General features: G+C 38.0%; 13 protein-coding genes and 1 long non-coding RNA gene across 22 annotated transcripts; 6 read left to right on the top strand and 8 right to left on the bottom strand.

Moving 5' to 3' along the window:
* The first annotated feature begins 2,403 nt into the window (after window positions 1-2,403).
* On the top strand, window positions 2,404-7,670 carry si:dkey-88e18.2 (interleukin-12 subunit beta). Its single transcript, XM_041999610.1, has 8 exons — window positions 2,404-2,642; window positions 2,963-3,044; window positions 3,161-3,418; window positions 3,814-3,916; window positions 4,061-4,251; window positions 4,606-4,754; window positions 4,836-4,946; window positions 7,351-7,670. Exons 2-8 carry the CDS (start codon window positions 2,969-2,971, stop codon window positions 7,492-7,494), a joined length of 1,032 nt encoding a protein of 343 aa, XP_041855544.1. The 5' UTR covers window positions 2,404-2,642; window positions 2,963-2,968; the 3' UTR covers window positions 7,495-7,670.
* Window positions 7,671-8,943: 1,273 nt separating this feature from the next.
* On the top strand, window positions 8,944-12,509 carry LOC121649681 (protease-associated domain-containing protein 1-like). The gene is made up of 5 exons (XM_042000683.1): window positions 8,944-9,165; window positions 10,339-10,433; window positions 10,562-10,671; window positions 11,293-11,460; window positions 11,578-12,509. Exons 1-5 carry the CDS (start codon window positions 9,090-9,092, stop codon window positions 11,696-11,698), a joined length of 570 nt encoding a protein of 189 aa, XP_041856617.1. The 5' UTR covers window positions 8,944-9,089; the 3' UTR covers window positions 11,699-12,509.
* A 1,226-nt stretch (window positions 12,510-13,735) lies between these two features.
* LOC121649396 (trace amine-associated receptor 3-like) lies at window positions 13,736-14,848 on the bottom strand. Its single transcript, XM_042000201.1, has 2 exons — window positions 13,881-14,848; window positions 13,736-13,793 (listed from the first exon to the last, which is right to left on the bottom strand). Exons 1-2 carry the CDS (start codon window positions 14,759-14,761, stop codon window positions 13,748-13,750), a joined length of 927 nt encoding a protein of 308 aa, XP_041856135.1. The 5' UTR covers window positions 14,762-14,848; the 3' UTR covers window positions 13,736-13,747.
* Window positions 14,849-18,168: 3,320 nt separating this feature from the next.
* On the bottom strand, window positions 18,169-19,223 carry LOC121648546 (G-protein coupled receptor 15-like). The gene is made up of 2 exons (XM_041998744.1): window positions 18,319-19,223; window positions 18,169-18,229 (listed from the first exon to the last, which is right to left on the bottom strand). Exons 1-2 carry the CDS (start codon window positions 19,179-19,181, stop codon window positions 18,169-18,171), a joined length of 924 nt encoding a protein of 307 aa, XP_041854678.1. The 5' UTR covers window positions 19,182-19,223.
* A 10,505-nt stretch (window positions 19,224-29,728) lies between these two features.
* hic2 (hypermethylated in cancer 2) lies at window positions 29,729-48,356 on the top strand. Its single transcript, XM_041999847.1, has 2 exons — window positions 29,729-29,802; window positions 40,522-48,356. Exon 2 carries the CDS (start codon window positions 40,574-40,576, stop codon window positions 42,335-42,337), a length of 1,764 nt encoding a protein of 587 aa, XP_041855781.1. The 5' UTR covers window positions 29,729-29,802; window positions 40,522-40,573; the 3' UTR covers window positions 42,338-48,356.
* Window positions 48,357-75,141: 26,785 nt separating this feature from the next.
* On the top strand, window positions 75,142-81,498 carry LOC121649519. Its single transcript, XR_006012132.1, has 3 exons — window positions 75,142-75,257; window positions 80,981-81,072; window positions 81,269-81,498. It is a non-coding gene; the product is annotated as an uncharacterized LOC121649519 (long non-coding RNA).
* An 8,221-nt stretch (window positions 81,499-89,719) lies between these two features.
* Window positions 89,720-116,700, bottom strand: pi4kab (phosphatidylinositol 4-kinase, catalytic, alpha b). Of its 2 annotated transcripts, XM_042000099.1 has the most exons (55): window positions 116,521-116,700; window positions 115,167-115,283; window positions 114,564-114,657; window positions 114,187-114,275; window positions 114,024-114,096; window positions 113,679-113,941; window positions 113,533-113,599; window positions 112,765-112,913; window positions 112,600-112,665; window positions 112,394-112,490; window positions 112,087-112,278; window positions 111,858-111,958; window positions 111,606-111,735; window positions 110,783-110,912; window positions 110,587-110,682; window positions 110,298-110,481; window positions 109,726-109,829; window positions 108,195-108,363; window positions 108,052-108,102; window positions 104,090-104,198; window positions 103,681-103,817; window positions 103,471-103,604; window positions 103,257-103,339; window positions 103,098-103,168; window positions 102,874-102,998; window positions 102,704-102,785; window positions 102,500-102,583; window positions 102,213-102,302; window positions 101,904-102,023; window positions 101,039-101,053; window positions 100,800-100,892; window positions 100,540-100,696; window positions 100,305-100,432; window positions 100,058-100,216; window positions 99,657-99,808; window positions 99,433-99,540; window positions 99,184-99,311; window positions 98,943-99,101; window positions 98,743-98,822; window positions 98,412-98,611; window positions 97,945-98,035; window positions 96,517-96,684; window positions 96,304-96,357; window positions 96,093-96,213; window positions 95,850-95,979; window positions 93,975-94,118; window positions 93,792-93,862; window positions 93,529-93,635; window positions 93,307-93,411; window positions 91,796-91,921; window positions 91,549-91,669; window positions 91,249-91,408; window positions 91,080-91,169; window positions 90,877-90,960; window positions 89,720-90,787 (listed from the first exon to the last, which is right to left on the bottom strand). In XM_042000099.1, exons 1-55 carry the CDS (start codon window positions 116,617-116,619, stop codon window positions 90,736-90,738), a joined length of 6,309 nt encoding a protein of 2,102 aa, XP_041856033.1. In that variant the 5' UTR covers window positions 116,620-116,700; the 3' UTR covers window positions 89,720-90,735. The 2 variants fall into 2 exon arrangements, with proteins under 2 accessions (XP_041856033.1, XP_041856032.1); XM_042000098.1 differs by lacking the exon at window positions 101,039-101,053 and having other exon boundaries at window positions 116,521-116,685.
* serpind1 (serpin peptidase inhibitor, clade D (heparin cofactor), member 1) lies at window positions 104,502-107,423 on the top strand. The gene is made up of 7 exons (XM_042000100.1): window positions 104,502-104,575; window positions 104,746-105,012; window positions 105,270-105,913; window positions 105,992-106,140; window positions 106,216-106,340; window positions 106,846-106,990; window positions 107,107-107,423. Exons 2-7 carry the CDS (start codon window positions 104,750-104,752, stop codon window positions 107,296-107,298), a joined length of 1,518 nt encoding a protein of 505 aa, XP_041856034.1. The 5' UTR covers window positions 104,502-104,575; window positions 104,746-104,749; the 3' UTR covers window positions 107,299-107,423.
* Window positions 116,701-116,903: 203 nt separating the features above from the next.
* Window positions 116,904-120,410, top strand: snap29 (synaptosome associated protein 29). The gene is made up of 6 exons (XM_042000101.1): window positions 116,904-117,009; window positions 117,636-117,875; window positions 117,988-118,181; window positions 118,716-118,801; window positions 118,882-118,986; window positions 119,244-120,410. Exons 2-6 carry the CDS (start codon window positions 117,636-117,638, stop codon window positions 119,402-119,404), a joined length of 786 nt encoding a protein of 261 aa, XP_041856035.1. The 5' UTR covers window positions 116,904-117,009; the 3' UTR covers window positions 119,405-120,410.
* A 2,841-nt stretch (window positions 120,411-123,251) lies between these two features.
* Window positions 123,252-136,944, bottom strand: si:dkey-178e17.3 (somatomedin-B and thrombospondin type-1 domain-containing protein). Of its 2 annotated transcripts, none has more exons than XM_042000597.1 (5): window positions 136,132-136,944; window positions 129,868-130,053; window positions 129,319-129,409; window positions 125,022-125,180; window positions 123,252-124,686 (listed from the first exon to the last, which is right to left on the bottom strand). In XM_042000597.1, the coding sequence occupies exons 1-5, from the start codon at window positions 136,379-136,381 to the stop codon at window positions 124,581-124,583; spliced, it is 792 nt and encodes a 263-aa protein (XP_041856531.1). In that variant the 5' UTR covers window positions 136,382-136,944; the 3' UTR covers window positions 123,252-124,580. The 2 variants fall into 2 exon arrangements, with proteins under 2 accessions (XP_041856531.1, XP_041856532.1); XM_042000598.1 differs by having other exon boundaries at window positions 129,868-130,050; window positions 136,132-136,943.
* Window positions 136,945-138,682: 1,738 nt separating this feature from the next.
* si:dkey-178e17.1 (tricarboxylate transport protein B, mitochondrial) lies at window positions 138,683-162,722 on the bottom strand. Its single transcript, XM_042000495.1, has 9 exons — window positions 162,243-162,722; window positions 151,257-151,364; window positions 150,022-150,121; window positions 143,265-143,403; window positions 142,702-142,786; window positions 142,446-142,550; window positions 141,954-142,069; window positions 141,143-141,216; window positions 138,683-140,697 (listed from the first exon to the last, which is right to left on the bottom strand). Exons 1-9 carry the CDS (start codon window positions 162,352-162,354, stop codon window positions 140,583-140,585), a joined length of 954 nt encoding a protein of 317 aa, XP_041856429.1. The 5' UTR covers window positions 162,355-162,722; the 3' UTR covers window positions 138,683-140,582.
* A 659-nt stretch (window positions 162,723-163,381) lies between these two features.
* On the bottom strand, window positions 163,382-191,491 carry cltcl1 (clathrin, heavy chain-like 1). Of its 4 annotated transcripts, XM_041999763.1 has the most exons (33): window positions 191,257-191,491; window positions 184,379-184,586; window positions 183,834-183,836; window positions 182,691-182,959; window positions 180,848-181,009; window positions 180,510-180,623; window positions 180,248-180,421; window positions 179,836-180,033; window positions 179,334-179,534; window positions 178,902-179,054; window positions 178,592-178,714; window positions 177,963-178,100; window positions 177,250-177,414; window positions 176,934-177,114; window positions 176,661-176,824; window positions 176,403-176,528; window positions 176,184-176,326; window positions 174,279-174,513; window positions 174,072-174,194; window positions 173,841-173,986; window positions 173,561-173,744; window positions 173,099-173,291; window positions 172,846-173,003; window positions 172,447-172,611; window positions 170,960-171,235; window positions 170,359-170,508; window positions 170,140-170,271; window positions 169,918-170,028; window positions 169,461-169,631; window positions 169,101-169,322; window positions 168,744-168,770; window positions 166,075-166,150; window positions 163,382-164,867 (listed from the first exon to the last, which is right to left on the bottom strand). In XM_041999763.1, exons 1-33 carry the CDS (start codon window positions 191,296-191,298, stop codon window positions 164,737-164,739), a joined length of 5,064 nt encoding a protein of 1,687 aa, XP_041855697.1. In that variant the 5' UTR covers window positions 191,299-191,491; the 3' UTR covers window positions 163,382-164,736. The 4 variants fall into 4 exon arrangements, with proteins under 4 accessions (XP_041855697.1, XP_041855698.1, XP_041855699.1 ...); XM_041999764.1 differs by lacking the exon at window positions 183,834-183,836; XM_041999765.1 differs by lacking the exon at window positions 168,744-168,770 and having other exon boundaries at window positions 191,257-191,490.
* Window positions 191,492-194,262: 2,771 nt separating this feature from the next.
* On the bottom strand, window positions 194,263-204,214 carry si:dkeyp-117b11.1 (B-cell linker protein). The gene is made up of 19 exons (XM_042000575.1): window positions 204,035-204,214; window positions 201,264-201,289; window positions 201,155-201,189; window positions 201,029-201,066; window positions 200,729-200,822; window positions 200,574-200,644; window positions 200,437-200,485; window positions 200,239-200,331; window positions 199,351-199,379; window positions 198,717-198,753; window positions 198,481-198,547; window positions 198,255-198,285; window positions 198,107-198,143; window positions 197,899-198,001; window positions 197,686-197,720; window positions 197,519-197,553; window positions 195,566-195,634; window positions 195,269-195,424; window positions 194,263-195,113 (listed from the first exon to the last, which is right to left on the bottom strand). Exons 1-19 carry the CDS (start codon window positions 204,041-204,043, stop codon window positions 194,997-194,999), a joined length of 1,131 nt encoding a protein of 376 aa, XP_041856509.1. The 5' UTR covers window positions 204,044-204,214; the 3' UTR covers window positions 194,263-194,996.
* An 857-nt stretch (window positions 204,215-205,071) lies between these two features.
* Window positions 205,072-216,784, bottom strand: plat (plasminogen activator, tissue). Of its 4 annotated transcripts, none has more exons than XM_042000502.1 (15): window positions 216,676-216,784; window positions 211,754-211,858; window positions 211,247-211,370; window positions 210,908-211,042; window positions 210,013-210,123; window positions 209,144-209,318; window positions 208,238-208,329; window positions 207,973-208,147; window positions 207,803-207,888; window positions 207,618-207,680; window positions 207,314-207,518; window positions 207,085-207,221; window positions 206,646-206,786; window positions 206,335-206,483; window positions 205,072-206,229 (listed from the first exon to the last, which is right to left on the bottom strand). In XM_042000502.1, exons 2-15 carry the CDS (start codon window positions 211,814-211,816, stop codon window positions 206,059-206,061), a joined length of 1,827 nt encoding a protein of 608 aa, XP_041856436.1. In that variant the 5' UTR covers window positions 211,817-211,858; window positions 216,676-216,784; the 3' UTR covers window positions 205,072-206,058. The 4 variants fall into 4 exon arrangements, with proteins under 4 accessions (XP_041856436.1, XP_041856438.1, XP_041856437.1 ...); XM_042000504.1 differs by having other exon boundaries at window positions 211,328-211,370; window positions 216,676-216,755; XM_042000503.1 differs by lacking the exon at window positions 216,676-216,784 and adding an exon at window positions 213,322-213,522.
* Window positions 216,785-218,692: the final 1,908 nt, after the last annotated feature.

Genomic DNA, 218,692 nt, shown 5'->3' with positions numbered 1-218,692 from the left:
TTTATACGGCATATTTGTAGGTGCTAACAAATTGACTATTTTGGAGGTTTAATTTTTTTTATTTGGTGCAGCGAGTCGGGAACGCCAATTGCCAGGTAATGATTACTCTGGGGCGCTCGGAATTACGAGACAACTGGAACGCACCATGAATTGGGCCAATATCCTGTTTTCACAGATAACCATTTACATTTTCTACCGTGTTTCAGATCAATTTACTCTTGACAGACTAACACATATATTGATTCTGACTCTTCTGTAGTAATCACATATGTCTCAGCTTTCTTTTAAGACCAAGAATCTCACTTGTTGTGACGATAATACACACGCGTGGTACGCCATTTCGGACAGAAGGCAGGAATATAGGCTTTGTCAAGAAGAGGTTAATTTTTACATACAAATTTCAAACCTGCTCAATTTAGAATAAGGAGAAGAATTCATTTAGCATTTAAATCATGCATGTTAAGTCGGAAGTGTGGCAAAAGAGACAATTGTGAGATGCAAGACGTTTATATATATAGCCTACCCACAGCAGCATTTTTGTCATAGTCGAGCGTAAATTGTTTTTAGCTGAAGTACTCATTTAAAGTAGTGTGAAACGGCAGCAGGTTAAGCTTAATTTTTCAAAGGGTAATAATGTACCTATTCAACCCATATCTGATATTACAATTTGTTTTATTATACAAGTCCTGTGTTGTATACACAGAGGGTGCTTTGTTCTCTTCTTGCTGGGAAGGCCCTTTTAGGTTGATCTGATCTGGACTGACATTACCACGCTGAAGATTACACAGACTCTGACATAAAAGAAAGTTTTTCTCTTGTTTTTTTAAAAAAAATCCAAAATATCTGAACTAAATGGAAAGCTATGTCCGATGACTCAAAGTCATCATTGAACTTCAAAACCAGATCAGTGCTGAGATTTTTTAATACAGCAAAAGCAGAAATGTTACATGAAAACTAAAAGGTGGAGCGGAACTAACTGAAATATATACGCTACGAGATTGAATTCACCCATGAACGGACTCGGTGTTAAAACAAGCTCAAAAGATGTGGTTGTTTTCTGGACCCTGACCAATTAAATTTGTGTGACTATGACTGTTAGCTACTTGTAGGGGCAGCTGAAAATGAGTAGCTATGTCTTGTGGTTGTACTTGATGGTGCAATCCCCATTTCCCTGTTTCTGTTCTGAATTTTCTTTGGGCAGGATAATAACCCCAGATTTCTCCCAAATGTGTTTCTCATCAGTCATTGTGAATAAAGTCAACAACTGAATGTTGTAAAGTAATAGTTTATTTCTCAATGTGAATATGTGATACAATTGACCCTTTTGCTGTCAATATGAAACTGTCCCTTCACAGATACATGAAAAAAAAGCCATTTAGGCATTTAAGGAACTGAAACCCAACTATTTCTGATCAAATGAACTAACGGGCTTCACAGAATTTTAAGTCACCAATGTATTCACATTGCGCTGAATTTACCAGTTTCAAAGGGACACGTCTGATTTTAACACTGAATTTTAATGCAGTCTTTATGTTGGCCAAGTGTGATAGCATACTTCTCACACACAGACAGTAACACATGACTCAAGCATATGATCTGCATGCAGTATGGGTGCGAGCAAACCCATAAGTCAGATAAACAGATACACTTTTTAGTTTTGTTTGTTTTGTGGCTGACATAAAGTCATCAAAAGAAGGGTTGCCCCTTATGTAATAAATGTTAATGTGGGGGAAGTCCTGTTGCCCCTCCTTTTTTCCCTTTCCTGTGTGTGTACATGCTCTAAAATTTAGTATCAAACATTGACTTTTGAGGGTATGATTTTTGGGATATGAAGCCAGTTTTAAAGATTTTAAATGCCTTTCAGGCGATGGTTTTCATAATTTTTTATTTCAAAAACAGCTTTCGATGAACCAAATTATTGTTTTGTCTTTTAAGCGTAGAAGCAGTAAAATAAATGCTTAATTTTAATTTCACAAAGCTGAACTCAGCATATACAAATTGTGTGTTTTGAATGACTGACTTTTTACGAGACAAATATTGATAATTTACATAGACAGACACGAAAAGCCAAAGTATTCACATTTGGGAAGCAGAAAACTGTGTTTTTGCAAATTTGTCATTTTAAAAATGATGTTTCGCAACTGTTTATGTCTGTAATCTACGACTGGAAATGTAGAATTTATCCTAAAATAACTTTTGCTTCTCAGAAAAATTGAAGATAAAACTGTGTGTATTTCAGTGTGAGTGTGTGTCCTGTTGGCGTGACACTGTGTTATTATATTATATTAGACATCTCATAGTAATGCTGTATTATTTCACTTCAAAAGTCAATGGCAACCCCCCACCTCGGTGTACACCCACACTTCTTATCTCCATGCTCTGTAGAAACTCACAGGCTATGTTTACAAGTTTGACTTGCAAAACAGATTAGAGGAAATGCAGTCTGCCATCACTGTCAGTCGGCGTCCGTCATCTCTCTCTCTCTCTCTCTTTTTTTTAAGTCATGACAAGGTGATGATGATGTATGCTTTACATGATGATATAAAAAGTGAGCTCAGTAGGCAGTTAGGGTGTATATTATCAGATTTCTCTGAATCAACTTCTGCTCTTGCTTTTTCATCGCTGAGTGCAACTTCCACAGGGTAAGGATTAACAACTGAGAGTCAAATCAAAGTATTGCATGTTTTATATACCTTTAAAAAGTCATACTCTTAATCTGGTCTGTTAATGTGGCATTTGATTGCATGTACATTTACTAACTTTACTATTTTAGTCATTCAATTTTACTATAAAACATTTTTTCTAACTAAATCCTTTAGACAGCTGGGATACCTTGATAATGCCCACATTTTGATTTCCTTCTAAAGATTAGCTTTGGATTAGACTATTATTATGAGATTATTGCAGATTTTAAAGCAAGTAACTGTGTATTTTACAACAACACTGTCATAAAATCCCTCAGGTAACTATGTTGGTGTGGATAACTGCTCTGCTGTTTATCAGCTTCTCAAGAACACATGGACTCTACCAATTTCCAGAAAATTGTAGGTCTTTAATCCACGTGGTTTATTTATTTTAAACTTAATCTGATATATTGATACATGTTTTTGTGTATGTATCTGTGTGGACTATGTTGATCCATGTGTGTCTGTTTTACTAGTTGTGGTGGCAGAAAAGGATAAGGCAGACCCAGTCAAACTGATCTGCCATACTAAAACTACTAAAACTGAAGGAGATGTCGTGTGGAAGTTTGATGGTGAAGAGGTCGATTTGGAAGACAGCTATAAATTGGAGGGTAAAGATCTGAACGTATCGAATGTAGAATTGCCCATGTTGGGAAACTACAGCTGCTGGAGTGGGGAAGAAATGTTATCATCAACCTATCTGCTGCTGAAGACTGACGAGGAGGAGGACTTAGGTGAGATCTTTTTTTTTTTCCATTTTTCTGCTTATACTTTAAACCCTTGATTCCTGGTGTCACAAATTTGCATCAAACCACTTCTGGCCTTTGATCATAACTTTTTTTTTTAAATAAAACAATTTTATTTTATTTATTATTTTATCATTTATTTATTATTTATCTTTATTTATTCATTGTTATGAATTTATTCTGTATATATTGTTCCAGTCTTTTTTTGTATTCTTTTGCCTGATTTTTCCCCATATTTATGTTGTTTCTATATAACTATAAATTCAGATATGAATGGGTTAAATGGTTAACATCTCTGATATGGTTGAATTTAAAGTGCTGACATTGAGGCATGACTATAAGTTGTGATCACTTGTAATCACCTATTTTGTGTAACCTTATAGATAACGTCCTCAGCTGTCGTGCAAAATCTTACAACTGCAACTTCACCTGCAGCTGGACAGACCGTAAATACACAGCAGTGCGCCTTGGACTTGGCAAAGACTGGTAAAGAAAAAATCTGATAAATTAGCAGAAAGAGGACAAAAGTATTGAAACATGTTAGTGTAAAATTTTAGATCAGCAAGCAGATTTCGGTTTATATTTTTGAAAAAACTTTTTACTTAGTGTTTGTTTTATGGTGTGCTGTAGCAGAGAAGGCAAAAGATCATGTCTTTGGGAAAGAAGTAGAGACCAGCTCCACAATGGGGGATTCCAGTTCGTGCTGACACACTCCCTCTCACCCTATGCTGAGGAAAGCACCATGTTTGAACTAACTGCTGAGGCCATTGTTGACCAATCCATCTTCAGGACAACAAAGAGCTTTTATCTCAGAGACATTGGTAAGCTGAGCAAAACTGAGCAATATTATAGGTATTCAGTTGGATTTGATCAAGTTAACCATCTCGTTTGAAAAGTTCACAGCTTGTGTTGCTCAAAGCAAAAGAAAAACTAAATGGCAACATGATTTTGAAAAGTGTAGTTCATACAGATGTATGAACAGATTAATGATATACAGATTAATGATGGGGTTCCTAAGCTACATTATTTGACAAAGCACATTTCTAGCCCAAATTTGAAATTGCAATATTTTATCTGCAGTGTAAAAAAAAGAATAAAAAATAAGCATTTCTAGGTGTAGCATTGCTTATAAATGAAACAATGATTTTTAGACATAAATGTCATTTTCTATCCAGTTCAGCCTGATAGGCCCCGTATTGTCAGTTGTAAGGAGGTGGAGCAGGATTTAAACGTGACCATCGAGCCACCTTCCAGCTGGTCAACTCCTCACAGCTTCTTTACTCTGGAGCATGAGATTGAATACATGTTCAAAGATGATGGGAAGGTACACGCAACTTTAAACAGATAGAGCATAGTAGTCTCTGCTGTGTTTAGATTTCTGATTGTGTGATCTGTCTGTCTTTAGACTGGACGTTCTTCATCTGCTCTCATACCCAAGGGGATCAGTAAGCTGAGGGTTCGCTCCAGAGACCCGCTGGTGCTCTCAGCCTGGAGTCAGTGGACTCCATGGAAAAATGTAACCCACTGAGATTATTTAAACCAAATACTGTCAGCTTTTGCTCTTTCCTAAGTTCGTACATCTCTACAATGTCCTGTCTTCAAATCTTGTTTCCTGTTTTTCTATCTCTGTGTGGGAGGTTGGTTAAAGACAACATTGCTTGTTTTACATTTACAGATGATTAGTTAAAAAAGACACATTATTTATTCTTATTCTTATTTATTTTCTCTATTTATGATTTGCTAAAATGATCTATTTATCAATATATTTATTATTTATCTATGTGTTTTTAAGTATATATATATACACAACTATTTGACCTGTTACAGATAAAATAAAATAAAAAAAACTAATTATGGTCTGCTAAGAAAGCCCACTATTTCCCCTGTGTGGGGGAGTAGAAGGCAGCAGAAGTTATTTTAATAGTCTTAAGGCTATTAAAGAGGCTGTTACAAAATTATGACAATCTCTGTTTACAACAGGAAACTGTGTAAACAAGTACACCTAAAAGGGGAAGTTTTTTCCATTTAAGGACATCAGTGTATGTATGTCCACAATTTTGCATGAAACAGAAGTTAAGGTTGGGTCTAAACCGGAGAAGTCCAGTTCAGTTTGACATTTAGTCTGACTTTCACACATTATCTTTCTTGGCTCTCTTATTTCTGTATCTGTGTATGTTGGTGTTTCTGTGTATGTTGGTGGTTTGGAGTAGAACAAACTATTAAAAGAGTTTTGTGTTGCCTTCGTTATAAATGTCCCTTCTTCATTTATGTGTTGCTTATGTCATGTGTGCAGTAAAAGACTTAATGACCAAAAATTCCCTTCTCAAGCAATACTGAGTAAAGCCAATTTTAATTTTCTTCGTGGGTGTTTGAACCCTACATCTCTTGATAATTATGAGTCAGAGTTTTGAGACCACTAGTCTAAAAATGATAATTTTTTTGTTAAAATTACATAAATTACAAACTTTGTTAAAAGTTAGTTAGTATATATATATATATATATATATATATATATATATATATATATATATATACATATATTTTTTAAGAGGGTAGTGTTAGTGTTTGGTTTGGATTTTTCACTGTTTTATACACTAGCCTCTCCATGTGTGTAATTACTAATAAAGAAACAGCTTTTTACTGTAGATTTCCTATAATTGAAACTTGTAGGTAATGATAAGGACCAATAAGTATTTTTTTGGCAATGGATGCTTTCTGTTTTACATTTCATGGAAAGTATTGTCTCATTTCCTGAAGTGAGGAAACCAGACCAGATGCAGTTTTTTAGGAGAGGACCAACTGTCCCATTCTTGTCTGATACAGGATTCTAGCTGCTCAAAAGTCCTGTTTCCAGATATTTAATTTCATGATGTGCCAGAAGTTTCCTGTTTATAAGAAGTCCAGACTACAGGCAGGCTAGGTAATCAGTCGGGCTCTTCTTGCATGAAGCCATACTGGATGCAGTAATGGTTTACACCTCATTTGACTACACCTCATTTGACTACACCATAGACACTAATGCAACCTCATACTATCAGAGATGCAGGCTTTTGAGGACTCCATTGATAACAAACTGGATAGTCTTTCTCCTCTTAAGGACACAGAACACAGTGTCCATGGACTTTTGTTGCCCCAATTCCAATTTTTTTAAATGATTTGCTGTAATCAAATTCAGAATGAGCCAATATTTTCAAAGAAATGGAAAATTCAACTTCAAATATTTTATTCATGGTCTATTAGGAATAAAACATGGGTTTGTGAGATCTGCAAATTATTGCAATATGTTTTATTAAAAATTTAAAGTTTCCAAAATTTTGGGGGGTTGGGGTTGTATTTGAGTCACTGCAGAAGCTACTTAAGGAAATCTACATTAAGATTAGATATATCGTAACAGTTCTTGTGAACCAACAAATAAAAAATGTTTTGTTTTTTTTTTTATTCAAAAAAGTAGATAAATTAATGTTATTATTGTTTAGTCAGTGATATACCTGTCGGGTTAATTGTAGCAACCAAACTTACTTACCATAGCTGCATTTTTGCACAAATAGCTTCCAAATAATGTGGCACCATTTTTCAAATAATTTATGAACTTATCACTTTAGCAGGTAAAATGTTTCTCAATAAATAATGTCATCACCCAGAAAAACTAACAAAATCCAACAATATTTATTCATATTCCCAAACATTTAAACTATAAGTAAAACTGTTGCCACGCAGCTGCTTACAGTGTTGGATTCTTTCTCCATTTCGTTCCCTGCACAGTAAATTAAATAGTTTTACCAACAATGGCCAACAATAGCTCATTCGTATTGTTTCATTCTAACTTACTATGACAAACAAATTTTGAGTTTCTCAGAATTTAAGAATTCTTACTTTCACAATCTCGTTTCAGTACCTAATCTACTGTGAACTTATTGCAGGTGAGAAAAGGGAAAAAAAACCCCTGCCAACACAGAAAGAGATCAAAAATGTGCTTCAACCAGGACCACAACTGCAAGAAGAAAAGAGTGGGGGGAAAGAACAAAAAACACAAGACTGGTGTCAGCGATAAGATGTGGCACTAACTCCATGTAAAGTAAATGTAAAAATTATATTTAAAGTCAATCATGTCACCAAATTATATTGGACTACTCCTTAAAACTAAAGGAATTTCTCAACTGGTAAATACTTTTAAAAGATTATTTATGATGTGTTTGGTTTGATAATCAAACACAAAGAAGTCTGTGCATGCTGTGATATATCTGCCAATAAAGTTATCTTAAAAAAAATGTGTTTTTTATTTCTGTTATAAAAAACTATCTTGTAAAGTTTATAGCGATATGAGGAGAATTATATGAAATGTAAGACCTAGACGAGCCCCCACTTCAATCAAGGGTTTAAAAATCTGGGGGTGACACTGGACTGTCACTTGAATATGGACAATCAGGTTAATGCTGTTCCTTTCAGCTTCATCTGTTGTCCAAAATAAAGCCTTTCCTCAGCTGCAGTGATCTGGAGAAGCCCATCCATGCCTTTGTGAGCTCCAGACTTGACTACTGCAATGCTTTATACGTTGGTATCAATCAATCTTACCTCTCCCATTTACAGCTTGTAAAAAATCTGCTCTCTTCTACTAATCAGCACTTAGAAGCATGAACATATCACTTCTATCATGTTAGCTCTGCCCTGGCTCCTGGTTCAGTTCAGGATACAGTATAAATTCTTGCTGTTTGTTTTTAAAGTGCTGAATGGCTTCACACCGCCTTACCTACCAGAACTGAAAATACCAGCACAGCAGGGCTTTACGTTCTGCTCATCAAAATTCGTTAGAGGTGTTTCAATCCAGGTACAAGCAATGGGGGTTATCAGTCCTTTTCAGTTGCAGGTCCAACATTTTGGAATACTTTTCCCCACAAGATATGCACCCACATTGATCTGCCTTTGTTTAAGGCTAATCTCAAGACCTATTTATTTTAAAAGGCCTTTAGCTTGTAGTACTTTCTTTTAATGTATTTTAATGTGGTACTTCTAGCACTTTCATTACTTCCTATTAGTTTTAATCTGTTTTATGCTTTTACCACATTCTATGATACTTCCTTTATTTTAATGTGTTTTTGTATTTATTTGTTTTTATTATGTTAAGCACCTTGGTCAGCTTGAGTGTTATTGTAAGGTGCTATAGAAATAAACTTTGACTGACTGACTGATAACGTACTTAATGCAAAGGATAAGTACAACATAAATATTGGATTAATATTTTTCTTTTGTATCATTGAAGTTACTTCAGTTTCCTCAGATTTTTATCATCAAAGTAGGTTTTCTCACTAAGCTACAGTTATGTAGATAATCACTACTTTGTGTTGTTCTACAGATCATTTCAATTTACTTAAGTGTAAGAACACTCAGATAAATTTAATTGTGGCTTTATGTTTGCCTATGTTTCCAGGCTGCAAATTGGTCCCACCTGTGCCCGCGGCCACCGAGTAAATGAATCCGTCTCTGCATCGCACGCATGCGCACAGAGTAGTGCGGAAGTTGCTCATTTTTGTTTGTAACACCTGCTAAGCAGTCGTTAACTGACCCGTGCACAGTTCCCAATGGACGCAATACTGCTCTCAAGTATGAAAGCACACTGAAGTTACATTCAAATAGTATCACGGAATTGTACTAATGTACGATCATGTTAAATATGGCTAGAACCACAGCTTATATGCTATTTCTCTGCTGTGTTTTCGTGCAGTTCAGTCGCTTGTCAGGTGAGTCGTACATTCTGAGTTGAAGATTTGGGAGGTTTTAAATGTTCGAAGTTAGCTTATTTAGCTAAAGACCGGTGTTGAAGAAATCCCAGGTTGTCCTTACTATTAGCTACTTACTTGTTGGGTAATGGGTTGCACATGAGATTTTTTTTTAATGACCAGGCTATTATGGTTTATTAATATAGCTGTAATTGTTTTCCCAGGTAGGCAAGGCTAGGCAAGTTTATGCACAATTCAACAACAGGGTGATTCAAAGTGGTTTAGAATCATAATTTAACATAAAAAAAAACAGAAGAAACGGAAGAAAATAAATAACATTGGTTAAAAACTAATAAAACCGTTAATTTAAAAATGCAAGCTTAAAAGAAACATGTAGATTTTGACTTTTTAAAATAAAAACTATTGAAATGCAGCAGAGAACAGGTGGGTCTTAAACCTTGATTTAAATAAACTGAGTGTTTCAGCTGATCTGAGGCTTTCTGGGAGTTTGTTCCAGACATGTGGAGCACAGACGCTAAAAGCAGCTTCTCCGTGTCTGGTTCTGACTCTGGGAAATTATGAGAAACTGGATCCAGATGACCTGATGGTTCTCATAGGTTCATACTGGGTCAAGAGGTCACTGATGTATTTTGGTCCTAAACCATTCAGAGCTTTACAGACCAGCAGCAGAACTTTAAAGTCTATCCTCTGACAGACAGGCAGCCAATGTAAAGACCTCAGAGCTGGACTGATGTGGTCCCCTTTCTTGGTCTTAGTGAGGACTCGAGCAGCAGAGTTCTGAATAAGTTGAATGATTTTTTTAAGTAGACCTGTAAAAACACTTACAATAATTAAGCCAACTAAAAATGAAAGCATAGACTAGTTTTTCCAGGTCTTGCTGAGACAGATTTTTTACCCTTTTACCCTTGATATATTCTTAAGGTGATAGTAGACTGACTTTGTGATTCCCTTAATGTCTTTTTGAAAGTTTAGGTCTGAGCCCATCAGTACACCCAGATTTTTAGCCTGGTTGGTGGTTTTTAGGTGTATAGACTGAAGCTCTGTGGTGACCTTTAATTTTTTCTTGTTATCTCATCCGGTTATTAATCTTCTCAATGCATTTACCAAAAGCCTAGACTGAAAGATAGAAACTAGTTGTGGTAAATTGCATTCATTTGTTTTTCTTCTCTTCAGGGGTCAATGAACTGCTGTATTTCCGTGTAATTCGTCCAGAGGAGATAAGTTACATTTTTAGTGCTGCACCAGCTAAAGACTTTGGAGGTCATTTTGTAAGTAATTTTTCCTTTTTGAATATGTTTGCAACTTATTTTTATTTATTTATTACACAGTCATTACTGCCTCAGAACTATAAATGTTCTACATTTTCTAATCACATGATTTTACTTTTGGTCCTCAGACGTTGTCTTATGATGAGATTTTTCTGGTGCCAGCAGACCCTGTAGATGGCTGCTCGGAGTTGAGCAACAGTGAAATCGTTCATGGACAAGTAATCCTGGTAGAAAGAGGGTATGTACACATGCCTCAGCATTTATCATTACCTGCATCTGTGTTGGCCAAAATGTTTAAATCTAATGTGTCACAAACAGGTTAGAGTACTTTTATGAAAGCATTAATTAGATAAAGCTCAACAAAACAATGTCCAGATAGTGCAGAAGTGTAACATTTAACAGATATTGGTAGGACCAACAGTGTGTGCAGTTGGGGGTAATGGTATGTGAACATAACAGGTTCAGAGCAGCAGTCAGAGCAACACAATTACCTGATGGTACAATCCCATTCCCAAACTAAATTTTTATCATGGTTTATACACAGGTTGGTCAAACCCTCAACTTTTACTGTAAAGTAAGTTGTTAGTCTGACTCGATGTTGTGTTGAATCCTAAAAGAAAAAACTAAATTTAAGTGGCTCTAATGACAAAGTTAACACACACAGACTTGTTTTAATTATGTATTTAATTGCACCAACCAGTAGTTGTTAACTCATAATGACCAAAAAAGGTACGTGTTCTGTTCAAAATGAAAATGAACCTTTTGTTTCTTTTTTAAAGAACCATAAAGTTTTACCACCGTATACTCTGCTATATACACTTAAAATTATGACTTATTTCTTTGTCTTTGTTCACTTCAGAGGTTGCTCCTTTGTGCAAAAGGCCAGACATGTGCAGGAAGCTGGTGGAAAAGCCGTTCTGATTGCTGATAATGCAGAGGACAATGACAGTCAGTACCTTGACATGGTCACTGATGGAAGCACAGACAAACCAAGCATACCCTCTTTATTCTTGCTGGGGCGTGATGGGTAAGGCAGAAGAACACATTCAATACTCATTCAGACCTGTAATCATTTTATTCTAGTTATTTCTTTCTCTTTTAAAAGCATTTTGTAAAAGTAAGGTTTTCCTTTCTTGTATTCTAGGATGATGATCAGACAATCTCTTCAAAGGCAAGCGCTGCAGTGGGCTGTCATTTCAATTCCGGTCAATGTTTCCACTCTAGCTTCATTTCCGTTTAAGCAGCCACCATGGACACTTTGGTAGAAATGACTCAAACTTCTTTAAATTCTTTGTTTTTGCAATAGTTTCACAAGGAAAACCACAGTTGCGGTGAATAATGGAATTAACAAATGTCCAAATGATGATATCATAGTTCCAGCCACATATACCCAAGAGCAAACCTCAAGCCATAAAGTCATCATTTTTTTCATGCTGTAGTGGAAAAGTGTTCTTGAAGCGCTTCTGTTCATGTTGTGAAACTGGTTTAAAAAAAAAAACCACACAACTTAGATCCACATATAAGCACAAAATGAATATACTTTCCCAAGCATTTACTGTATGTTCCTTTGTTACTTTGGTCTCCATAGGTAAGAAACCGTAAGGATAGAGCTTTTATGGCAGAGGTCACTAACAAGCAGACCGCGGTCCGGATCCAGACCCAGACCCAGAACCAGTCCCATATGGACCCGTAGTTAAAATATAAAATATGATGAGGTGCTCTTATTTTAACTGGCGCAACTTTTTTTGCAGTCTTCACAGTAGCAGTCAGAAAACATGCGGACCAATTACATGACATAAGCCGTAATGCTCACAGCCAGTCGGTTTGTGAGGCTCCCGGCTCGAGGGTAAACTGCCAGCTAGATCAAACAAAGCAGGGATAGAGACGGCTGCGACAGAAAAAGGCAGCAGAGTTGCCAAATCTGCCTGTTTTAGCAACTTTGGGCTGTTTTTTATGTGAAGTCTGTTATGGGTTTTTGGCCTTGTTTTCTTGAGTGTAGTTGCTTATTTGGCTTGTCTTGTTATGAAGCCCTTCTGATTCTCTTACAGTTGTCCACAATAAAGAAAATAACTCCTTGGATGCGGAACAGTCTTTTTTTTCATGAAGTATTTAGATAGATAGATAGATAGATAGATAGATAGATAGATAGATAGATAGAGTCATGATCTCTGGGACCTTGGCGCCAAAGGTTTTTCTCTAACTAGATCTTTTTCAGTTTAAGCTGATTACCCCTGTTTTATGGCATTAAGGTGATTGGTCAGCCATCAACAGTAACACAAAAAACACTGCAACAGAGAAACAACTTCAGCTCTGATCTATAATTATTCTCAGTATACCTTTTATATTTACTATTTAATTTTCCTTAAGTTTTACTGTTATTATATTTAATGCTCATGTCAGTTGCTATCAGTGTAAAATCACAAATGTTTTCATTGCATTATAATTCATATCCAGTGATGGTGTGACTGAGTCCTCTTCATACACTGGCTATCATGTTGCATTGTCAGAATTATATAATGGAGACAGACAAAACATTGACTCATTTTTTGTGCTTTTTATTTTTCCATATATAACTTATTTGGAGGGTTGTGGCTATTCAGTTGATTTTAGTCAGAATTTTTTACAATGACATCATACTCTGTGTCCTAGAATTAGACTGGGGTTTTTTCCATATTGGAGAGGCTCAGCAAAAAAAACAAAAAACAAAAAAAAAAAGACAGTGTTTTACATTTCCTGTATGTGAATACTTGATCCAAGCTTGTGGATCTTATTCATTCTTATGCTAGTCTCTACAGGGATCATGGCCAAAACTGTGAGGAGCAAAAAAGAGTAGATCTATTTAATGTAAACACTCAGGTATCTGAACATTTTCTGAGAGGATCAAAGCATCTGAATAGCCAAGTAAAAAGAGACCCATATATATTTATTTACTGACTTACTTTATTTACTTCATTCTTTCCAATAATCCAATAATAGAAAGTAGAGCATTAATGTGGAATTAAACATCCTGACAAAACCACAATAAGCCTAACACAAAATAATAGTGACTGGCATCATTGGATCATGAAATAGCTGTATGCACTTCATATTTCATTTTAAACTTTTTCTATGGATTAAAACTTTATCCGGTCTTATCCCTAGCGGGAAAAAGGGAAATGCAGCACAGCTGCGTTTTTAAAAATGTGTTAATTTTAACAGGTGTATATCGTTTAAGTGTTTGGTTGTCAGTGATTTTACATCAGATAGAATAATGTACACCACCTTAACAGAATGAGAGGCAGAAAGAAGCAGAGGGGAGGAAATGGTAGTCATCTTTATCTCACGACTTTACTGGGATCTGCTTTCCGACAGGAACCGACTCTGAAAAGGGTCAGAGTTTTAATAAGCAGAAGCTATAAATCACTTTAGTGTCATAATAATCTATCAGATCACATCCCACACACTTACCTCCTCTTGCATCTTGGACACACACGGCCCCACACGGTCTTCAGCATGGCTTCCCTCAGAGCCGGACTTCCCCAGATGTACACACACGGAGTACACACTGCATTGAAACGAGCCAAGATAGCAAACAAATTTGTGGCCTCGTTTTTAAATATTACCCCTCCTGCTCCTAAAAATCTGATGATAATATTCACAAAAGACGGACACCACAACACCAAAAAGCTAACGACAACAAAGATGATTATTTTCAATGATTCTTTCTTGCTCTCTTTGTCTGCGCTGGGGGGATCTCTGTCAAGCTGGTACCTCGCAACAACATATAATTTGATAGTCATGACTATTTTGGTGAACACGACGAGTTGAAGGAAGATTATACTGAATACGAATAACTCTATAGATTTGGAAACTGGTAACAAATTCCTGGCAAGCAGGTGAGCCATGTTGTAAACCCAGCAGTAGATGTTGATGCTGATGACCAGCTGTCTTGTTATGAAGCGGCTGTATATAAATGGATGGCACACTGCAAAATACCGATCAAACTGTGCAAATAAAAACGTCAATATGTTAACTCCTAGAAGTGACGGTAACACATTGTATGTTCCGTTTCTGGACGGATATCCCTCCTGAACATCAAACAGACCAAGATAATACACTGAAAAGCCAACCAATGTGTCACAAATACTAGTGTTGAGCATGAAAATAAACCGGTTCTGAGTGCGCAGCGCTTTAGTGGCCGAGATGCCAATGACAACTGTTCCGGCTACCAGAACTGTAGTTGTTGCAAATAATATCTGGAAAATGAAGACGAAATAATCCTCAGGACTAGTGAAGCCCACTGAGAGAGAGACTCCTGGCTGAGAGTCTGTCATGTTGGAGAGGCGCATGGTTAATGACCCTCAAGCACAGCTCATTTTCATATGCTGTGAAGTCTCCTGAGATGTGCTCACATGGTCTAATGTTTTAGTCCACATTGCAAATCCAATGTTGAAGAAACTTTTTTTGTTCACCCCTAGCTGATGCAATGAGTAGGTTCTTATTTCTTAAACAACAATGTGGAAAAATGCATCCCATGTCATGGAAAAGATGACAGTCTGATTAAGAAACTTTAAAATCATTGCCTTGCATTAAGCAGAGAAAACATCTAAGGACATTGTAAAAGCTATACTGTCCAACGTATTATTAATAACTGGAAGGAGGGGATCATCTTTAGGGGATCCCTTTCAATGTAGGAGATCATCTGTATTTAGAAAAAAAAACTCATATTAGACTTAGTGTCTAAATAGCACATTTGTGCAGAGCTTGTCAGAAATTATCTTAATTTTAATCAGGTGTAGGAATATATCTAATACTTGGTGGGCCTTGAAGACCGGGATCGGTGATCACTGCACTAATCACTGAGGCTAAAAAAGAGGCTTCAATTTGCTAGGGATCATAAAGATTGGACTCTATCGCAATATAAGAAGGTCAGTCCAGATTTACCCTGTTCAAGGGTGATGGGTGCATCAAGGTAAAAAGAGAGGCAGATGAAGTCATGCAACCATCATGCCTTGCCAGTTGTACAAGCCTGTGGGGGAAGTCTATGATCTGGTGTTGCTTGGTCAGGGTTCAGCAACATTATGAGCCCATGAGGTCAAATGACTGAATAAACTGAATGACCAGGTTATTCCATTAATGGATTTTTTTCTTCTTCCCCTGACGCCACTGGCATATTCCAAGATGACAGTACCAGGATTCAACGGGCTCAAACTGTAAAAAAGTGGTTCAGGGAGCATGAGACATCATTTTACTCATGGATTGACCATCACAGAGTCCAGACATGAACCCCAGTGAGAATCTTTGGGATGTGCTGGAGACTTTGCACAGTGGTTGGACTTTCTTTCTTTCTTTCTTGCATAAGATATACATTTTCCTTTATATTTATTCGTAAATATAAAGTGCTAATCTAACTATTTTCGGTATCCAGAAAGATACTGGAGCTGAAGATCCCATGGAATATTAAGTAAGTGCGTTTATTTGCATCTTGCAATGTGATGACTAAAAAGTCTAAATGATATGAAGTAGTCACGCAGTGCTTCAACTGAGCATTTAGTCCTCAGTTGTTCATCCATCTGTTCTCCAAACTCGCTTAGTTTTTGTGGTAGTTCGATTATGAAGACACTTTATTATGTCACCACATAAATAACTAATCCAACCTTATAAAAAGGGAAGACTGGATTTGAGGGCAAAGGAAAATAAAATGATACCGTCTATTAATTTAGATTAAAATGTAAATAAATTAAAATAATCAAATAAAAAAACTCTGTTGATGAAGAACAGTTTAATATTACACGTGGTTTTAGGAAACGTGGCATTTTAAAAAATCTGGTTCCATCAGTTGACAACAAACATTGATCCTTCCTTTTACATCTTAGTGGTTAGAACGTGTCATTACTGTTATTAAAACTAATCTCCAAGCTAGTTGTTGTTGCTGAACCGGCAGCTGTCAGCCCCAGTCTGTGGTGATGGGATATGCCAATATTATCAACAGCTTAACTAGAAAGAGAAACTAGGTGCTGAATCTGCTGATAACAAATGGAAATATTGTTATCAGAGTGGAAAGAGAAAAATCACAGTTTCTTTAGGTTTTGGCAGCAAACTTTTAATAAAAGTAAAAAAGAAAACAAACACACTAAAAACATGAAGCACCAACAAGGTTTCTTTCAAGAATAATAAAATCACAGTTCGATATGTGATTTTTGCAAATGATATGCACATTTTTATTCAATTTTCAGTTTAAAAGATTGAAATAATAGTATATGACAAATAAAATCCCACAGTGGGCTAAGCTCCACATTTTCATCAAAAGCCTAAAACTCTTCTCCAGGCAGGTGGAAGTGTTCGTGCTGTTCACAGAAAGGCTCAACAACTCACGCACACACAAATACGCAATCTCTATTTTCACTTGTATAGGCTCTATTTTCTTCAAGTTTGCACCAGTTCATCTTTTGTTTTCCAACTTGGATACCTTAATGCAGAAATCTATATCATATTTACCTTTTTTCTCCATTCAAATCCTTTTCAAATGATCCTTTTCATGTGTCACTCAGAATGTATGTTTATTCAAAACTTTGAAAACACGAGGCCTGCTGGCGCGTGGCAATATATTACTGACAATAGCAGCTTCATCAAAACTATTTCCTCCACATAAATTACATAAACATAAACTCTGCAAGATATGACACGATATGGGGAGAATGAAAAGGGTCTTAAAGTAATTTAATACTTTTTAATTAGTAAAGAATTGAAAAATAAAAATTAAGATAAAATTTAAATCAAAGTTTAAATTATAGGAAATCAACGCAATTTAACGAGCTTCTTTAAAATCATACAGAAAATTGTAGTTCTTTTAAGTAGCAACTTAAACTTTTTCTTGGTTTATAATTTATTTGATTTTTCTGTCTGATTTAAGACAAAATCTATCAGCTTATTTAAAAGTTGCCGTATGAGATAATATTTCACATATAATAATTACAGAATAGGCGTGTAAAAACATTAAAACATTATTATTATTATTGGCATATTAGTAGTATTAGTATTATTGCTAGTGGCAGTGTTAATATTTCCCTGTGGATAAAATGCGATACAACACACGGTCCTTTTTATATAACTTAAATGATCATGGCGTTTTATTAAATCAACTCAATGTCACATGTGCAGCCACCAGCGTACAACAGTAGTTTTCGCTGTGAATCTCTAATGAATGACAACACTGAGCTTTTACCTTCACACTTGAAAATTCGTGTGATAGAAGTGAGAAAAAACTGATCATAAAGTCTATAAGTTTGCAGCATTTACCACGGCTGAACATTGTTTTTAAGATCACTATTAACTTTCGTTAACACTATTTTTAAAAATAAATTACCCTAAAAGATTGGCATTTTCTGTAATGACACTGTGTTGTTCATCAATTACGGTACGCGAACAAAGACATGTGAAGGAGTTGTGTTTATTGTGTTTAAAAAACATGGTAATTTTAAATTAAATGTCTGAATTAAGCTGGATGACCTGCAATGAAAGAATTTTGTCTACTAATCACAATCAATGTCACCTCCGACAAAAAAATATATATATATAGCCTATATATAACGCGCAAAAACCGTTGAACGGTCTAATGTGTGTGTGTGTGTGTTTTTTTTTTATATTATTATTATTATTTTATCACTCAGCCACTTACTAAAACAAAATTTAAAATTCACATCACTGAAAAAAATGAATAACATGTTTTGTAAACTGGCTATCAAGCCCATTTTCTTCATGATACCTGAGGTGCTGTCGATGGAGGCCCGGTCATCCGATCACACTTAAAGCCAATTCTGCAAAAGATAGTGATGGATTAAGCTGAGTTAAATACTTCTGAGAGCCAATTCGAGGGAGGAAAGAAAGTGTTCCGAGTGCCCCTTACCTTGCCCTGCGCCTTTGGCAGACCCTCCGCCACACCGTCCTCCAAATGGCCCCCCGCAGCGCCGGGCTGCCCCAGATATAAACAGCTGGGGTGACCAGTGCGTTCAGGCGTGCCATGGTTGCGAACAGGTTAGTGGCTTCATTCCTAAACTTCAGACCTTGTCTAGTCTGCTGTCTGATAATGATGTTGACAAAGGACGGACACCACAGAACCAGGAAACAAATTACCACAAACACGATGATGCGCAGCGACTCCTTCTTGTTTTCTCTCTCAGCGCTGGGCGCCTCTCTCACCAGTTGGTTCCTCGCTATTATGTATAATTTAATTGTCATGATGATTTTAATAAGAACTATAACCTGCAAGGACATCACACCAAACGCGTTTATTTGAACAGCCGTTGAGATGGGCACTATGTTCTGCATAGTGAGGATAAAATATGTGTATATCCAGCAAAATGCGCAAATTGCGATCACAACAGACTTTGTTATGTAGCGACTGTAAACGAATGGGTGACAAACCGCAAAGTAGCGGTCAAACTGAGCAAAAAGGAAAGTTAAGACATTAACACCTAGAAACGACGGTAAAATATAGAATGTTCCATTCCTGGATGGGTAACCCTCTTGGACGTCGAAGAGGCCGAGGTAGTAGACCGAGAAGCCGGTCATAGTGTCACTGATGCTAGTGTTCAGCATGAATATGAAGCGGTTCTGGCCGCGCAGGGACCGGGTGAACGATATCCCGATGACCACTGAGCCGGCGACCAGCACGGCACTTGTGGCGAATAGAATATGGAAAATGAAGATGAGGAAGTCTTCGGGGCTATTGAAATCCACCGAAAGAGGGACGGTGGCGTTTAGGAACATCCTGACCCTCCACAAGAAGCCCAGCGTTGATTTAATTTATACTTGAACGCTGTTACTCGTTTGTGTTCAAGCAAACCTCCCAAAGGACAAGGGCTTCATCATAACAAAGAAATGCAGTGGAGGACAGAACGTTTTTTTTTCCATTAAGAAACCTATGAAATGTTACATAAACTTATATTTCTATTGTCATTTTCAGCTGTTTTAATTTAACTTTGTACTTCTATTTATTTACTTTTCCATTGTAATTTTCAATTAATTTATTTAGTGATTTTTAACATTTCTTTCCTCTATTTTAATGCATGTATTTATTTCTGTATTATTTCTCTTTTCACATTTTCTAATGGACAATTTTATTTTATTTTTTTTTATTTATTTATTTTTGGTATTTTCTTGTCATCTAACATTTAGTCGGCCTTTTGCGAAACAGGTCACAAACAGACAGGGAGAACTGTGCAGCCGAGCCTGTGGCCTCCTCGGGAAAGAGGTAGAGGTTTTAAGCAGGTGAACCCCCGCAGACATGGCTGACATTAGATTGTACAGGATCTTCGGTATGTCGCTCTCTAAGCTGAAAATCACAGGTGACTGTTAATGCAGTAACAGAGAGGTTGTTCTCCCTGCAGACATACACAAACTGGCTGAAAGTTCTGGTAAAGTTGTCTGTGATGCTCAGAGAACGTTGCCTGGATCGTTGAGATGAAAACAGCTGCCTCCGCCGGAGAAAAACATGCTCCTCTCTGATTGTAGAGCATAACAAAATCCCCTCGCTTATAAGGACAAATATACAGGGGAAAATTAATACATTCAACTTCAACTTCATTCAATTTGTTTTACATTTGACTAATCAATACAACTGTCAAGTAGGGGAGAAAAGGGTTGGTTGTCAAATCTCGGCCACTAGAGGGTGCTGTTAAATATATTGGTGCTGAATTTCCATAATAGTGGTCACAGACAAGCTACATGGTTTATTTTGCATTTTGAGTCTACACATAGAGGTAAAAGGACTTTCTGTGTTTTTGATATCAAAATGTAATGTTTAATTTTTTTCTGTATTCTTCTTTTAAGTCTTTCACACAGTGGTTTACAATTAAACACATATTACCATTTAACAATATAAAGAGAGAGCTATAGTTAGATTTTTATTTCTTTGCTAGGTTATTGTATGTGCTAGCTAGCTTAATTTAAAACCCTGTTAGGGAGGGTTGTCTTGTCACATGTGACTCGGAAAGTTAGTAAATAAAAATAACAAAGATCCCCCCAAGTAAGTGTTCTTTCAGTTCATGACATATGTGATTGAAATAACAGGGATTCAGGCCTACAGCGTGTCTTTTGTTTTGCTATTGTCTGATATATTGTATTGTTCTTGATACAGATTTTCTGATACTGACACCGATACTGAAGCAGCATAAATGTTCGGCCAGTTCATGGTATAAGTGAGAGAAATGGCAGATTTTAGTAGGCCTATGTTCTGTTGTACTCTTTTTATATACATTTTTATACAGATTGTTCATGGCATATGGGGCTCTTGCCTCAATATACAGTTTTTTCTTCTAAAAAAAAGTTTAATTAAATGTTTTAAATCAAAGGATTTAATTGAAATACATATTTTCAGATTACTCATATATATATATATATATATATATATACTACTGCTCAAAAGTTTGGGGTCACTTAGGAATGCAATTAATATAACATGAAATTAACCAGAAATACAATCTAGAAATTGTTAATGTGGTAAATGACTGTTATTGCTGGAAGCAGGTGTTTTTTTTATTGGAATATCTACACAGGTGTACAGAGACCCATTTTCAGCAAACATCACTCCTGTGTTCCAATGGGATATTCTGTTAGCTAATCCAGGTTCATCATGTTAAAAGGCTAATTGATCATTTGAAAAGCCTTGTGCAATCATGTTAGAACAGCTGAAAACTGTTGTACTGATTAAAGAGGCAAAATAAATTGGTCTTCCTTTGGCTAGTTCAGTATCCGGAGCTTCAGCATTTGTGTGTTCAATTATAGTCTCAAAATGGCCAGAAGAAAAGAACTTTCTACTGAAACTCGTCAGTCTATTCTTGTTCTGAGAAACGAAGGCTATGCCATGAGAGAAATAGCCAAGAAACTGTAGACCTCCTACAATGGTGTGTACTACTCCCTTCAAAGAACAGCACAAACTGGTCCCAACCACAATAGGAGAAGAAGTGGGAGGCCCTGGTACACAACTGAGCAAGAGGACAAGCACATCAGAGTCTCTAGTTTGAGAAACAGAAGCCTCACAGGTCCTCAACTGGCAGCTTCATTAAATGGTACTTGCAAAACACCAGTCTCTCCAGGATGCTGGCCTTCCAGGCAGAGTGGCAAAGAAAAAGCCATATCCGAGACAAGCCAACAAAAGGAAGCGATTAAGATGGGCAAAGGAACACAAACACTGGACAGAGGAAGACTGGAGAAAGGTCTTATGGACAGATGAATCTAAGTTTGAGGTGTTTGGATCACAAAGAAGAACATTTGTGAGACGCAAAACAAATGAAAAGATGCTGGAGCAGTGCTTGACGCCATCTGTCAAGCATGGTGGAGGAAACATGATGGTTTGGGGATGCTTTGGTGCTGGTGAAGTGGGAGATTTGTTCAGGGTAAAAGGGATATTGAATAAGGATGGCTATCACTCCATTTTGCAACACCATGCCATACCCTGTGGACAGCGCTTCATTGGAGCCAATTTTATCCTACAACAAGACAGTGACCCAAAGCATTGCTCTAAACTATGCAAGAACTATTTAGGGAAGAAGCAGTCAGCGGGTATTCTGTCTATAATGGAATGGCCACAGTCACCAGATCTCAACCCTGTTGAGCTGCTGTGGGAACCACTTGACCGCACAGTGCGTAAGAAGTGTCCATCAAGCCAATCTGACTTGTGGGAGGTCCTTCAGGAAGCATGGGGTGAAATTTCCTCAGATTACCTCAACAAATTGACAGCTAGAAAGCCAAAAGTCTGCAAGGCTGTAATTGCTGCAAATGGAGGATTCTTTGATTAAAGCAAAGTTTGAAGGACAAAGTTATTATTTCAAGTACAAATCCTTATTTCTAACTTTGTCAATATTTTCACTATATTTTCTATTGATTTTGCAACTCATTTGTTTAATAAAATGGGAGTTTTCATGGAAAAAAACATGACTTTTTTGTGTGACCCCAAACTTTTCAGCGGTAATATATATATATATATATATATATATATATATATATATATATACAAAAACTCTCTCTCTCTCTCTCTCTCTCTCTCTCTCTCTCTCTCTCTCTCTCATTGAAATAGCATTGGGAAAGTTGGTTGTCCCAAAAGCACGTTGTATTTTGCAGGCCACATCTTTGGAGCAGATTCATACTGAGGAGTGAAAGGTCCCATTTCGACCTGAAACTTTAGGATTACATTACACATTAAAGTCTACCAGTTTTTGAGAAATTAAATGAAAGTACAAAGTGTGAAAACCAACCCCGTTCTCCCTTACATCAATCACGACAGGGCCGACTGACCTAAGCAGTGACCCATTCCGGGCGGCATCTTTCAGCTCTTCCGCAGCCAATTTGCAGCATCATCTCCTCAGTTCTGTCCAGCCTATTTAGTCTCCACTTCACTCGGCTGCGTTTTTCATCCACCCATTAATTGTACTTGCTTTATCTATAATTAAGTAAATAAAAATGACTTGTTTGTTTTACAAAACAGTGGGTGCTCCGCAGCGCCTGACGACGTAGAAGTTAGCTTCTGATTCACAGCGTCCGTGAAGCGAAGTCTTCCCTTTTAGAGGAAGCTAATTGGTTTAAGTCAAGAATGTTCTCTTTATAACAAATGCCTAAAATCAATGCATTTTTATACCAATGGAGGGAGATATAGACCTCGTTTTATGGCTGCTGGCAGCGAGCAGGTAAAGGGTTCTGTAAAAGTGCATTTCTTTGCATTGCTGCTTCAGTTTGCATTTAGTGTTCATTTTCAGAATTACCAATTATCAATATTCTCTTTATTTACTGAGGTTTGATCTATAAAAATACAATCGGGTTTAACCATGGACTCTTACGAAGTGTTATTAAGAGGTAGTAAAATGAGATGGATTTATTTGAAACATGAACAAGAAAAAAAGAAAAAAGTATCTTCTTTGAAACCACAAGAAGTCTTGGATATGGGTTTGAGAAATATACCACTAAACAGCTAAAACATTCTCGTGTTAATTATTAACCTGAAAGACATCCTGTTTTATTCACCGTGGTTTAAAAAAATTCTGACATTTACTTAGATCTATTTAGATCATTTCATAATGTGCAGTTTAAGATTGATTTACAGCTATAATACAAGCACAACTAAAGTAAAAATTTGTATAAAACACAATGAAGTCAACATCAGAAACAAAGATTGAACTATTTAAATGAGATTAAAACAATAGTTTTTATCCTCCTGACCAAATCCAGACAGAGACTACAGATATTTAGTCCACCAACTCTCCAACAAAACTTACAGGAAATTTGAGTGTCCTGATCGACGTCCAGTTGTCTGCCTTTGTCTCTTGGTGATGTTGCTTTGTACTTAACACCACCAGGTCATAGCTCTGTATGACCTAAATCCTTGTGTATGCCATGGTCATCTCCTGCCTTGATTATTGTGCACATCTGGTCTGCCACAGTGACACTTCTGTGATGGTCCGCAACAGCTCGAAATTGGATCATACACCTGGACAGTGATCCCAAACATAAAAAAATATACAAGAGAATGTCTGGAAACCAAAAGCATCACAGTGTTGCAATGGCTCAGTAAAAGTACAGACCTTCAGCTAAATGCCATGTCTGGTCTGGTGCATAAATGAATGCTCACTTTAATTTGGACATAGTCCGTGGATTGATTGATTGATTGATTGATTGATTGATTGATTGATTGATTGATTGATTGATTGATTGATTGATTGATTGATTGATTGATTGATTGACGGAAAGATTTTATTTGAACAAAAGACAAAAATAAATAAATAAAAAAACAGAAAAACAAAAGTAGAAAAAGAAGAAGAAGAAGAAAAGTCTTTGGCCAAAGGGAGTGGGAAGAAGCCAGCACTTATTGAATCCCATCCCCTTAGCCACACATCATCAACTGCCTCATATGTAATTCATGATATACTTATATAATATCAAAAGATCTTTGGATCAATAATAATAATAATAATAATAATAATAATAATAATAATAATAATAATAATAATATAGCAAAGTGTATATGTGGACATTGCCTGTGTTGCATTCCACAGTTTAATCCCACATACAGACACAACAACTTTTCCTGTGCTTCTGGTATTTTGAATATTGCATTTCCCTGTAAATTATGACCCTCATCTCTCTGGAAGAAAAGATTTTCGATGCTGAGTGCTAGTAAATGCTCACTAACTTTATGCATGGTCTGTGCTGTATGATAATGAACCAGGTTCTGTACATGAACCTTTGATTGTAAAAAAAAGTTGTATGATCAGGACACCCAGCTTTGTGTATGATATGGGCAGCCCTTTTTTTCGCAATACTAACAGTGAGTAAATAATATCTCTGAATATGGAAAAACTAACAAGCAATACAGAATATGGAGTGAATTATAATCTAAAAGCTGCTTTATTTTATTTATGATTATGACTTTGTTTAGTATGTGTCTGATGTGGGGTTTCCAACTGAGTTCATCATCACACCCAGCACTTTAATTTTCTTAACATTTTCAATAATTATATTATCAATTTTTATTTATGTTTATCATCTTCCTTTTTATAACTAGCAAATATTATTACCTTAGTTTTCCCTATATTCAGCAATAATTTCTTACTATCATCCATAACTTCAATTGATTTCATTCATTATTTATAAGATTAGTTACGGCACTATCATTTTCAGAATAAAATATATTAGTGTCATCAGCAAACAGTATTAAATTCAGTAATATTTTCAGACTTGAAATATGTAATTTATATATATGTTGAGTAATTTAGGATCAATACTGACCTGTGGGGGACCCCACAAGCAATCTCCATACACTCAGAAATGTGTTCACCCATTTTTACAAACTGTTATCTCAGACAGATGATGATGATGATGGTGATCCAGTCCAGTCACTCCCCTCATGCTATACAGCTCCAGTTTCTTAATAAGTATTGAATGTTTTATTTTATTGAAAGCTTTTTTAAACGTCTAGGGTGCAGGGGTGTCAAACTCTGGTCCTCAAGGGCCGGTATCCTGCAGGTTTTCATTGTTTCCCTGATTTAACACACCTGAATAAAACAATAACACAACCTATTAATTTCAGTCAGGTGTGTTAGATCAGGGAAACAATGAAAACCTGCAGGATACCGGCCCCGAGGACCGGAGTTTGACACCTGTGCTCTAATGCATTTATTATCTTTTCTGTTACTATCCACCAATGCCAGTGATGTTATACCTTTTGCTCTAAATCTGTTCAGTATTTCATATTTATTTAGGAAGTTTTCTAATCTGGTGTCAAACCGTTTTTCCAGGATCTTTGAAATGATAAATTACAGATGTAAGTTAATGGTTTTGAGATGCCATTGATAACTCTCTTAACCAATGCCATATCATTACCATCACAGTCCGTAGATAATTTATTACAGTTTATTTAACCTCCAACTCTGAGACAAAGATTGAGTGAGGATTATTCTTAATCAATGTTTGACACATGGCATCTCTTCTTTGGCCTGAAATCTTCTTCAACTCTAGTCCCACATTCACAAAAAAGTGACTACCTTATTAACTACCTTATTCATATTATAAATATCACCATGGTTATCAGTAAAGTATTCTGGACACATCATTTTCTTTTTCCCACCTTTTCTTAGCTTGTTTAATATGTCCCAGACACCTTTAGTCTTATTCTCATTTAAGATATTAATTTTTTTCTAGCTCTTATTGTTTCTGTTAACTTGTCTTTATAGGTTTTATAACTATTTACTATTTACTATAACTATTCTTTTGTTCTTAATTTAATAAAATTTATATTAGGATAATTTTACTTTTTACAAGCATTTTACAGTCCTTTCATAGACAAAATCTTTATTTAGAACTTTTATTAATTACTTTAACCGGACAGTTGTTTTTTTTTTTTTTTTTATCATATAATGATTTTAAAATAATAAATTAAATCACACATAATGATTTAAATCAATACATTTGCTATATGCCATGTCCACATCCTCCTCACTATCGGCAATATCCCAATCTCCTGACATCAAATAATTTTTTAGCCCTCTGTTCGTAATCTCTTATAAATAACTTTACTTGCTTTTCTTAGGTATTATTGGCATCATAATACACAAATACAGGTAAGTGGTCACTGTTGTCATTGGTTAGTATGCCACTTATCATATTCTGTTCAATATTAATGAATATATTATCTACTAAGGTTGCACAGTGTTGTGATTCTTGTAGGTCTTGTGATTGTGTCCATTGAGCCTCTTGCTCAATGCACAGCCAAGTTCAGGCAGAAATAACCATTCCACATTAGTTCGGGTCTTTCTGAAGCCCTTCAGGTGTCTTCTGTTGTATTTATTCCATAATCAGCAGCACCAACTTTTTATTAACTTCTCCCACTTTACATTATATTCTCTGATAATATCATTTCTGATGCTTGATAACAGCTTTCCTCTTTTTCACTTTTAAAGGGAAACTGCAAACAATCAGCTTTTATCAAGTTAAACTAGCACTCACTGGCTCATTAAGGTCATGTAAACATTTTAAATTAATGGCTAACCCTTATTTGGTTTTTTATACGTTTTATAATTTATTATTATGCAAGCCTCTTTGCATATATTGTTGAATCTACTCTAAAAGTGTGGTTAAAATCCAGGTTATATCACTTATTCTGGCCAGAACATACAGTGATAAAATTGTTTACTATCTTAACAAGTATGGTTTTATTATTTGTTTGTGAAGTTGTTTCCCATTGGAATTAAAGTCACTCAGGTCGACGTGTTTCTGTGCTTCCTACATAAACCACAACAGAAGTAACTTCCCCTCTGCTGCACAGTTACAGCTGCATTACTGCCAGCCAGCGCGATGAAGACCTGAACTGTCAGTTATCCTGCGCGCACGCGTTTTCTCTGCACAGATGAGAAACAACAGTCCTGTTTTATCACTTGTGCTGCCGCTCACAAGCTTTGGCAACGTGTTGATGTTTCTCTTTAACATTTTGCTGGCTGCAGCGATTATTTTCCTGAATGTGTCCGTGTTTCTTTCCATTCTGCTTAACAGTGCGCTGCGGAGAGAGAACCGCTTCATGTACATGCTGAGCACCTGCTTCAGTGACATCTGCACAGGCATTTCCTATTACTATGTCGGTGTTCTAGATGTACGAGATAGTTTTGATTCACCTACCAGAACCTTTTACATTGTTCCCACATTTCTGGGGCTGTCTTTCATGGCTGTTCTGGCCGCACAGGCAGACAGGTACCATGCAATTGTGTCACCATTTAAATATTCCCATCGGATGACCCGAAACAGAACCCTGTTGATCATCTTAGTCTACTGGGTCTATGCTTTCTGCATGGTAGCTGCTAACAATTTGGTCACAATCGGGATAGCCAGCCAGATGACGAGCATTGGTACTTTTGCAGGGAATATACTCACAGTGATTATAATGATAGGGATGAATATCAGGCTGTTCGTCATAGCCAAGTTCCAGCTGGAAAGGGAGCCGCCCTCTGAGGAGAGGGACAGCAAACGCTCCTCTGTCTACCTCATACTAGTGGTGGCTGTGTTTTTTTTAGGGGCCTGGATTCCCTTATTTTGTCATATTACTGCTTGTAATTTTCTTCGCACCACTTGCTACAACTTTAGAAATGAAGGAACTGATCCTCTTCGCATTTTGCCCCGAATTAATGCAGCTCTCACCCCCATACTGTACCTCAGAGGGTGCAGCGCGCTCAGAGAGACGCTGTTCGCTAAAGTGTGGAGACCGTGTTGTAAAAGGAGGTGAGAGACTGATTGTGTGTTATGGGTTAGATTTCTTCTGTTAATAAAATACGCTTCATCGTCAACTTGGCCTCTATAATCGCCCGTTCCGGGCTTAAGTTAACACCTGGATGATTTTTTTTAAATCAACCAACACATGATCCATGCCAATATTGTCTTACTCTTTGTTTTTTGTTGTTGCTTTTTTTTTTTTTTTTTTTTTACACTTCATTAGATCCTTTGTCACAGTGAGAAAGGTAATTCCTCAATGAAGTTGTGAAAATGATCTAATATAGATGTAATAAAAATGTTTCATTATGAGAGAAAAAATAAAATTATGGGAAATCTGATTAATTTAACTTCGCCTTATTTGGATAAGTTTTCAGTCTCAGTAGCCACAGAGGATGCAGTTTCCTCGGTAACCACATAGCGTCAGAAGAGCACTTTGGCACACAGCCATCACCTCGTTATCCAGGAAACAAACCACAAGCACCAAACATGAGAGATTATACTTTGATGTTGTCGGATTTTATTCTTCTGGGGTGATGAGCAATAAGATTAATTATCCACTGCAGGTTTGCTTAGGATTAAAGACGTTAATAGACGTTTAATGATTACATGAAGGTGAAACCCACCAGTGAGGTTTGTATCAGTTTTTTTTAATTGGCATGGGGGGTGGGTTGTCTGTGGTAAGAGGAGGAGCTTCATATCACCACACTTCCGCACATCTGGTGCCCACTTTCTGAACCTTAACGTTCTCATGCTTTCATTTTTTCTGGCTTTGCTGTAAACATGTGGTCCACTTCGAAGTTTTAAAAACTATTCTGGTCACCAGATCTGTGCAGACAGCATACCAAAGACTACTATTCTCACATGAAAATTATATTTGCTTATGCAAACCAAGCAAATACACAGAGTGGATAGATTCTCTTCTTGACTTTAAAAATTTTCAGGCTGCAATAATTGGCTTAACTGATAAACTGATTTGCAAAGTTGATGCTGTATTCAGGTGCCTTATAAGCGTAACACGTTGATGTGTCGCTTTTGCCAAGTGACAACCTTTGAGCCAGTGGAAACATACATTTAATTAAATAAATGTGTGCCGCAAAGAATTGTGACTTTAAAATATTCCAAACTTAACTGTTAACTTTCATAGAAGCTACATGGCCATCTGTAAGTTGCATGAAACTAGACTTGAAACCTTCAGCTTTCACTCACACATTTAAAAAAAAAAAACAAAATGTTTTTTTTTTTTTTTTGTATTTAGAAAGTAGAAAAAAAAATCCAATGAATAAATATATGTAGAGTCATACAGTTTTGTTTGCAGACCTGCATTCAAGGCTAGACTTGAAGCTCGCCACAATGTCGCCCTGCTAATAGAGAGAAAAAAGGGCCATTAAACAGTTTTTCTTTTCCTCGTTCTGCCATCTCACAGGTAAAGTTGCCAGGGGTCCTGGTTTGTGAAAGTGGCCAAACCCTCCCACAGCGGGGGTGTATTTTTTCTCTGTTGCGCTTTGGGCTGGTTTCTATTCAAATGTGGGTCAGGGGTGAGGAAGCCTAACGTCATAAGCTTGCAACATGGCGTCCCGAAGGCTGTGAGATGAGCAAGAGGATGGTAAAGAACGCTTGAGAACGGTCCTACCGATGTAATAAGGTATTTTAAACACGCTATTTCTTCTTTAAGGTGGATTGTGGATAACGGGGCTGTTTTCATGCATAGTTTTGATCAGATCGGTTCCTGCCTGCTGCAGTAAGAATCGCAAGGTTTTTCAGCGTTACGATGGTGGGTTTTTTTCCACGGCGTGCCAACAAAAACGGGCTTTGCTACTGGTGCCTGTTTTGACTCTTACACCATCCTGCTTGGCAAAGCGAACATTCTTACGTTATTCTTTGCTAGTTTAAACCTTTAAACCGCATAAACATACAGTTTGCAATTATTATAACGTTTTATTTGCGTCGTAAGCTTACAGGAGATGCCCCACAGAACGAGCGTAGCACCAGATAATTACCAGCCTGGCAGAGCACATCAGGCGACAGAAATGATCCATAAACGGTCTCTGAAATGCTGAGCTCCCTTTTCTACGTTTTACAATCAGTTATAGCACAATAATTATTTTTCACCATATGGTGATGAGCAAAAGGATTCATTTAAAATGATCGGTGTCATGTAAGCTGATAAGACTTTCAAAACGGAATGCACTCGTTTTTTTTCTTCCTTTTTTGTGTGAAATAAACAGGTTTTACGCAGGATATTTTGCGCAATCATCCGATAATCATTGATATCTTAACAGTTTCAGTCGATGTCTAATGGTGTAACCTGTATTGTTTATATGTAGGTTAAGCCACCTTGGTCTTAGGTAGGGCCAAAATGAAAACAGCATCGACTTGCAAACGTATCCAATACTATGAAGGCGCAACTGGCTTCTGGTTGAAAAACGTTGTCAAACACGAATGTTGTCGATACAATGGATTATATATATATATATATATATATATATATATATATATATATATATATATATATATATAGAGAGAGAGAGAGAGAGAGAGAGAGAGAGAGAGAGAGAGAATCCATTGTATTTTTATATATTTATATATTGATGTAATAGTCCTTAACACGGACTTTCTTGTGGGTGAAACGTTATACTGTAACCCCAAAACTGCAGTGTTTTATGGAAACTGTGGTGCGTGACAAGGATTTCTGTAAAATAATTGCTCAGACAAAACAAACCCACATCAGTACGTCGCACATTTTGATTGTTAAACTCTCAGTTCAAATCAAGCGCTTTGAAAAAAATATATGTGCTTAGGTTTGAAGGCAACTTGGCTCCGAATGTGATTAGTGTTGTTTAAGTACCATGTCGATAATAAGATACAGGAATGTCAGTAATGCGTTTTCCTTGACTCGCACTTGTTTTGCAAAACCGAATTATTTAGCCCTATATAAATAAATAAAAAAGAAATAAACATAGCTTCTCTTCTTAAGCTCTGCTCTAATTTGCTTAATTTTAACTAAGAAAAGTGACATAGTGCACTTTAGGGTGTTAACAGCAACTTTAGTAGCCCATTTATGGCACAGCATAACATGGTACAGTTTTTTAATGGGGTTCTGATATTTAATGTCTCCCTTTTTGGTGCTTGAATTAAAGTAGCTGAAGCCATATGTCCTAACTTGCATGTTTACAATAGTTTAGTTTGCCTCCTCCTATTAAGTACCTTTTTTGTTGGCATGTACACATGTATATGTATTTTTTTCCTCACTATTTGTAAATTCTTGACTTAAGAAAGTTTTGCATTAGGACAATATAAAGATGCATCCATCTGTTTTCACTGTATGTTGGCCTGCTCAGAGTGGCAGGGTACTGTAGCCTATAATATGAAGATTACAAGATGTTAGTTTGACTGGTCACACCCAACCAGAAGTGCAGTTGGAAGCATTGGGTTGCCCGGCTTGGTTGCTGGCCCCAAAATATGTCTAAATTGCATTTTTTTTAGCATTACAGTTAGAAAAAACACAATTTTCAAGCCTGGACAAGTTAAATCCAAAAATATTTAAATCTAAATGGGAACAGGGATGGGGCTCCTGGATTTCAATGCTGCATCTATATGAGACAATTTGTATTTAGTGCATGTGATACCATAACTTTCTAAATTTTATCTTTTGTAAACTTAAGCAGACATGCAGAAAATTGAAGTGGTCACTGAAAAAGTGTTATTTAGACTATGTGACAGATAAGCAGTTAGCTGGTATAATTTTATTTTGAACTAAAACTTAAAATAGAAATATGCATCAAATACAGTAACCATTTATTATATTTTTGTGGTTTGTTGTAGTTGCTGTCAAATAAGTAGGTGACCTATTAGTAAAGGTCAAACAAATTAATTTCTGGTATTAAAATGACCAAGTCAGTGTGGCAAGTTTCATTGATTACTACAGTATATGGATGGCAAATACTGGCCTGGGGGGTAATTTGAGGCCAGTGTGTGTTTCTGTGCCTGATGATCCTCATGATCGGCTGGTTGTCTCAGCCTTCTTTTCCCTTCCCCTTCTCAGCATACACCCAGCATCCTGTGTACAGTGTGCTCATGGCTTACTGTGGCTGTGTGGGCAGCACAATGCAGTAAGAAGGCTACTTAGGCTATATGTTCTGCTGACATGTTGGACGAGGACTTATAGATTGTGCGAGGCTGTACAGGTCGGCCTGCTTTTCTCTGCTCTGCGCTGCCTGTTTGAGGGGCCGTTTGGTTTGTTCAGTGGATAAAGCACCTCAGGGCAGGGTTGTTGTTGTTCTTTAAGAAGAAGAATGTGGAATGTAGCACTGATAGCCAGAAGGTTATGCAGTGTTTAGGGGCTGGAGAAAGAGGAGGAGGTGGAAGAAGGAGGAGGGGGGCAGCTTCTGTGAACCCTTGGATCACACAAGCTGTCTCCTCACCCGACCTGTTGTCCTTAACCAAACCATTAGGCACTGGGTCATGTGGGTATACTGCTTTTTACAAGCTGGGGGGAGGGGGTGTGTGTGGGTGTTATCTCATCAAGTTTATTTTGCCAAGACAGAGGTTCCTTTATCACATCAATCATATGTTCACTTGTTAGAAAAGTGGTTGATTACTTCATGTCTGAGGGCACACAGTGGAATACAGTATGTATGGGTGCCAGTGTTGAGCAGTACTAATGTTAACCTCTGTGAAGGTTTTCAGTGTTCATTTCACTCTATGTAATTTCTCCAGGGGCCACTTTTGGTGGGCTACAAAATGCAATATAGCATTGATGACACAGAGCAGAGATGCCCACTCAAACATAAACCTATGGCACGAACTCTTGGGTTGTTGTTTTTTACAATGAGAAAATGGTTACATGCACATTTATGCAAATAATTTAATACCTTAAATAACTGGATGCTAAGAGGAGAAGCATCCCAAGGTAAACAAATACAGGAAGTGGGCTAGAACGTATCAGGCATTGTGGGTAAGCACAATCTAAACATACATGCATGTAGAACGAAATCTGGCCGGGAGAAAAGAGCACAGTAAAAAGTTCTGATTAAAATATGGTCAATTCAAGGCTATGTTCACGCTACAGCTCAATTCTGATTTTTTTTCCCCCAATATGTGTTTCATATTGGCTTTTTTATTGACAATCTCAACGGTACAAATCCTTTTTTTTTTTTTTTAAACCCAACCCAGGCCACTTTCACATGTGGTCCTAAATCAGATATCATCATCATATCATCTCATATTTCATCCGACTGACATCAGAAATCTGCATCAGAAGAATCGGGACAAGGTAAGATCAAATCTAAACAATGGAAGGAACAATGTTAGATTTTTTATTTATTTACTTTTTTTCCGGCTCTGACTGCACAACTCTGCAATTGATGCATATATGCTACAGAGCGCAGTATCCGTCAGGGCCACTTACGGTCCACACTTAAATATGATGGAGGTCACATTGAAATTGTAATATGAATGACCACGCAAAAAAAAAAAAAAAAAACAAACAAACAAAAAAAAAATCATATTTTGGTAAAAAAAATCGTATTCAAGCATTAAGACCTGCAGCGTGAACGTAGCCCAAGACCGCTAGGATCTGGTGCAGCGGCATGTTTTGTCCATATGTTTCTCCGCTTTAACTAATAGATGAACAAGTTTTCTTCTTTGTTGTTTGTCTTTTCTTAACCTTTAGTAATTCTTAATGGAGCACTGCATTTAGCAAGGACAGGAATGCGTTATTCAATGAAGCGGTCCCATTCATTTGAGAGACTGCAGTGTGAAAGCAAACTTGGACAGGTTGAGTGTTGCAAACCTGAACTGAACAGAGTCTAGCCGATTATTAGGTGTAAATTCTAAATAGGTGTAAGTTCTGTCAAACAAAGACAGGCTAAAAAAAAAAAAGGAAAAGGTTAAAATCCTATTCTTGGCTTTTCATCTTCTCATGTAACAATATTAAATGACTTAAGCTTTGTCAACCTGATGATGTACTGAGAGAAATGGTCAAAAAATGTCAATCAGAGGCAGTCCTGATGTTTTGTATTTGTTAATGTACCTTGACATATCCTGTTTTTACAAAAGTCTGTAACCAACATGGTGCATATTTATAGATGTTCACTGCAGTGCTGTTGTACAAATATATCTGAGAACTAAAATAGTCTCCATGTGGATAGAATTTATCATTTACATCACTAATATATATAATCAGGCTTTTTTTTAATGTAATCATGACCTGATGTTATTGAATTAAACAAAAGGGACTGGAAGGGAAGCATCAAATTCATAAAAAAGAAGTTTGTGGTTTGTGACCCAGTTTAGGCAAAACATCTATCTGTCACAATACAGATGAAATGAACATGTGAAATCCTGTATTCCTGTTGCTCTTGCTGGATTAGCTATGACCTGAGGGTGTTAATTACATCTGTTTTATTAAATCTTGTTCAAATTTAGTAAAAAGAGAAGTACTCAAAATTAAATGCATTGCTTGATTGTTGCCTTAACAACTATTGCATTATGACTTTTGGTACATTTGAGTTGCACAGCCAGCTCTGCCCCCTCCTATGATGAGATGAATGGGACTCTTCATTCCACTGCACCCTGGGCATGACTTGTTCATCTGCAACATGGCTGAACTGCCTGACAGAAAATGAGTTAATTGGAGGGGTTCTCCCTAGACTGCGGCATGTTCCTCCCCTTCAGCAATGCAGCACTCTGATCGTGCACTTGTTCAGTTGCAGCTTAGATCCAGCGGCCCTGTAAAATGTTATGTCTCTTAAGACAGAACAAATCCACCTTGATGTCTCATCCTAATGTATTGGAGCTTTTCTACAGCAGCTCATCTCATTAACATCTTTTCTGAAAAGATAATATTTAAAATGGGATCTGTGTCCAGAATTCCAGCAGATGCTCAGCATCAAAGCCACTCAGCCATATAGTTCATGCTAAAGCCATGGCAAGTGACTTTACTTGTTTCAAGCTCTGTAGGCCCTGGAAGATGTCAGGGCATTGGGCCGTTCATGCTTACCTGGCTAAAGAGCTGTGTCCTAAATATTTTTCTTGATTTAATCTAGTTTTTTTTAAGAGATTTCAACAAATTCTTACTTTTTCAGACAGTTATTTGCATGTGTACATGTGACACAGTTCAGATAGGAAAAGTATTATTGTGACAACCATGTAGCAGTTTGAAAAAGAGCATTATTCCTTTAAGAGCATCTTTTTGACCAATCCAGTTGTAACACTCAAATAAGTATGGCAGCTTCTGCTTGAATAGATAGACTGTAAAACATACAGATGGCAGGAACCTGTCAGCTGTCCTATTCCACAGTGATGCATTCATTTTCCACCTCTACCACATCTCGAGGCTAAATATTGTGAAGTGAAAATGACTTATGTAATCACATGTTTTTACAGTAACCATTTTTCAGCATATTCCAGGTCCTAATGTTACCTGATATGCATTTCTAACCTGTTTTTATTTTTGTATTTAAATAATAAGACAAATATTTGAAATATTAAAGCTACTCAGTGATTCTTACATTTAACTAAATTTTATTTAATTGCAGACTGTGTAAATCCAAGATGGTTTGCCTGATCTCTGGTTTAAATAAGATAATATACATTCATGTTTGCATTGTGGTTAGCAACAGATTAAAAAAGAAACTGGTATGGTGCTAATTTAGGGCTAGTGATGGAAAAAAAAGTTAAAATAGATCATTTCAACAGATGATAAAGGGGATTTGGTACAAAAACAGTAGCCACAAAACACCCTCAAAAGACTCTTTGGAGCTCTAGTATGTCAGTGCTTAAAAGGTAAGAAGCAAGACAAAGCTGGGCGCCTGTTATATTGGATTCCTCAGAAAGCACTGAATCCACAACTGTCATTCATTGATAGCTGACATAACCACATTGGCAAGGAATTATTGTGGAAAAGCTTTATTAAGCACGAGCATAAGATATACATTCACAAATGCCACTTAAACAACTGTGCATCTATGGTCTTTGAGGCATCTAGGATGGACCATCAAATAGTAGAAACATGTATTATAACCATCAAGATCACATCTTTTCTAGGGATGCCCATTTATTTCACAACATTGATGACCCAGTACATTTTTAGTGTTTGCAGAATAAAAAGCACAGAATAACCTGAAATGCTTCATTACTTAGTCTCATCAGCAGCAGCATGCATTTTTAGTATTTATCAAAAGAAATGACAACATTTTAAAGTGATAACTGGTTTTTTGGAATATTTTTGCAGGCCCAAATGCAATAAATGGATGTTTATTAACAAAGGAAATAAGGTTAAGGTTAAGTATGAAATATCTTGGATTCAGATAATAGCCTAAGGAAATGTTAGAATAGCTGCCTACCATGCCAACCTTTTACATGTTTGGGGTACTTATACACAGATGTAAAGGAGTATACAGAGTGGTTAGCTGAAAAGTCTAGTTTTTTGCTTTAATCTCCACATTGTGTCATGAGCTGTTCTTTCACTTGAGCATGAGAAGCAGAAGTCAGATAATTGCAGCACCCACGAGTCCTGCATGGATCAGCCATATCTGTGCAGCAAGGTCAGCCATGTTGAAATGGCTCAGAGGTGGTTGCTTGGTGTTTGTATTTCAAACTGGCTTTGCACCCCCTCCCACCCCCACAGACCCCTCCCCCACTCCCCCTGCCCACCGGCATACTCCTCTTTCTGTGTGTGTCAGTGTGTTCGTGAATTGCATGTGTTAAAGTGCACTGTCTTTCAGTCCACGCAGACATCCAGGCCTTCTGCTCCTGTACGTGTTTGCTACTTCTTCAGTCACTCTGTCTCCTCCATTTCCTCTTTTTTTGTAAAGAATTTGGTGAGTTTAGTGACAATTCAACACAGTTCATTGTTGCAATTTTTTTTTTTTTACCTTTTCTTTAAAGGAATTTTGGTAAAAAAAAAAAAAAAAAAAAAAGATGTACAGCCTAAGGTTGAACACGTTCTTAAAATTCTACTCAGTCTTGTTTTCTTTTGGTTGCAAGTAGTGACCTTTTGCAGTTGTAGGGTGTGTTTTGTTATTGCGCCACAGGACTTTGCCTCACCTCTGCCCTCTCTCTTGGCTCTCTACCCTCTGTTCAGGAGATTAGTGCCACAGCCCACTTCGCCCTCAGTCACCTTCCCTGCATGAGCACTGACTGTAAGGCTTACACATTTGAAGTTTAATCCATAAACTCCTTGGAGAAAGGATCCAAGACAAGTGCCAGTAAATTAAGTCAAACCCAATCTTTGAGATTTCTGGTGTAACCAGCTTAATTCAGAGAGGGCTGGCATCAGTTCACTGCTTGGGGCGTTTTGATCCTCACTAGTTTACAGTAATAAATAAACATGTAGCCACTTTATGATCAAATCTGTCAGTTTTGAGGTAAATATTTGTGCCAGCTCAAATTCTCATCTACAAGCTTTTGAGACATGTCAAGGTTGAGCCTGTAAAATGAGGTTGCCCCTTGTGTGATCAAACCAGTGTTTTTGAAAAGGTTGACACCGCAAGCAAGGTAAGCTGATCCGGAGCCTGTGCTATGCTTGAAAGGCAACATAAACTCTGGTCTGTTACAGTTCAAGCCAAAGGCTTGTTTTGATTGGTATGTGCTGCCATACTTGAACCGAGCAAGTCTTGTTTCTTCTTCTGACTGACTGTCATGCCAACTGTCATGCCAGCCATTGCAGAGCTTAAAAATACAGCTTCCAATTCTGCAAGAAATGTTGCTTGCCAGCTACGTAACATAAGATGTGAACGAGACATCCTGCTTATGACATTATTTTTTTCTTGCTTGTCTTTTGATCATCATCCTAATGGCTCATCCACCTAAAACTTTTTACATTGTGAGGCTGCAATGCTGAAGATCAAGAACAAATCCCTAGGTGTAGTATTTAAAATGTGTCTACTAAGTGCAAACCAGGCACTCACAGATGGAGCTATTATGGTGGAGCAGGCCTATCTGTCCTCTCTTGTAACATGCCTCTTTTCCCGGGCAGCATCATTAGAAGGGGAGCTGGGACTACACGTGTCCCACTCTAGCTGCATATAGATCAGCCGTAATCCATTAGCAGCCCCCTGGAATCCAGCCGGCACGGCGTAGCACTGAAGGGGCCAGGGGGAGAGTGTAGCAGCATGGGTGAATTGGGGGAGAGGGAGAGCAGAGGATGAGAAGAGGAGGGGGATGGGGGAGGGCTTTTTTTTTTTTTTTCACCTCCTGAGCTGCCCTCTCTACGCTGAGCCCAGCCCCCTTTTTATGTTGGTCTGCTGGAAAAGCCTCTTGAACCCCCCACACGTAAAGCATGCAGAGGTGTGTATGTTAAAAGAGAGACTTGAATGATATACGGCTTCCTGGCTGGCATCGTAGCAGAGGCCCTCCTTTCTCTTAGTGCTCCTCCATTACCGCCTGCAGGGTTTAGAGCCATAGACCTCTTTAGCATGTACTGTGATTAACAGATCTGGGTTATGTATTCCAGAATGGCTCATTATGATTAACACTGGGGACAGTGAACTGTTTCTGGGATAGGTCTGCATGCCCAGTGAGAGGCTGGTGAGGTTGAGAAGATGAAAGAGAGAAGAGGAGTTGTGCAGAGGAAAGATGGGGGAGGGGAAGACCATGAGGAGAAGTGTCAAAGCAGAGGAGGCAAGCCCAGGCGTGGACCTGAGAGTAATGATCACTTCAGCTGATTGTATCAGCTAGTCAGACCATGACAGACTCAGCCATCTTCAGTTAGCAATTTTAACCTTGTTGCTTTTTTATGGTGTTCAGTATTACATGTAATAGACACATCCCTGATTAGCCATCTGCTTTAGCTGCAGTTTTTATGTTTGTGCATTATTATGCAATTCTCGTCAGTTTGGTGTATGTTGACCTTAAATATAGGACTTTATCAATAACGTTTGAGGCTGTAAGTGGACAGAATCTCTTTATAATTATAATTTTGTCTCTGTTTGCATTTGCACCAATGAGCCGACCTAGACTAGTGGTTGGCTAGCTTAGTCAAAACTGCATGTTTTCTCTATTTTATACAGTAAGAAAATTAGTCCAAAATATTTCTCCTTGTTACAGTTTAGCTTTATTACACACCATACTGACATGAGGGGTATTGGTAGAGAAAAGTGTAATCATAGCTCTCTGTTCTGAGTTTAAGATCTGCCCCCCTTTTCCTTGTTATGGGTTATGAAACATGATTTTCAGTAAATCGCTTGGTTGGCATAGATTTAAAATGGTGCATTTTCACACATATTTACAGCTTGAGTTAAGTATTTCTCTGCATTACTGTGTAATCTCTTGTAATACGCTACACACTGTGTTCGGGGGCATTAAAGATGTGTGTCCATTTAAACTTGTGCCAAAGACAGACCTCCTGTCTAAACCAGCTTGTGGCTGCAAAGAGCGTTACAGACACACTCTTTTCATCTATTGCATTTAATGTTTTGAAACTATATTTGCTTCTTGTGTCAAACTGGGAAAAAAAGAGTTCCGTGGTATGTAGTGGGTCATCAGTGAATGAGATTCACCTGCCCTAATTCCATAAATGAGGGCCTCTCTGGAGGATCATATGGTGCTGTCCTTGTCTTTGAGCCACACCCTCCCTCTACTCTTCTGCCCATACTCTTGTGTAGTTTTACCTGCTCAGGTGTCACCTAATCCCTTCCCCCGGCCCTGCTGTGCCACCGACCCCCACCTTCAGACAATAGGGCAGGGCTGACATTACCATGACCTAATGGAGGCTGAGTGAGCCATGCTTCCAAAGAGGGCATCCCATCGAAACTAGAGTTACTCTGATGAAGAGAAGCTGAGAGGAGGCACCTGAGAGAAGTAGTTACTTTACCCTTTCTTCCTCTCCGCCCCTATGGCTTTTGTGCCAGAACAGTAGCAATGTGTACAATCAGAACTTGATCCATGTAGGGTTGCAATTTGTTTAAAAAGGAAGATGAGAGGGAGGGCTGGGTTCCAGTTTCTATACCGCCATGTGATTATGTGGCATGGTGTGCTAACAGTTTACTAATTTCCCTGTGAGAGGCTAGACTTGATGTTTCTGCAAAAACACAGCTTGAATTATGTGTGAAACATGCTAATGGTGTAACTGTAAACTGCAAAAAGAACCAGACTTGCACACAAAAACACCCCTCCCAAACAAAGCAAGCTCTGTTTTGCTACTAAAACCTTTGCATACTGCATTGACCAAGCTGGCTTTTTGACTTCCTTGTGCATTTCAGACGTGTGCATTTAAGGCTCAAATAGTCCTTTTTATAGCTTTAATCGGGTTTATAAGCTTGATGGAAGAAAATTTCATGAGCCCAAGTGTCAGTGTTTATTTAATTATTATTTTTCTTATGAATGCCAAACTAACCACCTTTTCTTCTTTTTCTGTCAGCTTTAGGTGGTGCTCGTGTAGGAAGAGAGAGAAGGACAGAAGGAAGGAGGAAATGGAACTGCCAAATCATGCCAAACAACTGCTGCTGCAACTCAACCAGCAGAGAGCCAAGGGCTTCCTGTGTGATGTTATCATCGTGGTGGAGAATGCGCTCTTCCGTGCCCACAAGAACATCCTGGCGGCAAGCAGCATCTATTTCAAATCTCTGGTCCTCCACGATAACCTTATCAACCTCGACACAGAGATGGTCAACCCCTCTGTATTCAGACAAGTACTTGACTTCATCTACACTGGGAAGCTCCTGTCCTCCTCAGACCAGAGCAGTGAGCAGAACTTCAGTGCCCTCTTGACCGCAGCCAGCTACCTCCAGCTCCATGACCTCGCTGCTCTGTGCAGAAAGAAGCTCAAGCGCAGTGGCGGGAAACCCCTGCCAGGCAAACCCTCCACTCCAGGTCCCCTTAGTCGCTTACGACTCAACAACCAGCGCCACTCCTCTTCTACCCCCGCTGGCCCCAACAACCACTATCATCCGACCCCTTCAGATGCTGACCAACCACAACCAGATGAAGGCCTTCGGGACAAGCTCTCAGATGATGAGATGTTTGTCGGCAGCTCTGGAAAGAATGGGAATGGAGGAAATGGCAGCAGTAATGGTAATCTCAGCAGTGGAGCAAGTGCTGGGGAGCCAGATCTTGGACTTGACCTGTCCAAGAAGAGTCCTCACTCTGCAGGCACAGCCACTGATGCGCTCAGCCCGCACAGCAACTCCCAAGAATCCCCTCAATCTGCCTCAGTATCCACAACCAACAGTGCCTCACTTGATGACTCCTCAACCACTCTACCAGGTGTCGACACATGCATCTCAGAGACCATGGACCTCAACTCCTCCTCTAAAACCTCAGAGGAAGTCCAAAACCAGTCTGATGGCCCACCGCCCCAAAAGAAAACCCGACAGGGTGCTCGCAAGAATGAATGGCCTAAGAGAGAGGTGTCAGGGTTGAAGTCAGAAGATCATGACAGGCCTCTTGTAAATGGAGTAATAGTAGGTCCTAAAGATGGCCGGTCTTCTGGGATTGGTGGAGGGAGTAGCAGCAGCTTTGTGTCTGATAAGTCCTTCCAGTGCAAAGTTGAGGAAGAGGAAGCAGAGAATGGGCAGGACCACAGTGAAGAAAGTGGTCAAAGTGATGGCGAGAGTGCAGGAGGTGGAGGGAGTTCAGGAGGAGGGCACCACAGCGCCAACTATGTTTACCGGCAGGAAGGTTTTGAGCCAGCATTTGGGGATAACCTCTACGTGTGCATTCCCTGTGGTAAGGGCTTCCCCAGTTCTGAGCAGCTCAATGCTCACGTGGAGACGCACACAGAGGATGAGCTCTACATCAAAGAGGAGGGAGGGACCTTTGTGAAGGAGGAAGATGAGGAGGAGGCAGAAGACCTTTCTGCAGCAGTTGGTCCCTCTGGCTTTGGCTCTGAAACACGTCCATTCAAGTGTACAGTCTGCAGTAAGAGCTACAAAGACCCTGCAACGCTGAGACAACATGAGAAGAGCCACTGGCTGACCAGGCCCTTCCCCTGCAACATCTGTGGCAAAATGTTCACCCAAAGGGGAACCATGACACGCCACATGCGCAGCCACCTTGGCCTAAAGCCTTTTGCATGTGAAGAGTGTGGCATGCGCTTCACACGGCAGTACCGTCTGACAGAGCACATGCGTGTCCACTCTGGGGAGAAGCCGTATGAATGCCAGTTATGTGGTGGGAAGTTTACCCAGCAGCGCAACCTCATCAGTCACCTGAGAATGCACACCTCACCCTCTTAGAAATGCATCAAGCCAAAGAACTCTGGGAATAGAAAAAAAGAAACATTTCTCTACCTTTTTTCCATCTCGTAAGCAAAGAAATGCACACCATCACATGCAGACACATGGTTCTACATATTAATTCCAGTTTACGATACCCTGGCTGAGTGAATGATGTAGCCGTTAGCCACAGTGCTCTCTTGGTGATGGTTGGATCTTGTTGATGCAAAGATCAAGTCATCGTTCAAAGGACATTAGCTCACCTCTCAGGAGTTCCACAGGGACAAATTTACTCCTGTTTCTCTCCAAAGTCACAAAGTCACAGTGAAGTGGCATGACTTCTGGTTTGTTAAATGTGAATGTGGGCACTGATATAATGTCAAGCCCCCTCACCTCATACCCCTCAGCAGCCTTTCTCTCTTCACTCTTTAAGCATTAAGTCTTTGAGTACTCATCCAACAGATAAACTCAAAAGCCCAGTCTGTACTCCAGAGCTATGTTGACCAAAAACCCATGCAAACGATACTGGCAATAATTCAGCAAAAAGATTATTTTTACCCTAACAGCTTTATATCCTTTATGTTGGTGATGGGTATTGGTATGAAAGAGGAGGGTTAAATGGGGTTGGCACCATCTCCATGCTTTAACTGAAAGTCCTGAAAGAAAGAAGGTTCATGTTGGGAGGATGTGTTTGTTTTTAACAGATAACAAATACTCAAAGTCCTCTCTACGGCTGTTTGTATTGATGTAGTGGAGATTTTCATTTTTTTGCCTGCTATTGCTCCCAGGAGTGAATCCTGACTGGAAAGATGAACCTCTTGTGGTACTTGTTTTACTTAAAAAAAGAAAAAAACTTGTCATGTTTCAGTGAATGTTTTAAACTGGAAGGTCTTGGGATTTTTCTTGTGGAGGGGAGGGATTTGGGGTTAGGGTGGGATGGGATGGGTGGTGTAATGGGCCTAAGAAAAGGGGTATTTTAGACTGAACTTTATGTTCAGTGGGTACGTTTATTTTTCTGTCTGTATAGCTTTCCTCCCCTCAGAAAAAAGAAGAGTCTATTTATATAGGCTTGTGACCTCGCTACCTCTGATTACTCTTACGAACTCTGTCGATTAGTTGAAAGTTCCTATGTAATTAATTGTAAAAAGTGTGTAGATTATGGTAACTTTTCACCTAATGCTTTAACCTGCCCATCTCTCAACACAGGTTTTTAATGCTCATAGATTTTACACATTAATATTGTTTTTAGCTGTTGTTTGTACTTGTCAGATATAGCCTTTTCTTGGTAGGGTGCCCTGGTCATTGTGGCCCCACTTCAAAGTGTACTGTAGCATCCTGCCTGGAGCAAATAGTGTTTAGCTGATTAGTTTAGATGTATAGTGTTCCAAAGATCTTATGAATGTTGAGAACAGAGCTAACTAACAAGCATTGCTAGACAAGTTCATAACCAAAGTTTTAAAAAAGATGTACTTAAGATATATAGCATACTAAATTATTTCTCTTTTTATTTCTTTTTGCTTTATAAAACAAATTATGAATTATATTCTAAATCCAGACAAAGAAATCCACTCTTTTGAAGGAGTTTTGGCCAATGATTCTTGATACAGAAGGAGGTTCTTGTGGTTTGCAAGGAAAGCTTGTGCTGATTGGTGGGCCGGTATTATGTAAACTTTATCGCCTGACAAAACCGGTAAAGTTTTAAATGCATGTTTCCCCGAACATGCTTTTCTTGTTTCTTTTTGTTGGTATTCAGAGTTCTTATCACTTTATATTCCCTGACTTTAAGAAAAACAGGATTTGATGACATTTTATCTGTTCAGTTCAGACCAAAAAAAAAAGAAAAAAAAAGAAAAAAAATAGGAATTATAATCAGAATTTAAATGTGAAGTTCAAGTTGCTTGTTAGTTTTTTTTTATGTTTTTTTTTATGTTTTTTTTTTTTTTTTTTTTTTGAGCCAGACTTGTTAAAACTTGTAAGAAGGGAGAAGCAGAGATGCACTGGACAACTGGACAACTTGTTGGTTTCCTGCAGCATCTTTTTTTGTCTGATTGTATTCCATTATAACACAGTATGATTTTAAATTATTTTAAACTGTTCTACGCTGTACATCATTATAAGAAACCACAAGTCGGGAATGACCCCTCTATTGTCTGTAGGTTTTGCTGAAACCTGTCCAGTGTATCTGCTCTCAACAGTCACACTGTGGATCATAAACCTTCACTACAAGTTTTTCGTATAGGCATTCCTCCATTATGTCGGTATAACTGTCCCTTTTCATTATTTTTTCAATACCTCTTTTGTCATCATGTTAAAGTCTGTGAAATGTTCGTTGTCACAGGGATGCAGCTATAGTTATATAAACATCACTTTCGTTTTAAGGTACCTGCATCCTGGACTCCCACAGCTGTTACATTTTGTTGGATTTTCGTATCTTGTTTTGTTACTGCATGGTACATGTGAATTTTTCACACCTTCCCATCCACAAACATAATTTATCAACACGTACATTGTTGCTTGTGAACTCTTCTAGTTAAAGAGGGAGTCCGCAATGCGTTGCCTTCAAACGTTATTGTATTAGTCATCACTTACTGCAATACAGCGCAATGTCTGTAATGCAAAAGGTGTTTGTACAATGTGATCTTTAGCCATCTCTGCAAAATATTTTGCAGCTGCATTTGAATGCTTGCTTGTTTGACATAACGAAAAAAAAAAAAAAAAAACTCCAAACTGTGACCACACTACTACTACTCTATTATTACTAGTACTACTACTACTATTCAAATACTTCAGGGATTGTTCTGCATCTGTTAATGCAGACTCTCAGCTACATTTGTAAGATATAGCATTGTATCAATTTTCTCTGTATTTTAATCACGGGAAAAGCTAAACACTAGTTTCATATTTAATACGAACAGGGGGGTACTTTTTCAACTAACATGAAAAGCCTTGACAAAGGCGAGGCAGCTTGAAACGAATCTACATTTTTAGTTAGTAACACAAATGGTTGCAAACTTGTACAAAGAACTAAGAAGAAAGAAAGCTCATACCCAAATCCACAAACTATTTTTTAAACCAAAGCACATTTGAATGATTATGGAACCATGTGTGGCTCTAAAAAAAAAAAAAAAGAAAGAAAAGAAACATATGTATTTATCTCATTGTTTACATAAACTTTTACAGTTTTACAGACCTCAGTCGGGGCTCGGCCGGTCAGAGAGATGGTTTTGTGTGAGGGTTTTTTTTTTTTTTTTTTGTATGCTTTTCCACAGATGTTGCTGCCAAAACAAAAAGCGTAGCATTGAACATGAGGTGGCTACTGCATATTCAATTAGGAGGAGGGTGTGTGGTTGTGTGGCACTCCCCCTCTTTGCCAGCTGGCTCTGGGGTGACCCTGCACCCCAGTCATCCTGCCCTCTGGCCTGTCTTCAGATGGGATTGTAGGAAGGGGGGTGCTGGGCGAGGTAGCATGTGCATCCTTGACGTATTAATCAAAAGGCATTGTTAGTCAGGGTCTTTAGCTCAATGTTGTGTCTCTGTATTTGCCCAAATGCATTTGAGGGCTACCTCTCTGCCTGGGTCTCTTGTTAAGTTGAAGTGTGTGTGTGTGTGTGTGTGTGTGTGTGTGTGTGTGTGTTGGGGGGTACTTGGATTGTTTTACTCTGACATGGTACATCTCTCATGCTGGCAGTCGTTGAAACCTATCTGGAGAATGTAGCATTGATTTGTTCTTTGCATGTAAACAGGCTTATCTTGTAGTCTTAACTGTGAATGTTCTTGTTTTTCTGATTCAGTGATGTCTCAAAACATTTTTTGTCGCGTTCTGTGAGTAAAACCTCTGGCTGGCCGAACCTCAAACAAAGTTGGCGCAAACACTTATTGACAGTGTTCTTCTTTTTTTTTTTTTTTTTTTTTTTTTATTATTATTATCAAATGTCTATTGTCAGTGATGAATGTATTTATTTCTGGGCCTGCCCTCACCTCTTCAAAGAATTTACTCAGTGTGTGGGACTGAGGTGGAGGCAGGACCACCCTTCTGTTTTTTTGTTTTTTTTTAAGGATTTCAAGCTGAGAATCAAAATTGAGACACAAAACATAGCCATGATCCACAATCTGTGAAGTTGACTCTTTTTATGGGAGAACAGATGTACTTCTTCCAACTCAAAGAAAATGGTCTATGGCATTTACTATTTTCTCAGTTGTACCTGACACTCTGTAGGGTTTAAATTCATGTAATTCACTATGGGTGGGTTTTGTTTTTTTGTTTTTTTTCCCCCATGCGGTCTTGAGTTCTCACTGACTGATGGGGAGTTGAACTTTAACCCTTTGTGTGTCCATCTATGGACACAGGCAGGACACTGTTGCTGCCTGTGCAGAGCGGAGGCTACTGTATCTTTTAAAGCTTGCTCTCCCTGGGTGTTGCCATGCTGCTAAAAAAAAAAAAACATGTACACAGCAGAAACATGCACATATTCCACACTTTTCTCTGAGCATTTATGTTCTCCTGAATTTTGTTATATTTCTTGTCTTAAACCACTTGCCACTTCTTCCATCTCTTTTACATGATGTTAATGTTTTTAGTGTCTGTTAGTTCCACATTTGAGGATTTTAGAAACGTTGGATGAGATAGCTTTACTAAGTGCACTTTGTATGTTTTTCAAAGCCTCTGGAAGGACCCGGGTGCTCTCATATCAGTTCCGATTTAACTGACGGTTTACTCTTTGTCTTTCTCTTCTTACCTCATCATTGTCATTGTAATTGTAAAAGATACCATATCATTATGCAGTGTTAGAAAAGCTTTAAAATTAAAAATACGAAGCAGGAAACTTTTCCGAGTGACTGTATTCAGCTCTTGTTAAAGTTTTAATCTTATTTCTTGATTCTTTTGCGGTTCTTACTTCTTCCATCATCTCCAGGCATTTTGCATTCTAGAGGGGCTGGTCTGTCCAGTTATTATGGAGATGCTCCTCCTCACCTCGGCAGACAGAACCAAAGCTAGTTTTAAAATGGCCTCCAGTGCCATTAAATCCTGTCTAAGCTTTATTGTCCCTTGCTCTATCTCAGATACACCTGACCCCTGCTTTAGCCCTTTGGCCCTCCGTAATCTCTGTGTTACTGTGCAGGGGCCTGTATTCTCCGCTCTGCTGCATTTTTCAGTATTTACTGTACCTTCAGTGAGATTGTGCAGTAGTGACTTTAAAAAAAAAAAGAAAAAAAAAGAAAACACCAAATTACCTCAAAACTTTCAGTGTTTACAGAAATGTGCTGTTTGCCATTAAATTTATATTTTTTGCCGTCCACCTGTAACCAAAATGTTCCTTTTGAAGAGTATATCACAGCATATTTTCATAACTTTTCATTTTCATATACCTATGGATTTATAAAGGCACACTGTCACCTTGAGGTGCACTACATTTATGGACAGACATGATTAGCTGCTAAAAAATATAGTACTTGAAGAGTTGATTAGTGGAGTTGCTCATAAGGTGGGTGTATTGAGCTTCCTCTCTAGTTTTCTTCAGGAACAGCTTCTCAATAATATATCAGCATCTATGGACTGAGAGGCTCTGGAATGGACATGTAGGGTCTTTGCCGATGAATAATTAAAGGGCAAGAAGCTCCCCCCCCCCTCCCCCCCCTGGCAAACACTTCACATGCAAAGGTGCACACACCCAGGTGCACTTTTGTTGCCGTGTATGCGCATAAACCTTCAGTAATGCAAACACAGATGCCACCGTCTAGACTGCAAACACCATGTAACATGCACACACTAGTATTTTTAAGGTGAGGTTTTCTGACCCTTTTTGTGGCTTTTGGCAGCACCCAGGCTGGGCTCTCTCTTTATCTCCACTTCTTAGAGAGCTCGTATTCAGGTTGGAGCCGCCGCCGTGCATAACGACGGGGCTCGCAAATTCAAAGTGTCATAAAGTGTAATACAGCTGACCTCAGCACTCACAACCTTGCAGTCTTAATGTACAGCAGTGAGGAAAAATAAACTGTTATTTTATGATCTTTTCATTAAAAGCTTGATTGAAAACCAAAACTGTGTTCGACTCTTCTTAGTTCGTGTTCCTCCCTTGAGAACTAATCTCATTCTGTTGTTTGTTGTAAGTGATACTTTTCACAGAGTAAATCAGATGGGTAATGTTTCCTAACTAGGGAGGTCACACTTTGTTGTCTTATTTCAGGTGCTGCTACTTTTTTGCCTGAAGGTTAATTAATGCATACTCTAGGGACATGCCTAAGTAATGGGTTCATATGGGTTGTGTAACCTATTCAAGTGAAATGAAAACCTGTTGGCAGCTTTCCTAATAGACAATAGCTTTAAGGGCAGCATACATTGAAAGCAAAGTAGTGAACAGGGTGGGAACGAAACTTTGCAGTCGTTATCAGTTCAGCAAAGTTTAGCAAGCAAGTATTTGACCCCAGTACTGACTTAATTTGCAGATCAGTGAAAGTTAGATGTACGGTTGCCAGCCCTTGCATATTTTGACTGATTGCCACACACAACCTTCTTTGTGTTTAAAAACATTTAAAAATGTAGCTGACAATAGTTAACATTTTGCTGATTGTTTTTTTATGCTTATATAACTTTGAAGCTAACTTTGTAATTATTTGCTGAATCAGTTGCTTCAGCACAAATGCTACAAAATGTGTTTTGTGTTTACAATATGTCTCATGAAAAATGTCACGCATGAGGAGACTTTACTAAAAATATCCTGTTTATATCCTAACCTACTAGCATGAAATGATTAGTTCTAATGATATGCTTATTTCGTCATGATAATATGACTCAGCCTCTCAAAGCTAGCTGCCTGCAAGTTATCTGTATTAAGAACAGATTAAGGTGTGGTGAACACTTGGCCTTTTCCAGTCTGTTTACAGCCCCCTTCCCCCAATGTCTCTTTCTCTTTTCCTTTGATGACTTGGCAGGAATGCCCATAGCTGTCTGCTTTCCACGTGCCAATCACATACATTAAGCACGCACATCTATAAGTAACACATACTCGTTTGCTAACACCCTCCTCGGATATGTAGATGAGCTTGTTCAACCATGCAGTTACCTTTACACCTACATTTATCACTTTTTTTTATGCAAGCTTGCTCTCTTGTTCTTAATGTTGACTACTCTCACTTTCCCTCTGCCACTACCTACCCCTTATCTTTCTTGCCTAGTGTTTCTTAACATCCTGGCTCAGGTCAAAGTGTAGGGAGTTGGCACATTTATTTCTCCTCTGTGCCATTTGTAATGTGCTGTGCCCCTATAGGTGTCACATGCTAAATGACCCTGAATGGGGGTTGCAGAGAAACAATGGCCTTGGTGTCGATAGCCCTACCCTGCCTTCCCCCACCCAAGCCCCTCTCTCCACTAACACCAGCGCCAAGCAAACAATGGTGTGAGTGGAGTGGGGTGGTGGTGGTGGTGGTTGGGGTGGTGGGGGGAGTTAGGGGCAGGTGGGTATAGAGTGGACATTACCAACTGCAAAGATCTGGAGTGCATGTCTGCCAGCTGGGGGTCATTTCTTTTGACTTTCAGTAGACTGATTCATGTTTTTTTCTTTCATGTAATCTGGTAAAAAGAAAACAGAGACATTACCTAAAAATGCCCCTCTCCCCAGTTTTCCTTATCCTAGTGGGTCTTTGAGCATGGAATTTACCAGGGTCTGCCCAGGTGGGTCCAGGCTTGCCTGTTCTCGTCTGGGATGGCCCTATAATCTGTGGAATGTGGATGAGAGATGCCTGGCCTGCCCATGTTGGGTTAGGGAGATGGACAACGTCTGTTCTAAGTGGTTTATACACACACAAACACACAGATGTACACACTGCACCCACGCCCACATTTATCTCCAGTGCCAGATGACCTCCTTGTCTCTGTGCTGATATTAAGCAGATGGACCTTGACTTGTCTTGGCCACTGGCTTTGTTTGAACCTTTGTGTGGGGAAAAAATTAACTTAAAGTACAAGAAAACTTGTCTAGCATTTTCATATGGCTGAAGTGAACCAACAGTCATTAATCATAAAAGCTCAGTTTGCAATTTTTGAAAAAAACATTTACAGTTTAGTGGATTCATTTAGTAAAGATTAACCTATTGTTGACATTTCATTGAGTCATAAAGGCAGTACATAGCTAGTTAGTTTCCAATGTTTCCAACATAAGTTAATGTCTCATAGCCTTTGGTTCATATTTACAGCAAAATTAAGAGCAAATATTTCTATTTTTTATGGTTTTGAGAAAAAACTAAACAAAACATATGTTTTATGCAAGTGGAGCCTTGTCAAGTCTAGTATTAATAACTGCAAGAAGAGTACTCTGAATGACCAAGCCTAAATTTGACAGTTTTAATAAACTGTCTCTAAATTAAGGAGGTTTTCTTACTCACCATTTTATCAAATTAAATTAGGCCAGATAGTTAAGCCTAATCTTACTGCCAAACCAACAAACAACTGACACCTTGGAAAATATTGCTGGCTGGTTAAAAATGTACAAAAAGCACAACGTTTGTTACTGGTCCAAAGTTGCTAAAACGAGTGACTGAAGATACATAAAAATAGACTAATAACAACCCACCCCCAAGAGAAAGTGGGCTACCTACAAGTAGAATTTATGCATGTCATGTGTGCCTATATTTTCAATGTTTTGATGCACATCAATTATTTAAAATGTGTTGAATTAATGCTTGGGAGCCTCGGGTTATGTGCACAGCTGTTGTGAGATGTTCCTGGTAGCATCTCATAACAGATGAGGGAGATCTGTGGAAATGGATCATTGCCGCTCTTCCCTTCGATACAAAGCTGTGTCGTGTTCATCACCTGCTTTCAACGCTGCTTCGCCTCTTCGTAGTTTTTCATCTGGCTGCCTTGCCTGTGGTGGTCATTCCCTTTTTTCATCAAGTTAACACTACCCTCCTCCCTTCTTCCTCCTTAGGGAAGAGGGCATCAGATCCTATCCCACCGGGAAGACACGTGTCTTGGCACAAAAGTACAATGCTGCAGGCAATGTATATATCTCCATTTGTGTGGCATTTCATTGATCCTTTTTTGGTGTGAGAGCATACACACACACACACACACAAACACACACACATATATATATGTGTATGTGTGTTATGTTATGTTATGTTATGTTATTATGATCTCATTATTTTATTATTTCATCACTCACAGATTATACCCTGACAGTACTGGTCTCATGATAGGGCTGTACAAGGATTCACTCGCTCCTTCATCAATAACCCATCAGTATTGATGAAGACTAAGCGCACTCCGAGTGTCAATAGCTGATTTTAAATTCTGTGGGCCTGTTTATGGAACATGGGGAGGATAATTCCATGACTTATGTTGGAAAAGCACAAGGCCAAAGCAAAGGCAGAGGCATTGAAATGTCAGATATGAAACTGGAGGTAGAGTGTCAGGTTTTTATGCTTTTTGAAATATAGTAGGAGAGTTAGACAAACCTTATCCCTTGTTAACATCCATGAAAATCCCGTTAAAATCTTTAGCCAGGTGCAGCTTGGGCTTTTCTTGTAATGCAAAGCAAAATACAGTACCTATGTATCTGCTTGCTTCTGTCTTCCCTTTTCACTCACCCTCTTAAGAAATTAATCTTTTCTATATCTTTTTGTCCCTTCTTCTCTTTTCTTTATTTTATGTGGCCACAGCCTGTATTGAACCTGGGCTGCTGAGTCACCAAGCTCTCGACGTGAAAGGCAAAGAAAGAGAGCAGAGAGTGAGGGAGAGAGATGAAGGAGAAAGAACTCGGCAGGTGGTGGGCACTGCCGCAGCTTCAGCCCGCAGAGTCTTTTCAGCTGGCACACAACTGCTAGGCTGCCACAGAGGCCCTACTTTCCATCAGAATATTCCCCCACTCTTCCCCCCTCTTTAAACGATAAACGGGGAGAACAGGCTTGGACTGGAATAATAGGATCCTTTCTTTCTGCCTCTGCCATGTGTGAGGACAGGAACAATGGTAGGGACAGGGAGGGGAAATGATTCAAAGTGGGATTTTCACCTGCTCCCTTCAACCCCAGCGCTTCTCCTTTCAGAGCATGCTAATGCCAGTTCATTTACAGAGTAGTACTGTAAGCTGTAGCACACACACTAAATATACAGAGATCCCTTTTCTCTTCATGATGGACAGTTTAGATTATTGTGCTTCAAGTCTTTCATTTTGGTAATCATACTCATTATCATCATTACCCCATTTTCAGAACTAAATAAGAATTGGAGGCTGGCTGGACCTTCATGGTTGTGTCTGTATTAGTTTTATTCAGAATAACAGCTGGAAAGTTATAGAGCAGTTATCTTCCACAAAAAAATCAACAAAGCTTTTCATAAATTTTTTGTGTCCTTACAACTTTGATCAAAAACATAAAAATGTTCCGTATTATTTTGGTTGTGTGAAGTCTACACTTTGTCTATATATGATAAAATGGTAAGCTGCTAATTTCCATTTAGTGTAGTAACTAGCTTAGTTGGTTTAGTTATAGAAATACATTTTGCAGATCTGCAGGGACTCATGGGATTTTTATTGATGAAGTTATTTGTCAAGCTGTGTAAAGTTGAGCTGAAGTTTGTGGTGCCACATTTGTTATTTATCTTCTTGGTAATGTTAAAGAAAATGACAGGAGCATCTGTTATGATAATCATGCAAAAGAAAAATAATAATAACAATAAAGTAAAAAAAGAAAGAAATACATTTAGCTAAATGTTTATCATAAATTAGCATCCTCCAGACCATAGAGTTACAGTTGTGACTGTGATTAATCAGAAAAGAATACAAAGGATTAGCTTTCCTGTCTACTGGGGTGAAAGTTTTATACCAAACTCTGCCAAAATGGTCATTTGGAGACCCCAATGAACTATCTGTAAAACTTAATTTTTTGCTTCTTCACTTTATCACAGTTGCCTTTTGCAGAGATAACGTTTGCATATTGTTCTTGCACTACAGTTGCATCACTCCAAAGTGATATTTATATTCACCTGAAAGTCTTTTTAGCCTTAAACCTTTTTAATTTGTGATATGTGCCACCTTAATTTATTTTTCACCAATAACACATATGGATATTTACACATCACATACATAAGGTTCAGAGGGTTAAAGAATAAGTTAATAAAACCATGGTACACAATATAAATTGTTCACATACAAGTTCTGCCATGGCATTATGCAATTCTATGATCACTAATGGCTTTATGTGGAGAACATGTTTTAAATAGCATTTATCTGGTCAGCATTCTGAACAGAGCTAATGCTAATTTCTCAGCATTGTTTGGTTTGTTTTATTCTCACTGTGTTTTGGCTGAAGTTACAGGTTAAAGATTGTATTTACAGTACACAAATACCCTACTTAACTGAAAATACGGCAATTCAACGCTTTGTTGCTGATTTAGCATCATTATGTTGATGTTTATCCTTTTGAACTTAGAAGTCAAAGATTCAAGTAAGGATATATAAAACAAAGACTAAATTCATTAAAATAAAACACTTTAACACTACTTGACAATGAATCTCTAACTTGGAAGGTCAGAGGAACCTCACTGTCCTCGATTTCTAAAAACAGCATGACTTCCTTATGCATACAGTCGGTGATAGCTGGACTGATTTATTAGGATTTATATCAGTTCGTATCAGTAATGTCTAACATCTGTCAATAAACATGTGTTTGTTTGCACAAATAAATACAGAGTAATACATTTTTATCAACATGTACTGTATAGCAAACAAAGGTTGCCTAGATGCTGCTTTTATGATTTTCATCTGGAATATGATCGACTCTGTTAGAACATCCTTCCTACCTCCTACATATGACGTACATGGAAAACTGAATGCAGTATATGTTGAGGTGTGAGTGACATGAGTCATAAATGCTTAGGTGACACATTCATAATTTTCAGAGAATGCAAACATTTAACTCTGGCAACCAAGTTGCCATTTGGGGTTTAAAAAATATGAATAAGACATTTTAACATCCAAAATGGCATTTAGGCTAATTTGCATTAGTAGAAATCCCAGCAAGCGTGCCCTTTGCTTTTAAAAACACCTCTTTCTGGCCAGAGCGCTCTGCTATGGGCTAGAGGCCCACAGGTCCACTTTCCGGTTTCAGCTACTATAAAAGAATTTTTGCATAATTCTTAAAAAATTGTTTCAAAATTACCCTCCCCCCCTCAGTGCCATATGACTAAGGGTATGGTTAATTTGCAGAGACAAACAAAACAAAAATATTAAAATAATTGCAAACAGCATCATTAAAGACACTGAAAATGAAAATCTCTCCTTTGGGTCATTAACCGTTTATGATGATGACATGCTTATTTTACTTATAAATTTAATATTTTAGTCTTTTCAAAACTAAGATAAACTATTTAAAGACAGTTTGCAAAGCACTGTCATATACTAAATGAACAAATAGTCAGTCAAAAGTAGAAAGAAGCATAATATTTGTGATGAAGTCAGGGATTGAATTCTGGTTAAGACTGCTTCATTCAGCTAGCAGGAATATAATGCAGCACAAACAGAAATCTTCTCCACACAATCTACTTTAAATATAATGTCACTCAGTGTGTGTGTGTGACTGTTTGTGTGTGTGTGACTGTCAATCATTTGCCCTCCGTGATGATCAGGAACACAGGATCAGGAACACAGAGGGTATCACCAGGGGAAAGGTATACGTCTCACAGAGTAATAAGTGTCACGGCATATGAGTAAATTCTTTTGCTCTCTAATGTCCACCCTTTAGTGGTAATTTGTTTACATCACTACTGCTGTGTGTGTGTGTGGTTTTATTTAGATTGTTTCCCCCTTCAGTGGTGAGTAAATTAAAATTTGCTCCCAATTCATCATTCACGGCTGATTTTCAATATTAATCAGTGTGTAACATGCTGACCTCACTTTTATTTGTGCCTACAGAGCTTATCTGTGGACACAATCCCACAGATAAGCTTGTGTTATAAACACAGCCATTAAATTTCCAGCTTTTACGCAGTGAGATGTGCACGTTTACAAGAATGTAACACATTATGGTAAACATCTGAATTACTAATCAAAGCAACTGGATAAGGTAATGTGTTTTCACATTTTTCTGACAATTCCCTTTAAAAGCTCCTAAAATCTAATTAGTAGTTGTTTTCAGCCAGATATATCTATCAAAGTTGTGCATAAAAAGAACAAATCAAAAATTAATCCTGTAAAATGAGGTTTGATTATTTTAGAAGGAATAACAATGATAGCATGAAAGAGCCTTGGAATATCTGGCTTTGTTAGAAGATCAAGCAATGAAACGAAAGAGATGAGCATCTCTCAGTTTCAAAGACATTTCTCTTCTTTCCTTTTTGTTTCTCATTAAAGCCTACAGATGGGGAATGTAGACAAGTTTTACTCAAAGCTTTGATATGAACTTCAGATACGATTAAAAAAGTTGGTTGAAAAAAAAAGGAGAAATCCCATTCTGTACGATTGAAGAATTTAATTTAAGCTTGTGTTAAAGTTGCAAATTAGATGACACAATATTTATTTACAGTTAGAGTTTAAATCTTGTGTTAAATATCTGTGGGTTTAATATTAAGGGGAATTTAAAATTTTATTTTATTTTATTTTATTTTTCTTTTATCTCCTTTCTTATGATCACAGTTTTTTTTTTTTTTTTTAGAGTTGTTTTGGGGGGGTGCACAGTATTTTAGTTTATCTTTTGTATTAAATATAGTAATAACAATATTAACTATGACTTTTTAAAAAATTCCAATTAGCTTCAGTTGAACATGTCACTAAGTAAGATTTTTCATTTGTCATTGGAGTTAATGTCAATGTTTTCACAGTTCTCAACTTTTATCTGACTTGCGTTGGATAAAGCCTTGAGTATTGTCTTTATCTTGTGTTTTTCTCTTCTTATGTTTTTGTGTTCGTGTTTGTGATGTACAAGCCTCCAGAGATTCAACATGATGCCCCACAGGTAAAATTTCATATGCTACAATATTACAGCCCAACCAAAAAAGTTAGAACACCGTGTAAAACGTTAATAAAAACAATAGGATTAAGATGATTTGCTAATAAACACACTTTTTTAAAAATTCCAATAAAACATTAACAATATAGCAGATATTGAAACTGAGACATTTTACCATTTCTTGGAAAATCTTTGTATATTTTAAATTTGATGGCAGCAACACGTCCAGGTGATGTTTACCATTATGTGGTATCTCTTTTAAACAAGTGTCTGTAAACATCTGGGCCTAAAGATTCTGAGAATCCTCTCAGAGAGCTCTTAACTTAACCTCAAAGAGTCTTAGCTTAGGAGTGATTCCACAACTTTATCAAAGAACGCTGAGCAAGGAATGGACAGAAACTCTTGTCTTGGTGATGCTAAAGTAGGTTTGAGTCAATATTTCAAAAGCTATGATTGGTTGAGCCTAAAAGCTAGATACACCTTTGGTGAAAATGGGCATAGAATGGATGTCAAATCAATAACTTAATCATAGAATCTAATCTATATAAAAACTGTGTAATTATAAATAATATTTTACATAAAAGAAAATCTGATATATGAATAGTAAGCTATACTTTAAAATTATGATTCCTGTACAATCCAATCTGTAACATTTAATTAATTCACTGTCATCTAGTGTTTGGAGAATATCTCTCCTGCCTCTTCTGTCCGCCATTTTGTCCTCTGCTGAGGGAAGTCCTAGGCCACTTAAAAGTCCTCTTCCCTGCTCGTAACAGATCTCACCAGGAGCTCCTTTAAGAGCTAAAATTCTTTAGGAATAGCTTTTATCTTTACTAGGATCTACTCTTCACTTTTGGGGAAATTCTAAGAAAACACCATGATTCTCAGAATTTTCTTAGAATTTGGCCACTAGGAGCAACTCTTTGTACTAAGAATCCTCAGGTATACGGCCCCTGGTCTGGGAAGTGAGGACATTTTATGATGGCCAAATGTTTTTTGAACAGCCCGCTTATAACAAATTGGATGGTCTATATATATGTCTATATAACACAGCTTCCATGGTTTCCAAAAGAATTTCATATGGTTCATCTGACCAAAAAACAGTTTTCCACCTTGCTTAAAACCTTTTTAAATGAGCTTTGACCCTGAAAAGATGGCAGTGTTTCTGGATCTTGTTCACATATGGCTTCTTCTTTGAATGATAGAGCTTTAACCTGCATTTGTGGATTGCATGGCAAACTATGTTCACAGGCAGTGATTTCTGGAAGTTTCCCTAAACCAATGCAGTGACGAGATCTTCAAAGTCTTAACAATTTTACATGAGGAAGATTTTTCTGAAATTGTTTGACTATTTTTAGAGACAGTTAGTTGCAGTTTGTTGTGAATGTCTGCCCACCCTTACATCTGGCCTCTCTGAACTGCATCTTATACCTTGTCATGTTACTGACCTTTTCCCAGTTAACCTAATCAGTTGTCCAAAACTTCTGTTTGTTTTTGATTTGTGCCAGTTACTTTTTCAGCCTTTTGTTGCTCCCGTTCCAACTATTTGAGACATGTTGCTGGCATCAAAATCAAAATGAGCTGATATTTTCATGAAGTTGCAAATCAGATTTGCAAATCATTGCATTGTGTTCTTATTTACATTTTAAAGTGTCCCAAATCTTTTTTAAAGTGGGGCTTTACAGTGCATGATTGTCTGACATGCAGCTACTTGTGTTTGAGACACATGTAGTTGTCATGGATGTACGAGCCCTTTCACCTTCAGATCTGAATGGGGCAACTAGCAAGATGGCCGACTGATAAGTTGTTTCAAATTGGTATGTTTTTGTAATGGTATCGACCTACACTAATGGTTTTATTTCTTAGTTTATGTCACATTTGATTGAGTCCAGAAGCGATGTCCATGCTGATGTAATTAAACGTTAAATGTCCAAATCATGTTGTGACCTATATCATTTTATCTTTACACCCCTTGCAGCAACTCATCAATCCTGGGAATCTTGTTTTATTCTCTCCCTTTTTTGTTTTTGTTTTGTTTTGTTTTTTTGTAACTTCTTTAACTCTATCATTTTGAGTGACCTTTCTCTCATCCTGCTGATAACACATGCCTCAATCTTTCGCTCTCTCCTCTATTATTTATATTACAGGAGAAAAACTCTGCTCTCTCTCACCACTTCCCTTCATGCCCCAGCTCCTGCTGTAATTGGGCAGAATTTGATTTACTTCCCTTTCTTTTCATCATTGTCTTTTTTTTTTTATTTTCCCCTTTGTAGTTTCTGGTCCCTGTTTTCTCTTTTTCCTCAGTGCAACATATAAAGGTTTTAAAACCTCTGTTTACTGACTCTATTTCTCTGTCTTGAACCTTCCTTGTCTGCTCTCTTTTGTGCTATTACCTTTTTTCAAAGACAGAAGAAGAGCAGGGACAGAAAAGGAGGGAGGGCTAAAGTAAAGGTAAGGATTGCATGTTACAGGGTCAGAGAAAAGCTCCCTGGCGGCACAGAACTACACCCTTTGCCCTGAAGCAAGCACAGTGCATTATGGGAGGAAAGTTAGTAGAAGCCACACTAAGGGGTGGGACATCCTTGCTCAACTGTTTGCTCAGCTTCTAACAAAGAACTAAAAAACTAAATACATAAAAATGCTATTTTTATGTAATATAAACTGGCATCTGTTTGGTGTGTAATGATTTTTTTTTTCCAATCTGGTAACTTTATTTGTCTAATGTCATCTAATTACATGTCGTAGCCGACCATTTTATAGACTTGTTAAATAAAAAGGTTTTTAATCATCATGTTGGATAGACTGAACAGCATTAGTTTAGAATAACAAGGTACAAATGGAGCTGCTTTGGTGATTATCAGTACAGATTTACTCAGTGTGTTGCTAGGATTGTTGTAAGACTGCATCACTTTTATTGCACATGGACAAAGAAAAAGTAGTTGCTTTGTCCACTATTGCCAGATATTTCTTAAACATACTAAATTAACCAGACCTCAGTTCAGTCTGATGCTGGTGGCTGAGAGACAGAATAACATAAACAGTGGCTAAGGAAGTAAAGAGAATAGGTGCCAGTTAAACATTATAGTATACTGTTGTCCTATTAAGCACTTTTGTAGCTCAAAAGATTCACACCTTTAAATACTTTGGACATTTTCTGGGGAAGGCTGTAGACAATGGCTGAATTTTTGGAGGAGTTGCATGTAAAAACATGAATGTTTTTACCACATTGACCACACTTGTACCGTTTTCCCATCTGTTTCCCATATTTTTAAGTCCTGAAAAGGCCAGAATGAGTCCATTTGTGACTACAGCAGGTATTTCCCTTGAGAATACACAACCAGCTTCATACTTTTTTCAGCTGGTCTCCTTATTACCTTTCACTCATTGTCAATACTGTAGATACGTATGTTCAAATAGATGTGGTCTAGTCATGAGACACAGCAGGAAGCCTCATCCTCCTTCCACACTGTTGCAAATAACAAACTGCAATTTTCATGGTTAGTGTCTGCATAATGTTCAACCTCCTGTGCTTTCTTGTCAGTAAACATGAGGGTAGCTCAAGTTGTGAGGACTGCCTGGCCAAAGAGAAGTCGTAAATCTGAACTCATCAGACCACTTGTCCTTGTTCCATTGGACCAGAGTCCAATTTTTTATGCTCCCTATGAAATTGAAGCCTCATTCTCCAGGTAGCCTCACTGATTAGTGCTTTTCTTATGGCTACTCAGCTGATCATTCCCAGTCCTTTGAGTCCCCTTTATATTGTGTATGTGGAAATGCGCTTACTTTCAGTATCAAACACAGTCTTGAGTTCTACTGTTTTTACTTTTTCTTCAATTTGATTTAACCAAACATTCATTTAATTGACAATCACGATCATTCAGGATATTTTTCAAACCACATTTCTTTTTTGAAGACGATGGTTCCCCACTATCCTTCCAGTTTTTAATAATGCATTGGATAGCTCTTAACCCATCTGTAGTAGTTTCTGTTATCTCCTTAGATGTTTTCTCTGCTTGTTGCATGTCAATGATTCTTAAACAGACTAACATCTTTTCTACGACCACAGGATGTGTGTTTCGACATGGTTGTTTTAGAAATGAGAAACTACTCATTGCATCAGTTTAGGTTAAATAACTTGTTGCCACCGTAAAGATAATCGTCTGTGCAGTAACTAGGAGGCTCGTACATATTTGCTTAGTTAAATCCAGGTAGCAACTTTGTTTTTTTTTTTGTTTTTTTTGTGTTGTTGTTGTTTTTTTGGCCAGGCGGTGTATATCACACAGAAAATGAGCAACTGTGTGTGATTTTTTTTTTTTTAACTGATTTTCAAAGTAGCCTTTTGAGATTCGTAATATTATCCTCAATTTTATCTCCTTAAATAACCGGCTGTCTCTGCATTGTATGAATCTTTGAGATCTAACAATTCTGTATCCTTCCCATTTTGCTCAGAAAGTCCACAGTGTTCATCACACGATAAACACAGTACTAAGATAATCGGAATAAAAAATAAATATTTTCATTGTTCTAAATGCTTCAGTGCTTTTTATCTTGTGTTCATTGAAAACACACCCTCAAAAATTATGTTACATTTAGCATGCTCTATACAGCTTCATGAACTCTTGAGTGTCGCAAAAATGTTGCACTGACACATAAAAAAGGCTGTATTTACAGCTAAATAGGATTCTTTTTAGACTGACGGCACCTGGAATGGGTCTAATAATCCCAAGAGCTTTGCCAGACCCTGTATTCACAACACTATTACTATGCTAATGCTTACACAGCAGTCACAGCAGTATTGTTTAGTCAAGGCTTCCATGAGCATACCCATCTGAGAGCATTAGTGTGAGTGGGGGAGATAGTGAAACTGCTGTGTGTAATGAGTGTACACATGTACAAGTGTGTGCATGCCATTTAAAATGGAATCAGACACTTCCATGTCTGATACCTTCCAGGAGCTAATGTTGCTCAGAGGCTGAGTGAGTGGTAACTTTTTGGAGAGCTCATGGATTCATAAACTCTTTCTTCACTTCCAAGTTTCTCCATTCCTTCCCCCAAGCATCCTCTCCTCGTTGTCTGCTTGTGGTGATTGGCTTGGAGCAGGAGAGGATGTTATAGTGTATGAATAATTGAGGAGAGGGAGAGACATGTAAGCTGACCCTTAAGCCGTCCTCGCCTGTAGCCAGTACTGCTAAGGAATCGACCTTCAGCTGTGCACAATCTAGGTATCAAACTACACTAGCTAGTTACTGGAACGGGTTAAAGATGGATAGAGTTGGATGGTAAAACATGGGGCTCAAGACCTTCAGTGTGTCTGTGTGAAGCGTGGGTGTGTACAAATGCATGCACCTTCATTCAAGGGTCAGTTTGAGGTTGCATTGCACTTATCCTTCCAATCCCTGGAGACCACCACATTCTGCAGCTGTACATGTCCTTGTGAGTGTGCGCGCGCGCGTGTGTGTGTGTGTGTGTTTGTGTGTGTGTGTGTGTGTGTGTGTGTGTGTAGAAACAAGAAGAAGACAGTGTGTATATGTGTGCTACTGAGTGGGTGAGTCGGTGAATGAGTTTTATGCCCTCCTGGTTTCTTTTAAGAATCCCAGAGAGCCACAAAGGAAGAGGAGATTGTTGCCATGCAGGCTTGACCCTATTCATCTCCTGAAAGATGTAAAGTGGCTCCAGCAAGGGCCAGTGCAGTCAGTCAGACTGTTTGAGGCTGATGGGCACTGGAGACCCTTAAAGGCAAGTAAACACCCCACACACGCTCTTACCATACCTTGTGAGGTTGCCATGGTTTCAGGGGAATGTCGTGGGGCAAGTTGGAGCAGATCTCAAGTAATTCCACCCTGCCTGGCAGCGATGTTTGTGTGTGAGTGTGTGTGTGGCAGGCAGGCAGACAGGTAGGAGGATAAATATGCTGTGGCTTGCAGCCTGTGAGAGGATTCCAGATTTCTCACAAGCAAAAGTCAAGGAGCTTATCTGTTTGGTGGTATAATGTGCTCCCACAGCAACATCAGTTTTCCCCACATGAGCACAAACAAAGTGTGGATGACATAGTGAATCATAAGAAAGACTGTGCAACACTGATTAGAGCTTCGATTATGGCAAACATTTCAGCGTCCCCTTTGTGTGACTTAATGTATTGCTATGTATGAAGTTCACATCAAATAGCTACAGATTATTGATTTAACACAGCAGTGAGGCTGCTGGTCAAAAGACCTTTTGTGTCACATTTTTCCCTTATTGTGTCATCAGTCAGTTCTTTTGAATGACTCTTGATGTCTTTTAGACAAACAGCTTATCCTGCCTTATGGTGACCTTCTCTCTGCAGCTCATTATTTTGCAGAGATCTGATAAATCCAGCTTGCTGAATGATTCCACTTCTCAAAAGGACAACAGCATATTCCCATTTTGTGTACTTACTGCTAATTGCCTGTATTTTATACAATGTTAAAGTTTTTATGTATTTGTGTCACGTATTAATCAAAGGACCTTGGTTATACAATGGTATTTGTGATTATTTACTTCATATCATGAGTTAAAATTGTCCAGCTCATGTCTCACTTGAAGCTTCTATCTAAAGAAACTAACTTGTTTTTAAAGGGTTGTATGTTTATGTATTGGATTGGGTTTGTTGCTTGCAGGAAGGCAAAAAATTACAGATAAAAAAAACCACTCTGCTGTATTTTAGAGTGACAAGTTTCCTGTTAATATGACTTTTGTGTTTCTATTGTTCACAATAGCTTTGCATTCTCCCTCTTTACTGTAGAAATAGCTTTTTTCCAGTTGATTTTGGAGACATGAAACATAATGATGGACAGCAACATTTGTCACACCTGAAAATTAATTTGTTATAGTTACACAAGTGGAATTACTTGCATTTGTGAATGCTAATGAAAAAGCTTTCACCCACATCTGTCACATCTGGATATGTGGTCTCTCAGGTGATCTGTTTTTCATAATCTTTCTGCCTCTATCCTGTGTCACGTTTTATATTGTGGTTGGCTTCTTGTCTTAGTGTAGTGTTTTAAATAAAGTTTAACAATGAACATAAATGACTACCTTTACAATGGTCAACAACAAAATTCACCATTGCATGTTGCTATTTAGTTTGCAGAAAGACACATGTAAACAAACAGGTGTGGCAGTAAGATTATGGTAGATCAGTCAGTCACTGAGTTTGTCTTCAGCACAGTTGCCTAATGTTGTTTGTAAATGTGATCAGCTGACTTCACTTGCTGCTCACTTCATCTCTGACCTTAACCATCATTATAACCATGTGTGTTTACAACAAACTTTTGAGCATTTCTCACTTTGACAAGAATGTCCCCTAATGCTCAACAGGAAACACTCCTCTTTTCCATTTTTCAGTCAGCTAATTTATGTTTTCTTTTTGTTTATTTTGACTGTAAATACTTTTAAAATCGAGGACAGAAGGCAGTTTCCATTATCTGCATGCTGTTGGTAAATATTTTTACAGAGGAACTGTAGGTTATGTACTTGTCTTGGCCCATAAAGCCTCATCCACTGGATATGTTAAGTTGAAAGAAAATGGATAAAGTGTCCTTTTTGTCCAGATTTAGGCAATTAGTTTGACTACAGAAGTGTTATGAATAACTGACTTTTCAACTCTTTTCTGTGGTTCACTAGCTTGTGCATGCTTATGACCAGCCAGCCTAGTATGTACCTGTTCCAGTGGGTTACTCAGTTTTATACATAAGTTTCACCATAAAGATCAAACGACTATATGCCTATTATTTTTCCAACTCCTTACAATGTGTGTTCTAGTCACAGCTATCTTCATACATATAAAGTGCATATTACTGGAGTACTATGATAACACTAGTATTATGATGAACAAAGAGTACTATAATCTTTACACTGGCGTCTTGTCTGTCAAAGAACTGTCTTCAAAATCCTGCTGTTAGTTTACAAAGACCTGAATGGTTTAGGACCAAAATACATTCAGGATCATCTGGTTCATTATGAGCCAACCGGATCCCTCAGGTCATCAGGGTGAGGTCTACTTTCTCTTAGTAGAGTCAGAACTAAACATGGAGAGGCAGCGTTCAGCTTTTATGCTCCTCACATGTGGTACAAACTCCCAAAAAGCTGCAGGTCTGTTGACTCAGCAGTTTTAAATCAGGGTTAAAAACTTTTATATTTGCTGCCTATTGTCAAAACAACTGTTAAACTCCCTACACTGGAACTTTATTATTTGAATTTCATGTATTTTATTTTAGCTTTTGTGCTTCTGTTTTTATTAATTTTTTTTTTATTACTTTTAAAGTTTGCTTTTAATGCACTTGTCATTGCTTCCTGCACCCCGCTGTAATGCTTTTAATATTTCATGTAAAGCACTTTGAATTGTCTTGTACATGAAATTTGCTAAACAAATAAATTTGCCTTTGCTTGTCTTGCCTTAACAGCACAAGATTTTTAGTTCAGTCCAAAAGAAAAGCTGCAAGTTCTGCATCAGATTTTGGTTGCTTTCAGTCCAAAAACTTTCACAATATTTATTCACTCTTGTTTTAGCTCCTCTTTTTTGTAATTTCCCATCAATGCTGTTAAACTCAGTTTCTTTATGGGACGAGTGGCAGGAAAGGTAATATTTGCTTATCAGAGGTTTCCAGAATTGTTATAATTACTGTGCTTTTTATTAACCTCTAACGGTGTCTATGCTCTGTTTGTTGCCAGTTTTTATTTTCTATCACTTCAATCGCTTCCTTTACTACTTCTTCGTCTTTTTCTTCTTTTTCTTCTTCTTCTTCTATTGTAGTATTAGAGCAGTGAGTGGTGGTGGGGGATTAACTAACAACAGACATTTCAACTACCAAAGAAAGACAAGAAAATAATTAGGTATATCTTGCCCTATGCTTGACCAGGTAATGGTAAAGTAATGGTAATTCTCAACGGCTGGTAATGAAGAGAGACCATAGTATGTTGCATGTCTCAAAAGATCAGCATCTGGCAGTATGAAGCCAAACAAGTTATAATGACACTTGGAAACGTTCATCCTACAACAAAGAACACTATACCAGAGGAACTGATTATTTTGTCAGCCAATGACATGGTTTTAACTATGCTTGATGAAGTAGCAGCCAATAAACTAAAGACTATTTTGCAGCACATTTCTTTGCACCTTTCTTTGTATGAACCGTGGTGCATGTGATAGCAGGATTGGAGGGGCCTGACATTGTTTTTGTTATTTATATTATTTTGTTGGAGTTTGGGAACCACTGTATTACAGTAAAATATGGTCTGTCCCCAGAGTGTCTCACCAGTATATCTCAACTACATGCATTTTTAAAATAATCTCATGGATTTTTTTTTTCTAATTCTGTTGATAGTTGCAGGGTTTTTTTTTTTTTTGTTTGTTTCTTTTTTTTTAAACCTCTCTATTTTTCTTTTAACTTCAAGCAACTTTGTTGTTTATGAACAACTCTATACCTGCAAGCCTGTAATAACAGGCATACAAAAGATAAACGTGTACTGAGTTGATCTTTCTCCTACTCTCACATCCGCACATAAGTATTGAAAAGCGGTGCCCTCCAGACTTCAGAAATGGCCTCTTGATTCTTAATGCTGTGCCAGTAAAAGCCAACTTCATTATGGTCTCACCTCCAGCAGTTGGATAGTTATACAACAGCAATAACTCGACAGGCAGTAAAATCACAAGCTAGCTTGGGGGATAAATGGGCAAACACACACATTGTATACAAATTCACACACATGCCCATAAACAGACAATAATAATAATTTTCACTGTCAGTTTTTATACACACACTCATGTGTGGTTTAGTTTAAAGGTGAACTCAGTATTCTCTTTCAGTGTTTTTCATGCTACAACACATCTTTTTTTGTGTCTTGAATGTGTTGAACCTGTTTTCCTCAATACTAGACTCTATGACCCCACTCATACTGACAGGACTTGCCCTAGGCTTTATCAGCGGCTCCCTACTGTTTCAGTTTTTAAAATGTGTCAGTTACAAAGACTTTTAGAACTGGCTGTGTGAATCTTTGTTCTCCAAGTATTACACCAAATCACGAAGTTAAACTCTAAACTATAATATCGTTTCACATTTCCAGCCAGGTTTTCCTGTTTGGATGTAAGGAGAGGAAGGAGGGGGGTGCTTAATGTTTGCAATGGCTCTACTTGGTCCACTTCAGCACTTCTCTCTCTTGATGGGGTCTCAGTGGCCTTCTCCCCTCTTTTGCTCTCCAATCCACAACACCCACCCTGGCTTTCCTTAATCATAGTGACCCAACCCACCTTGAGCCTACGTGCTTTAGCATACTCAGCAGTACTGTGGTAATCAGTAATCAGCCTATGGGTCTAAGCCTCTCCACACACCGACAGCCTGGACTCTTCTGTCATCTCATTCCAGTCAGAGAGATGAGTGCTAGGCATCGCTGTACCCTGCCTTTTGCTCATGCGGGCAAAGGCTAATGTTTGTTTAATCAGTGGGAAATAAAAACTGCGACTAGGCTTTGAGACAGCACGGGCTTTAAAAGAATAAGATATGATTATTTTCTGGATTGTGCGCCCCGTTTCCTTCATCTTCACATTGTAGATAAACTGAGAATCCAGAGACAGCATAGCTGTTGCAGGATGACTATACAGACACACTCAGCAAAACAAAAACACTCATACAACATGAAAGTACAGAGGTGTAATTATTTCATTGGGTTCCTTTTATTTATTCTTCCAAAAATGGATTTAATCAATGAGAAAATAAAAGTTAAGCATCTGACTTCCTGTGTGATTGTTTCCATCTGGTTGAGTACCTTTTCGTTACAAGCACTTTTCAATCAGATAATGAGAACATGTTCCAATAACAGCGTTTTGGTGCTTTAGTTTCCATTTGCTCATATTGTTCTGGCTTATTGAATCAAATATATCACAGTCAAGGCAATGTAATTTTATTCCTTTGGCAGTGGCTTGTCCAAGATCGAAAATCTCAATCTGCAGAGAGAAAAAACAGCAAAAAGTATCAGCACAGAACTGATCTCTTGAGATGTTAAACAGAGACATGTATTAAGACTGATGACAAATTAGAGACAGATCAAAAGTGCTTTAGGGAAGTTCTGGGCCAACAGATGCTACCAGAACAGTTTTATACTTTTTTTTTTTTTTTTTAAACTTTGCTTGATGAATAAAACACAATTCTTTCAAATGACCTTCTCTCATTTGGTGAATTGATGATGGTGATTAAGAATGACATTTGAAGTCCAAAGTCTACAACAGGAATTCAACCATGTTAAAATTTGTTGACTGTTATGGCCACCACAAATGATCTACATTTTTTTCATATACAGTATTTCTATATGTTTTTATACTCTTTTAACTAGGATAAAGGCAATTATTCAAAGAGGAATGAGTCAGATTGAGTATCCCTAAAGAAACAAGTTGACCCAAACCATGCCAGCAAAATATCTCAGGAAAGTATAAGCGAGTCATTAGAACTTTTCACTGTGGGCCTAAATGTGCTCTTCATCCGTAACACACAATCAATTCCTCCACAAGATTAGAAAATGGCAAAGGATAAATCATGTCTCCACATTTTTAAAGACTTCTGTGATTTTTGGACCACTGAACTCTCAATTGGGCATTTGTCTTTATAATGATGGGGTTTACAAATTGCAAATACCCATCTCTGTGCAACTCTTGAGACTGCGCTTGCTGACAGCCTGATCAAGCCCTGCACTGGTGCTTTCACTCGCTCACATGAAGAATAATTGCTTTGCTGTTCTTTGTTACATATCAAACTAATAGCAAATGTAAAATCTTGTGGACATAAAATATGCACTGCTGACCAGCTGCCAACCCAAAACTACTGATGTCTTTTTCATAGATTCACATGCAGCTGTCATTGCACTAGTCCTGTTAGAACACCTGCAGCCATTGGAACAGACTTTGAGACTGAATACCCTGAAATGATTTTCCTAAAACTGAAGCCTCTGTCAACTCAGACCTCTTTTGCTTTCCATTTTTACAGTATATCGGAAATGGACCTCCTCAGCACTTTATATATCTATATCCCACAGAGCATGATCATATATTAATTGTTTACTTGTGCAGTGCATCCATGTAGAAGCATCTCCATTCACTGTGTTTCTCCACTTTATTCGAGTTTTTTGGCTTTAAGTTCTTACTACTCTGAACATGCCAGGTGGAATCAGTTTCTCTATACATAAGGGTTTGCACCACCAAGCTCAACTCAAGCTACAATTACATAGTATCTTAAGGGAAAGCGCAAGCACACAAAGACAGTGGGGGTGGGTGCCATTAGTGTTGCCACAGCAACCTACATCAACCCCCTTCCTCATTTTATGAATTTCTACTTCTAATCTAGCCCAGATACAGGGAAGCTGCAGTAAACGATTTATTAATGAGCTGATGGAATTATTCCTGATCGTCATTCACTGACATTAATTTTCAAAGTGCTAACATGTGACATTGTACATGCTTTCATTTGCTGTACAAATAGGCATTTACTAGTAAAAGCATGTACTGGGGTCATCATTATCATCTTACCTTGGCTCCCTTTCATTTAGAAGGAAAAATAAGAGAGCACAACATCTGCGGTATTATCAGATTTAATAATCCTATCATCACTGTGTCAGTCAAGGCTGCCTGCAGCGCTGAATGCTGAGCAGTGCCGTTTGCATTGTACAAGGTTAGAAACAGAGAAAATAATGTCACTGCAGTTCCCAATACGACTCAGAAGTGCTTTGATTATATGTATTAGAGGAAACTTGTTTTTCAGTCTAAACAGTAGGTTACAGTATTTAGTAACCCCTGCAATAACAATGACAAACACAAGGAAAACTAATTCCTACAGTATTTACACAGTGATTCAGCAGTTAAGCCAGATAAACCAATTTTTAAGCATATAAAGTCGGAAGATCTAATTTTAATTCATCAAGCTCCTGTACAAAATAAATGATTAAAATATCATCTCATCATCTTCAAAGCTGCCTGTTCATGTGATCAGCTTCAGACACAGCGAGGAAAAAAGCTATTACATTACACTCCTATGATACAGAGGTATAGTATAGTATAGTTTTTATTCCTTCTAATTACTTCTATTTCTGTTGCCTTCCCTGTCACATTTTCACTTTATTCCTTTATTAATATTCATCTGCATACCTGGCAATTTCCCTCTAGTTCTGTCTCCTTTATAACCACCCCTTCTCTGGTTTTCCTCCCGCTCTCTTCTCTTTCTGTGCTCTCTAGCACGTTCATTAGTTTGACAGGAGAGCACTGTTAATCGTGGCGAACAGAGGAGGGAGCTGAGAAAGCCCCAGGTACATAATGGGAGCCAGCATGCTGCATATGGTACATAAACACATCAATGTTGCCACCTCAGATGCCAAATAGAAACGATCACTCCTGTGACTGATAGGTTACACGTACAACAGTGCTTCATATACATTCAGACAAAATATTTTACTAGACAGGCCATGTTCTGTTTTTGGTTTTTTTTTGTTTTTAGATCCAGTTGGATAAGAGGTTACAGTTAAGCTTGATGATCACAAAGCTATTATTACTACTGTTTAAGGTGTTTTCATATATCAAATTTTCTTACATTTTTGGTACAAATGTGACTATTACTCCTTTGGTTATGTTTATTTATGGGTGTAAACTGTTCAGAGAAGTAAACAGAGTTGGACAGTCTTCTTTTAATGAAAATCTTAACATTAGTATTTTTATTTGCGAACACTGGAATAACATAAATAATAGACTGGTGTCCCAGTGTGTGCTTTCTAACTCCAGCCTGGTATCGTAAAATCAGATGTATAACCTGTAGTGCAGCAACAGCAATGTGTGCTATGTACGGCCATGTGACCTGTTCCTTTCACACATACATTCACACCTGTCTAATGAAATAACACATATATAACATACCAACTCATTTTCTGTTTTATTATGACATGTTTGTTGTGTGTCATTTTACACAATATTAACATTATGGATGACACACAAGAAAAATGTGCTAAAAGTGACACTCTATTTGTATGCAAACATTTCAGTTGCCACTTCAGTGGGCTCAGTGGTGTAACTGGGATGCCCTTCATTCTTTCTCTGCAACATTTACATGGAAACTCAAGACATAATGAAACAGTATAAATCTAATTTAAAAAATGTGTGAAAAGGGTTTTTTATCTAAACAAACCTTGATGAAGTGATGCCAAATATCACAATTCAAATGTTCTGGAATTTTACTGGCTGATTAATTAATACCTCTGTAATCCCATGAGTGAAATTATTGTTACACTATAAATTAATGAGGAAAAGTAGATAAAATCTGGTTAAAAGCTCCATAGTTCACATAAATGCACTGAGGTGTTGTATTCTTAACCAGTCAAAAATTCAATATCCAGCATACAAACAGTTCTTAGTAAAATGTCTATGATTATAGCCCAAAATGCTGCAACTGTGCATCCTTTACTCTTACCACTCTGTGCAGTCTATGTTTGCCCTTATAGTTTTAAAGCAGGGTAGAAAGGTGCTGAAATCTGGGACATGTTTCTGCAGCTATGTGTAGTTTATATATGTCCACAATATTCTAGCTATATCCTTGACAGCATTTCAAACCTGTCCATTTTATTTCCCACTGATGTCACAATCCCCCTGACAATCAAAGGAAGATGTGTTTTAAACATCCTCCTGACATGACATACGCACTGTTTTGCTCTTGTCTTACATCCTAGACATCTAGAATTTTTCAACAATTTTCTGTGTTATTGTCTTTTCAAATGGGTTTTAGGAGAAAATCAGAAAAACGAGGATCTCAGAAAAGCTTAAAATGGATATATTATTGCACAAGTTCAAAGGATAACCCAGACTGCTGATGTTTTCAGTTGTTATAGCCCATACAAGTTAGTTATTAAAGTATAAAAGTTTGGTTGCACTTGGGGTTTTTGATGCAATCACAGCCACTTGGAAAACTTGCAGGTTGAGGAGTGAGAAGAGTGTTTGAGGATAAACGTCATCATGTATATCATATGATGGTCCAAGATTTTTTTTTGTTTTTTTTGTTTTGTTTTGTTTTGTTTTGTTTTACAGATGTATTTAGCAGTCAATTGTGTGACAATTCAAAATAGTAATAATATAAATAAATAGATAAAAGAAAGAAAAAAATAGAGGTACAGTCATGTTGGGTGAAGAGTAACACCTAAGAATGTCACCTCTGCTGGCACAGTTCTAGTGCTAAGAGCATGAGGAGAAATCATAAACAACTCTCCCTGAAACGTTCATCGGGCTGTTTCATTAACATTAGCCTTCCCCCATTTTTCAAATATTTATCCCTGGTTCCCTTATTTCCCTGGTTTTGCTTATTCCATCACAGCAAAACCTTTTCCTTCCCTGGATTATCACCTATGATTTCCGTGCATCTCTCCTCTCTTTTGTAATTTCTTGCCACTTTCTTACCTGAATCTCCTCATCCTCACCTCCAGCAGAAAAACAGTACCAATGCATTTTGTCCCCTCCTCCCCACTCATTTCCTTATGTTATCTAATTCTACCCTCTCTCCTCCGGAGTCTCCTCCTTTTCTCCTTCCTTACCTACATGGTCTCCATTCCAAATGCAGATAATTTCCTCCACTCTATACTCTCCGGACCCCTAGTTGCTGAAAACCATGTGGTCCAGGTCCATTCATCTCTGTCACACTGCATTAGTGCCAGGAGGAGCACGCACAAACACATGCACACACTCAAACACACACAGGTTCCTGGTTTGGTCCTCTGTTGGGGGTGGGGAGGTCATGACAGCAGGCGCCTCCAAAGCTGGCCAATGAATATAGATCACCTAGCTATTCTCAAGCATCGGAGCCCCGAGACCCTCGGTGGCCCTCTGGGACTTCAAGACCTTAGACTGGGTCAGAGCTGCTTTATGTGGACATGCAGATAGTGTTCACAACACAGCACCAGCAACCTCTGTGTATGACTTGTATGAACACTGAACTGGTTAGCTGTGCAATATTGAATGAATGAGTAAGTGGACAGCAAAATAAAGATTTATTTTCTTTAGATGTAACATCAGTGTAGATCTATTAGAAAACAACAGTCTTGGGAATGATGTAGCAAACTAAAGATTTTTTTTCTCAGAAAAAACAGATGAGAAGAAAGCATTATGAGAATTTTGATAACGCTGAAAGAGAGGTTACAGTAAATTTAGTAAATTTGAGAGTAATAACCTAACACAAGTTTTCTGTATTTTACAGCTCTTTATGTTTAAAGTTAGTTATTGTGAACCAAGTTCTGAATTTCCATCAGGATCAGCTTTGGGTTCAGTGTTCTTCCTGAGGACACCTTAGCATGTGAAGATGCTGCAAATCCAACAGTTAACCTTGTCTAACCTTGGTGTAAATATTCATTAGTGGGCTAATGTAATGTTTTCATGCCATTTTTGTGAGGACTACAAGAAAAGAAAGCATCAGTGGCATTAAACACACATTAAAAGAAAGATTTTTCAGGGAAAAATTAATGGAGCACACATCTGCACAAAGCGGAAATTGAAACCATACAGATACTGATTGAAAACAGAGGAAAAAAAAGAAAAGATTTCTTCTTTTCATTTAATTGTTTCTCTGTTTTTATTCTCCCAAATGTTCCTATATATTCATTAAACAGGAAGAGAGGGAGAATTCATATAAGCTTTACTCCCTTGTGATTGCAGGTGCAGTAGACCAACATGCATTGCTGCCTCTGCTGGTTTAATTTAACTCAGTGCGACAATCATTCTTGAGGAAAACATAATTTGCTGTTGAATACATTACCTCTTTTAACACATTATTAGTCTATATCAACACCAGATGATCTGGTTCAAATATGTTTTGAGTGTGAGTGCATGCATGTCTATGTATGTTTAACATTTGCTTGTGCTTCATGTCTTGAGTGGTTTGAATCATGTTTTCATGTCTGCATGCTTGTAGATACAAGGTGACGCCTGACAGAAATCAGCGGTAAGTCTGTGGTCAGCTGAGTAGAAATAATCTGTCTTGCTGGATTGTTGTATTATATTGTGCTCATGTGCCCAATCCCCTGGGAGCATGCAGTTGGCACCTAATCTGCTTGGAGAATTACTAAACCAGCTCTAAGCTCAATGCTGCTATTTCTAAAGAAAACACCCTAGATAGAAGTGTGTGGCTGTTTTGTGTGCTTTATTTAACCAACTGATCAATGGTCAAATTGCATCTAATTGTTGCTATTATGCTTAACATATCCTGTAGCATCAGTTTGAAACTTGTATCACATCAATATCAAATACATAAAAGAAAAACTAATGCAAAGTTTTAAGGTGAATACTGAATACTCATACTTCAACATATTCTAATCAAAATGCAGCTGCAGTGTAGTCTGGAGCTCAAAACAGTGGATCAGTCTTTCCTGATATCATTAGGAATGACTGGCTGCAGATGAGTTGGTCACTCTGACACCTAAATGCCACCAGTGGAGGAAGACGTATAGGTAGCAAGCACTATTAATTTCACTTGATCTATTTGTTTGCACATAGAATGCAACCAGTAATGAAAGATGCATGTTCATAGGTTGTAAGTGTGCTCAAATATTTAATCAATACTGTTAACATTCAATCTTGTCTGCATCCATCTATGTTAAAGCACGTATAATATCATTTTGATGCAGTCATATTAATTTTTAGCCACAAATGTAATTCTTTTGGACAAAATGAACATTTCTACAATTACATAGAGGTGGCTAAAACAGACTAACATGGGTTCATATTAAGGGTTACATGAGCTCATTTACAGGCAGTAGTGTGGTGGTTAGCACTGCGGCCTCACAGCAAGAAGTTCACTGGTTTGAGCCTTGGCTGGGTGGAGGTTCGATCAGTGGCCTTTCTATGTGGAATTTGCTTGTTCTCCCCATACATGTATGGGTTCTTTCTGGGTACTCTGGCTTCCTCCCACCACCCTAAGACATGCATATTAGGTTAATTGGTCACTCTAAAGTCTCCCTAGGAGTGAGTGTGAGCATGTAAGGTTGTTTGTCTCTGTGTTGGCCCTGTGTTGAACTGGTGACCTGTCCAGGGTGTACGCTGCCTCTTGCCTGCTAATTGCTGGGATAGGCTCCAGCCCCCCCATGACCCTGAAATCGACTAAGCAGTATAGAAAATGAATGAATGAACTCAGCATCAAATAATACAATTTGAATCAAAACTCTGCAAGAAAACTAAAGTATTCTCGTTGGATGATAGTTATGCTACCTTTCTTTTTTGTTGTTTGTAAATGTATCTCAAGGAGTGTATTTGCACAGATATAATTTGTATTTCTACATGTTTTTTGATTATATTTTTTTTAGATAATTTTGCATTTATTTAGATGGCATGCGAAGATATTAAAGAACTGCAGGGTGGGAAGCGAGCAGGGAATTATCATGCTGTAAAGACACGACTGGCCTTCTCTCTCTTTGTGTTTATATAGGTACATGTTTGCTGACACACACAAGTGGACACACACAAACCCATAAGCATATCGCATGCACATACTGGTAGAGAGAAGCTGGAGAGGCAGGCACCACTGTTACTGCAGCAGATAATAAAAACACAAAGTCAGTCACCAGGATCATGAATATTAACTCTGCCTGACTCTCTTTTTACACTGAAAAATGGTAATTGTGTTTGGACAACCCCCGAGGTAGTCAGTGCTGCAGCTGACGGTGTTATATCTTTTTTTCTTTTTGTTTTTTTTTTCAAGAAGCAGAGTCGCCACCCAGTGATGACTAGTGTACCCTAGGGCTATTTGAGATTCAAACATAGACAGTTGGACTAGTCACACACCCACTCCTACCATGCAAATTTAAAGGGAAAGATCCCCAGGCCCTCAGGGAGAAGCACAGATGGTAACTATTAGATAGACAGAATAAAAGAAAACAAATTATATAGAAAACAGAACAAGGGAGAAAACGCCACACATTTCTCTATGCCAAGAGATTCTGTTTGCGTTCAAACTTGTGCTACAGGTTGTCGTGCTGAGAACTGGTAGGTGTAACTATAATGTTTTCTCTGGAAAAACGTTTCCAACGGTTTTAATGGTTCAGACAGTTATTTGACTATTTGAATGCACTTTGCAAACATATCTCCATGGGACAAATTGTTTTTAGACAGGTAATATGGTTATGTAGAGCTCCTTTCCAGTTCTTATACAGTACAGCCAGTTTTCCTGCCTGTTAATTATTTGGGTTAAGTGTTGTTGTTTTTTTTTCTCTCTCTCTCTCATCAGTTTAACTATGATTAATAGTTTACATTGAAGATTTACAGTCATTAAACCTCTTATGCAAACGTGCATATAACTGTTGAAAAAATATCTAATTATACATAGACTATTGGTACCAGTGTTACTTATTCTGGAGTGAAAAAGACTTAAATTCAACTTAGAGAGAAATAAATAAATAAATGGCAACTGGCTAAAATGCACAGACTATAAAAACACCTGCAATATTCAACATAGTATAATAGAAAGTTGACTGTTAAGGATCAAGGATTCTCGTTTGCCATTTTTATTGTGCGTTTACATACACAAGAGAAAAAAAAATCAGTCCAGAGATTAAATAAAAGATGAAAGACAATTTCACTTTCAGACATTCTGAAATCTATGTTTCACAAAGTTTAAGGGCGATTTTAAGAAACACTACGTTTAGTCTCCTGTTGTGAAAGTTTGCTTGTAATTCAGAGAATGGCCTTTTGATATATGGGCACAAAGTCCAGCTGTGGCTCTTAACATCATGTTTGAGAGTGTTGATTCTGAAGAAAAATTATGTGGGCGTTATGTCCTTGAATCTAAATCCTTTCCTCCTGCAATAAAACACGTGGAAACATCTCTGACATATGTGATGTTACAAAGCTCAATGAAATGTCTTTGTTTAAAAAACAAAGTCAAATGAGAGGTTTTAAATACTTTATATTAAGGTGTGTGTGTTTTTAATAGGTTGTTTTGTGTTTTAATTTTTCTTTTCTCAATTGATGCCAGTACTTATCTTTTGAGACAGTCTTAGTGGGTTTGTTTTTCTTTATGGTCTAATGATGTTTTCATTATTAAACTACATTTTCATTGCATTACACAAATTATTCTAATAAAATTAAACAAGCACATTGCTTGTTCATTATCTTTGCTTTTTTTAGAAGTATCTTTAACAAACCTTCTTAACTTGTCAGATCCTTTAAACCAGCTTTGTTAACATTGCTTTGTAAGCCTGTCTGTCATCATTTCTTCATTTACATCACTTTATCTTGCCTTGAGTCTTTGCCTTGAGAAGAGGTTTGTCAATAAGCTCTCAGCCTCCTTCTTCTCCTGCAAAACCAAAAGCTTTTTATTACTTTGTATAAGATTTGTGCTGCTGTCTTTGTGATCATGAATATTTTTAACAAACAAAATGGTTCAGAAGAAGAGAGATCTCTTTATCACTTTGGCCTGTTTTCTTGTGTTTGTGTTAACTCTCTGGCTAATTACTGTATGTCCTGTCATATGATAAAAATGTGCTTCAAGGGTTTTTTTTTAGTATTAATCTCACAAGAGTCAGGCCTTGCAGAAGAGAAGAGTAAAGTAGAGTGAGTGGATCACCCCATAGCCTAAAACAGGTCAATGAGAGCAGAGGTTGGAAAAGGAGCTGTTGTACTGAATTTCTGTTCTATTGTAACAAAAGCATTCCAAAGACATTTAATTAAGACCTAAGGAAATTATGTGGAAACAAAAAGGTTGTAATACAGCCAATATTTACCACAAAACTGCATGATTTGCAGAATACACTATCAGGTAAAAGAACATAGGAATGATATAATATGTGCCTTATCTTTTCCATGACCTCTGTTGGTGCACATGTTTGTGTGCATATGTGTTTGATGTGCAAGAGAGAGTTGTTGGCTGCTCCCTGACCCCTCTCGTGTAAACATGGACACACTCCGACGAGGTGCTGAATGGCAGTGATTATGAGAGAGTGCAGAGCTACCCACTCATACATACACACACACACACACACACACACACACACTGGGACCTCTGCCAAGGAGGAAAGACCCATAGAGCAAGGCTTCCCCTGGCTCCTTGCCAACACTCCATTAACAGAAAGAGGAGGAGGAGCAGGAGAGGGTGGTATGGAGAGGGGGAAGTGGGACAAGAGGAGGTAAAGAGTGGGAAGAATAGAAGGAATGGTAGCAGAGGGGAGGGGGAAAGTTGATAATCTGGGTAAATGGAGAAAAGAATAAACTTGTGTGAATGTGTGTTCCTGGACTGATAGGATACAAAGCTGGCTTTTAATCCTCTTGTCACAGTTATGATACAGTACAGAGCCAATATTTACGTTTTCATCCTTTTCATCGTTCGGGAGGAAGTTTGTTTGGATTGTAATTCAAGTAATTCACTCTTTAGATGAGAAATGTAGAGTGAGGTGATTAAGTCCTGTGTTGGACATTAACAAATACATGAAACCGAAATTCTAGTAGTTTCAGATTGTTTATATGTTTCCAAGTAAGCTTTGGGAGTAATGTTGATCTGGTTATTATACTGAGCCTAAAAAAGTAAAAAGATTTTTTTAAAAAAAGAAGAAGAATGAAAGGTTTTACTTCTGCTGAGTTAAATAAAAGCAATGAATTTGTTTTTTGTTTTTTTTACACAAGCTTCTGGTTGGAGTTTTTAGCAGCATAGCATTAATTTGCAATAACAGACAAATAAAAACAAAGCTAACATCAAAACCAAGAAATAATGTTCAATATATGATATCTGTGAAACAGATGGATGGATGGATGGATGGTGGATGGATTGAAGGAAAAAAGTTGTGAAATAATTAGCTATGTAATACAGGTTTTATTATATATAAATTACTAAGTACAAAAATGAATATTGCCATTGTTTTATTTATAGGAAGAGAAAGAGAGACTCTCTCTCTCTCTCTGTACTGTAGTTGTAGCTGTACAAAATATATATATATACACTTTTTGCACATTATCACTGTTTATAGTTCTGTTTACCAAAAGAAGATTTGCTTTTACATCTCAAAACAGATTACTTTTACTGCCTGTTTACATACTGCATATATTTAATCAATTCATTGATCTTTTAAATTAAGGCTATTATTGAAACTCATTTGTATTGTTAGTTCTCCAGTCTGAATTCCTTAGAAATGAGATGATATACTCTAAGGGGTTTATGTTTGACAAATATATTTAAATCCAAAATAACTGAAGAATAAAATTGCCATAATATATGTTCATTTATTCATGAATTAGCTGGTATTGAAAGAAAGAAAGAAAGAAAGAAAGAAAGAAAGAAAGAAAGAAAGAAAGAAAGAAAGAAAGAAAGAAAGAAAGAAAGAAAGAAAGAAAGAAAGAAAGAAAGAAAGAAAGAAAGAAAGAAAGAAAGAAAAAGAAGAAATATCTTTGAAGCCCTCAACTTTTGGTTTAAAAAGCAATAGAAGAAATGTGTATTGAGATGAGCCAAGAATGACGCACTTCAATGGTAAATGACAGAGGGAAAATCATTGGAGAGAATAAAGGAGACAAACCAGTACAAACACACAAAGATCTTTGTCAGGGTCATGTGTTGTTTGTCAGGTCACGCTTTTCCTGTCCTTTGCCCGTCTGGCCTGTTATCAGAGAGTAGCTTGGCTTGTCAACTGACTACAGATGACCATGTGCTGACCCCTTCAACCTCCTTCAAATCATGTGATGGCACATTTGCACCAGAACCTCAGTCAGCTGGACATACACATCCTCCAGTACTAGAGGATGTGTATGTCCAGCTGACTCTAGTACAATGGAAAGAAGGCTACTCTAGTACTAGAGTATAGTAGAAGGGGACTTCTTAAAACAGCAATGATCAGTCAAGGAGAAGACATCGGCAATATTTGGTTTTGCACTCAAATCTATCATTTTTAAACTACACCTGAGTCCTTCTGTTGTGAGGGCAAACTCTCCTAAGGCATGTGCACTTGGTGGTTTTCCCTTCAACTTAAATATATCCAAGATTTAAATGTAGAAATATATTTTTGTGAAGTTTTATGGGTAAACGTGACAAAACATATTGACTTTGAGTATACTTGTTCACATGTCCCAAGGTTTCTAAAGTCTAAATCTTGCCTTTGGCAGACCAGTATGTCTTAAAAAGAAGCCTTTTGTCATTTCTATTAGTAAATCTAGCTACTACAAGAATTACATTATGAATTTTACATTTTTTTGCATTTTTGTTTTTAAAGGAGTTGCTTGTTGAGTGCTTAGAAATAATGGAAACTCTAATCTGTTACTTAATCATGAACCTATAATGCTGTTGTATCTGTTATTGCGTGTTATATGTGATGAAGTGATACATGCCTACTGAAAAAAAGTGACAAATTCTTTATTAAGGATGGAACATACCAATACTGGCTGCCCAAAAAATATTTTGGCACCAAACAAGGTCACACACTAACATTTTATTGGACCGCCTTTAGCTTTGATTATGGCACACATTCGTTGTGGCATTCTTCTGCAATATCACAAGATTTATTTCCATCCAGTGCTGCATTAATTTATCACCAAGATCTTGTAGTGATGATGGGAGAGTCTGACAACTGTACAAAACCTTCTCCAGCACATCCTAAAGATTCTTAATGGGGTTCAGGTCTCTGTGGTGACCAATCCATGTGTGAAAATGCTGTCTCAGGTTCCTTGAACCAGGCTATCACAAGCTAAGCCCCTTGAATCCCTGCATTGTCATGTTGGAATATGCCTGTACCATCAGGGAAGGAAAAAAACATTGATGGATTAACCTGGTCATCCAGTATATTCAGGTACTCAGCTGACCTCGTCTTTGGACTCATAATGTTGCTGAACCTAGACCTGAACATAACACTGCCACCACAGGCTTGTACAGTAGGCACCAGACATGATGGCTGCATCACTTCATCTGCCTCTCTCCTTACCCTGATGCACCCATCACTCTGGAACAGAGTAATTCCGGATACATCACACCACACGACCTTTTTCCATTGCTCCAGAGTCCAATCTTTATGCTCCCAAGCAATTTGGAGCCTTTTCCTCTGGTTAGCCTCACTGATTAGTGGTTGTCTCATGGCTACACAGCTGTTCAGTCTCAGTCCCTTGAGTTTCCTTCCATTTTCATATGAAAATGCTCTTACTTTCACTATTAAACACAGTCTTGAGTTCTACTGGGTTTTTTTTTTTCTTGGATTTGATTTAATCATATGTTTAATTTACCGCCAATCATGATCACTCAGGATTTATTTCCAGTCACTTTTCTTTCTTGCAGATTATGGTTTTTTTCTCTGCTTGACTAATTCCAATGATTTAACCCTTCTTAAACAGACCAAGACCATCTTTTGACATGGTTGTTTAAGAAATGAGAAGTTACTCATTACATGAGTTGGGGTTAAATAACTCGTGGTCATCTGAAAGATAATCACCCATGCAGTAATTATCCAATAGGATGCTCAGTTCTATTTGCTTGGTTAAATCCATGTTTGTGACGGTTTTTTTGGGCCAGGCAATGCAAAAAAAGTGGAATCCATGAATTGGACCAGAATTAGCAGACATACATGGTGAATCATGTATTGTTTTATGACATGTGGGTAGACGTCCATTAACACACAATCTGTGCAAAAATAGAGTAAGATCATGAGCAGAGTTCTGATTGGTATCTCCTTGCTTAACAGAATGACCCTTTCATAAAAGCCAATTTACTGCTGGCCCGTTTTCTTTCTTCTTGTGTTTGACAGAATGAACATCATTATGTTAGAGCGCTACAGATACCACAATCAGACCTCCATGACAACCATCAGTGGCTTATTGGAATCAGCCCTCACATTTGGTGAGTATGACATGTCAAACAGCTCAGATGGTCATTGATCTCTGGAAACAGAACACCTTAAACAGGATTAATGAGACAGAAGCTGATATTTCTTGTAGTCTACTTTTTTTTGACAACGCTTTAATAAGGAAAATTGCAGGTGTTTGGATATGCTGAACCTACTTTTCCCATGACGTTAATGTTGTGTTTCATTTAGGTCTTACTGTAGAATCTGCCATCAGTGAGCCTGTTGTAAGCTCCCAAGGATATCAACATTTTATCACCCAGTTAAGCATAATGCCCTGGTCATAAAGTTCAGTGTTTGTACAATCAACCCCATAACTCAGATGATTTATTAACTGTGGTGGATAAATGAGAAAAGAGTCATCTTATGCCTGAAAATAAAAAGACTAAGTGTACCAGTGCTGCTTTCTTTTGCTTTCCTTGCTCCACTAAACATCACTCCTGCAATATGAGCCTTCCTCTGTTTGTGTTAGTGTGAATGGATTGAAAGCTCAGTTTTATTTGATTTGGTAGGCTACTCTAGCAGACTGCAAAATAGAATTTGACCTATGTAATGTCCTTTTTAATCAGAAGTAATTGACACAAATAGACTTTAATTATGACTGCATATGCCCTTGCCATCCTTGCAATAGCTCTGCAGTGCTAGTCTCTTTGATTTCCTCCACTTACAGGAGATTGGCTAAATAAATTCCCATTTAACAAGAAAACTGCCATCAAGAGCTTTCAGGACTGTATCTTATAAAAAAAAAAAAAAATTAAATTTTGACAAACCACAAACCTTTTGTAATTTTCTGCATGTAAAAATGTGCAACTCTTCCATCCAAGTTCCCATTTTTTTCATTCTCTCTCTCTTTTTGCTAGCCTTGTACAGTTATGTGAGAACTTTGTGCCCCTGGATAGTTCAATTAATATACAGTAACCAATTTCTCCTTTTACCCTCCAATCTCCTCCCTCCCCTGCTGAGGGGAAAAATGTGTCTCATTCCAATTTAATGCATGGCCAATTCCCACTTCGACAGAGCAGTAATTAAAATCCACACGCAAAGCCCCATTCATCAGTGGAGATGACAGAGAAAAGAGGTGGGGGACGAGGGGTTCTGTTGCTGTACCCTTGAATTTAGGAATTCAGGCTAGCTTGGGAAGAGTGAAACAAGGAGGAAGCGAGAGTAAAGTAAGAGTAAATGGTGATTTCTGCAGGCATGTGATACATCTTGTTTTTTTGTCTATCAGCTCTGTACTCATCACTTTAACAATTACGTGCCTAAAATGTGTCCGTGTGCAAACAAATGTGTGCATACACTAATAAAATGCTACATCCCCCTGTGCAAATGCGTCTTTTCTCATGCTTCTCTTGCCAATACCTGCAGCATTATCATCTCATTAATATAGCACCCTCCAGCTCAAGCTCCGCCCATCATATAAGTATTTTCTCCTCTTATTACAGACCCCCCTGTCTTCTGCACCCCATGGCAGATTTTCTGTTTTGACAGAAGCCCTGCTGCGCTCTTTTGGCTTCAAACGCACAAAAACAAACATATACACATATGCATACCCACACCACAGAGACACTGCATGACCATGACCCTCACAGAGACCCGTGCATATCCTCTATGTCCTTCAGGGGTGCAGGGGGACACCAGAGGGACTCGATGGATGCGTATGTGTGTGTGTGTGTGTGTGTGTGTGTGTGTGTGTGTGTGTGTGTGTGTGTGTGTGTGTGTGTGTGTGTGTGTGTGTGCGTGTGTGTGTGTGTGTGCGTGTGTGTGTCATTGTTTGCTGTCACTGATTACGTGTGTTGCCACCCAGCAGCTGTTTGCATGTTTTATCCTGCTGTCTGTCTACTCGTGTATGGGTCTTGTCTGGCGCCTCTGTCACACTCCTGAGCTCAACTTACATCTTTTAGCAAAACCCAAAAAAGTAAACCGATGCAGGATGCATGCTGTGTCTGGTATTTTAGGAAAAAAAGAAAAGAGAGATGTTTTCTGATCAGGCCACATTTTTAATTAACGATGTCCTCCAACATAAAGAGAGAGAAAGTTTCATAAGTTGTAACTGGAAAGCGATGTGTTTCTTTGAGCTGCCTCTGTAGTCCCATTGGTGGTGGCATATGTCCAAGGCCTTTATTCCCCCCTAACCCCCCTTCACTCCTCTGAGTCCCAGCCTTCTCTCTGTCTGCCTTATTTTTTCTCTGTTCCTACAGTGGACTGCACTTGAGCTTGAATGGCCAAACTGGGAGAGGCAGCTGCCTGGGCCCTGTGCATCAGAGTGAAGGACAGGAGGGACAGAGGGTGGGGGGCTGCACAGATTTTAATGAGATGCACAGTGTCAATGGCCACTCTCTCTGAAGAGGGCAAGAAGAAAAGGGTGCTCTCTCTTTTTCTCTCCACTCCCCTCTCTTATGTGCCCCCTTCCCCAGCTCCCTCTCTCTGTATCTCCTGCCCTCCTTCCCAGCTGGCGAGGGGCTTTGTTAGGCGCCAGATGATACCCCAGATGCCCCGGCCCAGCCGCCCCTTTCAGCTATATTCACCAGCCTCCCCTGAGGTCAGAGGTCACCACTGGGCATCTGAATGGGTCTCCGTGGCAACAGTGGTTGTGGTGGTTGAGAGTGGCAAAGGCTTTTTTTTTTTGTTGACTGGTTGCCATGGACAGTGCTTAATTAATCTGATTCAGTTCTATGGGGAAAGCTGAAGTTTCATTTAGGACAAATATTCAACAATTTTTAGATCAAAGTAGGTTTAAGGATAAGAATTGTTGGTCATTGAATAAATTAACATGTTTCATCACATAGAACAGGAAAATAATCTTATACTAGACAACATGAATAACGTATAAAATCACATTCTTATAAAGAAATCATTTCATTCTTCTAGCCTGTTTTGGACATTATCACACCCAATTGGTGACCCTGCAGTTTGGTAGTGTTTTAGCCACCTGCTGGACAAACACATAATTGCATGTCCTATAAACCTGGCACCACAAAATAAACTGTGAAAACACTACACTGAATAAATAACATATCAAAGTGCTAACTGCGTTTTGTTTTCCATTTCTTTGAATCTGTTGTTGACAGATCCAAATGTTACATTTGACACCACTTTGTTGTTGACATTTTGCGGAAAATTGGAAATATGAGGGGGACATTATTATTTTAAATATATATATATATATATATATATATATATATATATATATATATATATATATATATATATATATATATATAAATTGTCCTCTCGCCCTCGTGTGGGCGGTCTCTCATCCATCCAAGCCCGGGTCCTCTACTAGAGGCCTGGGAGCTTCAGGGTTTTGCGCAGTATCTTGGCTGTTCCTAGGACTGCACTCTTCTGGACAGAGATGTCTGAGGTTTGTCCTGGGATCTGCTGTAGCCACTCTTCCAGTTTGGGGGTTACTGCCCGAGTGCTCCGATGACCATGGGCACCACTGTTGCCTTCACTTTCCAGGCCTTCTTTCGGGCCTTGGTATACCAGCCACTTGGTTATGACGCTCCTTGTAAGCTTTCCCTGCCAGCATCTTACACCCTGCAGTCATGTGCTGGATTATCTCAGGGGCCTCTTTGCACAGTCTACACCTGGGATCTTGTCTTGTATGATAGACCTGGGCCTCTATTGCTCTGGTGCTCAAGGCCTGCTCCTGTGCAGCTATGATCAGTGCCTCTGTGCTGTCTTTCAGTCCAGCACTTTCTAGCCATTGGTAGGATTTCTCGATTTCACCCACTTCAGTTATTTTCACATTTGTGGTCTGAATCTCTTCCTTTGGCCAGCTATATATATATATATATTTTATTTTTTATTTTTTTATTTGAGTTATTTGACAGGGACATTGCGTTTGTACATAGTCACAAAATATTGTAGCTGATGCCATGCAGAGTTTTTAGCCAAAGCTAGTTCTCAACTCTCTTTCTGTCTATAAATATATATATACACACACACACAACTGTTTGCCATTTAAAAATCATTTTATGCTGTTCATATCATATTGATTATTCAGTTTAGCTGGAAAGAATCTAGATGACATATTCGCAGAGTCAATGCAGATAACAAGAAGTAGCAAACAAAATAGGAAAGTGTCCTTCTGAGGTGCTTCCACTGAACTTCCATTGTTAAGTTACTTTAAACTTCCACCACAATTACTATTGTTCTCTACTGCATTTATTTGACAGTGTTATTTTCTATTTATGCATAATGGATAACATGAATACAGTATGAAATACAACACTGTAAAATCTAAATCAGTCATTTTCAGCCTTTTTGGCCTCTGATATCATATAACAAACAGGGTGAAGTTTGTTTGATCTTTATTTTAGTTTCAAAAATATTGAACTGATCAATCATGTCACCAAAAATTAAAGAGGACAACCATAGAAAATACTTAAAACTGACAACTGATTTGTGTATCAGCACTGTTTATTCATGTCTTCACTTATCTGGTCTTCCTGTTATTTTATCTCTGTATACAGTGTCTATGTACATATTCATGTTTGAGTCTCAGTAGACAGGAAATTACTTAAGAAAAAGATCTGGATTCCACCACTTTGATACATGGAGTGTTGCAGTCAGTAAAGGTTAAGTCATTTTGAAGAGCCAGAAATGTAGTAGGAAGGATCAAGGTAAGAGGTAAAAGGCCGGTATGAGGACAGCAAAGAGGAGGGTGATTGCAGGGCAAAGGCTGCATCTGCTATTTTTATCCTCAATAGCATTGACGTTTTCTAAATGCAAACAATGGTGCCATTATGTTTCACAGCAACAGAGTTCTAGATTTAAAAAATGTGTTGATCTCAAAGTTTTATTGACGTGTTCTCACTGTGTTAGTTATCAGTTTGTACGGTGTTCCTCTTATTTATGGAAGTGCAAGCCAAACTTTGATTTATAAAAAATTGCTTATTAGGTCAGGACTGGCTGGTAAAGCAGCAGTTGGTGCTGATTGTTACATACAAACACAAGCAAAGAAGAAAGTACCCTAGAATTGCATATAAAGCTTTTACAGTTGAAATGTGCCAGATTTCCTCTGCTTTTACTCCCTTTGCTCTCCCGTCCTTGCAGCCTCTGCTGGTCATGCTGTCCAAACAGATCAAAGGTCACACGATAAGCATAGGGTGAATACTGGGGCCTATTCAGCAGCACAACCAATGGTGAAAAAGTGAAAAAGGAATAGATAAAGGGAAACAGAATTTTTGGCACCAATGTGTGTCTTGACAAGCCTTTAGTGAGTACAGGGAGTCTATTATTTCATTCTGACATATAAAGGGCTTTTAAAAACTTTGATTTGTTATGCTAATGAAGTATTTTGTATTGAATACACTGAAATATATCATTATGCAGAATTTATTCTAACTGGTGGGACAATGAGTAATAGTGCATTCTGTCTATGTGCAGTTATATGGTTGCATTTTAAGATGAACAGTGTTTGTTACCCACCAGCCTGCAGCTTGTGGGTAAACAGTGACCCCATTCAGGTTAGGTTTGACCCTACTCTTTGGTCATTACAACATCAGATAACACAAATGATCAACAGTGCAGAGGAGAGGTTGACTGAATCATTGCCCTTTGGCTAGATGCAAAATGCAGGCAAGCCAGACACAGAGTCACCAATCAATCAGAATTTTTTGTTTGGTTGTTTCACTGTTTCCTTTTTTTATAGTACTGCACGCACACATACATACACACACACACAGACACACAGACACACACACACACACACACACACACACACCAAACACTTAGCTAAAGGGGTTGGGTTAAAATGGTTCTTTTAACTTTAAATAGTCAAGATTGTTTTTCTTTATAATGCTGTTAATATGTCATACTCCACATACATTCCTAGTATTTTACACATGCCTCTTACTGTTTGCAGTGAACATGCACATGACATCACAACTTTGGTAATAATGTTGACATATTGACTACAATTTCCTGTTATTTCAGCAGGAGGAACTCATAAGCAGTCATTAGCTGAGCTTGCATATGCTAACATAATAGCACACCTTTAAACTTCTCACAGACTGATTTGTTTATCATAACATGCATCATGTCATGCTTTGTAAAGATAATATGTTAGCATTTTTTTTAAATAAAGTAGGATGAGAAATATGTAGAATTACATGTAATAAGAATCCAGTCAGCCAGAAGTCAAACCAGAGATTCACTGCTGGAAGGTATTTGCACCCATTTGGTATGCATCCTGACCACTTAGCAATCACGTCACACTTAAGTCACATTTTTTTCAGACTCACTTGTAGCCACATGACATACAACAACTAACAATACTATGACGCAGGTGCTTTCTGGGAGCTACAAGCCAAAGTTCAGCTATTACAACACAGATTTATTGGATGTTCTGAAAAAATTTGTAAACAGGAAAAACAAAAGAGAAAAGAAATAAACATATCTATTGCAGCAGCACTAAAGGGGACACTCTTACTCTTGTGTGGCAACAGTTTCCTTTTCCCATAAAAAAAAAAGAAAAAACATCAACGCTGCTATTGAGCAGCAGCCTGATTAGCTCCAGCATCTCATCAATAGGCCTGACTGTCTGCTCTGGTCCTTCAAACAAACAGCCCTTTCTACTCAACTTCACTCCTTACAGCTTTAATGACTGGAACAGTTCAGAGAGGAGTTAATTATTGCATAGCACATGGCTGGCATACTGGGCCTTGGCTTTACCATCTCAAGGAGCATGAATGTGTCACAAGATGCCCTGCAGTTTGATACATGTGATGAACAAGGACACGTGGAGCCATGTTTGAACTAAAGGACACAAAAGGAGGACAAAGGGAGTGTCCTGTTGAGAAATTAGAAAGATTATAGCAATTAGATGGTCATCTACAACATGAGTGTAAAAATGTTAGATAATAACATGCGCTGACAGTTCAAATAAGTTATGTTATCACAGCCTACATTCATGCTTATGGTGCCCACATGCACATGTTCATTATCAATATCCACAACTAGGATTTCTTTTCACTTCTTTATGGTTCTTCCTTTTATGAGGTTTAAATTTAATATAACTCCTACTTTTTTTACTAATCGTATGTTATGTTGTGTTGTCAGCTTTTTGTGTCAGTTTTCTTTTCTTTTATGTGTTTTTTAGATGCATGATTTGTACAGATATGAGCATGTGGCGCTGTCATGTAGGAAAGATGTTGAAAGACGACACAGCCAGAAATGGATAACAAAGAAAGTCATATATTATTGTTACTGTAGATACTTGTTCCTGCTGACGATGCTGACTCTCCCTTAGATACAAACATTTCTCCACTACGTTTTCTTTCACATAGATCTGTCTTATATACTGTGTTCTACTCCCTTTCCCCCTTTCATTTTTATATATTTGTACTTGCTCTGCTCTTTTTTAATTTGTATTGTATTGTTGCATTGTGGTCCTGTGTATGCACAGTTGTATGTTTGTATATATGTACGTTATTTATTCCTGCTGGGGCCTCTTGGCCAGGTCATGTTTGTAAATGAGAACTGGTTCTCAAACATTTTTTTTACCTGGTTAAATAAAGGTTAAATAAAAAAATATATATTAATTTTGTCTTTCTTTTTGGTGTTATTTCTGTTGTATAAGTACACTTTTTTTTAATGTGAAACTTCAGGATCAACACATTGACCACAGAAAGCAGCAAAGACAGACAATGATACCATTTAATCAAAAATACATCAGTGTGTTTCCGCCATTTGTGTGCAATGAAATAGGCTATTTACTAAATAGTGTTGAGAATACACCCACATTTTCATAAGCATCTTTGCAGGGCTATGAGTAAAACAGTTGGTAAATCAGAAAAATTAAGAGCATCTCAGAGTGCTATCATGGGAGCTCCTATTTCCCTTTTCTTGCTTCTTTCACTCTTTCAATCTCACACTGTTTGGTCTCTTGTTTGTTGACATGAACTGTGTCGGATATCTTCTGAGGGCTCTAACTCTGACTTACAGATGCATTCAGTAGGCCAGCTCCATATCCCCCCAACACACCTGGATGCTGCACTAATGTCCTATTAAACTTAGATGATAAATAATTCATAAATACATAACAGCAGAGCAAAAATATCAGCTCAATTGTAACCGCAATAAACTGTTGATGGCTTCTCTATATGATAATAAACTTATCACTTGTTTCTTTTTAACCCCTTATTTCTGTAAGGTTTTTGGCAGCCACCATTCCTAGGCGCTACATAATAGCCACACCTATAAAACTGAAGTAAACCTGCCAATTTACAATACCCTTTAGGATGGTCTGTTTCATTACACTCTATTCACAGTGTATTCAGCATAACTTGTTTTTCCACACTATTTCACACTAGACTGTAATTCCAGTCTGTTTCACAGCAAGTGAAACAGGCAACTACGTGCTAGCCTTCATTTAAAGTGATTTTGCTCTGGAGGGGAGGCGGGGAGGGGGTCAGTAGGAGCAGCCACCAATGATACATAGGTTGAACATTAGGCAGACTGACATGAATATGTCATCACATGCTGCCCTCTGGTGCTAATATGTGCAATATGCACACCTGCAGGCATCTAGAATATAAGATTACTCTTTTATATAACAGTAATTTGCCAACTGTAAAATTTCCTTAATCAAGAGTGTTTATCTTATATGATGGTAAAGAAAAAAATACAGACATTTTATCAAGTTAATAGATCTTTATTTGATTTAATATCTCATGCACTCTAATCCAAAAGGCATGGAGATAGAAAAGGATACAGAAAATGGATCATGGATATAAATATTACAAAGAGAAGCTAAATCTTTACAACCAGTAACATCACATGAAGTTTTTAAGTTAATCATATGGACATGGGGCACAGCAACTTTGGATTATCAAAGAAAGCCACATTGGACTCAAGCTACATGTAAGTTATCATTTGACTTCATGCAACTGCCCAACATTTGAACTGTGCCTTAACTTTTTCCACAAGCAATAGTAAAGTTTGATTTAAGTGCATGATTTTTTTCTCCTCCCCATTTGGCAATGCTAAATGTACAAAACTCAGCCTCAGTGCTTCCCAAAGCTTGTGTGCATCATTAATTCTGTTTAAATAGGAAAACCCCACAACACAAAAAGAGTAATCCATGGTCTGTACATCATATCTGACTGTTACATACAAGCTGAGTACCATGCCACAGATCAAAGAACTCTGACTGGTCAATTAAAAACAAAAAGCACAGTAGTACAGTCAAGTTTAAAATGACAGAATAGGCCACATTGGTCAGAACTGAAACCACTCTACTTCAGCTACTTGAAGTATTCACTTAGACTTCAAACCCCATCTAAAATCAACTGAATCCACATTCATAAACATTAATATTGTATAGAAACTTGGCACAAATTGAACGTGCAGATTACCATGAGTTATTCCTCCAACTACACATAGGTCAAGATGCTAGTGCAATAGTATAATAATTAAGATAAAATTCATTTCAACAGAACAAAAATAAATAGGGGAACAGTGAACTCATTTGAAGACAGTGTGTCTAGAAAGGAAACAAGAGGCTTAAGCAAACACAAAGGACAATATCCAACAACCAGCAGAAATGGTGAGTCACAATCTTCAGTGGCAAATTTAACAAAGGCACACGCACGGACAAACTCACGTACACACTATGAACCAGCCAACATATGCACATGCATAGGCACACAAGCTTAATATGGAATCTGGTTTTGGTAATACTGGATCATGTCGTAGGTTCTACTCCTGTTAAAATAAAAAAAAAGAAGCAATCAGACAAATGCTTTTTGGAAGACAGCATTAAAAAGAATGAAGTATGAATAAAATGCACCAACCTGTTGCTGAGGAAGCAGTTTTGAATGACTTTAATGATGAAGGAAGCTGCATCTTTCTCACTCAAACCTGGGTTGAATCGCTGCCTAGATGTGGAGAAAAACACAATTGACCTACATCAGTTAATGATGAAAACCTGTTTATTGGCTAATTCATTGTTACAGTGGCATAAAAAACACAACTCAAACAAACATGTACAACTCACTTGAGTAATTTGATGGTCTGTCCTCTGAAACAGGGAAGGCCAGTATCCAGCATGAGGTTAACTAAGGACACAACGGCATCCATGTAGGGCCTGATTCACCAGAGAAATATGTTATGTTATTACATCCTCACTGTGCAGTTAAGAAGGTCTTCAGTGTCTATGTACTCACCTCACAGCCAAATATCCCCTCACACACATCTCCATAAACCACTTGAATGGTGTTGCCTCCATCTTACCCCCCATGATCATCACCATTTCATCAGTGAGCTTGATATCTGGCTCCCAGCCGAGGTTCCCACCAGGAGAGCTTTCAAACATGAACCCAAAGTCTAAAAACAGAAAAAAACACAAGAATGTACATAAACATCATGGTGTAAGATTGTCTGATCATTTGAATGTCTGACAGTGCTGATGTGTCAGTTATTGATCTACAATAAAATTGCAAAACAGTTTAAAAACAAGAACACACCAATGTGGATGAGGTGGCCCTGGCTGTCCAGCATGATGTTGCCGTTGTGTCTGTCTTTTATTTGCAGCAGGAAGAGCAGCAAGCTGTAAGCTGCCATACTGCGGATGAAGTTGTACCGTGCCTGAGAAAATAAGTCATGGAGGGAATATCAGATAATTCATGGCAAGAAAAGCACTGATGAATATTGTATAATCTCAAAGTGTAGGATGCGGAAAGGCCATGTGAGGTTGCGCTCTACGGCATTTACCTTTTGAAACGCGAGTGTGGATTCATCCCCATACTGGTTCCTGAAGTAGTCGTACATGCCAAAGTCTGTCTGTCGGCCCAGTTGATCACGAGACTTGCAGTCTGGGATGCACTCAATCACTCCACACTGATGGAACATTAAAAAACAGGGAAAAACAAGAAAGCAGTGTGATTGCAGTTATTGCACTTGAACATAAGGAGCTGACCCCTGACTGCTACAGATTTAGTTTTATATGTTGGGTAGGGCTGGCATATGCATAATGCGGGACCTTTAGTTTGATTGTCTTCATGTGTAATATTAAGAGTGATTTAGTCTTGGTTCATCAAACATCCCCATTTTAACATAATTGAGGTGTGTATTATTGGATCAGCACAAATACTAAACAGCAGACTGCAGCGGCCACAAACTGGATTCAAATGGCTTGCACAAGCGTGTGCCAGTGCTCAGGGGGTGAAAGTTCATGGAACAGAGGTCAGACTCATCTCACAGATGAAACAAAATTAGCTATGCTAAAATTAACAGCCACAGCATACTTCAAACGTGCAAACATGGAGAGTTAACGTTGTTATAGAGCCCATTTCTAAACAAGTGGATTATAAACATCTAATATTACATTTACTACAAAAGAAAGTTGTAGTACAACTTGGAAACTCATGTCTTGCTAGGAGGATAATCTGTACAATCGCAGTCCAGGAATATATATATATATAAATATATATATATATATATATATATGTATACACTCCGGCTTCCTCTCACCGTCCAAAGACATGCATGTTAGGTTAATTGATGACTATGAGTGACTACGTGTGTGAATGGTTGTTTATCCCTACGTGTCGGCCCTGCAATGGACTGGTGACCTGTCCAGGGTGTACCCTGCCTCTCATCTGTTAATGCTAGGATAAGGATAGGTAAGCTCCAGCTTACCTGCGACCCTTAATGGACTAAGCTGTACAGAGAATGAATGAATGAATGAATATATATATATATATATATATATATATGCCTGTATATACACGCCTGTCTGAATAAATATGTATGTATACAGTGGTCCCTTGCTGTAACGCGGTTCACCTTTCGCAGGCTCGCAGTTTCGTGGATTTTTTTAGTGTAATTTTGCATGTTTTTTTCTCTTTTTTTTTTTACAGCGCATTTTGTTCTGCATTCATTCTATAATACTGGACTTATTTTTCTACGAAGGTTTGAACTTTGAGGGTGTTTAAACAAGAGAGAAAAGTGTGAAAATGTTAATGCTTGTGAAAAAAGTGTATAAATGTGTGGTAAGGGGTTATACAGCTTTAAAACATCTATAATAATTGTAAAAAATAAAGCTGACTACTTTGCGGATTTCGCCTGTTGGGGGTTATTTTTAGAACGTAAATCCCGCGATTAAAGAGGGACCACTGTATACATATATGGGGCTTGGTTCAATTTCAGGTAGTAAATTTTCCTATATTTTTTATGAGATATGAAGAGCACTGAGGAAGGAGTAAAGCATTATAAGAGCTTACTCCAGGAGCAGTGGCCACCACCCTGTAAGGAAACACATAGAGATCCAGGCCCACCAATTGGAAGATGTTCTTAAACAAACTGATGATCTGAAGAGCCAGCATGTCCTGCAAAAACAAATGAGTAAATGGTAAAAGAAGAGGCATCTGGCTGAAATAGGTCAAAGATTAGTGATAGATGATGACAAAGTCAGAAGTTCGTGGACAGGAGGGTAATACTAAGACCTGTCTGCAGTCATCTCCAACTTTAAAAATGGCCGCCTGCCAGCAGATTCTCTTGTCCTCTTCTTCACTTTTCCCCTCATCTACAGAGTCCGAGCGACACAGCAGACCTGAGGGGAGGAGGTCATGATGCACAAAATTAAGGAGCATTTAATCTGCTAAGGTAACCTTGCATATCACGTAGAAATGCATTATTAGAACAGAAAAAAGGGGGTTTTAATCTGTTTGTGAACATGTGTGGAGGAAACCTTTAACACTAACTGTACCTTCTTTTTCCAGCTCAGTGACACCACACCTTCGAACTTTGAACTTGGCCAGGTATGGAGCTTTGGCAGCACTAAGAAGAGGCACAAACAGCAATTTATTTTTTTCCATTTAAATAATTTTTTCACATTTCTTTGTTACGGAAATTCATTTATTACTTAATATAAGCCAAACCTAAGGCCCACCTCTGCATGGGAGTCCCAGATTTGTAGTCTATATCCAAAACTATGGCCTCTGGGTTACTGGGAAGGTAACAGCCAGGCTGGACTTTAATCTGTGACATAGCTTCCAGGCAGGCCTTCTTCCTCTCCTCCCCTTTGGGAAAGGGTCTGACACAGACAAACAAAAACAACTTAAACATTTCCCACACTTCAATGAATAAACCCCTGTGACTGAAAGAATCATCTATGGGCATCTTAATGAATGACTCTAGATAACAAGTGACAGCCAGGCTTTGCTGCTGTCCACAGAGGAGAAAACTGGGAGTAATAGAGAGCGACAACAACAGAGGTTTCTCTCCAGGTTTGTTGCAATTAGCAACGTAATGAGAGCAGAGGGGAATTTGTCACCCTCTTGTGGTCTGACATAACACAATGTGTGTGTGGAAGACCCATGAGCCGAGTGTCCACACTGGTGAATAAGCAGAAGCAACTCAGGGTAATGCAGAGAAATGCACCATCACAGTAACACAGGAGCAAACAATAGTTAAATTAATGAACAACAAGGGGATTAAGATAACAGGAAAAGGAGCAACACATCTTGGAAAAACTAATCAGCTCATAAACATCTTGGCTATAGGGATCTGTTTGACTAAAGTTACACTGAAGTAAAAACTTTAAGGTTGATGTAAAAGCTCTGAGCCATCAACTTTTATATTTTTTAAATGACTTTTCTTTCAATATCTACAATTTAGATAAGATGTTATTGTTACTGATAATGACTGCATAAAAAGGAAGTTATGGAAGAAAGAAGGCAGAAATCTTTTTCAAGAAAAAAAATGATTAATTACTATTAATTGGCTATTTCCTAGTCTAGTTCTACCGATCAGAAGAAACATGCCCTGTGTACACAACACAACAGCCAGAACATGCTGATCCAATCTTGCACCTTTAGAATGAATCAGCTCGCGGGTGGTGGTGTAAATCGTTTGACAATATGATCCTCAACAAAAAACTTCAAATGATTCTTTCTCTTTGGGTGGCTTGTTCTTTCTCAGCACTTTCTTGGGCAGCTGTTGTAAAGTGCTTTATAAATAAAGTTGGCTTGGCTCTGCATGCTTGAAACGTGTGAGTAAAATGTGCATTTCCAATTGTAGCAGTAAAACAAAACTGATCTGCAACAGAGGTAACTTTTCTGTTAGGAACATAGAAAAGTTAAAGATGAACATGACCTGATTTCTACATTCTGCAAGGAACCCGCAGAGTGAACTGAGCTGTGAAGATCCAATTTCACAGACCATGAGAGACAGAGGCCTTTATGTTTTTGAGTTTACTGCCTTTACAAAAAGAGCAACAGAAACAAAAATCATTTACAGGGTGTATATTTTTCCCTTTTCCTTTTCTTTTCTGCAATTTTATGCAGATTAGCAAGTCAACCTCTTTTTCACCAATTAAAAAATGTTTCATTTTAATTTAATGTTTTGTAGCATGTAAATGTGCAACTTATTAGTCATTTATTGTTCATGTAAACAACTATGGTTTAAACTTTAATCAAAATGATTTTTGAGAAATATTTGGTCATTCAAACATTTGCAGTTTGCAGGTGATATCAAAACATGTCGTGTTGGGAAATTGAGACAAATGCCGTTCAACTAAATAAACCAGTGATGGAACATATATTTTAAGTGACTAAATGATGAAGCTAAAGCAAACTGGTTTTAGGAGGCTCCCTCCGTATCAGCTCCCATCGGTTGAAATGTGATAACAGTGACTATTACTTTTGACTGCCAAACTCCTGAGAGAAGATGGACAATCTGAAAACATGCTGCTACCAACCACAGCTGCCACATATGCGTAGGGATTTTAAAAAAAAAATTAAATAAAAATAAAGAGTGTTCATACTTGATGATGGCTGACACATTGGTAATCTTGTGGAAGAAGTCAAACTCTCTCTGGTAAAAGTCTTTGGCCGGGCCGGAGAGCGAGCCGGTGATCTCCTCCACCATCTGTTCCAGCAGCTCACCGATCTCAGCTGCAGGGAAAAATAGGACAAGACCATCATTTTCAATTTTTTCATGTTCTGATGTTGTGGTACTGATGTGCTCACAATGAGTCAGATTGAGATAGAGTGGGTGACTATCTTACGATCTTTGTTGTTTCCTTCCTCATCCAGGTATACGTTGGTCTTCATGTTCCAAATAAACTGGTGAGCCAGAAGTTGGGACTTCTGAGCGGCCCACAAGATGTACTCTCTCACATAGCCCATCTACAGTGGGATAGCATAAAGAAAATACTTGAATTACAGCCTCATAAGGGGTTAAAAAGCATCCACTGCCCCAGAAAATGTAATATTTACCTTGTCATAACGAAGGGCTTGGACGATTTGAGGAATGTAAAATAAAATAGCATCCTAGAAACAGTAGAAAAAGTTTTACTAACATGAATAAGAGGAAATTATTTTTTACTTTACTTTTAAATGTGTGCAAATCAAATTAATTGAATTAAAAGTAAAAATAAATGCATAACAACAATGATCGATGATTTGTATTTAATGTTGAGATGCGCATACAGGAGGAAAGGAGCGAAGCACTTTGACCCCATATTGAGCGGTGAGGGGGTGAGGGGGGTACATGGAGGAGAAGTATGACAGTCCAGTTGGGGGATCTGCCGGAGCCCAGCACAGAATATGACTCAGCTCTGGAGAGTCAGCATCAATTGTGTGCCACGTCACCAGGAACTAAAGAAATAAGTCAAAGGTTCAACTTAGCCAAAATTTACACTACAGATGATACATCACTCTCAGTGTACAGCATGCATCACAAGATTAGATCTAAGAGTTGTTAATCTGTGCTAACTAGCCTCCAGAGGATACTGTGTTTATGAGTAACTAAGACAAACGAAATAAACAAGTAGAAGATGTCAAAGCAGATTATCTGGCAAGTTGAGGTGCTCTTTGGGGATGTTTGTGCTCCATTTCCCCAGCCTCTTCTCTGGGCAGGTATGGGGCTCATTAAGAGTTTATTCGAGCAGAACTAAACCAAGAGGACTGGAGAAAGATACCAAAACAAAATAATTACTCATGTGACAAAACAGCAGCTTAAAAGGAAATGTTTAAGTGGCTAAAACTTTTTGCTTATCTTTAACCTTTGGTGCAGTTTAACAGAAGCTGCACACATCTTTCTTGTTTTCTTTATTCTTCAGTACATATCTTATGAAACACAGAAATTTGAGCAGTTGGGGGGTTAAGGGCCTTGCTCAGGGCCCGCAGTGGTTCACCTCTGCTGCCAGCCCGGGGACTTGAAGTCAGGATCTCGAAACCCAAGCCCACCTCTGTCACCACTAGGCAACCACTCCCCCATAATGCAGATAAAAAAAAAGAGAGATTTAAAAAAAAAAGAATGGTTAAAGAATGGGATGCCATCCCACAGCAGTGTGTGACCAAGCTGGTGACCAGCATGAGGATTAAGTGCCAGGCTGTTGTGGCTGTGTATTTTTCTTCCATATGCTACTGAGGCCCTTCTTTGTTAAAAAAAAAACTGTTCTTTCTTCAGACTTCGATTATCCAATCCAATAAATACAACCAAACAAGAATCAATAGCAAAATAAGTTGTTTGACATTGGTAGAACAGATTTGGTAAGTTTTTTATAAGTGCACTCAACTCAGGTGTTTAAAAAAAAAAGAATCCTGTAACTTTTCTGGGTTCTTTGCCTCTGTGGGAACGATGTTTATTGTAATAAAGTGACCTGTAGGATTCTGTGATTGCCCTTTTATTTTTCAAAGAATATGGGTTTCTGTTTAACTAAGAACATCACTAAAGACTGGACTTTACACACACAGAATTCCTTTTAATGCTTTCTTCCTCTCTACAGTAAATATACTTACAAGTTATTTTAAATATATCTATAAAACATAATATATCAATATTATAAATCAAACTCTGTTTAATATAGTCATTTGCTGATGGTTTATTATTAGTTTCAAGCACACAAATCTCACTTTGACCGCTTCAGGAACATCACACACAGCAGCTGGATCCATTCGCACCAGACGAGTCACCTCAGAAACAATGGCCTCCGTGTTTTTAAATCTGAAAAACAAATACAATACTCAATAAGTGTATGTCTGATCAAACAAGGTGTCTATAAAAAAAAAAAAAAGAACACGCTGTACTTATATTTATTTATATCTGTTGCAACAAGATCAGAAAAAAATGGCAGAACATTGGAACATTTGTTGTTGAATTTATAGCGTTTCATACTCAATAGTGTAAGATTACAAATTTGAAATAAAGTTATAAAAAATAAAATTTGTTGAAGCCTACATTATCAAGTTCCTGCGGCAAGAGAAATCACAATAATCTGAAATTAATTAAACGTACTTCATCTTTTAAAAGAAAAAATGTATAATATGTGCAGTTCAGTACTTCAGATGAAACTTGCATTGCCTTTTGTTTGTCTTTGTACCTGGCAGGCAGCTGCAGGGCGAGGTAAGGTGCAATGCTCCAGGCCAAGTTGACATTGTCCTTCCATTGTTTTTCTGTCAGGCTGATGTATTTGGATCTCCAGTTAGCAATGCTGGTCTCCACCGACTGCTCTGTGGCAATAGCCAGCTCCTGAGTGGATAATGGGTTGTACCACGTTGTAAGGCGCTCGATCTCACTAGCCTAAGGAGGAAAACACACTGTCAGAAACAGGGAACTTTGACTGCATCCTGAAGTTCAAAGTGTGGCGGTTCTCTTTATTGTTCTTTTAACTACTACTTGTTTGCAAAAGTAGAGTGGCAAAAGATAAATACCAGTAAAGCCAGTAGCAGAGTCCTTCGTTTCATGTAATATTTGTGTAGCTGGGAGCCTCTGTTGCTTTTTTTAGATAACCCTAAAACAGCACAGAGGCAATACATGATAAGAAGTAGATGAAGGTTAAGTTTCACATTGATCATCTTTGCAATAAAAAAACATTAAAGTAAATTTACTTCTAATATTCTGAATGTTTTACCCGATTTCTTGGATATGGTGGACATCCCAGAAGAAAGAGGGTAAGTGTTGATCCATCCCTGAGCCACCTGCTGCCTCTGACCAACCGCTGCATCAAGACTGTTGCGGCTGTCTGTTACTGCCATTACAGACAAGCTGTTCACCGACATGTCCTGGGGATCTAGACAAACATAAAAATCATAAATCTCTCTGGCAAATGTCTTATTAAAAATTTAAAAACATCATTTTGTTGCGCAGTGTACCTGGAGGAACCAGTTGGTTGGCTGTAAGATATTTCTTGTCAGACTGCAGGCTGGCATAAAACTTGATCATTATACATAGGTCTTCTCTCAGCCTCTTATCTGTCTGAGTGGGGAATTTTGGAGCGAGACTACAAAAAAATCAGAGATAGCAAAGTTTTAAGTGGAAAGAAAATAAATCTCACTAAAAAGAAAGTTTTTTTTACCCACCACAAAAAAGGAAGAAGATTTTAAATTGAGATTTTTATCCACCTGAAGTAGTCAAAAGCTGTGGAATAGATTTTCTCTCGAAGCACATTTCTGATGGTGGCGTTAGTCACGACATCCGCATGTAGCAGAGTCAAACCCAAAGTCAGCAACCTGGAACAAAGAAAGGGTGAAATCACAGAATTTCAGCTTAGGATCCAGTATTTAGTGCTACTATTTAGTCCATTATTAACCTGCTCGATTGCAATAATGACAAGAAGAAATGCTACCTGAATCTTGGTCCAATGGCAGCAACATGACGGTTCAGGCTGCTTTTGGCTCCTCCAACACTAAGACACAGAGATCTTTGCAAAATGGTGGTGAAGATCTCCACCTGGTCTGCACTGCTGTATTTGGCAATTTCAAACCTCTGCACCAGAAACTGGAAAAGGAATGAAAGAAAGTAATGAAGTAATTATTTTGGTGTGTGTCTGCAGTAATATGTGTTAAAAGGAGGAACTGCAATGGGCAGCTGACAGGCACATCGCTAAACAGTGTCAGTATAGATGACTGTCAGGTCCTCTCCTTCCCTGAAACAAGTAATCAATACATGTTGCCTTTAATTTGAGGAGACTCTCATTACTGATTTGTTTATTTGTTTATTTTTCCATTCATTCATTCAGTCACTGACCTCTATCCAGAGGAAGTGGGGGATGACATCAGGCACACAGGGTGCAGGTTGACTTTCCTCTGAGACAGCCAGGGGGCCGGCCTCAGTTTGAGTCTCTGAAAACAAGCCCATCTTCAGCTCGACTGTCATCTGCCAAGCTCCTGCCATCTCACGCATTAACTAAAGGGGTAAAAAAAACATAGCTTTAGAGCTAATCCATCCAATTCCTTCTTCATACTGCTTGAAGATAAGTGATGAATGTACATACTGGCACTTCCACCCCATGGTGTGCAGCCAGGAGCCATTCCCAGCAGGCAATTGCAGTTTCCATGCCATGTTCTGTAAACATCTTCAGCGGAGACCAGCATAGATGGTGCAGCAGCTGTGGATCATAGTCTGAAAAATAAGATAAAACTATCTAAATTAAATGAACTTTAATGCTAAACAACTTGTACTAAAGTTGAAAATAAGTGATAACTAAATGAGACAGAGCTGGTAGTCACTTTTGGTAGTTATGAGAAGAGCGGCCATCTTGAACATGCATTGAGTGAAGGCTTCAGGGTCTTTTGTGTCAAGAGCAGTGGTCATCTGATGGATCATCAACTTTTTAAGATCTGACTGGCTGTGAGTGGCCTCTGAGAACTGGATCATACCGGCCACCTAAATAGGACAATAACAGAGCTGTGAATCATAATGTTTGTAGAAAATCTTGTGTCTTGTGTCTGTAGAAAAGCACATCAGCTAATCAAATTACAAGCTTTACCTCTCCTGTGTAACGGTTTCGTAGATTGAGTGATGCCATGAAGTTGGAATAGTCCTTCTTCACACATGCTGGTCTCTCTGTCAGCTGAGTCGTCTAATTAGGAAACACAATTTAGGTGCCACTTAGGGCCAAACAGTCACAAATCTGGAAAGTAAGATAGATAGCTGTACAGTAACACTTCTGGAAAAACTGCAGTAGCATGCCTGAGCCCTGGCTCTGTGTTTAGTGTTGAGACCAACCTGTGGAAAAGCAGCCTATGGTTGGCCACACCGTGGAGGACAGCATCAGCATAACCAGTTAGCCAAATGGGCAACCAGCCAACCAACCCACCCGTCCATTGCAGGTAAGTAACCAGGTAACCAGCAAATCCGTAAACCAGCCAAGCACCCAGGTAGGTAGTTCGGTGCAGTTTAATAAAGACAAAATATAACAAATGAAGCAAATGAAAACACAGATATAGCAGAATGCAAGGCCAAGAACATATGAGAAATGCAGAGCAAGCACAATAATGTCGCACACACTGGTAAGCATGCACACATAAATATACAGTACTGTAAACAACTAGAGAGACTTCAATTGTTTACAGAGCAACTGTATAGAGCTCATAGAGAATAAAACATATGTGCAAAAAGGATACAAGACACTTCTGCTCAGTAACAAAACAGCAAAGGCTTTCATAAAGCAGCTACATTATTCCTGTTAACAAAGCCATTAATTTGGGGCAAATGTTAATGAGCTCCAAACCAACAAACCGGGAGTGCAACTGTTTGCCACTGGTAAACTGTTTTAGTTTTAAAGTTTGTGGTGTTTCCTGGTTAAAAAAAGTGCTCCTCTGTTTATGTGTTTCAAGAAGAGAAACTTCTCCAGCTTCTAAAAGAATGGTAACTGGCCTTACAACAGACCCAACACATATTTAATAGGTCTCTACAGCTTTTTCTTAATGTATGAGTGATGAACTGGATTAAGAAAGTTTTGATTACATTATACTGTTCATACATTGATCCTCCTTAATGTGGGGTGAATCTAATGCCTAAAGGACAATATCTGTGGTGATCTGGGAGGTTAGTGTGTATAGACATGAATAAATGTGCAACTTTGACTCACGCCTAGTGTGGTGCTCTGTCTGTTGTAGCCTGCGAAGTGAAGTATGCTTTCTGTGGCCATGGCGAGGCCGGTGTGCTGGGACAGCCCTGAAACCCAGATCTGATGCTTGTTCAGGTATTCCTGCATTTACACAAAAATGAAGAAAGAAAGTCAAAACATGAATAAAACATGCATGTGAAAATCCTCTTTAAACCCAATGATGACTGGCTTAGTTACAATAGAAATGTTAATTTAATTAAATGCAAATACATAAAGGAGGTACAATGTAATCAGATACTAGCTCTCCGACTGAAAGGTAAGTAAACCAACCTGTAAGTGGGACTTTGTGACTGAAGGGGCCCATTTCATTGCTTCTTTCAGGATCTCACCACAGCGAGCAGCAAAGTCTTTTACTATACTCTGCAAGAAAATAAATATGCTTTACAAAACTGCTTTATAAAGAAATAGAGGGCCACAATTTAGTTATAAAACAAGAAATCTGCCACACAGTCCAACTAAAATCTCATATTTTTTTAGATGCATTGCTGCATTGCAGTTTAAATTCAACAGTACACCACCCTCTAGTGGCAACAAGTAGAATGGCAGCACAAACCCACCTCTCTGGCTTCATATGTGTCAGGTACAGTGATCCTGTGTGGGGTGTCAGGAATGTCGTAGTATGGTTGATCCTTGTGAATATCCTTGGGGAAAAATATGCTAATTAATTTTACAGTTACACTTATTTAAACACTTCCCTTATTATGAAATTCAAGCCAATAATCTGGCAGTGTTGTTTATTCCAGCCCTCTTCTCATACTTACAGCACTTAGAGACAGAGAGAGTGTCTGCAAAATATCCAACATGGTTTTCAAAACTCGACCACTCCAAAGCAGATGGGGGAATCTGTTTGAGGTTGAGGGAGATGAAAGTCAATATAAATGGAGGTGAATCAGCTGAAAGCAAAAAAGGCTATTAACTGACTGCAACTCACGCCTCAGCCAAACCAGAGAGGTATTTGTCTGCCACTCGACGGATCCTCTTGTGAGTGTGGTTAAAGTTGACCAATAAGAACTGAGCATGCCGCTCTAATTCCTCTTCATGCTCTTTGGTTTTTGCCTAAATACACAGATTTTTACCCCATTGCAGGAAAAGTTATGTTTGTGCTCCATAAGCTGTCTAGATTTTTAAATCATTCTTTCTGCTTTAATAACCAACCTTCTCAGCCATCATCTGGAGGAAGACCTCAAATACCTTATCGCCAACACAAATAATGCACTGCAGCATGCCTGTGAGGATTAAAATGGAATGTTAGAAAGTAAATAAGACATATTAAAGAACAAGACAATCAAAGGGGCTCAGGCATAAAACCCTCACCAGATTTGTCTTTCTGGATGGCTTTGTCCTCAAAGTATCGAAACATGACCTGGAACCGGTCAGGATCATTGGATCGCAGCATCCTGGCATTAAAACAAAAAACAAGAAAAAGAGAGATATGAAAGAGCTGCCCACTCCATCCTCAATATATTTAGAAATCTGAAAAGAAAAAGACAAGAAATGCCATCTGATTTGTAATGATGGTTAAGCTGACCTCATGTATTCTAATCTGTAGACTGAGAGGAGGTATGTTGACATGGCAAAGTCGAGCTTGCTAATGAGGGCAGACACTTCGGGAGGAGGGTCGAGAAGGTTGCTGATGGTTGTCCGCAGGTCACTCAACTCGGCCTGGAGGACAGAAACTGGCAATCAAACAACTACTTCGGAGAAAGAAATAAACATGTCTAGATTTTAAGAACTATACCGGTGTCACAGTGTCATTTTTCAGAGCTGAGTTGTATTGGAGTTCAGAACGAAGAGGTTCTCCACTGGGGAAGGTGAGAAGAGGAGATTTGGTAGCAATCTCACACACCCCTTCATACCACTCCTCTGGCCAAAGCCCTGAAAGGATAATATATACAACAACTCTTGGTAAGTATATTTCTGGCTGTATTTGAGTATTATCATGATTGAAGGTGCCACACATCTAACTTTATCTTACTTAAAATAAAACCTCCACGTTGCATGTGGAACTGAAGGCAACTAAAGCAAACTCAGATTATGACACTTTTATTAATAGCTTGTATTGATCTTATAAGAGAAAACACTGAAGTGCAGCCTTTTTTGCAAACACATAAATAAAAAATAATGATATTAGTAACTCTCTCTCTTACCTGATCCTTCTACTGCAAAACCCATGACCACAGAGTACAACCAGAAGTCTCTGAACAGCTTCTGGAGGCGGGGTTTGGCCTCTTTGATTGGTGGAAGCCGTCTAGTCAACTGTTAATTAGAGATAACACACAGGAAAATGGTGATAAATATAGATTATTAACGTTCTATAACACAAATGATAACAATATCAAAGGCGATGATAGTAAAAGGACCAAACCACATCTTAATGGATATTCTGGACAACAATAAAAACTTGGAAATTAGACAAAAAGATATAAATAATTTGTTACCACACTAGTAGCCCTTCAACTGTTAATCTACAATAACTGTTTAACAAATGAGCTGAATTGTGAAGAGTTAACATATTTTTGTTAGTCAGAGGACTTTTTGGACTGTTCGATCTGGTTTATTTGTTCAAGAGAAACCCACATCAAAGTTCATACAAACAGAAGCAACACAGCACTTCCCACCAGGACACAGTAAAGGTAAGACACTTTACAGACTGATACCTTCAAGAAAATGATTTCATATCTTTTTAATCATTGTAAAAACACATCATTTTATTCCAACATTGTTAATAGTGTTGATTACTAAAATCTAAATGCTAATGAGATCATCAAGTTGCCTAAATGTTCACTTCTTCTGTCTTTGCCAGCAAAATGTGGGTCATCACTGTGATTTCTGTGGTCTGCCTGCTGGCTGGTCCATCCCTGGCTGGCATCAAAGACATCAGTACTCACTTCAGTGACCCTAAACCAGACGCCAGAGGCTTAGAACCAGGTGGTGCGGTGGATGTTGAGGCCATTCCTTTGGAGTTCCACAAAGAAAACACTGTCACCAATGACCTAATTTTTGATGGCTTTGAAGATGAAGATTATATTGATTTTGATAAGATCCTGGCTGCGGGCAGTGATGACTACATGTAAGTTTTAGTCGCTTTTGCTTCTGTTGATTATAGAAAGTTTAGTGTGCAGTAGTTGAGCAAAAAAAAAAAAGACTAGTGTGTTATTTTCAGCATTTATGAACTTGTATTGTTTTTTTTTAAACAATAAATTAGTAATTATGATGCAGATATTAAGATATGTGTAATTAAATTGTCTAGAAGTTAATATCCAAAACCAAAACAGAGTAATTCTACCTCTTTAATGGTTAGATGACAAATTAGTGACTGTTTTTCAGTGAGGGGGATGAGATAGACGAGATTGCCACACCAGCCCCAGACATCGACATCTTTGCAGAACCTTCTGACCCAAAGATTCGCCGGGCCCGACTCCTCCGGCTGTTCCATGGTCAATCTCGCCTTCAGCGCCTCAACATTGTGAATGCCCGTTTTGGTTTTAACCTTTATCGTAGCCTCCGGAACGACGTAAACCAGACTGACAACATCCTGCTAGCACCTGCTGGGATCTCCATCGCTATGGGGATGATGTCTTTAGGGGCAGGACATGAAACTCACAATCAGATCTACAAAGCTCTAGGATTCGCAGCGTTTGTTAATGCTAGCCATCACTATGACAACACAACTGTGCACAAGCTTTTCAGGAAACTGACGCACAGGCTGTTTAGAAGAAACTTTGGTTACACATTACGTTCTGTCAATGATGTTTTCGTAAAGAAAGATGTTTCAGTGAAAGACTCATTTCGTGCAGACACCAAGGCTTATTACTTTGCCGAGCCGCAGTCTGTCAACTTCGGAGAGCGTGCGTTTATTGACAAGGCCAATCGTCGCATAGAAAAACTGACCAAAGGACTGATCAAGGAACCACTTAAGAGTGTGGATCCAAATATGGTACTGATGCTGCTCAACTACTTGTACTTCAAAGGTGAGCTGAAAGAAACAACTGTCATAAGAAGTTTATAATGTCAGTATGAGTCTTCGGCCTTATTGTTTGCATGAACAGGGACGTGGGAGCAGAAATTCCCAAAGGAAATGACTTACTACCGCAACTTTCGAGTTAATGAGAAGACAAACGTGCGAGTGCCAATGATGACCAACAAGGGAAAATATCTGGCTGCTGCTGACCACGAGCTGGACTGTGACATCCTGCAGGTGGGTGTCTTTACACAGGACAACCATGAAATTAATATCAATTCAGAGTATTGTTTTTAACTCCCTTATCTTCAGCTTCCATACACAGGAAACATCAGCATGCTCATTGCCTTGCCAAGGAAGATCACTGGCATGAGGACCTTGGAGCAGGAGATTTCACCAACTGTTGTCAACAAGTGGCTTAAAAACATGACAAACAGGTCAGCAGCATTTTCACCCAACACACACCTGAATGCAGGAGCATTAAAAAGCTTTTGAACCCTAAATTATCATGTTTCTCTGATTAGTTATGAAGTATAATCTGGCGTACACAGATAATCTGAACAAGGAACTAAAATGTAAGAAAGTAGGAAAAAACCAACATATTAAACATTTTTTTAGTCCTGCAGTGACTAAACACATATATTTAGCATGTTCACTAAAGACTTGAATAACAACCATGAGCATTTGTTGTTAAATTAGTCAGAATTAGTCATCATTGTGACACAGATGAAGTTTAAACCACATTTTATGAGTAATCATTGCAGAAATCCTGGAAATTCCAGAGGCTTCACAAACATTTTCTTCTAAACCATATACTGAGAAAGCACACCAATATAGTGAAATACGTTTTTCAGTTAAAGGTTTTGGGAGAAATATGGAGTGTTTAGATTTAGCTACAATTTCAGTTACATCATGAGCACGCTATTCTCTGTCTCCCCTCAGGACTCGTGAGGTTTCGTTACCTCGTTTTAAACTGGAGCAAAATTATGACCTGATTGAAAATTTGAAGGAGATGGGCCTCACTGACATATTCCAGGAGAGTGGAGATTTCACTCGGATGACCTCTGAAAAAGTTGCCATGAACTGGGTAAGAGTAAATCGATGAGACACATTAAAAAGTCTGTGCGTCATTCAGTCCCATGGACACCTTATCAGAAGCAATCAGTAATCCCTAATGTTCTAAAACATGATCTCGCTCCACAGCTGAAGCACCAGGGAACCATCACTGTGAATGAAGAGGGGACGGAAGCTGCTGCCCTGACTCAAGTGGGCTTTATGCCACTTTCCTCTCAGATTCGATTCACGGTGGATCATCCGTTCCTCTTCCTGATCTACGAGCACCGCACAGACTGCCTCGTGTTCATAGGCCGAGTGGTCAACCCCACTCAGAACTGAACAAATACGCTTTTCATGACAAATTAGATGTTTTACTGAACAAAGACACGTCTACATGTTCATATGTCATACATGTATTTTCTGTCATTTCTTACAGAACATTTAAATTCTTCATATTGCTCAAAGCGCTGAATCTGTCTGCGTATTTCACACAATGCTTGTTATCTGTCTGTTAATGTTTTATCATTTGCAAGAAGGCTGGTGGAAAAGCATGCTCAAAAAAACGACATTATGCAACTGTTCCACTCTAATGCTGTACACTCATTTTAGAGAAAGCAGATGACCAGTGCAAAAAACGTTGGATAATAAAATAATGCACAACACTATTTTGCAACAGGCAAGCATTTCTGAGAAATTACATTGTAATTTTTTAACAAATAAAGTGCTTTAATACAAAAGAAGTTATTTCATGAATTTAGCATGTAAATACTTAAAACTATAGCTATACCAATATAATGCAAAACAGCATCTATAGTAAGCCTGTTTCTGCAACTTACAGAATACATTTCTTGCATACTGGATGTTGTTCAAAATGTATTCAAAGAAAAAAAATGGATAAAAAAATACAAGACCATTCAGCAGTGAACAAGAATCACAGATGTCTGCTGTAGCTTGTTGAGTAAATATTTGTTCATAAAGTTAAAACTTAACTAACACTTTGGATTCATCTGCAGGAACTTAAATAGTCATGTAGATCATTCAGATGTGCTATGTGCAGGAATTTTAATGTTGACTTGCAAATAAAGCACTCACCACAGCAATCACTGGAATAAGAACTCCAAGATTTCCAGCACTACTTGAAGCCTTGGGAGAGATAAGGAGCCATTAACATTTTGCCAATGTGGTTGTTATCAGTTTCCTGTTCTGTTTAGATCTTTGTGCAGTGAAGCACGTACCTTCAGTGCTGGTCCTTTGTCGGAGGCCCTCTCGCTGGCTCTTTTTCCTTCAAGGCCCAGTTGGACAAACAGCTCTAAAAGGTTCACTAGCAGTTCATCCACCAGCTGCTCACCCTGTAGGTTGGCTGCAATGTTGGCTAGCGCGTTGATCACAGCCAGAGAGCAGTGCCTTGTGTGGAAAAAGGTAAAGGTTTTTTTGTTTTTGTTTTTTTTTAATATTGACAATCATGAAGGTAAAATCAATTTACCATGTAAAGCTTAGGTTCCATCCTTTTCTCTATACATTATTTTCTATACCTGATTACGCAAATTCAGGGCTGTGTGGGGGCTGGAGCCTATCCCAGTCGCTATGAAGCAAGATGACAGATCACTAGAGAAAACTGAAGGTTTAGTGTCTTAAACTGTTTCCATTTCATGTTTTTAGTTTCTTCTGAGCCTTAGAAATAAGTCATTTTACGGGTGCATCACTTCATGCAAATGTAATTCCCTGACCGGGGCCTCTGTCAGCAGAGTAACACACCCTACCACACAGCCAAAACACTTCAAGAATAGTTTGGGAAACACTTCAAGAATAGTTTGGGGAACACAGGGAAATTAAAGAGACTGACTTGGGCTCCAAATTCTTCAAATCTCAGTCTAACTAAGAATCTGTAGAATGCACAGGAAAAATGCATCTGATCCATGGAGGCCCCACACTTTAGAGCTGCAAGACTTCAGGGATCTGACGCTATGGTGCCAGATACCACAGCATTCCTTTAGAGGTCTACTGGTGACCACGTCTCAACGGGTCAAGATTGTTTATGTGGAAAATAAAGTGACCAACTTAACATTAAAGGTGGTTATTATATTATAGGTGAATAGCCATTATTGATTAGCATGTTACCTGCACACATGGGTCTGAAGCCTAAATAAACAAATAACCCACACTAATAATAACAATTTGATGAAAATAATATATTGAAAAAAAATCAGTTAGTGAAAATCATTGTGTTTTACTGCTTTTCATTTCATGGAAAACAATCTTATTACTGTAAATATTTTGCATTCAATGAAGTGCTTTCTACAAATTTCAATAAACTGATCAAGAATGGTGAGATGAGCCTGATCAGGCCACGGGAGTCAACCAGTAGTAGGTGAATTGGCATTTCCTGGAAAAGGGAAACCTTCCCTAGCCTCTGTTCTTACAGGAAACGTGCATTACAACTTTGTAAGCAGTTTCATGGAACATTAACATTAGCAGACAACATATCTAAGCTAAAATTAGCTGGAGTTGAACATTGTTGGTGCAGAAGAAAAATGAAAGACAGGAATAATTAATGCAAAGCACTGCAGAGAGCATAAACATCACATCTTTGTTTATTCTCCTGAAGAATTTATCCCCTCCTTTATGAAGAAATTACAGAGTTATAGATAACTTAGCGAAATATGGATAAACTGATTAACACATCTGAACAACTTTACAATTTTACAGATTAAACTTAAGCTAGAGCAGTCGCGTTGCATTTGAGTTACTGAGAGAGAAGAGGCTGACCTGTAGCCATGATCTCTGTAGTCCTTAGTGGCTGAGTAGACCACTGAACTGGCTTTAACGCTGATCTGCTGGAACAGATTCCACACCTCCTGGTAGATATATTGCTACAAGACAAAAAAAAAGAAAAAAAAACAGGGATAACATGGAATAGGACTGCAAGCAGCAAAAATAGGATAAAATCCAAATAATACTCCAGACTGAGCAAAGTCTGCCAACATAAAGGCAGATCCATTTACAGTACTTAATTGTAGCTATCAAAGACACCATGTGAAACCCCCGTGGTGTCAACTTGTTAACTGGAACCTATTCTTAATGCACACTGTGTTGAGAAAGTAAGCACCAGCTGGCAAATGAATGGTAATAACAATGTGTTAGCCTGTCTAGCATAAGGAAAGAGTGACTCTGCTCCCATTAAGTCACAGAATATAATTTAGTTTGATATTATATCAGCATTAAACAAACAATGTCCATTCATTTCCTATTTCATTAAATTTTCTATCTCTTTTCAAGATACACAAATAATGAAGGAAAGCTGCTCTACAATTGTGCAATCACTCTGACTTTGTACTTACATTTCCTGTAATGACCATACAGCCCAGCTGGTCTATAATAAGTACATCAAGCTGTGATGGAGGCTGACAGAACTTTTGTTGAAGGATTTGTAAGATGTGCTCCATGACTTTAGGAGTGTCTCTCAGGGCAACGGCAATATGGCCGAGTGCTCTAATGGTGTGATCTGGAATTAGGTGAGCATCCCTGGCAGAAACACAAGTTATATTTTTAAAACTGTAATTTGTGTCATTTCAATTCAGATATATTCTGGGTGGCTACACAACCCAGTTCTTTTCCTTTCCAACTCACTTGTCATTCTCCTGTGAAATGTACAGACGGTTGGACAGACTGGCCAGAAAGGCTTCAACGATCACATGGTCCATCGTCAAACCAGCTTTTAGACATCTAAGGGAAGATAACAACATATATATTAAAATTCAATATTCAAGTAAAAACCTCTGAAACTAGTCTGTAATCGCAGCTGCTTGGTGGATTTATAGCTGACCTGCAGATGTTATCAATGGAAATGTCTCTGAGCTGCTCGTACATGGAAGGCTGGTCCTTCCTGTTTGACAGTATGTTGATGGTGGATTGAGAATATTCGTTGGTCACGCTTATCCTAATTTCACCCGTGCCTTTAAAAAACATAAGAGAACAAAGACAAGAATGTAATTACAGAGATAATAAAGCTTATAAAACTATTTAAAATGAGATCCTGGGGAGAGAAAAAAATGCCTGAACCAAATTTAAAGAACATGTTTTGAATTTAGGAGATGAAAATCAATGAAAAGGCAGTAACCTCTGGAGACAGCACAGAAAAATCAGTAGCCTCAATTGAATCTCCAGTTGTCTGTATTTGTTGCAGTTCAGATCAATGATGCATGAGACTCAGACATGATGCTGACTGTTATTGACATTGGTCATTGTAATTTAGCCCTGTTTACTTTCAGCATATATCATTTGTTCTGTTGTGTTCTGGACTTGTTTTAGTTAAGTAAAGAAAAAAGTTATATGAAAATCAATTTAGGTGAAGTGAATATCATTTCACTTTCAATCAACAAAGTTTTTATTAACTGAAATTTAGCAACTGTTAATACTGTTACTTATTTAATATTTAGGACACTCATTGAAATTTTTCAGCAAATAAACCTCTTAAATTGATTAAATAATGGTTAGGGCTTTGAATTTGTTTAGAAAATACCCTAAATAATTTCCCTGTTATTAGTTGTTGTATATTTTAAAACTAAACTATGCATGCCTGTGAATATGGTAGTACTGAGTCACAGTTCAGAGACAGATTTAGAGTAATCAGTGAGTACTGTGTGTACCTGTGTTGTACTGGTTGTGATACTTGTACAGTTTAATAAGAACAGGGGAAGGAACCACCAGGAAATCCCTGAGCGAGGTCGTGGCAGAGTGAGCAACAACTGGAAACCTCTCACACAGGCGGCCTAGTCCCTGAGATGGAGGAGAAAAAAGTCTAAAGATATTGATATTCATACCTAATGACTAGTGTTTTGTGTTATATTTGACTTCAATGGGCAATTATTTGTCCGATAGTGCACCCTGTAGTATAATACCTGCAGACAACAGATGAGCAGCGGCATGTGTGCAATGATGACTTTACTAGAGGTTTTTGATTGAAGCTTCTCAGAGAGTTTGGTGCAGAGATTCTCCGCTCCTGATAAAAACAAAAAAGGACATACCATGAAGGAAAATTAGCAGAATCAGTACAAATGAGCATATCCAGCATCACTCTGATTATGACATCAGAACACACACACAGCTCGCTCTGGTACAATTGATTACCTTGCTCATCTTTGATGGCCCACACCATGAGGTCCACACAGGCGGCGTTGGCTTGGCAACGAAGCTTGAGTGGGCTCTGTTCCCCTGGCAGCCCCCCCGCGTCATGAAGTACCCTTTGCAGCTCCGACTGGCTGCTGCTGAACTGCTCCAGTACAAAGTCATGCACCTCCCGCACAAATGTCGGCAGCAAGGCTGAGAGGCAAGTATGACAGTTTGACAAAGAACTACAAGCAATGAACTTACTAAAAGAAAAATCGACATCATCGAGCTCTTTGGCTTTGATGCAGAATGAATAATGACGCTTTACCTTTCATGTTGTACAGTGTGTCCCGTAGCATTTTGAACACACACACATAGAGAGGGTCACTGAAGGTTTTATAACAGATGTTGAGTCCAGGATTGTGCTTTAAAACCAACAAAAAGAGACAATGACAGACAAAATTATGTTACTGGTTATACCTTATAATTAAATTTTCACATACAATGTTTTACAGGTGATGGTTATTTAATTACCTCTATGACTTCTGTCATAACGCTATCCAGAGTCTTTAAGAAAGAGTCGGAGACAAACTTTTTCACCTGAAAATCAGCAACACAAACAACTAATAAAGATTTAAGTTACAGACTGGGAGACAGCAAGAGGTGGTATTTCAGTTAACACGTAGTAGGCTACTGCACCATGCCAAGGAGCTGTTGGAGCAGATCAATCGGCACCTCCACCTCATTTTCACCTTCTCCCATGAAGAGGGGAGACACTGAAAAACTGGAGCTGACTGTGGAGAAATAGTAGTCAGGGTCTACTGAGCTGCTGTCTGGAAGATAGGCACCTGTGACACAAAGGGACCAGAAGCCATTAAAAAACATACAGCAAGAGACAACATACCTCTGGTTTCTTTCAATGTGTAATGGGTAACATTTCAAATTCATGAAACAAAGTTATTCTATTACTGCTGAACTACACTTTAATAAACTGAGATGTCATATCTGTCTTTCCTTTGTATTTTTCTGGATACCTGTGAATGATAAAGGCAGAATAAGTATTCAAATTTACAGATGATTTTTATTTTAATCTTATTTATTTTAATAAACAGGGTTAAATGTGATTAAGTCTAATCACATCTAACAATTACAACTTCTATAACAAGAAACTGCCATAAATTATTTTCTGTTAATAATGACAAAACCGATGTCCTTTCAAGCTTTATAATAATGGGGTAAACACTGAATGTGTAATATTTTTCTTCTCACAGCTTAAATGTTTTATTGAACACAACACTGCTGTATCACAGTACATGCATACAATTTCCCTCTAGTAAGCATACAAATATGCAAGTTGTTGCATAATATTATTGGCTCACAATGATGAGTCCTGACAAGCAGAGGGAATACAATGTGAAATTGGTGAAAAAAATGTATATAAAGCAGCTTGTGTTTCTTGACTTTTACCTTCAAAGTAATGTAGACCAGGGGTCGTAGGAGAGCAGGGTGAGTGGCCTGCTGGGTCTGTAGACACCTATGAGATATGCCATTATAGAGCATTTTCCAAAAAATTCCTCTGACTTGTTAATATATCTTTTTCTGATCGCACCAACCTGGGCAGAGGAATCCAGGCTGGTCCCAGTGCGTCTGCGCAGTGAGTCACTTTGGCACACCGTGAGCAGAGAGGATGGCAGAATAGAGCGAAAGTCATTGAACGATCTGCGGCGCACACCCTCCGTTTCTTCTGTGACACAGCGGACTTGAGGCGAATCCTTGGGGAACAACTTGGACAACAGGGCCTCTTCTGTGTTGCTGTAGCGGCCAAATGCTCGAGTCATACCAAGTAGACTGGGGACAATATACCTGCACAGAAAGACTGAAAGCAATACAGCAACTATGAAGCTTTTTCATTTTATGGGATGAACACATGCAGTTTTGTTTTGCATCTGTGTATTTACCTTTGTCATGATCATCAGGTGACTGGCACATCTCCTGTAATGCCTGCAATACGTCCATTATGGTGTTCAAGATCTGTAGACAAAAGCAGTACAATAAGTAACGTATTACTTTTATAAAATACATCCCAACCAAATGATAAACCATTAGACTTTCAGAGCTGACCTCCTGTCGGGAGTCTGGGTCCCTCTGAGCCACATCTGACAAAAGTGTCACTAGACAGAAGCTGAAGTTTTCTGCAACTGGGAGAAATTCTGAGGAACAGAAAGGGAGACAAGTCCTAGAGTTTAATGTGTGTGTGCAGCAAGGAAGACAAGAAATGCATTAACTACTAGAATTGAAAAATTAAAGTTCACAGTATCTGACCTACGTAGCTTTATAAATAACCATTGGAAACTGCACTTTTATGAGATGTTATTTACAGATAAATATTATCTTAATATATATCTTAAGACAGTAGGGAAAACTGGGTTTTCACAGCCACCTTGTAAATAGAGCGTATTGTTAAATAAAAAAGCTCCATATAAGAGGATTCCTCTTACCCTTTCCTTTCTTTCCCAAGCTTTCTTCGATCCACTGGACCCGTGGAAGCCCTCTCAAAAGGGTCAGCAAGTAGGAAACAACTATGTCTTTGTGCTGCCAGAGAAAAGCAAATCATTACACACCACAAACAACTGAACTTGGCAGGACTTTCATTTAGCTGACAAGCTTTGACAACTCTAAATTATAAGGCAACACGGATTCCAACACAGTCAAATCAGGATCAAAGGCAATATGTCATTGCATTAAGATAGAAAGGTGAAGCGATCACTTCTGCACAATCAGAAAGCAAGGAAGCGTTGCACACCATGTCTCAGCGTGATGAGTTTAGAGGCTTACATGGTCAACTGCATGTCTAATCACCTTCTTAATCAGATTACAGAAATGAGCTTATCATGGTGATATTGAAAATGTGGAGTCCTGTGAGAGATTAGGAGCAAAAAGTTGTACTAATAATATAGTTATATGAACAATCTCCAATTACATAAAGACAAAGCATGGCTATGCAATAATTCAAAAAGCTTAATTTTAATGATTAGGACAATATGAAATACAGCAAAACCACTGTGTCAAGAGCAACAGATCAGTTGTTTACCATCACCCACCTGTAAGCCAGACTCCACTAGAAACACAGCCAGCGCAATAACAGCATCTCTGCGGCGCACATCTAAAGTGAACACACCACGGACTTCCACAGGGCACATACATTGTAGTTTTTTTACCTAAAAGAGCACAAACATGACAATATGATATACATATTTAAAAGCTCTTATATACAATAATTACAGTTCTCAGTCTAATCATTATCAGATCACTTACCTAACATCTGACAATTCTATTTAAAGGTAACTACATGTTCCCATATTACTTAGTATTAAATAGATTCACAATTTTAATGATTGCTTTTTCATAAAATATGTCCATATTGTGATTTTTTTTAAGGAAAACGTTTTCAGCCTCTGTTTTATATTACAACCAAGTAGTATCATACCTGCAGACAGGTATAATTCCTTCCCTAAGGTTCAGAAACTTTATGCATGGGACTTGAGATCTCTGTGTTCTTGACCAAAAAAACAGAGTAAACCTCAGTAAACCTCTCATAAGATATAGCTTGAAATAACTATCCAATCTATTGATAATTTTTGCTAAATTTCTGGACACCTGTAGGATCCTTATTATGGCTCCACAGTATTAGGAAAGCATGTGGCATGCAGTATCATTGTTAAATACTGCAATGCTGACATGACTTGTGAAATACAGTATATGGTGTTAAGCTCAGGTGTATTGATGAGGGCTGGATTCTTCTAATGCAGATAGAGAATATGGACAAATGCAGAACTTCCTGTTACTTAAAAACTGAGCTAAGAAAACAACATATTGCAGATCAATATATCCAGATTACATTAGATGCATGTCTATCATATTTCATATTTAGTTTTTGACCATTTAAAAAAAACGCCCTGTTCCTCAATAATCACATTAATTATTTTATAACGCCAGCTGTTTATTGTTTGGAGCTGAAGAGCAAATACGTTTCTTTTTTAGAAAGTATCCGTTCTTCAGTGGCAACAGGTTAGTTACAACAAACACATAATGCACTCTTCTCAATCATCTCTCAGTAAACCTGTTTGACTGCAGAGCTCATCAAGCCTGACTACTTTGTCTGATGCAGCAGTACCAGGCACTTTACAAGCAGCGACGCCGCTTTCTTCTGCATCGCTTTCTCCTCCTGTTACAGGGAAACACTGCCGCGGTGATCTCGCATTAGTTTCTTGAAACTATGGACGCACGCACAGCTGTCCAACAGTACCCTGGCTGTCACATTTGTGGTCAAAATAAGCCACCGCCTGTGCGGAAGAGGAGCAACACCCTCGACAATCTGGTTGGTTATCTTTACTAACTTAGGCAATTAGTCTACATTCGTCAAAAGGAACATCTCTCTGGCTTTTTCTTCCTCACCTTTTCGATCGGTGCAGGGCGGTGGGCAGCTAGAGACCGAGCCAGCGACAGAACTGTGTTGAAATAAAACCCTCTCGTTCCACCTCCCATAACAGACATGTTTACCCGTTCATCAAGCCAGCGCAACAAATTGAGCAAGCAGAGGAGCCAACGAGTAGTGGCAACAAGCGCTGAGAAAGCCGCAGTACGGCAGCTCGGTAGGGTCAATCTCTTACAGCGCTTTCAGTTGCAGTTGTGCTTTATACACAAGTAACTTTTATATCATTTTACAAATGCCACTTGACTAAAAAAGAAACGCCATCCGTGAAATGTGTCATCTGTTGTCACATTTGAATACTTAAAAAAAAAAAAAACATTATTCTGTGTGCGTTTTCGTTGCGCAGGAGTATGTATTGGGAGGACGCAGCAACGTCACCAGACGTTACAGGAAGTGCTGAGTATCAGTCAGCTGATCAGTGACAACAACGTTTGCTTCAGCCGCGGTCAAAGGTTTGTATGTTAACTTTAGCCTAGCCACTTTTATTGCCTCCTTTTAGATTTATTGTATATTGTGTAGAAAAGCATCTTTCTTTTTCTTTAGTCTTTTATTAACTAAGTAATGTCTTGTAGCATGTGGTCGTGTAGTCGGTTGGCTAGCCAGTCTTTCTAGAAAAGCTAGTCATTAACCAGCTAGCCACCACCCATAAGACATTGATAAAGACCATTAATGATTAATATTTCTTGTTTATGATACAGAACGAGATATGGCAGTTTATAAGCGATGAACAGTTTGACTTTATCCTTCACTCAAAAGTTGTATTTTTGTTTGAAAGTAGATATTTGTTGTAGCTAATAGTCATTTAGCTATCTTCAAAAGCTGATACACTACAGAATATATAAAATGAGTGTTAAATATCTTTCTGTTTTTATTTCTGTTTGTGTGAAATATTTGTATTAGAAATATGTTGTATTAGTTTTTTGTTTTTTTTATTTAAAGTTATATATAAAGTATATATATTATATAAAGTTTTAGGTTTTTGTAGAACTAAAAGGAAAAAAAATATTGACTTAAGATCACGTGACACTGAATGCTTTAAATAAAATGATTTTGTCAAAACTCCGTATTTGCTTCACAGATGGCCTACCCCACATCCAAAAACCCATTTGCAGATGACGATGATGATCAGGAAGATGTTAAGCCAAAAAACAGGGAATTTGATGATGACCCAAATGACATTGGAATGACTGATGCAGAGAGGAGGCAGAGGTATCTTCAACAAGAAGTGATGCGCACAGCACAGTCTGCTATCGACAGCAGTCACCGGTCCCTCGGCTACATCTATCAATCAGAAAAGATGGGTGTAGAAACTGCAGAGGTATGTAAAGCTTAACAGATGATATTATCCCTAAAAGGGAAAGAGTCAGCCAGAGGTCTCCCTAAGTGCACTTCTCCACTCGACTTTTTTTTGTGTGTATTTGATTCTGCAGGAGCTTATGCGACAGGGTGAAGCTCTGAGGAGGACAGACAAAATGTTAGACAACATGGATCAAGACCTGAAGACCAGTCAGAAGCATATTAACAGTATCAAGAGTGTGTGGGGTGGACTTGTCAATTACTTCAAGGGCAAACCAGAAACAAAGCAACCACCTGAGCAGCCGAAAGCCTATCAGGCCAATGAAAGGTGAGTTACAAGTCTCCTCACCTATCATATTAAAATATATATATATATATATATTATACAGCACTTTGTAGAAATTCAATATAATATCCATGAATGTTCTTATTTCTGTGGAATAATTGTATTTTTGCAGTGTTGTTCAGCTTTAGGTATTGTATTAGACACTGGCCTTTTAATGATGAAAATGCACACTTGAGAAAAAGAACATTTATCCAAATTGATGAAGTGTTTTTAAATAAATTAACTAAATTAAACCAAAACTAGTTTAAAACAAATCCCCACTAACAATAGAGCCCAACAACATGGCCATGCTTTTATTAGTCCAGGCACATTCTGATGCTCAGTAGGAGATGAAGTCTAACAATTATAACAGTGATGCTAAATCATCATTTAGAAGTGCTTGCTACTATTTTTAGAAATGTGATTTAAAAGAGGATAAAAAAATAACTCGCTTTGGTTTTCTGAAAACTTCTGTTCTATTTTTTTGACTGCCTTTCCCTTAATGAGTAAACAGAACTCCTCCTCTGACTGTCTCAGATTACAGAGTGCCATGTCCAACAGCAGAGACTATGAAGATAAGTACCAAGCTAGCCACCCCAACCTAAGAAAACTGGACACAGCTGGTATGAACTGGCACAAGAACCACTGCATGATGTTGACATGCCACAAACTGGCTGCCACCAATTTGATTCATGTGTTTCAGGTTTTGGTGCTACCGCTTCAATGGATGACAGCTCACCTAGACAGAATGGATATTCTCAAAACAGACACCTGAGGGAGGCCCATCAGACCCTTGACAACAACCTGGGTGAGAAAAAGAAAATGGTATAATAGTGTAACATTTGTAATTGCAGGTTTTGTTATTCTATTTTCCAAAAACAACTATTTTTCTGTGTTCCAAAAAAGTCCGTTTTTAGTTGCGTAACCATACAATGTACACTTTATAATCTAAAATAGTAGTGTACCAAATGTTGTATCATAGGATGTTTCTGAAAAAGAAATTTATGTAAGTATTGCTTGTCATTCAAGTTCAAAGCTAATGCTAAATATCTTTTGTTGACTTAGATGAGATGTCTGATGGCTTAAGAAGACTGAAGAACCTTGGACTTGGTCTCCAGTCTGAAATTGAAGACCAAGATGACTCTATTGATTCTCTGCTGAATAAAGTGGACAAGATGGACCTGAAGATCCACAAGACAAACCAGCAGATAAAAAATCTCAAATAAGACTCACACTTGGATTTGTCTGACGTTAGACAACCACTGCTACAGGTCAAACTTACACTTGACTCTTTATCCTGGCCTTTGTTGAGTTAAGTATGTCTTCTTTTGTTTTGTTTACATTCATCCACCAAGATATAAGTTTTTTTCTTTCTTTAACTAGTTGAATGAAATGGAGAGTCTTTGGCGATGTAGGCATTTTTTTTTTCTGATATGTAGAATTTCACTACATTTCTGGATGAATGTAGAGCTTTGTTTTTTGTTATATTTCTTTTTTTTCTTATTTTTTGGCAATTAGTTTTTAATTAATCATCACAGAATGCTATGGCTTTGATTTTGGCAACTATAGCTTCTTGCCACCTGAGCAAGTGGATGAATTGTTTAATAATTAAGAGGAGAAAGTGGGCAAAACCAGAATATTTTTGTGCTTTTGATTTGGTATTTGAATGAGCCACATGTCAGATCCTACTGTGATGCCTGAACACCTTTCACTACAAATGTATAAAAAAAAAGCAAGCAGCAAACCTAGCTCAAGTCACGTTTGCCTTAAATGTGTTATGTATGTACAGTAGAAAAGCTTCTGGATGTATGCCATGATTCTGTCTCCACTGGTGCTTCTCAACATGAGTTTTTCCATTTTGTTTGAAAAGTGCTTTTTTTTTTCTGTCAATATGTTCTTCTGCTTTTCCGGCATTTCAAACTTGATGTTTTTTTATGATGTTTTATTCAGTACTGCAGAACAAGACTTGGAATTAATTAATGTCAACATGCTTAGTGGTGGTGTGTGTATAAAAAATCCAGAATTGAAGGAATATTCCCACTATTACAAACAAAATGTCCAATATCTTCAGTAGGTTACAGTCACAGTTTTTTGAGAAAGAAATTACATGGTTATCTATGAAGTTAAAAAAATAAGTGAATTTTCATGGTTAATGTTTTTTTTTTTTTGGCCATGTAATATATGTATTGTAATCAACTCCACTGATCCAATAATAAATCATTTATTAGGGGACTCCTGGGTGTTACTCCGTTTGTGGTAAATGGAGCAGGAAGTCAAAGGAGCCACAAGGTGATGCTATATTTCAAGGTTTGCACTAGCAACTGCAATGATTATTATTCTGTACATAGCAAATTCATCCAAGATTTATTTTTCTGTAGCAAAAGAGCAACTGGGTATTTTAAGATGGAAACAAAATTGCTGCATTTAGCAGCATATATTTAAACTGAGTTCTGTCTGTTCATAGTTTACCTGAGATAAAAACCTTAAGTAAATAGTTTTAGTTTAAGCAGACGGTGTATTGCATTGAAAATACAAAAAAAATCTTTAAATATTCTGTTTTGTAAATTGTTTCATAAAACCACACACCAGTATGGTGTTTTTTTATTTTATTTGATTTTAATTATTGCTGGGTGATGATATGTGTTTACTGGCTTCATTATGGGACATCTGTGCTACTGCGTGCAGCTCTCGTGCTGACATTGAGGTGTCCATTCATTATCATTCCTCTGTGTTGGACCAGCTGGTCCTGCAGGCGCAACAAGCAGTCATTAGAATGACTTGCTAATTACAGTACCGTCTTCCTCAAACACATATAAGTTCTACACAACTTGGGGACAACACAGAGAAGAAAATGGGGGTACCAGCAGCTAAGGGCCCCAGGAGAGAGAAGTCTGAGCATGTCTAGACTACGGGGCATTTTTGTGATTTTTGTGATATTTTCATGATCGGTTGAACATGTGACATACAAACAGAAGTAAAGGAAGCCCTACCTGATATGCATCTGCTGCATCGTAAGCACAGAACAGGAAATAAAGAAACTGATGTGCTTTGCAGAACTTGAAAATGAAAAATTTTCATAGGTAAGTGTATGGATTGTACCCCTGGTCATGTCAAAAAGTTCATCATTTGCTCCACAGATGATCAAAACACACAAACTGACTGAGGAACAAAGCAGCCAAAAAACTATTTTATGTGTTTTTATATTTAGGCTTTTATACAACTGTTGTTATGTTTTGTTTCTCAATTATGCTTGTTTTTATCCTAAGCATGTCTTTTATGTTTTTGTAAAAGTTTATGCTCTTTTTTTCCCCACTGCTTTTTGTCAAGTACATTTAGTTTTTATTTAGTCATTTTGTGTATTTTTATTTCGAATGGCTTTGTAGTAATTTCTTGTCATATTATTTTCTCTCTTTTTTTTCTTTTGTTGCTGATTTGAGTCTAATAACATATCTTCTTCAGTCAATGCATTATGTATATATATATATATATATATATATATATATATATATATATATATATATATATATATATATATATAATTTAGTCAACATATAAACTTGTATATACAGTACTATAAGAGATTGGAACAGGGGATCCCAGGATTCCTTAGCTTCCCTGGCTTGTGCCCATTAGGCCAGTGCAGTAATCTGTCCACTTGTAAATGACATCACAATCACATTTTAGTTATTTCAGTGTTAACACAGCAGTGTCAGGTTGAAGGAGAATATGATGATATGACACAGTCAGATTGGATCCTTAAATAAATATTGCTGAAGAATGGACCTTGAGGTCGATGTGGCACCGCATATCCACTGATATCATCAATAAATGGAAGTCACCTCAGTTCTTTCTCTTCATGGGGGCCAAGAGGGCTTTGAACAGCTGTCTTGTCAAAAGCAAACAGTGGCCATGCTGTGACAAAAGCCGTCAATGCTGGAATGCCCCCCTTTTCAGTGTCTGTAATCCCAGAACACACTGCTGTCGGAGCCCATCAGGCACTGGGCCAGAGATGGGCCTTCCTGCCCTATGGAAAGCGTGTTTAGCAGCAGGGGCAGCGCAACAGAGAGGATGGACTGTCAGGCTGACAGCACTCTATTGCCACTGTTGTAGTGAGAGAAAATAAAGGGTTGTGCTGACGAAGGGAAGTTTGGTGGGGAGAGGATGGAGGGAGGAGAGCAGAGACAGGAGGTAGGGTAGCAGGAGAGATTGATGGAGGAGGTGAAGTTTAAGAGCCTCTAAGATGAAAAACATGAAAGTAGCAAAGTAAGGATTTCTGTTGAAGAGCTCATTTTTCCAGTGTAGATGTTTGAGATTGTGGCCTTGTCACCTTTTAAAACCCCCTTAAAAGATTAAGGATGAGGCATTCAAACTGTTAAGTCTTATTCTTGCTGTCTCAAGGGACATCCTTTCTCAGATTTTTCTTTCTAACAACAGAATGTGTGTAAGAAAATGTAAGTTATGACAATGAGTGTTACTTTTGCACACAAAGAGAATTATTACCTTTCACAACCAGACTCAACCATCCTCCTCCATGTTCAATTAACTAGTCCATACATCACATGAAGTAGAGGCACCATGGTTTTACTACGTGGTATTCAGTGTTCTCTGTACAGATTACCAAAACAAATACCAGTAGCAGATGTTCTGACACATGATGCAAACTGTTGAGTGTCTCATTCCTCATGTTTAATCTGTCCACACACGATCTTTTTGCACTTACATCACAAAAACAAACCCCCAAATTGCAGGACAATATAGCCGACAAACATGATTACACACATTAGTTGTCGTCATCCTGTTTAAACACCAGGAAAAAATGTCAAGAATGCAACAAAATGTTTTTACAGTTTACATGTTTACATTATGTTTCATATTTTAAACTATGTTTTTCTTTTAACTGTGAAATTCTGCATGTAAAAACTAGTCATAGACAGAGATATACTTATCACTGCTGCACTTACAGTTCTTAGTGCATAGGGAAGAAGTCATAAATGCTAATGTTGGTCTATGGAAAGAAAACAGAAATGAAGCAAGGAAAATATGTTAGAAAAATACAAGAAAAACTAGAGAGAAAGCAATAAAGTTGTTTATTATTGTATATTATTATTTTATTACTTATTTTCACTAATGGACAGTGTACAGAATATGCTGTGCTGCACTAATAAAGTTATCACTTGATTTGTAATAAATAAAAAGTCAAACACAGACATGTGAGAGAAAGAAAAAGTAATAGCTTTCCAGACAGAAAATCCCTATTCCAGTATGACACCTGTCCTCTTAAACCAGTTGTGATAGACATATAAGAAGAAATATTGAGCCAGTTAACTGCCCCCTGTTTTAAAATCAAGGAAGCTAAACTGTTGTTTCTTTGAAAACATCATATCAGATGAGAAAACAAGAACAGAGAGGAAAAAGAACAGGCTGTAGGGAGCATTGGGAGGAGATTCAGCTAATTACAAATATGGGAGTAACTTGGCTGAGTGTGATATTTATATTGGAGGATGTTTTGCTGATAAAACTCTCGGGCGAGCAGGGCAGGCTGTGAGAGAAAACAGTCTTGAAGCTCTTTTTTCTGTCTTAGACAGAGGACAGAGAGAACCACCATGACATTCTCTCATATGGCTTCTTTTCCTCTCAAACAATACTAGGTCTAAATTGAGGAAATTGATTTTAGCTGAGTCACTTTAGACTATTAAATACACAACCTTCCACCAGAAGGGGCAAACAATAAAGAGGAAATTTGATGAGCAACAAAAATACAAATCTAAGCACCTGAGAATCAATACCTGATATTCATCTGCACTTGCTGCAAGGGTCTTTATTAAAAAGAAATATTGATTGAAAAAACTATAGTACATAGGTATATTGACTCAAGGCTTCTAGCAAAGAATGCAACTTGGCTGAACCAGTTTAAAGCATCTCCAACCCACTGATGATTCAGAGCTCTTTGGATCAGGGCTGAAACTGAGGGCAGCAACTGCTTGTTGGATACAAATTAGTGTAACGATATAGACACATGTACATTACAAATAAACAAATATAAGTAGAAAATGTGTGAAGCTAATTATTTATATATTTTACATTATCTTTTAGCAGACACAAATTGATGGAGGTAGATAGCAAAGATTCAGAGGTAAAAAGACAGATTCCTGTGCTTTTGAGGAGAAACATAAGGCAAATATTTTAAATGCAAGGATTTCTGTGTGCTTTACAATTGGGTATACAGTACAGAGTATGAGGTGAAAAGGAATAAGTGGCAGGATATAGCTGATCTCCTTGAGTTATCCATCCAGGACTCTGGATCGGAGGGTCTGGTTGGCCGGCTGGGCTCTCTGCAGTCCACAGGAAGCTCTGAAGGGAATCCTGTCCCTGCATTCAGACATCTGAGTGTTGTGTGTCGACTCAAACAAAAAGGACAGAGTAGGGAGGACACCGGCAATGCTCAGAAGATAACTCTCGTACCCAGGAACCATGACATCCTGGAGCTGAAGCTGCAGCCCAGAATGTTCTGGAGAAAAATCCCAAATGTTTAATTTGCATAAACAGTGACACAGTCTATGGAAATTTATGTAGCTGTTTTAGGTATTTATACATTTTTTTTGGTATATTTGGTTTGTTTGTTTCTTTTTTTTTTGTTTTTTTTTGTTTTTTTTTGTTTGTTTGTTTGTTTGTTTGTTTTTTTGCAGTAGTTTTGGTCCCATTTGCCTCCAATAGTTAAGCTAAATTTCATTCTATTGAAAATTACAAACCCGCTTTACTACACCCCAAAATTTCCAGGACTGTAATAGATAAATATACTTTGTAGTTTTTTCAAGTTTGTTTTTTATTTATTTTTTTTTTTACCTGGTGTTCTCCATGCCATCTCCTCCACAACGATCTGACTTTGTCATGGCGTCACTCTGACATTCTGCACAGACCAGTCTCTCCCTCACCAGCTGAGCCGTCCACAGCTTGAGCTTACATGCTGCACTGGCCTGCTTCACTCGAAGGTAAACACAGTAACTGTAAAATAACAGAATTAAAGGGTGGGATGAGAAAAGATCAAAATTTATTGATTCAATCTTACATTTGATGATTAAAAGTCTGGAGTCAAAATGCAAAAAATGTCACATTTTTAGGCTCAGAAAAGTGAGAACTAAGCAGAGTAGGTTACTTCTTGCACAAATCTGCAACCCAGAGCTCAACATACAGTGTTTCACTCTTTGATCTGATGCCAGTATATTTTCTTGAACAGAAATGGAAAATGTGGAGTGGAAGAGACACACACACACACACACACACACAAGCCTGAAACAATCAAACTTGGCTTGAAGCCAATTGAAAATCCATCTAAATGTAATCAGACAAAATGTAAATATGTCAATAAGAAGTGTGTTCTTTTTGAAGATTATCCAGCAGTGTCATGGTCACCTGCACTATCCACTGTCAACACAGCTCAGCTTGCAGACTGGAAACAATTAAAGTCTTGTCTTTCTGATCACTGTGTTCTCTGGTGGGCACTTTGAACTTCACTCCACTATTTATTTTGTCTGCGACTCAGTCAGCTGTGAACAAACACCAATCCCAGTGGGGTGATTTTTCAATGAAAACACAAGGCTTTGGTTTTTTATCTCTATATTTGTAAGTGAGATTTAAGTCTGATTTGCTTACAAAAAATGTGACTACCAAACCTAACTAAATAAAAGAAATGTCTTTGGAATTTATATTTGTGTTTGGATTAATTAAAAATTAAATCTACTGAGGCTCTGACACATATGGTTTTGTACATGCACACATGGAGCTGTTAAAGTGGAATTTACTTACTTACATAATTCCCATAATTAGGTGTAACTTGATGCAAAATCTAATCGCACATGCAGCAAATCCCTGTTCATTCCACTAAAAATGCTGCCCCATTTGTTCCTTTGTTCCAATTTGTTATAGATCAACAAAGGTTCAGTTAAGCCTCAGCAAGTAAAATAAGAAATGTAAGCTTCTGTGCCTCTACAAATAGTTGACTCCTCTTTTGTCAGGCCATATCCCATAAACCCTGAAAACTACTGATGACATCACTGCTGAAAATTGGCATTTTGGACATATTGGCATATTGGCAATTTGGTCAATAATGAATAACTATAGGTCCATCTCAATACCTCACATTTTTAAGTAAAATGGTAGAAAAAGCTGTTTATCAACAGCTTTACAATTATGTTGCTGTCTTTCAGTCAGGATTTCAGCCATGTGACAGCATTGAAACTGCTCTTGTCTAAGTCTTAGAAAGAGATAGTGACAGAAGTTTGGATGGGAACTGGGTGGGAATCTCCAGTCCAGTTCTGAATTGGTCCTACTTGACAAACGGGACCAGCATTGGTAATTATACTTCTTCTCAAACAAAGGTGACCGAAGGTGTTCCCCAAGGCTCCTTCATGGGTGCCTTATTGTTCAGCTTCTATATGCTCTTTGCTAGCTCAGATCATGGAAACAAACAAAATTCCTTACCTCCTCACTGTATGTATTCTGTTGTCTTTTTCACTGTCTATTTTAGCTTGTTCTAGCATTTCTGTTATTGCTTTAAGATGGTTTTAGTTCTTCTATTTTCATCTCTATTGTTCTTTTTTGTTTTGTTTTGTTCTTTTGCACCCTGCTGTAATGATTTTTATGCTTTATGTTGTCCCACTTTGAGTTGTCCTGTACATGAAATGTGCTATACAAATAAATCTGCCTTGTCTTGCCTAATTTTCAATAAACAGAACATAATTAAAAGAAAACCAAAGATAATTCATGTCTCTGTCACTTGTTTCCTTGGTCAACCATGATACCATCAACACACCAGATGTCTATGTAAAATTACCTGAACTTGAGCCCATTTATGAGTAATGTGCTTACAGTTCCCCAGTGTTTTGTACTTCAGTCTAAACAGAAGTATCTGATGTCCATTTTAATCAGTTTAAAAGGCTGTGGGCAATCAGAAAACCAGCCAGGGCTTCATTCCCTTGCCTTGGATTTATCCAGCTCTGAGAACATCTGCAGTCAGCTCAGATTAGAGATGACATGTGTGCAAAAAGGGTTTCCATTTACTTGGATTAACGTTTCTTATGGGTTAAGGTCAGCTCATGATGCAAATATTCAGTGTCAGAGTTCATGTTACATAGCAAAAGCATTTTTAAAATTGTATGTGCTACAGCAACCTTGGCCTTGGTCTGTATTATCTAATCTTCATGCAAGGTTGATCTTGGAGCAACCTTTAAACAAAATACAAATTTAAATGAACCTGAAATAATAATCAGCAGCCTTGAATGCTGAGGATGAAAGCCAAAACAAGCTGAATCTGAAAGTTTTCTTATGTAGAATACTTGCTGGCCAGAAAGTTTGGAAGTGAAAAGTTTGAGGCACTTTTAAAAGTATTGCCTCTAAAACACTGAATATTTTGAACATAAAGAAAAAACATGTTATGCATTTTTTAATTGAAATTGTCTGCAAACTACAAACCCCTGTTTCAGCACAGACATGCTGCATAAATTGTAAATACAAACAGAATGCAATTATTAAACAATTTATGATGGATGTAATTGAAATAGATTTTAAAAACGTCAGGGTCACAGCATATGTTGCTCCAAAACATTGATGGTGACCAGAAAACTTCCCAGATACAATCTATCCATGTCATTCTTTCTAACATGCAGAGAATTTACAAAGAGCAAAGTCTACTTCCAAGCCTTTATATTTTTCTAAGCCCAGCCACATGTTGTTGGAGCTTAAACCAAAGAAAAAAGCAAGTGCAGGTAAAACCTAAAATTTCAAATAAAACAAAACCAAATGTACCAAAAGGGGTCCACGGTCTATGTAAACTCTCTTCCAATATCCTTACACAGGCACCTCTTCCTGAAAGCAGATACACTTGCCAACTTTCTGAGCCTGAAAGATGCAGTTTGTGGAGACCACAGGACCATTTTCCACTTTGTTTCAATCATTGAGATTCAATTAATATACACAGAGTGGCAGCAGCTGAGTTTTTGCAAGACAGTCAACTCCGTCACACACACTCCAAATAAAAAATGCTTATAACTAGCTCTATAGAGAAGGTAAAAGTTAAAGGGATATGCAGTATCTAGTGGTCATGAGAGAAACTGCATGACAAGGGTAAAAAGAATGTGTTTCACTTCATGATCATTTTCTAACCATAACCAAGTAGTTTTGATTTTTAATCCCGTTGAAGTGATTTAAAAACCTCAAACCAAGTTTTATTATAACATGTTGTATTTACATGTAACCATGGCAGCCAGTAGAAGGGCATTCTTGGAGGTGACAATCATGTTGTAAAAAGTGTATTTTTGTTAAAACAACACTAATTTTCTAATTCTACTAAATCCAGCCAGTAAGGTGTTGTCATGTTACTGACAGAACATATATTGTCTTAACCTCTTCTCACACAAAGGCCCATGGTTGAAATCGATGCAGTAAACTGTGGGATCCAACTCCCCTTCATCTTTATGAGGACTTTATGGCTTCTTCAACAATAAACTTGAGAATGACATCTACTCTGATGCAGACACACTCATTTGAAGCATATTTCTCCTGTGCCATTACAATATTATGATTCATATTTAAGGGTAAAAATGGACACATATTACCTTTTTTTCTTTGCATTTGGCTCTAACTTGCATTTCCGGAAGAAACAACAAATTATGATTACTAAAGAAGATTGTCAGAAGCACTGAAGTCACACAGGGACTCTATAAAATTATGTTTGGCTTGAATGCATCTCTGACTGAGGGCCTGAAAATGACAGAAAGTAGTTAGTCTTGTTTCTGGACAGTGGAACGAGCAAGGTTCTTTTTCAAATGGTGAAACATTTGAAACAAGTTGCTGTTTATTCTTCCACGTAGTTTCACAGAAAGTCTAAAAGCTAATGTAAGTGGTCTGTTGCTAATTATCCTAATTTTATAGCATGGCACAATTTTAAAATGTGTTCCTGCCATCAACAAAATTTCTAAGTTTCAACTTTTAATTTTGCTGCACAACATCTCCTGAAAAACAAATGTGACCATTAAACATGCTGCACAGTTCGACTTAGCCCTCTCTGGACTGACTGCACCGAAATCCAGAAATCCTAGTGATGAACGAAAGGCTAGTAGTTTGTGGTCAGATATGAAAGCCTTGCCTGGCCTTTTCCTCCTTCACCAGCATATGTGGTCGCCTCCAAGGGTCCTTGAAGTTTCTCTTGAAAGAGTCAGGCAGGATCTTTGCCACCTCTGGACATCAGTTGTGAGGTTGGACATAAAAAGAGAGCAAATGTCAGATATTCTCTTTCTTCCACTTGGAATCATCATACGAATCATATTATTTAATCTCTCGCAATTCATTGTTTAACTAAAACTGATTTAATTAATTAGACAGCTCAGAGTGATGTAGACTAATGGTAATCAGTTTTCCTTGGACATGATCTACTTGGAAAATTGCCTGTGTTCTGGTATTCTGGGGAAATGTGTTAACAGTTTGGAGCATATCCGAGGCATTGAAATAGTCCAGCTGGAGATGAAGTTCCACAACAGATGTGTAGAAATGTGTTGCATTAAGTAAATCTGTTAACAAGTTGTTCCCCAGAGAAAACTTAAAAAACAAATAAATATGTGACAGAGTCCACCCCAGGGGCACATACGTGAATAAATGCATGCATGTAAAGGCATGCGGAAAAAAAACAGACTCTTACCTTTCACAGTGTTGCAAATGGCATCATTTCCAAAGCATCCTCGTCGCTGTTTGAGGTCTGGACAGGGTGTGCCTCCATTTCTGGGGGGAACAGAAACTTGGCGACTCCTCTCTGTGCTGCCAACTCCACAAAGAGATGTGCATGATGACCAGGGACCCCATGATCCCACACCACAATCAATGGCTGCTGGGGGCGAAGCAAGAAGAGTGGGAGATCAGCCAGGATTTTCACAAAGCAGGAAAAGACTAAGTTATCACTGACAAAAATCCAAAGAGAGCCATTTTTACTTTCTTTTTTGTTAACCCAGTGAAAATAGAAAATGTTCCCCTAATCTTTGCACGAGCAACAGCACACATCCTAACTTAGACTAGGTAGGCAGGTGACACTGTGACTGGGTCATTACAAACTATTTAATTCCCAGACTCCGGAAGTCTGTAACCCTTGTCATATGTGTGGGGTCCATTTACACCGGGGTTAATTTTGCATCCTGTTCTCTCTCGTTTCCCCCCTTTAACACACATGCACGCCCGTGAACTCAGCACACCACATAAACTGCAGCAGCAACAACTAAACTTCCTGTCCAGTAGGCAGATTTAGCCAATTACATCAAACTAAAAGGAAGTTGCATTACTTAGATTGCTGCTCTGATCAAAGCCAAGAGACTCCAGCAGTAATCAAGCCCTGTCCAGCACAGGCATTTAATAGCAGCAGACATTTAACAGTCTTGTTTTGGGTAGGAAGTGCACACTTCATAAACAAGAGAAAGCAAGGTACCTAAAAGTTACTGCAAATATTGATAAATGCAAACATGTACATTTAGACTGCAAATCGTGTAAACAATTATTGTTTAATACAATGAGAGCAGGTGCACTCAGCCTGAAAATGATAGTAAAATTATTGGGAAGGAGTGGATAAATATATCATAACTGAGTCTAATACTCTCTCTCCAACTAACCTACCTCACTTTATCTTCATAATACTCACTCATCCATCAGTACAATGCTGTGAGGGAGTAATTGTGTGTGTGTGTGTGTGGGTGGGTGTGTGTGATTGTGTGTGTACATGTGTGTGTTACCAGGAGAAAGAGAGCTTTTAAGGTGCCGACTGTTCAGTTTATTCCCATGGTCCTATTGGGGTTTCAGATGGGTGGGGGTGGCTGCCTTAGTGGCACAACCCATCCACAAAGCCACTGTGGATTCCCTGCATTCCTGAAAATTAGTGCTGCCCACCTGATACTCGCCTTTCCCAGATCACCACACACACACACACACACACACACACACACATATATGTATGTATATATATATTTATACTGCCTGATAAATTTAACTGATAAAACCTCCCTGCTCCATCCTCAGCCATCACCCTAAAATTCATACACATGCTTATTCCCTTGAGCAAACATCGTAAATGATATGATTCCACTGAAAAGGGCATGATGGGATCAGACACCCAGCAACTTCCTACTCTGACCTCCTCCACCTCTCTTATCCTTGCTCCTGGCGGCCTGCCTTTCCTTCCCTCCTCTACATCCTCTGACGTTCAGGGGCAGTTTTGATGTTGCTGTTTTCTTTTCGTAAAACAGCTCAAATATAAGCAAGCAGAGAACTTGAGGCCTTTACTGCAGAGGTGTATAACTGATAGGGTCGACTCATTCCTTCACCCACGGGGAAACAGGGCTATTATCTCTTTGATCCACATACACAGGAATAGGACTACGGCCCAGTCTGGAAATCCCAGCCTGTTGGCCCTGAGCCACCACAGGTCAGAAGGAAATGGCTAAACTGTGGTGGTCCCTCATTCTGTTTCTGGTGCAACAATCCTACCACCCACATGATAACCTCTCTGACAGCCTGACCCACACAGTCGCCATTGTGTCCAGTTTACATTGTGATGAGATTGTTGGAAAGCCTGCCACCACCTCTGACCTCTGGCCCCAATACAGGAAACAAATTGCACTCATTATCAGCTCATTTAGCTTCTGGCGTTGGTTTTTGGAACTTAAAATTTTAAGTTTTCCTTCTATTAGGAATTTTATTTAAAAAAAAAGAGAGAGGTAGTTTAATCAAACTGAGGAATTAGTTTCTAACATCTTCACGTACTGTAAAATATAAATGTTTTCAGCCAAGCTGTAGTCATTCTAGCTACACTGTGATAAAATCATTATCCAGCTCTGCAAAGTGACATTCTTTTGTTTTCCCTTCCACTTTTCTTGAGTTGTCCTTCCACATTAGGTCATAACAAAAGAGTTAAAAGCCCAATTTGTCCAGCTCTTTCCCTTTTTTCCTCCATCTGTCTCCTTTTTTGTCCCCGTGCAACTACCCCCACTTCTTCATTGATGGGTCACAGATGTCCAGCTGGTCTGGAGGGCCACTAAACCTCAAAACCACCACAGCCACCCTCCTTCCACTGTAGAATCAAGCCTCGATCCCATCAGACAAGCCTTGTAATGTTCAACAACTTGAACCATATGCCCATTAATAGGGTTGAAAGACACAGTCCCTTAATAACAGGGTGGCATGTAAATGTTTCCTGTACAGAAGACGGTAGCTAAACAAACCAACTCATGTATGACATTAATTACAAACACATCTGAGACAGATTTTTTTTTTCTTTAACGGCAGAATCTTGCTAAGGAGTTTGTATTGTTTGGCTTCACAACACCATAACTGCTCCAAAAAAATAATTTTCCTTACAGAAAAACAAATAAAATGAACAAGAAAATAAAACAAAACAGAAAATTAAAAGAAAATTTGTGGTTAGTTTTGGGGTGAAAGAATAAATACTAGCAGGGAAATGCAAATGCTTCCATGCGGACAATTTTGGTGGACCTAATAAAGATGTTACTTTGGCCCACCCACAGACCAGTTTTCTTTTCTAGACTTTACTGATGCATATCAGTTAAAACTTAAAAAAACTTAAAAAATCTTCGTCTGGTCATGGCAAGGCCAGATGTCAGACTAAATTTGCAACCAGCAATGAGTGCAGTTCATGGAGACTGGGATGAAATGATCAGTAAAAATTTAAACAGCTGGTCCATTTCAAGTTAAAACGAGAGCATGTGGGAAGCAAGGAAGAAGAAAAGGGAGTGAAATAGGTGGAAAGAAGTAAATATCATTGCATTACAACATGCAGCACCCTAGAGGAAAGGAAGCCTGCTAGGGAGTTGAATGATGAGCCAAATTCTCATTTATCTGAGGAAGAGGGAAGAATTTGTCTTCCTGTTAAGAGTGAGAAGTACCAGACACCACAGCAGAGGAGAGGACCTGCTTCCTCGAGCCTCCTGTGGACCAGTGTGATCTCTTGAGTCTGCAAAAAGGAATAACAATCATCTTGATGGGAGACACGCTGTTAAGTTGTAAGGTCTGACACATATGAAATCTAAAGTCTATAAATATACCCATTTTCTAAGGGATAGATGCCCCTTAACAAAAAAAGAGAAAAAAAATCAACGAGGAGTCATAGTTGCTTTGTTCTGCTTGTTGTTATAATATATAAAGGTGTGTGTGTATGTGTGTGTGTGTGTGTATGTGTGTGTGTGTGTGTGGGGGGGGGGGGGGGGGTGTTGGGGGGGGGGGCGTTTACATCTATTGTAGACATAGATCTGCTGTTTTTCTGAAGAAATATAAATAGAAAAAAATATTAGAAAAAATGTAGAAAAAAAAAAATTAAGCGTGCAAGTTTTCCTTTAATCTTTGTATAAATCTGGCAGGATTATGGTTGGATATTTGATTACTCATCCTGGCAGAATCTGTAGTCCAAAGTTTGTTGAATATTTTGCACAGACCCAACTTTTTAAGACTTCTTTGTTCTCTTTGACACAGTTGAACTTAGAAAGACAAGTCCAAATTCTTAATGTGAGTCTGCTTCATTTATTCAACTTCCAGTTTTGATGTGTTTGGTGAAACTGTCCTTCTATATCACCTGTTTGTTTCTAAGCTTAAACTAATTAGCTGTAATAGCAAAATGTGGACAAATTAATTAATTCTTCAGCTTAACTTTTCCTTATCCTTGTGCTACATATTAGCGGTTCTTGGGATGTTCCTGACCATTGGAACCATTTTTTTCTGAGCTAAATGGAAAATTTTGGTTTTCTTCCAGAGTGCAAATTAGCTGCATCTCCCACTAAGCTGCAGTTGTTCATGATACTGATACTTTTTGTATGTATAAAATTAAATCCTCTGGCTCATATTACTGGTACTCTTTGACTGAATAACAAACAAGTAAGTAAAAGATGTGAGTGCTCTCAAAGAACCCTTAGTAGGTGCAGTAAATCATGATCACTGAAGGAAAGGTAAGCTGGCGAGTTAAGACATTTTGGGACATTCAGTACCACTGAAATCATACGCAGCTACATCTCTTAACGGCAATAAAATTGTGCTTTGGTCTTGTTGTTGTCCCTGATTCATTACACCAATAAGTGATTGTGTCTGAATGGTGCAGTGTAACAGGATTTTGGTTGTTCCTATGACACTACCTAGTCTGAGCTCTTTGAACAGCTACACCTGACAAAAGTTAATAACAGCCTGTGACAGTACACAGGAAAGCTCCTTGATGTGCTGCCTTGCTATTGGATTTCACCCAGATAAAGGTTAGAGTGGGTGATAAAATATCAGGGTGCTTTGATGGAACAGATCCATCCTGTGTTTATACTGTGAAGATGCTCAAGTTGCACAGGAAGTCAGGGTGTTTTCTAACATCACTTAGGGTTAGTGATCCATGAACAGAAAGGTTCATGGTATACTTGGTTTTCCTATCGTGTCCAGACTTATCTATGGAAACTATGCCAACTGATCAAGAAAGGAGACCACAAACTACACAGGTTAAAGCTGCTGACAGCTAATTTCTTTCGCATGAGGAATTCAGTAGACATGTTTTGATTTAGAGTTACTGTTACCCACATCCAGATGGAGAACATAATCCACCTTCAGCAGCACCTGCACCATGACACAGAATGACTGTTGTTTGTATCGAGCAATCAGAGGAACATATGAGGTGCACTGCGTTAAATCTTTGCATAATGTAAAAAAGAAACAGTGCACATGGCAGCTGCGACCTTTGTGGAGCCAACAGATGTTCAACAATACAGTGATGAAGACTAAACACTAACCTGAGCTGCTTGCCTGTGCTCACTCACTCTGTTAACTCACAGCTTGGTAGACACATGGGATGAAGTGATGCCTAGAATCCATCAGCTGGTTGTGGGTTTGTAAATTCTGTTTCTACATACCTCACTAACAGATTTGTGAATACCAGCTAATAAGACTTGAGTTTTGAGTGTTGCCTCTTAATGTTTGAAGAGTTTTGGTTTTCAAGGTTTAGTTCCATATTATCATTACCTCCATCACATTACTTATGCAAACAAGTTGAAATCAATGACTCAAGTCACAATTAAACCACTTTTTTAGATCACAGTAAAGAGACAGCACTCTGACAAAGGTTTGCTACCATAAATGTGCCTAAATAAAGGGCTCTTTAGCTCATAGGATTGACCCTGCAGGTGCTTGTTACTGTGCACTTAAAACAGCTTTAAGTTTGTCTACTGACAGATTATCACTCCTTGTGAGTTGTTTCAACTGTTAGGACTGTCTCAGTCACAGCTCAGCGTTTCCTATCTGTCACATCTCAGGCACAGCTGTAATCCTGACCATCTTTGGCAGTCTGTTACCATGGTGTCCACTCCTTCATTTGTCCTTAAATAGTAGCAGCCAGGGTGATGAGGGTAAGAGGTTACTCAAACTCTCACTGAATTTTGTGAATGGTTGATCTCAAAGTATAGCTTTGTTCAATATTGAAAAGACAACTTGCATTTATGTTTGTAATTTTCCTGTGATCACACACACCACTGTCCAACTACTGAATGGCCAGGCTGTGTAATTTCATGCTTTGTTGTAAAGGCCAAGAGTCAACACTGCAGTCCTAAAAACACACACACAACTTTCTTTTAAGACAAATACAACAAAGACAAGAGATATTTCTTAGTTCCTGTAAAAGTGGTCACTTCTGGCTGCTCTTCGAAAACAAACAGCCGTGCACTGGAGACAGTTATGTGTAGTATGTCTCACTGTCTTTGTCACCTCAATGCCAGCCATCCCTGCCCTAAAGTGGACAACAATTGATAACAGGCTCACTGGGCAGCACGCAGCTGGAATTTGAGGAAATCTTTTTTTCTCTCTCTCTCGTATTCAAGCCCCCAAAATGTAAACATATTCGGAAATGGTCAGATTTAAAACTTCACTGTCTAGAGCAGAACGAGCAACTCACCAGATATCTGGCACACGTGCTGATAGTCTTCGCAGCAGTCTCTGGTTTTCTGACAGTATGTATCACAGTAGCACACCGTTTTTCTCCTGGTGTACTCAAAACATTCGTTATTCCGGCCGGTGCAGCAGTTTGGGCTGTCCCTCTCCCTGCAGCCCGCTTCAGTCGGTGGGACAAATTCACCACAGAAAAATGCTAAATATCCACAAACTACAAAACCGAGGCGCGCTGAACCCCATACACGCGCTCCCATGGCGGAAAGGGCACCTGCTCCACAGTCACACTCCGCTGAGGCTTCACCTTGAAGCTTGAATCTGAGTTATATTATTGAGGCAAATGTTGCGTTTTCTATATAAAATACAAGTGCAACATGGTCTTTTAACTTCTGTGTTGGCACCTACACAGTCGACGGATGCGTAAAATTGAAGTTCTGTGCGCAACAGCTCTCCTCTATTTGTCTGCCAGACGCCGCCCCTTCAAACAAATGGTTGTTGCGAAAGACGTACAGTACCAGAATTTTCTCTTTTGTTCGATTACTTAATATTGGTATAGAAAAATCAAATAAAATATAAAGCAGTTCATGTTCTAACTTAAACCGCCAACTGATTTCAAAATGGGACTTGAGAAAGCTCTAACAAAATTAGCTCCAAAGCGGACATTTTAGGGCTACTTTCGTACTGCAACCACAAACTTATCAAGGAACAGCGACACAAGTTCAAATAAATCTGCATGTCATACGTTTTAAGTTAGAATATATACGTAAACAACACATGGAAGGTATCTGCTGCCAGATTTAGCTCAAAATCACGAAATCAAATTCAGCACCACGGTCAGCGATGGAGCCCTTTTATATGAAGTTAATGAGCAAATAAAAGAGAAAAACAGAGTTAGCGTGCAGCCACTGCGCAAAACAAGGAGACAAGGGAGGGGGGGACCAAATCATTCTCACTCATCCCATAGACCTAACTGCGTCCAGCCCACTGAAAGACAGGCCGATGAACAATAACATTACTCATCCTTTTCTGAGTGAATGAAGAACTTCAGTAGTAGTTGGTGCTGTAAAAGCGCGTAAAGATAAACAGCAAAAGACAATACTAATCAGTTTGACTTACAGCCACCATGTCAAAGATTATTTTAAAATATCACTTAGAATTAATTTTCCTGTTTTACTTTGCTTTTTAAATAAAAATGGCACCACTTGTCTCGATGCATTTATCTATTGAGGTGCTGTTTGGAGGTCTTCATTTTATCAAGATAACGTTTAAAGAAGCTGAGGAAAGATATCTCAATATCCCAAAGATACAAATATAATCTAAAACCCTGAGCTGTGTGGTTAATGCCTGTGAGGATGATGAGATATTTTTAAAGGCGATTTGGCAGTTAACTCTCCTGCAGCAGATAGGAGAGAATGAGAAGGAGAAGGAGGAGAAGGAGGAGGAGGAGGAGGAGAGGGGGTGATGATGTTAAGATGAAGGGAAGCGGGTGGGCTCTTTGACGCTCCTCATAAAGCCCTATTGTACAGATATGAAGAATGGTAAGGCGTCTCTCATCATTGTGGTATGTGTGTTTGTGTGTGTGTTTGTGTGTAATTGAGCAGAGCTCAATAGATGTGTTTGAGTCACAGCACCCTCTAGTGTTTAATAAATAATCTGCACAATTTACAGTATTTCTGTCTCAGCGCTGTTGACGTAGTAGTCTCAAGAACATAAATAAATAAATAAAAAACACTGTATTTTAATGTAGTTTAGGGGCACTGAGTAAAATAACTCAGGCTTGACATTTGCAGATTCCATCCATCCATTATCTATACCGCTTCGTCCATTGAGGGTTGCGGGGAAGCTGGAGCCTTACCCAGCATTTAGCAGGTGAGAGGCAGGTTACACCCTGAACCCCTTTCTGCAAGTTTTATTGTTCGGTTTTTGTAGAAAATGTTAAAAAATACAGTCCTTAAATGTGATCAATTTCGGAAGCAGGTTGGGGTGCTGTTGAAATAAGTGGTGACACACTGACATGTGTTTCAGTTATTTCTAACAATATGGTGGCACTAAATAACAAATCCATCTGTATAACATGATACAGTTTTAAAACAAATGGATCATCAGCTCTTTAAAAGATTTAACATTAAATTAACATTATAATCTCCATTAAATGTATGTTGAGGGGTTGTATATGTTATATGGTTAGTATGGATCTTTTACATGTTTTTATGACTGAATGTTCGAAAGTGTCTACTCCATGCTGTCTTCACCCCTGCCTTCTGTAGAGCAGTGCATTCCTTTACATAGCAAACACTGGGGCACACTGAATTGAAGTGTGGTTGTGTGTGTGCTTGAGAGAAAGAGATGGATAATTGAATGAATAGTTGATGAATAGTTAATTCACCCTACATGAGCATCAGCCAAAACGGGAACAATGAGTTCCCTGTCCGATTCCTCCCCCATTTACCTATCCCCCATGGCTTGTCCCAACATTATCTGTTGTAACCAAAAGGGCAGAGCAACAGGTGAGTGAGCAAGTTAGGAAAAAAGAAAAATCACTCTGCATGCTTATAAGGTTTGGTTTAAGATGCTTTTTAATGAGTTTTTAACCCTCCCCCCAAAAAGAAAAGACTTGACATTACTTACAGACAAAGAGAAGAGGCAACATTTTTTTACAAGTGTCATCTTAAAGACCCACAAACAGCCACACATACACAGTGTGAAATACACTGATTTACTCTCACAGTACAATCTTCTGTGGAATAGTTTGCAGTGGAGAATAGAAGCATTTTGTTTGGTCAGGGGAAAAAACTCAATCAAATAATAATAATTTAATAAATACAGTAATTAAATTCTGATTACAGCCCAACCATAGAAGTACTAGTATAGATTATGACAGTTTTTAATATTACTATTGATGGCAAGGTGTGAAATATTAAAACAAAATAAGTGAGCCATAGAAATTTTTACTTCCTTGCATCATGATTTGAAAGCAGGTAAAATAGGATTAAGGTTTCTCTCGAGGCATTTATCAGCGAATAACAAGAACAAAAGGCACAAGTGAGGAGTAGATTGGAACATGGCACCCGAAGGGGAACAGCACCAAGAACTGATTTCAACACATCTCCAACCTTTTTTTCAGCAGCAAGACACTGTTGTTATTTAAGTTCTTATCTACAGCTACATATCATGTTTAAAAATGTGAAATTATATCCCTAAGCATGATATTCTGAGGACAAATCAGAAATGTGATACATCTTTCACTCCTTTAGATGCTTCTCAAAAGCCACTGGTGTAGGAGGGTGAGTCAAAGATGGAAATCTACCTCTAATGTAAACAGAGGACAAATGAGAATTGGATGGCTGGAGACTTGGGCTAGGATGATCAGTACTGTTTCTATAATGAGGGAAAGAGGTCTGACATTACTTTGTCTAAATTACTTAGTGACATTGAGTCATTCACAGTGAAATATAGCAATTAATTAATCTCCAAATATCTTGAAAACACCTAAAAGAAAAATGTGAGACATTTGGCACAGATTAACTGTAAATAGTTTCTCATTTCCATTTAACATTCACTTCTCAATACATACATTTATTTCACAACATGATTCACATCACAGGATCAGTCACAATATTTGCTCTTCTTTTATAAAGATAAATCAGCTACTTTTACATGTTTTCACTTTCATATTATAATATGCTTGGCATTTGGCACGATTGAAATAAATCATATGTTAAATTACACTATGTTGCTACTAATAAAAAATTAGAATCTATGCTATAAAAAAATAATTAGTATTATATAAATGTAAAACAAAATCTATTAAAGGCCTAGTTATGGAAGTCGTTGCTGTTTATGTGACTGTAAACTGCAACCACCTGCAGTCTGGCTCCTCTGGATTTAAAACATTGTCAGGCACAAGAGGAGACAGAGAGCAACATCAACTCAAGAACATCCACAGTGACACCTGCACTCTTGCAGTAAAACTTCAGCAAAACAGCTGTGAGCAGGTAGCGGTAATGTCTCCTCTGGAGGGTGTTGCAGAGAAGCAAATAACTTGAGAAAGGCTGCTTTAGTCAGCATTCAGATCTCTGTTACATTTAGAAACTATTGACATCTCTTTAGGATAAATAATATTTTTTTTCATAGTTATTTGACTAACCTTACAGTCCCACTTTCTAAAAGACCCTTGGTCCTTGATCTTGTCAGGAATCTTGGCACTGAGCATAAGAGCTCTGCTTACACTCCAGCTGTCCAAATGTGGGCATTTTTCCAGACTATTCCTCTTCTTTGAAGCCTATGTTTATGTGCGCTTTCACTTCCATTTCAACAAAAGACACCGATCTAAGTTCAGCTGTTTGGCTCACCCACCTCATAAGTGATTTGGACCTAATTCGGACTTATGATACAAAGGGGGTCTGCAGAACTTAGATCTGTGTTGGAAGCTGCCATTTTCTCTGAATATCCAGCACCTCAGTCTGTTTGCCAGACTATATTCAGGAACTTCACAACCTCTTCATAGATGATGAAAACTATGGCCACATCCAGACACACACGGCCGAGCCGGGGAACTGTCCCTTTGTAGAAACTAAAAACGGACCAAGAAAAAGAGTCAAACATAAATTATTAGAACTGAGGGAGAACCCATATTTACTAGGGAGGTTGATCTGCTAATATTTAATCCAGTATAGTCGTTTTTCATTATTGAGGATTATACTTTAAGGATCATTATCATATAGTCATTTTGTAGTACTTTTATTAGTATCACCATTATTATTCATATTGTGAAAACACACAAATTAACTGTATTCCAGAAGGTAAAATGTATAGATTTATGGCGGTCCTTTTGTTTTAAATTACCAATGTTCAACATGAAATTTGAAACTTAGGTCAACACACTATGTCTCTAAGCACTGAAAGCAGTTATATCTTAAAAAAAGTGGCACAGACTTGTACTTTCAACTTGCTGTTAAACTAACTGCAAACCAAAGCTAAACTAAATAAAACTAAGAAACAAGCTGATGTGTACTCACGCTGTCAAGCCTTCATATCTGAGGATCTTCACTGCACAGTCCAGTGTGTTTCTATATTTATGAGCTTCCAAACCCTTTGGAAATAAAAACAAGAATTCATGATATATTATTTTGTCACTAACAATGATTTCACAAGTTAAAAAAGAATCAGCACGGAACAAAAAACTATAAAATACAATGGCCTAATATCTTTTCCTACACATTTTCCAATGACCTTGTTGGAAAACATGATGGGGATAAGGAAGATTCTTCAGGACAAATGTGCTGAAACAAGAATCCAACCATATTATGCTGTAATCTGAGTGTACAGAAGGGAATATGATGTAATGTGAGTTTACTTTGCTCAGTATATTCTTTTGTTCTTATTTCACCTGAGACTCCTAAATTATATTTTGTATATATGTATAGATAAACATACCTTTTATATACATATATTAAAACATTACATTATTATTATATTTGGAATTTAAAAATAAAAGGAGAGAGCCACAAATCACATTCACCACACTGACCCCCTTGTCTTCATATTTATTTACATCAATGATAGTTTCTATTATTATCACTTTGAAAGTCGCAAATGCAAGGAACAATGGGGATTAATTATTTCCTTTCCCCTCATAATAGATGATCCAGCAGAAAATTAACAAACCACTGAAGCTCCTTTCGTCAGCATTTAGAAAATTAGACTAGTTCTGCAAATGGCTGCACATTAAGGTACTTCACTCAGGTAATTTCAAGCGTTAAGTAACCTTCCTTATTAGAACAGACTATTCAGCCTCTTGTTCTTTACTACAGAAACCATATTGTGTACCTGCATCCTTGTTTTGATAACATCTAGTGGGGTGTTTCCAAATACACTGGCTGCCCCTGCTATGGCTCCAAAGAGTCCAGTCACCAAGGGATTAATAGTTTTGTTGGGGTTATCACCTGTAAAAAAGATAACATGTGAAAAAGAGATGTGAAACATTTGGTTCAGCACAAAATTAGTGGTAGTCCTGAACAAACAAACAGGACAGATTGTTGATGAAGCCCTGCAGGCATTTTGCCAAGTGTCTGATTCTCAAACAATAGTCATGTCCTGATTTCGCACAATAGACAGGGAAAACACTCTGAACTCATCTTCCTATTACACTCAACTCCTTTCCCATAAATATACTTTGAAGACTTTTTGTTCTCCAAAGTAGTACATGAAGACTGAATCTAATCTTTCTGGTTCTTAAGGAGGAGTTATCTAAGTTGATGAAATACCCTCTATAGCAGCATTAAACAGATGTAAACAGTACTCATACGTATGTACACGGACCTTTGTACCAGTTCTTGAGAGAGGTCATCACAAAGAAGCGAATAGCCTGGTTGGAGCCTTGCTTGAGCACCGTTGCAGTTATACCTTGATATGTCCCTCTTAATCCTGTTAACAAAGTTTTAATTAATTTACCTTTTCTAAAGTAGTGAACATCAACAAAATCAATCATGGTTGCTCAGCAGTATATTTTTTGTTGCATTGCCTCTTTTGACCAGCAGATGTCAGCTGAATTACATGCATTAAAGCCAGTCTTTACCTTGTGACCTGACAATCTCTCTGACTCCATGGAAGAAGCCCTTGTATTTGGGGTTTGCTAAATTCTGGTCATGAATGAATTTAACCTTGGGAGATAAAGAAAAAAGGAACATGCTGATCTGAACAGAACCCAGAGCAGAAAATGTTGCTTTTGTAAAACAGGCACAAACGGTGAAAACTGCAAATATGTTTATTTAATCTAACTTTTATGCAAAGACACATTGAAAGTGCAGGGACAAGTCACTAAACTACTTTACTGTAAATATGTGATAATGTGATACTCTGAATTGATTCCTTTATATAACACTTTCTTCATGTATTTATGGCTGTCCCGAAATTCGTTTTAGATAAAAAGACAGCAGATTTTACATGTAAGCAAATCTTGTAACATCACTATATTTAATTTCACTGAAACATTGTACAAATACATCCAGAGAGAATATACTTGTGATACAAAAATACAACTTAGCAAAGTGTGGGATAGATGCTTCATATTCAGTATAGTCAGACTAACTGGGAATCCAGTAAGTCAAACAAATTAGGTAAAAAAAGTTGCTAACATACCTTGATAGTTTCCATGGGACAGACAATTATCACAGCCTCCATGACCCCGGCTCCGAGCCCACACAGCAGGCCTCTGGTGCTGTCCAGTCGACCTGACTCATCCTTTGCATGGTTACTGAGAAACTCAAACACCCCAAACCTGAGAAGGAAAACATAGTCAGCAGGGAGTTATAAGAAAGATTAATTAATAATGTTGTTAAAATAGACATTAATCAATAAATATATATATATTTTTCTGTGGATAAAAAACTTTGATTGACACTCACAGGGAGAATTTAGAGCAACCACTTAACCTAACATGGACATCTTTGGATGATGGGAGGAAGCTGGAGTACCCAGAGAGAACCCACGCATACACAGGGAGAACATGCAAACTCCACACAGAAAGGTCACTTCCCCCAAGTTTGAATCTTCCCCCAGCCGAGGCTCGAACCAGCAACCTTCTTGCTGTGAGGCGGCAATGCCAACCACCACCATGCAGCCAAGAGTGTGTAAATGGTTGTTTGTCTCTATGCTGGCCCTGCGATGGACTAGTGACCTGTCCATCGCCTCTCACCTGTTAAAATGCTGGGTTAGGCACCAGCTTCCCTGTGACCCTTAATGGATGAAGCGGTTCAGATAATGAATGAAATGAAAAAATTTTTTTAGAGATTAAATCTGGCTTTTATTTTAAGGCAAAAAGAAGACTTCACCAATTACATGTCTGTACTGGGCAATGGTGATACATGCATGTATTTCCACGATTTTCATATGCATTAGATGGTTTCTCCTTGTTACACTGAGGCCTGCTATCACGAAGAAAGCCTAAATCACCCTGACATGTTACGTGCTGGAGTTGGTGGGTCTGGATTATCTTACAGTAGCTCACCCACAGGTGTCATTTCATCAACAAAACCATTCTTGGTGTGCTCCATTTCATCTAATGATCTACAGCATTTGAAAAAAAAAAACATATGAGCGGGTATTGTCTTTGCTCACAAGATTTATCCTTTCTGGACTTCCCAAAACCCTGAACTGAATTAGGGATTAAAAAGATGTGTTCAAGTATAATACACCCTGGAAACAGCTGCTAAATCACTGAAGCTGTGGAATTGGTTTTACTAAATAAATTCAAATAGTTTTAAATGATATTCAGGCAGGAACATACACTCCCCAGTAACTTTATTAGATACACCTATTCCAGTTGCTTGTTAACACAAATAGCAAATCATATGGTAGCAACTCAATGCATTTAGCCATGCAGACGTGGTCAAAACAACATCCTGAATTTCAAACCAAGTATCAGAGGGGATAAAGGGCATATAAGTGACTTTGAACGTGGCATGGTTCTTGGAGCCAGACAAGCTGGTCTGAATATTTCAGAAATCGTTTCAAGCAGAACCATCTTTAGGGTTCACAGAGATTGGTTTGAAAAAGAGAAAATATCCAATGAGCAGTAGTTGACAGGATTAAAATGCCTTGTTGATCTTAGAGGCCAGAGGAGAATAGACAGACTGGTTGGAGGTGATAGAAAGGAACCAGTAAATTAAATAACATCTGGTTACAACCAAGGTGTGCTGAATGTCATCTCTGACTGCACAACATGTCCAGCATTGAAGTAGATTGGCTGCACCAGCAGAAGACCACACCAGATGCATACTTCTGTCAGCTAAGAACAGGAAACTAAGGCCACAGTTCACAAAACTCACCAAAATTAGACAATACAAGATTCGAAAATTGTTGTAGCAACTATCTGGTCTGATCATTTTAGTCGCTCTGGGTGCGGGGGATCCTGGTCATAACGAGCTTCATTTAACCAATGTCCAGACTGCAAAGTAAGTTTGGGGTGTGTTCCCATTTCTTGTAAGACTAGGAAACATGAATGAATGACGATCTGAAGCCAAGGATGGCGGTCTACAGCAACATGATGGATAGATGGCCTTGAGGTTATAACAGGTACGGAGGTATAGTAAAAAGGCGGTGGAAGAAGTGGTAAAAGAAACGGTGCGAAGTGTTACGAAGTGATGTAAGAAGCGTCCAGAAGCGGTAAAAACCGTGCGACCTCCCGTTATCCAAGCACATCGTGACTGTCACCTCCATGTCTATATGCACTTCCTCTCAACCCTGCCACCAATGGTCGAGGGGAATATAGGTCACCTGTGCCATTCCAAACATAAACAAACACCACCACCTGAACCAAACAATGAATAGAAATTATGGCTCCTACAAACGAGTCTCAATTTCAGCTGCAACATTCAGATGGTAGGGTCAGAATTTGATGCAAACAACATGAAAGCATGGCTGCCATATTTTCTTAACATACTTTGGGCTCCTTACTACCAACTCAGAATCGTAAAATCGCTTCAGCCTACTTGAGTATTGTTGCCATTTCCACCCCTTTATGATCACAGTGTACAAATTTTCTTATGGCTACAAATGAACCACTGGGAATCTCTGCTCAGATTATTGCCCCCTTATAACTTAAACCCAGATAAGCAGTAGAAAATAGATATAAGGAAGAAAGATTGGATTGAAAGTAATATGAGCATTGTTTGTGAACTGCTGCATGCCTGGCAGGAGTACACTTGAAAAAGGATTTTAAATCACAAGACTGATTTTTTATTTTTTTTTAAATCAACAGAAGCTAAGAAATTTTTAGCAAAGAGCCTCTTCAAAGAAAGTCAAGTGTTTTTGAGTTTGTTAACCTATCCAGCGAGCCTGCATTACATTCACAGATCATGATTTGCAGATATGCACATAATGAATGAAGCGTTTGAAGGTATGAATGGATCACTTTAATAGGAAAAATGCAATTTAATAAATATGTAGTTCTAATGAAAAAAGATGAATGTCCAAAGGTTTAACTCATTACATGTAGAAAACATGGTGAAAAATGTTAATAAGTCTCCTTAAACAGTGTAAAAAATTGCCACTTGTCTGCAGAAATTGAGGAAGAGATTTGAGCAGACGCACACATTAATACAAGCAGAACCACCAAAAGGCACAAAACTTCCTTCCAACTCCTATTTTTAGAGGAGACTAAGTGCTGAAAGTGCACAAATTAATGTTTTAACTTTATTGTCCTGGCTGCATCCTCATTAAAATGAGCTAATAAACTGGAGGATCTCAGTAACCAACAGGTGACCAGCCAGCAACAGCCGCCATGGAAGCCAGCCCAGAGAGAGTAGTGATTTGTGTATCTTTGCAATCAGAAAATGTTGCCAGCCATTCGTTTACGAGAAAGGTTATTTATAGATGGAATTGAATTGTGGTGACAGCAGGACACTGCCTGGTACATTTAGCAAAGGGGAGGGGGAGGACAGACACCAGGTCTTGATGAATGCCTTGTTTTCCTCTTTTTTTTTTCTCAGTCTGCTTAACCGTTTACCTATCGTCTCAGCTTTTACAATAATTTACTGAGCTCATGTAATGCCTTTCTATTGCTCATTAAGCTTCCACATCTGTTCCTCTAACTCCTCACACACGTTCCGTTTTCCTTCAAAGACAGGCTTTTCACAGTTAGCTGAGTCTTACTGTTGGAGAAATTAACTGCACATAAAAAATAAAATAAAAAACTCACTAACTAGAAACACCTTTTGGGCTTTGGAGAAAGAAAAGAAGGCATATTTCCACATATCCACATTAACTGCACAGGAATGGCAGTGCACCTACTAACTAACCCTGAGAAACAAATGCTATTCATTAAAGGGTGCCAAAGAGAAATATGCCACTGTCAGGGCTGTTCCTTCGCCAATTTACTCCCTTCCCCACTTAATATGTGGACTAAACTTTTCATTTTGAATATGAGACATCTTTTGGCTGACATCTGTGGTCAGAGATGAGTCATCCTCCACAGTGGAGTGCTACCCAATCTTCATTAGTGGGTTTTTCTACAAGGTCAGTTCTTCTGATGGGAGGAGAAGGTAAAGACAAGATGGAAAGATTGCACTGGAAAGGACTGGGTAGGCAGGGGGAAAGGACATTGATATGGATGAAGGGCTAAGGGGGAAAAGAAAAAAGGTGAGACTCAATTGCATGTCTTCTCGTGCCTCCCTGGCAATCGTCTACAGTACTCTATGGTACATGATGGTGCAAAGGTAATTAGCTAATGGACTAGAGGAGTGTTGGGGGAGGATAAAGAGCGGTAGAGCATGGAGAGGGAAGAGATAAGAATAGATTCAAAGAGAAAGATGCCAAGAAAAATAAGCAGTGGTCAATGGAAAAGTGCCAAAGTGTTTCTAAAAAAATATTTCCCTTTTTTTATTTAAGTTTCTTTTTTTATTGTCATTTCTTTGGTTTTCAAAATTGAATTAAGGAACTCTAAAAGAATCACACGATTAATCGGAGCTCTCAGAGGACGCTTATATTTCAAGAAAAGTGTAAAAATAAAAACCTTTCTGCTCTGTAAGACTAAATATTTTAGAAATGTGTTGTGAGGAAAATAGGCAAAATTATATAAACGGAGGAGGAAAATCATTTTTTGATCATACAAGTCAGACTTCCTTTTTTCTGCTAAAAATGTAGTCCTGTTTAAAAGAATCAGAACCCTAAATGCTTAGATTACATACATTCCTATACACAGTGTAGTCATTTAAAAGCACCTTTTATATCCAGTTTAATCTGATGACCATAACAAAAGAGTAGTGACCCAAACATCCACTTATTGTAGAAAACATCCACTGTAATCAAAGAAAAGTTTTAAATTACTCAGCAAGTTAAATTAGATCCAAATATTTACACTTCAACACAATTTATTTCCTCAGAGAAAATTCTCCTTAAGGGAGGCACAAACCCATGGAAGCTCCCTCTGGGAATGAAAACCGATTGACATACTGTACACACACATACACACACACACAGTGTGTTAGCGCTCACACAGCACCAACACAAGTCTCAATCTCTGTACCCTTACTGAGACCCTGTCTGAGTTTGAATGGCATCTTTGCTACGCCTCGATGGGCCTGTCTCTCTGTTGTATAGATGGGTTCTACCCTCCAGCACTGAACACACACACACAAACTCTCTCACCCAGACACACACACAAACACTGAAAGAATGAAAGAAAGAGAGAGAGAGAGGGATAGATTGAAAGAATGACAAGCAGAACAAAAAGCAACAACAAAAAAGTCCAGTCGCAATATGTGTGTGTGTGCATGCACGAGAACTACAATGTGCACACTTGTCTGTAGATAAATGTCACGACTGTGAAAAAATAACATAATTATACTGACGGCTAGTGTGGCATTCCTGCCAAGCCTTGTGTGTAATGGACTAGAATAATTGGAGAGTGTTAGTTCAAGGTTCCTGGTAGAAAATCACCACAGCTTAATTCTGTGCTATTTATAAATACATGTACCGCACACATATACACTGTACTGTTAATATTAGAATATAAATATAAAATGTAAAATTTAAAGTGGTTAAAAAAAAGTAAAAGAATGGCTGTATATGAAGGATGGGAATAAACTTACCATTGCACTTCCATTAATAATTACTATACAGAGACATATGCAATATATACTTGCAGTATTTCAAATGCTAATATCTCTATCTTAAACTGATACATATAACGGATCTGACACTCAGTGGAGAAAAAAAGTGTTGCTGGGTTACATGGGTTAACAGCGGTAACTAGTTTATGTAATTAATTACATTAGTATTTTTAATGCAATTAAGGCCTGCACAGCATAACAAACCCAATACATTGGTTATTTTGGTGGGACATGGAGACGTCTAGAAGCAAGATGGAAAAGATGAGCCTGCTGACTCTATGGATGGATTTGAGAATAAACACAACATTAATGGTGCAACCCATGGAAGTCGTCCCCACCCCCCCTGTGGAGGAAGACGGTGTTTTAACACCCACATTTTTCGCATTGACAGGGTTCAATGGCCGCACTCTTCCTGCGTTGTGAGAAAACATGGCTGGTCTCGTTGCTCTCTGGTCTACTCCGTGTCTGCTCCTCTTCTTCTGTTGTTCTGTGACTCTGATCGGCTTTTCTGTCGCTAGCACCATCTCTCTCTAGCGTTTGTTTATCATTCAGGTGAGGAGGAATCTAGCAGTTCATGGTTCATACCAGCACATATTTACCCCAAAGTATTGTTTTTGACAGAATCTTCTCTAACGCAGGTGGTAGAATGGATATATGCTTCAGCTATGCAGGGGCGAGTCTAGAAAAGTTCTGAAGGGGGGGCAGGCAGAAGTACTGGCCAGGAAAAGGGGGGCACAAATGAGACCTTTGAGTTTTTTTTTTTAGCCAGATCATCAGTTTTATAGGAGTTGCTTCATCAGTATCAGTTTTTAACTTCATTTGTCAACATCTGGTGGTTTTATGACAAATATTATCACCATGAGATCATGTGTACATGGTTGTACTGACCTTGCCTTCCCATTTAGCTTAACACTAAATATTTGTATGCACTGGCTTGCAGTAAAAAACTAGCAAATTTCAGGCATAGTCGAAAATGGTGATTTGTCATGATTAATCATGATTAAATCATTTGTAATCTGTGATTTATTTGATTAAAAAAAAATATTATTTCACATTTATACTAAAACATAGCAGGTCTTCACAGTCAGTCTTTTTAACAGTACAACTCAAATTAAAACATGTTTACAGGCTGAAAATTTTATGTAGCATACCACTTGCAGGAAAAGTAAAAAGAAAAACTTTAACAAACGCCTCCTCTGCAATTCAAACCCGTATAAACCTCAATGGTTGTGTTATTCTTGTACCTGTACCTGGTTCTTGTACTTTCATTCAGTAGTTTCACATACCTGACTGCAGATTTGGGGATGGATCCATACAACAGTGAGCTCAGTCCTCTGTATAGTCCTTGAATACCGTGACTCTTTATTGTCTGATTCACACAGTCACCTAAATAAAGACACATACCCCCACACACACAAACACACACATGGAATGCAAATTTTAAAATAACCATATTTACAGAAAACAAGATATTATTAAAATATTAATTAATTAGGTGAACAAATTTATCCCTAAAGGAAAAGTACACAATAAATCATTGGGGAAAAACCTCTACTCTAAAAAAAAAAAGGGTAAAATGACCAAACGAATGAATGACTTGCTCTGTAAGCAGACTTCTGACATTGAAGGTTAAAAACAGCAGAGCTGAAGAAGCTTCTGACTGAAGAAACTTTTTATGTAACCTCTACTGGCAACCTTAACTAAAGCTTATCGCACACAGCTGATAGTCTTTCAGTAGTTAACAACTTATCTCAACCTTGTTTGCTCATAAATTATCTTTTTTGTCACTGCTGCTAAATCTTTAGCAACCAATGGGCTGTTAAATTAGAAACAATGCATAATTTGTGTAAATATAACAAAGTTCAATAAGTATAATTGTATAATAATAAACCACTGTGATTGGGGGTACTTTTTATATTAAGAAAAATAACTATTTACAACAAGAGATCACTTTTGAAATCCAAAAATATTTTCATCATGAGTACATTTCTAATTTTTTTTCTTAAACTTGCTTTCACTTCTTGGAGACGTCAGTCCAGCTGTAAAAAATGTTCTATCAAGCCAAAAAACACAGCCGAGCAAGAAAAGCAACAGCTGTCTTGGGTGTTCATTAGCATCATCTTCAATCCTCAGAGTCCCAGCTGACATCAACAGATCTTGGGTGTGTTTGTGTGCACTGTTATGTACGGGTGGAGAGTGTGCATGTGTGCACTGGTCTGTTCTAAGTCATATAAACAAGCACAATGACAGCCTGCCAGAATCAGTAATGTACCTGGGGATGATGGGTAATTAGATAATGAGCTCCTGAGAGAGAGAGAGAGAGAGAGAGAGAGAGAGAGAGAGAGAGCGAGAGACAGACAGACAGACAGACAGATAGACAGATAGATAGATAGATAGATAGATAGATAGATAGATAGATAGATAGATAGATAGATAGATAGATAGATAGATAGATAGATAGATAGATAGATAGATAGATAGATAGATAGATAGATAGATAGATAGATAGATAGATACTCACCTATTCCCCTGTATTTTGGTGGATTGGCCCTCTCATCCAGCTGTAACTGGGTTTTGACATACTCTGTGGGAAAGGTGATGCAGATCTCTATACCACCAGCAATTCCACCTGGAAATTAATAAAATCAGAAAATCAAAGTGTTTTTGAGACAAATAATACAAAGAACAATCATGAACACTGTAACCGATCCCAAAATGTTCACTGAGGATGAGAAATGAGCCATTTCCAAACTGGTCAAGTAGCTTTTTTCACATATATAAAGTTAGCAGGCCATGTATGTGTGGCTGCAGCCTTGCCAGGCCTTATTCAGTCCCCCCCCATTCCCTCTTATGAATTACAAAGAGGCACCATTACGTCATGGACCATTACAGTGACTCCACAATGGCTTTCACTCCATAAACATTAAAAGCATTGCTGCCAAGAGAGGAAGAGTAATGAGCTGGGCAAAGATGAATCAACTCTTCCAGCCACTGCTAAGGTAGATTGTGAGAACAGAGAGAAAGGTGTGTGTGAAAATTTAGCTGCTGCTTAAATGTCAGACTACAGTTGTTTTTGTTATGTATAATAAAAAATGAGAACAAAAAGACCATGACTGTGTGAGTAATTGCAGGAGTGTTCAGTCTGAACCTAGCCACAACTGAACAGACAATAAGTGTCTAAAACTGAGGCTAATGCACAAAACAGATACGTCACAAGAGATGGAAGGGTGGAAGGAGAGTTGATATTAATTAAATTATCTACTCAGCCTGCAGGGAGGGGCTCCATTACCAGGGCCAAGAGACCCTCCATTAACTCAATGACACTGGTACACACATGTACACTCCACAAGGGAGACACCCTCTTTCCAGAAACATACAGATACAAATACAGAAGTCCAGTTTATGTTGTTCATAATTTATGAACTCCACGAACAACGGTTTGCAGCACCAAACCTGTATTTGTGCTGAATTAGGAGAACACAAATATATATAAAAAAAACAACTAACAAACCAAAGAAACGAAGTTAAAAGCTTATGTGCCCTTTAGCATTAACAGTTAAATCACGTGGCTCACAGAGAGCAGGAAGTGTCTAAAGCCCATCTCATAGCAATGTTGCACAAGATTTTTGTCATTATGCTTTCATCTGAATAATACAGATTTCAAGGTTTCCTGGAAAAATCAATTTTGCAGCTGAAAATTGGTGCACTCTACTTGTTGCTTTTATTAAAATTACTTTGTATTGAATCTGTTGGGAGTTTGCGTTCTCACTCCCCTGATTAACACAAGTTGAGAAAAGAGAAAAATGATGTAGAAATACTTTTTTGACTAAAGATCCTGAAATAAGGAAAGTTCATATGACATTGTGTGGTAAAATTAAGAAAAACTACTTTTTACATATACATATTTTGTCTTGTCTTAGGGTATATCCATAAAAGGTTTGCCACTCCTCATATATTTCTCCACCCAGACTTTTATCACTGCAGTACACTACAGGCTTTGCTTTCACCTGTAATAAAAACATATACCTGTATTCAAAGATCCAATTTACAACCTCTGAGTTTCACACTACAGCAAGAGAATTTTGGAAAACTGTACCAACGTGGACTCTGGTCTCATCCATGTGTGAAAAACATGCTTTAATTAACTTAGAAAAATCTGAAAGCATGCAGCTACTCATATGCACTAAAATGCACGTGGTTTGACTAGTGACCACAACATATCAGATTACAACACACTAAAGGAAGAGAACTCCCACTCTTAGGGAAGAAAATTTGTACATCACTACATCCTCAACATGCAATATGTTGCATCCTGAATTCCTAAGATGTACAGGAGAGCTAACTAATTAAATTAAGTTAACCTGTTAACTTTCGTTTGGGAGCAAAGCCATGCCTCAACCACACCTCTGATCACTTGATGAGCCTTTTTATACCTGGTTCATCTACTCAGCCATATCCAACAGCTTCTCTCGACCCATCCTATCTAGCCCTCTCCTCATTCATCATCCCTCATCCATTTATCCCCCCCTGTTTTTGTTCCTATCCAAATCATTTATTTGTTTATCACTCATTTCAGGATGATTGAATTGGACTCACAGTCTGGCCATCACTCCACCTCAAAATTGCTCAGGTCTGAAAATCAAACTCACGATTATCACATGCAGACACACTTTAATCACATGCCAGTGAGCTGTAATTCCTTTCATCCTGATGAAGTAGTAAGTTAATATGAGCCAGCTGAGATGTAACAGAAATCACATGAGCATTTACAATGTGCCATTCTAGCTGCCCTGATCTGGGATCAGTGGGTTAGTGTGTTAGGAAGAGGAGACATTAAACCTCATTCATTTGATGTCAGCCAAGACCACTGCATGAGAAAACCAACTCAGAAGCAGCAGATAGTGACACAGAAACACATGATCAATCCTAATCAGACCAGCAGCGCCTGTGGAGAAGACAAAGCTTGTTTGTCTTCAGTCTATTTTGTAGCCAACATCCAATATACACACACATACACATATCTACACACACTTTTATAGATGACACCCTAAATAACTCCTGTGTAGCTGTCAGATGTGGGTTACAAGAGCAAAATGGCCATTAATCTTCATCTTCATAGCCTCACTTTCCTCTCCTCAGAAGCACCTTCCTTCCTCCCTCCTCATCCTCCAACTTCTCCAGATTGTGTCATAAAATCAATGCATCTGCACAGACCTCTGACACATACTATTAACGCAAAAAAATTGAAATGCCAATGAAGTGATATTCCGAACCCAGAAGCAGTGAAAAACTGTGTATTATTTCATAAAAATCCTGCTCTACAGATTCTTACAAGAGTCAGATTTTAACAAACTAAACATTGGCTAGCTTGATTTACTGTTAAAGGACAATGCTGTCACTCTCTGGCCAGACATGATAAATTTATAACTTAATCAACAACCCTTGCACTTCACAGCTGAGCCCTGCCACATATTGCTGTCATAAACTGCACATCTAAAAATACGTGGGGGAAAAATGATAAAAATGACATTCATATATGACTGCTGACCATCTTATTCTAGAAGCAAATGTATTCCCTGTAGCACATTCCCTGGAAACTTTTACCTTGGCTGTGGATTTACCCCTTTTTAGCCACCAGACCATCAATAAAATTAAAACTGAAATTTATTCCATATTGTGCAACACCAAGCTGCAGCTGGAGGGCACTTCAGGCATGGACGTGTTCACACAGTACATAATAGTTTTGGAAAACTATTTTAAAGTAACTAGGATGTATGAATTGAGGATGTCACAATACACTGAATTGATGATTACTATGATATTAAAAGAACGAAATACAAATCTCAAAATATATCAATATGAGATGTGGTGATGTGATCTCAACTAAACAAATCAAACCACTAATGACTGCAGATTGCTTTTACACTAAATTTCTCCTTTAAAGTTCCTTACTCTGTATTTTAAATTTAATTCAAAGGTAAAGTTACATCAAAAATGTATTAGATACATTTTTTTAATTTACCAAAATAAAAGGAAAATGCATAAGGGTGATAGCTATATATTTTAAGTCCACAATGGCATCTAAGTTTACGCCCTAAGTTTGCAAATACTGAAAAAGAAAAGCATCAAACCCGCACATATAAAAAGATGGGAGCAAGAAGAAACTAATGTTCATCAAGTCAACACTTATTCATTCCATTCCTCTAACTTCTGAACTCATTTCATCTTTTGCAAACACACATAGATGTTTGAAATTTAAAAAGAGACAACTAGCTAAAGTCACAGCTTCTGTTTTCAGAAGAGAGAGGCGCACATGAAGCCAGATGAGCCAGCTGACAGCCAGCTGACAGGGAGGAACATTTTCTAGAAAAAACTGTCCTGCCTGATGTTCCATGACTCTAATGAGCATCCAACACCAGATGTGCTGGATGCTAACAACCTACCCTTTTTTCAAGAGGAAATGACAATTTTGCATGGGATCCAAATGTTTATTAATTTATTTTACATGTTTTATCCAGTTCGTGTACCCTTTCTCTTGCCCAGCTGCTATCTGACTAGTGGTATGATACACCCTGGGCAGATCATCATTCCATCATGGGCCCAACACAGCAACAAACAGCAACCAACCAGCCAACAACTCATTGTCATTCATAGGGTCCTCCTTGAATCACCAACATGTGCATTTGTGGATTATGGGAGGAAAAGGTGTGGATTATTTTAATGGCACTGATGCTGTGAAATCTAAAGTAATTATTTTGTTTGTGGTTACTGAATCAAAAACAGACAACAAGCTATTACTGTTAAAAGTTTAATGGATATCTGTATGTGCCAGCTAATTAATCATCAGTTTCCAGATGAAATTAATAATAATTCAGATGGCTTTTATTTATACATTAACCTTATACATAAAATTATTTAAAGAGATGAGTACAGCAGAAAGGGTCTGGAAAAATATTATGTTAATATCTCCAGTCCAAATGGAGAACGTATAGCTAGAGGACTGATGTGCTTTAAACATGAGGTGTCCTATAAACAGAGCTGGAAAATTTCTGTTTGCCTTCAGAAAAAGATTAAAAGAATTATTCATCTGACACCCAGCCTTTTAGGCTTCCTCTGTCCTGAACAACACTCTCTAATTCTCCACTGATGCTTAATTACAGGGAGGATGTTGATTAATTTTACATGGGAACTGCTTTAACTGTTTAGAGCCCTGCAGCATGCACAATATGAGTTGATTTACAAGAACAAGGCAACGAAGCACTGGGTGTTTTTACAGATTGTATAGTTGGACACAAAGCTACAAGGGCTCCTAGAGGATAAACACAGTTATTTCCATGTTTTACATTTACATTATTAATACAATTTGTTAAGCAATATGGTGCTGCAGAGGCTAGTCCTGTCTCCTGATAGAAAATACATTCTTTAAATGCACTAGATGATGAAAAAGCAGGGAGAGAGAATGGTTGCTGAAGGTGCTACACGTTAGGATGCACTGGTGTAGCCTTTGCAGTCTTTTCAGCACCTCTGATATCTAAAGAAGTTGTGACACATTAATTCAATGTTGTAAAATTCAAAATACAAATACAATTTATCTCAAACTCAAGTAATTTTGAGCTGATAGAAATAACCAAGTACAGCTGTACAGTGAGACAATTGTCACATGATGCAGTTGTGTTGCAAATCACATTTAACTGATATTGGTTTAAAATGACAGTGCAGGGACTTTTCAATTTAATATGTATATGTTACCTTGACTTCTCTCTCATCATGTCTGTCCTTGTCTCATCATGCCTTAGTAGCAAACTAAACAATGCTCTGCCTTTATATGCTGTCAAATTTCCAGCTTTCAATACAAATAAAAAAACAAACTTGAGATTATCTTCTGACCAGCTGTGTTGCCAATAATCTCTTGAACCAAATCAACAATCATAAAGATATAATTATACACTAAATACAGATATCTCATATGGGGAGTTAAAATTATAAATGAAAACAAATAGGCAACAACACAAGAGAGGAAAGGTGGCCTGACATCTGCCACAACACACATAACAGCTCCGTGGTAGTTCATGTGACAGAAAGTGTCACAAGGATCTAATTCGTCTATAGTAACACACATGCAATACCACACACACAGACAGACAAGCTGAAAGCCATACCAGCTTCATTACTGTGGCTAGTGATAGATATATGAGCAATATCAATGAAACGTCACAAAATGAAATGCATCTCAAAGTCATTGAAAGTCATCAGTTTCATGAGTTTGCTTCTCTCTTAAACACACAACATGTAATTTCTGCTTTAAAAAAAAGAAAGAAAGATGTAGTTTGGTACATTTCTAATATCAGCCATCCATTCATCCATCCGTTTTCTACTCAGCTCATTCCAATGCAGGGTCCAAGCTGGGGCCTATCCCAATTCCTGCAATTAGCAGGCAAGACACAGGGCACACCCTGGATAGATCGCTAGTCTTTCAGTCTAATACAAACTAATTACCATTTTTCCTACATGACTCAGGCATAAATCATGTTCAGTAATCTTATAAAAATATTTGTGTTACACACAGTAATACATATTCATCTCATTATATTGCATTCTAAGAAATAAGTGCTGTGTTATGTTAGCTAATGCAATATTAACTACTATAAATCGGACAAGTCGATCGAGCCACCATAACAAATATTATATTGTATGACAAATTCAGATGTGGGAATCCCAACTTTGTCATCCCTGATAAAAACAGTTCAATTAAACATGTTGATGCACACTGCTCATGCCCATTATAGCACACGGATGGATATTAGCCTATATTATACATTATATTAGCCTATATACATTATTATAGTTAGCTCGAACAATACAAACAAATAAATTAGCTATGGGTTAATATTTTGCTAAATAATTTATGTGATATAATACATGTGATCTATACCTGAAAAACACTATCTTACTGTTAGAAAGTACTGTTTAATATAATGTGAAACTGTGTCAGCTAGAGGTTTTAAATAAGAGGCGATGATTGAGTTGAAAATCAAATTCTGAATATAAGTTTAGTCCGTTTTTGCCCTTTCAATGTTCTAATGTTGCATATCATACCTTTAAAATTGGTTTGCAGATGCAGGCAATGGTTTTCTGTGAAGACCCTGTGCACACCACATTCCTGTGACCAAATGCAACCTCAGTAGACCAGAAAAATATCATTACATCCTCTCTCACCCTGGTTGTGATCTCTTTGAACTGTTGCCCACAGACAGAAGCTACAGAGTTGCAGAAACACAAACTACCAGACTCAAAGACAATTTCTTTCCAACAGCTATCAGTATACCATATTAGCACAATAAACAAATGTTTATTACTGCCACGCTATGATCTAAATTAAATTACTTGAGCACTAGATACAAATATGCTAAACATTAAATGACACTTAAATGCTTTAAAGTGTATATTTATAGTATTGCATTTTTACCAAATGTCTTGTGTTTATGTGTTTTCTGTTAAAAATACATGCCACTACAAATTTTGTTGTAGTCCCTTGTACAATAACAATAAAATCTTTCAGACTGAAGTGATTAAAGTGATATAACTGGTGAACATAGTGGAATATTTTGCGTTTACAGAGACAGATTCTGCCCTCAGGACAACACAAGCGCCACTGATTGAAAAAATGGGATTTTGTCACCTTTTAAAGATTGTTGGTGGGTACCCATTTCTCAATTCTAAAACCTATTTTCTTTTCAAGTCAAGGAAGGTAATTGCATGAAAATTGATCACACTGCTCTGATTATTCAAGCAACAACGAACTTTATGATTTTCTCAAACACTTCTTAGTTGATTTCTACCCATGAGAAATCAAAAAATTGTGGCTGACACTGCTCTAAATCAATTCAAACCCTTCAGCATGTATATATATATATATATATATATATATATATATATTAACAAACAAACCACTTTATTGCTGTACACAATCTACAAGACATACAATTCAAACAGAATCATGTAGTCTTGCTCTATTTAAATCAATTAAATAAAATCTAGTCTTTTGTTTATTTGCATCTGTGAATACAAAGATCTAGCTGACAGGTTGTCATAGCAGGTGTGGCTGCAGGTTAAATGAAGGACTGCACTATGATTTAATATCTCGCCTCCTGGTACTCATGGTCTGCAAGCAGCAGGAACAGTGGATGGGAGTGGACTCGCTGCCTGTGACGTGAGGAAATGGAGTAAGCCACACTTTGACGAGCCCTCTGAGCCCGAGAGGAGACAGCCACTCAGAAAGTTAACTGGCTGCCCTGAGGCTGGAGAGAGATTGATGGAATAAAGGAAAAGAATGAAAAGAGCAGAAAATCTGACATGAAAACAAAGCTTAATCTATCATTAAATCATGATGTGATAGAAACCATGTAGTCTTGACCCTGTGCAGTTCTGAATCTCTTTGTCCAGAGCAGGATGGATGAACATGAAAGAACAACAAGAGTCCCATTTAGACCATTCTCTTTCCCTCAGGCCTCTCACAGATATAACTCTCCTTCCATGTCTCAGCTTCAGTCACCATCACGGACTGTTCAGAGGAAACTTTAACTAACCAATGGGAGCAGAAAGTGCACCCCTCCTCCCAACCACCATCTGCACTGGCTCTGTACTCCATTAAGATTTGACCTCCTATTTCTACTTGCTTTGTCTACCAAGAGCCAACGGGCAAGTACAAGTAACTCGCTCTGTCTACAAAGACAACCACAAAAACTACCATCCCATAAGAAATACATATCAAGCAACATTACAACACCAGAAATGGTGTCAGTTGGATGTTGAACAGCCTGAGATGAGAGAGAAGACTCTATCCATTTGATATAAACTATCAACTTTGATTTTTGATGGATGATACATCGGGTCAAACTCTGACACGTTTTTATTGTAAAGTCTTTAAAAGACAAGTCATCTTTGTTGACAGTGAGGCCTGGATGAGTCACAGAGTTTTGACTAAGAATAAGAATCATTCTGTGGTTGTAAAGCTAGACAGACAGGCCGAATGCAAGCTGAATGACACAGTGCAGGGAACAGGGAGCAACACTGGGACATAACCAGTCAATCAGGCTGCACGGGACTGATGGGGGAAGGGAGAGGTCTCACAACAGTCACCCTACATTTCTCAGCAGCTGATGGGGCAACATGATATTTTTTTTCATCTCCCGTTGCTTTTTCTACTAAATCAGTTAATCCATTTGTAGTTTTTAATATTATAATTCAATAAGGATATACTGGGATAAGTTTTTTTATCCAGAACAGTGGCAGAGAAGCTGAAGTTCATTAACGATCTTTATGCTTCATTCCCAAACAGGTAGAACTTGCTAGTCAAGCATCTACAGGTCAAGAACATTGTGATCCTTCATTTGAAATACAAATCTTTAAACCTACCAAAGAAGTACAAACAACAACACTGTTAAAACCACAAAAATATGGTTAAATGTTTTTAGTTCTGCTGTATTCTTGATGAATGTTTCACTTTCGTTTGTGTCATTTATGTTGCATGCAGTCCACAAAATGCAACGAAAACAGGCGTGATCATCGATTATCTACCACAAACAGATGGGCTAGTAAGCCTCTTCTGGATTCAGGATGGCTTTCAGGCCTTATGGCACATACAGTACTAGCCTTCCTGGACATCAAACCAATTAAATCACAGGTAATAGCAGCTCCTTGACACTGAAAGTTAGCTTAATAGCTCCTATCTAGCCAATGTATTACACATGATGAAACTGTCCAGATAACAGTTTGAGAGTTTACTGCACATCTGAACTTACATTTAGAAAGTTAAAACCAACATTACTATAAGCATGAACATTTAGATTCAAAGCTACACGTGAGGTATTTTGCAATTTTCAGTTTCTCAGATCTGTATATTTGTTGTTTTTCTTTTTTCAGTATACACACACTTACCCACTGACTCACTGGTTGAAGTTTTCAGATGTAATGTTTATTAATCATCAATATTTAAAATAAATAAAACCTAAAAATAAGTGGAATAAATTTGGTTGCAGCCAAAAAGAGCTGTTTTTGTTTTAAATATTCAATCAAAAGGAATTCTTTTAAAACTGTAAAACATTCAGCAATTGCTAGTTGCCAGAGCACAAAACTGAAATCAGCAGAGTGCTGCCAAATATCAGCATGGAGCCTAATACAGAAGACCTCAGAGAGGCTCTTCATCAAACAGAGCTGCTGCAGTCTGATCACCACACATGGACAGGGAGAGGGAGGTTAGCAGGAGATGAGGGCAGAGGTTTCAGAACTGATTAATTAATAGAGATAGCTTCTTTTTTTTTTAAATAAAGAAATTTAAAAAAGCAAAATACAACTTAGGAAGTGATTCGTCAGTCAGATTTATTTAGTTTCTTTAGTCAATTGTCATGTAACTGGGAACAACATCATTGTAAAAACTAATCTGCTTCATATTTAGGTTTGATAAATATCTATATAATAAATTAAACCTTTATAACTTTTTCTGTGGCATTTTTCATTGATAAATGCTATGGTTAGCCATGCAGTCAAACTGAGTGGACTTAATCCATTTGAAACATGAATATGCTCCGATGTTGTCACTTCATGTAGATTGAGATTGTATAAAAAGATAGAAAAAAAAAAAACATTTAAATGCAAGTTCATTTCAGCAGTTGTTTGCAGACATTGGACAAGAAGTGCTAAGTGGTCTGGAAAAAAATGCACATATTTGCAGATTTGAGACCAATTAAAAAATCATCTGCTGAAAAGGATCTAATCAACATTAAAGGGCTTCAGTCCCCACATTGCTCCAATGACCACCACACAAAACTGAGACAGAATGGTTCCCCTGTGCCATGAGTGTCCTCTACATCACTGCGTTACTCTGCTCTAATGCCATTATGTAAAGTGCACTAGAGGAAGGATAAAATCAAATCAAGTGCAGCAGGTAGGACGCAATCGTGACTGGACAGAGAGACAGACGATGAAAGTAGCTCCTTGAAAGAGTATTTTAAAATTGCAACATCTTCAGGGATCCACAGCTGAAAATGGGTTGTGTACAGAAGCTGATGCAAAATGCAACAACTGTTAAAATACTGCTCTTTATCAGTTCGTCTATCTCTGTAACAGATAGTTTTTTATGCTTATGGTTACTTCAACAAAATAGGCTGAGTAACTTATTAATTTGGTTAATGAATTTTGCATTCATGAGTAGCAGTTTAAAAAGTGATTTTTTAATAGGAAGAAAAATAAAGTGGTGAAAAAGAAAAAAATAATAAAGTAGATTTAACTACTTTCTGTAGCTGCAAACCCTGAAACTGCCCAGAGGAAAGCATACCCCCCCCCCAAAAAAAACCTTGACACAGCATTTTCTGTCACACTTTGTGTTCCATTGTGTTCCAGAAAAGAAATTACGCAAAATACCTGAAAACATGCAAACGTGATTTTTGTAACCGGTGGCATTTAATTTATCTTTTTTTTTCTTCCGTGTGACAAATTATTGAGAGCTTACCTGCCAAAATCGCTTTTCCAGGGTGTGTTAATTTCGCTTTCCCAGCCGGCGCCGCTGCTGCCAGACACTCTGGTCTGGAAAAGGGGTTAGAAAATAAGCCTTTATCTTGCATAATTAAAGTCGAATCTACAAATGCTTCTGGACTAACTGGTTTTTCTTCGAGCAGGCTGTAAAACTGACTGAGTTTAGTATTTTGTTTTTTCCCCCGTTTTCAAATAGTGAGGAGCGCGCAACACATGGACGGGAGCGGTGCGCTCTGCTGCAGGTGATCTGCTGCGCCCAAAGACTCCCGGACTTTTCAGTTGACAGTAGGCGGATACTGTCAAGGAAGTTAGGCTCGAATATTCCTAATATATTTAGTTTGTAACCATGGTAACACTGTGTCGACGGTAGTGCGTAGAGCGCAAAGTAAACCGGAAGTAATGATGGATAAATATTTGTTTTCGTTTCCTGCTGTCTCGAGAAACTTAATTTGTCGGTAATTTAAATAAACTTTACAGCTACCGAGCCTGGTGTATAATTGGCTGTGACTGGATGTGTGGAGACGAGCCACTTACTTTCATAGAAAAAAAAAAGAAACAGAAAAAGGGCGGGGCGCGCTTTCCATCTCTCGTTCATATACCAGTTCAGCGCAAAGGTTTAAAATTAAAACTTATTAATTTATTTCCCCCCAAAACCCTATGATTTCCCCCCCACAGCGACCAGTAATAGCTCAAAACATCCCAACCACTCGCTCTCTAAACAGGCTGCATCTCTCTTCGAGACAGAAACCATCAATCATGTCCCGACAGCTCGGTTACCAAAATGTCAGTCTGGATCAAACGGAAGAATGGGAGTGCAACAAAAACATTATTAAATGTTTGCGCTTGTAAAACTAAACCAACTTATTCCAACATACAAATCTTTCGTTTGGTTTTTAAATGCCACTTCTGGCGTGCACAGATACGAGGAGGGAAAAAAATGCACAAACGGACACAGTGTGTAAACTTTATTCGTCTGAGTGCATGATTTGTGCAGGTAAAGGGAGTGCTTTGAGTGCAACTCAGATTTTTGCCTTTTGCTCTGACAAGTAATGTTGAAACCACGATCATGGGACTGAGCTTATCTGCGTTTAGCAAACAAAGAAAACTGAACCATCACCACTTTAAGTAGCCTTGCCTCAAGACTGCCATTTATTAAACTGCAGTGTTGCATTTTTCTTTCTTTTCTTACAAAATCAATGTTCTGTTTTTTTTTTGTTTGTTTTTTAAGACTACAACAATACACTATAGACAATACATACGGTATTCCATAATATTTTACCTTTTTGATTCATTAGGTATTTTAATATATTTAAATTATACGCTGCTTTAAGTACAATAATGATTTCTAACAGGCTGGCACCAGGAACTTTTTTTTTTTTTTTAAATAAAGTCTTAGCGCTTTGCCATCAGTTTGTTAGTTGGGTGAGAACTTTTTGTAGTACATTGCTTAGTTTTTAACACAACATCAGTAATGCTTGATATACTTGAATGTAACATGACAAGTGTGCTCCTGGTTGCAGCATTATCATTAGGCAGCACATGCACAGACTACAGCATATACCTTTTTTTGTTTGTTTTTTTTCTTCTTTTTTTTTTAAATATATAACTTGCTTTCTTTCATTCATTTTTCTTTTCACAAATATCCTGAAACAAATCTCTCCAACTGGATTCTTAAAAGCTGACTAACAAGATCAACCCACTCTGACCCAGCAAAAGGAGTGGAAATCTCACTGAGTGTCTCTTGGTTTGGTGGCTTTAGATGCTGCACGCACACACACTCTCACACACAAACACAAATAGTAACCTCATTAACAAGTGTCTTTAGTCTGAATACAGCAAACCCTTTGTACCTGTTGTGAAAGAACAAACAAAACTATTGCACAGTAACTGTCTTTAGTTAAACGTGAACAAATGAGCCGCCTCCTCAGAGTATGTAAGGCCGTAACAGTGCTTTAGGAGGGAGGGGGGTAACACACACTTCCCCTTCTACCCCTTCAGTTAAGTCTTCTTTATCAGTGCTGAAAATTTGAAGAGAAAAAAAAGAAGAAAAAAAGATGCCGCTCTACGGTTAATAAAGTCTACTTGGAACAGCAACAGGACAGAGTGGTTTGTTGTCACTAAAGGTATGTCAATTCCTCCAGAAGCTGAGAGGTGACTTCATGCTGCTTAGATTAGTGATGCTGTTAAAATGTCTAAGTTGAAAAGATGGAGGGGGTGTCAATCCACCTTGATGCCACCAAAGTCCTTCTAGTGTCTCTGATGTCACCAGTCTAAGTTGGGAGTGAAGAAGCAACAGATAAAGGTTACTACTGCAGTTTCAGGTAACACAGGTCGAGTCTTATTGGGAAATTAAGGTCTTCAAGCTGTCAACCGAGACCCACAGCAGCACATTTCAGTTTTTGGTTCGGGTCAAGGGTGTGGGTATGTGTAAAAGGGACACAGGAGGAACAGATGGAGGAGGAGTTAGGACTTTAAATGTTGAAACCATATGCAGGTTGAGCGGGGTAACCTGCAGCAGGAGCAGCAGGGTAGCCATAGCCCGGGTACACTGGCTGAGGAGTCACTGGAGCAGCAGCAGCAGCAGTCAACATCAGCTGCTGGCCTGATAACACAAACATACAGAGGGTTACATACTGATGAGCAAATTAACATTTCTGCAAGGACGTACACATGGCTGCTCTGTTTTTACATTAAGTGATCATTTGTCAAACAAAAACAAAGTTTTTTTTTTTTTTTTATGCCAGTTGGTTTTCAGCCATTTAAAGTTTCCAATGCAGGCATATCATAACGTTACTATTCACAAGAATGGCCTCTGAACTGCCTTTTAAGTCTCTTAACATGGTGTAGTCCTCACTATATTTACAAAGGTATGTAATAATTTCGCAGCAACTTTGGCTTTTGAGTTAGCCAAAATAGTTAAAGTTCTGAATTTAACAGACCTGTGAGACCAAAAAACAATAAAAGAAAAAAAATAGTTACTGCATTGGTTCATGCTGTGTCAGTCTATAATTGGCAAGGAGCACAGCCTTTGGTTCTGGTGGCACTGATAAACTCTAAAGATTGGTTAGTAATGGATTACGATCATATTGCATTAAGAAATAAAATGCAGAGTAGTTATATTGTCAGGGTTTCTTGGACTAATTTGCTGTGCAGAGCATGTGACAAAAAAGACACAGATGATTATAAAATAAGTACGTCAGTAAGCAACTTAAAAAAAAAAAAAGAAGAAAAATTGCCATGGGATTTTTATTAAGTAACTACACCCCATCAAGCTAGCCCAGGCCTTTAGATAATAATTATCAGTAATACAGAAAGTTATTTAGTGTAATGTATTTTAATGTTTCTGTAGGAATTACCCCCAGACCTTTTTATGCTTTTAATTCAGTAAAACTGACTTAAGACTGTCCTCGTCATCCTACATTTAATTTTATTTCTAACATATCTTTTAACACAAGACATTAATAATCAAAAGGATAGAAGCCTTGCTACTGGCTTCAGATAAAAATATGCCCAACTGGTGTTGCCATTAATTACCGGTCAACAATCAGGAGGGTTAGGCTATTGTAAAATATTAGAAAAGGTCAAGCAACATTTAAATAATTAAAAATCTAGACACCCCACTCTTTAATGCAAAGGCTATTGATCATGTGTGCAATAAATATTTGGGTCATAGATTTGAGCCATTTTGCATAATGATCACACACCCTGTTAATGATTAATTTTAACACCAACAGTAGTTCTTTAATCCAATTTTAACTGAATAAAACAGCTTTACAATAGGTTGAAACCACTACTACTTGTAAACCTACCAAACACCATTGGCTGAGGCTCTGTCACCTCCTCTTCAGTTTTCCTTTGGCTTTCTGCTTCCACCAGTTTGTCCACCTGAGGGCAACAAAAACAAAAAGGATAAATCAGACATCACTTGCTCACACACTGATCACAGCCAGAGATTATCAATATGTTGTAGGTAATCTGCTCAAGTATTTTTCTATTATCATAAATTTCCTAGCATATGGTTATTTACCATGAAAACATATTTTTGAAAATACATTTGTGCAGGGTACCTAAAACATACTCATAACAATGTATCAGCTTTATCTAAAAGTCTTTTTTGTTAGTTGTATGAGAAATAAACTAATACATTACATGTGTGGCTGAACTACAGCTTTAATTTCATGTAAATAAATCCTGAGAAATGTGACTACTTTAATTAAATTTACCACATACACTTCTAAAAAACAAGTAAGTTACACACAGTACTTTGAAATGCAGCTATAGTTATCTCAGACATTAGGACATGCGAGACTGGCAAGACGTCCTAAAACACCTCCAAGTATAAAAGTTAAATCAACAATTAAAGGGTAAGTTCACCCAAATGACAAATAAATTAATTAATTAAAAAAGTAAAGAGAAACATGGAAAACATGGAGTGCTACTTTTGCTCCAGTTTGACACAGTGGTATTAAATCTGATGTGTGCTGTTCAGAGCAAAGAAAATGGAAACTGAATAACTAAAATAAAAAAATAAAAATAAAAAAAAGTCTCTTTCCAGACAGAAATGTCCTTGGACATCAGTGGTTCACAGACGTCATTGATGATAGTCATCCCCTTTTTATTTCTTCTTCTTCTTCTTACATTTAACCGAAAAAAAGTTTCTAATAAAAAATGGTTTGATTTATTAAGAAAATATCAAGGACATTTTGTTTAAAAAGATGCTGATTTTGAGTTTCTTAATAGTCATATATTTAAAAATGCACACAAGATGTCGAGACTACACCAAAAATTACACCATCAGATAGGCAGGGAGCATTCAATTGTCCCTTTGTGTGAACTGACCCTTTAAAAGTAGGATTATAGTAAATATCAAGGTTAAATAAAGAAAAAATATTATATATTAAGTAGAGGAGAAGCTACACAGTACATGCCTTTGTGTTTCTACTACATTTCTAGCAGGTTTGGCATCAGTAAATACTCTGCTTTAACATGCATTACATTCATAGCTGTGAGCAGGCCTTGAACACAGATTCTAAATGAAGGGTCTTTCATTCTGCTGGACCAAATCGGGCTGCATGTCAGAGGCTCATAGGTTCAGCTCATCTTTGCCAGGCATTCTTAGTGCAATGAGCTGCTCGTAGCGCTGTTCCTCCTAATTACTAAGTGCAAAGAAATAATCAGGCATTGTGCTTTGACCGTGGAGGCAGCTGGAGACAAAAGGTTTCTGATGTAAGTGGAAGCAGCTTAAACAGCAGCGCAGCTTAATCAGTGTGGATTTCTGTGAGTTGTAATTACAAACATGGATGAAAAACAGTTTTGACAAAGCTGTGAAAAGAATAAACAGAACCTGGAAAACACCGAGGTATAAAATAGTCAACAGTGCATAAATAGAAAGTAATTTCTGAAATTAATGTTTGAAATTAACTTTCTAAATTATAACTTGTTGAGCTAAAATTAACTTATTGGACTCGAGGAGAAAGAGGGAGCAGGATTCACGTGTTGACGTTAGTGTTTGCAGCCTTACGCTAATCCCAGGATTAAAAACTAAACTTGTTGACCTGCAGTTAGAAACGTGGGTATGCATCTAACTATAAAGGCTGTTCATTTGTATTTATGATATTTAGCTGAATGGAATAATCACTGTTATTTCACACAATCTGGTCAAGATTTTACAATTTAGTGTTAGCCTTTTAGTGCTAAATGCAGCCCCACGACAGAGGAGTTAGAAGGTGAGATGCATCTTTTAGGCCAAGACACACTAAACTTAATCCTGATTTTAAAATACTCTGAACAGGCTTTTGCTCCAGACATCACAGAGTCTAAAGTCAGGGGTTCTCAACAAGTTTAAACTTGATGCTACAACAACTAGCGTACTACTTGAATACAGTCAAGACATTTTAATCAGTCAAAGGAAGTTACCATGTTTTATAACGGTTATTTCAATCAAATATAAACTGCATCTACCTTCCTTTAATACTCATTTCTCTTCAAAAGCAGTTATATATAGCAGGGACCAGTTCACTTCCTACAAATATTGGCTCTTAGGCTCATATAGCATTGACTTTGAGAGCAAAGATTTTTAATTTTTTTCTATTCAGATCGGATCATTTGTTGTGTATAAAAAAACTTTTAAAGAATACAAAAAGAAATGTTCAGATTCCACATTTATCCCTTCAGTTTTTTAACAATTACACAAAAAAAGCAGATTCTTTGACGTTTTCTTGTTTGTATTTGGCTTCACTAGCTGAAAATTGGCTTCTACAGGAAGATCTTTTCAAATTTTATTCCAGCTGACCAACTCAAAATCTGTTGACAAAGTGGAACAAAAGCCTGCAGACGACTACTACAGCTGCCCAGCTCCAGAGCTAGTTATGCCATACTCAATCTACAGTCCATGCTAGGTTCCTACATCAGAAACCTAATACATAAGTTACAACAAAAACAGACAGAACACAGAGAAATAAAAAGGAGGTCCAGAGACCATCACCTTCGCTGCAACCTCATCAACCTGGAAAAGAATCCAAAGAGATGACTTCATGTGACCGCACGTATCTACAGGTCAGCATTACAGGAGATTACAATGACCACAGGTAGGTGCCCTGAACAACCATGTCTCTCCATCTTCTCGTCTCAGCTCTATGACCCATTTTTGCAACACCTCCAGAGATATTACAAACCACTGTCCACCTGTTAAGACAGGTTTTTACAGGAAATCTGATCATCTAAACATCCATAAGTGTGCAATAAAAAAATCGGATATTTTCTCCTAAATATCTCTAAACTGTTCTATTTAAGCAATAATTAAAAACAAGCTGTCATTCTGCTCTTCAGTTCTAACCTTTGTGAGGTACTCTCTCATGACTTGGATGAAGTATGGCATGGCAAAGTCCACAATGTTGTGCTTCCAAGCTAGCTCCAGCACCACATCAGGGTGCAGAAGGTCATAGGAAGCAAACAAACAGGCAGCAAAGCACTCCTTCCTGCCCTCCTCCAGGAACCACTGGAGCAGAGTCTCTGCCAGCTCAGCATCCTTAGACTCTGCAGCATACAGCATGGCATCCTGGGAAGACAGAAATGTAGGGAATTTAAAACGACTGAGTATGAAAACAAAATGCAAATAAATGAAGAGTGCCATCTACTGGAATTGATGGGCATTTGCTTTTCACTACAGTCATTTAAGGTTCTTCTTTTTTTTTACCTTGTAGAGTTTGTCCTTCTTGCAGAGCTCCACGCTCTGTCTCCAGCGGTTATTTCCCTTGTATAGATAAGCAGCGATACGCCTGAACTCGATGAGCTCGTGTTTCTCTAACCTCTGCGCCAAGCCAATAGTGTCAAAGTTGTCATATGCATCAATGGATGCTCTCAGGCCCTATGGAGAGAAACACAGATTTACATTACACTTAAAATTCAAATGAAACAGCAAACACTAAGCAGAAATCAGTCTAATACCCATTAAAAGTGGAAACTAAATTCAAATATTCAAATCTCATTGTTCTACAGTAAATGGAAGGTAAATAGTTTAAAATATTCTTACAAGTCGAACAGAACAACAAAACACGCTGAAAGAAACAGAAACTGGTACTTAAAGTTTCACCTCTTTCATTAAATGTTTATAATTTACTTGGTAATAATCCACAGAGCAGTAATATACAGACCTGGTAGTCTTCCTCATCTGTCAGCAGGTTGTTGAGAGCTTCATTAACAGATTTATTGTTATGATTCTGAACAGACCTCAAATAAGGTTTTACCAGCTTCAGCTGGTTCACCTGAGGAAGCAAAAACAAATCCATTCATAACAGCAAGCTGAGCACTCTATGTAGAAACTAAATAATTGCATGAATAAACTTAGTTCACAGGTTGACCATGTGATTAGTTACCTTGCTAAAAAAGCTGACAGCTCTGCTATGGTCCAACCGAGGTGACAAAATAGCCAGCAGGTCATTTAGTAGCAGGGGCTTGAAGTCCAGGTAGAATGAAAGAGATTTGTAGTACAACTCCACATTGGCAACCTAAAAGCCAAAAAGTGCATCAGTGTTTAGATGAACACAATTTGTAAAAACAAAGAGTTTAATCACTATAAAAATATTTGTGTCAACCTTGGCAATGATATCTTTAAACAGTCCTTCTTTCCATGCATCTGTCGGATGACTCATCATAGTGATGATGGCGTTGTCGTACTCCTCATATTTATCGTAAAGGAAAACCAGCTCCGCCCATAAATGAGACTGCTCAGCTGCTCGAAGAACCTGGTAAACACAGACAAAATATGGTGAACCAGGATGGGGAATATCTGAACTTAAAAAATAAATAATCAAAACATCACATATTTATTTCCTTCTATTTTAAATGTATGTGCTTTTCAAAAGGAGGAAAAGAACCCAATACAACCAACTTTATGTAACAGTTTACAGAAAATTGACTCAAAGTCACACATTTTCAATCTTTCAAAGATTAAACACACATCTTTTCACCCCTTTCATCAGATTCTAGCTGTAGTGTTTTGACATGATTAAAGGCAAGACGACAGATTACAGCAGAGTTAACAAAACATCAGAGCATGGTCAGAGATAACAGCTAGAAATCAGCACATCAAGGGAAAGAGATTACTTTCCTCCTAGTGTGCTGATTATAAGTAGAAATCTTACAACACTTTAAAGAGGTTGTGACAGAAATGCAACACAAACCTACACCACCCACCTTTGGGATGTTGACTCTGGACCAGAAGAGCTCCAGGTGCTCCCTCATCTTCTGTGGCTTGAACTTTGAGTAAAGGATGGCAAGCTCAGTGAACATGCCCATGTGGGCCCGCTCCAAACCCAGTGCTGCCTCCAGCAGAGCAATGAGCTCCTCAAAGTACCCACGATCCTGATAGTAGCTGATCAGGTCCTCCAGCTCATCGGCGTGGATCACGATGTGAAGGCCACAGATCTGTGCCAGCCGGAACTCCTCACCATCCACACAAGCGAAGCAAACCTGTTGATGCCAAGCAGAAACACAGACAAGCTATCCTTTAGCACCCTCTCTGTCTTTTTGTAAATTTTTCTTATTTTCTTGCCTTTCTGGATAGCCATTTTAATTTGTTTAATTAGTTGTGATGTGTCATCTGATCTTATAACAGTGGGTGCTTGTTACGGCCCCTGGTCTATTGGCCTGAAGCAGACTATGAGAGGACTGTTAACCTGGTGCATCATGATTGGCTGGGGGCCCACGTTTGAAGTTCTCTTCTTTGTCTGGATTGGTTGACAAGGGTTCCGGACTCACCCAGCGGACCATACAGATGAACTGCTCGCCCTTAAGTACCTGTGATCACTGCCATTTGAGGCAGCTGTGTTCCTTAGGCACACAGTTCGCCGTCTGGGTTGTTTGTCTCTGTGTGAATTAGCTTGGCTGTTACCCTATGTGGAAATTGGTATTGGCTGTGAGTAAAAGAGTTTTCCTGTAAATGGATAGAAGTGTGAAACAAAGATCTTGACAATCTCTTAGAAGTGTTTGCTATAATATTGTTTGTGGTTTATTGTGGAAGCCCAGATTTTCATCTGGTATATCTTTATTTTCTTTATCTGGGAGAGACATTTTCCTGTAGAAGGACACCTTAAATTAATTTTCCATTGTTTTTTCTTTGTACCCGATTCAGGATACCTTTTGATAGGATTTATTTATTAAGCAAGTTTTGTTTTGCCAGTAGAGATATTTATTGCTGTTATAGGACACTTTATGTTTGGGTTTATGTGGATTTTGTGGCTTTTTGTATTCCTTTTTGTACCCAAAGTGAATAAATCCTCTGTTTTACTCTACTCTTAAGTCCGGCTCACCTTGTTACTAACCCTCCCAAACCTCTAGACCAGAGGGACCGTAACAGTGCTTTAACTGTACATGAAATTAGTAAAGATCAAACAAGGGTTCCTAATTTTCATTAACCAATACTTAAAAATAAGCTACTCCGTGATATGATCAAACTATAATTTCATTTACAGCAAACAAACTGACTGTGACAGAAAAAGGGAAAAAAAAAAAAAAAAAAAAAAAAGGAAAAAATTTAATTTTCTCAAATTTGATCCAGCACTACATTTTTTTTTGCAATGATTGATTTGGAAATATAAACAAGCTTGCATCAGATATTTCAGCTTTGATCTTTGTTATAACGCTGCAGCTTTATTTCCATTGGCTTGCTGCATGTCTGTTACCTCCTTCCACGTTCGAGTGCTGTTGGCTTTTCTTGCGCTGTCCACAGCTGCCTGGTACTCTCCAAGGTGGACTAATGTAGATGCAAGGCGGGCAAAGTTGGACACATTGTTATATAAGAGTTTAGCTGCTTCATACATGCCGTCCTCATAACATCTATCGCCCACCTGAGGAGGGGGGGAGAAATTTTTAAATATGAATATGTAGTTTGATAAAGACAGTATACACATTCTGGTACAGCTGCATAAAAAAGCAAACCAAAAACCAAAGCAGAGTTTGTAAAAGGCCTGAAACATGAGCAAAAAACTCTTTACACAACTGACAATGAATACTACAACTTTCATTTCTCAGACCCCAGAGACCAAATTTCCATCACAGTGTAATTGAGATGTTTTTCTTACCTGTTGTATGTGAGCATTATTTGGGCCACTGACAAATTCTTCCAGCTCAGCCAAGCGGTTTGTTTTAGCCAAGGCAAAGATCAGTTCTGTCTCCACGTATGACTCTCTAGCTTTTTTCCGAGCCATCTGCAGGAATTTTACCAAGTCCTCCCAATTATCTACAAAATGTAAACAAAATGTTTTATATCAGCTAATACCAACCACACAGACAGACAAGCATTCATGGGGATATGTTGCAAAGTAAAAACCTTACTGTTCTTGCTGGCTGCGTTGACCACCTCCATGTATGCAGACGGGTCGACAGCTTTAATATAAGAGTCGATGGCCTCCTTCACCAGGTCTCTGTGCAGCTGAGCTCTGGCTAACTGGCTCCACACTGCAGGTTCATTACAGCGCTCAGCAAACTCATAGGCACGATCCAAATTTCCTATGTGCTCTATCAATACCTGTGGGAATGAGCAAAGTTAGGAAGTGCATTATATCAGCCAAAACAGAGTCCCTTATTGAGATAAAATATAAGTACTGAAACTACATAAACAGCTCTGATTAGCAGTTTATGTCCAGCTAGATACACACCAATATATCTACTGAAACTTGTATTTAAAACTAGAGATCAATCAGCTAAAGATAACTTGCTCTAAACTGAGAAATGTCACATCAATAATGATTTCTGTTCAAATTGAGACACTCCACTAACTGATTCATTTAATTTTACCTGTATAGCTGATGTGTTGACATCAAACTTCTTGAAAATAGCAAATGCTTCCTCAAAGAGCTCATTGCTGATGGCAATATTTGCTATATCAGGAGCATCATAGTTGTCTAGCCTGTTGATGTACTCCATCACACGTGTGCGGTCAGCCTTGATAGCTGTCAAAATCAGCAGATTCTGAAGGTTTCTGGAGAAAAAAATTGAATTATTATAAAGTTAACATTTAAAGGCGTATTTCATTTCACTGCAGAAAAACTGAAGCAAAGTTACACATGTTCAGTACCTGTGTTCACTGAAGACAGAGTTATCGAGGACAATTTTCTCCAGCAGCTCAATCAACTCGTTAGGTAAATCTGCAGTCATGAAGGCCTTCACTGTGACAGATACTTCCTCTGGGTCTTGGGTCTCGGACAGAGCTGTCTGCACCACCTTAGAGGAGATATAAAGAAATATAAAAGTAGAAAAACAGCACTTATTTGTGGTAACGTCAGGAGCAGAATTGGAGAAACCTAACCTGGTCGATAAGTTGTCGTCTGAAAGGGTTGTTTTCTTCTAACACATTCGCCCAAAGCTCGGGATCTTTTCGTCGTACCAGATATCTAGCTTCACTCTTGAATAATGAATTCTCATTGCACACCTGAGAGAAATATATTTACATCAAGTGGTTAAACATACCTCTATAATATAGTTCACTAAATGCTGTGCGGTATGATCTACACACTTTGATGAGCTCTAGGTCACACTGTCCTCTCTCATAAGCCACACAAGCCAAGTGGGGGTCTCTCTTCTCACAGTAGCGTCCAACCACAGCACTGTCGTAGAAGGGGTTCTCCTTTAGGAAGCGCTCTGGTGTATTGTTGCTGTCAATATAGATCTTGGCCAGGGCATTGTGAGTAGCAGGCTCCTCGCATCCTTCATGGATACGCGACTCCAACCATGGCAACAGAAGTTTGAGCCTGATAAAACAGAGGCAAAATGCTAAAACCTTCGTATGGTGATACTGGTGTAAAATAAACACAAACATGTCTCAGGGAAAAGCATTGAGAAACATTTCACTTAAAGAACACAGTTAAATGCTTTGGTCTGTTTCCTTTTTAAGTGTTGTCTAAAATGTTTTTTTTTTTTTTCTGAAATAATCTGCTCTGCCATTGTACTTTGTAAAACATTGTTTTTTCTGAATTTTTAACATGTATGACTGTTGTTTTGTTGATCATTTGCATCCCAGTGCCATTGTCACCTGCATTAAAAACATTTAGAGAAAAGCTCCTAACTCAGCAACTTATTTTTCTATGCAGAGTAAGACCACTAGATGGGAGCGTTGTGCATTCACAAGTGTCATATTCTCCAAGTTTTCATGTTTGCACTTTCTGAAGTTCATATTTGTAGATACAGAAAGGGGAACAGCTTATCTGTCTCGCATCACAGAGGGATCCATGAAAGATGTTGTCTGCAAACAGTTCTTCTGAGAAGCAAAGACAGGCTTAACATTCCATTGTGTCAAAAAATCTAAATATTTATTTTAGATTTAAATGTACATGACAAACGTATCAGCCAAAATGCTTTTTCAACAGCATTTCAACCTCTTCTGTTGTGTCTACATCTTCATTTATAAAGACCACATGGCAATACATCCGTTCAAATTTTCAGAAAACAAAAGTACTTTGATTTTTTTCAGCTAGTGCTTAATTTTTTAACACTGTGGTTTGTGAAACCTGCTCTAAATTGTAGCTGACCCATTCTGTAGGTACTGTAAAAATGACTGTAAGAAATAGTTTAAGCATGGTCTAAACATGTAACAACCATAACCGTTACCCATTACATACCACATGGTACTTCCACAAATCAGTCAAAACATGGAAAGCAACTGCCCAAGTCCTGTGAAAATCAACTTTCTGCTACTAAAGAAGCATAAAGTAGAATTTGGACATGTGGAGGTGTCATGTGGTGTCTGACACAGTGACAGAGACAGAGATCTCCATCTCGTCAAACAAAGTTTTTTTATTTGACTTTGAACAATGCACTTTGAAATTCCTCAGACATGCACCTTACTGTTTTACTTACTTCTTTTGCTGCTATTTATTTATACAGTGTTTTTGTTTCTTAGTATTTATGCGTTTTAGGATGCGTCCATGTGTTATATGTTTTTAGGCTTGTGTTTCGTATGTTTTGTCTGTTTAAATGTTGACAGTGCACTTCAGCTCTTTCCAACTGTCTTCCAATGTGCTTTTTATATACTGCAAATGGCAAATAAACTGAACTGAACTGAAATGAGAGCTTTTAGATCCTGTGAGTTACAAGATGGCGCTTCTTTGGATTCAACATCTCCGAGTGCATCCTGTGGATGCTTCACAGCACTGGGATCTAGAGAGTGTGGAGGCTGAGTCAAAGATTTGTGATCAGTAGCTCCTGATCAATTCCACCTTGTGTGTGATCTAAAGGTTCACATATGTCATTGTGTCTTGGGAAAACTTAAGGTTTTACAACATTAAAAATGTAACATTAAATGTTAAGTGTTTTTAATGTTTGAGGATGCAGCATTTTAGGATGTATGAGACCTACGTAATTTAATTTTGAGACATACAGATGCAGCTTAAAAATAGCAAATCCCTTCATCAGTTAAATTTACCTGTTTCTCTTCTCCACCTCCTCCACCAGCTCGTCAGTGGAAAACTGACCTCGGACTACCATGATCAGGTTCTTAATTACATCCTCAGAACAGTCTACATCCAACAAACCACCGATCACCACTGGCAAACGACTGGGATTCACCTAAAAGGCAGACAAACAAACCAGTTGTGTATAAAGTTTGGCTAGTAGTATTTGTTTGTTGTTACTTTTTCCTTACTTTCTGTACATAGATCTCAATGTATTTCTGCAGACTGTTGCGGTAGAGGTAGAGCACCAGGTCATGAACAAAGTCAAAGCGATCACACACGATGATAAGAGGAAGCTGGTCTGTTAGCTTAGCCTCCTGTTGACAGAAGAAACATGAGATTAACTTTTGATCAACTGCATGCACAAAATACAAAAAAAAGTTATAATAAAAATTAGACAAAAATAAAAAAATCAATAAATGGTTAATTATCAACAAACATTTTTATACCTTGAGGAAGTTTTTAACCCTCTCTGGGTCATAGCAGTTGCTCTCTCTACAGATTCTCTCCACCTCCTTGATCTGACCTGTCTTACAGGCAGCCTGGATGTATTTAAAGTGAACATCAGGCTCTTGACTGAAATTCACAATGGACCCCAGGAAGTAAAACAGGCCTTAAAAAGAGATTGCAAACAGTAAACACTCTCTTTTATTACATAAAACCTGCAAAAATGGAAGATTTTAATCCAACATGGCCCCAAGTGGTAACACCAACACACCTACCTTCATAACTCTTGAAGGACTCAAAAAGCTCAACCAATGCCTGAGTTCCCAATTGCTCATGATACTTGGATGCTACCTGGACACACAGCTGCAGGTTCTGCCTTATGTTAGCCGACAGCATCGCCCTTAAACACTCTAAAGAATCTTCGACTGACAAGGAGCCAAAAAAGTTCACCAGCCACTATATGACAAACCAGATTAAGAAAAGAAACCAGAGAAAGAGTGAGACAGGGAGCAAGCTACACAGCAAGGAGAGAAACGTTGTGGGCTGAAAAGAGTGGCATTCACAAGCATGATTGCACTTCTATAGGCGTACCTCAGGGTTGAGCAGATGTGTGTGCACCACGGCTCTTTTGATATCATACAGGTCAGTGTAGTGTTCGAGAGCTCTCTGCAGCAGTCCTGCCTTCTCGCATAGCTGAGCGACATGGGCACGGTCATAGTGTGTGAACATCTGGTTCCCCAGGATGGCATCTGCTACCTAAAAATGTTCATAAATACATTAATCATACTTAATATTACAGAGCATTTTTGTAGTTGGTTGAAAACAATCACACTGCAGCCTGTGGACATTTACATCCAGCTCCTTCAGTGCCTGTAAAGAAACCAGTGAAAGAGACTATAGTTGTGGATGAATGAGTGAAATGCAAGCTTCAAGTTACCTGTAAGGTGAACTTACATTAGCTATTTAAATTTTTTCCTTTGTATCTGTTCAGTTTTCTTTTGTGCTTTGGGTTAGATCTACACATGAAAACTACTTTGTCAGGTTTAGGAAAAGATCATAGTATGGATTAAAATGGACCCTTGGATACCCCATTGTCTATGTGGCACATGGCAATGCAACAGTGCTGCTTGTTTCTGTTATGCTTAATATAATATGCTCCATACACATGCCCAAATTAGCTTTTCTATTCTTGGTGCAAATAACATCATTGGCTACTGACACTTGGGTGTACTTAGCATCTACCTTAATATTATTAACAGCATTGTTTTGTGCAGCCAGTACCGAAATATCACTCAAGAGTTCACCTGGGGTGCGTGTATCAAGTTCATCTCAAGCAGACGCGTCTGTAAGTGTCCTTCAGCTGGGCGGTTATTCTTTAAGGCATCCAACAAGAAGGAGGTGCACTGCTGAATTAAGCTTCCTTCCATAAAAACATCTACAATCTATTATTAAAAAAAGAAGAAGAAAAGCAGAAATTAGGAGAAAATCCAACGTTAGGAAAATTAAAAAAATGTTATTTTATTTACAAACATCTCAAGTAAGATTTGAATGAGCGTGCTAAGTCACAAGTTATTAAAACACCACAGGCCAGGCATCCAGATGTTTTTGATTTTTTATGTTGGATAGCATCTGTGGAGTCAACAACTGAGTGGGAACAGAGATCCTAACTTCCACTGTTTCATCCGCCTCTGTTTGAAACAGAGCAGAGCAATGATGTGGCCTTAAAAGAAGGAGGGAGTCACTGACTCAGTGAATTCCTGGCATTGCTGGCACATCTGGAATAACACAGACGGAGGCTCCCACACTGGGCACTTTGTGCATTTGCGTGCATATGCACTGGTAAACACAGATGTATTTTAAAAAGAATGGCACATGGAGGAATAAGGTTGTTTGTCTTTAGTAAGAGAGGTGGTCATGCTGATGCATCCATAACCTGGTTGATGTTGGCCAGTGGCTCCTCATCTTGGACCAGCATCTGGGCAAACTGCAGTCCCTGGTCTGGATTCACACGCATCACATTTCTGAGCAGAAACACCCAGTCTGGGGTGTAGCCCACCTACACAAATGCAGGAGGGGTGAAGATACATTTCTTCCTGTAGCTCTCAAAAAAATTTTTCCATTTAATACAGTGATTCTGAATAAAATAAAGGGTGAAGTTTTAAAATGCAAGCGTATAGAATTATTTTCCCCACACATAGTAAATTAGACAAAAAAAAAAGTGGATTTCAGAGTTGCATGATTACCTTTTTAGCATATAAAACTATCTTCTGGAACTGTCCAGTCTCTGCAAAGCACTGAATAACCTTATTGGGGACATTAGCTCTGAGGTAGACACTAAGAGCCAGTGTTGGGTCAGAGGCTTTCACCAGGTCTCCCAGCTCTTCTGAACACTCCAGCTGCAACACAGTCCATCAGTTATCATAAAGGAGCTAAAAATCATTATGTAGATAAGTTCAAGACTATATTTCTCATTCATTCTATATACCTAAAATATAACACAGCAGAATGAAATTCTGTTGCCTCTCGTAAAGAAAAAAATGCAAAGAAATTAAAAAATAAAATGGAGTAAATATTACAAGTTTAAATAAGGTTTGTAAATTTAATTACATAAAGCACTTTCACGATAAACCATTGAATAAGAAGTAACTTTATTTGTTGCAATGCCTATGTCCTACCTTGTCCTCCTTCAGCCATTTCTCCAGTAGCTGTTTGCGGCCCTGCTGCAGGACAGGCCTGCAAAGCTCCAGAGACTCAAACTTGTTGAGCTGGCCCTGGTCCAAAAGAATACCAAAATACTGCAAAAGCGGAGAGGCCTGACCCGGCTGGGCTGGGACACTCTGAAACTTGCGGATGGTTTCTGCTGTTCGCAGGATGCCCTGAGGGGAGGGAAGAGATCGCACAATGGAGGAATTATTAGGAAAGGAAAAAACAAGGGAGAACAGTCATTTTGAAGAATTTCATGGTTGTTATCGTTAATCTACATAGAAATTATTTTCTTTTTTTTACTTATTTACAGCACTGAATTACTGATCAGTGTGATTAGATAAATAACAGATAGATATTTAACAAAATTATCTTCATGATGTACAAAAGGAAAAAGAACAAATCTAACTTCTCTTCGGTGCACTTAGTACACATCAGAAAATGTAAAGCTATAGCAATCAGAGACTGGCACACCTTGGGTGCTGATGCAGCAACTTTTGCAGCCTCTGAATAGCTTCCCTGGGCAAACAGTGTGTTGAATTTCCTGGCAAAAAGCTCCTCAGCTCCTGCAAGATTTGACCTAACAGCCATCCTCAAGGCTAGGTCAGGGTTTTGCAGGACATTTGTGGCATAGTTGACAATGTTTTCCTCTTCAACACACACTGACAGAACCTGTAAAGAAGAATAAATCCCCATATAAAATACTGCTAAATGTAAAATCATTGTTCGTTCAGATTTATTCATAGCGGGACAAAATAATAAATAATAATAAATCAGCTCTCATGTACAATTGTTTTGCGAAGTCATCTTTAAAAAGATCACCACTTAACAAAATCATGGCAAAAAACCCTTTTAATAAAATACTGGCTGCCTGCTTTTGTCTTACCTGCCCCTTCTTGTTGACACCAATGATCCCCGAGGTGGCCTCATGAGCAGCAGTAACAAAAATAGTCTCTGCACTGATTCGGTTCATGTAGATACACACTCCAGACTCCAGGTCGTACAGGTGAACGTAACCGTACTTTGTGATCAAATATATCACACCGTGCTTACTGCCAATCTAAGGGGAAAGACCATAGAGAACGTTTAAGCATTCAGCATCCACTAATAAACCACCAAAAGCTAGTGAATGTCAGGTCACTCTTTACCTGCATAGCTACAGGAAAATCTGTCTGGGCCTCTGGTGGGAAGAACACATCCACTGCTTTCTTAGTAAATGCCTGGTTTCCTGTTGCTGGTTGACCAACTTCAATGATGTGCAACTAAAAAAGGAATGTCCAAATAAATTGCCCCCTTAAATTCGAACCATGACAAAAAGCATTAACAAACTATTCATGTCAAGATTTATAAGCTATTTGTAGTCCAAATAGCATGATGTTTAAAGTCTGTTCTTAACATTTCAGATTAATAACCTCTTTATGCAAATTAGAGCCATTTATTCAGAGGTTAAACACAAAGTAATAAATTACAATCTAATGCCCCTCACCTTTCCCCCAGCCTGTGAGCGAACAGCAAAGCAGAAAAGGGTGGAAGGTTTGGCATTTCCCTCCACTTTGAACTCCCCAAAGGCAGCAGCATGACCCTCAATGGGTTGGGACACTTTTCTGTCCACAGAATACAGCTGCATTGCCCCAACAACACGGTTTTGCTGCAGGACAAAACAGTTGATTTGTTTTAGGTCAAAGACAATTCTGTTTTTAAAACTCAAAGAAATTTTACAACAGACTTGTTCATAACACTTTAACATAAGAGTAATAGCTTATATGCTGTGTGTGTGTGTGTGTGTGTGTGTGTGTGTACATAGAATTATATTTTACTCTGTAATACTGACTGGACAGTTAAATTAAAAAAAAAAAAAAAAAAAAAAAACGTGTATATGGTTTCATGAAAAGATTATTTTCTGAAAATATGCCATTTTACTTTCGAGACAAGAAAGTCTCTGCTTAAGACTAAATTTTGAACATGAACTCAGAGTTTCACTTATTTTCCTGCTGTTTTTCATTACTAACTGCATCTGTGAACACTGTTCAATGCACCGTGTAGAACAGCATTCATAACCAGTTTTCGCAGCTGTGGTTATTAACACTGTCAACGCTGTTTTTACAGAGTCATCTAGTTTATAGATTTTGTTTGAAATAATATTTAAAATGAACATTTGTTTCACCATTAAATTTATAACTGATTTAGTTTAGAAACACTGCTGACTTAGCCAGGAAACAGAAACTCTTCTTTAAAACTGTTTTCAAACTAGATTGGTTATATTAAGACGCCAATTTCCAGTCGCCTGCCGCCCCATGCAAGCTCAGGATGGAGGTCTGAATCAAAGTCAAGACTCAGTGCAATCTGTTGTTTCCTTAGCTAGAAGTTTTTTTTTGTTTTGTTTGCATTTTTAATTGTCTTGTATAATTACGATTGGATCAAAATTAATTGGCTTGAATTGATTTTGTCTGCAAGCGCCTCGAGATGACTTTGGTGGCTATACAAACTGAACTGAATATCAAACACTGATCTGTTATTTATGTGATGATAAAACTGGCTCCCTGTACTGTGGTCATGAAATTCAGACATTATAGGAAAAGACTGAACATGTACTGGAAGAGACATTGAAAGTGACATAATGACATTGTTTTGTAGTGGCTCCCTGACTTTGAAAAACCACACCAGTTCTTAGCTAAAACCAACTTAGTACTAGCTGTCGCACCATCCCTGAACCAGCACTGGAATCACTTATGCCAATGAGGAGCAGCTACATCCATCTTTTATATGCAGTCTGTGACTCTGACCCATTTCTGCACACAAGTGCCACGCAAAACTCACATTAAAAATGTATGAATAAAGGACCATCCCAAGTCTGGTTTACAAAGTGAATTTAAGGTGATACACACCACCAATACACTTCTACAATGTAGTTCAGTGTTTATATTAGGGGGCAGTGCTACTGAAAACAAAACCACACAAACAACTGTTCAGTAAATGTGGGAGGTAAAATGTTTCTTTTTATTTATTCAATCATTTTCATTCATTTACTTTTTATTAAGTGTCCTCACTAAAACTTAAATCAAAGAGGACAGCTGAAATTTCTCCTTTTGTAAATCGGCAACAAATAAAATTCTTAACATCTAAACGTCTGTTTTGTTGGGTTCTATAAAACTAATACAAAAATGCATGCATAGAGTGGACAGATAAGAGACAGAGAAAGGCACAAAAAAAAGGTAAATTTGAATGGAATTTGCTCAGTGAAGATGCGGCTCAGAGATCAGACGTCTTTCTGTCATGTGCTCTTGTCCTGTATGAGGCATGAGTATACATGCCCATGTGTGAGTTCATACCTGTGCAGAAATCCCTATCAGCAGCAACCATTTCTGTTGCTCGTCAGTTCTGTAGTTAATGATCTGACATCCCGCCAGACTGGCATGCCGATCAAATACTTTGGCTGGTTGGGAATCCCCCTCCATGCTCCAGTGGTAGACAGCTGTATCCGTTACCAAGGCAACAGTGTTTACCGATATCCACTTCCAGAACATGACCTCCTCGGACATAGTGTGAGCCTTCATCTTACTCTTCATCTCAATGTTGAAGATCTGCAGCGTCTTGGCAGCTGCGTAGAGGTAAAGACATGAAGGAGGGAGGTGAGAGGAACCAGCAGGCTGATTGGTTTTTTTGTTGTCATTTTTTTTTCTTTTGTATGAAATGCTGAAAGTAGCACAAGTAAATGCCACTCTACACTCATAACTGGGTAAAAAAAAAACTCCCTGAATAGCACGATGGATTATAAATACAAGGGAGGACAACTGTGTGCACAATAACCCAGCTGACACTTGCACCTGGACTCAACTGACCACTGGCGACAGACAGCAGATGGCAGCTTTGAGAAAGGTCATAATGGCTGGCTGTTGCTGAGCCATAATCACGTTTCTGTGCTCTGGAATATAACTGCTAGTCCTCCATGTGACCAGTAGTAACCTCCACTTACCAATAAACTCATAACAAAACAAACAGGTGAGGTAATGAATGTGTCTAGTGAAGACTAGAGCTGTGGTACAAACTGCCTACAGCAAACAAAAACTTTATGATACATGGCTCCCCTTATGTGCAGCAAATAAACATCTGAACATCAATATGGCTGCTGAAATACGCTCACACAGGCGTGCAAAGACCCACACAGTCCCCCAGCTTCTTCACTGTGTAAAATCTGATGATGCCTACCACACATACATTCTACCAGCATACAACAAGTCATGCTAACACATGTGTAGTTCTCATAAAAGAAGGGTGTATGCCAGCAGGTTTGATCAGACTAGAGTTTAAGGTGGTAAACGTTCTCAAAAAGTTGTCTATAATTTGAGTATTTAGTTGACAAAATAGCTCTGCATACTTGTGAGGGATGTGGGGGAGGCTTTTATGAGAGAGACATGGCTACTGTATCATCACAACAGAGTGCCAGACGGGCAGGCGGACAGAAAGCAACTCACCGTCTGAGAATTGACAGAAAGCAAGGGAGAAAAAGCAAAGTGTCAATCAGGTAAAAAAGAGAAGACAAAGATAGACCACTAGCAAAGGGCAAACAGGGGGTTGTTATCCTCAAATGGAGGGGAGAAGAGAGAGAGAGAACGCATTACAGACAAACCATCCTAATCAGCATTTGTGTTGGTGCTTAAAGGGCAAGACACCATGACAGACAATCAATCTGCACAACCAATTTAGAACATTGAGGCAATAAATGTGAGTGCACTATACATTTTTAAAACACTGGCGGGCCATTAGGCATCACATGACTGTGGTATTCCCACAAAACTGTTAGTGAATTGCTAAATCTGTTCAAATTAAAGACAAATAAACAGTTAGGATGTCATGCAGATTTCATTCTGAGAATTTGAACAGCAATATTAACCCAAGTATTGGCTTAAAGCCACTACTAACAAAAGCAAACAGTCCTTTATCTTAATAACAGTATTTTTCATTTATCAGCCAGTGACGTGTCTGACTGCATGTGTGACTATATGTGTCACCACATTACCTTTTAAGGCAATGACCTTGCTGGCGGGGTTCATGATCGCGCTGTCAGCAGAAATCGGTCTTCTTATTGGGTTGGTGGGGTCTGACATGTCCACAATCACCACCTGGTTCTGCTCCCCCACCTTCTCTCTGATGCAGATGAACTTGTCTGACTCCATGGTCAGATAACTGAAGCCAATGTTTGCTGGGTTCACACCCAGATTCTGCAACTAAAAATAAGAAGAAAAAGAACTATTAGCATCAATCAGCTATGCCCACTTCTTGTAGATGGTCGCAGTCTATGGCAGCTGACACTGGCTTAGAGGATGCAAATGCAGGATGTTAGACAGCTTGCAGGGAAAGAATAACTGGACCGGATTTTCCTTTGCAATCTGACTAGAATTCAGGCATTTCCATTTGATATTTTAGATTAGTCATTAAAAAAAAGCAAACAAGCAAAAATAACCAGTGTATAGAACAATAAGTCTTCCCCCAGCCATCCACTGACTACATTAAAATATAAAACATAACAACTAAGTTCAACAGTTTGAGACTTGCATGATTCTGCCTCCTATTTACATTACATGTCCGTACTGTGAATAGGAGGCAGGATTCAAATGAAGCTAGGATCTGATCGAGGGTATTATCAACAAAGCAGTAACTTCTTAAGCTCATAGCTCAAAAGTTTCAACTGGTTTGCTACAAAGAAAAAAAATGGCAACAAGTATTAGTTATTAACTGCCACAGTTAATGTGTAACAGTTTTTTGTAATTTGTCATTTGTAAATAATATTGCATTTAATCCTGTAGTTACAGTTGCTGTATAGATAAAAAAAAAAACAATTAATTTTTTTTTTTTATCTTAATAGTATAGTGGTTTAGTACATATCATTAACCGCTTCATAACTGACATAGAAAAAATAGAGTGGCTCTAGCAAAAGTTTCATTTACCAACTTCATTTAAGCCGGTTCTTTAATCTGATTCATATTTGGATGTGCTGCCTTTTTGGCCAGGTTGCACTTAGAAAAGAGATTTCCAATCTCAATGGAGGTTTTAAATGGTTAAAATAAAAGGATAAACTAAATAATCTATAACACATTTAACAGAAGTCACATCAAAACATGTTGAATGAATTTGAACGTGGGGACTGAGAGTTAACAGGATGTTAACTCTGAGCTGTATCGCACACTCTTATTAAAGCTATCAGTAATTTATTGAAGAAATTCTTAGAACTATGTCCAAAGACTGATTACATACAATGCTGCCACTGTAACTTTCATCACGTCTCAATTACTCAGAAAAAAACATGCAAAGTTATAAAGCCTTTGGCTAAACCTGGACACAAATTAACTATGCTGAAACCACTACGGGAATATACAAGGGGAAACCTAGGAGATTAAATTCACTCATTCAGACAAACAAAACGAGAAGATCCCAATAAGGTAATATCAATACATTCAATTCACGTAACATGTCAAATCTTAGCAGAGCGAACAAGTAAAACACCTGCTTGGTGAATAGAGAAATTATTGTGCACACTGTCAAACCAACTGAACTGAGAGGTCAGGCTAAAACATGCGCACTATCTGATGACTGAACTGACTGCATTGTGCAGTCTGAGGCAAGCAGAAAGGAATCTTTGCGCTCATCACAAGGACTGTACTATCTCTCAGTTGGCTGTTGGACGACAACAACAAATCATGACTGCTCAGCCTTTTAAGTCTTTTTCAAAACAGGAAGGATGTGTGGCCAGTTAAGGGTTAAACAGAAGGAGGTTCCATAAAAATTTGCTTTAAAGCAAGTTTTCATATCAGTTCTAACCAATAAATATCTTTACATTCCTAATTACAACTAGTGAGTTTAGATAATCAAAAAACCTCTTTTTGTAGTAAAATGAAATCACTGATATATAAAAACACACAACTCCAACCTTTAACTCAAATTATGCACAGCGTTTTAGCCTCTTTCAGTTTTATAAACAAAATGATGCATTTCCCCTCACATAAAATAAGTTCTCAACCTTTAACTGAAGCATCCTGAAATGTTAACATAATGGCTAAAGCCAAAAGCATAATATATTAGACTGACATAAATGCAATTTTTTTATAACAAACACCAGCCATTTTTGCATCCTGGATATTTTCCAGAGATACTTTGAAGGTACGTTGAGTAAAATTGCAAATGTTTGCAACTTCAGTCTGCAAATGCAGCAGCCAATCTTCCAGAGCACTTACAGCAGGTGTGTGACTGTTTGCGCTGGTAAGTGTTGCTTCATTCATCTCTTCTGATGATTTATATGTTGCTTTAGCCAGTCATTGCTATTGTGGATACATTCAAATACATGTAGAGTTAATATAAACACAAAAACAGTCAAAACAAATGCCTGAAAAATCTGCCTTGCGCTCTGGAAGACTGAAGTTGGCATTTTAAACTCTACCCACAAATTAACTAGTAATCAAAATGGCTTGTTTTTACCCAGTACAATTGTGATTGTATGATACCATGTGACATTTAGCCATGTCCTTATGCATATGACTAATATTAGGGAAACAATACCGTGCTAAAGATGTCATTTCAGGCTTAATTTCATGTCCTGGTGATTTCTGGGACATTGTAAGGATGCACAAGATAAAGGGATGTTGAAAAGCCCACAGAGAAGACTGGAGGGAAGATTGGAGCCATATGCTGCATCTCCTCAAGACTGCCAACATTATTTGTGGGTGGAGACAGGAGGGAGCTACAATCAAGATGGTGAGGAAGAAGATAAAGATGGGAGTGATGGAGGGGACGAAGATACTTCGCAGCATTTTGGTAAAAACAAAGCACAAGTGAGTGAAAGGAGAGGACCAGTGCTAAGAAGTAAAAATTAAGTACCTGCCATTAAAAATGAGAAACCATGGATAAGAGCTGTAGGTAGGTCAACTCAGAGTACTTCCAGTAACACAGGCCTTTGGCAATTTACAGTTGAGGGTGGGGCAACTGACTCACCAGAACACAATCCACCCTGCATTTCTTCTCAGTAGAAGACTGCAAACTGAAATCACGCTTCAGCTACAACCTACTGTCTCCACAGACCCATAAACCTCTAGTAACACATCACAGATGCCTGCAAGTCATCGTCCCTCAACAACTGAGATTAGCAATGACAAAAACAAGATAGATATCACACTAGCAGTGGAGATTCACTGGTGATACAGCATAGGCAGCATTTGGTGAGTCATAGACTGACTGGGTGGATGCACTACATCAGCGGCTGATTTTTAAGATTTAAGGTTTTTAATCACGAGATTACAGAAAAGTTATTAAAAGTTAAGAATTCAGACAAGACCTGACCAGATAAAGACCTGACTGCATTCCCCTCAGTGTCATTCAGCTCTTTATTTTTGTCATCCAGCAGATTTTATGTTTTGGTTCACTCACTTCCCTCAAACCTCTGTAGCCTTTTGGCAGAAGCATTTGGCAGCTAAACTAACCTTTACCTGCTCAAAGCTGCAATTTTCCTCAAGGGTCAAGTGAGACCTAAACAGAACTAAAAGAACAAAAAAGATTAGGTGTTTTTCCACCACAGGAGCCACTGGGACCATCTGAGAGCAGCCCACACTTGCACCAAAATTACTGCCCCTGTAGGACTTCTTTCATTATCCATAGTTCTATTGTTGTGCACTTATGAGTGGCCCTGAAAAACTGACAACCTTAAGTTAAAAAAAATCCATCTATTACTGTCAGTACAGTTTATTATGAGCGTTCAGCCTTTTCTGTAAAGACTGGTTTGAAACATTGCATCTCTTTAGTAAGCAGAGATGCTCCAACACTGAGGTCAGCAACATCAAGCAGCTGTGACATTATGTGCTTTTAATTTGTCATAAATCGTGTTTGTCGAATGACTGAGCTGGTAAACAGAAATGTTTGGAAAAAAATTATCTGTATCACCTAAATGTGACTGATGCAAATCTAAAACGTGTTAATGTCTGTATAATGAGATTGTCCAGGTGATTTTAGAAACACATCAGTAGAGCTCCTGATGGCCTGTTTGTTGCTTGGTCAGCAGCTGGTTACATGTGTACTTGCTTATGGAGTAGTTAGCTGAGCTTGGATCACAAATGTCAATTCAGATGGAAGGCTCACTTCACTTCCACGTTTGAACACTAATAGTTTGCACTTTCCTTTTAGGCTCACCCAGGACACCTGATAATACAAAGGCAGCTGATAGAGCCAAACGGGGAATTGTTGGAGAATAATTGTTGTTGTTGGTTGTTCTGCTTGACACTGCTCAGGTTTTTCCAAAGACAAAGATCTACAAGATGCTTGAGAAGCTCAGTGACAGGCTTAGTTTTGGTTCTTGTTAGTTTTAGACTAAGGATGTGCAACACCCAGGGATTTTCCCATGATTATATTTTGCACTTGTAAAAAGGATTAAAGTCACTGTGTTGTGACACTACTCCTTGGAAGCTAAACAATCTGCTTTCAAACTATTTTTTAAACCACTGAAAGATTTCCTGCTTTCAGATTGTCAGATGTAGGGATTAGATCATGTTGTCTCTTAAATTTATAACCAGAAATTCAACAGTGGATATTTTCTTTTAAATGGATATAATCTGCAAGTTAGTAACTTAAGAGAACAAACCACAAATCTCTATACTTTATTTAACCCAGGTTGAACAGTTAACGATTCATTTAACATTACAGAAAGGTACAGTGTGAGGGTCGCTTGTGTGAGGGAGCTTTGACTGCATTCATGATTGAATTTCGGTGACTGAACACAGACGCTCATCTTTGTCCCTGCCAGCTACCACTGCAGTCACTGATCCGTTCCACTGGCCTGTTCCGTCATCCTACTTCCTATCCTGATGTAATTTGCCAGATTTAGACAGAGCCTGCTTACCTCATCTGTCCATCCAACACGTCCATTAGTTTGACGTGGTGGCATCGTTTTATCACAACTGCAAAGCTGCAGGTTGAACTCTGCTAACAACTCAACAGGCCAATGTTCAGGAGCTTCCAAACTGTAGGACATTTGTGTTTTTGCTAAAGCACCTATAACGCATTGGGCCACTGCACTAACATACAGCAGCAGAGCCACATTGGCTGCAAATGACTCACTTTGTCACTTTCAGGAATCTGTATCATAGCTCCACTTAGTGAATTATTGGTACACATTGTCATTAATTCACAGCCTGTTCTTTATGTCATATAAACAACCATGACAGATGCTTATCTAATTTTTAAAATCTATAGCCATTAATCTAAAGAGTGTTAAAACAATAACCCAGATATTTAATCAGTTCATCGAGTTGGTACGCATCAAGAGGTACCATGGATCCATGCAAAACTCCTGAACCTTGGCCTAGACAGCAGACACTGTGCTGTAAATACCAGGCCAAGAAAAAAAAAAGCAAAACAACTTGAGGCACAAAGTCTTGGGTTAGCAAATTCCAAGCATTTTTCACTCTGCTGGAGCCACCTATATTCACAGGGGGATACAACTGGTGCAGAGCTGGGATTTCACGGTAGAGGTGAAACATATAGAAGTCTTCTGCTTATCAGTGTCTCAAGGCAAGATGTTCTTAAGGCAAAAGGTATGTGTTGTTCAGAGCATTTTGAACTAATGACACAGACAATGCCAGGTACTGCTCTGTACTCCATCAGTGAGCAATGGTGCAATTTCTGTCAGTAAGAAGAGGGGCTTGCTACAGGAGGCTGCAAGCTTTCTCTTGGCCAACACAGTTTTTTTTTTTTTTTTTTTTTTTTTACTGGATAGAGAATCTTTGGCTGAGAAAAGTGGGGCTACTGGCCAGAGGAAGGGAGCAGGGAGGGGGTGGGGACTGTGCTTTTTTTCTACTTGTAAAAGGCCATTTCACTGCCTGCTGTTACCATAACAACAGGCTACAGACCAGTAGAGGTGGAGGGGTGCGTCACAAAGTTTTCTCTTTTGGTTGCAAGACACCAAGCACTGGGGCTGCAATGGGACGATTTTAAGTCCTAAACAGGGGGAAAATTGAGCCATAGTAAAAATCAGTTCCCCTTCTTATGACCATGTGAGTGGTTCTTTGGTTCCTTTCAGACTGCAAAGGGACATTATGTATTTTTCCCCCTGAGAGATTACTGACCATGGACCACAAGGCCTGTGCTACTCTTATATATTAATGCTGATTTTTTAAGCTGTCCAGTCAGCCCAGATGCCCTTCTGACATGAAATAGATAGAGCCTGGAAAGTGTTAAATAAATACAATATTGATTCTGTAATATAAAATAATCTTTCACGGCAGGCTTTGTTTATCAGGCCTACACAAGGTGGTTCTTATATTACAGGCTGCACCACAATAAACAGGCAGTTTTCTGAGGACAAAAAAAAATAGCAATAACAAAACTATGTAAACATCCCTCGGACTGTTATCGCGTTATTAATAAGTTTTGGGGATTTGTGCAGTAAGTATGTCTAAATATATTTACACGGCTGAAGGTTACAAGGCTGGGATATATTGCTGCAGGATATGACAAAAAACCTTGTAGCAACAAAGCTGGAGCAAGTGCCATTCAGGTCTCAAATGTAACCGCGAACAGCTGAGCTCAGTTGTCGGAAGCAGAAAGAGTGAAAACACCGCAATTTGTCTGATAATGACAGCGGCGTTTTCAACTTAACAGACGAAAGCTGCGGGGTATCCACACTCATCGGTCCGCATAGGAGCTGTGTACAACCTGTCTGTTCAATTTTTACAAGTCATCATCTGCCCAGCAGGAAAAAACTAGGCCTGTAGCTATATTGAGCACCACCCTGCAGCCCTATTTCAGATTCCATTTAAATGCGACATGTGCTGTGTGTGTGCGGAGCTACGTGGAAGAGGAGCGGCTCAAAAAGAAACAAGCTGGAATTAATTTCAGGGCTTTTCTGCGTGCGCTTACCTGCAGATGTTCCTGAAACCGTATCGGCAATATCTGAGCCATTTCTGAATGATTTCTCTATCAGAAGAATCCGAGAGAAAGGAGAGGGGAAGGGGACAGCAAGAGAAAAGATGTGGTCTTCTTCTAAACGTGCGCTAAACGCCCCAAAAGCCAAAAATGATGGACTGTAGTGGGTTTCCTAGGCGGCTTGCGTTGGTATCACACGAATCCACTGACTGCTCCCATTCAGCAGCCCCCCTTTCAGTAGTGCTGAATCAAAAACTCCCCACCTCCGCGAAGAAAAATAGTCCACTTCAACTACTACAGAACCATTAGCATGTTTTACCCAGAGCCTTTTAAGGATAAGGGGCTGTCCTAAAAATCTGCACTGGCTTATCATAAGTGATGACTTTGCATGAGAAGCCCGTTATGTGTTTTTTGTTTTGTTTATGTTTTTGTTTTTCAGAACACACACACACACACACACACACACGTAAATATGAGGAATGTTGACGCTGCCAAGTGTTGCATAAAGTTGAAGCCACATCTTTGTGATTTCTGTTGGATGTGGGACCCATCATGAGCATTGTTCACACACCTTAAACATGCAGCATACTGTGATATATAAATAAGCTGAATTTAAAACAGTGATCACTTCATGAATTGCACACAATATGAAAGTTTTCTGGCCTCATACTATATTAAATGTAGGCCGTGAAGGTAGCCTACTGAGGCAACGTGTTTGCAAATCAAGAAATTAATTAATTAAAAGTTAGAACATAAAAAATGGACTGTCCGTTTGTGGTTAGTCTGATTGCTTTTACAGTAATATAATTTTCTATAAGATTAAGACGTTTTAAATAAAAAAATCACTGGGTCAAATTATATGCTTTGCACTGTGCAATTTTAAGCTCCTGTATTGGTAAAAACAAAAGGTTTTCTGTATTAGGACATAAAAAAAATTATGGTCTTCACTTGGTCTGACATTTATGTAATCACAACTTCAGATGAACAACAACACATGACAGGTTGCACTGTCTCATTGTTTATCCTACAAATTTAAAGCCAAAATGCAGACGTACACCCTTATTGAGTTTCCAGGAATTAAGAAGTAGCAGCCAAATGTTATATATCAAATATACTTAACTGATAGATGATCAATCTGTAAAAGTAAAAGTTTTGTGTTGGTTTGCTTGTCTGGAGCATTTGAGTATTTGTTAAGACAATGCCAAGGAGGAAAGACATCAGCAATAATCTTAAAGAAGCATCAGTCAAGAAAGGGTTATTACACTATTTACAAACAATGTGGAATCCAGAAAGATTATTCACAAGCAGAGAGTATTTGAGACAGTTGCAAATCTTCCTAGGAATGGACTGCAAATGCAACCCAAAGTGAGACCGTGGGATGTTCAGAGATACTGAAAAACAAACAATAAATAAATAAATAAAACAATAGCTCTACAGGCTCTTCAGACATCAGCTAACATGTTAAATGTTAAAGTTAACGAAAAACAATTAGAAACAAATTGAACTAGTTTGGCATCGTTAAAAAGTTTGCCAATTCTCTCTGAAAAGAACATGGAAGTATATTTTAGATTTGCATGAGACACAGAGGCACATTTAATGAAAACAAAATAAAATACGTCAACACAAACACCTCATACCAGCTCTTATGGCAGTAAAGGTCTAATGATTTGGATTTGTTCTGCAGCTTCAGCCCTTGATCACTTTGCAGTCACTGAGTCGACCACAAAGTCCAAAGTATTCAGAATCAAATGTAAAGCACACATTTATTCATTCAATAGGACAAGGATCCATAGCAGCAAAACATCTAGAAGAGAATGGCTGAAAAACACAAGATTTGAGGTATCTTGATGATCCGGTCAACTCCCAGAGCTGAACTTTATTAAGCAAATACCTGCAAACCTTAAACCTGAGATGCTGTTGAAGCAGCAGTGAAATAAAATGGTGGCAAAGATTACAATTTAAAGAGCTACTGAATCATAGGATGTGCTTAGTTTTTGATAAATTGGTAGGTTTTAGGTAAATAATGACACAGTGTAACATGTCATGTGCTGTTGGTTGTCAGAAGTTGAATTATTTTGTAAGCAAAATTGTTGTGGAGCATGTTGGTGGGTAGAAGGTCCTGATCATGCAACTGAGATGTCTTTTGGTTTAAGTTCAGCTGGTTTAATTAGGTTTTAAAACCACTTGGAAATTTAAATAAAAACTATATACAAAGGGTTTTTAATTTCTCTTCATAATATTGAATGGTATTATATGCAGCTGACTGTCATTGGTTCAGCCTCACACAGTTGGTCATTAGTAGTCATTCAAGCTGCAACATGCCCTAAACCCACCTGCCACATAAACTTTACCCCAGAAAGTTATTTATTGCTCTTTTTCACCTTTAGCTCATGCAAATACTACATCTGCAGTCATGCTTTCTCCTGCACTGAACTCATTATTAATAGATAATTTAAAACTTTTGACTATATATGCATAAAGAGCTAGAATTCTGAAAATTGAAAAAATGTGTTTCCTCAATATGTTATTTCACTTAAAAGATAAATTTAATGCATGCAATACAATAAATAGCAGTGACTTATAGTTTGTTATGTGTAAGACAGTTGAAATGTTCAATTTAATGTTGATGTAACTAAATAATGTTTATAGCTTTTCCATCTGGTGTTCCAGGCCCAACTCTTATGTTATGACCGCAGAGGAGATGGTTTTTACCCTGACAGGAAGCAGATGGAGCCACTGGTGTCTGGTCAGCAGCTGCAGGGAGGTAACACACACACATGCATGCACATACACACAGATAGGTCTGAGTGACCCTCACTAATGAGGATATATAGCAAGCAGAGATCTGACAAAGGTTGAATTTACTCAAAAAAAAAATAAAATTAAATGTTACTTTCGGGATGTATTCAGTCCTCCAAATGAACCACACACATCACACAACACACATTTAATCTGCAGCCCAGAATAAATTAGCTAATGACAAACAACAGTGAACAGACAAACTTTTGCAAAGGAAATTAAATCAAAACTGTTTAATTCAAATGTAAAGTCTCCAGTCTGGTCTGCTTTTTTTTTCTTTACAGCAACACACTAAAAACCTAAAGTTCAATGTTAATATTCAAAATCATCTAAAGGTACTGTGGGGAGGATACATATTTGTATTTAAAATAAATGAGTGATTCATACATATGTTTATTTGTGGTGGATTACAATACAATTCAAATAAAGAGAAAGGTAGAAGTGATAGATTAGCTACAGACTGGGAAGCTCTCATGAGAGATGGCTGCCATATAAGCAGAAATGTGATGTTTGTGTCTACAGAAATCATTGAAACTCATTGATCTGACAGAGCAAACCTCATTGTTTCATTAAAGGCTGAACTGACTACATTACTATTACAAAAACACAGTGACATCATGTCCATTTTACAAGAGAAACATTAACTTGCACAATATTTATTAAAATGATGAAACAGCTCAAAAGAGAATGATTTCAACAAACTCCAGTTGATGTCCAAGCTTTTTATGTTATGATGCTGGCATGTCACACAGAAGCTGTGTTCCATAAATTATTTCTATGGTCTCTATTTTCACAATGATGGGTTTCATAGAGGAGGGATTGCACCTCTGTGAAAGACACACAGCAAGTCCACAGTATTTCCCTGACAGAAACTTTTAGTTTTTGCCTTTAACATTATAAGTAATGTAAACTCAACATAGTGTGTCCATATAGTTTTAAGGGCGTACAGGGTGAGTTAAGTGCGCTGTGTGCTTGGCCTGGCTCCTGCTGTCAATCAAAAGCAGTTGGTTATTCTTGTGGTAAGAAATCATGTCGTCGAGACTGCTGAAAATCTAAGAGAGAGAGAGAGGAGTATAAAAGGTAAAGGGTAATTAAACTAAGCGTCTGAAACTGTTATTAAGCTTCATTCCCTCCAGAATCCTGCTATCTTAGTCTTCTCCTGTCTTATCCTGTTGCTCCAACCAGTACACTTCTGATTTTCCCTCACCTCTTCATTGCTCTTGCCCTCCTTTCCTAGGGCGTAGCCCTGTGTCTCCATGAAGCGGATAGGGATATTGTACACCTTCTGTTGGTAGAGCACAGCAAGGGTGTATGGCTGGCGGGTGCTTTGGGCAGAACTGTGCCGGATAAGAAAGGCACCATCCTACAAAACCGAAAAGAGAGGAAAACTGGAAGATGTGCCAAATAAAAACTTTAAAATAAAGACATATCATGTTTAAAATAAAAACTCATCATTTACTGTTCATTTTACCATGAATTAAGACATGAAAATATTTTAGTTCACCTTGTTGACTTTCTCTAAGAGATCCTCAGCCGTCTTTCTGTCACAGTATCCAGCAAACCACTCTTTGTCCTGGGATGAGACACACAGCAAACATAATAACAGCAGCACATTTACCCCAACTCTAAGAAAATGTTTGAGTTGTGTTCTGCTACTCAGACATATCTGTTTTTCACTGAGGGAATTGTTGTCATGTTGTTGCTCCATTTACTGTCTAACTGTGGCCTCATTTCAGGTTTTAGAGCCTTTCCCTATCTAAATATAATCCTTTCATGTCACCTTATTTTACACTCCTTCCTGGTACATGAAAGTATTCAAATATTTCACCTGGCATCATTAAACTGGCAACCTGTTTGTGTTTGAATAGAATGAAGACAAGTTATCTGTCAAACCTGTTGCTTTCCAGCCCATCAATTTACTTGCTTAGATGACTGAATCGGCAGCTTTTAGCAGTTCTGAGGTCCAGATCAGGCTTCTCTTTAGCAGCCCTGATACTTTTGAACAGCTAGTCTCAGATCAGGCAGTCTATCATATTAATAATCATGCCTGTGATTCTCAGATAAAATCCTGTTGTGACTATTTAATTGCTGCCTTGATTAGTTCTTTTGTTTTATCAAGGGCTTTTTATTGAACAAATACTATATCAACAGTTACAACAGTATTAGTAAACATTTTTTTATTTTTTTTCTCCCCAAACCTTATCCTTCCATAATAATATAACCATGACCCAGCCAGATAAAATAAAATAAATAGATAAAAAAATAAAGGATATATAATTGTGATAATTGTAATAACAATAATAATAAATATTAACAATATAAAACAAACAACAAAAATGATTAAGTAATGTTATCTGCGTCTATTCTTTCAAAATAAATAGGAAAAGGTTGCCATGTGGCATAAAATTTCTGAGTCGAGCTTCTAACTGTGTATCTGATCTTTTCCAGCTGAACATAGTACATGACATCCTTAACTCAACGGCCATAAACAGGTGGAAGTAACTGTTTCCATTTCAGTAAAATCATTCTCTTGCCTTGATTAGTTTTAAAGTTTTTTTTAATGTTTTCATTTGATACTTTAATTTTTCTGGTTCATTAGTTTGAGTGTCTTGAGTATTCTGGACAGCAGTTTTTGTGTTTAAATGTGCAACTTAGATGAAATGATTTGACTTGTATTAAGCACCAGTAAAGGTTAAACCCCCAAGTTTATGATCACTCCATTAAGATTCTTAGCAACAGTTAACACAGTGACAGAAACTGAAAATAATATGTGCTTTCACAACTCTATCAAGCCAATGATATTGTTCATGGTAATTTCTCATCATCAAGAAAATAAATATTTTTTATCCATTTATCACCCTTCAGAGTGTTGGACACAATGATCCAGCAAACTGTTGGATTTTTAAACATTTCCTGCATAAACAGGAACAATAACTTTAACAAAAACTCAGGACCCTCTTGAAAATTGCCCATTCTCCTTTGATTGGTCAGTTTAAGAGGCCTGATCAGACCCTTCCTACATTTCTGCATCCACTGCATCAAAAACAAAAAAACAAAACCTAAGAAGCAAATACTTCTTGTAATTGTCAGACCAGATCCTATTGTACATGTGACTTACAGCCCCAAATATTTTAAAACATTTAAATATCAAATTTGATTTGATAAAGCATTCAAAGAGAGAAGGGAGGCAGCAGTTTAAGGTGCATTAATCACAACTTTTGGTGAACTTTGCATGAATTGTATGAGCAATGCTAGAGAATTATATATGTGAGGAATTCCAGTAGTCACTAACTTTAAAGTGCTTTAAATTAAAAACATGCAATGTTTTAGAATAGCAGTTCAAATGTAATAACGGGCCAGAATGACCTTTCATATTTATATCATTTAACTGAGTAAGGCTTTGAACATCTCTTCCACCAATAATAACCAGATTCTCCGTTCCTGACTGATACCGTACCTCATTCCCTGGTTGTTTGGCCATCCTCATTCCACCTTAAAACAGAGAAAAAAGTTTAACATTTTTAGTATAATGCCACTACTATAGCTACTGCTACCACAATAAGATTATTAGGAAAAACAGCTGAATATGATCTTTGTAAAGATGACCCAAAAACGTGATCTTACCCACAAACTTATCTGCCACAGAAGGATTTGGAGGACTGGAATTGAAAGAAAAATATAAATTTTGAGTACTGAGTTTGAGTCTGACATATGCATGCAATTAAAAATGTCTACAATAAAAACAAGCCTTAAATGGGAGATATTGTTTAAAGTTTCACCACTTTTAATATGTGTTTCATCAATCAAAGAAATCTCATCATTGACCTCTGATCTTACTTGGGTTTGGCTTCTTTGCGGTTTACTGGGAGAGGAGGCTTCAAAGCAGTTGGCGGGGGGAGTTTGGTGGGAAAAGTCATATGTCTCTCTTCAACTGAAAGAGCTACAGAAGTGATGTATATACATCAAATTATAATGGGATTAATTACTTCTTTTTAATGAGGTTTGATGCCTTTTTTTTTACTAATAATGAAGGTAACAGCCTCACCTGTTTTTATCTCATTCATGGGAGGAAACAATGAATTCTGAAAAAGAGAAAATAGTTGTTGCTCCGATGTGTTAAAACAGAGTTAAAAGTTCATTTTCTAAAGCAGCCTCTTTTACCAGCTGTGTTATATAAGGAGACAAGTACTCACAGACTTAGCTCTGGGGACTGGAGGCTTCATCCTGCAGACAGAGAGAAAATGAATAATCACTGCATGTTTACTATATACAGTTAAAAACAAAAAGCTTTATAATTACTAAACTGAGATCATGTGGATTTGAGGGGCAGGTTAAACAATTATAGCATGTTAGTAAATGTCATCAACTGGTTAGGAAGAATAACAAAAGCAGTTTTGACTCAATGTGAGGTGCATTTACATGCTTAGGGAAGCAGGTGCTGTCACGGGAGATGGAGGCATCCTTGACCCACGTGGGCCTGAACAAGCTGAAAACAGGAAGAAAGGAAATAACTTCTTTTTTTTAATTCACACTTTCCATTTTTGTAACATGAGATCTCCCTTCACAAACCATTTTAAAGAAGTTTCAGTTTTTTGGGAGATCATATAACATCAAAACTTTTGGGTTAGTTTTTGTTAAGTGTAATGCAAGCCTACCTGCTTCTGGTTCTAAGTACAGATCATCATTATCTTCCTGAAATAAAAATGACAAATAATAACATATTTAAGAATGACATTAACTTCTTTAGGCAGATGCCTAAAAATGTCACGCATGTTAATGTGGGATTTCAGTTCTTTGGTGCAGGTGTCCGAACGAGTTAATGTTAAATGGTTTGCACTTTATATTCAGGCTTGTGTGGGTGTGTATCATTGCATTTATTTATGGACTATCTTATATGTAGCAGCACATTATGGTGGCTTTACCAGACCCTTTAACAATGGTCCCTTGGGTGCCTCTTTACACCTCCTACACAAGTATGAGAATCTCACAGAAAAAGTAATAATAATCTGCTCTGTCTACAGTTTCTTTTAGTGTTATTCTGTTGAAGTCTTATGTAAATACTGGATAATAAGACAACTGTCATGTAACATTACTCCTTTAAATTGCACTTTGTAACTTCCTAACAAAAAAACAAACAAGCTCTTAGTGTAACTTTAGTTGCACATTCAGACCTCTCACAGCATGTGTTGTTTAGAAATCCAGTCTCCATTAGTTTGTTTTATTACCACTAGTCTTACAAAAATGTATTACTTAAAATTAACATAAACTCTTAAAACTCTTTAAACTCACCTGCTCTTCATTTGGATCCAAATATACATCTGAAATACAGAAAGGAGACACTCCTGGTAATCTTTGTTGTTTTGTTGTACATCCACAATACTGTAATACAGATTAATCATGCATACAATCAAAAACAGTGTCCAGTATCTAAATAGTTAATGAAGCCATTAGCCAAAGGAATAATCCTCAATAATCCTTTTTGTCAACCAAGCACTAGTGGTGTAAAGTGATTTAATACATTTGATCAAGTATGTACCGTATGGAATTAAAACATAATTGAGCTGCTTAAATAATGAAAACTTTTTGTGAGTTCTTAATTAAGATAACACACGATAACAGACAAGTACACTTTTCCCCCACCATCATCAGATCAACGGCTTTTGTATTCTCACAAAAAGACAAGAATCAGAAATAAAAGTTCAAATCAAACACTTATCATAAATCATAAAAAATAATTATTAAATTCTTTCAGTGTACATTTAATCTAGAATTAAGTTCCATATTTTGTTTAAGGATTGAGTGGTGCAGAAAAGAGTGCTTCAGTCTAATCCTGTTAAATCATTCAAGTTGCAGCTCAGAGGGATCCCAGCAGGTGGCACACTCCTCCTTGTTTTGGTCACAGTGAAGAGAACAAGCTGCAACTTGTCAGTTCTTCTTTTTTTTAATAAATAACCCCTGCTGCTACTGAAAACAAAAAGCAACAGCACCTTTTCTTCAGGGGGCTTTTAGCACATTGTTGGGTTTAGCAACTCAGAGGGTTTGTTATATGGTTGTGTTTTTGTAAAGCATTTAAACCAGATATAAATGAGAATGTGTGTGGGTGTTCTGTCACTTTGTTACAGTATTATTTGTAAACACATTTTGTCTTAATTGTGATGGTGGAAGTGACTGCAGCACCTTCCTCGATGGATGCAGGGATCGGACAAGGGCGGACTGCAGGAGGGGGCATCTTCTTCCTCCCAGGCTTATCATTTCTGTCTATCTCAGGTGCTGGCAGAGGAAAGGAGGCATTTATGTCACATCAAAACAAGAGGGTGGAAAGATTTAGAGAGGGAGATAATAAAAGAAAAAAAACAGCAAATAGTTATGTTTTACGTTTTTTGATGTTGTTGTCATGGTGGAACTCCTCACGCTGTTGAGGTTTCTGAATGATAATTCAATCAAAACAAATTAAATATCTTAAAAAGGCTTGAAAATTTCAGATATGCATGAAGACGTCCAGGTGTTGTTACCAAAGGTTTGCTTGGTCGGGGTGGTGGAGGAGCAGCCTGCCTCTGTGGAACAGCAGGACTAGACGTCCTCTCTGAAATACATATCATTTTAGGGAAAAATACAAGCTTTATAAGTTAACTATGATCACTTTGGGTATGACACAGTGGTATCTTACCCAGATAAATGTTCTCCTGCACTTGTCTCTGTGGAACTTTTACAGGTGTACGCTCACATGGAGGCACTTCATACATGTCGCTCTCTTCATCATCCTGTTTCCAGACAATATAAATAACTATTTAAATATTTAACAACAATTTTACTAAGTTCATAGCCTTTTTTTGCTGTCATGAGATTATTTGCCAACTTCTTCCCCCTCCCATTTTCAGTCAACAGCCTCTCAAAACAAAAGACAGTTAAGTGGAAAGTGATGGGTTGTAAGAAATATAGTGAAACAGTTTCCATTCCTTTGACTTACAAACTCATCTTGTGGCCATTCAAACCCTGCATTGTTATCTGTAACAAAGATGCACCGACAGATATTCATGAGTACATTAACAAGGGGAATGAAATCACATTTATCTCATCTGAAGTTAAACCTCACCTGTCCTTCTGGGAGGAGCTGGAGGTCCGCTGTGTCTGAAAGGCAGACAGGACATTAGTAGGTACAGCATTGACAAGTAGAATAAATTGGGGTAGTTAATTATACTTACAGGTTCTTCCGTTTTCCAAAGAAGCTCTGAAAAACAGCAAAGATTTGGTCAATTGAGTATTATAAGGTTTGATTAGATGAAAGGCTGAGAGACTGAAACACCCTGGCTTAGAGTTATCTCAGTGAGAGAGCTACTTCTATACTGCATACTTTGTTAATAATTACTTACTTTTAGTTATTCACCAGCTTCTTTTATTATTATTATTATTATAAATGTTTTAATTTAGTTTATCAATCCCATCTCTGTATTTATTCCATCCTAGTTTCACAAGGAGCAGTAAACTGATCCGGCACTCAGGGAGCAGTTAGGAGTTAAGGCTCAAGGGCCTTAACCCCCAACTCTTGCACTTTTTTTCTTCGCTTCCCTTCGATGACATCCTCTTGGGTTTCTTTGCTGGATCAGCCATAGTGCGCATGCAAAACAGCCAGCATGTTCATATCCAGGTGCACCTAGCTGTCAGCTGATGCTCCAGGCTGGACTTGCGGTTTCTCAGGCCTGGGATACTGTGGGGCAATGACAGCCCCAGGAATGTGCATAATGAATTATGTGTGTTGATTCAGAAGTACAAAGTTTTAGGGTAAAAACATTTATATTATTACTTTAAATTAACACAGCCAAACAAATGTCATGTATTAAAAATAATATTTTCCCATCAGATCTGCTGTTAAAAAGCATAAGTATAAACTTATAAAATAGAGAAGGATCTTAGAGATGTACATAAGTTCTGTTCTTGTGTAATAACCACCACTGTTTTTAATATTAAGACCTTAAATATTTGATGGATTTACACTTCTTTTATATGCATTTGTTTACTTACTAAGACTAAATGTTAAATGACTGAATATTCTGTTTATGGCATCCTGCTGTAAATTATTTTTTCTTTACACTCACAAATAAAGTATTCTGTTAAAGAATAATTTTCATTAACTGTGCCAGTCAAAACAGCATTAAAGTTAATCTGTAGTGAGTGATGTAAAGAAGGTGAGCAGTAGTTGATTAACACACACCAAATGGAATCAGGAAGTGGCGATTTTCCCATAGTACCAGACGGTAGTAGAGGAAGTGGGGGTATAAAGCAAATGGTTAGATACAGCTGGAAAGGTAGAGAGGAAGGGATCGTTTTCTGTGAGTCATGCTGCCACATAGCAGAAAACAGTTGCCTTACTGTTGTTAGATGAGGAGCAGGTGATAAAAGAGAACTACATTGTATACTCCATTGTACATACACCATAGTGTATTATACAAACACTGTAAAAAATGTGTTTAAAAAGTTGAGTGAACTTAATTGCATGTAGTAACTTGTGAACTTGTGATATTATCAGTTTGCCAACATGAATTGTTTCAGTTTAAAGACATAAGTAGACCTGAATAGCTAACCTAACGTTGTTCAATTTAAAATTCTACTCTGAGTTCACCCAACATCAGAGCTCTGGTTGTTTTACTTTTTTAAGTACACTCAACCCTTTTACACTGTATCTGCTATTTTTGACTTTTTCCTTGTGCATTTTTTAATATGTACATTATAAGGTTGAGTCAAGTTACTGCAACGTTGTTGTGTGGTGCCTGCTGTAACCTCCTGACAGGAATTTCAGTGTGTAGTATCAGAAAGTGTGGCAAGGAGCAGGAAAAAGGAAAAAGTGATCCAAAATTAAATCTTATGCAAACAAGGATCAGACACAATATTCAAATGTTTTACAATTCATACAAAGAAAATAGTGTTTCAGATGTGTCACACATATTTATGATAAATCGCTATCAGTTTATTTGGGTGCTATAAAAAGTATTTACTGACAATGTTTCAGGATGGACTCAGTTAGGTAATGTTGTACAAATAATTCTTTCAGCTACTAATCATTTGATCTGCTTCTGTTTTCAAATAGAAGAGAACAAACTGAAATCATTGCATCTGAAAAACAGTCACAAAACATTCAAAATGTGGTCAGAGTGAAATTATGGCATTTTGTGGGGCCAATGAGAAATGTCTGTACACTGGCAGAACGTAGTAGTGTCTGTCTGAATAACAGGTTCACACACCAACTTCCAAACTCACTCACCATAACACATGGTCATGGTTACTGTAAAACAGACCAAAACCATGAGGAAGTGAGAGCCACATTTTTGCATGTTAAAATAACCTTATTTTATGAATATTGAGATTTAAAAAAAAATCCTATTCAGTCAACAACAGAAGATTATTCTTCTCTTTTTTTAGCTTTAGACTTCCTATGTATATGAATCCAGCACATCACTCAAAATATTCACATATACCAGAAAGAAAATAGTTCAGGCCAACTTAAAATCAAACTCTTGTTAGACTGTATATTAAATTCCAAACTATTCAACAAAAACTCCTTTGTGGAAACGGTTAAAGAGTGTCTTTGTCTGACCTCGTACATGACTACTGCCCAAAGATAAATATTTGATATGAGGTCAGCCCCATTAGTTATCTTGGATTTTTTTTTCTTTTTTTTTTTTTTTTGTGCATGTGTAGCTTCCCTCTCCCACTGAATCACAACTGTAGCAATGTTGCTGCCATCATGTTGTTCTTCCCCACACAATGCTGTAAGGCTTTTAATGTTTTATGGCTGTACAAATAAAGTTGTCTTGCCTTGCTCAATTAAGAACTCCTAAACAAAGAGACTGATCATGCAAAGGTAACTACATGGAAGTTTAAAAAAAGGATTCAACAAGGATTCCTTCTTTCTCACTCCACCCAAAGTTAACTGCGTGTCTAACCAAAATAAGAAAATAATAATAAAAATTTACTTTACCATTGTCATTCTTTTTGGGTCTTGTCTGAGGTCATGAGGAAATGTATTTGTGTCAGTCCTCAGATGCAAATGGTTTTAAAGATTGAACGCCTGTGACACAGTGAGAATGTGAAGCAGATCTCGCTGGCCTTATTTGCATTTCCTACCAGTGGCTGGCAGACAAACTGCCTGACCTGCTGTTAGACTGCCTTCCTCTAAATGAACTGTTACACAGCAGAATCATGGCTCCAAATTTTCCTACTTCAACCCCCTAATGGCCATATAAAGAACTGAGTTTGATCTAACTTGCTGCAGCTCTTTTTGCACTATGTCTGCCATCAAAAGTAAGAACTGATACAGACATTCTGTCATTTAAGCTTCTATTGTGATTAAACAATAAAATACAAACCACCAACATGTAAGCTGTACTTTATTATTATTATACATAAATGCAACTGATGTCAAGCCACCAAAGGTGCTCATGGAGTGCTCCACCCAAAGTCCAGCCCAATGAGGATGTGCAAATAGCTGAAAGACGGGGACCAAAGATTAGTGTATGTCTGGAACCCACCAAGATATAAAAAAGATGACCTGCATGTTTTAGAGGTTTCCATATTTTAACACACCTAACTCAAATGATTGGCTTATTAACAAGCTTCCAAAGACCTTGACGAGCAGTTCTGAATCAGGTGTGCTGTACTTGAAAAAAACTTGAAAAAATCTTCGGACTGCGTAAACATGGCTCTGCAACTGTACAAACTGTAGTAGCAGAATATACAATGCTGACTTGGACACTACATCAAGTCAAGTTGCTGCATTATAGAGCAGGAATCACAAAGACAGAGCGAAACATTGATGATCTACATACAGTTTGTTAAGAAGAGTGCTGATCTAATAACTGTCCACCCAGTTTTCTGGTAGTTTTCTGGAAATTCAAAAAAAAAAAAAAAAAAAAAAAAGACATCTCTTCAATCAAATTTTGAATGAAAAAGTAGAAGCAAGAAGAAAATTTTAACGAGAATGTACAAATACCAACAAGTTGTTTTTTTTTTTTTTAATAGTGTTTATTGATAAAGAAGAATATTATCAAAACTGGTTATATAATGATAATAAATTAATAAGCCACATCACACAGCTGTAAATAAACATTAGTATTTCTACAAAACAGTGTAAAATGTACATTAATATAATTTAGTACAAAACATCTGAATCTTAGGTTCCCTTTGGGAGCTGATCACAGAACAAAGCAAATTTAAAGAGTTCAGCTTTGCTGTCAGTTAGCATTTTATTATATAAACATTTCTATAAAAATATTAATAATGAGAAATATACAAGGAATATACATACTGGGATCAACCCAGGTGTCGGGTGCAGAAGTGATCTGATGCAAAGTTTGTTGAGAGTAGGAGAGACTTTACTCTTCCTCTGACTACAACATTAACAGGTTTGTTAGATGGAGTGAGGATCGTCCGTTTCCTGCATATTCATGTAGTTGCATCCACTAGGAGGCAGTTGGCTAAAGGATAAAAATCTGCAAAAACAAGATGAATCTGAACCAGCAGATAATTCATGTGGTTTGGATGCGATCTGGAAACCCCCAAAGGCAAATAGCATCTTGAATTCAATTCATTAAACTTAACAGTAAAAGTAAAAGTGCTTTTGATCTCAAGTCAACAACTGTTATGTGTGTAAAACACAAAGGTAGAGCAGAGAGATACATATACTGTTCATGTCTTATTGGTCTTATTAAATTGACTGGCAATGTCACCAGTATGATGAAGGCAAAACAAATTTAGTATTAACTAAAAAACCAAAATATGATCTGTTTCTGTCTTTATATACTTTTACATTCAACATAAGAAAACTAAAAAGTTTGGAACATGGAGCTGCAGCAGGACCTATGACTAGGTGTAGGATGATTCTTCTTATGTTTTCATTCCCACTGACTTAAAACCTCAGTTTGGGTTTAGATCCACATAAAAACCAGCTCCACTGTTGCCGTTTGCGTTATGTTTATGGATCATTCAACAACAGCATTTCTGACTTTAGACCGGGTTGGCTTTAATTTTGCCGTTGATCCAGTCAATGTAATGGCTCACACGTGTGTAGACTCCAGGCTTATCTTTCTGCCCGCAGCCATCACCCCAGCTGATCACACCCATCAGAGTCATTCTGCCAGAGTTGTTTCGACAGACGAGTGGGCCACCAGAGTCTCCCTGCAGGTGAAATCCAAGAAGCAAAATTAAAAATTTCCCAGGTAAGATATTATTTTACAAATAGGTTTAGATAAAAAAAAAAAAAAAAAAAAGATGCATTCTTACCTTGCAAGCATCGTCAAGGCCTCGGGTGTCCCCTGCACACAGCATGTTGGAGGTAACCGTGCGACCAGACAGCACATCTGGAACACAACGCTCTTTGGGCCACAGGCGGACATATCCTCTTTTAACACGCTCAGAGTACTCTGCAGAAACTGTGAAGAGTTTAAAAATTCAGTGTCTCAAATCTATCATAAGTTAGTCTGAAAGTTTGCCAACACTGCCCTCTGCTGTCGTCTCCAGTAAAGAGTCATCATTGTTTGTGAGCCACAAAAGTAGCCGTGCAAAACTCAAAATTAGGTGCAATGTTTGCTTACATTCTGTCTCTTTTCCATAGCCTGAGATTTCACACTCGGTCCAGTCGGGCAGCTCCAGCCCATGTTCAGGCAGACACGCTGGAAGAACTTCTGGAGAGTTTACAGCACACATGCCAATGTCCGTCTTCAGCTTCAAAATAGCTGCGTGTGGAAAGTGACCAGAGGAAAGTCAGTGTAATGCACCAGGGAGATGTGGGTTAAAGACTGGGGAATGTTTTGAAGATTTAAAAAGCCTTTGCTACCCACTAAACTACCCACTATAGGCTTTCTATTTCATCACTGCTTTGGTAAAAACATGGCAGCTGAAGTCTTTCATTCCGGTTTTTATTGTTAATTTTAAACTAGGAATAAACTCTGGATCACTAAATAGTTGAAATCTCACTAAATGTACATGAAATATACAAAAATAAGTTGTATGATCATTAAAATGTTTCCTTACCAATGTCATTGTCAAATGTTTCATTGTCAAACTTCTCATGGATCCAGAACTTCTCAACCTTTAAAATCTGCTCACTGCTGGAGTTCTGCTTTCTAAACGTTCTCCCCAAAATCACCTGTAATCTTTCTGATTTATCGCTGAAAATAAAAGGGAAATATTTTTATAAACTGCAAGACAAAGATGTGAAATTATACATTTTGTATGTGTTGAGTATGAAAGTAATTCATACTTGACTTCAAAGCAGTGAGCAGCAGACAGGATCCAGCAGGAGTCAATGAGGACTCCTCCACAGCGGTGAAAGTGTTTTTTGTAACGAGGCTGATAAGCGTTAATGGCAGCCTGCCATGGCTGATCAGCGATGTCAGTCTGTCTGCCTCCAAATATTCGGAACGATGGGCGATTGAGGGAGTTGTCTAAGCGCTGGCCACATGTTGCTACACAAAAGACAAATGATACCATGATGGTTAGAAAAAATACCACAGACCAAATGTTATAATGCAGTATAATAATGGTAATTTTCATAAATGTCCTGCCTCCGTTGTTGTTTGTAGTGGGAGCGCGTGGGCCAAGAGTGGTGATGACAGGTGGACGTCTTGCTAAAAAATGGAAAAGTATGCTTAGCATAACTGCACATTAGTGTATCGATAAATTCATCACAAAAACTGTATTATTCTCTTACTCTGGATCATCTAGCTTAATGTAGCTATGGGAAACTCACAGCATTTAGGTATGTCACATAACTCCCATGTCAGCACCATGTTTTTGTAGGTGTGACACCATGGACTTGATTCATCATCTGGATTCCTGTTAGATAAAGTAAAAACTAAGTTATGGTGATCCTTCTGTACATTAAGTTTTGGCATACACAGGTTGCGCTGACATCCTTACCTGCAGAAATTGTGATTGCTCAGACCCAGCTCTAATGCATCCGATCTCCAAGCATTGTTGAACTTGTGCTTTACAGTAGGAGAATCCCACGGGAGACAATGAGAGCCGCTCTTAGTGACAGATGTTGTGCCTCTGTATGACTTACCGGAGCCCAGGACACACTCTCTGTTCGTCTCTGTGGTAAAACGCACATAGAGTTAAAGGTATATTATTGTTTAAGATTTTCAGCTTTTGCTTATTAGTTTTTTTGGAGGAAAATCTTTACCTTCAGGACATTTGGGCAAAGTACAGAAGTCCCAGGTAATCTGTGTGCCTTTGTAGACGTAACACCAGGGAGAGCTATCCTTATCAGGGTTCCTTAAAGGCAAAATTTAAAGTAACAATGATAAATAAACACCTGCATGGCTTAAACAACTCCTCATCATACTAAAAAAAACAATATGCATGTTCTTTATGAGCTTTAACAGAATAACTTTATAGAACATTTGATTACTTTATTGGATAGCCTGTAAAGCTGTGGTTAAAGGTCTGTCAGCCCTTTAGAACAGGTCTATTCAATTCGGTCCTACGAGGGCCGCAGTCCAGTAGGTTTTCCATGTATCCTTGCTCCAACACACCTGAATGAAATAAATGGATCTAACTGCCTATCACAATGACTCATTAATTTGAGTCAGGTATGTTAGAGCAGGGATACAAAACCTGCTGGGTTGCTGCCCTCATAGGGTTGAATTAAATAACCCTGGTTTAGGATTTTCTATATCTGTAAAACATGGTGGTGGTAGTATCATGGTTTGGGTTGGTTTTGTTATGGCTGACTTTATTTGCTAGCACAATAAATTTTTAATTAAATCATCCAATTGAAAAGGCAAAAAATAGGACATCTGCCTGTGAATTGCTTCTCAAAGGAAATATTTAGCTAGAGTTATTTCAAAAAGGGGCTCAAACCAAACACCGACATCAAATTTTAATTTTCAGCTTGCAGAACCAGGATCACATTAGTTGATAGTTTATATTAAATCTTATTAAATGGGCCAAAGTGTATCATTCCTGTAGTAGTTGGTAAAACTAAACTTGCAGTGTTTTATTGAACTATCAGAGCCCAGTCTTCATTTAACTGCTGGAGTAACATTAAAATGACCATTTTCCTTTTCCTCACAACTAGTACACATACCTGCAGAAGTTATGATTGCCCAGTCCAAAACTGCTGGCGTCTACTTTTCTAGCTGTGAACTTTTTTCCTCTCAGAGATGTGGAGTTCCAGTTAATGCACTCTGCTCCTGACTGGCTGATACTCCACATGCCACGGTAGCCTGCACCCTGCCCCACAATACACTTCTCATTGGTGTCTGTTGGACAAAGAGACAGAAAACCTGGATCTAGTCATTGGGTTATATACAAGACTGATATCATCATAATGATACCGTTAAACGTGGTTATTAGATTTGGAAAAACTTTTTGGACAAATTATAAAAATGCTTATTTCTCATGTAAGATATACTGTAAACGAACACCCTCTGTCCCATATTGTAGTTTTACAATTAGTGGTTTCAAACAGTGACATAAACTATGGTCATATTAACTCACAGACCTTTGCTAAAAATTACTTGGCTGTGACGGCTGAGTTTTGGATAATTATCCCAGGGTGGGGTGTCCCTAAAACCACAGAAACAAAAACACTCATATCCCTCAATGTTTTTCCATCTTTTATGATTCTTTTCTTCTTCACTCCAAAACCACAGGCCCATGACACCAACTGTGGAGTCACACTGTCAGACTGTGACCTTATCAAGTGTCACTAACAAGTTTTAATCAGTCTTGTATCACAGGCCACAAGTTTATAGTCATGGCAGAATTTACAGCTGCTCTAGAGTAAGGGAAAATGCAGAAATGAGACAAAGTATAACTAAAAAGTTCCACCTGTTCCAGAATATAGAGAATAATTAAGATGAACTATTCCTAACAAATTAAGCCAATAATATATTGATAATTTGTTTTGTCTTTCCAGTTGAATATTATATGGTTTTGCTTTTGATTACTCACTGATCTCACACCGGGGCCCACTGAAGCCTTTGGGACACTGGCAAATGTAGTCTGACGTGTACACTGCTTCCCTACAGGTTCCTCCGTTGTAGCACTTAGACACGTAGCAGTCTGGAAAGGGCAGACCAAGCTGTTTAGTCAGTCACACATCATCCACTTCTTTGGACCATAAACAGTTTGAACAGAATATTTCAATATGACGTATTGGCCATGACAGGCTATGGTTAAAAATGTGGATTTGAGAAACCAAAAGTTTATGTGTGCACTGTTCATGATGTCAAACATCATCATAACAGTTAGGTGATGTTTGTCATCTTTTAAGATATTATGCTAAAGATTTCCTCCTGAAGCAGAACTGGGTTTTATGTATTCACCAGTCCAGATTTTTATTTATTATTGCAACATTTCCTAAAGTCTGGTGCTCAAAATACCAGCAACCCCCTCACTACAAGCTGTATGAGTTCACAGCAGCTTAGCAGACTGAAAATGTGGTTATAATTTGTCTGAGGGAGGAGCAATTATGCTTCAGAGGATTCATCAGATGAGGTGAAGTTGTGCACGCCGGATGGTTTGGCAGGAGTATTTCAAATAATCTCAGACAAAATTATAACCCTTCATAAAAACAGCAAAACCCAACAGCTCTTCGTTTGGATGCTGTGAAATAACGAGGATCTGACCACATGACAGAAGCAAGCCAACAAAAAATAATCATCTGAGGTTGTAACATGTAATTAGGGGTAAGGAGAGAGAGGTGAGAGAGGGCAGGCAGACAGGCTGACACACAGATTATCGGGAACACAATGAGGTTGTACTCATTGCAAAGAAAAGTTAGAGAAAGGGAAGTAGGTCAGATGATGTAGTTGTGTTGGTGTTTATGGATCAATGTCACACTCACTGACGACAGGCACAATATGACAAAGCTCTCGTCCTTTCAACGCACAACGGCAAAACTCCACACGCTGTCCTTTCCATCGCAGCCAAGTGTCCCCCATACTATGCACTGCTGACGTCTCACTATCAACACAAAATACTGAAACACACACACATATATAAACACAAACAGTAAGTAATCAGGCAAATCAAACAAGACGACACACAGAAAACAGAACAAGCAGATGCAAACAAAAACTAAGAAGAGCACAAACACATGACTGACAGCAGAGATATAGAAGGTGATTATGATGATGATGATGATGGGGTTAGGAAACATCAACAGAAGCGTGCAGAAGCTCACAGGAGGTGTCAAATGAAGGTGAAGACTTCTCGACATGAATAATCAAAAGCGTCCGTCTAGCTGGCTGCCTGTCAGGCTCACCTCTGTAAAAACGAGTCCCTCGCTTAGTGCGGAGCAGCTCCACCTGCAACACAAAGGACCGGGTAAGCTTAACAGTAGCAGCATATGGCCGCTGCTGGTGTAGCACAGGTAGCCATTTTCACATACAGCTCACTTTACTAATAATTTTAGAATGCTGCTTATGACATGAGTTTATGGGCAATATTGCAGCAACATGAACAATTAAACTAAAGAATCAAATAACAGATTTTTATTAAAGGTTTTTCTTTTAATTCATTTTTAGATGTGTGATTGGTCACAGTGCTGCAGAAACACCAATACAGATTAAATAAAAAAAGAGAAGAATAGTTAAGTTATTAACCACATGAAATAGATATAATTGAAGATGCATGATTTATAGAAGAATGAAGCCTCAGACATATTTTAGTACTATCCTGTAATACTTACATTGTCCGCTAGAGAGCAGCAGAGAGCAGAAAGGAGAAGTAAAAGTTCTAGAGGACTTCTCATGGCTCTTCCAGTTGGTGTTCAAGTCAAATGACGGTCAGTTTGCTGGAGGCAGGATAGAAACACACGTTAGAAGTAGCTGTAAGAAGATTTTACAAGCAAATTCAGGAAATTTTGTTTCTGTTTTCTGAGCACTGACACCCTAAGAAGCTTTTCTAAGATTAAATAACCTTTAATGAAATATAACAGTGATATAGTAATATAACAATTTGCAACATATGCAACTCTAAAAAAATGTGTTCTTTAAATGTAATGCAGCATATATGCTGACAGAATATGCACAGCCAGAATGAAAGCATTGCAGCCCTGCAAAAACCTGTATTCACAGCGTGTTTACATAAAATTTAGTCATTATGCAGTGGGTGACTCACCCAAGCAGGGAGTAGGCTATGTATGTTTTCAAATCTTTAGTCATACTGTAGATATGTCATCAATACTGAACAATTGAAGGAAAACATTCAACATCTGTCACCTTTCCCAGGTGAGCTGCACTGTGTGTGTTCAACTTCCTTCCTTCATCCCTACAGTATAACTGCTACAAAGGGACAGCATTATAGAGGAAAGGCTGGAAACAGTGGGCTACTTGTAGGAACCTGGAGGCCAATACTATTTTTCTGAAGCTGAGATTACCTTTTGCCTCCAATAGGATGTTTTCATAGTCTGTGGAGGATGATTTAGGCAATGTTTTTTGCCCACCTTGAATTATTTTCCCTCATTTGTTTACTTTCCTGCAGTGAGCTCCTTCTTCCAATTTATTTACATTCAGATCTCAGTCCATCCATGTCTTTTTCACAGAAAATAAACAGGAAATAGATCATTTTATCTAAGTTTCACTAAATGGGCAGCAATCACCACATCAGACAAGACAATCAGGATGACTCTGGGACCATGAAAGGGTGGGACGTATAGAAGAAAATGTCTGTCATGGCAACATTCCTGCTCTGAGCAGAGCTGTAAGCATGTAATAAAGTAGGTAATGATTTGAAAGGAAAGTAGACGGAAGCAAAAGACAACTTCTTTGTTGTTGTGAATTCTTTGAAAAAGAATTTTACGTTTAGGTCTGTTAAAAAAATTTATGCACAAAAGAGATCTGTGTGTTCCTCCTCTATCAAGAGTGAGTAAACATGAGTGATTAGAGAAGGAGAGTACAAGCAGAGGGAGAAGAAAGGGGAAAAAAGTGACATAATTTGAGTTGAGAAGAAAAAACCATTGTTAAATAAAGAACTGAGTTATTACAGTAATAACAAAGGGGAACTTCTGCATAACTGAACCACATGGGAATAACCGTCTGCAATACATGCCAGCTTTGTACTCTCTTCTGTATTGCTGAGTCACCTTCTGTGGTTGACTGAGCTAATAATACCTAGCACTGTGTCTTCATATATCAGTGAGGTAAAAGAAAAAAAAGCTTTGCTAGCAGCTACACATGCACATACAAAGTGCTCAGGAACGTGGAGCTAATCAACACTCACAAAGATTTACTCCTAATTCTGCCCATTTTAACTCACCATTACAAGGAGACATCCCTTCGCAATTGTCCTTGCACCAGACAAATAAAAAACTCAACATTATCCAGCGTTTTTTACCCCCCAATGGAGCCTCACTGGCAGGGTGACAACACACCAGTTTCCTTTTTGTTTCCTTTGTGCAGTTCAGCTCTGTTCAGCCACCCCTCTTAACAACACTGTCAGCTAAAAACATGTGTTTCCTGCTAAATACTGCCAGTGCAGGCCCCATGCATTTCGGAAATGTGTATGCATATCAATACATGCACGCACAAAGGCACATGCCAGCAAGTGTACATCAGATGTAAACACATGTGTGCAGGGGCCCAGTTTGGGTGTCATCATTACAGTCCACTGGAACTTGCCTGAGTTTCAACTATTTTTGGAGTTCATAGTACTGTTTTTATGAACTGAAAATCTTGAGATGTAAGTTGTTTTTTTGTTTGTTTGTTGTTTTGGGGGGGTTTTTTTTTTTTTTGTTTTTGCTTTTTTAAATTAAACCGGCAGTATTGTGCAGAAATGGGTTTACCCCAAAAATACATAAATTTTATGACTGCACACAGTCTGCACACTTCAAATAAGGGACACAACCAAACATCAGTGATGAACTTTCCATTGCTCATGAAGATGAGGCTGATAACCAAACAAACAAACAAAAAAATCAGTTCACAAACAAGTCCCTCTCAGAAAGTGAGCAGCATTGACAGGGTTAAGGCATTTATCTGTTACACCCAGTCTGTTAACAGCTGAAACATGTTCAACCAAGTCTGTTGCCTGAGGAGAGTGTGATTCCCTTTGTTGAAAGTCAAATGTGAATAAAAAAATCTATGAAGAAGTAAAAACCCAACAGTGAGTCATAATAGTGTATTAGAGATGCAAGAGATTGTAAGACAGATGCACACAAACATGTGCAAACACAAGGAGATAAGTCCAAAAACTTGTGTGACATTTCTGCATATTTTAAGGAACTGATTTTCAGCAGTGCCCACGATCCTTAACATCTTAGCAGAGAGTTTACCAGACCAGTAGGATGTGTAATGATGGTGGTGTGCTGAGCTTCTAAAGAGTGGATGTGAGACATTCTTGTCGTCCTGTGACAAGACCAAAATGCCAAAGTGCTATTACCCTGGTGGTGCAGGAGTAGAGCTGCACCTGGCTGCAAAGTTACAATTATAGTTGGCAGTAAACTTTAAAGCACATTTGAGGCTTGTCTTTTTACAAAGTCAGAACTGACTATTAAGGAGATTGAATTTTGCTCATTACTTTTTATGTTGGGTTACTAGATTAATTGATTCATATGTTTCAATAATCACAAATAAACATTTTTCTGATATAGATAATGCCAAGAATGCTTTTCAAATGGTTCAAACCTCGGCATAGTCTTAGAGTTTTGTAACTTTGTAGACCTTTTGTCCAAAAAAAAGAGCCTTCTAGCACAAATTACGGGAGGAGGGAAACATATATGCCTATAAAATGGCATCTGTTATAAGTGCTTTGAGTGGGAGGACTAAATGCTCCAGGCACCCAGGGGAGGAACTGGCAAAGGAAACATCTATTAAAGTTCAAAAATCTCTCCAGCTGAAATCCGTTTCCTACTACTATTCATTACATAGTTTACCTCTTGTGAGACTGTTAGCACTATTGAAATTTCATTGGTTGGATTTCAATTGAAAATCTGACGTTCCTAGAAAAAATGTCTGAATTAATTTGACTTTCTAGTATTCTTCAAGCTTTACAATATCTGAAAATGTCCTTAGATTCAAACTTTTGCATGAATGTTGCCTGATATTGTACTATGATACATGATGTCATGTTGGTAAGGAAAGCTACTTAGAAGGCATTATACATTCTTTCCTTTCAAAAACCAGCTGTCATCTGGGTTCTGTAAAGCCGTAAGAACAAAGAGCTTCTCTGTTACCTTCCAGCCTCTCTCTGTGTGCAATGTGATACTGTGAACACCTTGTCAGAACGAAACATAAACTCACAAAACCAAGACAGGCACCTGAAAAGAGCAGGTATAAAGGAACATGAGGCAATTTTGAGGAAGGAGAATAAAGGATGGAGAGGTCAGACAGTGGAGAGAACAAGGCATGAAAAAGTAGAGGAAGGAGAAGAAATCAACTACCAGAGGTCAGCAGAATGAGAATGAGTAATCCTGAGTCATCTCGGCTCTTAGGACTGTAGAGACAGATGCAGGGAATGAAGAGATTTATAGACAGCATCAAACCCATTAATAAAGATGAAATTAAAATGTGAAGTCAGGCAAGAATAATGAAAGATGTGAAAGAGGGTTTTTGTCCAGCAATAGTGGGGCAGTATGGCAAGAAGATGACAAGGGATTCAATACTGTCTCCTTGTTCCCACAGTCTGATTCAGCTCTATTGTCCTTTAACTTAAAGCTTTCATACCCACTGATCCTGTGAGTCAGAAACATCCAAACCCAGCTGACCAAAAGCCCAGGAATGCAGATAAGGGATACAAGCTCTGCTTTCTTGCAACATGCAACAGTATTACTATTAGTGAGGAGGATTCTCAGTGCTTGACTGATGCAAATGAGGAGAAAGATCCCAAAGCATCAGCTCACATGTAATTCCATCTCATTAGCCTGACACGAGCCTGCATGGCAGGGATTCTGTTTGCAGCTTGGGTTAAAGTGAAAAACTAATATACTTAATGGTACACCACTAATGTTTAATTAGGTTAAATGATTTCATATTTATTTACACAAAATAATTAACTTTCCAAGTCATGCACAGGAATAGAAAAAATTTTATGTGCATGAATTTTACTCCAAGCAGATTTAGAAGGTGGGGATCCAAAAGAAACTGCTCTAGTCAAGGTGAGAAGGTGAGATGCCAAATGAATGAGCAAGAGCAACGTAATTCGCTATTTCAGCTGTTTCTCCACCTCACAAAACTTATGTGAATCCAGCACGGCTGGACGATGAAGGTAAAATTGTTTTAACAATCCAAAAAAAGAATGCAAAGCAGACTTTAAGAGACACTGAATTAACTGTTGTACTGACCTATTAGTTAATAATTTACACATTAGATATACACATTAAATTAAAATTTTTAAACTATTTTTCTATGTAGCATCATATACACAGATACAGAGCTATTACCTAGATATTTCTTCCCTAAAACATTTTTTTCAACATTTTCATGAAAACTAAACATGACCAACAAAACTATCAGATTACACCAAATCCATCCTTAGACATCATGCATGCAGAATGTAAAAAAAAAAAGAGGTTGACTTAAAAATGTCCAAGGCTAATGCAATAATCATGTTAAAATAGGGCGAATTAACAACAGTCTTGGGGCAGGAAAAAAAATAAGAAGCAGACGTTCTTACCTAAAATGAAGTTTTCTTAAAACAGTCTCTTAACTGTATCTTTGCAGAAGCAGTGATGCGCTCAGCGTCCTTGAGTGTTGCTGCTTGGTCTGAGTTCTCCCTGTTTTTATCACAGTCCTCCAGCCACCGGAGAGTGCTGGGGGAGGTGCTCGTGCTGTGACATCAGCGCTTGGGAGCGTGGCTTACCGGGCCCGGATGATGCTGTAGCACTGTGGGGCGGAACTTTCTCAAACTGGGGTAAACAGGGTAAGATAACCACTTCTTTTGAAACGATTGAATTCGTCTGAGTTTTATTAATGAGCCGCCGTTTTTCCCTCAGCGTCATTCTCTTAACGCACGACGAATCTGGTTTTAAAATATGTACCTGCTGATGATGGGATAAAAAAAAATCAGGGGCTTCAAATTTTGATTAATATCATTAAAAATTAGAAAATTTTGTGTCTAAGTGAAAACAGAAGTTTTTTTTTGTACTAAATTGAAACCTAACTTTTATTTCAGTGCTACAAGCTGTTTATCTATTTTTCCACATTTTGTGCATATTCAGCACAAATGTCAACCTCATCCTAAGTGAAATAAGAAATTATGCTTGTAAATTTACGAACATGAAAATAATTCCCAAATATCTTTGATGATAATTCACCACTGTGGAGAATATTCACGGTGTAAATAATGTGAACACTAGTGTTTTCAGTGTATTCATCATGTAAATTGAAGTTTAAGTGAGATGACATGAAGAATATTATTATGAGAAAGGAAGCAAATCATTGTTTTTATTTTGTGTGTCACTTAGTGTCAAAATTTTGGACTTCATTCAGTTGGTACTTTAGGTTAAAAGACTTGAGTTTGGTCTAATATGTAGAAACTCTGACAGTCTGTGCCGAGCTGTGGTTACAGTTTCCGTACAGTTATCCAGCTGATGGCTCCAAGACTTATTTGTCATAACCACCACCCCTTCCTATTAAACCTATCCCTTTCTCAGGAAATATTTTCCCCAAGAATAGCTCCATCTTTAGTAGTAGTGGATTTGGAGTAGTTGATGTTTACTGGATATGTGGGCTCTTAAATCCAAGTTTGTGTTACTTTAGATGTACAGTAATGTCAGTGAGACGTCAGTCCAATTTGCCCCTGCTTTATTACTTTTCATTCTTGTTTAAGGTTATTAATGCTTTTCATTAGGTTGATTTATGTATTTTGACTGCCCATTACACACAGTAAGTCGCCAAGGCATTTCTCAGCTCTGTGATGAATATAGAAACTAGAAAGTTTGAAACATCTTGATTACTGTGTGGGTGAATGTGTTAAAACTTTGTTTTTTTTAACTCAGAACCTCCAAATCCACAATTATATAACTTTGTTACACAAATATACCATGTTTAAAATGAATTAAATTGTATGAAATGAAAAGTACTTTTTAATCTTAACTGTAATGTTTTAGTATTTTTTCCAACAAAAACAATAATGATTAATCTGAAGATAATGCTTTGCTTCAGAAGGTGGTGGCTGCTGGTAAAATAAGTTAAAAAAGAAAACGTGTACTCGCACTGAACACTCCATGCATTCAAGAGCTAGATGTTTAAGAATGTCAGTGGGTTTTTCAAGCAGTGAAACATCTGTACAAAAATCTGTGTTGTGTTCATTTAGCAGAGACCATGGATTATGTGTTCGAAGTCTTTGGTGCCAGCCTGACATCAACAGTTATATGTTTTTAATTTTACACATCATAGTCCTTTTAGATATTTATTGTTGTTTGTGTGTTTGTGACTGGTTTTTACTGCTGGCTGTACAACAAATTACCCTCAGAGGATAATAAAGATTCCTTGAACCTTCCTTGAACCTTGACCTCCAGAACACCGATCAGAAGGCGTGGATAATAAAGACATAGTTTCTTCCGGAATCAAAGTGACCATACAGCAATATTAAAGCTGTCACTGAGAAGCTTTTTACCAACTCAGAAACATTAACAGAATTAAAAGTTTAGTCTCCCAGAAGAAGGAGAAACTCATCCATGCATTCATGG

Source organism: Melanotaenia boesemani, chromosome 11 (assembly GCF_017639745.1).
Source record: "Melanotaenia boesemani isolate fMelBoe1 chromosome 11, fMelBoe1.pri, whole genome shotgun sequence".
Lineage (NCBI taxonomy): Eukaryota > Metazoa > Chordata > Actinopteri > Atheriniformes > Melanotaeniidae > Melanotaenia > Melanotaenia boesemani.
This window is presented reverse-complemented; position numbering and strand designations above follow the sequence as displayed.

Bases quoted from the DNA above. Each gene is read 5' to 3' on its own strand.
- si:dkey-88e18.2 (XM_041999610.1), top strand. From the start codon at position 2,969: ATGTTGGTGTGGATAACTGCTCTGCTGTTTATCAGCTTCTCAAGAACA. The intron at 3,045-3,160 runs GTAGGTCTTTAA...CTGTTTTACTAG, and splicing joins CTACCAATTTCCAGAAAATT to TTGTGGTGGCAGAAAAGGAT. The intron at 3,419-3,813 runs GTGAGATCTTTT...GTAACCTTATAG, and splicing joins TGACGAGGAGGAGGACTTAG to ATAACGTCCTCAGCTGTCGT.
- LOC121649681 (XM_042000683.1), top strand. From the start codon at position 9,090: ATGTTAAATATGGCTAGAACCACAGCTTATATGCTATTTCTCTGCTGT. The intron at 10,434-10,561 runs GTAAGTAATTTT...TTTGGTCCTCAG, and splicing joins AAGACTTTGGAGGTCATTTT to ACGTTGTCTTATGATGAGAT. The intron at 11,461-11,577 runs GTAAGGCAGAAG...CTTGTATTCTAG, and splicing joins TTCTTGCTGGGGCGTGATGG to GATGATGATCAGACAATCTC.
- LOC121649396 (XM_042000201.1), bottom strand. From the start codon at position 14,761: ATGCGCCTCTCCAACATGACAGACTCTCAGCCAGGAGTCTCTCTCTCA. The intron at 13,794-13,880 runs GTAAGTGTGTGG...GACCCTTTTCAG, and splicing joins TGTCCAAGATGCAAGAGGAG to AGTCGGTTCCTGTCGGAAAG.
- LOC121648546 (XM_041998744.1), bottom strand. From the start codon at position 19,181: ATGTTCCTAAACGCCACCGTCCCTCTTTCGGTGGATTTCAATAGCCCC. The intron at 18,230-18,318 runs GTAAGGGGCACT...TATCTTTTGCAG, and splicing joins TGCCAAAGGCGCAGGGCAAG to AATTGGCTTTAAGTGTGATC.
- hic2 (XM_041999847.1), top strand. From the start codon at position 40,574: ATGGAACTGCCAAATCATGCCAAACAACTGCTGCTGCAACTCAACCAG.
- serpind1 (XM_042000100.1), top strand. From the start codon at position 104,750: ATGTGGGTCATCACTGTGATTTCTGTGGTCTGCCTGCTGGCTGGTCCA. The intron at 105,914-105,991 runs GTGAGCTGAAAG...TTGCATGAACAG, and splicing joins CAACTACTTGTACTTCAAAG to GGACGTGGGAGCAGAAATTC. The intron at 106,991-107,106 runs GTAAGAGTAAAT...CTCGCTCCACAG, and splicing joins AAAAAGTTGCCATGAACTGG to CTGAAGCACCAGGGAACCAT.
- pi4kab (XM_042000099.1), bottom strand. From the start codon at position 116,619: ATGTCTGTTATGGGAGGTGGAACGAGAGGGTTTTATTTCAACACAGTT. The intron at 114,097-114,186 runs GTCAGCTCTGAA...TTTTGTCTACAG, and splicing joins ACCCAGACTCCCGACAGGAG to ATCTTGAACACCATAATGGA. The intron at 103,340-103,470 runs GTCAGCTTAACC...TTTTAATGCCAG, and splicing joins TACAGATTAGAATACATGAG to GATGCTGCGATCCAATGATC.
- snap29 (XM_042000101.1), top strand. From the start codon at position 117,636: ATGGCCTACCCCACATCCAAAAACCCATTTGCAGATGACGATGATGAT. The intron at 118,182-118,715 runs GTGAGTTACAAG...TGACTGTCTCAG, and splicing joins GCCTATCAGGCCAATGAAAG to ATTACAGAGTGCCATGTCCA. The intron at 118,802-118,881 runs GTATGAACTGGC...CATGTGTTTCAG, and splicing joins AAGAAAACTGGACACAGCTG to GTTTTGGTGCTACCGCTTCA.
- si:dkey-178e17.3 (XM_042000597.1), bottom strand. From the start codon at position 136,381: ATGGGAGCGCGTGTATGGGGTTCAGCGCGCCTCGGTTTTGTAGTTTGT. The intron at 130,054-136,131 runs GTGAGTTGCTCG...CTTCGCCCCCAG, and splicing joins GCACGTGTGCCAGATATCTG to CAGCCATTGATTGTGGTGTG. The intron at 125,181-129,318 runs GCAAGGCTTTCA...GTTATTTTACAG, and splicing joins GTGAAGGAGGAAAAGGCCAG to TTACTGTGTTTACCTTCGAG.
- si:dkey-178e17.1 (XM_042000495.1), bottom strand. From the start codon at position 162,354: ATGCAAGATAAAGGCTTATTTTCTAACCCCTTTTCCAGACCAGAGTGT. The intron at 141,217-141,953 runs GTACACAATATG...TTATTTCCAAAG, and splicing joins TTATCAAAACAAGGATGCAG to GGTTTGGAAGCTCATAAATA. The intron at 140,698-141,142 runs GTGAGTACACAT...GTCCGTTTTTAG, and splicing joins AGATATGAAGGCTTGACAGC to TTTCTACAAAGGGACAGTTC.
- cltcl1 (XM_041999763.1), bottom strand. From the start codon at position 191,298: ATGGCTCAGATATTGCCGATACGGTTTCAGGAACATCTGCAG. The intron at 177,415-177,962 runs GTGAACTCTTGA...GAACATTTTTAG, and splicing joins ACTTGATACACGCACCCCAG to GTAGCAGATGCCATCCTGGG. The intron at 177,115-177,249 runs GTACGCCTATAG...TTTGTCATATAG, and splicing joins CACATCTGCTCAACCCTGAG to TGGCTGGTGAACTTTTTTGG.
- si:dkeyp-117b11.1 (XM_042000575.1), bottom strand. The intron at 200,486-200,573 runs GTAACAACACCT...ATTATCATTCAG, and splicing joins CCCGACCAAGCAAACCTTTG to AAACCTCAACAGCGTGAGGA. The intron at 198,144-198,254 runs GTGAGTACTTGT...TCTCTTTTTCAG, and splicing joins CAGTCCCCAGAGCTAAGTCT to AATTCATTGTTTCCTCCCAT.
- plat (XM_042000502.1), bottom strand. From the start codon at position 211,816: ATGAGAAGTCCTCTAGAACTTTTACTTCTCCTTTCTGCTCTCTGCTGC. The intron at 207,889-207,972 runs GTAAGGATGTCA...TTTATCTAACAG, and splicing joins AGCAATCACAATTTCTGCAG to GAATCCAGATGATGAATCAA. The intron at 206,230-206,334 runs GTAAGAATGCAT...TTTCACCTGCAG, and splicing joins GCCTTGACGATGCTTGCAAG to GGAGACTCTGGTGGCCCACT.